Source organism: Homalodisca vitripennis, chromosome 2, assembly GCF_021130785.1.
Source record: "Homalodisca vitripennis isolate AUS2020 chromosome 2, UT_GWSS_2.1, whole genome shotgun sequence".
Lineage (NCBI taxonomy): Eukaryota > Metazoa > Arthropoda > Insecta > Hemiptera > Cicadellidae > Homalodisca > Homalodisca vitripennis.
This window is the reverse complement of record NC_060208.1, coordinates 187307473-187593663: the sequence shown is the minus strand read 5'-3', so window position 1 is coordinate 187593663 and position 286191 is coordinate 187307473. Positions and strand designations below refer to the sequence as shown.

At 32.8% G+C, this 286191-nt stretch overlaps 11 protein-coding genes and 1 long non-coding RNA gene across 21 annotated transcripts; 7 read left to right on the top strand and 5 right to left on the bottom strand.

Annotated features, from left to right (window-relative positions):
- Positions 1-284: 284 nt before the first annotated feature.
- Positions 285-29076, bottom strand: LOC124355162 (Bardet-Biedl syndrome 4 protein homolog). Of its 4 annotated transcripts, none has more exons than XM_046806157.1 (11): positions 26492-26529; positions 24151-24243; positions 22069-22211; positions 21751-21863; positions 21106-21200; positions 20237-20399; positions 18670-18823; positions 18428-18550; positions 11976-12147; positions 3898-4094; positions 285-605 (listed from the first exon to the last, which is right to left on the bottom strand). In XM_046806157.1, exons 1-11 carry the CDS (start codon positions 26496-26498, stop codon positions 492-494), a joined length of 1374 nt encoding a protein of 457 aa, XP_046662113.1. In that variant the 5' UTR covers positions 26499-26529; the 3' UTR covers positions 285-491. The 4 variants fall into 4 exon arrangements, with proteins under 4 accessions (XP_046662113.1, XP_046662111.1, XP_046662114.1 ...); XM_046806155.1 differs by having other exon boundaries at positions 24151-24246; positions 26492-26503; XM_046806158.1 differs by lacking the exon at positions 26492-26529 and adding an exon at positions 28755-29076 and having other exon boundaries at positions 286-605; positions 24151-24246.
- Positions 29077-30463: 1387 nt separating this feature from the next.
- LOC124355161 (protein PRRC1-like) lies at positions 30464-52326 on the top strand. Its single transcript, XM_046806154.1, has 8 exons — positions 30464-30623; positions 32230-32336; positions 40420-40546; positions 43376-43608; positions 44346-44457; positions 45716-45874; positions 46422-46611; positions 52103-52326. Exons 2-8 carry the CDS (start codon positions 32234-32236, stop codon positions 52208-52210), a joined length of 1032 nt encoding a protein of 343 aa, XP_046662110.1. The 5' UTR covers positions 30464-30623; positions 32230-32233; the 3' UTR covers positions 52211-52326.
- A 7105-nt stretch (positions 52327-59431) lies between these two features.
- LOC124353377 (kallikrein 1-related peptidase b11-like) lies at positions 59432-66025 on the top strand. Its single transcript, XM_046803222.1, has 4 exons — positions 59432-59924; positions 61686-61814; positions 63961-64163; positions 65583-66025. Exons 1-4 carry the CDS (start codon positions 59664-59666, stop codon positions 65917-65919), a joined length of 930 nt encoding a protein of 309 aa, XP_046659178.1. The 5' UTR covers positions 59432-59663; the 3' UTR covers positions 65920-66025.
- Positions 66026-68465: 2440 nt separating this feature from the next.
- Positions 68466-69154, top strand: LOC124355934. Its single transcript, XM_046807086.1, has 2 exons — positions 68466-68556; positions 68871-69154. The coding sequence occupies exons 1-2, from the start codon at positions 68466-68468 to the stop codon at positions 69152-69154; spliced, it is 375 nt and encodes a 124-aa protein (XP_046663042.1).
- Positions 69155-84382: 15228 nt separating this feature from the next.
- LOC124355160 (outer dynein arm-docking complex subunit 4-like) lies at positions 84383-103355 on the bottom strand. The gene is made up of 8 exons (XM_046806153.1): positions 102444-103355; positions 98304-98584; positions 97195-97341; positions 96479-96658; positions 92797-93005; positions 90449-90682; positions 87812-88124; positions 84383-84803 (listed from the first exon to the last, which is right to left on the bottom strand). Exons 1-8 carry the CDS (start codon positions 102556-102558, stop codon positions 84468-84470), a joined length of 1815 nt encoding a protein of 604 aa, XP_046662109.1. The 5' UTR covers positions 102559-103355; the 3' UTR covers positions 84383-84467.
- A 14890-nt stretch (positions 103356-118245) lies between these two features.
- Positions 118246-141043, bottom strand: LOC124355159. 2 transcript variants are annotated; one of them, XM_046806152.1, is made up of 8 exons: positions 140651-141043; positions 135090-135218; positions 132084-132300; positions 130087-130264; positions 127854-127963; positions 126260-126401; positions 124074-124245; positions 118246-118524 (listed from the first exon to the last, which is right to left on the bottom strand). In XM_046806152.1, the coding sequence occupies exons 1-8, from the start codon at positions 140747-140749 to the stop codon at positions 118396-118398; spliced, it is 1176 nt and encodes a 391-aa protein (XP_046662108.1). In that variant the 5' UTR covers positions 140750-141043; the 3' UTR covers positions 118246-118395. The 2 variants fall into 2 exon arrangements, with proteins under 2 accessions (XP_046662108.1, XP_046662107.1); XM_046806151.1 differs by having other exon boundaries at positions 130087-130276; positions 140651-141041.
- Positions 141044-145320: 4277 nt separating this feature from the next.
- Positions 145321-146549, top strand: LOC124355158. Its single transcript, XR_006921746.1, has 2 exons — positions 145321-145578; positions 146316-146549. It is a non-coding gene; the product is annotated as an uncharacterized LOC124355158 (long non-coding RNA).
- Positions 146550-154807: 8258 nt separating this feature from the next.
- Positions 154808-204484, bottom strand: LOC124355157 (basigin). Of its 3 annotated transcripts, none has more exons than XM_046806147.1 (8): positions 204313-204482; positions 199385-199660; positions 182712-182829; positions 177239-177417; positions 170531-170641; positions 166684-166875; positions 164234-164369; positions 154808-156771 (listed from the first exon to the last, which is right to left on the bottom strand). In XM_046806147.1, exons 1-8 carry the CDS (start codon positions 204392-204394, stop codon positions 156723-156725), a joined length of 1143 nt encoding a protein of 380 aa, XP_046662103.1. In that variant the 5' UTR covers positions 204395-204482; the 3' UTR covers positions 154808-156722. The 3 variants fall into 3 exon arrangements, with proteins under 3 accessions (XP_046662103.1, XP_046662104.1, XP_046662105.1); XM_046806148.1 differs by having other exon boundaries at positions 182712-182826; XM_046806149.1 differs by having other exon boundaries at positions 156617-156771; positions 164201-164369; positions 204313-204484.
- Positions 204485-208961: 4477 nt separating this feature from the next.
- Positions 208962-214952, top strand: LOC124355154 (6-pyruvoyl tetrahydrobiopterin synthase). The gene is made up of 3 exons (XM_046806144.1): positions 208962-209274; positions 213479-213558; positions 214533-214952. The coding sequence occupies exons 1-3, from the start codon at positions 209192-209194 to the stop codon at positions 214808-214810; spliced, it is 441 nt and encodes a 146-aa protein (XP_046662100.1). The 5' UTR covers positions 208962-209191; the 3' UTR covers positions 214811-214952.
- Positions 214953-215310: 358 nt separating this feature from the next.
- LOC124355152 lies at positions 215311-244148 on the bottom strand. 2 transcript variants are annotated; one of them, XM_046806141.1, is made up of 14 exons: positions 243749-244148; positions 236432-236654; positions 234153-234305; positions 232317-232370; positions 230073-230207; positions 229311-229457; positions 228800-228928; positions 227458-227645; positions 223766-223874; positions 222369-222641; positions 221161-221384; positions 219447-219820; positions 216661-216763; positions 215311-215643 (listed from the first exon to the last, which is right to left on the bottom strand). In XM_046806141.1, exons 1-14 carry the CDS (start codon positions 244097-244099, stop codon positions 215491-215493), a joined length of 2616 nt encoding a protein of 871 aa, XP_046662097.1. In that variant the 5' UTR covers positions 244100-244148; the 3' UTR covers positions 215311-215490. The 2 variants fall into 2 exon arrangements, with proteins under 2 accessions (XP_046662097.1, XP_046662096.1); XM_046806140.1 differs by lacking the exon at positions 243749-244148 and adding an exon at positions 239718-240319.
- Positions 241576-281006, top strand: LOC124355153 (ATP-dependent Clp protease proteolytic subunit, mitochondrial). 2 transcript variants are annotated; one of them, XM_046806142.1, is made up of 6 exons: positions 241576-241824; positions 268285-268458; positions 269793-269884; positions 273077-273269; positions 275324-275429; positions 280816-281006. In XM_046806142.1, exons 1-6 carry the CDS (start codon positions 241591-241593, stop codon positions 280956-280958), a joined length of 942 nt encoding a protein of 313 aa, XP_046662098.1. In that variant the 5' UTR covers positions 241576-241590; the 3' UTR covers positions 280959-281006. The 2 variants fall into 2 exon arrangements, with proteins under 2 accessions (XP_046662098.1, XP_046662099.1); XM_046806143.1 differs by lacking the exon at positions 241576-241824 and adding an exon at positions 267794-267910.
- Positions 256783-266567, top strand: LOC124355155 (maternal protein exuperantia-1). Of its 2 annotated transcripts, none has more exons than XM_046806145.1 (2): positions 256783-256954; positions 266101-266485. In XM_046806145.1, the coding sequence occupies exon 2, from the start codon at positions 266108-266110 to the stop codon at positions 266468-266470; it is 363 nt and encodes a 120-aa protein (XP_046662101.1). In that variant the 5' UTR covers positions 256783-256954; positions 266101-266107; the 3' UTR covers positions 266471-266485. The 2 variants fall into 2 exon arrangements, with proteins under 2 accessions (XP_046662101.1, XP_046662102.1); XM_046806146.1 differs by lacking the exon at positions 256783-256954 and adding an exon at positions 262640-263081 and having other exon boundaries at positions 266101-266567.
- Positions 281007-286191: the final 5185 nt, after the last annotated feature.

Sequence of the window (286191 nt, the reverse complement as noted above, 5' to 3'; positions counted from 1 at the left end):
CTCTCTTCCTCCCTGATATGTTTTTAGACCTCATCACTTTCGAAATAATGCTGAGCTGTATCCAACTGTTGCTCTGATATTTCCAAATGTTGTGGTGTCGAGTCTGAAGATTGGTGTTCTGATGATTCACCAGAGGCATTATTACGTACAGGAGTCTTGTCTCTTGTAACTATTGAAGTGAGAGTGCTTACTACAGACAGAATCTGTAACAATAATTAAACTGTCAGATGTAACCAACAGAAGATTGATGTTCTGATGATTCACCAGAGGCATTATTACGTACAGGAGTCTTGTCTCTTGTAACTATTGAAGTGAGAGTGCTTACTACAGACAGAATCTGTAACAATAATTAAACTGTCAGATGTAACCAACATAAGATTGATGTTCTGATGATTCACCAGAGGCAACATTGCGTACAGGAGTCTTGTCTCTCGTAACTATTGAAGTGAGAGTGCTTACTACAGACAGAATCTGTAACAATAATTAAACTGTCAGATGTAACCAACAGAAGATTGATGTTCTGATGATTCACCAGAGGCATTATTACGTACAGGAGTCTTGTCTCTTGTAACTATTGAAGTGAGAGTGCTTACTACAGACAGAATCTGTAACAATAATTAAACTGTCAGATGTAACCAACAGAAGATTGATGTTCTGATGATTCACCAGAGGCAACATTGCGTACAGGAGTCTTGTCTCTCGTAACTATTGAAGTGAGAGTGCTTACTACAGACAGAATCTGTAACAATAATTAAACTGTCAGATGTAACCAACAGAAGATTGATGTTCTGATGATTCACTAGAGGCAACATTGCGTACAGGAGTCTTGTCTCTCGTAACTATTGAAGTGAGAGTGCTTACTACAGACAGAATCTGTAACAATAATTAAACTGTCAGATGTAACCAACATAAGATTGATGTTCTGATGATTCACCAGAGGCAATATTATGTACAGGAGTCTTGTCTCTCGTAACTATTGAAATGAGAGTGCTTACTACAGACTAAAAATATAAAACTGATAAAAAACTATTGAAAAACATTGCAACATGAAAATTGGAATAAAGTGTTTAATGAAAGAGATGTTGAAAGGCAAATAAGTATGTTTTTATATACACTGTTCGAGACAATGCATTCCCTTCAATTTACTAAATAATATCAGTTAATGAGAAGGTAAAGTTCTTAAATAACAAAATTAGAAATTAGCAAACAAGAATTTCAAGATGCTCATATTATAAAGATCAATGGCTCACCAGAATTAATAGTTATTATGAATTAAAGAGGTTTGAAAATAAAACTGTTTGTTAGTTGCTTGATTGTTCCAGATAGCAACTCTTTGAGAGCAACCTGGAAATTTATCACCAATTCTAATTTATATTTATACTGTTTGTCATCTAAACGTGAAATGGGTGAATTGAAATTCAACAGGATTATCACACACGATATCCAAGAAATGTCTGTATTAAAACTATATTCTATCTTTATCGACAACTTTTCTACATTAACATCTGAATTACTTGACTATTGTTAAAATCCTCAAACTCTCAGAGTGTTTTCCAACATGTTTTAAGATTAGTAAAGCTATCCTAAACCTAAAGCATTAAAATTTGAACCTTGATATATTAATACCAATATCAACTACTCAAATTTTTTTAAATATTTCATAAAATGGTACATTTCTTGAAAAATCTACTGTGCATTACTGTACTACTGTAAATTATTTAAGTTCATTACTACACAGTACTACTTTCTTGAACCCAATAGTTCATCTCAATTTGGGTTCTATCACAATATCTCAACAATTTCCGCTGTTTCTTTATTTGTTTGAATAGCAATGACTACCATTGAGTCAAATAAACATACTCTCTTTTTCAATTTAATTAAGGCTTTTGACGTCAGATGTTATAGTTAATGGGGGGGTGTTAGTAAATTAATACACCTATGGCGGAATGGTAACTCTTGTAAATATAATTTTATTCACCCTACTCAATTAATACATCAATGGCCTGTGAAGTCCTCTTTACATCTTTAATGCTTTAAACTCATTTAATCAAAATCAAAAACTCATTTCTGGGTATTTTAAATATTAAATAAGTAAATATAATAACATTTATTTAAGACTTTATTTTTCATTATCATTTTAAATGCATTAGTATAATTAAATAATTATAAGCTTGCACACAGTATGTATATTTCTTATATGTTACTAGTTTTCTTGCCTTCTACCTAGCACAGTCAACTATCATGTTATTGAAGCTTAAAGCCTTTATAATATCATACTCCATACTCATATTCATCAAATGGTTCAACTGATCTTCACTCATTGTAGATCTCATTTTGGTTTTTATTAGAGCCATTTTGCTAAAGGTTCGCTCTCCTGTGGTATTGTGTTTTCAAGTACCTTTTTTATATAGTTTAGCATAGTAAAAGTAGAGTTGATGCCTCATAATTTATTTAAAAAACTCAAGGACTTTTCAATAATCTAAAATACATTCTCAACTCTTTTAGTGAATCATCTTTATGAAATTGTTTCATGATGTGATTGCAAGCCAATTTATACACTCAATATTGTTCTCACTGTTCATCAACAGTTGTAGGAGGATAAATTATGAGTGAAAACAATTTGAAATTTCACCAAACCTATTGGCCAGCTAAACTTTCCGTTGACAATAAATCAAACATAGGTTAGAACACTTTTACTTTCCATCAAGATTGACTGAAATTTTAAATGTTTTCTTCTCTTGAGTCATCATTAGAGAAAATTGTCTTTTATCTAGTTCTCTCTCTAACTTGTTCGAATTTAGGTTGTATACTGAAATATGCTGCTACAACCTTTGCTCCGTCTTACAGGAAAGGTCAGCTATTTCTAATGTTTTCAATGTTAGAAACTAAATTTCTCTGTGGTCTGGCACGACGGTATACCATACACGTACATGGTGGGCTCGCCCGATCACAGCTGTGTCTACTGACTGTCAAAGACAATTTTACAAGAGTTTAATTTCCTAATTTAAATCAGACTTTTTTTAGTGTATTGCTAAGGCATTGCACAAATATTTAATGAAATAAAGAAGTTATCCCACTTCAAGAACGTGTCTTTGATTATGTATCAGTTTTTGAAAAATGATTACATCCAATGCTAAATCTATTGCCACTTGAAATGTTGTGGTTGTGCGCTGTTTAGCAGTAAACAGAAATAGCAATTATAAATATATTATAAAAAACAAACACATGCTCTATTACGTAAACTCTGACAATAATGAAAAGTACTTGACATTTTAAATTTAATTCATAACAATGAGGTAAGAATTGTATGGTTAAAATGGATTCAAACTCTGAACAAAAGATTGAGTTGTAGTGCTATCTATGATTTAAAGAACAGAACTAGAGTTACCGAACAAAATGTCTCCCAACTCAATACACATAGGGGTGCAAAGTATATTCTTTGAAAGTCAAAGAATGTACTAATAGTCTAAAATATTTTTATCTTGAGGAAACTCATGAGACCTCAAACATCTTCTTAGGTACTATGGCGGATTCTGCCCCAGTAGCAACCCTCCTCTTGGCGGCCCTGGATGGATGTATATAGTTCAAATAATGTTAACCAGAATTTAAATTAACCACCTTGGTATATAACACTATTAATAATAAACATGTCAAGGTATCAGAAAAAAAATTCAAATTACGTACGATTTTGAATTTTAACATTTTTTTAAATACCTAAGTACCATTGTATTTTTCCTGACAAATTATTTTTGATTCCTAAGATTGAATAAAAAAAGTTATCAACCAGATGCGTTACGAAAAATGATGTCGAAGTAGGCCTAATAATTTCAGATCTAAAAATGCAATAAATGTTTAAATAGCTTGTAGATGTCCACTATAGTGTTCGACAGCTACTACCTCAGAATCTATGTTGGGTATCTGCTGCGCCAGACGGTTAAATGCATTCAGCTGATCCAGAGCCCGAGGGTAATCACCCAGACTGACCCAGTATGCTGCATAGTTTGCCCGTATTGCAGGATCCTCTGCATCCAGCTTTACTGCTTGCTCGTATGCCTTCCCAGCATTGTCAGGGTCCTCCAGTTTCATAAGAGTTTCTAGTAATCAAATCATCCATTGTAAATTGCCTACATCACCAAAACTTTAAAAAATTAGTTTTACAACCAGAGCTACTTTCAAAAAACAATCCAAGGATTATAGAGCATAATTTCTTTAAACTTCCATATTCCTTTCTCCTTATAACTTGGTTGGGTAATATAAGACTTATTACCTAAAATTAGTTACATATTTTTCAACAATTGAGGAAAAAATCATTGATAAATAGTGAAAAACCATTGATAAAATTATATCCCAATCACTATTTATTTACAAGTCTTAAAATAACTTCATTTCTATTAAAGAATAAGTAGTTTTTAACAAGTATTCTGTATGTGAAGGGTATTTTTACAGGGTGTCTACCAGTTACTGAAGTCACTGTAAGGTCATGGACATTTTCTGTTTAAAATATCGGATGTTACAGCACAATGATTATTTATAACTAGTAATGTGTCAAAGGCGAATCTCAAATTCAACAAAGATGTAGATTCAAGAAGGGCGTGCAGTTCCTTCCTAAACTGAAAACACTACCCTGATTGCGAGCAATTTGCTAATGCACATGACATCAGGTTTGATTATTAGTAATTTGTTTACAACCATGCCATTGCATAATTTCTTTTTAAATTCAATGTTAATTGATATTGTGCGCATCTTATTATCATGAAGTTTAGTTTGTTTAAAGAATAGCAAACTTACACAGAAATTAGCACTTTGCTAATGATGCATGCCATGGTGTTGTTAAATTAAACTACAATTTCGCATGAAATTGGGATTAAAGTCATATTTAATGAATATTGCTGAAGAATATCAACACATATTAAGGTAAGATACCAAACAGTACTAAAAATATTATTATATTAAAAAAAATAATATTAGGTAGATGAGAGACAATCCAACAAGATGTGAACAAATTTCCGCAATACGATTTATTATGGAAATAAATAAGTGTATTGCTAATAAGTGTGTTAAAATTGCTTGGGCTGCTGAACACTACACACACAGTAAGGTAAGATTATTTTGTAAACAGATTTCTTCAATCTATGTGTATATTTCCCAGTTTAATTAATTAAATATGCCCTGAAATATTGCTTTGTAAAGATGTTGCCTATTGTACAGGGTGGGGCAGGGAAGTATCCCTAACTTTGAAGGTAAATTAAAAAAAAAACGAAAAGTGTTAGAACAAAACTTTATTGTGGCATCAAAAGGGTACAGATGGAAGTTAATTCTTACTTTGTTTTAAACAATACATCATTCAAGTGATGTCCCTCATTGTCAACACACTGATCTAGTCTGGTTCTGAAGTTCTGCATAACTCTGCGAAGCATTTGTTGTGGAATGCGGGCAACTTCAACGCGAATTGCATCCTTCAAGTCTTGTAGGGTTCTGGGTCGATGTTTAAACACTTCACTCTTGAGGTATCCCCATAAAAAGTAATCACACTGAGTTAAATCCGGCAAGCGCGCAGGCCATGGAATGTCACCATACCGGGAGATTAATCGCCCGGGGAACATTTCCCTCAAAACAGCCATCGAATGTCTAGCAGTATGGGCTGTGGCACCATCCTGCTGAAACCACACTACTCCAAAATTATTCTGTTGCAATTGTGGTGCAAGAAATTGTTGGAGCATGTTTACATACCGCTCGGAATTGATGGTAACACAACGATTGTCCTCCTCGAAGAAATAAGGCCCAATTATGCCTTCACTGCTGATTGCACACCAAACAGTCACTTTTTCACTGTGTAGAGGCCTCTCATGAACTACCCTAGGGTTTGCACCACTCCAATAACGCATATTCTGCTTATTAACAACTCCAGAAATGTGGAAGTGCGCTTCGTCACTAAACAAAACTCGTGCATCATGAGGCAAGTCAGCAATTAAAGTTTCACATGCCTGTACTCGTTGTTGCCAGTCCCGTTGTGTGAGTTCTTGAACGATGACTATCTTGTATGGATGGAAGTGGAGTTCTTCGTGGAGAATACGATGCACAGTGCGATTAGACAATGCAAGGGCGGATGCATGCTTGCGGGCAGAACGCTTAGGAGACTGCAAGATCGATCTTCTGACACGGTCAATGTTTTCTGGAGTTCGGACAGTTCTCCGAGCCCCAACTCTCTTTTTCACTACACTACCACATGCACGGAAGTTTTCCACCCACAACAAAATGGATTTGTGGTCAGGAACAGGGTTGCGAGGGGGAATCTGATAACGAGTTCGCAGCACACGCTGCACTGCAACAATAGACTTATTCTGAGAAAAATACGTCTCGACAGCAAAAGCGCGTTACTCATTCGACCAAGCCATGTCTACAACTGACAGCGCTACTATCGGAAAATTCCGTGGCCACAGCGTCATTCGAACCTACCCCCACTCCTCCAACATGTCCCCACTACTCACAATGCCACCTCGAAAGTAGGGATGTTTCCCTGCCCCACCCTGTACATTATTTTTGTAATGGTTGTTAAAAATACTGTAAAAGGTCACCAATTTTTTGCTAATTTTCCGTCACTGATTTGATTAAATGTCACCCCTGTTTTAGAGCTGTAAAATATATTTTATATTTAAAAGTAGTATAGTGTAAAGTAGATTTACTCTACTTATCTAACAAAAATAAGTGAAGTTACAATAGCATATTACTAGAACTGCTAATAATTAACATTTTTTATGACCTACAAAGTTAATCTATTTAGAGCAATAAAAATAAAATTTTTGCGTGTTTAAAAAATACATTCTTAATTATATGACATTGTAGTATGTAGAAATTGCTAATAGGTCCAACTTTTAATTTTAACTAAAACTCATATTAACACCAATAATAGTTCATATCTTGCCTGAACCAAACCGCTTTAGATTAATATCTCCTAATACTATTCCGACTTTCTCTTAGTGTACTTGTGTTTCCAGCAAAGCAATCAACTCGCAGCATTGGAGGAATTTGCAGAATTAGTTGAAAAATACCCTCCTATTCTTAAATAATATACTGTACCTTTTTTCTCCCAAATTTTCTTATGAAGCTAATATTGATAATGGTACAAAGGCATAATCTTCCCAAAATTAGTTTACCTCAAAAATTTAGATATCTTGAATATAATCAATATTACTACATAATAGGTACACCATTTCTTATCCATTACCAAGAAAACACAACTGGAAAGTAAGTTTCTAGTCAGTTTGTGCTGTAAAATACTCATCTAATAAATAAACACTTTGTACGAGGGGGTACCCAAAAGTAACCGGAATTGTATTGCTGGCAGCCGGCAGTGTGTAGTACACATTCCTGCCGCTAGGCGTGTGTCGCGCAACCCATTGCGAGCTCAGTGACCCCAGTTCCGTTGTCCTAGTGCATTCTGTTCGTTCGTAGTGACTGTTTTCGCTAACCCTGTTTTGTTCTTGTTTCGTTTTTTGTCATGGCAAGTTTAAGTGAACAACGTGCAGCTGTGAAATTTTGTTTTTTACTTGGTAAAAATGCTGCAGAAACTATTTTAATGTTGAATACAGCTTACAAAGATGATGCTATGGGGAAAACTCAGGTCTACGAGTGGTTCGCTCGATTTAAAAATGGCGACATGTCGATTGTAGACAAACCTCGTTATGGACGTCCATCAACCTCTCGAACGGACGAAAATGTTGAGAAAATTCGTGAACTTGTGCTCACCGACCGTCGACATACAATTGAGGAACTATCAGAGAGAAGTGGGTTAACTTGGAGCTCGGTTCAGCGAATTTTAACAGGAGATTTAGGACTGAAAAGGGTTGCTGCCAAATTTGTTCCTCGACTTCTGACTGACCATCAAAAGGCACATCGAGTTGAAACTTGCCGCCTTCTGAAAGAACATCTCGAAAATGATCCCGATTTTCTGGAAAAGGTAATTAATTACTGGTGATGAGTCATGGTGCTATGGTTATGACCCAGAAACGAAGCAACAGTCAAGCCAATGGAAGTCGCCATCTTCACCTCGTCCAAAAAAATGTCGGCAAGTCAAATCAAACATCAAAACCATGTTGATTTGCTTTTTTGATGCTAAAGGCATTGTTCATTCTGAGTTTGTTCCTCCAGGTCAGACTGTCAACCAAACATTTTATTTGGAGATTTTAAGAAGATTGCGCAACAGTGTTCGCCAGAAAAGACCCGATTTGTGGCAGACTAGAGACTGGTTCTTCCACCACGACAACGCACCGGCACACACAGCCATCTCAGTTAGGCAGTTTTTAGCCAAAAACGGCATGGTTCCGCTGCCCCACGCACCTTACTCGCCTGACCTCGCTCCATGCGACTTTTTTTTATTTCCACACATGAAAAGAGGCTTGAAAGGTCAACGATTTGACAGCGTTGAAGAGGTTAAGAAAAAAACGAAGCTCGAGCTGGCAGCCATTTCTAAAGATGACTACAAAAAATGTTTTGATCAATGGAAATACTGTTGGGACAAGTGTATTAGTTGTAATGGAGATTATTTTGAAGGAGATAAGGTCGTATTGTAAAAAATTTGATAATATATAATTTTTATAAAATAATTCCGGTTTTTTTTGGGTACCCCCTCGTATATATTCTTTCTTCTCTCTATTCCAAGCTCAGCTTTCACTCCTTTTATATATATATATATATATATATATATATAGGTATAAAAGAAAAGAAAACGTGTTTCTTCAACTCAAAATGCTTAATATTCCGTTACTTTTCAGTAACATTATCAAAAGTTTGTATAAAATAAAATATAAGCAAATATAAGAATGAAGGTTATATATTTTATATATATATATATATATATATATATATATATATATATACAGGGTGATTCATGAAGTTCTCCCCCCACTTCTACAGCACATTGTACTAGTAAAAATAATGAAAAAATGTTATATAAACATAGGTCCGAAAACGCTTCGTTAGCGAGTTACAGCTAGCGAAAGATTTCGCCTGAATTCCTGGTTAAAGAGTAAAATAAAGCCATACTGAACTTTTGGAAAGGTTAATTAAGTAAGAAATATCGTGGATTCTTATGTATTTTTACCTGATAAAGCTAATAAAATAGGTTTCAGAACTGTACCTGTAGTAGTTTTTGAGGGATTCAGGGTTAAATGCAAAAAATTGGGGCACGAAACAATGTTTTTTTAAGTTTGATGTACAATAACTTTGTTAAATTGGTAATAAATACATAAAATCAACAAACATTAATTGTAGCGAATTTAATTCTGAGAAAATTGATATAATCAAAGTCTAAAATAAAACAGAAATAAGTACCAAAAAATCGATTTTATTCAGTATAATACATTACTAGCTGCAAAGAAATACCGTACGGTATTTAGTTAAAATAAAACAAAAACAAAATGTTTGTTCCTTAATGATGAGATAAATTGAGAAAACAAGATTAACTATTAAATAAATTTGTTTGTAAATAAAAATATCATGTTTTATTACGTTGTATTATTTTTAAATAAAAATTTACATCAAATGTTCGAAAATAAATGAAGCAAACATTTTCCTATTATTGTTTACTAATCATCGAAATGCAGTTTTTTGTTTTATTAATTTCTAAGTTGGTAACGCACGAATAACAGCTGATCAACAATGGTATTCTGTACTGTTACGTTAGAACTGTGTATTAGTGGTGTTTTGCAAGCTACAGCAGGAGATCGGGTTCTGTGAATCGTGTTATTAAATGCAATTTTTCTGTGAGTTATAATCCGATTGTTTATTCAGCGAAAAAATGCCTTACTTATTTACATTAGAGGAATACGCTGATATGGTTTTTATTTTGGGTTACTGTAATGGTAATGCTAGAGCTGCTGTAGAAGAATATGAACTACGTTACCCTAATAGGAGGATTCCAGATACCAAAACAATTTCAGGAACTTTTCGTACTCTTCGGGAAACAGGATCACTACCAAGTACTAGAACCAATTATGAACGAGCTGTCCAACTTGATGATGATATTGTTATTAATGCTGTTCATCGCAGTCCAGGTGTAAGTACACGACGTATTTCTAGGCGGATAGGAGTTTCGCAGTCAACGTTGTGGAGGTCACTTAATCGAAACAAATTGTATCCGTTTCATAAACAAAAGGTTCAACATCTACAGCTAGGGGATGGTCCGCTTCGCTTGGAGTTTTGCAACTTTTTGAATATTAATAATCAACTCTACAAGCGTATTTTGTTTACGGATGAGGCACAATTCACTCGGGATGGTGTCAATAACTTGCACAATGAACACTCATGGGCAGAAGAAAATCCACATGAGGTAGTGGAACAGAACTTTCAACACCGATTTAGCGTCAATGTCTGGTGTGGCCTTTTGCACAATCGGCTGATTGGACCTTTCATATTACCTGGACGCCTAAATGCTGAGTTCTATTTGCATTTCCTTCAAGAAGAGTTGCCGCAGCTGTTAGAGAATGTTCCTTTACATCTCAGACAAAATTTGTACTTCCAGCATGACGGAGCACCTACCCACTTTTCACATGCCGTTTCTGCTTACTTAAATCATCAATTTCCTGGACACTGGATTGGTCGTGGAGGGCCTCACCCTTGGCCACCAAGATCACCAGATCTATCTCCATTGGATTATTGCATCTGGGGATGGATGAAAGACATTGTATACAAGACAAAAGTGAATTCTCGTGATGAATTAATTGCCCGTATTATAGATTCGGCTGTGCAGATACAGGGAAGTCCTGAAAAATTAAGAAACGCAACAAAAGCAATACACAAACGTGCTGCAAAATGTATTGATAATGATGGCCTCATTTTCGAACATCTATTATAAAAAGGTGCGTACGGTTGGCCCAACCTGATTAATTTTGCTTAAAACTAGTAATGTATTATACTAAATAAAATCGATTTTTTCGTACTTATTTCTGTTTTATTTTAGACTTTGATTATATTAATTTTCTCAGAATTAAATTCTCTACAATTAATGTTTGTTGATTTTATGTATTTATTACCAATTTAACAAAGTTATTGTACATCAAACTTAAAAAAACATTGTTTCGTGCCCCAATTTTTTGCATTTAACCCTGAATCCCTCAAAAACTACTACAGGTACAGTTCTGAAACCTATTTTATTAGCTTTATCAGGTAAAAATACATAAGAATCCACGATATTTCTCACTTAATTAACCTTTCCAAAAGTTCAGTATGGCTTTATTTTACTCTTTACCCAGGAATTCAGGCGAAATCTTTCGCTAGCTGTAACTCGCTAACAAAGCGTTTTCGGACCTATGTTTATATAACATTTTTTCATTATTTTTACTAGTACAATGTGCTGTAGAAGTGGGGGGAGAACTTCATGAATCACCCTGTATATATATATATATATATATATATATATATATATATATATATATATATATATATATATATATATGTATATAATATATCAAGGAGGTGCATCAAAAATTATGATACATAATATATTGTTAGATTAGTGTAATTTATTTTTTATATAACAATTAATCCGTAAATACAATTTTATGTATTTTTAACATAATAGGGTGATAGTATGATATAAATTAATAGATTTGTTTGAAAAATGTTATTTTACAGAATAATAACTTTTTGGTTGAGATATAAAGAAATTAAAAGTTCATATGTGGGAATGGATACTCAGTGACTCTATACACCAGCATGCCAAATTTAGTTGAAATTGGTCCATTTGATTTTGGTCATTGTACAAACTGATATTTTTAAGGTAAACAATGTATAAATGGTGTTTCACAGAAAACCGATATTCAATTTTGTAATCATTACACTAATTTCTCCTTTGCTTGGTTCAATAAACGGAAAAAGTAAAATAAAGTTAAGAATAATACAATTTTCTATTCTTATATATTCTAATACAACTTAAATATTCTCTTTCATCATGTTACTGTGGTTTAATGAATGCTTACGTCCCAGTAGCATAAAAGAAGGAGCGTGCCGGTGTCGCAGCTTCACACAAGCTGACAGGAACGTAAACGCTGAACTGTACTGTTGGCAGGTGAGGTGTACTAGTCCCAGGTTGTACAGAGACTTCCAGTCCAGGGGTGCCAAATAGTGAGCTCTCTTCAAACAGCTGATTGCCTTTAAAAAATGTAAAACGTTGGTACGTATTATTAATTACTTCCATGGCTGCCTGATTATTTAACAAAAAACCGATGATCAAGAATGGCTTGATTCATCACAACAATAAATTGCATTATTTTTTACGTTCTAATGTTCGGAACATTTAGTTTTAAGGGAGCCAATTAATTGCATATTGTCTAGATAATTGTTCAGACATAAACACACAAATTACTTGATACACATGATTGAACATCTAAATACAAGGGCTCTCCAGAAAGTAACAGACACTCAGTAAACAGGTTTAAGTGTTCTGTTGTCATTAAATAAATATCCTCTAATTCGTCATCATTTGAATATACAATAAAAACTGTATTACCCTGGCAGTAAGGCAAACTGACAAATTGGTGAGTAGTGAGGAAAAGAACCGTGTTCACCTTACAGAGTATTATAACTTATAATGAAATGAAAAATGTCTTTATTGAATACAATGTAAAACATACTCAACTGGCGAGGTTAGGACTATAAAGTCCTCTCTTACACCTAACCATAAATTAATAAACTATACTATTAGTGTAAAACAAGAGCCACAATATAGTCTACATTACTATTTTACATTCAAAAATTATAATCTATATTTATATAAAGTAATAAAATGAAATGAAGGTTCTCTATGAAACTAAAAATAAATAAATAAAATAAAACTTACCAGGAAATTAACAGACATTCACCTATCACCATTAATACAAAGCCATCGTCCCATAACCTATGCCACGATATCGTCAACACGACGAGGCCCGAAACAGATGGTCCTTAAGCACCCCCCGAAACCGCTCCCGACTATGAATACCTCTGATATGATCCGGGAGATTATTTCAGAGTTGAAAAGCAGAGACTATGAATGATTTACTGTAATAGAAGATCTATGAACAGGAATAGACAACAGAGAGGTTCCACGTCGAGTATTCCAATTGCTTGTTTCAGAAAAAAAAGAAAAGTGTTGAAACAGATAAGAAGGGGAATAATCGTTACACAAAATAGAATGTAACATGCTAAGAATGTGGAAATGACAGAGTAGATTCAATTTTAACAGATGTAACTGAATGATGAAGGGTGTTACATGGTCATATCGTCTAAGGTTGAAGATAAAGAGAACACCATAATTTTGAGCACGTTTTAATCTGTCCGAAAGCTCAACCGTCATGTCATTTATAACTTCTCTACAGTAATTGAAATGGCAGAAAATCAGGGTCTCCACTAGCATTATTTTCAAATTCAAGGGTAAATAAATAGCAAATTGCTTAAGACTATGAATACCAGCAAATACCCTGCCACAAGTCTCAGTAACATTATCGGCCCAACTAAGAGTTTTTGTAATAGTCAGTCCAAGACTTTTGACCTTGCCACTGTATGAAAGAGGATGACTGATCAATATGAGTGTAGGAGAGTTGTTCAATTCAATAGTGCTCAGAAGTCTGGAAGTTCTAATAAGAATAGTTTGAGTCTTGCTTTCATTAAGTTTCAGTCCGTGTTTGAAGGTCCACGTTGCAATAGCGTCAGTGCTTAATTTCTAAAATTTTAGGTGTGGGAACTCTTAAAGCGGGAAGCTCAGACCGGTGGGTATGGAATACACCCCAGGAAGGAGGGGGGCCCTCACCCAGGAAAACTTTTGAAAATTATAACTGTAAACCTTTGTTTTTAGGCCACCCAGACATAATAATACATTCATTTTTATAAAATACCAAGTGATATTTTAATGATGTTTATTTTCTTTAAGGTGCTTGATTAGGATGTAAGAAAATAAAAACATGAATTTAAATTATTGAGTTTACTCTCTACTCTACTCTACTCCATTAACACCTTGTTGCCTACTTTAAATTTCCCAGAAATATTTGGTTTGATTTCATTGACCATTTTGTTTGAATCAATGAAGCTCGCCAATATTAATTTTTTAATGAATGGTAAAATAAAAACAAATTGAGCCTTATTCACAGTTTTATTTATACACATTACAGTAGTAATAATAATACATATTAATATGTAAATGGATGTTTGTTAATATAACCGCTTTTTTACAAGTTTGCATATTTTACAAAAAAATTGCATACCTTATGGGTACAAAACAATATTAATACATTCAAAATAAACCAACTTCTTGGAAAGGAAAAGGAAGCGTTTAATTACACACAAAATAAATGACACACAGAGTGGAGTAACACGGTTTCATTTTTTTAAATTTAGTGTACGTAGTTTTAAAAAGTTAAGGTTGATTATTTTATTTGCTTATTAGTTATTATAACAAATATGTACGGATTTGTAGTATAATATTGTAAGGCAATGCCAAGACTGATGGTAAACTTAGTTTTAGTTGTTTGTTAATATTTTAAAGTGAAAACTACAAAAGAAACAAAACAACAATACACAAAACTAACTGTAAGTACAAAAAAGAACTCAGAAACTTGAGTTCAGAACACAACTATAAGTTAGGCATAGGCTAGTTATTTTAATGAAAACTTAATGTTCTGAAATTCTAAAAGATATTTAAAAAACAGATTTAGGAAAAAAGTTCCCACAATGCAATGCTGTCTTCATGGTAAGTTTTCTGCCCTCGTTGTTTTGACTTGGTGTCAAGTGCAGAATGGTGTCCCTTCGCCAGCCAGGTTTTGACGTGTCGCTCGGGATTGTATCTAGCCACAGGAGGTCCTAGGAGCCTGATCCGCAATAAATCGCAAACAGTGCTAATGTAGAGTGAAGATCTAAGAGGAGACATAATTAGATTCATTGCAGAAAACCCACGTTCACATTCAGCACTAGACACTGCAATACTATTTATGATGGAAATCAGTTTCTTAAACGACGGCGGTTGCTCTAGAATAGTAGGTTTCTCTCCACTTAACATAGGCTTCAGTCCCTGCTTGAAGTGTCTGAAGTCTCTAATTATATCCTGAGAGCTGCTAATCTTAAATCTATCGCAGATTCGCTGGATCTCACATTCTCCGTAGGTGATGGATAAGTCTTTTGGCCAATACATGGGGTGGATCACTTTGATGTCATTCATGATTTTGGTGTAGTGTTCAGCCGCATTTGAAGATGATGATAGCAACCTTGAAGTCAAGTTGTTAGCGAGGCTCCGATAGAACTGTTTTTCTGGAATACTGGGTATCTTGGATCTTACACAAAGTTTAACATCTTGAAACATCAAATCGTCAATAGCAATTTTAGCTTCCACTGAACGTCTACCCATGTTTTCAACTCGGTTTTCAAACACTTTGATTAACAGTGTTACATCACTGTGGGCTTGGATAAGGTTGAGGCTTGATTTTTGAAGCTGTAAGGACAAATCCGATAACTCTTCTAGAGCATCGAACATCAATGCCAGGTTGTGTACAAAAGTTGTAGAAGATAATGTACTACAAAGCCCTTTGTAAGTTGAACGTTGCTTCGAGTCCCTTTGTTTGTCTTCAGATGCTTCAATGAAATGATTGTACAAAGCTTTAAAATCTGTCCAAACTGCTTTCACCGCCATTAAGCTGGAGGCTACCCAACGAGTATCTAAAACACGGCCGATTTTCAACATTTGCTCCTCTAGTCCTTTAGCAACTTCTGCCAACTCCCTGCTGTTTTTCGGTGAACAACTAAACATGTTTCTAATTTTATCCATGAATATCTTAAAATGATTGATTCCAGCTACTTCTTCTATGGAATCGTGCACGGCAAGCTCTAAACGATGGTTCAAACAATGCCAAATGAAACGTTTCAGTAAGCTGTATAGCAAGGCCAGATTTCTTGCCTAGTAGCACTGAAGCACCATCACAAGTTAGAGCAATCATATGGTCTTTCATGAATTCAAAGCTTAGACCTAATGCTTGTAACTGATTTAAAAGTTCTTGTAATATACCAGCTGATGTTGTGCTATTTAGCTCAAAAAGTGTTAAGAACACTGTCATAGGGTTTTGCATTCCCTTTAGAACAGTTCTGATATAAACCACCAAAGCATTTTTGTTTGAAACTGAAGTGGCTTCATCCAAAAGCAGGGAAAATTTAGAGTCTGACTTGATTAGGCCATTTATCAAGTCTGATTTCATTTCATCAGAAATATGATGAATTATATTGGAGCAAGCAACATTTGAATGTAGGATTCGCCCCATATCTAAGCCATTCATTATTTGAAGATCAATTTCAGTTTCAAACTCAAAAAATGGCCTATTTAGTTTAGCTTGCTTATAAGCCGTGCGGAAAATGCGCTCAGTTACAATCTGCTGCTCTTTATGCATAGAAGCAACAGCTTTTTTCATTGTATCTTTCTTAGCTTCAATGAGTATTTTTTCAGCTAAAGAATGAGCTCGAGACCCACGGTGTAAAAATATCTTTTTCCTAAGAGAGGATTGCTGGTCTTTTTTATTGTTTCCATAAGCGGTAACAGTTCCTAAAACCCACTCTTCGCTAATCTTTAGGCCCTTCGCTTTCTCTGCACCTAGAGTACTCACACTACGGCAAACGTTGCAACCTAGTTCTCTGTTCACAATTAACCATGGATTTTTAGCTTTAAATTCAACAATTTGTTCTTCAGACCAACAAACTGGCTGTTCACCCCTATTAACAAAATCATTATTTTCATTACTAACCTTAGCTTCGTCTGCATCAGATCCCAAACCCACCAACCTGGATACTATTTTGACCGACGAGGAAGTCGAAGGGGAATGGTAATCGCAATTATCCTCATTGATCCCGATTGCGTCTTCTTTTTTATCTTGATCAACAATTGAAGTTGTAGTCAATGCTTCCGAACTGCAGTTCTCATTATTCGCATAACCTTTTTGTTTCTTAGGGTTAGGTTTAAAGAAATCAACAATTTTTCTGGTAGTCATAGTCAATTAGGAAACTATTTAGCTGCACCAGCACTAATAATCATAAACACGAACACAATCAACGACCTGCACCTCAAAAACGAACTTAAGCGTGATGGGATGCGATGCAACTTGTAACTTAAACGCGAAACACACCAAGGTCAAGTCAACTAGTCAACACACTTGTGATCACTGGGGCGGTGGCGCGGTGAAGGAATGGAGGGGGAAAGGAAGGGGGTGGGGTGGGTATTGCTTTGTTATTGAGAGGCGCAGCCGCGCATGCGCGAACTAGGATGACTCGCCCGTCACCTTCCTCCTGCCTGATTCCGTGCAAGACTCATCACAGCACAGCTCACAACTGCTTGTACGGGCGCTTACTATCTGCTTACGAGTCACTCGCAAACAAAGCATAGCATAATATTGATCCTACCTACAATTTTTTTTAACTAAAACTTGTACTCGTAGTTTTAAAAGCGTTCCCTTGCGTTCCGGCACTCTTGGGAGGTAAGGGAACGCCGTTCCCTTGCGTTCCCACTGAAATTAACCACTGAATAGCGTCAATGTCAGTGTTCATGTCAGCAACAATGTTTAGATAGTTTGAAATGGAAAAGTGACTGTAAATTTGCAAATCGTTGGTATACAGGTGAAAAATGAGGGTTTGATCATAGCAGTTAAATCGTCGATGTAAATTGAAAAAAGAAGAGGGCCAAGGATAGAGCCTTGTGGCACCCCTCGATTGACAGGTTTCCAGTAGGAGTCTTTGTCATTGGACCTAACACACTGCTGACGATCTGACAGATACAACCCAAACCACTCTACACAGCCAACAGATAATCCGATTTTAGACAGTTTCAAAAGAAGCAATGGGTGGTAAATGCAGTCAAAAGCCTTAGAAAAATCAAAAAGCGTTAAAATGGTAACAAGTCTTTTGTCCATTGCCGAACGTATATCTTCAGTGATTTTTAAAAGAGCACTGGTTTTACTGTGATTATAAAGAAATCCTGATTGAAAGTTGGACAAATTTTATTGGATTCGAGAAAGAAACATACTTGCTGATGCACCACTCTCTCAAGGCATTTAGATAAAGCTAATAGAATGCTAATGGGTCTGAAATCTGAAGGGTCACCAGGACATGAACATTTTTGAAGTGGGCGAACAATAGCGAGTTTCCAAACAGACGGAATATTGAAGAAGAAAGAGAAAATATTTTTAATTATAGGAACGACTATGCGAAGAATATATTTCAACAATTTCATAGGTATTTTATCAGCACCAACTACGTTACTAGAAATCCTCAAGATCATATATAATCTGTATATTATATCACTTACAAGAGACATCGCTTTCTATCCAGTATTCTGTGTATAATAATAAAAGTTAGTCTTTTATATTGGTTTATGGAAGGTAAAGCATTAAATAAATTTTAAAATACTATAATAATAAGTAAAACTAACAGCAATATATTTTTTCTTGCCAAAGAAGCACATGCCGACATTGTTCCATAGAGCAGGTGACTCAGGCAGATATTGTGCAGCCATCTTGTACTTGGCTAGAGCAGTGTCGAACTCACCATGCTTCTGTAATAGTAACACAATCCCAATTATAAATAATGTTGTACTAAAACATACATAAATTCAGCAAATTTCCTGCACACTATGTGGTCTTCCAAACTCAGAAACTATCAATACTCTCAGACCTGTATGACTGTACCCATGGCTTGCAGAGCTTGTGTATAAGCACCGTCATGTGCCAACGCATATCCCAACCAGTTGACAGCACGTTGATAGTCACCATTACGCAGGTGTATCAACCCAAGCTCCACAGCTAGTTCACTGCTACCAGGATACACCCTGTAAGTACCAATTAATTTACTGGATCAAATAAAATTAAAAGACTTGTATCTACAAAAACGTAGAATCTAAAATTTTAACTATAATGGGTCACCAGCTATTTTTTATTAAAAAAATCTTGCCTCATCTGTCTTAACAGTGTTAGTCATATGAGGGTAAGTACCTGAATATTGGCCCAGTGGCACCTCTTGATTAGTACCCACCACCACTAATCCACCCCAGAGGGCAAAATTTTCTTAATACTGTCAGAATATAATAATTTAAATAGGAATTTTAAATGTTAGTCTCAGACTAACTGTCATCATAACCTTACATCAGATAATATAAAACTTACAATTAAAAACATTAAATAAACTACAAATAATTGCCCATAAAATATATCACAAGAATGAGATATGTTCAAATTTAAATACAGCTGGAAAATATTAAAAACGCACACAGATATAATAGTTAAGTCAAAAATAAAAATTATATCTTTAAAACTCTATTCGATTTAATGCATAAATACTAGTTATAATACATTCAGCTTCACAGCCTATGTTATTCTGCAACATGTGAACTTATCCTTCCTGCCATACTCACATGGGGCTGTAAGGGATAATATGTTAAAGTTAAAAGCAAACATTTTCTATTAATAACTATTCATTTTAACCAGTTATAATAATATGTTTCACATTTTTAGCATGTCTCTACTAGATTGTTTTTCTTATACAGAGAGTGTTAGAACTGATGTTAAATATTTCTGAAATGGACCAAAGTAATAAAAATAAATAACTATAAATATATGAGCTAGCACCCTCTATCTAGCAGATGTCTCACTATTTGTACTTTTGTATATAAAAATGAAAGTGCATAAACTGTTTAAAAGCCATTGCAAGGCTAAAATTTCTGTTCAATTGTATTTGGAATTCAGAGGTAGAAAACAATAATGAAGAACAATAAAATGTGTCTATGTAATCATTTTTTAAACTGTCAAAAAGCTTACTGAGAAAATACAGCAAGGCATGAAAAGACATGAAAAAAAGAATTGAGTTGAACAATAGACAATAGACAATATTCTTTATTGACATAATCATAGAGATCAGTACATGGCGTCAAAGTTACTTAAAAGTTTACATTAAATAAGTGAGTCTAAAAATTCTTTTTCATTGTAGAATGGTTTTGTAGATAGCCATTCAGTCAGACTTCTCTTGAAGCGGTGTGGTGGTTGAACATAAATGAAATATGAAATGTCAGTGTAGATTAGTACCAACTCAATACCACCACAATGTAATCAGCACAAGACACACAATGCAGGCTACATGGATTTTCAGAGAAAGAGATTAGCCATTTTCTCTATGATGGAACAGTCTTATTGGAATAGCAGTGATATGTTATATGGAAAATATTCTATCTTGGTGAGATATTACTGACCCCAGAGCAGTGTTGTAGATGTCAATCGCACCCCTGATGTCTCCGTCTCGCTCGTACAACCGTGCGAGTGCACAGTACGACGTCTCACTCTTGCCCAGAGTCACTGCGCGGCTCAAGTACTCTCTTGCCTTAGCGTACTGCTCCACACGTACGTAACACTCACCTACCACAGCCGCAGGGAATGTATCAATCACATGGACAAAACACAAGAGTCTATATTTATATCAACTAGTTTATAAAAATGCAAATGTTTTGTGTCTCTTCTAACTACAATATACAACATAGAAGAATTATATTCCATCCTTGACCTTTAATTTTTGCCCTCTTGTTTAAATTTTCTTCTCTTGTAATGTAACCGATTTGGACTTTTTACTATTCTATGATGTGACAAATATTCTGTTCTCAATGTTCATGAATAGAGTTCTCTTTCTTTCTTTCTAGATAAAATATTCAGTGTATTTATTAGTAGTGTATACTCCAAAAGTCTTTAATAGAATCAACAAAAATAAAACGCCTTTAACACTAATTATTAATTTAGTTTAATTATTTGTTTTCATTTTGTATTTATATTTACCTTAACCTACTCTATAGCTGCTGATGGATTCAGTGAATCCAAAATCTGCATGGACAAGAACAATAATAAAAGTTTTGAAGGAGTTATTTTTTTTTATTATTATGATATTACTATGTAAATTTTATTTAAGTATTAACAACTAAAGTTATACCAAAGCATTTTTTTTTTTTAATTATTGGTAAGTTTTTCTCAACTTTTATAGAGCCAGACATAACTGTTATTGAGATGCTTGCATGCTTGTACAAGACAGTATGTAAAGTGCAGTCGTTATTAGTGCTGAGAGTGAATATAAAACCTAAGTTATGGTAGATGTTCCAATCAGGAGATTCTGCTGTTTTCTCTGCTTCCAAATAAGCTTCAATAGCCAACTCGTGACGGCCCAACAGGAAACTGTAACGATTCAGTTTAATATACATCAGACAGTTTAATATACATCCCATTGACTTTGCTAAATAAACCCTTTAAGCCCCAGACAATGACCTGGTGGACGTGATTATTCACTTTTACTGTACTGTTAAGTCGCCATCCAGGGTCCAGAGCATTTAAATGAACGAAATGAAAAATGTCTTTATTGAACACAAAGAAAAACATATTCAATTGGTGAGGTTAGGACTATTAAGTCCTCTCTTACACCTAACTATAAATGTATTAACTATAACGATACTATTAGTGTAAAACAGAGCCACAGTATAGTCTCATTACTGTTTTACATTCAAAAATGATAATCTATATTAATATAAAATAATAAAATGAAAAGTTCTTTATGAATTTAAAAATAAACAAAATAATAGTATAAAAATTGGAAGGAAATTAACAGACATTTACCCATCACCATTCACACAAAGCCATCACCCCGTACCCTATGCCACGAAATCGTCAACGATTGACTATTCTGGTTAGTTATGAATTCAAATTAGATAAACTTCAAAAACCAACTTACAGTGAACGAGCAACTTGTTTGATATTTTCTATATTTCTGGGATTCAATGAGTGGCACTTCTTGAAATACTCCATTGATTCTTGAATCTTTCCCTCGTGACGTAAAATGAGACCCTGATGCAAAAATCATTATCCTAGTTATAACCAACTAGTAAAATGCAAACATTTAACAACAAATAAAGTATATTTTACTTTCAGATTTGTTAAAATTAAAACAAATTCTTAGAAAATACAATTTTTGATTACTGTAATTTTTAATTGATGATTAAGGATCAGAATAGTTATTATTAACATATCAAATACGTATAAGCGAACTTACGAGAACATAATTGGCATACTCATTGTAACCATTAGTTTTCTGAAGTTCCTCCTCAATCAGTAGCTTACAAATGTCAAATTCTTTTCGGACGTAGCGTTGATGAATGAGCCAGTTTCGAGCTGCTATTGCAAACATTTCAGCATCTGAAACGTTACTCAGTTGAAAAAATTAAAAGCCTCTATGAATAATAACAAGTAATAATGTAAAATTTGAATAAAAATGTATTAACAAAAATACTCATTCTGCCGAAACACAAACCCAACTCTTTTCAGTTACATAAAAACTTTCTTAAAATACATGTAACTGTGCTTACCACTTGTACAAATTAATAAATACACACACTCTTGAAGCCTTTTATTATTCTAGAAACCTGTATTTGTGGTTGACATAGAATAGAACGTATCTCTGAAAAAAAAAAAAAATAAAAAAGACCACCAGCCAAATCTTTGAATTTTTAACTTTTTGAACAACGCATCCAGTTACAGATACATAAAAGAATTGTAACTGCTAGCTTTACCTGGTTATTACGTCATGGAAAGACCCACATCTTTTGACAATTCCCTCGGTGATACTTTGTAAAATCTAGCTATGAACAGAGCCTTTTCATTTTTCAATAATATAGTTCTTATAAGCCCGACTACTCATTATTATTGTAGTAATGGTGCTTTGTTTCTTCTATCGATGCTCCTTAGATTGATCATTTACCTACAGTGAACCATGAAGTAGGAACACAACCTGTTTTGTGCTTGAAAAGTTCAACTGGTGTATCCATAACCACGTTAATCTCATTTGTGCCATCAAAATGATGGTTCATAAAAGACCTGAAGAGCAATAATTTGATTTCCGAAACTTTCTTCCGGCTTTGATTCAATATAGTGAAAATGATTTTATTTACATGGCTGTTCTTTGAGGGGATTGACGTAAATTACTTAAAAAGCAAGGTCTTTAGGTTGGTGTTTAATGTAGCTTTGCTCTATTGGAATGAATTTTTTTAAACTTGTTACTGTGAAAGAATGACTCAATGATCTCGTCATTCTTTCCATGATGATCTCTTAACAAGCCGCAAAAAGGTAGGATACTGGCTTTGAAGTTTTGTCTATATTACCAGCAATATAAATGAAAACAAACAAGAAAAGGTAAATTATTAAGGGTGCTTAAACCCATAATACTGTACAGCACCTGGACAGTCCTCATAAATTTATTTAGTGATCTCTTGGATGAGAAAGTAAAAAAATCATAAAGTTTACTGGTTATGGTAAACTATTCACAGATCTTTGATTTAATCAGTCATGAGCTTTTATTGCCTAAGATGAAATTTTATAGATTAGACATGAGATCAGTTGACTGGGTCAAATCATAATTACCTAATTCTGAGATGGAATCAGCCAAAAGAAATCAACAACTAAAACTCTCAGAAGCCTAGATAGAAGACTACTGAGCCAAAGGTTATGAAACAATCTATTGAATTATAATACCCACAAGAAGCAATCACTTTTGAATAATAAAACAATCAAAGTGCTTTAGTTATTTTGAGTACCGGAAGTGCAGAATGGTAATCTACTAAATACTTCTCCAAAGTCACATACAGTACTAAATATACACACAGGAATTCCTTAATGACAAATGAAGTGAATAATTAAGCCAGATATAGTAAGTAGAATTTGTGTCAGAAAATGAGTTGAAAGATTCGTAATAATAACAATTCTTGATGTTATCTTAATCTGTGTGTTTGTACTTTGGAAGAGCATAACAGCTGGTTTAAAGAACAAAAAGAATATGGAATTTGGCCTTTATAGATAATCATTTTCATGAAGTTGGAACAAAAACTTATACAGATTTCATAATCAATTTTATTCTTTCATTGCATTTTCCAGAGTTTTATGATTCAGAACCATATTTTGTATTGTTTTTACTAAATCAGTCAATGAACACTTTTTGAGTACACAAATTAATATAACACCAAGAATTGTGATTGTTTTGAGTTTTCAAACACATTTTCCAAGACAAATTAATTAGGCTGCTCTGTTTCTCCTTAAGGATTTACTGTATGGGGGTGGTTCAAGCTAGGTACTGCTCCAGTACCTCTGTCCAGTGTATTGGTAGGCCTGGGTACTGCAGACACACGACCGCTGGACACACAACCATTCAATGAAGAATGGTTCATAGCCATCTTCACTGCTACAACAAATGCAGACAAATTTTAGATACTGCAGAAAAAATACAATAGTATTTTATTTCCATTTCACTAAGATTCAAATGTTTCCTGAAGTAAAAAGAACCGCACAGTAAATGTGTGAGGTACATTTTGATTGAAGATTGTAAACTCCAACTTTTAATCAACAATGATAACATTTATACCTGACATCTTAATAAACTGTTCATAACACAGTGAAGAATATTGTGTTCATTAGATTTTCAATGGCTACATAAAGTTTAACAATTATTAAGTTTACAGTTATAACAATATGAATAATTCAATATCTGTGTAGAATTATGACAGTACACAGCAAAATTTACAGTTGACTAGTTAAAAAGTTATGTGTTACAACTCAAGAGCAGTAAAGAAGGTTTATTTATATTGCTTAAACAATCTCTGAACAAGAATGAAGCAAGGGGTACAATAAGTATCAGTATACATAACGTATCTATGGTGGGAAGGGTTGATTCAATGTGAATGTTGAGTTTGGCTAATTCCACTTCCACTTAGTGCAATGTCTGAAATCTGACACTGTCACAGATTAAATTGTGCACCTAAACAGGCAATAAGAACACCTCTTTATCTGGATTGCACCGGGTGGTTGCTGGGCAAATCAGACATACCTCTTTTGTAGTCTAGGTATATCTGACACTATCACAGACTAAATTGTGCACCTAAACAGGCAATAAGAACACCTCTTTATCTGGATTGCACCGGGTGGTTGCTGGGCAAATCAGACATACCTCTTTTGTAGTCTAGGTATATCTGATATTGAAACAATGCAAAGACATCGCTTTGAACCATCACCAACCTTTTTTCAATCTCTTCAGATGGATGTGGACTCCTGACTTCATAATAATCAGTGACAATGTCAGATGGAAGATGAAATGGAGTTAAACTCAACATTTGCATAGTATCAGTATGTATACCCACTTCATAGTAATCAGTATAAATAATCATTATATCTTTTTGTACATATATATATTTTTTTGAAAACACAAGTCTTAAAATAATCTTTAGAGTAGACGTACTTCTAGGCTATGAATATTCACTAAGACAATTTTAACTTATGAAGAAAATTCCTAATATATGAGAATATTGTGGAATCCTAATAATATCTCAGAATATTGTGGTTTTATTTTATATGACACAGAGCGCGTTTTACATACTGTGGATAAACTAATTAGTTCAGGTCAGTGATCATATTGTCTTACACAAAACAAACAAACAACTGAAATAAACTTCTTTACTGGAAATAAATTAACAAAGAGTTCTCTAACATTCAGTTTTGAGTCCATCGTTATATTTGATTTACTAAAATGAGCTTTCTTTCATCCTGCCAAAGTTACCCCTAGAATATTTTTTTGCAGATAACATGACTCAATATCTGTACAATGTAATGGGGCAGAGGAATAAACATTACATTAGATTTTACTTAAACATTTTGATAGCTATTTTTATGTGGAATGCCAAAAGTGTACCTTCAACATCAATTCTTCTGCTACTAAGAATATTTTTAAGAAACAAATTCATGATATTCTCCTAGATTAATATGTCCATCTGCCATTCCTTATTTTGTCATTAAAGCACTCATATTGTACTCCTCAAGTATAAAAACTTCTCTATTAATTTATTACAATCATACACATACTCCTTTGAAACAAAATACCACACTTGGAAGATATCTCTCATTTAAATACATAAGTAGTCTAATAAATTTTAATCCTGAATTAGTTTTTATGGCTAAAATCTTGACAGATGGTGAAATATCTTATTAATTTAATCATAATAATTGAGCAATACAAATGTATCTCCTCTTTTAATCTAATTATTTCCTTGACTTCTTATTTTATAAATTATTAATTCCAAATCAGTACAAATTTAATATATGTGTAATATTTAATCAAGTATTTCATAAATAACTAAGTCGAATTTATCAAATCATCCAATTTCTAATTTGTTTATGTCCAATCAAATTTCATTTCATCATGTTCTGGAAACTATGCACTATTATTTAGTAAAATTTCAATTTAATATCAATTAATTTAATGCTTCCAAGTTCTAAATTTATTTCGAAATTGGCAAATGATATTACTCAATCATAACCATCGATATAATCAATTGATACTAATTAATTATTTTGAACAATTAACTTAAATAATCTATATCAACAGCTGTAAACACTTTCAAATAATACACGTAAGGTAATATTTCAATTTTACATACGTAACATTTGATTATTAAGAATGGCAGTCAATTTTAGAAAACTAAGCAACATTTCTTTGAAAGATGATAAGACATGTTTTTCGTGGCTATAACATGTAGGACTCGTACCGAAAAAGCCATTATGTGAAATTTGTGGGAAGGAAACAAATGTAACTGTGAGAGGAGCAAATATGGTTGTCTTCAGTTTTCCTAATTTCGGTTATTATAATTTGTTTGATCACTGTTAATATTAAATTCACATTTTAATTTAAAACATATGTTAGTTTTTGCGGACTACAGATACTTTTATATCGATTGATAGTCTAGGATTTAGATGCGAATATTAGGTATCGATGATTACATTCTTCGATGTAAAAAACCGGGTCCGCTTATTGTACCCTACCCTTTATTTCTCCTGATGAATGATTTATAGTGCTGTGAAGTGACCAGCAAGAAAGAAGAAATGTGATTTACCAGTGCTATTTCCTTTCCTCACTGTTGAACTAATTTTTTATTTTACCATTTTCTAAATCATCTCTTCTCTTCCAGATACCAACAAGGACAGTAGGAGAAGACATTGTTACTTAATTTTGGTAACCCCAACTGTGAATTAAACAATTTTAATTTATGTAATATTCCACATAATAAATCCTACATCTAGTTGAGTTAATCAATAAAAGTCAAAAGTTTATTTAGTTGTAAAAATATATTTTTTTATGAATTTCGGCAGAGCGAGAGTTCTCAAAAGTTGATTATGGTTCAACAAACCATGTACATTCAAAACAGTCAACTTATAAGCCAATTTGTTAAAATATTTAAACATTGACAGAACAATTAGATAGGGATTAGAGTTCTTATAGATAAATTAAAATACAATTTGAAAGTTTTTTAAATTATTTAAGTAATTTATCAGAAGTCAAAGTACTATTCTTTATGATTTAGAGTTAAAAATGAAGATGTTGGCAAACATATGACTGCCCCACCCCTGGTTACTGTACCATAGAGGAGGCTTGTTGCTTAAAAGAGAGAATATGATAAACAACTGTGGTACTGTACTTTAGATCAAGGAAAGGTATAACAGTATTATTAACTAAAACACTGTTGTCTCCTTACGTAATTAATGTTAGCTGGAAGGGAAGAGATGATTTTGAAAAATATAAAATAATTAATTTGGTAGTTCAACAATGAGGACAGGAAATGGTTAAACACATTTCTTCTTTCTTGCTGGTTACTTCACTGCACTATAAATCGTTGTTGAGGTAAAATAAATATGGAATTTGGAAATGTTAATTGAATTAAAATTTTACTTAGCAATAGTGCATAGTTTCCAGAACAAAGTGAAATGGAATGTGGAAATTGGCCATATGAAAACGAGTTAAAAATTACAATGATCTGACAACTGAATTAAGCTATTGATAAAATACTTGATTAAATATACCATAACAGATGTCTGTCATTTATACTGATTTTGAATTAATCATTTCTCAAATATGGATTTATTAAAAACGGCTGAAATAAATGAATACTTTAGGCGATGAATTGTTATACTAAAGTATTATGATAAAACTAATAAGGGGTACGGTCCAATAAGCGGACCCGGTTTTTTATATCGAAGAATATAATCATCGATACCTAATATTCGCATATCGAATCATAGACTATCAATCGATATAAAAGTAATAACAATCATATGTTTAAATTAAAATGTGAATTTAATGATAACAAATAATAAATGAACATAACCAAAATCAGGGAAACTCATAACTTTAACTAGGATGAAACAGAACGAAAACGTTTTTACTAAAGTTGTGTCCACCATTACCTTCTTTTTTGCATCTGAAGACGACCATGTTAGCTCCTCTGACAGTTACATTTGTTACCTTTCCACAAATATCACATAATGGATTCTTAGGTACTAACCCAACATCCTGAAGCCATAAAAAACATATTTTATCGTCTTTTAAAGCAATTTCGTGAAGCTTCCTAAGATTGACGGCCATTTCAATACACAATGTTACGTGAAATTTAAAATATTACCTTAATTGTATTATTTGAAAGAGTTTACAGCTGTTCATATAGATTATTTAAGTTGTTAAAAATAATTCATCAGTATCGATTGATTATTAATAAAACTGAAACTACGAGTAACTTAACTCCTAGTCAAACTGTCAAATTTTAACAAAAACCATAAAAGTTTACACACGTCATTTTCAGTTTAAATTTATTTTGTAGCCTATAATTGACATTAAAAAAGCAATAACATAAACAAGTAAGTGGTACATACAAGATAGAGTGGAGGTGCACAGGAGACTTTGTCAAGTTCAGTAGAATAAAATAACCCTCGTCAAACACAGATAAGAAAGTGATGTTTCATTGACTTATAAGAATATAGCATAAGGTGACAATAGGGGGGAATGTGTTATGCAAATTTGTAGATGTATTAAAAGTACTCATAATTTCCATTTGAATCTCGTTCTGTTTAACTAAGAACCTGTAAATAGATAGATTCTTGAACCCATAACAGTCAAATTTGATATTTGCTGTTTGCTACCAACGACAAAAACAAAGAAACAATGACTTATCTTGGTTGCAGACTGCTGTCTAAATGTTTCTAGTTGTCATGACTACGCGACGCAACCGAAAGAGGTACCAACATATACACTAGAATACAAAAAAATCTCTTCTAATTGAATGTTAAACATATCTAAAAATAGTACAAATATTATTTTTTATTTATTCAATTGTAAGGATTTAATATCATGTATTCACATGGTAATTTAAGAAGCACTTCAACAATTCCTAAGAAAATACCACCATTAAACTAAAGCTACCTTCGGTAAGTGTTCATTTGTTTCTTCAGTCTTTAATGTTGATGCCACTGTGCGGTGTCTGCTGTTGATATATTAAATAAAATGGACACAATAAAAATCAAGAAAGGGACTGGTCCTGATGAAATACCAACTTTACTACTATCGGCAAGAATTGTTCCGTCCTCTTCTTTGATGCAGACTTTCATCATCCCTATTTTCAAGGAGACAAAATTAATTTCATAAACTAATGATACAATCAATTCTTGCCAGGATACCGGCATTTGAAAGTAATGTTTAAGAACCGTTGTACCTCAACCTCAGTAAGTTTAACATCAAGAACCAGCATGGTTTCATGTAGTGACGGTTTACCACTACTAACCTCCTTAAATTCCAGGGAAATAATATAAAGTGAATGTAACATTTGAATGTGTTCAGCATTACAAAAACCCTTAAAATATTTAGAATCATGAGGCCGAGCGCGTGCTTATTTCCATTTTTTGAAACTTAGCTGTCGGAAGGTTTTTGTAATAACACAATATTAGGACTACGGCCTTACCCCGCACTATTAGTAACAAACAAAAATCATTCCTCAAAAAAGTAACTATGAAGAAACACATCGAAATACTTGAGGATCTGATCACGAATGTCACCGGTAATCATCGTTATATAATTTGAAGAAATGTTAAGTATAATCACTTGTTATCTAAATAGGGGAAGAATTACCTAATGAAACCAAAATAAGCGTTGGTCAAGACATTGAGGGTTACAATTAAAAAAGCACACAAACATTGAAGGAGCTTTTTTACTCTCACTTGAACACCCATTTCCCAATATTCGTACAATCAACATCCTATTATTTAAAAGACCATAAATTAGTTAAAAGTACGTTTTGACTGAAAATAAATTCATGTCTCTTAAAATGGTCCAAGAAATCCATTTAAAATTATTTAAAAATCGCAGTAGTAGATAGTAGAATCAATATTAACCAAAATGCCCGTTAAAACAGCTTATATTTGTTATAATTGCAAAGAAACAAGTTAATACTAAATTAAGTATATAAGTTTAGTCCACATTCGTAGTATTGTTGATATAGTGTGATTTTTCACTTGTGTGGGCTGAATTGATTTTTGTCCAGACGCTGAAAGATCATCCCATTGTATTTTTGTGTATACCAAACAAAAACAAACAAACACGAAACGAAATGGATTAGAATTGTGACATGGTGTATAGTCATAAGTTATGCAATTCGTGAAGGTGCATCTAAAATAGTTTTGACAGAATTGTAATAACATTTTTTATTAAATTTACGTTGGAAAGTTGTTTATCTGAGTTATCTATTCAAGGTAACTATGTTCCTTTTGTAAATTAAGGAAAAAGCATAAACAGGCATATGTCTTTAGCCATCTAGGCTCCTTATTTGGTCTAGTAATGTAGTAGTTGCCTGATAAGCTTATATTGGCTAAGTATCAAAGCATAAGAAAATAATGTAGCCTAATTAAAATTTCTCGTTGTAGAACATTTTAATTCATCCTACCTATATAATTTGGCTGCAGTATAGGAAGGCCTGCCAAATCATTAATTAGAAATAACTAAACTATCATTACATAAACTTAATTGTAGTTATTTACAATTAATTTTTTCCAGCTATTTTTAATGTATTGAATAACAATGTTGTTCCATATAGTTCAAATAAAGTTAAATCATTTGACATTCAAGTAATGGCCTCAAAACACAATGGGGATGTGCATGTGTTATTTGTGTCAACATGTGTAGTCTTCAAAATAATATACAGTAACTAAATGTTAAATTTTTCTGTTTGTTACATTTTAAAAATATACATAGCGGCTTTACTATATAATAGCCTAAGCATCTAACACTCGTATGATTGATATTAATCATTATCGTGAAAATGATCCAATATTGATGGAAACAGGATTTTTCCTTCACAATCCAGGTAGACTTTAATAAGCGGCCTACACTCGTTATTCAGTTGTTTTAACGAAATGTTCGGTGTTTTCATCCAAAGGCATAATTCGATATTACAATTTATTTAACTTCGCATATGATTTCACCTTATTACTTATAGCAGTTTTAATGTAAACAATAAACAGCAAGAAGTAACTAATATTTTGAGACTGAAAATGGCGATGAATATGAGGAAAATATGTGAGATATTTCTTACAAGTGATTAGTTTAAGTGGCTTCAACATGTTTGTTTGGCTCCTGGTAACTCATGGGGAGAATTCTTTCCTCCATTTCATAAAAGCTGTTACTCATTGCTTTCAAGCTGGACAAGTTAAAAATATTGTAAGGTTTCTTGGATCTGTAAGTCTAGGCCATAGTTGGTTTTGTTGTTTTGTAATGTTATTGTAAAATTTATGTTCTTAAAATTGTAATAAACGAGATTCTTCTTGTTATGGTAATTTATTATAACTCTTATTGTGTACGATTTTTTCGTATTGAAGTTGGAAAATATATCGATCAATTCAACAAAAACAGCTGAATAATGAGTGAAGGCCGCTTATTAAAGTCTCCCCCACAATTCATCATTAAAAGCAAAGAATTAATTTATATATTTAACAAATACTGCCAGTAATTTCTGGCCGATACAAAACGATGATTACAAAATCAATGTGAGTGTTAATTTAGCATGCAAGTAATGTAAGTGGAGTGCTTCTGTATGATAATAGAAACATGAAAAACATGGCAGATCACTAGTAGTGCAACAGAGTGAACACAGATCATAGCTAATTTCAAACGAACATAATCTAATAACCCTGCATTTTAAAGTTGCTGGTCAGATATATGCAAGATAAAGTCTTATCATATACGGTGCTGGCTAGACTTGAACTACACCGTTTGACTGCGGGTAATGTTGGCTGAAACAGTTGAAAATAGAAGATATTTAACAATACTAAAAGTAATTCCATGGTAAATTTTTTGTTACAGAACCATGCAAGAAGACTCATCAAACGGAGAATCAACATTTGAGTTTGTAGATTCTAAGAATGATCCAAAAACTCAATCTAAAAAACAGCAAAATAAAAGTGAAAAAGGTAATTTAATTCAGAAAGTTTTACAAAATATATAAAACTCTGAATTTTTTAAAGTTGAATGTATAGTATTAATTAAGCAAACAAATGTAGAACTACTATAGCCAATGTTGGGAAATGAATTTACTACGAAAATACTAAAATCGTAAAAACATACATAAGACAAAATTACATCAAATATCTAGTGCTTTGTGTGGCAGATTAAAAAGAAACGAACTAAGAAAGAACTTGTAGGTCAACCGCTTTTAGTGTGCATGAGTCAGTCAGTGTCTAATCTATTGCATCATTGCTTATTTATTACAAGTCCACAATGAACCTGACTTTGTCGAATGCATGAGACTTGCAAACCAGGCTTTAGTTTTTGTTAAAACTGTGGATTTTCATTATAATTTCATTGTTTATTATAAAATATGATTTAAACACCAATGGGAGACTGTAAGATTGATCAAAATGCAGTATCTATTAAAAAAAAACACACACACACACACGGTGTTCAAAAACGGGTATAACAAACTTCTGTAGCTGACTGATAGAACTCATGATTTCAAACATAAACTGTCATATAAAATACAGGTTTAGAAATGTGTCATTTAGCCGCTAGCCGCCATTTTATAAAAATTAATATTTTTTTACTAGAATCATATTTGCAAATTTTGGAATCTATAGTAAAAGGTTCAAAGTTCTAAAACTAAAGGTAAAGTAGTAAAGCTAAAGATTCCAAACTTTGTGTATATATTATGACATATAAGAGGAAAATGAAAAAAAAATGGTGTTTTGTGCTTTAACCCCTTTTAAAAGAGTTTTTGTCGCGTTTACGCGTCAAGAGCCAAGTGGAGAAAAAGTACCGCTGTCGTGTGTACGCACGGTTATAAGTGATTCATGTTTTCTTGTTGTTTGTCGCGCTAGCTCGCCGTAGTTCCTAGAATTGCCGCTAGAGTGAGCATGATGTTCTATTTTTACATTGGTTCATTCCTTTGACTGTGGCTGTTCCATTGACTGAACGTCTTCCCTTTGTTACTATGCAACGCATTTATATGAGGCTTTATGCAATTAGGTGTTTTACTTTACATATATTATTGCATTATAACCTTTTTATATTTATTTATTACTTAAATCAAATTGAAACTCTTTCTTTGCAAATGTATTATTAGTTTCCAAAAGGGCTACTACAAAATCACTCAGCCGTACTCTGGGCCAAGACGCTGGAATTCTTAAAAAAATCAACACACATATGTAAAACTCTATTTATTTTGTTTAAAATAATTTTTTTGGGTACTTTGGGATTATACTGACCACACCAGTATGAAGAACACAAAAATATAAATTTATAGAAACAAACATGATAGAATGAAAAAACAACTCTTTAATTACAAAATTACAAACTTATAAGCATTTCCAGGTATTGTGATTGGTATTGTTGTCGCTGTTATGTTATCTTTCTCGAGAATCCCGATTACGGCAGGCCGCGCGGCATCACATGATTATTTAAGTTTTTTGCACGGTACATAATTGCCTTTCCATTACAATTCAATTCATATTTCTGATCAGCCCCTCTAGAATTTGATATTTTACTGATAGGTACTATCTCGAGGGATGTTTTTCTTTCGTTGACATGGCTAAATTGGCCATATGGCCGGAGGCACTCGCATTTTGGGTGGCAGAGTGTGATCAAGAATAAAAACAAGTTTTGAGTGTTTTTTTTTCAATAAAGAGTTTAGTTTTTGTTTGGTAATGTTTGTTTTTGTTGAATTTTTGTGTTTGGAGAAATGTAGGGGTAAAACACGGAAGTACAACAAAGCGACGCACCAGCTGAACGGGCGGCGAGACTCTGCAATCACGTTATCTACTAGACCGCTCGACTTTGACCTCTGTCTGAGGATGGGGAGGGGTTTGCGATAAGACAATTCCTGTTTTATATTGACGAAATATTGTTCTACGCTAATCTAGTAATCAGTAGAGAAGCAAAATGTCAAATAGCGATTCATGTCTGGGTGTGGTCGGTAAAATCCCAAAGTACCTTTTTTTGTGTTTTGAGACTTTTAAAGATATTTAAGAGCCTAAGCCCAACAATATTATACATTTAAAAAAATATGCATTTTTGGATCAGTTAGGTTGAAAAAAAGAAACCCTTAAGGGGTTAATATTGACAAGATGGCGCATGTTGAAAATTTTGAAAGTCAAATAACAAAAAAACTAGTATAATTCTACAATAAGTATAAGATGTCAACTATTTTGCAATTTTTATTACAATCCTAATAGTACTTATTTTCAATGAAATTCGTAAAGCATAAGTGAGCATCACTTAAAAGGTATGCTTCCACATGGCGTAGCAGCAAACATGTCAAAACAGCTTTTGCATCAACTGACAGTAATATTTATTGCTTACGATTTGTACAAGCATACCTTGTTATTTGACTTGTAAAAGTATTTAGCACTGAACTGTCAGTAGAAGAATAGAGTTAGATCTCCCTTTATTTTATTTAATAATTTACTTTGTATGTTATATATGTTTGCACTGTAAATAATACACTGATAGTGCATTTCCAATCCGGAACTAAAGAAACTAGGTAAGTGTAACCTAATTTATTATGTAAATATAACTGTGTTTTTCCTAATTAATTATGCGGGTACGATAATTTTTTGACACCTGTCAATAATCGGTTTTTTTAAATCTTTCAACGCTGTCAGTATTTATTAGTAAAATGTTTGAACTATATTGTTGTAAACATTTATTGTTGAGCTAAAATTATATAGCCAAATTAAAAAATATATTTACCACTGTATTCAGTAAGTAGCCTTTCAAAGGAGAGTCTGTCTAGTTGAAGCACCAGTAAGCACCACTAGTTCAACATTGTTGATGGTACACATTAAGTAACTCTTTATAGCCAGTTAGCACAACACTAATCACAGCACTATACAACAGAGAGAGTAAGCAAGGGGGGGGGAATTGAGATTAAAAATTGTCTATCTATTAACGTAAATTAAAGGTGCGTTATGTATTTGATACTTACTGTGGAAAAAAATAACGCTTTTTTAATTAATCACTTCAGGCCAAAAATCTTTACATAAAAATTCATATCTATCGGAAATATTTGTAATTGGTAAAGTGGTTACATCTTAAATTTATTGCAGAACTAGTGAACCCTATTTAATAAAAAAAAAAGAATATTGTGAAGAAATTCTTATAATGTTAGAACATCTCACAATGATGCATTATTACAAGTATTACTTGTAAAAAAACAGATAGGGGTACAATAAGAGAAGAGATAGGAAACAGAATATGGAAGAGTGGAAAGTTTTTCAATATGGTGAAGAAGATTGTGTGGAGTTGGAACATTGGGAAAGAATCAAAAGTATTGATGTATAAATCTTATTTCCAACCAATTTTATTATATGGAGCAGAGACGTGGACGTGGACTAAAAATGATTTAAGCAGATTGCAAGCTGCAGAAATGAGATTTTTAAGAGGGATAGAGAAGACTACAAGAAGAGATAGAATAAGGAACGAAATAACCAGAGAAAGTTTGAAGGTAGTTTCACTGCAAGAGACAATGGAAGGAAGAAGAATACAGTGGATGGGGCATGTGAAGAGGATGGGAGATAATAGAATGCCTAGAATAGCACTGGAGAAGGAGGAAGGAGGAAGAAGACCAAGAGGAAGACCGAGAGGAAGATGGGAGGACCAAGTGTGGAAAGACATAGAGAGAAGGGGACTACAGAAAATACAGGTGGAGGAAGAGGAGACCTGGAATGATAGACAAAAGTGGAGGAGGCTGTGTACGACGACCCGTGATAACGGAAACGTCTGATGATGATGACTTGTAAAAATAGAGTAGATACAATATTCACTTGAAAAAAATTCCATACCAGTTGAAACAAACTTGAAAAGCTTGTAAATAAAGTTAAAAATATTTCTGTCAAAAACGGCTGATCAAGTGTATGTTAGCATAAATTGGATGTTGGCAAGCAAAGGTTTAATTAAATAGGAGTGAATAATTAATATAATTATAATTAATTAATATATTAATAAAGTATCCTACTAATATTAACGAAATGGATGCAGTGATATGACGTAAGTAATGAATGAATTAAAACTTTCTTGGTAACATAATTGGTAGTAAATAAAAAATTGGGCTTTAGTGAAATTATAGGTGAAGTGATACAGACATTTAAGTAAATAATACAGATATTGAAGTGAATAACACATAGTTTTTTAGACGAGAAAAAATAATTTTGTATAGAAACACATTTTTCTGAAAAATGTTTAGTGAAATGGAATTAATTAGACACCTCACTACTTAAAAAATGTGCTTTCCAACTATGTTCCATAGTATTAGTGCTTATAGTTTTAATTCTATAGAGTAATAGCCACTCTAGCGAAACATTATATCATATTACTTAAATATTATGCTCAGCACCTATCTCTTGCATTTTTGTGCTGTATTTTTTGTCTGTGTTAAATTATTAGTTTAAAAAATGATTGTAAGATAATCACTATATGTTTCAAAATAACTACTATCTATATTAAATGCATTTTATCTGTTATACCTTATGTCTTCATCAGACATTTCACAACTAATGTATTGATAAAATCTTCTAGAAAACTGGAACATTAACATAACAAACTTCTAAATTTGTTTGATGGGAGAATAATTTTAAAGTTAGTTGTGAGAACTGCAAGGTTTTATTTTCAATGGCATTTTATGAAAATAAGCAACCAATGACAATAGATTTGAAATATTAATTTTCAAGCGTAATATTGTACTTTTTCCAAGATATTTCAATGTTCATTAGTGTTAGTAGAATGGCGCATTAGAAATTCATTCTGAGTCATCGTATTTATTAGAGCAAACAGCTGATAACTCATTTCTTTCTCAACAATTATGTGCAGTCTGTTGGTTGAGCGATGTTTAGTTTACATTCAATTAGTAGTATCTTGTTGTATGCACTGTTAACATACAGTATTTCTGTCAGGTAAGTAACCCATTTTAGATCTCAGTGAAGAAATTTCTTTTATAGTGCTTGTTATAATATGATGATTGTGTTTTTTCTTGATTAGTTTTTATAATCGTTGTACATCTATGTTCACTAGATACAAAGAGTGCCTTAAGTGTTGTATATTATTGTTTTTATAAAGAAGGTAAAAGGACAGTCCATCTGTATGTTCGTCCTTTGATACTAAATTGGTTTATTTTATGTAAATTAAATAGCAAACATAATCAGAAATTAAAAAGAGTTCAATGTTTATAAGGTAAGACTTCTAGATGTAATAAATAAAAGTTATATATTCTTGATTCATCAACGCATATGTACTAAACTGTTAATAGTTGAGCAAAGAAAACAATAAAAAAATGTGTAAATTGTTGATTGACAAACAAATTTGGACTATATCAGACTAAAATATTTTTAAAGAAGAAGCAAACAAAAGTATAAAGTAGACTAATTGCAATTTTTATGTAATACAGTTGAATGTTGGAAACTGAATTACAGGAAAGCAGTAAATTCTATTCAACTGGTTCACTTTTCACCTGACCTTGGTGTTTCAGCTGTCACACAACACGCTAATTATTATATGCATATAGAATATTGCATATAACATTGTAGCTAATTATAGAATATATGCCATGGTGAAACTAGAGACAAGGTTTTGACTGAGCAAGGCATATTTTGGGCTATTCTGGGGATCTGGGAGTATTAAATACCTTCAAGTAAAGAAGAAATTAAAACAGTGGAACACATTTTAGACTGAATTATTTTGTTGATATGTTGGTATTTTTTAAACTTTAAGATGGATCTTTTTTACATTACAATCTTCAAGTATTGTAGTGACTGTTGTTTTGGAATATGTTTATTGATCTGGTTAAAAAAAATATATTTATTTGATAGAAGAAAGTCAGTTCATACTAGTTTATATTGCAATGACTGCCTAGAATGTTAAAAATTATTCTTTTACATAGAAAACTAAAATAATTTTTTATATCTGATATGTTTAAGATAAGCTGAAAATTAATTAGATACATTTTAATAATATATACATAGTTTTTTTTTAATCAAGTAATTGCTAGTAGAGTAGATATAGTGGTCATAATTTTAAGAAATGGTCTTGTTTAAAATACAATGTTTTTGCAATTACCATGTAATAAACATACAAATTTTTGAAATAGTACATTTTGTCATCACTTTTTAAAATAACTACTATTTTGAGAAAATTTGAAAAAGTTCATGTAGATATCTTAAAATATTAAGATTTATATACGTTTTTGTAATTTATTACAAACTATATTTTAAGTCTATTCACAAAATCAAATCATTAGTGTTAACGTCATATTGGTCAAATATGAACTTAAATGAACCATAAGCTATTAACACCTGAATATTTATTGCAGTACAATTGTAGGGCTATCCAGAAAGTGGATTATGTTTAGTTCATTAGCTGCTAGGAAAGGGACTATCAAGGACAGCCATTTTGATGTCAGAGCATTTCTCCATTCAGTGGCTATTCAGCCGTGCTAGTGAGAGGTTACTGTGGCTCCTTCTTATTTACAATAGCAATTTAAAATGTGTAACGCAATTGAAAATCCTGTGAGTTGTGAAGTGCGGTCGGTAATACGGGTTTTGTTGACTATGCACAATAAACCAATTGAGATCACCAGCTCTGTGAAGTTTATGGGAACGATGTGGTTACTGAAGGTGGAGTGCATCAGTGGTGCATTAGGTTTAAAAATGGCTGAACTAATGTGCATGATATCAAACGAAGTAGACGGCCAAGCATTGTGACTTTTGACCAATGAAATTGTCGATAAGAAGATTGAAGAAGACTGCCCTGATTCACAATAATGGAACTCTCACTGAGTTTTCCTCAGATTTCAAGGAGTTTGTTACACAAAATTGTTACATAGGAGTTAGGTTACCATAAATTTTGACATTTTTAGGCACTTACGAAAAAGATTGTGATTTGCTGCTTGATCAAATCATTACAGGGGATGAGACTTGGGTAAAACAGGTGAATTGCGAGACCAAATTATAGTCTATGAAGTGGGGTGAGGGCATTTAATAAACATTTAAATTCTATGTTTAAAAAATAACATAGAGTACTAAACATTCTAGTTACAATCGCGTGTCATTGAACATTCCTCTACAAACCAGGAAAATTCATGCAAACCTTGTCGGCATGGCAGTTGTTTTTTGGGACAGGAAAGGAGTTCTTGTTGATTTCCTAGAACTTGGCACAACAATAAATTCTGCAAAGTATTGTGAAACCTTGCAAAAGTTAAGAAGAGCAATACAAAACAAGTGTAGAGGAAAATTATATATATTTTTCATGTTAAGGGTTTTGTTAAGTTTGCTCATGTATGTTAACTAAGCAAGTTTTTCAGTAAAAAAATTGTGGTTTGAAACATTTCAATATTTTAAAATTAGTGTTTGAAAACATGTTTTTCATTTTCAACAAGTTAAACATATTTTTTGCCCTGAACTTGTAAATGTTTTAACAATGCATTCAAAAAATAATTGGTTAGTTGGTAAAACAAAACAAAAAAATTCAACCTATAAAATTTTGAGATCTATTGTAGATTCCAGTTTTCTAACCTATGATAACAAGAAGTATAGCGAATTTTAGGAGATTAAAATTTTTATGTACCAAAAAAATGTGAAAGAGAAGCAGTCAAGGAGTATTTAAAAGTAGAACTATAAAACGCAAGAGATAATAGTACACAGAACCTGAAATTAACTGCGAGTCATCATAGTATTGAAACACATTATGGCTAATACATACAGCCATCAAAAATATTTGATTACAGTTATGGTGTTGGATGACAATTGATCTATGAGTAGAAAGGGTCATTGGGCATTTATCATTTTTGCTTTTATTCTCAACAAGTTACAAATGTGTATAAAAATAAAGTGTTTTGTTCGTAGAATTCAATTTGTAAAATTACATTAAACCATGCAAACTTTTTTAATCAATGTAAAATTCCAAAAATTTAAACATTCTTTTGTGTTAGAGGGGAAAACGAAAAGGAAATAAGTTTTATGTATCAGTATAGCAGCACATTTCTAATGCATATTTCTTTGTTTTTTTTTCCAGGAGAAGCCAGTCTTTTGTCCCAAGTAGCTCCTCCCTCAGCTCTGCCTAGTTTCGTGCCTGCTGTTCCAGCACCAGATGGTAACACAGCTAGTAGCACATCACTAGCCTTCCATCCTACCATGTTCAGGTAGTCTTCAGCCTTGAATTTTAGTTTTAAACTAAGAGGCTTAAAAATAACACACTAGAGTTTTGATTGTACCAGTAATAAAAATATGGACCATATGAGTAGCTGTCTTTGAGTAAAGTCTCTTATAATATTTATGAGCCAGTGCATTGTGACTGTGGAAACAATTATGTAGTGATCTGACCTGTAGAACATGTTTACAAGTGGTGTGGATACATAATGTGGTATTCCCTCATGGGAATCTGCCCTGGCCGGAAGAGAGGTATGTATCAATACATTTAACTGTAACTACAGTTGTGACCATCAAATTAGGCGGGCAGAGAGAATTGCGCCATTGCCAAATTGTGCAGCTGTTGTGAAATAAGAATAATTTTTTAATTGCATCCATTTTAAAGCTTGAGGTTGTTTACTTTCCCTTGAGACTCTGATAACACCTTACTAGTTACAAAGTTGAATATCATATCATTTGTTTCAGGAAAGACCAATTATAATGTAAACTCAAAAATGTAATTTTGAAATTCTACATACATAAAAAACTTAAACTCATTAACTTGGTGTATTAACCCATTGCGGATCACTGACGAGCTGGGCTCATCACGTAGCGGCTGGGCGTAACGGCACGATGACGAGCTCAGGTCGCAAAAGCGGTCTGCTTTTAAGTTTCCCTCCAAATAGTTCTATTAATGTCTGATAGATCGGGCGATTGTCTTCACTTGTCAACTAAGAGTGTTTAACAACGGTCTACGTTTAGAGTTTTCAAAAGTTTTATAAATATCCTACAGATCGCAGTTGTATGTCGAAGTTGAAAAATCATTCATACGAGTTTAGTCTCTGCTTTTTAGCGCTTCTGATTGGTTGTTTTCCTCAGCTGTTATTATAATACTTTGAGGTTAGTGACACAGAACTAAACGACGCAAACATACATGTTGGTGGGTTTAGTCTAGACAATGGCCTGGATGTTGTAATCGCTTCGCCCGAGCCGCTTTATTTAGACTATGATTCAAACATCATCCCTGCCACCCCGGAACCTTGCTCGCGTATTGTTCCTACATCACGGATACCCCAGCAGGCCCATGTTCCATCTGAACGAATACCTTCACAGTTGAATTTTCTAGTCTACAATAGCGAGCGATACGATATGGCGCACCATTGCCGTTCATGCAGCCGCTGACCGTAAATTAATTCGTGCCCGCGCACCAAAACAATACGATCCGCAATGGGTTAAACATTTCAGTAAGTGAGGAAGTTTATTATTATTTGGTTAGGAACATTACTGTATTTTTTGTTTCTAACGTATGCAACTTAAATTATTATTTAAAGCACAAACACGCTGATCAGTATGCGCACAGTGCCATATACACGCAATTTATACTCAACCTTTTACTAATTTCTAATAATGTACTTCCTATTATTTTTATGATTACTATAGTACAATATTTACTGTAAATACAATGAAAATCAAATCATTATTTTAAGTAAGTTCCATTATAACATTTCTAACAATTTCTTTTGCCCAATTATCAGAAAATTCTGTAAGGAAAGAGTATTATTTTCAATTTTTCAAATAAGCTTATACTATTTAAAAATTGTTTTCTATTATTGTATAAGGCTTTATTGAAATCGTATATTACATTCACTTGGATTTGTAAAAAATACACTTGATTTGCAAGAAATTCTTAGTAAGGAAAAATGTTAGTGACTTTCTGTTGTCTCAGTAGATCTGGATAATGTAGATTAATGTGTTGAGGAGTAGCTGAAAGTGGTTATAAGAGAGTGCTGTTGGTTATAGCTGTTTGATACCAACCGTCTATCACATGCTTGTTCAAGTAATCAATATTACGGGTGTTCATGTTCTCTAGTGGCATTTTTCAGTACTATTTCGACTACAAAAGATTCAACGTAATTATTGCTGTAATGCTAGCTACTAGCGACAGAACATCACAGCTTTGTCACCAAATTTCCTGTCATTTACTCATGCCAAGTCCATTTGTAGGTTATTCTTGATTCTTGCAACTCATCGCTCATTAACATACAAATGCAAAAGTTTACATCATGGATTTTAGAACAAACATCATCAGACAAATATTGGAAACATTTTTGCACCGAGGGAAGAGGCCACAGCTGTCTTGCATCCGGTGGGCAGAGCCCAGCAGCCTCTAAGCTTGTCTGGTTGCCATTTTCCGTGATCTCCACCAGCAAGGACAAATGACTGAAAAAATTAAAATGCTACGTTATGTGCTCAAATACAACATGGTGTAAGCGTAAAAGAAATGAAACTGCTTATAAGTGCACTAAATGTGAAGTAACACTTTTGCTTGTACCCGTGTTTACAAAATTATCAAACCTTACAAAAGTTCTTTAAAAAACACAGTACAGTTTTAATGCCTAAGATGTGCAAATAATTTATTATTTTGGTCTTTTATAATGTGTCAATACATCTTGAATTAATAAAACTAGAAAGTGTTATTTACTCCTTAGAATCCATTAATGATAATTTTGCTTACTCTAGTAGAGCTTTTGTAGTTTGATGAGTAAAAGCCTTCAGTAAACCAACAACAGGTAAAACCATTTTATTTTGAGTGTTTTAAATTGTGGTGATAAACTAAAATTGGTGTTACAATAATCTTAGGTTACGATAAATTAAGGTCAGGGTTACTTGTATAAAGTAAAATAGTGAACCAATGTAATATTGCATGAATGATCAGAAGCTGGAAAGCTTATTTCAGTGACCTTGTATTGGAGTTCTTATAGTAAAATGGAAATGACTAAGGGTTAATCACGTAAGTTACTCTTCAAATATAGAGATCTCAGAATCAGCTTGACGTGTTGTAGCCCTGTTATCCCAGCGGAGAAGGGAGTAGCAGTGAGCAGCCCCAGTGCAGACTCAGCGACAGAGGCAACTGCCTCCCCCTCCCCCTCAGGTGGTGGTGGCGGAGGGCTGCTGGGCTGGGTCAAGGGTTACAATGGCCTTGGCATTCTCAATAAAGTGGCTGAGAAGGCTAAGAGTTCAGTAGACACAGTCATCACCACTCTAGACCCTCAAATGAGAGATCTTGGACTTCTGCGTGAGTGCTTAAATAAAACTTATTAATAATGTTTGACTTTGTTCAAATGGGCATAGTGATTGAATAAACCATTTTTAATGTTTACGATGATATAAAATAAGAAACGCCCATTTTAAAAAAGGAGAAATTTATTAACACTGGTAAATTTTATTTACTGGTGAACAGCAAAGTCAATCATAAGTGTAAGAACATGTCCCATCATTATACTATAAGCCATTTATATTCATTGCTATAGCAGATATGTCCACGCTGGATTTATATTAAATTATTTAACATTACATTTAGCTATGTAGCAATATTTTGTTTTCAATTAATATTTTTATTTCAAATATCAGGAGTTATGATTTACATGGAGGCTATTTATTATCTAATCTAAAATATTAAAATGCAAATTAAAATAGTAGCCTCTTTTATACGCCTAAAATAATTACATTATATTTTGTTATTTCTGTTCTTTAATCAAACAGATCACACGGTGAGGAAATTACCCCTGAAATATTTAGATGCTTCTTATTTCAACCCTCCTTCCCCATATTTCTGGAAAGGGGCAAATAGAGAAAGTGGGGAAATGGAAAAGAGGTGAATAGAGAAACTAACTACAAGAAGTTTATTGAACATTTTCTAAAGGTTTTGGTATTATTTTAATCATAAACAATTTTTACAAGATGGAATGGACTCATGTATCTTCACTGTGGTATTATATTTACTAACTGATTTATGAAAGCTTTTTATTTCAGCATCAGCCAAATCAGGAGACTATGAAGTAATTGTGGCATCAGATAAGGAGGTGAAGATCAGCCCAGTGCGAGAAGCCTTCCAAAGTATATTCGGCAGTCGAGTCAACATCAGGTACCAACTTTCAAGATACAAAAATTTTAAGAGTAGAAATTTGTCTTTATTTCCTTCAAGTTTAAAACTTAATTTTCAGTATATTTTTTTACATATTGTTTTTGTAAATGTGTCTCTCACGCAGTCATGAATTTGAGTTTGACGAATTAAAAATGGCTTGCCAACTGTAGAAACACTGATTATAGGTTATAGAATTTGTTATTTGATATTCAATATTCTAATCTACATCCATAAAATTATAACCTCACAAAAGCATTCTTAATATCTAATTTACTTTAATATATATTGATCTTTAATAATGTATTTGAACAATTAATAATGAATAAAAACAAAAATGGAAAAAATTAGAAAATAAACACAATGCCTTAATGAGTTCACTGAAAAGAGAATACAAAGAAGTATCCTTCAAAAAAATTCTATGTACCAGCTGCATCTGGCTAGTAAGAGCTGTTTTAAATAAAAACAAAAAAGTTTATAAGATAATTTTATTTTTACATGAAAGGTAGTACTTTACCCTATTTAAAAAATAGTTTTATTTCTTGTGAAAACCTAAGCTGTCAGTTAGAATATTATGCTAAACAGTTCACAAACTTGTAGAAACTCATTTTAAAGCACCTGTGTTGAGGATTGTCTATTCTTTTGAATTCTCTTATTCACTCTCCCAACCAAATCATTCACAGCAGGAGGCATCCTACTTTGTGGTTTGGCGTGGACATTTTATTGTCCTCCATTGAACTGCCTAACCCAAAATCGATTACACCACCTCATCTAAATAAACAAGTGCATTTGCATCTCATACCAACAAACACTTAATACTGGATGGATGACGAGAACTGAAAATCCCATCTTTTATTGATGTAAGATCAAAAATACGTTTCAAACTCTTCAAGGTGACCATATATGTAATATTTAAAGTGTAAATGGTCAATAGTTATTATATTTTTAACTTGAGTATTGTTTAATCTTTTTCATTTTAATTTCTAATTAGTTCCTGTAAATTTTAAAAGTAATGGGCTGAACTCTTTAAAAATATTTAATTTTTTTACTGAGTATAAAAACTGTTTAAGAGCTTGTTTAAGAACTGAGACAGTGATAAAGTAACAGGGGAAATTATATTACATGTCTAGTTTTTTTGTAAAGTGAAGTAATTACTTCCTAAAATTTTTAAACATGACTTACCAAATTTGTGTAAAATTGTAAAGTTATATTATTTTCTCTCTAAAAAGAGTTATGAATAATCAAAACATTTGTGTAATAGAGGTTTGGCAGCCGACGCCAAGGGATTGGCAGAGCAACCAGTTGGCTTTGAGGGAGGATTACGAGGAGCTTGGCTTAGGATAGAGGCCATCCGAGCTCACTACCCTGAGGTTCCCATCGTAGCCGTAGAGAACTTTCTTGTCGAGCTATCTCCAGATAAGTAAGAGTCCATCTGTTTCTTCTAGTGACAATATTCCTTACATATGCCAACAGCTTGATATTATGACTATTTTGGCTCTTGTTGTGATTTAGAGAATTTAATGGAATTCAGTTAATAATTTATTTTAAGTTTATGAGTTTTGGTTTAACATGACTGAAGGTGGTGCTTTTCATAGTGAGCCTTAAATATTTTAAGAATGTAACTGTGTAAGTAATTTTTTAACGTGTTGTGTACTGGAAAACTTAGGATGTTAAATTGTGATACTGGGAAAATAAGCCCAAACACTTAGTTAAATTTATTGTATTATCTCCTAGACAATGTTTCACTTAAATCTCTGATTAATGTACTTATTTCAAACTATATGTATGAAAACAAAATAAAAATAATACTTTGATCCCAAAGACCCCTTCTGAGAACAATTTGACTGCCAGTTCTAAGTTAATATTAATTGTACTTTCACAGTATATATTGATGATTTTAATAAATATGAGAATAATTTTCATTGTTTGTTTCATACTTTCTTTATCTACTAATGCTCTTTCTGTAGATGGTACGATGTCGGGGCGATCGTACTAAGTGACATTGTTCGGGGTTTGACTCTGGAAAGTTTCACACAGATGACTCCTGTCCCATCAGCGATTGTGGCAATGGCTCAAGAAGAGACACCAGCTGACTACCTGACGTCTGCCCAAGGCTTCAAAATACCTATTGGCAGTCTTATGGCCAGTAACTTACATGTGAGTTTTGTTCTAGTTTTTTACAGTTGAATAACGGTGAATTTGGAGATAAAGTGTCCTCTTTATTTAATGTAAACAAGAAAATTCTAAGCTAAGGTCAAGAAAATCTAACCTAAGAAATTTGATCTTAAAAATTATAAATGTGACAGCAAACTTTAAATTGGGAACCTTCCAGGTTTTTAGAAACATTTAAAAATATGTATAAAGTACAATTGAAGATGACAATGGTGGCCAATTTAACACCCTGTATAGTGTGGTATGTCACAAAACTGAGGCTACACTGTCAGGATGATGTATCTAGATGGGTACTTTGTTATTGAAAACGTGAGATTTTTCAAGCTTTTTTGGGCAGAAAATCAAATCTACTTAACAAATCTATAAAGTTCTACGAAAACATTCAATTCAAAATTCTTTATTCATTTTTATGCACATGTGATACAATGAATAGTGTCAAAGTTCTAAATACTACCTAAATAATATTTACAATGTTAAGTACAGCTAGTACTTAATTGCAAGCATCTTGGAAACTATAAAGAGAGGTGGATAGTTCCTCAATGGAATAGAGAGCTTTGTTGATTAGGTACTCTTTTAGATTTTTTTTGAACTTAGAGCCACTTTCAGTTTTTATGTTTTGTGGGATGTATTTTAAAAATTTGTTCCCCATGTATGTAGGTTTTTTTTTCAAAAAACTTCAACTTATGGTTCGGAATAATCTCGTGTTTTGCTCTAGTGTTGTAATGGTGACTGGGTGTCTTAGAATTTAAATTTAATTGTTGATTTTTTGCTAGAAGGATTGATTCAAAAATATATTGTCCATAAACTCTGTAAAAATGTTTAAATGTTTAAAATGTTCTTTAGCAGAATCATTATATTTCAGCTTCAGCATTATCCGTATTGCCTTTTTTTGTTGTTTTAATATATTTTCCATATTTATTTGTTTAGTTGAACCATAAAGGGCTATGCAAAAAGAGATATGAGAATGAACATAAGCGAAATATAAATTTTTCAAAGTTTTTAGGTCACTGTAGTAACTCATTCTCCGTAATGCATAGACCCCAGAATTTATTTTAATTAAAAGCTTATGAATGTGTTCATCCCAATTCAGATGATGATCTATTGTTAAACCTAAAAAATTTGTGCTGTTTTTCTTTTCAATTTCGAATGAATCACAGACTATTGTAGGTCCTTTCAACGTTCTATTTTGCGGTGTTTTGAATTTTACAAAGTTTGTCTTTTTTGAATTTAATATTAAATTGTGGTTTTTTAAATAATTACCAATATTTTCTAATTCAATAAAAGTATGAATTTCTAATTCTTCTAGAGATCTTGATGACATAGCTAGATTTACATCATCGGCATATAGCCACAGTTCACTATTTTGGTGGCTTTACTCACTTCATGTTTAATTTTTAATGATTTTTGCCCTGAAACCCTTACTCTTATAAAGCATATATGTACAAAAAAAATATATTACGCATTTTTTAACTAAGATTTTTCTAAAAATTTTATAGCAATGAAAGGGTTCATAATATTATTCGGGATAAAAAAAAGAAAAAGATTTGAAGAAATTTAAGACTTGAAACTAAAATGAAGACACAAATAACACTATAATCATATAGTTTATTTAATTTTTATTTATGATGAAACATAAATTGGAACGTGGAGAAAGTGATTAAAGAAGAAGATTGAAGGAAGAACAAAACTATAGTAGGCTTAAAAAAATTAGAACCACTTAAAATCTGTCATCAAGTACCTGAAGTAAAATTCAGTAATAGTTTCTGAATATTCTTATATGTTATTGTTTTGTATCAGAAAGAAATAAATGTTGAATGTTACACTTTTTGCCTGTTTTTGTTCTATACTGAAAGGACATTTATCAATGACTCAATGACAAATCAAATGTTTACTGTAGTGCTGCTACAAATCATTGTAAAACAATTTGATTTTAAACTTAGAAAAAATATATAGGTCTTTTTTAATCAGACAACAGGTGTACCATCATAAATTAAACCTTCTTTACTATATTTTTCGTTATTAAATTGCTTACCTTATTTATTTAAAAAGGAAAAATGTATGTCTAAGTGTCTAATTAAAATATTTAAGACATTAACTCTTTTAGTGCCAGAGATAAAATCAAATCCATATTGAAAAGTGCTGAGTTATTTTTTGTGTGACAATGCAAAAAGTGCTAGAGGGCTTTGGATGAAAACGCAAGGTTTTAGAAAAAAATTGTATAACATTTATTTTTGATCATAAAAAGCTCCTTTTTATTTCTTTGTAAAGATTAATTAATTAAGTATCAAAAACTATTTAACATTTTTATTTTTATTTAATTTTTTAAATGAAAAAATCACTTTAAACAACAACATTTCCACCGAAACAAAATAAAACTCAAGTTTGAGGTACAGTAACTATTATAAATAAAATTTATTTTGAAATTTCAATACTTTCAGGATAAAGATAATTAGGGTTAACAGTGGATTAATAATCGGTTGATAAAATACAACACAGTAAACTGAAGAACAGTTTTCAATAAATGTATACACATAGAAACATATAAAAGTACTTATACGAGGGCCATCCAGAAAGTAGTACCCGTTTCCGCCGCGTGAGGCACTGACGACGCGATTAGGCGCCGGTCAAGGTCAGATCGCTTCAGTGGCTTGTCTGCCTTCTCTGTTACAAGTTCCGTGACGCTAGCATTGCCTGTGTTGTTTCTGTGGCAGTTCATAATGTTTAAAAAAATTGAAAACGCCGCCAGTTATGAAGTGAGGGCTGTAATAACATTTCTCAACGCAAGAAACGTTCGTTGTGATATTCATCGCCAATTAAAGGAAGTGTATGGAGACAATGTGATGGAAGAGTCATCTGTTCGGCGCTGGTGTCGTAATTTCAACTTGGGGAGGGGGAACACACACGACGATGAGCGTTCAGGGAGACCATCTGTCATTACAGATCAACTGCTGAGGTCAGTAGACGAATTCGTGAGGAACGATCGGCGCGTCACAATTGATGACATCTGTGAACATTTCCCTAATGTTTCTCGAACAATTGTTCATGAAATTGTCAAAGACAATTCTGCATTATTCAAAAATTTTTGCAAGGTGGGTCTCTCGCATGCTTACAGATGAGCACAAAACCAAGCGTATGGCTGCTGCATTCACATTTTTGGAACGTTATTCTGATGAAGCAGACACGTTCTTGAATCGCATAGTTACTGGTGATGAAACGTGGGTTTGTTATGCTTCACCTGAGAGTAAACGACAGTCGATGGAGTGGCATCATACTCATTCACCAAAGAAACCAAAAAAATTCAAGACTGTTCTGTCCACCAGGAAACTTATGGCAACCATTTTCTGGGATCGACTTGGTGTACTGCTTATTGATTTTATGGCCCGTGGAGACACTATTAACGCTAATGCGTATTGTGAAACATTAAAGAAATTACGGCGGGCAAAACAAAATCGACGGAGAGGTCTATTGTCTGATGGCGTCATTCTCCTCCATGACAATGCCAGGCCTCATGCAGGGGGGATAACACAACAACTTCTGCAGCAATTCAATTGGGAAATTTTCGACCATCCACCGTATAGCCCGGACTTGGCCCCTTCAGATTTTCATCTCTTTAAAAAACTTAAAGAGTTTTTGGCGGGAAAAAGATTTGACAGCGATGAAGAACTTAAAGAAGGCGTGACTACTTATTTCAATCGGCTGGCGGCGGAGGAACATGACGCTGGAATACAAAAACTCGTCACACGTTATGACAAATGCTTAAATTTGCTTGGAGATTATGTGGAGAAGTAGTTTAAGGTATGCTCTTTTCAATAAAAATGTTTATATATGTTAATATTTACTTCTGTGTCTTTATTTCACAAATGGGTACTACTTTCCGGATGGCCCTCGTATTTTAGTCTACTTGGAAAATGTATAAGTACATTTTTAATACTTTTTTACTCACTTCTTCAGCAACTCTAATATCCACTTTCTAAAATGTAATCTGCTTATTTGTACACTTTGTTGCAAACTTATGTGTTTAGTAAAGGTGTGTTCAACCACAAAGGGTGTGAGTTTTTACACAGAGAAATCAAGCCATAGAATTTGGAAAAAAAGGGCTGGTTTAAATACAATAATTACACATTAAATAGGATAGTGTTATGAGGGTGAGACTTGTTAGAATAAATGAAGAACTATTGTATGATGTTAAATGCATGCTATCATAACTTCAATTATTTTACAGCTATTTGAGGTGAGTAAGGAGTGCAGTATTGCCAGTTTCTAGGATAAATGCCCAAGCTTTTTTAAATATAAAACATGCAATGTTGTCAAGTTCGTAGGTTTTGTACCTTAGTTACTGTAATTATGTAGTATACTCGTTCTTGTGTTACTGTTGTTAATAATGTAAAATCCTCTGCTAAAAAACTCACAAACTGGAATTAACTGTATTGGGAACCTGCTTTGTTTATTAACCCCAACTCTTTCACTATTATTTAGATAGTAATGAGTAAGTGAAACGTTCTGTAATCTATTATCTAGACTAGACTCTGGGACTGTAAGGGTTAACTATTAACTACTACCCAGTATTATGCATAGACTGTCTTCATATGCAGCACAGTTGATAGTGTTTATAGCAAACATCTATGTGTAAATATTGTGTACTTGCACTTATGCACCCATTATTGTTTCACTGTAAATAGAATCCTAGGCTTTGGATATTGCATTATTAGATTATCTAGGTAATTAGCTTAGTGTGGTATGGTATCGATACAGTGAGGTTTCAAAGGTAATATAAGCGTGGCACAAAATGCTGGTTTTTCATGAAATGCTGATTTGATTTCATGTGTGTAAAAGAATTACAGATTTTGATCAGTATATTGACATGTTCTTACAACGTGCAGACACCAAACAATTGTCTGGTGATTCAATGCCAATACTAGAGTTGGATTCATAGCTGAATCAAAAATTATTATTAGATCATTAAGTTAAAAATGATACCCGGGTTTGTACGAGTTAAGGGGATCTCTGTTGGGAGGGATTGTAATTTTCTTATTTATCAAAAATATGAATTACAATATAGAGAATTTTTCTGTTGTCAGTTCTATAATTTGGAGTTGAAACATAATAGTTAATACTTAGTAGTAAAAAAATATATAATGTACTGTATAGCCCTCAGAAACATCAGAACTGTCTTGTGTTCAATTCTGCACTTTTTTGGAAATGCAACTTATAGTATTTTGGTAATAATTGAGAGTAATACATACTAATTATTGTAAGTTTCAACTTGAAATTCCAGAAGTAGCTGAATAGCACATGAAATATAAATTATGTCTTTCCTATCATTATCATTTTCCCATTTTCTATCTAAGTTTATGGTAATGCAGATAAAAAAATAAGTCTTGTAAATTGGATACTCTTTTTGTGCATCATAACAAATGTTTTTCTCATACTTATTTTTTATCTCAAACAGTATTTTTAATATTACATATGTGGACAGGTTCACCCCTCCGAGTGGCACCAGGCAATGACAGGTGTGTCTCGACGGGAAATGATCCTTCTGGCTGCTCGGTCTCTGGTCAACATCTACAAGAACAGCCTTCTCTAACCTACCTCACCTATTTCTTTGTATATATTTGTACCAAACCCAATAATATATTTTTTAACCAAAAGTCATATGTATAACTGTAGATATGTTGTGAAATACAAAATTTTGTTATGTAATGCGTTTTTCTTTTATTATTAATGTTCAAACAACAAACAACATTGTAGTATTTATTGTGTTTTCAATAAATACTATTGAAAATTCTGCATTTCTGAAATTTATAATTGAGCTTGTATGACATCTCGATTTTCACAAATACTGTCGTGTGCCTAGCAATGAAATTTACTTCATGGTATGAGTTTATCAATTAATTGAGGTTGTAAAGAATGTGGTATTTCACATATGACGTATAGCTAAGCCATCAGTTTTCTTAAGTTTTTTCATGGAAACTCTAAAAGGATAATATAAAACACTACCAGGTCAATTCATACAAAATCAACCCCTTTAATAGTAGGTTTATAATTTTACTTGTGTTAGTACTGTATTAAGAGTATGTTGGAACCGTTAACTAACCCATTTAGAGTTGATCGCCTAACTTCCAAAGTGCGATCAAAAGCAAGTGTCGATTCGTGTTTTAACTGTAAAATCATTATTACTGGTCAAAGAACTTTAAATTACATATAAATCAAAAGCCTATTATTTGTTTTTAATGGTCTTTGATAGTCTTTTATCCTGTTTCTAGTTAACAATCTGTTGGTTTTCTCAGATATGATTTTGTTAAACTCTGTGCAGCAGATATTGTTGATTGTAAACCAGTCATTTTGTTCTTTGTTTGGAAGTTTTTTTATTCGTTTGAGCAAAGTTTTATCATACACTGTTAATTATAATACTTCAGAATGGGTGATCCTTGTAGATTAAGTGATATACCTGACATTCTGTGCAATCTGACATAAGTAACTTTCTTGAGTCGGAAGTAGAAGTGTTGTATCTTGTTTTCTTTGTTTTGTGTTAATTTTGAAGTAAAAACTGACACACTGTTCTACATTATAGTGGATCAATGTTTAGGTAGTGTTGAATGGTTGTATACCTCTAGGCCCACGTTGGTTGCGGCATATGTTGTAGATCAATGTTTAGGTAGTGTTGAATGGTTGTATACCTCTAGGTCCACGTTGGTTGCGGCATATCAATGTTTATTCTAAATCCCCACGATTTTAATTTTAATTGTTATACATGTCCTTAATTAATTGTGCTAATAGTTGAGGTTTTATTTCCTTAAATAAATTAAAGTTTTAGAACAAAACATACACTATTGAATTAGATACCCCACTTTGATGAATCAAATATTTGTCAATTTATTGAATTTCATTATCACTCACCTGTAGTTCTATGATTCAGTTGGTATACTTCCTTTTAGTTGTTACAATATTCCTTTTTATTTACGTAGTCATTCCACCATAGCTACTTAAATTTTCTAATTTTCAATAACAAGGAAGAATAAATCAATCACACTTTTCTTTTGATTTTGAATTTAAAGCACTAATTTATTCATTGAGAACACCACTTCAAACATGATAAATCTATTTAATAAACATATTTACAGCAAGTAAATATTATTTACCCTATAAGTGCTGATTACATTCACCTAATAGTGTTACTCATTTTTTAGGAGTTTACAAGTACAGTCGAACCTTTTTAAGTACAATTCTTCGATATCTTGAATTTTAAACAATCCTCTCGAGAAAACCTTTCTAAATTGAAAAATTACTGTGAATAATTCAAAATAATGTTACGACTGAATTCTACCTCTGTAACTCGAAGTTCAGAGTAATCTTTATATATATTTCTTGTGTTCGTGTATGTAACTCCTAAACGACTGGACCGATTTTGATGAAATTTTGTGTGTGTTTTTAATGGAATTCGAGAATGGTTTAGATTCACAATTTGGTCCACTGGAAAACGTTTTTAATTAATTTTTCATTTCTAAGTAGTTGTTGATTTTGGAGTGTTTTACATTGGATCCGGCAGACTGCACTACGACACGTAATACAAAGTGAACTGATATTTAACAGCTGTTAACACTTTCAGCTGAAGTTCATCAAAGAGGCAAAAACATTTGTTTACATTTAAAATTTAGAAAATTATTGTAAAGTGCTTGATCAGTAGTGTAATGCAGATTGCATAGAAGAAGTTATTGCCTAATTTTAAATTTAGATTGTACCCATGATCAATAAACTATGTAATGCAATGAAAATACTATTAAACGCTGTTATAAATACCAAATCATTGTACAAAGCTGTGAATGTCTGCACATATGGTAATCGAATTTGGTTAGATGGAAGGTAAATGAAAAGAACCGAAAGAAGACGCATTATGATCGAAATTGGTTTTTGTTGATACATTTTCTTGATCAGAGCACAAGGCATACTCCACAAAAATAATGGAAATATCTTAGACAAAAAATTAATTTTAACAGGTAGAATTTGGTTCTTTATAACCTAATTCGTTTATTGAGCTTAACCCTAGAACTGTTAATCGACATAATTATGTCGGTTAATGCCGCTTTTGTGGTGTTAACCGTCAAAATTTTGTCGATCAAACATTCCCTCCTATAATTACTTTTTATAATATACTCCGGTAACGTATCGATATAATTCATGCATCATTGGATTCGGGAAGAAAAATGCTAAGGAACAGATGAGTTTTATTCCTCTTTGTATTATGGTTATGACGTAGCAAGCTTGTTATTTTGAACGTAAAAGAAAACGCGACGCCGTTTGTTGTGACCGCCATATCGCCGCTGCCGTTCTGTATCACTTTCGTGCCGAGCTGTGGATATTTGTAAGTTTTAATAGTTTTACGCGTGTTTTAGTGTCGTATTTAATGTGTAGTGTGTTGTTTGATGTCGTAGTAGTGTAAAAATATATATTTTAGAATAAATCAATTTCTATTTACTGAAATGTGTTTGAGAAATTACCGGCTTTGTGTAGGCTATGGCAAAATGACTTGGCTAAAATTCATTTCACATAGTTTGTTATTGTTTTCACTTACTAAACGTTATTTATAGCACTCTTTTAGCTCTGAATTAACTATTTATTTTTGGTAAATAGATAGTTTTCACAATAAAATATATATTTCCTGTAATTTCTTTGGTTATATATAATAACTGTTTGGGTTATTCTCTATTTTTTTTTAATATCTTTAGTTATATTTATAGTTTTCTAACTACATAATATTTCCTATTACTTATAAACCATAAATTTATAAATTTTGATATAGTACAAGCTTTAGAAACTATTTTATATTTTGCTGAATGAAAATTTTTCGCAAAATTTTTGAATAATGGCAAAATTTAACTTTTTTTACTTTTCAAAAAATAATTTATGGTAATTATTTCATTACTACTGTATATTCTATTTTATTCTAAGTAATAAAATATGCAAAATAACATGTATTCATAGATAAATGTATTTGAAAAACTTGTTTTAAAAACCAAAGTTTTACGTGTACACCCGATTTTCAGAATTTATACGCATCGCTGCTTTTTGTTCTATAGCTTTATGATGCTTTCATAAATGTGTATAATGTTTATGTTTTTCTGAAACTAGATAAAATTTGACACAGAATGGCTATCTCACTTATAAATATTTCTCACTATAACTTCATTTGCTAGGTATGGTCCCCCCTAAATTTAAGAAATATTTTTCGTAAATTTTATATTTGATTAAAAAAAGTGTTTATTAGAAAATTTTTGATGGTTAATTTTACAATATAGTGCAATTCTACGTTTAATTCTGAACACAAAAATATATACTCTTATTTATATTGCTTTTATTTTATATTTTTAATAATTTTTTTAAAAAAACCTTGCGCGAAGCTCCAAAACAGCCCGACACTACAGGATGAAATGACCGCCAGTTCTAGGGTTAATCCATATCAATTAATTGCACTGAATAACTTATCAACATCCAAAGACCACGAAATATAGTAGAATGTGGTAGAAAAAGAATAGTGTACTGTTTTCAACAGGAAATTGCGTGCATAGCCACGGGCAACTGCTAGTAATAATTCTATAACTCAAAAGTCCAACAGTTAATTTGAATTCTCTTTAAATTGACCTCCACAAGTTGAATTCTACCTCTAGAACTCTATTATTTTTTTTCGGACCTTGTTATCTCCAAAACCCCAGGAATATAATGTAGACTTAGAGAAGCGTGTTGTGACCTGTCAGTAAGTTATCTGTCTGCTGCCTGCCAGTCCTTTGTCTGCAAGTTACAAGCTACGGTACTGTACTTGACCTTTGGTTGTGTTTTAACGTATAATGTGAGTGACATTAGTACTCTAAGAAAGGTTAAAACTTTTGGCTATCAGTGAGAAGTGCAATATAATTAAGCTAATGATGAAGGATCACCCAAGAAGAAGGAAATAGGTGCTGAGTTCAAAATACCGAGTAGTACGCTGTCAACAATTCTGCAAAATCAGTCAATCATTGAAGTATGGGCTAATGAAGATAATATTAAGTGTAAGGGAAAGAGAAGAGCTGAGTTTCCTAATATTGAGGATTGCATTTCAAAGTGGTTAAAGCAATGCAGGGATAAGAACATTACTTTAGGTCATCCTTTGCTAAAAGAAAAGACCAAAAGCTCTGCTAAATGCTTACAATGAAAACTTTAAAGCAAGTGATGGGTGGCTTGAGAATTTTAATAATATCTTGTTACGAAAGTTTGTGCTGAAAGTGGAGCTGTAGTTGACATTATTTACATTTTCCTATTTCCAGTAATTTGGTTGTGTTTTGATACACAGTAGTTTTAGGTTTAATTTTTTTCCTTGTTACCAGGAATATAAAATAGTGCCATTTTTTAGCCTATTACTATATAAAATATGTTGAAAAATATAATCAATTATGGATGTTGTTTGCGTTAAATGTCGACCTAACCTCTTGTAGCGCGATGTCAGCACTTTAAGAGTTAATTGAAAGAGCCTGTTAATGCTAATAAACTGTTCTGTGTAAATATCGTTTTGTATCAGCACAACCACTATTTTCAATTTGTTTACATAAATCCTTGAAAGTAAAGAGTAAGCTGATAGTAACAACGTATCTTATTTCAACCTTTTCCGCAACCGATGTTGAGCACAGAGTAAGAAAATTTCAGATATAGAAGAAAAAAAATTAAAAGTTTTAGTAAAATATACTTTTAACTGTAAATTTTTAGCAAATATTAAGTATACAGTGCTTGGTCAGTGCCATAATGCAGGTATCAAAAATGAAGTTACTACAAATTAAAAAATGTTATAAAACCCATCTTAGTTGTCTTTTGACAGAAATAGGCTTCTCAGATCTGTTTATTCACAGAATGATTCATGAAGATATGCAGAAATTGTGGGAGCTCATTCTACTTGTATAAATAATAAAAATAGTTTACAGAAATATGGGTTCGGAAATGCTTCATTAGCGAGTTACGGCTAGCAAAAGATTTTGCCTGGATTTCAGCTCTGTATGTAAAACGAGATTTTCTTGTTATTATTGTAATGTAGATTAAGGGGTGAATTCCATTGTTTCTTATGGTTTTTGACCTAATAAATTGAATAAAACAGATCCCAGAACTGTAAGTTAAGTATCTTTTGAGAACATTGTTGTCAAATGCAAAAATTGGAGAGAAAAAACACATTTTTTAATCTTTGGAACGATAACTTTGTTATTTCACCAAGAAACATCTCAAAATTTTCAATAAAACATGTAGAAAATTTTATTCATAACAGTACAACACGTTTTTTTACATTTTACTGACAATAACTTTGTTAATTACCCATTAAACAAATTAAATTTCTACCAAGAAATTAAAAATTTCAATTCTTAAATGGAAAATTATTTCATAGAGTAGATTGTTGTTCTTAGCAGTGAATTCAGGTGCTGCCAACATGCTGTACAGTTTGGTTTAATTTGATTTAAAAACACAGATGGATGTTTCGTGGGAAATTTTTATTTCGTAAATTTGGCAATAAGCACCAGTTCAAGAATGAATATGATTTGAATTAAAATAATTTTGAGAGCTAACAACTGAGTTTCAGTCCATGTGCATATTGCTCTGTTTGTAGTAATTAAGTTTCAGTCTGTGAAATTATTGTTTTGGCCGTAATAATTATTAAATTATTTGAGCAGTAATGCAACACTTATTTACAAGTGAAGAATACACTGATATGGTGTTTTTTATGGTGTATTTGAAGGCAGTGCTACGGCCGCTGTTAAAGAATACAGACAATGTTAACCTTACCATAATTCCAAATGCTGGAACAATTAGTGCAACATTTCTTAGGTTACCTGAAACAGGATCACTTCTTAGCACAAAGCTCCTGTATGATCGCTCTTGCCAACATGATGTTATTGCAGAGAAAAACATTGTTGCTGGTGTTGAACACAGTCCAGGTATTAGTACAAGACGTATTTCTTAATGGTTCAGTGTTACACAAATTAAAGTATGATTAACATTCAATAAGAACAAGCTCTATTCCATAAACAAACAAAAATACAGCATTTACATCCAGGAGACATGAGGATGGATGAAGAAGATGTACGAGGTCAAAGTTAATTCCCGTTAGATGCAACTTAGACATATTAATGAAGCTTTTGCATAGTTAAAGGAAAGCCTTAGCCACACACTACCTGACCCTGTTTGGAAAGGAATTACTTACATGAGAAGAAAACAGGATTTTTCCGGACATTTGCCATCGTTCAGTGATACAAAAAATTAGTAACACTATGTTTCGAGATCTGCAATCTGATCTCTTCTTCAGGTAAATAGCTAACCTAAGACATAATTACAAACTAGGTTAAAATAAACAAATCATCCCAGATTGTTGTGACACGTCTGGAATGGATTGTTGTTCTGGTCAGGAATCACAACGCTCTGGCATCATTCACAATCCTTCCATCGTCAAAAACAAAGTTCAAACAAAGAATGGGAGGAAAACTGTACAATAAACTGCCAGGTGACCTGAAAAGATGCATAGAAGAGAAGAATTTCAAGACATCACTTAAGACCTGGCTGCTACAGAAGTCTTTTTAAAAAGAATTTTTAAATGACTTTTTTATGACATCACTTTACTGTACTTGATGTTCTTTTAAATAAATTGTTTGATTGATTGATTGATCATTCTGGTTATAAGACAAACATTCATAGACTTGGTTAGTATTATGCAGTTTATGACTGTATTGTAAAATATTGTACATGTATACATTTTTGTTTTAACTACTAGGATTAAAATTAAAATTGAAATCAAAATTACTCACAGTATATTCAAAATTGTAAGTAAAGGAAATTGATCGATTATTTATTACAAAAAAAGAATTCACTGTGGACTAAATTTTTCCTTAACTTAATTAGTCATTATACTTTGTTTTAATATAACTATGATTCCCCTAACCAGCTGTGTATATTTTTGAAACTGCTATTTATGTCACTGTTTATCAGACCATCTGAAGTATATGCATAACCTATAATGTGACTTTTAAACAATATCAATGCACCCTACGCTACAAACCCTGTACAAGTATATAGTAATATTAACAGCTATCGTGAATAATTTCCATGTGCATACACAAGAGACTAGACCGTTCTTGAATACATATATAGGTGAGGGTAAGGTACCTTTTGTGGTGTTTGTGAACACAATAGTCAAGGGAGGTATGAACAAAAAGTGTACTGGGACACTTCTGGACAAGAACTGGGTACTCACTCTAGCTAGCTGTGTGGCAGAGCCATCTAACACAACCAATGTTACTGTAAGTACCATTTTCAATTTAAGGTTCATGTTCAATATACAATTTGATACATTTATGTTATTTTAAGGATGTAAGGATAAGTTTCTGTAATATCTTTTGAAACTACTCCTGATCATTTGTGCCCTCAATACTTAGACAGGGAGTTCAAAAAGTCTGCTATGCCATAACTTTTAACAATTGCAGACAGAAAGGGAAAATTTAAAGAATATTCTCCCTCCCCAAAGGTTCTCCAACTAAAAGTTTTAAGCTGGCAACCTCCATTTTGTAATTTACATTTAAAAGGGCAGGGGGAAACAAGAGTTGTAGAAAAGTAGATTTCCCAATCTTAATTTTGTTACTATCAAGGCCAACATTTTAAATTGAACACGTAGAACAAAGTCAGTATAATAAAAAGACAAACCATGCAACAATAATGTTCAGTGCTGGAGTCGATTGAAAAAATAAAATACAGTAGTAGCTTCTACAAAGATAAAATGCAAATCAAATTTATAAAAATATAGTGTGGAGTTCAAAATTTACATGTAGGGCTCAGCCTTTATTCTCTTTTAAAATTGTTGAAACATTAAGCAATTTGTTGTTACTGAGTTAGTTTGCCTTGACCTAAGTGTTTAAATCGGACTTATCATTTGTTCTTTCCTATTTTAACTTTTGAGATCTGTAACATAGAGTAGCACTGTGATACACGTGCAGAGTTTGCTTCCACTATTGATATTTTTTCACATGCTTAACAAATACCAATTTTATGAAGCTTTTATAAACATTTTTAGTATTTAAAATCTAATATGTGTGTGTTTGCACGCGCATGTTTACAGTACAGTATCTAGTATATACATATGATTTTTGGGATTTTAAGTGTGTGTGTACAGTATCTAGTATATACACATGATTTTTGTGATTTTAAGTATGTGTGCGTTTATGGTTTAGTGGGCTTTCGTGATTAAATTAAAAAAGAACTACTACACATCTTTTATGATAGAGATTATTACCATAATAACTATAATAAAGTCAGTTTAAAACATCATATTATTAATTCAAAATATCGTAAAAATTGTGTTTCACTTTTGAAAATTAATGTTGTAAAAAGAATAATTCACAATCGTGTCAGTCTTCGTCTTGTTTTCTAGTACTTATACATGACTAAACAATAATTTTTCATACTTCCTATTCAAGACTTTACAAGTACATTTACATACAGATAATAAATATAATAAAATGGTAAAGTTATCACAAAATAAAAATTCCTGAGTTAAAAAATGTTGTTCAGACAGGGTCCAAACTTTCTTCTAACATTTGAACTTCAGCATACGGTCCCTGCACACATAACTCTCAATGTTCCAAATGTATGTACTTACATATCCAGCTGGGCTATTCAAAGTTCTGCCCTAATGTATTTCAAAAACATGATTTTCAAAAGTTGCTTTGCCAATCTTGGCCAGTCATCCCTCTGTTTGTTCACATTCTGAATCCACTGGACATAGAAACCAAATCAATAAAAGCCATAAAGTATGCCAAACGTATAAAATTGTTTAAGAATATTAAAAAAATATAAGTAAAACCACTTTATAATTTTTATTAATAACTATTTATTTTCATATATCTTTCAAACTTCTGTAATTGTTTTGCCATTCAACTTAGAACATACAATTTTAGGTCAAGAAAAGTTAATTAACAAAGAGTCTTTTAGAAAACTGTATTGATATATAAAATGTATTCTTGTACTGTGTATATGTTTTTCATCTATTAATCTAAGTGTTTGTACAGGTGCAGGCTAACCTGATCTCGTACGATATTCCCAGCCCTAGGTCTCAGCTGAGACTTGTTGTTGATGTCTTCCCGCATCCACTCTACAAGCCAGAGAGACTGGCAGGAGATGACATTGCTTTACTCATGGTAGGGTTTATATCCAAGTATTCACTTAAATCCTGTGTTTAAATGTCACAAAAGATTCCAACAGCGAGTAAATAATTTGCCTTACAACCTTGAAATTGAATCTAAGGCAGTAATTTGCATGTTGGATCATAATCAGACAAAATGCAGCCCACAGAGAGCTCACATGGGGAGATTTGTGGAGCTCAAAGCAAATCTAATCCGGCTCTCTCCCGTCATAATTTTAAGTTGTACAAACAGTGTTACAAACTTTTATTTTCTCAAAACCAAATTTTTATGTTTGCTGACAGTTATTTTTGTTTTAAACTTGATTAATTTTAGCTATATTATAATAAAGACTTGAAATAACCATTTAACGTATTTGTTATCAAATATATTTTATAATTGGCTGTAGAACACCTCTAAAATAGGTATCATCCTATTCATAGGGCATGATGAGCAATAGCATGTTTTATATTTCTTGTTATTTTGGCACCTACCAGCTAACTTCATTAGCATTTGTGGAGGGAATAGGTTCAGCATGAGGTACACATTATTTCAAAGCAACTTGACTGTTGAATACATTTTAGTAAAAATGACCATCTGATCATTCTGGTGTTCACCACAAGAGAGTAGCAGTGCTCTGTTGTATTTAGGATGTTCAGTTTAATGAGCTGAACTATCTTCCAGTTTTTAATAATGAGAAATATCAATCAATATTGTATATTGTGTGTATGTAGAGTGCCCAACGCAAAGCAAAAACTGGTAGCAATGTTTCTTTGAAGACACAAAAATTTTCCTTGAAAGTAAACTGTAACATTTAATATAAAAAATATTAAGAAAAAGCCTAGCGGTGAAGAAAATTGTGTTTAGTGCAACAGTAATATTATAACAAACCATAGATAAGCTATAGTATGTATAGTAACAACAATACAGTTTAATTAAAACTGTATTCAAAATATTTTGGTTATAACTTGGATTTTTTTTTACTAGATAATTGGTAAACCCCTTATAAAAATTCATATAATTGGATATAAGAATATCAGTAACAAAATTTAAAGAATAAAATATTAAGAGTGTATTTTTCTCATGATATCCTTTTGTATAGGATGATTGATAACACTCACTGATAAGAGAAGTAATAAAATAATTCCGACTCTGTAACAACTATTTTTTTTATAATTTATTTTAAATACCAAATTTGTTAACTTTCTTTGATTCCTTCATAATTTATGTGTGAAAGGGTTAAAGTTATATTAAACTTTGTATATCCTTTTTATTTTTTATAATTTTATTACAAAATGCAAAATATATACATAAAAAATCTGAAAACCCAATATATAAACTAAAATTTACTTTTACATCTTTTCTTTACTTTTCCTTCAAGAAAGACGTGACTTATACTACCGGTAGCAATATTTTACATGTTTGTGTATGTTGTTATGAGACTAACCATTGGTGTTGTATAATAACACTTGAATAAGTTTGTAGTACTAGTATTTTTAAATAGACTTCCTACGGTATTGTTATTAACATTTATTTTTGTATTGAATATATATTTGTAACTTTCAGTCCTTGTAATCAAAAGGACAATCGTACTATTTTCTTATTTAAACTTTGTTGTAATAACTTTTTGAGTAGTTTTAAGAAAAAACATAATGTTTATTTCATACCTTTTTATTATAATGCTAATAAATGAACAATTTTATATGTGGCTTAAACTAAAGTTATTTTGATAACGCTGTTGGTCCACGAGGACAAACAGAGTAAGGATTATAGGAAGCCTCTTTCTAAAAATGTAATATTGCAAATTCTGTATATTTAATGTGTTTATTAAAACAATGTTTTAAATCAGTCTGTACTATGTCAATATAATATCATAAACAAATTATGAATAGTATTTCAGTTAGTTGAACTTGAGTTGAATATAGATACTTGAGATATAGATACATTGACTGTTTTATAACTGTCAATGATATGGTTACACCAAGTTGTACTAATTCAGAGGTAGTTGAGATGAGAAATCTCTGAACTATTCAGCACCAATAGAGAAAGGACTTCGGAGTATAAAATTCATAACCACAATTGTAAGTCTAAACCTGTACTTGACTTACCTAGTGTACAATATTGTCAGGCCAAGAACTTAAATCTATGTGGAATCTATTGGCAGGTTCAACATCCATTCATCATCAATGAATATGTCCAGCCTATTCAGGTGTTTGACGGCATCTGGCCAGTAGAGGATGGACAGCCTGCCAAGATCATATGTAGTGTTTTGGGCTATGGAAACATTGACTACACCAAGTATGACTCTAAGCTGAAGGTCCGCAGAGTTCAGGCCACCCATTCCGACTTATGTTCTTGTACCAGGAGGTAGTGACTCTAGGATAATCATCTTTATTGTTACACCCTAGAGATTGACTTATGCAGTAGAAGCTTTTGTGTCTGAAGTAGTGCAAAAGATCAATCTAGTGACACGTTTTTCAGTAAACTTTGAGTTTAGAGACGCCACTGATAGTGGTCTAAAACCACCTTTACTGTATTCCTAACAATGTTAACTTTAATTAGCACCATGTATTTATGGGAGAAAATTAGTTAACAGTGCCATAAAATATCAAATTCAAGAGGGTCTGATCATGAATCATTTAGTCATTTAGAATTGTAATTTCAAATGAAAATATTGAAACGGCCACTCTTTGAATATTTGGTTGATCATTCTTCCTTTATATAGAGTGAAACAGTAGGTACTTTTAGTGAAATATTTCTCTAAATGCATGGTACTAAATTGCATACTGTTTGCAATATTGTAAAGGTGATTTTAGATCCATAACTTATAGAGCTGCTGAACCCAATAATGTTTTTCATAAAATTTATTTCAACCATATCCCATCAATGCTCCAAATGTTATACACAAGATAGAAGTATGCCACACCACATGTCACGTAAAAGACTTCGCTGAGGTTGCTTCTGAAATTTCAAGTCTGTAGCTCATTTCATTAGCTATAAGTGTTTGGTACAATCAAATAGCATTGTATGCCAGATGTTACAATGCTATTTGATTGTACCAAACACGTGTAGCTAATGAAATGAGCTATGCCAGATGTTACAATGCTATTTGATTGTACAGTGTTTCTTTAAAAATGTATGTATTCTGTGAGTTTTTTCATTGCAATCATGATTACCTGTAAGATCAATGCAAAAATGATTGCCAATACACCATCAAACTCAATGTTGCTTATGTAAAAATGTGTTTGGTACAATCAAATAGCATTGTATGCCAGATGTTACAATGCTATTTGATTCTACAGTGTTTCTTTAAAAATGTATGTATTCTGTGAGTTTTTCGTTGCAATCATGATTACCTGTAAGATCAATGCAAAAATGATTGCCAATACACCATCAAACTCAATGTTGCTTATGTAAAAATGAAGCTTCATGCAAAATTTCATGTATGTAGGTCAGTTTGTACTCGAGATATCGTGGGGATAAACAGACAAAAAGACAATGACATTTTTCCAGCACTTTGAATGATATGTTTTGCTAATGCACAGCAGATAATTCTACTCATAACATGTTTTCAAAATGTTTATTATTTTTATTTCTAATCAATAAGTTGATTATTTTAAACTGTACCATCTAGAGTAAATTGATAAATCAGTCTTGTTCATCACTCTTTCAATAATTCCTATAGAAATAATAAAAAACATTGTGCTTTGTATTTGAATTTGAATACAAATTGAACCCAATAATTGTCTCTAATTGAAATAATCTTTACCGCTATGTGTGTTTTAGAAATCAGTGGATGAACCTGGTGTGTCTAGACCCCATGGATGATGTAGGATTGTGTTCAGTGGATGGCGGAGCACCTCTAGTCTATGAGAAGAAGTTGATTGGCATCAACCATATGCTGATGGTTAAGTCCAATTGCACGGAGATACTGGAACCCAACGAAATCTGTGGTGACTATTCAGTCGTCTCTTACTTCTTATATATGTGTCCCTACTTGGACTGGATGAAAAGCTTTGTAGTGACCATGCCAGAACAACCCCAGTATTGTAACAGTTCCCCTCCATCAGCCTCTGGTGTGATTATTGTCCTTGTTTTCTTGTTTGCAGTAGGATTTCTCTAATAAATTGATTGTTAATAATTATATTTTATTTATTTAGAGAGATTATTGTAACTTCTAATTTTATGAATTAAACGAATATAACTTCACCTTCTCAATTTGTACAGATTATGTCCTACTGCCTTTATTTTTACCAACACAAACATCCTATCATCTTAAAAACATTCTCTTCTGATTAGTATATTTATTTATTGCTTGGTCAGAGAACAATGTTGAATGCAGTCCAGAGTATTTATATACTAGTTATATCAGTATACTAGCTTAATGGCCAATTAAGTTCTTATTATTTGGAAAATAATGTTGTTTTAAATCTATTTCAATTTGCCTTTGGAAAGAGTAATTCCACGATAAATGCTATAGATAGACTTGTTACATATATTCTTCTTACATGTTCTATCTGAAAGCAGGGCCTTTGCCCAGGCAACTGTATGTGACCTAAGTAAAGCCGTTGAATGTGTTAGTCGTATGATATAATTTTAAAATTACAATATTATGATATTAGACATGGACATTTAAATTTTTTCATGTATTATCGAAATCTATATTAAATGGAAAGTTTAATGACAAGTGGTCAGACTAAATGGCAGTTGTGATAGTAATACACTCCCTACTTCAATGAAGTTCTTGGCTATGATGGTAGACAATCATCTAACATGGAGGCCACACATTGATTATATATATGTAAAATTATTCAATCGACTATTTTAACAAAAATATGTTAGCATTGCGTTTGTCTCATATTTCTAATTACTTTTCAGATATGGCATTTTACTGTTTGGAAATTGTAGCAGAACACAAGAAGTGCTAATTTTACATAATTACCTTAATGATAACTAAGTCTAATGTAATTGAACATATTAAACCTTTATTCCTTAAATTAGAAATTCAATTTTTCAGTTTTCAATTTATATATATATATTATATATATATAATATATATATATATATATATTTCTTGTGTGCGTGTGTGTGTGTGTCACTGAACTCCTCCTAAACGACAGAACCGATTTTGACAAAATTTTGTGTGTGTGTTGAAGGGGATTTGAGAATGGTTTAAATTCACAATTTGGTCCACTGGAAAATGATTTTTTAAAATTAATTTTAATTTCTAATTAGCTGTTGATTTTAGAATGTTTCACATTAGATACGGAAGACTGCACTACAACACGTAATACAAAGTGAACTGATACTTAACTGTATTAATACTTTCAGCTGAAGTTCATCAAAGAGGCAAACAAATTTGTTTACATTTAAAATTTAGAAAATTATTATTGTAAAGTGCTTGATCAGTTGTGTAATGCAGATTGCATCATTTTAAATTTAGATTCCACCAATGATCAATAAACTATATAATGCAATGAAAATACTATTAAACGCTGTTATAAAAACCACCTCATAGTAGAAAGCCGTGAATGTTTGCACATAAGGTAATCGAATTTGGTTAGATGGAAGGTAAATGAAAAGAGCCAAAAGAAGACGCTTTATCAAAATTAATTTTCGTTGATACATTTTCTCCACAATAATACTTGTATTGGAAATATCTTAGACAGAAAATTAATTTTAACAGACCGAATTTGATTCTGTATAACCTAATTAGTTTATCGAGATTCATCCATATAAATTAATTTTACTGAATAACTTATCAACACCTAGCAAAAACCACAAAAGATAGAGGCAGGAATTATGGTACACACCTTCATAATGCGCCCAAGAGGCTCACGAAGGAATGACTATCAATTATGACAGTCTGAGTGTTTAGAATGTGATAGAAAAAGAATACGTGAATATAGTGTACTGTTTTTCAATAGGAAATTGCGTACTAAGCCATACAGCCATTAGTGAAAGCAATGATGCTATTTATTTTGTTGAAATGTATGCTATTTGTTTTTAGGTTTTGTAATGTATTGACAAAACACACATGTTATTAGAAATTTTTACCATCAGCAGCCTAATTTAATAAATAAATAATAAAATAAGTTTTTTATAAGTTTTTTAACCTCTTAACGCCCACTGTGCCAAATTTGTCACATACCCATTTTATGCATGTAGTATAGTGTCAGAATGAAAATTACAACCTTAAATGCCCATTGTGACACATAATGGAACTATTTTCAATAATTTACTGTACTGTGCTGTTGCCTGGTGGCAGTTATGTGAACTACAGCCAGTGAGCAGATCTACCATACACAGTAAACACCAATTTCTTCATAACCTCTAAGTCTTCATACCTGTATTTAGCAGAAAAAAAGTAAGTACCCTTTTTATAAAATATGGTCTAGTTTACATAGTTAACTGAAAGTGTGTTACAGTAGTTTTAGTTCATAAAAATATGTCTAGTTTATGTTTTATGATGCTTTTTAGGTTTGTGCCAAATTTGTCACATTGGGCACAAACTGTAAAAACTGCAGTTTTTTCAGTTCGTCCCAAAAATGGCACATTGGGCAATTAAAGTCAACCTACAAGCTTTTTGTACAACAATGTTTATTTTTGTCAGATGTCACATTTGTCGACTAAGAAGACATAACAACACAACTTCGCTTTTACCCCCCGATGACAGTGAAGACAGTTTTGGTGGATGACTCAGATGAGGATCCAGATTACACCCCTGGCCGTGACAAAAAGAACAAGTTAGCCTTATTTTGTAAGTTTATTTATACCATTAATTCCATAATTAACTTAGTTAGGCTCATACTTACTAATCTAAATTTATATTCAATACTAATAGGCTATGTTCTGTTTATTATATGTCTTTTCTTGTTATGACAGCACCATTTTTAATGCACACGGTTAGGATAATTCAGATTATGTTACACTAGGCTGTATAGAAAATTGTTTCAGCGGTGCTGTTATATACTAGTAAAGACCTCAATATGTTATTTATTTTAGTGTGAAATACATACTTTTTTGTGGTTTGAAAAAAAAAGCAAGGCAAACAGCGAGTTTGTTTTGTTTCAGTGAACAATGCAGCGAGCTCCAGTGATGTCACAGATGAAGACGAAGAGAACATCCCTTCAACGTCTACAGCCACAAAAAAGAAGATTCCAAAAAAACCAGCACCTGCTTGGAATGAAGTGAATCCAGATAACAGTGAGAAACCTTCTCCGCCAATGCTAGAATTAAGTAACGAACATGTACTTCAGTCTCCAGTTGACTACTTCAAAGATTTTTTTGACAATGACCTTTTAACTTTGATTGCTACTCAGTCAAACTTGTATAGTGTCCAAAAAAATTCCGAATAAACCCTTGAATACTCAGAGAAGGAAGTAGAGCAGTTTATAGGCATTTGCATCTACATGAGCATTTATGGTCTACCTAGGAGTAGGATGTATTGGAATGGAAATACACGAGTAGAAAAGGTTGCACATGTTATGTCACGTAACAGATGGGAGGAACTGAAGGCCAACTTGCACTTCAATAACAATGATCACATGCCATTACAGAATGATCCAAACAAAGATAGGCTATTTAAAATCCGCCCACTAGTTGATGCTCTTCAAAACAAATTCAAAAACATTCCTATTGAGGAACAAATGCTCTGTGTTGATGAACAGATTGTGCCCTTCAAAGGCACATCTTTACTAAAAAACAGTACAACCCGATGAAACCCCACAAGTGGGGATACAAACTGTTTGTACTTTGTGACAGCAAGGGTCTGGATTCACAATTTTGAGATCTACACTGGTCGCATACTAACTGCTACTTCCCTACCTGACATTGGAGCTAGTTCAAATGTTGTTTTACGACTGGTTGAACATTTGCCTCGTAATGAAAAACAAATTCTTAATCTATTTTGATAACTGGTACTCATCACCAGCTCTCTTAGTGACTCTAGCAAATATTGGTTTCCAATCCCTCGGGACCATTCGACTAGGACGATTTCCAGGCTTGTTGTTTTCATCTGACCAAGAAATGAAAAAGAAAGGCCGTGGGTCTTATGAGGAAAAAGAGGCAACAATTGATGGGGTAAAAATTAGGGCTGTAAAAATGGTTAGACAATCGAGGGGTGTCTCTTGCGTCAACTTTTGAGTCTGGCTTGCCCTATCAACACTGTGCAACGCTTTGACTCTAAAGGTCGTGAGCAGATTGATGTCACTTGCCCTAAAAATCGTTACAACATACAATAAGTTTCATGGGGGGAGTGGACCTTCTAGATGGACTTATCAGCTACTACCGAATTAATCTAAGATCTCGGAAGTTTTATTTTGAGGTTTTTCTTCCACTTTGTTGACGTAAGTATTGTCAATGGATGGCTTCTCTTCAGACGAGACTGTCAACATAATGGAATTGCTAAGCAGGGAGTAATGGATTTGCTAGCTTTCCGGTGTGAGGTGGCCGAGTCTCTTTGTAACTTAGGAGCTGACCCAATAAAAAGAGGAAGGCCATCAACAGACAGGGTAGAGAACGAATTTTCAAAGAAAAAGAAGAAAGGTCCATGTGTCAATATCCCTATACCAGATGTTAGAAATGATGGAGTTGGACATTGGCCATCTGTTGTCGGAAGATAGGCAGAGATGCATGCATCCCTTCTGCAAGCAGAAATCATCCATTATGTGTGAAAAGTGTAAAGTTCACCTCTGCCTAAACAAAGGAAAGAACTGTTTTGTGGATTTCCACTTGTAAGGTGCTCCTTATACTGTGTAGTAATGTGTTTTACTTATAATTCTAAATATACTGTAATTATGAAGCAATATACTATTAGTTTTTTCTTATGTCCTGTTTACTTTCTCTAAAGTGCACTATTTTCTCTATTGCCCAATGTGCCAGATTTGGCACTTACCCAAAATTTGGTTAAATAGTAAATTTAAAAATCTGAAAAAAATTACAGGGTCATCTAAGTACCATTTAAAGTAACTTTTAGCATAAAATAATTTTTTTTATATACTGCATCATGTAGTGGGCATTAAGAGGTTAATTTAATTCCAAGTGAAATTAAAATTAATAGATCTATATTTATTTTTAAAAAGAGGCTGAAGGTTTGGTTATTGAGTAGAAGTGTTAAAGATATTGAAAATTTATATTTAGTTGTTCAGTAAAAATATTTTGTTCTTATTTTATAAATTGTAAATGTATGTTTTTATATTGAAGTTGAGTTGGATTTCTCTAATTAATGTGTGTTAATTTGATGGTTAAGAGTAATTTTAGTTTGTTTATTATTATTTGTTGTATTTTCATATTGTTATTATAGAACTTAAATTAAATTAAGAAGCTGATGATGGCTCCCACCCAAGTGCAAGATTATTTTCTTTTTGGGTTGGTATATTTTTTTTCTCTGTAATCTGTATATTGTTGTATACTGTATTTACATGTATTTAAAAAAAGAGAAAAAATAAACGCATTTATTATTATTATTATTATTATTATTAATGCTGAATGCTGGCATTGCAGTTTTTGAAGAAGACTTATTTTATTATAGTAACTATCAGATTTTATCTTCCAGTAACCCAAGTAACTAAACTTTTGAAGATATTCATAGACTGTTGCTACACAAATATCCTTGAAGACTGTTAATTTTATAATTGTTTAAACTGGATTTTTAGATTATACAGGTCAAATATATAGCTTCTACCTGCCTAGCAATGGAAAATGAAGGAACACAATTTCTCAAATTCTTTTACAGCGAATTCATTGAACAAAGTCTTAACTGTGTAAGGAATGAATTTGCTTGATAGGGATGTTATCATATACTAAATGCTTATGATGTTGAAGATGATTATTATCAGGAGTTTTTGACAGTTCTGACAAGAGTTGTGTACTCAATGAAAAGGAGTAGATAAAAAACAAAATCAAAGTTGAAAGTAGTCTATGATGCGACTAATAAGCTAAAAATGAATATCTTTGAGTTTGTTACAAACATGAGATGACCGGCAGTGACAGTAACGGAGATAATGAGAAACACAAAGAGAAAACATGACTTCAAATGCAGAGATCTCAGATGTAATTTGACTAAGAAACACATAAACAACTGTAATAAAAAAATCAATGGCTCTATGGATTTATGAATTGCTTAATAGAATAACAAAACTCCAGCTCTCTATTTATCTAAAAGAAAAAAAACAATTGTACCGTAAATTAGTTAATTAAATTTCATACAATGTAAATTTCGCAACCTAATCAGCCAGTATAATATAATATTATTTTTACATCCAATGTTCCGGAACTAAATTATTGGCGCGGAGTAACTACCTAATTGGCACGCGTATGAATTTTTTCTTCTAAACTCTTTGTAGCAGCCCAACTACGTAACCGATCAGACCTCGCGCGCCTTGTCCGTAAGTAAAATTTATCTTTTCGTATTATTAAATTAGCCCATTGATGCCAAACGTATAAAATGAATGTAACGTAAAGTAAAGATGTGAATAGTAAAGTAACTTACCCTTGAAGAACTTTTTTTTTATTTGCTTGATGGAGATAGATAAAAGGTTGTGGCGTTCGTCCTTATGGCGACGAGCACGTTGTTATAAATAGTAATTTGTATCATTAAATGGCTAATACCGTCGCGAATTTGTTTTAGGCGAGTTTACGTAGCTGACGTATCTCACGTGTTGTTTGAATAGATGGCTACCATTTCCCAAATTCTACTCCTCTTCTCTAGAAGTAACCGTTCTTAGACTACAGCTTCCAATGTCTCGTGCCAAGACGCCGATACCCGGGTTGTGAGTCTACCTATTGTGAAGGGAAGTGAAATATTATTGTTTTGTAAAGTAAAACGTCGTACGCATAATTCAATAGAAACATTGGATATTTTAGGCCCACCTAGAAGATATACTTTTAGTTATTACATTCTAATTGGCAGCAACGTGGCAATACATATTTTTCATTTACCATCTAAAAAGTGGTGCTTGTAAGTTTAGTAAATTAAATTGAACTTATAAGTAAACTTTGCATTTCTAGTATTTATTACTACGACCTCAGAAGTCACCACCCCCATGTGTTATCGTCATACGGTACACAAGTTTATTGCGCCAATCTGCTATTGATGTGCCTACTCTGCCATCAACTGGGTTAAACTGAGTGAAAACGCCACAATGCCTGCCATTAAAATAGAATATTTGTCTAAAGATGAGTTGGTATTTGAACTGATATCTAGAGGTATTAACTTAAATAGTGACAGTACAGTAAATGAACTCAGAAAGTCCTTAAGACAGTGTTTGAGAAACAATATTTTACCTACTCCTAGTAGCCTATTAAAAATAGACCACAATCAGGAAGTAAAACTTCTCAGTGAAAAAGTGATATTATTAGAAACATGGGTGCAGTGAATTGAAACAGTGCTAGTTCACCTTTAGAAATCACTCAAATTCCAAGAAAAGTGTAAACATTTAATAAACCGTTTATTTTTAGACAACCAGCTAGAACTAAGTTCTGTACATAGTGAAACTTTATCAGCTTTAAAGTGTAGGCTAGTAAATGTTGAACAACAGTTAGCTAAAAACTTGCTACCTACAGTGAAACCTAGAACAGCTTAAAGTGTTAGAAGCCAATTTAAATGAATCATTAGAACAAGATGAGGCTATGGAACAAGCAGTGAAAGAACAAATAGGCCCTATTTCTGTACAACCACCAACAATATCACAGCCTACTGCCAGTACCCCCCACTTTGCCTATAATGCCTATTTATAATGCAAAACAATGATTGTATTAGTCAACCTATGTCTGGTTTAAAATATGTTTAATAAGTTAAACAAACCCTGTAGAATTTATTTATTTATTTATTTATCAACGGTCAGTGCCATTTACACAAATGTACAAACAAGCAACTAGTACATACAAAAGTACAAATTACAACATAAGTTATCAACAATATTTTACTAGATAGCTTCAAGATGTATATAAATAATTTCCAACAAATAATTATTTTAAATACACAAATAGTAACAACAAAGAGTATAAACTAAGCAAACAATCAATAAATAATCTCTAACAACAATTGACTTCAACCAACCCAAGAACAATACTGATATGTAGGTATATAAATGCTATTAACTACAATGGGACCAACTAGCATTTGATCTAAATACATTTTAAATGCTATGCCTAAGAACAAAAAGAAGATAAGACTAGAAAAAGAATAAGTATAAAATTTCCTGAATAATCACGAGTGCAATATGTTTTCCCTGAAGGTAGTGGGTGAAGAGCCAAAGAAGTCGGCCCGTGCTGAAACAGAGTTCCCATGTCTCAGTAAACGAGGGATGATACTGTGGTAGCCGTAGCTGGTTAGCTGATGTGTCTTTCCAAAGAGGTCTCTCGACCTGGTGCCTCCGACTGGAAACACGCAGATCTACCATGGCCGAGGAGATCGGGGCAGTCGATACTACCATTTAGCAGTCTGTGCAGGAACATCAGGTCCAGATACCTTCTTCTTGACTCCAGCAGGGGCAGTCCAAGAGCATCCCTTAGCGTTTGTCACCGGAACCTCCCTATAGTTAAATCCCAGCCGGACTCCAACTGTCTTCAAAAATCTTATCTGAATTCTTTCCAGTAGGTCACAATGGTTTTTTTCTGGAAAGGAGCCCACACCACGGGACGCATACTCCAGATGTGGTCTGACCAGCGAGATGAAGAGATGTCTCAATGAGGGAACGGAAAGACCATCACGTGAGGCTCTTATGACAAATCCAAGGGAAGCGTTGGCTTTTTTAGAAATATGTTGCAAGTGCTCCCGAGGGTCAAGATTAGGTGCCATTATTATTCCAAGGTCCTTTGCACTCTCCACTGCTTCAGATGGGCACCTCCAATAGTATAACCATACTCAAGAGCTGACCGAGAACGTGCAAATGTCATCACAAAACATTTGTCCGGATTCAAGTCCATGTCATTCAACACACACCATTCTACAAGACCATCCAAGTTACTTTGCAATCTACGGCAATCATCAGGACCAGTTTATCTCAACAAAGACCTTAGCATCATCTGCAAACAACAAGAAATTAGTTGAAAGCCTGTCGCCCACATCATTAATAAACAGGCTGAACAAAATGGGTCCCCAGGAGTGAGCCCTGAGGTACGCCTGACAGAACGGGTATCGGTTTTCAGAAACTGCTCCCCCAAACCGCACTTGTAGATGTCTATTATTAAGGTAGGACTCAAACCAGTCAAGCAAAACACCATGGATCCCAAAGGCCTCAAGTTTTTTGATCAGGTGGACGTGGCTAATGCGATCAAAAAGCCTTAGAGAAATCCAGGTAGACTGTGTCAATCTGAGTGACCCTAGAGAAGGACCGGATTACAGTGTTATGAAAAACAGCCAAATTAGTTGACGTGGAGCGACCCGCAAAGAACCCATGCTGTTCAGGACAAATAAAGCTCCTCAAAGAAAAAGAAATGAAATCCAAAACGATGCTTTCAAATATCTTGGCCAGACACGACTGACTGTATAACTACAGGTCTGTAGTTTTGAACATTCCCCAAGTCACCAGATTTGTGAATTGGAGTAACATAACCAGACTTAAGATTCTGGGGGAAAACTCCTTTACTCATCAAAAGATTGAAAAAAATAGTGAGGTGGGGGGCAATTGCACTAGAGCAATATTTTATGACTCTGGGTGGTATACAGTCAGGGCCAGAACCCTTGTAGGGGTCCAGAGCTTCAAGCCTTTTTTCCATATCAGTACAATCAACAAAGCACGATGACAAGCTTGCATTTGACTGAGGAGGGTATGTAGAGGGATTACTTCTAGGCAACCGGTACACAGATGCAAAGAATCTGGAAAAAAAGTCACACATTATTGAAGGATCTTGCGTACTAACGTCATTGTAAATCAATCTTGATGGTATCCCCAGGTTTTTTCTTTGACAGTTCACATGCGCCCAAAAAGCCTTGACGTTTTCCGGGATTGCCGAATTCAACCTCTGAATATATGAATCGTAACACACCCTAGCGAGAACACTGCATGACCTTCTCAATCCACAAAAACGCCAGTAGTCCTCATCTCTAAGAGTGGATTTAAAAGTCTTATGAGCAATCTTCTTCCTGGTAACCAAACTCACCAATTCCTTCGAGAACCAGCGTGGAAACGTTTTACTTCCAATATATCTTATGGGGGAATTTTCAACGATGACTTGTCCCAGTTGTTGGCAAAAGCCCATGAACGCAGTCTCCACATCATCACAATGAACAGGGTAGGGAGTATCCTGAATCCATGAGAAGACGTTATCCATATTGCACCTATTTAAGTCCTTTTGAAATCGCTTAGGATCCCGTTGTATAGAGGAAGAAACTCCGAAGTTAATTTCCAGGGCAGGATGATGTCTGTCCTGCTGCAATAATGTGTCAACGGCAGGGCTCACCGAGGTACACTTCATTGAGGCTAAGATCAAGTCCAAGATGACTCCCCTCTCGTTCAGAGTACTGTTATATTGTTGAAGATCTAATGTTGTGGCCATGTCAAAAATGTATTGGGCACTTAAATTAAAATTGTTACCCATCTTCATATTGCGCCAGTCGATCATTGGAAGATTGAAGTCCCCCACTATGATAATGTCACTATACTTCGAACGCTCAGTAAAAGCTTCTTCAACTGACTCACAATAGGCAGCATAGGCACCGGGGGGATGATTTGGTGGAATATAAACCCCACCCACCACAACGCAAAAATTCAAACAACCGACTGCTACAAACAAAGATTCAATTTCAGGTGCGGAGGTATGGACTGACCATGATTTCAACTCCTTGCACACTGCCACCAAAACACCCCCACCGCTCAGCTTGGAGCTGGTTTCTTCATTCCTATCCTTTCGATAAATATTATAATTGTTCAGACCCAATTCCTCGTTCCTGATGTCTTCATTAAGATTAGTTTCACAAAAAACAAGTACATCGTAAGCCCACAAAGGAGCTAAAACTTTAAGACTTGACAGTTTATATCTAAGACCATTCACATTCTGATACAACATACAAAGAGGCCTCTGACCGTTGAAAGTTCCTAGTTTTTTTTATTTTTCTGTACAATTGTTGGAACTCCATGCACAAACTTAATAGTTAAATTCACCTCCCCAGCAGAAGTCCTTGACTGAAGCTCTTCTCTCAACTTTGCTAGGTGAAGACGCTCTCTTTTAGTTCTGTCCCTACCTAAAGACAGCTTAGCAAAAGACTCGTCCAAGGCTCTTACCACATTTTCATCGAAACTCTCTATTATCTTCCTAGACTCAAACTGGTCCTTTAGAATCACCTTTAGCGGGCGACACCCACCTTGGCTATTGGACCACGCCCCCAATCTGAACGCCTTTAGGTTCTTTGTATCAACACTCGGACACACCGTAGAGACCACAGTCCGAACCTTTTCCAGATCATATTTCTTCCGATCACTTGCATCCTTTGATTTAGATTCGGGAAGCTCGTAGATTATAACATTAGAAAGGCATTTTGAGCGTTCATTTATTTCCTGAAGAATTTCCTCAGGGCTGATTCCCCCCGGCGCAGATTGAGCTTGCATATCAGATACCTTTGTTTCTAACACGGTGATTCGAGACTCAGACTCCGTTAATCGTGGTTCAAAAGAATCCAACTTGTTGTTTAGAGCCTTTAAATCGTTTTTTATATCAGCAACGTCAGAGGACACTGTCTTGATAGAATCTAATGTTGCTATCAGAGTTGACATTTTCGAGGACAAATCAGATATCTGGGATAACAATTTGTTAATTGGCTGATCAGCAATGCGTACGCAGTCCACACGATTGCAAACCCATTTTTCATTATTGTCACTGGCGTATTTAGAATACTCAGATTTAGACATCCGCACGCACTCAATATGAAACCAACGCTCACACTCGTTGTCACAAGCAATTCCATCGTCAGAATCAAGTACCTTTATTAAACAAACAGGGCAGGTTTCCTCACAAGTCGTAGCCATTGCACCAGAGATAATAAGGACTTTGGCCTTTTATTATTTTTATTTTATCAGATATATAATGACAAAGACCACTTGTCGCTATTCAAATCTCCACAATAATGATCACTAATCTATAATCCATAGAAATTTTCCGTAATTCGCAAGAATAACTAACTTTTCATATAGTATAATAACAGAGACCAGTTGCAGCTACTCGATCCACCACAATAGTGATCCCTGTGCAAAAGATATATCTACCAGAATTCTTGAGAATTTCATATAATGCTAACTTCATAAAAACGATGTACGATACAGATGGCAGTGGCAAAAAAACCAGCGCAGGTTCGTTCAAGTGCGACGCAGTCCAATCCAACACATATGCAGGCAGACAGACACTGGTGTTATTGACAATACAAGACTGATCGAATTTGCTAAAACTTGTTTATTAGTAGAAAATCAAAAGAAAAGACTGTTCATTTATAACCTTATTGCATGACAATTTAAACAATTAGGCACATATAACTTACACAATATCAAGCCTAATAATAGTAGCAAATAATAGTTGGAGCACTAGTCAGAGCAGACAAGCAAATCGGCCATCTTGAAGCAAAAAAAAAGAATGTTATTTACAAAATTTTACAGTAACAAATGGCTTAGTAGTACCTGAGCTAATAAACTTTTTAAAAACTTTGTTAAAACTAAAATGTGAAACTAGCCTAGAAAATGAAATTTTAGCATTGTTACCATGTTATGCAAAAGGTCCACTTTTAGCCAAAATAATACAGTGTAAGTCTGTCATGCCAAATGTCAACTATCTACACGGGGAATTAATTAGTGCTTTTATCCCTGTAGGCCTAATTGAAAGACTGAGACTAGATTTAGTTTATAGGCCACAAAGGTTTGATGAGCCACTGTATGAATACATCTATGACATCAAAGAGCTCAGTCAAGTTTTATTGTGTAACATAATTGAACAGGACTTGGTAACTTGTATAAAAAGAGGTATTAAGCCTACAGATAGAAATAAGTTAATTTTTGAAAACAATCCCATTTGTTTTACAGATTTGGAAAATGTGTGTATAGCTAGTAACAATATAACCTTTAATGATAACTTAAGGGACAATTTAAGTAAGACATATGTTAACAACATGTATCCACCACATGTTGAACTTAGAAAAAGTAGGCCTACTGTCAAAAACCCAAAGTATGTTTCAATTGTAATAGGCCTGGTCACTTAGCAAAAAATTGTTTTAGTAATCCAAAAAACTAGTCGATAGGGGAGTGGTATTACACACAACACCTAAAAATATCCCTCCCCGGTTTCATAAGTTTAAGAATAATAATTTTATAAATAGTAATACAGTAAGAAAAGAAAAACACTATTTTATGAGAGTCTATGGTATGGTAATTAAAAATTGGAGTAAATTAAACTATAGAAAACCTAATTTAAGACTAAATGTTAGACAGTGTAACAATATGCCTTTAATTGAAGCTATAGTGGGTAAAAATGTAAAAACAAACTGCTTATTAGATACTGGTGCTACAAGAGATATAATTAGTAAAGAATTTTATGATAGCCTATTGTTGAATAAAAATGTTTCTAAATTAATGAAGTCAGATGATAGAATGTTTGCTGCAAATAACACTGAAATAAAATGTTTTGGTTACTGTTATGCTAAGATAACAATTTCTAAATTTTGTTGGAAAGTAAAATTTATTGTATTGGATAATTTAAAATGGGACATTGTATTGGGAAACCCATTTATATCTAATAGCAAATTAATTTTAGATCTTGATGGAGATTCATGTTATTTTAAATTCAATTGTAATGAGAAAATAACTATTGTCAGACAACAGCCTTTTGAACATGAAGTAAACAGCATTGATGTAAAAATAGGGTGCACTAGAGCTGAGGCTGAGATACAAAACCTTGTAGGGGATTTTCCAAATGTTTTTACTCCAAAATTAGGAGAGGCTCTAGATTTGGAAGTGAGATTAGTTCTAAATGACCCCACACCTGTAAATATTAGGCCTTATTTTATGAGCCCTCCTACTGTAAATAAGATGAAAACAATAATACAGGATTGGTTGGACCAAGGAATAATTGAACCCAGTACTTCAGCCTACTCCAGTCCAGCCTTTTTAACCAAAAAGGACAGACTTGTAGTCAATTATACCGAATTAAATAAAAAGTTACAGAAAATTGATTTTCCCATTGGTGATTTAAATAATTATTATCAACATCTTAGTGGAGCCAAATATTTTTCAATAATAGATTTAAGAAAAAGTTTTTTGCAATGTCCATTATCACCTGATAGTCAAGATCTTACCTCATTTAGCACTATATTTGGTAAATATAAATTTAAACGAGTACCCTTTGGTTTACATGTTGGTAGTGCTGTATTGTCCGCCTATTTGGATAAAGTCCTAGACAATATAAAATTTAAATATGTGATAAATTTTTGTGATGATATCTTAGTGTACAGTAAAGACCTTGATTCGCATTTAGTACATGTCAGAGAGATTGTAAATAGACTAAGCAAACATGGCTTAACGGCAAACCTAGAGAAAGCAAAGTTTTGTTTTGAGGAAATCTCCTTTTTGGGGAACTTAATAAAAAATAATACAGTAACTATAGATCCCGAGCGAACAAGGAGTATAAGAGAATTTATGCCGCCTAAGAACGCCAAGCAAATTTCACAGTTTTTAGGTATGACTAATTTCTTTTCAAAATTTATAAATAATTATGCCGAATTATGTAATCCTTTAAATCGTTTAAGAAGGAAAAACGCTAAATTTGTTTGGACAAGTGAATGTCAAGATTCGTTTGTAAAGTTAAAAGAAGCTATAATGAATCCTCCTGTACTCCAGTTAGCCGATTTTTCAAAGCAATTTATAGTAATGACAGATGCTAGTGGAATAGCCGCAGGTGGTTGTTTGTTACAGGAAAACGACCAAAATGAATTAATGCCAATAGCCTATTACTCTAGGAAATTTACTGATGCCGAATTAAAATATACTGTTTATGAAAAAGAAGCTTTGAGTGCACTAATTTGCATAGAAAAATGGCACGAATTTTTAGAAGTAAGAACCTTTAAATTAATAACTGATAACCAAGCTTTATCCTATGTCCTCAATCACAAAAGGAAGGTAGGAAGACTTGCCCGGTGGATCGAGAGGATTTTGAATTTGCCATTTGAGGTGGAATTTAAAAGTTCCACCGATAATGCGCTGGCAGACGCCCTTTCACGTATGTTTGAGGGCGAGTCAACAGGAACAGCTGATCCGAGCCCCAGTGACTGCCGGAACGTTCCAGACCAGGATAAAAATAGATTATCGATTTCCTTCTGCCATTCAAACTCCTCCCGAAGGCAAACATGTAAACGAACATCTAATATAAAGCCTAAAATGCAGATAAATAATAAGTGCAATAACAAGGATAATTTGTGGTTGTTAATTAATGATTTGCCATTAGCGTTTAAAGATTTAGAAAAATATCAACTTCAAGATAAAGAAACTCAGCGAATCATTCAATCTGTTAAAAGCAATAGTAACAGTTTATGTTATTTTATAAAAAACAATTTACTGATGTACAAAAGGAATGTAAAAAGTAAGAGTAAGATATTTTTGCCTGTACAGTTAATTGATTTAGTATATGAATTCTTCCACAGTTCTTTAATAGGAGGTCATTTAGGCATTGCTAGAACGCAAAGAAAAATTAATCAGTATTTTTATAGACCTGATTTAGACGAAATTATAAAGGCAAAAGTCAAAGAATGTAATGTTTGTAAAATGAGTAAAGTGTGCCAAAGAAAATATGAAGGCGAATTAGTATCTGTGCCATTTAAGAACAATATGGATTGTTTATTCATAGATCTTTTAGGTCCCTTAGTGAGAACTAGAAACAGCAATGTATATTTACTTGTAGTTGTAGATGCTGCCAGTAAATTTCTATGGCTAATCCCTTTGAGGGAATGTAAGAGTGCTGAAATATGTAATAAATTAGACCGCATAATTTTTAACAACTTTTCTGTACCTAAAATAATAGTGTCAGACAATGCCGCATATTTTACATCACTGTATTTTAAGAAATTCTTATTTAAGAATTTTATTGAACACCGTAGACTAGCGCCTTACAGGGCTAATGGAAATCAATCAGAAAGGCATATTAGAAACATATCTACATTATTACGTAGTTTCTATCACAACTGTCATAGTAATTGGGATAATGACATAGGCTATATACAATTAAGTTTAAACACCGCCCATAATGAAAGCACAGGTTTTGCTGCCTTTGATTTAATGTTTAATCATTCCTGTAATAATGCTTTATCTAATTTATGGAAGCTAAATGATCTAATTGGTGAGAATTTGTCCAAGGAAACTGTTGTAAACAATTTAAAGAGAGCTGTGATGAATGTAAAAAGAAGTATAGCACATAACAGTAATAGACAAAAGTACTCAGAGCAAAATGTAAAACATCCCTTTAAGTTGCATTCCTTAGTATGGATAAGAACCCACTATTTAAGCAATAAGGTAGAAAAGTTTTGTGCAAAATTAGCACCAAAATATGTAGGAATTTATAGAATTTTATATTTTTTAAGCCCTGTAACTTGTATTGTACAACACACTGAAAATGTTTTGAATGTAAAAAAGGTTCATATTGTAGATTTAAAATTAAATTAAGACCTGTTCTGTATAAATAAAAAAAAAAATTTTTTTGTAGCATCCCTAGCTTAAGGAACCACTTGCTGCCAAATTTAAAAGATAAGATAAAATCCAGAAAGTTAATTGTTTGGTGAATTCTTAACGAATGTTTCAATGGAAATAAAATATAGAAAAAGAGTTTGTAGATAAACTTTATATAAAGAAATGAGACAGAGTTGATCCTGTTTGTAATATAGGAAACAAATATGAAAAGTTGTGTCTGTCTTTTGTATGTATGTCAAAATATTGAAGTTTGGATTTTGTAGATATATTTGAAGTGTTAAAATTCATGTAGATGTAAGATGTATAGGATGTTGTATGTAAATATGTATATTAAGAGTGATGAGTATTAATAAGGAATGTGAGACTTAGCTTCTCGTGAGGGGACGTTTCATTCCAAAGTATTCGATCCATATTGGTAACTTGTCCGCAAGTCTCAGGGTATTTAATGGCAAAACACTATACACAAAACACTGGTATGAATGCAAAAAATAAGTATGAATGTGGCGCCTATATAACAAAACACTACACTACACTTGTTCACGATTTAATCGCCTTAAATGTCCTTATTCTTGCAACGACCCGCAAATTCTAAAACGCTGCAACGTGCACTGCATGAAAATAGTTTGCCTAAATTGATTTTCTATTTTTGGTCCCTAAGCGAGCAGTCATAGAACTGCATTGGCATGCGATCTAGCGGATTTCATAGGAAACTTTTGAAACCCCGCGCTATCGTATTGTTATGGTTGAATTTGAATTTATGTAATGAATAAAAGGTTGAATTAAGTTTGTTATTTAGAATATGTTTAAAGTAAAGCGACTAATTAGGTTGCGAAATCAAAACAGGGGGGATATTCTGTACCGTAAATTAGTTAATTAAATTTCATACAATGTAAATTTCGCAACCTAATCAGCCAGTATAATATAATATTATTTTACATCCAATGTTCCGGAACTAAATTATTGGGCGGAGTAACTACCTAATTGGCACGCGTATGAATTTTTTCTTCTAACTCTTTGTAGCAGCCCAACTACGTAACCGATCAGACCTCGCGCGCCTTGTCCGTAAGTAAAATTTATCTTTTCGTATTATTAAATTAGCCCTTTGATGCCAAACGTATAAAATGAATGTAACGTAAAGTAAAGATGTGAATAGTAAAGTAACTTACCCTTGAAGATCTTTTATTTGCTTGATGGAGATAGATAAAAGGTTGTGGCGTCGTCCTTATGGCGACGAGCACGTTGTTATAAATAGTAATTTGTATCATTAAATGGCTAATACCGTCGCGAATTTGTTTTAGGCGAGTTTACGTAGCTGACGTATCTCACGTGTTGTTTGAATAGATGGCTACCATTTCCCAAATTCTACTCCTCTTCTAGAAGTAACCGTTCTTAGACTACAGCTTCAATGTCTCGTGCCAAGACGCCGATACCCGGGTTGTGAGTCTACCTATTGTGAAGGGAAGTGAAATATTATTGTTTTGTAAAGTAAAACGTCGTACGCATAATTCAATAGAACATTGGATATTTTAGGCCCACCTAGAAGATATACTTTTAGTTATTACATTCTAATTGGCAGCAACGTGGCAATACATATTTTTCATTTACCATCTAAAAAGTGGTGCTTGTAAGTTTAGTAAATTAAATTGAACTTATAAGTAAACTTTGCATTTCTAGTATTTATTACTACGACCTCAGAAGTCACCACCCCCATGTGTTATCGTCATACGGTACACAATAATAGATGGAAACAATAGCAAGGGTTGCAAAGAGACTTTCAAAAGAAGAGGGATTAATACAGAAACTGGTACATAAGGTCAGCTCAAAATGGAGAGGTAAGAACATTAATGAAAATTCATGTTAAAAGAACAGAGAGAACTGATTCAACTTAAATTTACAAACTATTATGAACTCAAAATAAAAAGACAGTTATATGGCAATAATAAATGATCTTTCTTTATTAAGAAACAAATTTAATTTATTATTCTAAATTAGCCATCAGTAAGAGAACAAATGTTCAGTCCATAGAAGATGGAATGTTAGCGTCAGTCACCATCCACTTCTGGGTCTGATTCTTATGTGTCATCACTTCATACAGGGTCCGCCGCTTGGCTCGCTTCGTTGCCTTCATAGACCACCGCGACCCGCTCCCCCCTATCCCCTTCATCTGGGTGCTTGGCTGCAGCTGTAGCTTGGCCTGGCGAGGTGCGCTTAATATCTTCTGCATAACCGTGTTTGTCCGTGCCTTCAGCTCAAGTGTAGGCATCAATTTCATTATGTCTTTTTCTCGTTGTGTCGCCGGATCCTCAGATTCGTAGTTCAGGCGTTGGGGTTCCATTGATAATTTTATTGCCTGGAAAAACGAGATAAAGTAGTAAAATACTAAGTAGGAATAGGAATACTAATGGATTTTTATTGTGCGTGTACTTATTTTATAATTTTTAAGTTAGTTTCCTTTTAAAGTTTACTATAAGTGATGTTTTCGGGTACTATTATAAAAATAGTGAATAATTAACAATAAGAACCCTGCAACGATAAAAAAACTGAAATATAGTTCAAGTAAATGTGAATGGGCTTTGGAGACTGATAAGAAGAAGTACAGGTTTATCCTCTTTATTCTTGCAGGTTTGGGCCTGTTCAAACATGATGAACTACCTATGAATCAAGTGTCCCCTGTTTTATGTCCATGGTAGCTACTGGTTGTTGACGTTCTTGATATCGATAAACAAAACCTTTTGTTGTGTACATAAATTACATTTCAAATCACTTTTTTTTATTTTATTACTATAATATTTGTCTATACTTTGAAAAATCTGTAATGCTTGATCTAAATTAAATAGTTTATGCCAATGTTAAATCCTACTCACCCTGGCCAGCTCTTATTACCAACATTGAAAAACAGAATACGCTAGTCAAATATCAAGTTACATTTTTCAAACAAAAGAAATTGCAACATGTAAAGAAAAAAATATATACAAGGATTATGAAATCAACAAACTCCAAAAGAAAAAGAAAATTAAATTCATAAAGGTATCTATACTTTCTGCTCTATATGAAGCCTATATTATTGGAAAATGAAATGTATAAAACAAAAGAAGAAAATAATATCCTTAATCTAAACTGCAGTAGCAAAAAATGAAATAACCATAATGCTCTAGTCCAGGGCTGCCCAACCTACGGCCCGCGGGCCGAATCCGGCCCGCGAGTCAGTTTTATGTGGCCCGCCTTGTTGCCAAAACAACTAAATTTGATTACAAGCATTTGAAATATTAAATAAATACAAATTTTGCGAACCAAGCAGTCCAGCCGATTTCACGTAGAATGAGCTGTATTCATTTGGCGGAGTATGAGTGTTGGAAGAAGTAAAGTAGTTGCAGACAGATTTCACTGACTACCCAACTCAGTTGTTTGGGGTTCCAAATCCCCTGGGATGTTGGCCCGCCTGGCCATAAAGGCTTTACAATGTGGCCCTTGGGTAAAAAAGGTTGGGCACCCCTGCTCTAATCCAAAAAGATTACAATTTTCCAAATAAAAGATTACAATTTGTTTTAGAATAATAGAATTTACAGGGAGTGGTCATGAAATATTGGATTGTAGCAAATATAATCATTAGTGTGCACATAGAAAATTAAATTGTAGTAAATCGTTAAAGAGTAGATGATAAATAGTGATAAAAATTAATTCAAAATTTAAATAATGTTTCAAAATGAGGGCCAAAAGTTTGTTGATTTTATAAATGGGGTACTGGAATTAGTTATTTACTGGAAGGGTTTATATAAGTTGATAAAAAGGGTAAATTAAGTCCTCAGAGTCACTTTCAGCTAAGTAGAATTAAAACTTGGATAAATTCTCAACAGTTTAATTATTGATAACTATAGTATATTGATATACAGTTGTATTATTTTCATATAGAAAATGTATAATATTGGTATCACTGATTAGCAAATAAACCAGCCGTGGCCGACCAACCACCTGTTCCATTCTTCCCTTGCTGCTACTTAAACATATCCCTGGAAGGCCTCGGTATTGAATTATAAAATAACGTGTATTTATTCATCCTGCCAATGTATGTATTTTGTGAGTGGTATTTAAACGTGATTATAACAAAATTACATTTTGGCAATGAGTTACTTAGAACCACGTAATTTAATAACGGTCAACAGTGGAAGGGATGTGGTGAGAAAGACTGTTTGGTGAAGCCAAGATGGCGGGGTACATTGGTTCTATAAACGCGTTTGATGCTGCCAAGGAGACATGGTATTTGTATATTGAGCATTTGGAAATATTTATTGATGCAAACGACATCAAACAGTAAGAGAAAATTTCTATCTTGTTTACGGTTATAGGTCTGAAAACTTATAACTTAATGAAGAACTTGTGTGCACCAGACGAGCTGGCAGAAAAGACATTTGAACAAATGGTGCAAATAGTGATCTCACTATATAATTATTAATTGTACTTATTAATTTGAGGAGTTCTTCAATCTGAATGCTAACCCAAGAGGGATGGTATAATTGTAATTAATATAATAGACTAGATTTTATGTAAGTTAGTTGTAAGAATTTTATCTATTTGTTTGACTCTATTTCTATGCTATATTTTGTATAAATATAGCATATATATATATATATATACATGCTATATATATATATATATATATATATATATATATATATATGGACTTTAGCCAGTCACGCTATCAATGTCCATAAACAAAATCAGATAGAAAATTGCTACACGATCAAAGGCATAAATAAGATCCCTGAAGATTCAAACGAAAGCCCTAATAGATTTAAATTGAAAAAAAGTGAAACTGCACACCAATTGGTGCTTCAGACAAGACATCCAAGGGGTCTTAATTTAAGATAAATTTAGTTTTCGTCAACTTATTCACACACGTCATGCCATGGCCCATCAGCTGCTGATCTACTGTATTTATTTATAATGTTTGTTTTTCTTGTTTGAGTTCTAACCTAATGTTTTTTCACAATTTATGTAAATATTTATACATGTATATTTATCTGAAAAAGTGTACCTAGATACACGAAAATTTATGAATGTTTCAAACCAATATACCGTGGTTTATTTATTAAGAAGAGAATAACCTGTTTCTATAAATAAATAAATATATATATTTATATATATATATAGAATAAAGATATTTTGAATTAAATTGAATAGTAATATGTTGTAGTGTTGTGTATACAATGTGAATGTTGTGTTTATCTAATGTATATTTTGTAGTAATATGTTATAAAATATGTTGAAGTAATCAATATGTGTAAGTAATTGTTGAAACTTGATATATACAATTTATATGTAACTAACCATTACCAAATCATAATGTATTGTATATCTTACCCTTTGTACGAACGAAGCACAATCGTCCCGCTCTAGTTTGCGGGCTACGATCATGACCTCAGTCAAGGTCATCTTGGCATCCTCCACGCTACCCTCAAGCAGAACTGATACTGCTATCAGAAATCCTAAGTTGAAACTCCACAGGAGGTTTCTGGACTCCTGTGCAATCTTGTAGACACCAGACACCATCTTGTACGCCTTCTCAGTGGCTCCTTCCTCGAACAGACAACGGGTTAACTCATGACACAGATACATTCGCTCCACCCTGTGTATAGAAACTGCCAGTCGGGATTCTAGGTCTTTCTTCATCTCTCTAAAAACATTTTGAAAGAATCCATACAATTGATTTGATAAAGTTGCTATGATTGAAACAACACACACACAAAATCATAACTAACAGTAGACAACAAATTAATTTCTTAATTTTTATTTTTTTAATATAATGATAAAAACCAAGAATTTTCAAAACATAATTTTAGTTTATTACAGGTCCATCAAAGTCATACTGTCCTATATCCCATTCCCATGAAATACGACTTCTGTACTGATCAGGGAAGATGGAAATCACCCTTCTCTTGAGATTTGCAAAATTAAGTTAATTGCTAAAAACGCTCCCTACTCAGAATATTTCAATTTTTTTCTGAGGTTTGTATTGGTGAATACTGCCTCGAATATCATTCCTTATATCAGCTTGAATACTGGCTTATTTCAAAATAAACACAAATTTGCAGAATTTTTCACATGAAAGAATATAAAAATTATTTGCTTCTTAAAAATATAAATTTCTTTATCATTCTTATAATATATAGGAAAAATCCTGCATCCTAAACTCATTTATAAAATTGATTAATTTCTGATTTTCTGATTATTGAACCAATTTCTCTGATTATATTGCAGCATACAGTGTCCCGGTGGACAAGTTCACATGACAAGTGTATCATCCTTTACTTTTTTCAAGGTATTTCAATATTTTGCAATATAGTTTATATTATAAGAGTTCCATACATTTAAAATTCTTGATTTTATTGCCACACCTTAATATATTAGGATTTTAACAAATCAAATCCAATTACTTTAAGTGAAAAATTACTTTAAAAATAAGATATTCAATTGTTGTTAAATATCTGTGTATTTGAACTTTTAATATCAAATTTCTTCCTGCAATAAAATTTAACATCTTTCTATTAAACTTACAGAACTTCATAAACGTTGTAGTTATTGATGACAACAAATTTGCAATATAATTTTTATTTCTGAGACATTGCCTATTGAAACCAAAGGTTCATCATTAGGCGGCTCCACAAACAAAAATTGTGCAGTCACCTATTGATAGGCTTGCCAGACGTCCCGGTTTGACCGGGACAGTCCCGGTTTTGAATTACGATCCCGGTGTCCCGGCCGGTACACTACGCGTCCCGGATTAATTGAAATTTGATCCTATCCTAGGCTCTTGTACATAAGATCGCATTCATATTAAACAAGACTTTGATGGATTTTATGACAGATGCATCGCATATTTGAACCTTTGGGAGAATAGCTTTGGACACGCTGAGAAATTTTTCTGGGTAAATCTGGCCACACAAAATGTTCTTTCATGGGAAAATGTTGAACGTTCTGCTGAACTTATCAATGGAAGTCTTCCTAATCATGGCGATCTAAAAGCATACCAAAATAAAAAGCAAGAAAGAAGTGCTGAAAATGACGAAAAATACAAGCAAAATGTAAAATCTTAATCTTAAACTTATTTTAATGTGTGTTTGTCTTTTGCCATGTTAACGAGAATAAAATTTATTCATTTTCATTTATAAATTATAATATAATGTCTAATTTACTTGTTACTAATTTACCTGCATATACCTATATTTTTCCAGACCCCAGGCTCTTCTGATGGGCGGACCCCCCAGCCCCCCCTTTTTTGTCCCGGTTGAGCCTTCAGAAAATCTGGCAAGCCTACCTATTGATATAAAATTTGGTTTCAAAAAACCTTGTCCCATAAATAAATATTATATTGCAAACGTGTTGTTACTAATAACTATTGTTTGTTTAACATTATTTCTAATTGTTCCATGAATCTTCAAAATTTCCTTCATGTGTATGAATAAAAATCACCAGATGATAATATTTTTAGATAACTTGGCCACTTGTCACAAAATCCTGGCTGTTCTTACTGCCACAGTAAACATAATGCATAACAGTGCACAATAGTTTTTGCTATGTTACTTAGGGAATAACAATACCCTAAGTAACATAGCTTGCTAAGTAGTAGTTTGCTTTATTGTTTAAACTATTGATGGAAGGTGCAAGAATTAGGAGAGACATCAATTTATTAATTCCGTCAAGGAGGAAATTATAAATTTAGATCTTTGTGACTACTAACAATCAACCCCTTATCCAAGTAGTGTGATTAATTAAGATAGAGAAAGAACCACTGGAACAAAGTTTTATTCAATACGAACTGAACAAACAAATTACAAGTGACACAAAAGAAGGAATCATCTCAAATGTTCCATCACTGATTACCAACAACAACATTAGTGAAGTATTCATTAGGCAACAGTTATGGTAATGGACAGAATGATAAAAACCACAACTTAGTTACTACTCTACTAATACAACATATTAACGAGTGAAACTAACTTGACGTTCCATATCCGTGGGAGGTACGTGGTGTACACCCTGTCGATGAAGCGAGGGTCATCAATGCGAGAACGCAGGATAAATTCTATCCGCTGCTCGTTGTCAACTTCTGACCAAGACGGTATGAAACACTTGGTGTCCATAAAGAGACGTCCGATCACATCGTACAGTCTGTCCAACACTTGCTCCCTGGCTCGGTCTGAGAGAAGGCTGCTCGGCTGGCACTCCACAAACCTGTCAGGATAACACCAATCAGTGTAGGATAATTCGACAAGGGGTATTTTCCGCAAGCATAACATGTGCAAAATATACACCTTCTTAAAAAGGGAATATTTCACTTTGTGTTTTAATGGTTTGCTTTATTTCAGCAACTGTATCAACTTTATTTAAAATCAATGCCAAATAAAAGAATTATTAAGTACACTCATGAGGAATGCTTGGCATAGTTTCTTTTCTAAAAATGGGTGTTTGCAATTGGTTTCAAGCCTTATTTAATCAAGACACTCAAAATAATGTAATATTCAATACTAAGTATACATAGGCTGAAACTCAGACTGTTCCTTTAAAAAGTAAAATGAGGTACACATTACTTTTCTGAATAAAGATATTTAAAATTTTGAACCAGCCACTACTTATACTGAAATGAGATAGCCTATACTTTCATGACATGAGATACCACCAGGGTTGCACAGTTCATTTTCTTTCATAAATATTTATCAACGGGAGTTTATGTTTTAAATTTTTAGTTTCCCCAACAAGGGAAGGGTTTTGGAAACAGGAGCAAAATAGTGGTAGGAGCCAAAAGGTGAAGTTTCATGCCCAATAAGTGTATACTGAGTTTTAATAGTCTGGGTGTAGCTTTTAAGAAGTTAATATGGGGTAACCATATTTTAAGTTGTATTAGGATTTGGTCAATTTGTGCTTTTACCAGAATACCATCTCTATTTTAAGTATTTATTAACTTAAAACTTAGGTTTAAAAAAAGAGGATGGTAACATTGTGATATTAAAAAGTCCTCTTTATTTTTAAATTTGAAATACATGAAGCATTAAATCTAGTGTAGCTTCATAGAATGAAAATAGATACATAGCAATACACACAGTCTAAAAGTAGTTGACACTTTAACTTAAACAACACTTTGATTTAGTTAAAGTTCCAAATTCAATTGCTAATATTTAAAAAAGTACTGAATATGCACTCCCACCTGAGATAAGTTCCTCAAAGACTGCAGGTTATTTTAGAAGCGCATACAACAAATATTGTCCTCAAAAGTGGTAAACTCTAATTGGTACATACAAATTTAAAAGTATGTACCAATCCATGGGAACTTCTGACTGTTTATTGCAAAACAATCAATGTTATTTTCAACTCAAATGAAAAGTATATTTCTTTTTCTAAATGAATCAAAACTGACAGAAAGAAGACTGCAAGCGGAATATTTAAGGAAGTGAAATTATGAGAATTTCAAATTAAACGTCAATAATTTTATGTACTGCTGTTAGTAATACCTAACAGATTAATGGCCACAAATTTACAAGTTTGTATCATTTTCTACTACCTCTGGAACTGAATCCAATTAGTGTAATAAGTGATTATCTTGACCATGTTTTTGATTCATGTAACTTAAAATGTATTCATGTAAACTTGTACATTGGCCACTTTAATCTTCAAACAAGAAAACAAACTGTCAAGTTTCATCAGAGTTAAAAGGTTATTATTAAAACACACTACATAAATATTTTTACTGAAAAATTTTTACAATGGGCTAATAAAAGCAATCAAGCATTGGACAAGGTTTACATGTTAAGTAACCAACAAAAATTCCAACTACAATATTTTTGGATAAAAAAGTATATATATATATATCCAAGTTTTAACGGTATATGTATCCACAAACTAACTAGTAGAGCTACATTAACGAATGGGAGTTACATTTTTATTTAGCTTGTTTACTAATCGGATCACAAGTTATGAATTTTCAAAGATGAAGTTTGAGAAATTCCAAAAAGCGATACTTTTTTATATTTTTACCAACATAGAAATTTGCAATTATAGTTTGTAAATAATTTGCTTTATATGTTTGAACACAGAAATAAACAAGCTGTATTCCAATATACCTTGTGATATTGTAGCTTTACTTGTTAGTTTGTGGTCAATGTTTAAATTTGGTTATCTATGCTTTTTCATCATAGAGTTAGATAAGTCAGAGCGAACAAGTTAATATAAGAAATAAAGGAACAATATTTTTTGTAATAATTTTGTATCGGGTTTTAAACGACGAATAAATTAATTAACATACATTTATTAACACTAAAAGTCTAACTTATTCATTAAAGTCAAACATCTACCTCCTAAGTCTATCGCACACGTTAAGACATGCTTCTATCTTCCAATCACGCTCCAGTGCATTGGCATCACCTAGTAGTTTTTCAATCACATTCATTACACCTCCTCTCCAGCTGTTATCTACATTGCGCTTTTTAATTTTGTACTTCTCGGAGAACTTTGGTTCGTGGTGTTTCAACATGTACATGGGTCGCTGGGTCATCAATGTTTCCTGAAACAGGCGTGTTGAGATTTGTATAGATATTAAATATAAATAATTTACATACTTATTGTTGTCCATGATTTTGTATTTGATTTGATAACACTAGACTTCCCTAGTCAGTTAACATTAATTTTAATAACACTACGTTTTTTTATTTTGATATTTACATAATTTTTAGGTTTATCCTTATATGTATTTTTGATTATTATGAACATTACTTTGAAAGGAGTTGTGGACACAACTAGATAAATTTGGCATCCCGAGAAAATTAATAAACTTAGTTAAGATGAGTGTCACAGAGTCAAGAGGCTCAGTAAGAATTAATGGTCGGGACTGTGTACCTTTTGGGATAAACTCAGGAGTCAGGCAAGGAGATGGTCTTTCTCCAATCTTATTTAATATTGCCATAGAAGAAGCACTTCAGAGTGTAGCAGAGAGGGAGTTAGGGGTGGAAGTTGGAGCTAAACTAAACATCCTAGCTTTTGCAGATGATGTTGTCATATTTGCAGAAAATGTAGATGATTTGAGGTCACTAACTAGACTATTTATGAGTGAGGCAGAGAAAGTGGGGTTGAAGACGAATGATGCAAAAACTAAATATATGCACTTTAGAAGGAATCAAAATCAAAGAGGAGGACCCCTACAAATTGATGGGCATGTTTTCGAACAAGTGGAGAACTTTAAGTACCTTGGGGTCACAATATCAAATAAAAACACAGATGAACCAGAGATACAAAATAGGATCAACTCAGCAAATAGATGTGTATATGCATGCAATAGGATACTTTCAACCAAATCTCTCTCTCACAAAACTAAAACCAGAATATACAAAACAATTATATGTCCAGTGCTTTTGTACGGATCCGAAACGTGGAGGCTAAATAAGAAGGATGAGAAAAAGCTTCTAGTTTTCGAGAATAGAATTCTACGTAAAATTTATGGGCCATCATATGAACAAGGGGTATGGAGAAGAATTAAATAATACATAATAAAGAAATCAGGGAGCTCTACAATAGTACGGATGTAATAGGAGAAATAAAGTGCAGAAGACTCCGTTGGGCAGGCCATGTTTTGAGAAGAGAAGAGGAATGCAAACTGAAGAGGGTAATGTATGGTAACCCAGAAGGAAGACGGCCCCGGGGGAGACCAAAAGTGAGATGGTGGAACCAGGTGAAGGCTGATATGGAGAAGATGGGCGCTTCAGAGGAAGATGCAGAGGACCGTTCAAGATGGAGGAGCTTTGTTGGTGCGGCTAAATATCACCTCCGATATAAATGGCCCTGGGAGTAAGTAAGTAAGTAAGTGAACATTACTAAGCAGTTAAAATATAGTAATGGTATCATTTTAAGACTTACATTTATATGATACTAGCGGGCCCGGCGCGCTTTGCTGCGCATTTCAATAATTTTTTGCAAAAGTTGCCCGCGGCTTCGCACGCAATTTCCCGTTGAAAACAGTACACTATATTCACTTATTCTTTTTCTATCACATTCTAAACATTGCTGAGATAATTGATAGTCGTTCCATCGTGAGACTCTTGGGCGTATTATGAAGGTATGTACCATATTCCTGCCTCTATCTAGCTGTTACCCACGGCTTCGCACGCAAATCTTAAGAACCGAAGTCCTTATATTACTTAGTAAATTTTTTTTTTTTACTATAATAAATTTTAGATTAAATTAGTTATATCTCCGATGCCACGATTGAGCTTGCTTTGTTGTCTCGATCGAGAGAATATGTACACACGGAGTTTTGAGAACCATACTTCTGTCAAAAAAAACAACTAAGGTTGATTTTATAACATTCTTTATATTTGTAGCCAACGTAAGATAGTAATTATGATATCTGCATTACTCTTCTGATCAAGCATGAGCATGGTTTATATTAAATAAATATTGCAGTTAAAGGTGAATTTTTACGTCAAATTTGAATTGTATTATCTGGATAGTAAAGTCTATGTTTAACAGTGATTGCAAAAACAGTTTAAACAAAATTTGTCGTTTCTCTTAAGCTTACTCTATGCTTTAAAACTATAAGTGTAATATATGTTTACAAAGAACAGCTGATTAAAAATTTGAAAAGACGTTAACATATGTTTGCTGCAATGCATTTCTTATGGGTATTTCTGTAACCAGTGGGGCGGAATCCTGAATCGGGAAAGGGATGGGCATAGCTTATAAACCTTCTCCGTGGAAAAATACATATACGTACAAATTTTCATCATGATCGGTCCAATAGTTCACGATTCCATAAAGGACAAACATACAAACATTCATTTTTATATATATAGATTTGATATCGTAATCATTTCTCTACTATATTAATAATGGGTTAAAATTAACTGCCACTAGTTCCAAATAATATCTCAATAAGTTGTAAAACCAATACGTCAAATTTACAGAAACATATGTACGTTTCTGAGATGTAAGTTATACTATATAATTACTTAGCTCTCCTAAGTTTGTTGGCTTTGATTTCATTATATTTTTCTTTAAGTATCCAATAGACAAATACAATTAAGGTCAGATTTGCAGAAAGAGGACACGACTTTTGATCACGACCATATTACATATCCAATGCAGTTTTATTAAGGGTTAATGTTCGAATTATTAAAAAAACCAGTTAAGTTAAAGGAATATAACAATTTTGACATTATTACAACATATCTGTTGTCAATACAAATTTAATCAAAGGAATGTTGAGATTTAATATTATAATGATATTAAAGAACTGTAAATAGAAATTTTCTGTAAAGTTTCCTCCAAGAAAAGTTATTGTTCTAGGATGTGCGAGCCTAAAGCCTAGACATTTACTTTGCTTTTAATTTAATAGTACCGATCATGAGTTTGATGTTTTTTTCCTGTAATATACTGTGTTTATAAATTAAATTGACTGAACGTTCATCTGTGAATAGAATTACTGGTTTTATTATTGAACTATCATCGACTTATTCACCCAGGCCTCTCCAAATTCTGTTCTCCTTAATCAATCTCCACAATGTAAATCTATAAATACATTCTAGATTGTAAATCCGTTATAGATGGACTGTAGATAGATGGATATTGTAACGCTCGCCTTGTATTGTTCTGCTGTTTTTTTTTATGTATTCAGCTCTGAATACAAATTTCTTGGTGGCTCTTGGATTATTGTCAAACAGCAGCACAAACTAATTTTGTTACATTCTTCAGGAAACAATTTTTGTTTGAGAATAAAACAACACAACCAGTTGTTCCGGTTTATCAAGTTATATTTGATATTACTATTAGGTTTTCAATGGAACGAGTGTCAATTTAATTTAAGTAAACTCGTTCAATATCTTGATGCAGTGTCTAGTTGAGAGCCAATTTCAGATTTTGCTAAAGGGTTTATTTTCCAATATCAATATTTACCACCTCCTACAGCCAGAGGGAGTTTGAAACCTCCTATGGCCAGTTCTACCTCCTACAGATTTATAAGCTAAATATAACTGAAATAGTACTCACCTGCTGTCTGTTGATTACTTCAATCATATGAGTCAATAAGTCCTCGAGCTGCTGATTATGTTCCTTGTTACCCGATTTAAGATCAGATTGTTCCAGGAAATCCATGAGGAACTTCTTGTCCGCTGCAAGTCTACCAAGATATTTCTGCGCTAAAAACTGATCCATTCGCTTCTTCTCATACTGCAATCATCATAACAGTATTTTGTGTGATCAAATATTTAGGAAAGATATTCGGGTTAAATTGAAATGAAAACTTAATGTAAAATATACCAATTATTTCGTCAACATTACTTGGAGGAGTTAGATTTCTTGAATTATAAAGCAGGATAAACTTACAAGTCAGACTTTGAACAAATCATAACAAAAATAAATACCAAAAATTGATTTTGAATGTGCAGTGTACTCGTTATTACAGATCTATTTTGATAAATACTTGACGATTTTAACTTCTAGAGGAACACAAATAATGTAAATATTAACTTTTTGGACATAATGAGATGTTGGAATCTGGCTTCAATAGAATAATGTTTCAGAACAAATCCAAATCTCATCATAGTCTTAAATACTATATGGTAACATTTTCTTAGACAGCAATTGATGTCAAGAAAATTACAATTCTAAAAATAACCGTTTTCAATAGTTTTAATATTTTCTCTTTTATACATAAGTATGTTCTATTTGTTAGTACATAAATTTGAAAAGAAGAAACTTAATACCTTCTCCTTGGCCACCGCCAAGTCATCAAGATTGCTTTGATGATGTTTGGGCTTGACGTGCATGTCCACAATGGTGCGCCCTAATCTATCCTGATCCATGCAGGGCCCTGCGTTGCGCCCTATACAGTCCTCTATTGTCTCTTTACCCTGACAAAGAAATCAGCAGGTGAAATTTTGTAACAAGAAAGATCAAATGTACAAGTAATTCTTATATGAAAGAAAGAAAGAAATGTATTTCTTAAGGAAAGTACAAATGATTTTTTTCTTGTTTGACAGTCAAACCAAAAATAATCTTGAAAATATTCTTTTCAAATCTAAACAAAGTACAAAAACAAAGATGTTGAAAACAATATATAACAAAGCAGTGCTCAGTCTGACCTTAAGACAAAACACACATAATAATATTTAAAATATAACATATTATGTTGTAACAAAATATAAACAATAATATCATTTATACTATTAACATAAACTTTAACTTTCTTTAAGAAAAATAAAGGGCCTCCAAAGCAGAGTTTGTAATGATACATCTGCATTTTTATACTTAAGGGCACTGTACATTTGCAGGATAAAAAAGGAATATTAATACACACATACATTTAAGATAATAGAAATTAAGTAAGGATGTATGCGAAAAAATAAAATAAAATAATTTATGTAATAGTTATCTATTTCAATTGAAACTCATTCCAATAGCCTCAGTAAATTGCAAACAGGTGGTTTTTTGTATACATAATAAATATATTATAAAAGTTTGGATCAAAAAGAGTGTAGTAATATTTTTAAAGAAAAGGTGAAATTTGATCTGGTCCAAAATCATTGTTCAATATTTTATCTTCAAGTTTTATTGAGCTGATAGTTGTTTTTAAATAATTGTAAAAATATTTTTACTGTTTCAAAATGTTCGTATTCACGTGACGTGTCAGGTGACGATCACATCTTTGATGTTGAAAGGCCTTGTGCAATAAATTTAAAATTATTGGACAATAATTGTGTATTTTATTTTATAGCAATAAATGTGTTAGTGTTCTTTTAAATTGGTAATGTTTGGATTGTAAAATGTCTTAAAACTAAAACAATTGAATAAAAATATATTAATATTGTGTTACCACAAGAATCCCTTTGTAAAAGTAGTCAGGCTTCTTGCGTCTGCGTAGCCCACAGTAATTCTGGACTAGAGAATCCTCAAAGTCGTCTTTTTCATACAAGGTAAAAGCGTCATTTTCAAGTCCTCGGATCTCGTCCGGGTGTTTCTCCACGATGTCCAGCGCGTCTTTTCGTGCCGCCGCGTGGTCTACCAGCTTACTGTAGGCCTTGCTGCGTGCAATGATCAAAGGTACCTCGAAGCCTGGCTCCGCATTTTCAATGGCGGTTGAGAACAATGCCGCAGCTGGAAAATACCTCTACTTCAGTCTCATTTAATACCGTGATTCGTATGATTTTTATCAAGACCCTTGACTAAAACCTAGATAATGATAAGGCAGCAACCCATTTGAAATCTGTAAGCTGATTTTTGGGCGACGAGTTTCACCTATTGTTAGTTTTTTCTCAAACAAGTCGGGTACCATTGCGTAAGCATTTATACTTTGACTTTAGTATATTTTTGGATATTTCAAAAAAGTTCCTTCTCTAGAATCATTGTTAGCGTCTCTAAGAGTAAATGTGACCGGTATTGTCGGATTAATAGCGAGAATTAAAAATACCTCTTTTGTCCGATTAGCCAGGCATTACTTTTTAAGTACGGTTTTGTTTTTAACTATCCCTACTTGGCTATTTAAACTAAACTTAGCTTTTGACAAATAAGTATAGTATTAATTCAAGACAAAATGAGTTCCACGTATCTTTCCCGCACATGTTTCAGTTTCGTATCAATAGTCATGTGCACACTGTTATTGAATCTGGATGACATCGTATAGGATGCCAATCATTAGTAATTTCCATGTGCGGTTATCAGTTTCCACATGTGATTATTTAAGGTCCTATTAAATCGATCTACTATACTGGCCTTTAGATCAGAAAAACTAAAGTCGTGATAAATTTTGACTTGTATAATTCTTTACCTTGATCAGTTTGTAAGTATTTCATTTTATTATTGGACAGTATGTGTTCTAACATGAAGCCCCCCACAACTCCGGTCTTGTTCTTAATCGGAATCTCAAAAACAAACCATTTGAAACTATTTATAAATGTCATAATATACCTGTAACTATTGTTTAAGTTTGCATACGGTTACATTTCCCCCAAATTCGCTTGGTACAAACCATTAAGAAACACCCTTGAATGTGATTCTACGTCTAGTATAATTTCACTTGGCTAGTGTGGGTAACTCTTGCGCTATGGCTTCATGTTGCCAATTCTAAAAGCGACAAGGATTAATTATATTTATAACGGTATAAGTGGTGTATTTCAGAAACATCCACATCGTACACGTGAATGCCTGATGGCCAAGTTCTCAGGTTCTTGTCCAGAGGTAGGTCTCAACAATTTCATAGAGGTATCATAATGTTTCGCATCTACAGTTATGACCTCAGCGGTTATGGTATACGCACGCAAAATGTCAAATCCAATCTGTGTACGTGGTACTATATGGATAGAAAACAGTTTTGCGGTAATTACTGTATCCAACGACCTTCACACGGTTACCCTTTCAGAGGAGATGCAACGAAGGGGCACACACAGCTCTAGCTTACCTCCGATAATTTTCATCATGATCACATCCAGCGAACGCTAGTACAAACGTGACTTGTGGATCAGCTTCCTAAGGAAAGTCAAGAAAAGAGAGGTTCCATGGAACTGCTGATTACCACGAGAACATACTAAATTCTACAGTTGGGGAACCGTAATAATTTTGTCCAAATTCAGGCCATTTCCGGATATATTCAGCAGGGTCATCCCAGTGAATAATAATAACGGTAGCATCAACTTTGCACAGGTATACCTGCAAATTTAGGAGAACATTGCTCAATGTGTGGTGCTCATCTAGAGAACAGTTAGTACGGTCACTGATGGAAATGCACAAGTGAGCAAAGTGTGACGTCATGTGGAGTAAACGTGCCAAAAGACCCCACCACGCGTGACGTCACAAAATGGTCTTCAAAGGGGCGGGGCTTGGACTTCTCTGATTGGATGTGTCCAAGGTATCCCACTTCTACTCCACGCAATTAATGAGAGTTAATGATTTATAAATTGATTAAAACGAAAGGTTAATGAAGTCATCACATTGATTAGAACGACATTGCCGCTGTTTTAGAATACATCCACAAGCTGTTTATCAAAACTCCATATGAAATACATTGTAATAGGGTTCACGGCTTTTATGAATGTTATACTTTAGCTTGATATGATTTGATATCCAAAAATGATCTACTTACGTCAATGACTGATACTACACACTAGTAATACACATTTTGATAGCTACGAAATGATTACCTTTCCCATCGAATTTTTCCTTAAGAACCTACAAAATACGCAAATAGAGCGGGCTCCTCTTGCACCCATGGATTATATTTATGCTTTGAATGGAGTTGTAACCATTACTGTTCACATTCTAATTTTAGAATAATTAAACAGACTCGTGTACTTTTTTGTTTGTTTTCTTGGGCAATAAACAAAATACTACAGGGATATAGTTGTCATTATCTACGCCATTTGAATAATTTATAACAGTATTTTGGTGCCTAAGTAAAAATAAAGTACATAGTAGTCTATAAACCTAAAAACAATTTAGGGCAGTTATTAAATGCAAGACCAAAACTGCAAGACAACCTCAAGATTTTAGGAGTATACAAAATCAAATGTGGTAGATATCAAAAGTTCTACACCGGTCAAACATGACACAGCTTCAAAACACAATATAGAATATCTTCCAAGAAAAACTTGAAAGCTTTTCTGAACATCTAATTAACGAAAACAACGAATACAAGAATATAAAAGAAGACATAAAAATAATTAAACACGCATCCAAAAGCATACAACTCAACACAGAACTGACAAATATCCTGAATGATCAAAAGAATTTCAATATTATATTTGAAAACACCTTAATGGAATTTAACAACCCTCCCAAGTTCTACATTCCCACCCCTAAATAGCTACATAACAATAAACGGGTGTTAACATGAAAGCTCCACTTCACGTCCAAACCCTAACCGCAGCGACTGCCATTCAGTTCTAGGTTAGAACAGTTGACCAATCATAAAACAGAACATAGGCTTTATTTAATTTACTCGTATTATAAAGAATTTAGATGTTTCGTGTGTACCTTTTATATATGTGACCAGTAGTTTGTACATTTCAAATCAACCAATGACCAAAAACAGATAATGATATATAAAGTAATAAAATGTCTTCTTATTTGCCACGCCATGACTAAAAATGATTTAATTTAAATAGAAACCGATATCACAATAGTAAGGCGAGGATTGTAAAGGTGAACACTCAGTATTTTCTACTAACATAAATATAGTTTCACAACTAGACCCATATTATAGTACAAGACAAAATACAACTGACTGTTTAAAATGAAAAAAATTGAAATTCTATTAGTTAAACGTCTTAATTTACAAATATACCTGTTTGATCCAATCAGAACAACTTGTTCAAGAGTAAAAATTGTTAATTAGAGGTATGTTTAGTATTTATTATAAACACACAATTAGCAACACAAGCAATAATAATTCAGATATGTTTCACACAATCATGTATAATGTATATTTTATATAAAGTTCTGAGAATCGTTTCTTTCAGTTTCGTTATGACGTAACATTTTAAAACATAAATTACATGAATATTATTAACCTTATTAATATTTTTGTACATTGTAAGCTTATATGTACTTGGTTGAAATTGTAAGGTTTTAGAATTAAAGAAGTCCGTTTTTGTACTTTCAAAGAATTTTATTGCAAAAGCTCTTTCACGTGTTAGGGTATTATTATTTAACTGAATAAACTAAATTAATTAATCATTTAAATATTTACTAAAAATTAAAAATGTGTTCTAGTTCAATATAGAATATATATTTTTAAAGGTGATATTACATTTGTTATAGTTAATTAATGTGTGGTTTAAGAAAACGAGTTTCTCTCTTTGATAAAGTTAAGATGATAATCTAAAAGTGTTGTTTTATTGTTTGTTTTTTTACTGGCCGAATAACATACTTTAAAACGAATACAATGTAATACCGGTACAATACAATCTTGAAACAATAACATGTGGGCCCTCAGAGCATAAACAAAAACTGAAAAACATACCTTCACCATAGTTCCTTCTTCGACTCTTCATGTAACCCATACCTCTGCTAGTGTTAAACCTATAATACATTTCATCCTTTTTCTTTTTCTTTTCCGCTGCTGCTATTGCCGTCATTCTGTTTTACCTTTTTATTCCCTTAGAGATACAAAACCTTTACCAATGTAATTTGAAGATGGGCACAATACAAATAAATGGTGTGCTGTATTTAATAAACCACTCAAAAAGAGTGTTATGTATCGAATATTTTAAATTTGTACACCTTAATAATTTATAATACTTCTGGTAATACTTTAAACTTAACAATTATTGACACAATACTTTGTATAATTGTAGATTAATAGAGTAAATATAACATTTTGACATTTCCAGTTAAAACATATGTTTTATTTTACTATTAACAATATTATCAATCCATGTGGGTAAGTAAGATTAGTACATTCAGAGATTAAAGCAAGAAATGTAGACCTCAGATAAGAAACAAATTTTTGTGATATTCCAATCCAACTGGATAATTATCTCCATTCACATCTCAAAAAATTACAAATATTTCACAAGACTTGAATAAACAATTAAATTAACTAAACACGATTTGCCTTTGGCGGAAATTAATTTTATAATCAAAAGAATTATGTGCTAAAAACTATGTTCTCTTACTAATAATAAGGAAAATATTGAGACTAACACAGATATGAAAGCTGTAAGAGCCTAAATAAGACGTAAAATACAAACTTAAATCTTACAAAAAGTGAATTGAGAGCCTGTAAACTAAAACAGTTAAATAACATAAAAATAATGCTTTTTGCTCTTTCTCAATTTTAGGACATATGTTTGTACAACTATGACGTAAATAAAATGGTTATAGAATTGAAGAGTGTGATTAGGCACTGCATAGTGTTAATGGAATTATATCTCGGTTTTTAAAGATTATAGAATTTGGAGTGGAATTGCTATAATCCACTATCAGTCTCAGCTCAGCTGTCTTACAGTTCAGTGGTCTTTCTTGTTTTAACCTCAAAGTTTAAGTCATGTCTCTTTGCTCATCTTGTGGAGATGAATTACCACCCGATAATGACTATGTTAAATGTGCTGTTAGTAGTTGTAAGTTACATTACAATTGTGCGGGAGCGGGAGAGTTTCTGAAAAATCTAGTGGCACAGATGGGTAATGTTCCGCCGTTGGATCTGTTGTGGAGTTTTAAGTGTTAGGAATTTTGAAGAAGGATTCTGGGAGCATTTCAAGTGGTACTTTTACAACTGATTTGAAAAAACATTCAAATGTAAGTAAACAAAATATGTCCAGAGAACTTTTTCAGTATCTAAAAAAAATTGAAAACATTGTCAGCAGTAATTGAAAAGCATTTGAAACATTGGTGATAAATTTAATGAATTTGAAATATCTGTTGACTTTTGTTCTAAAAAAATTGATGACTTTGTGGAAAAATTAGAGTTTGTTGAAAATCGGATGAATGAAATTGAAAAACAAAACAACGACTTAGTAGCTAAAAAAAAAAAGTTGGAAAAAGAAGTCGAACAAAATAAAAATTCAGTTTGAGGAAGTTACAGCAGTATGGGCGGAAACAGCAACATCCAGATAGAGTGCCTGAGTTACAAGGTGAAAAAATGTTTTGAACTGGTAAAAAAAAATTGCTAACGAAGAAACTATAATTTGATCATGACATCCAGGCCGCACACAGACTGCCATCAAAAAATACACAAAAGCCTCGCCCTATTGTTGTTCAATTTAGTAACCGCCAGAAACGGGACTGTGTTCTAAAGAAAGCAAAACAGTGCAAGTTAAAAAGTACAGTATTTGTGAGGGATGCACCAGAAACTATGGTGTATGTTAATGAACATCTAACTCCATACTTCAAAAAACTTTTCTATGAATCAAGATTGTAAAAGCTGAAAAAAAATATCAGTACCTATGGATATCAAACTCAAAAACTATTCATGAGAAAGGACAGAGACTCGAAATGCAGTAAAAATAGCCAGCATACAGGATTTGGAAAAATATTGAGAAAACGGTAATTTGAGTAAATTGTCAACAGATGGACAGACAATCAAGTTTTGGACAGAGCATTCTGGAAACTGGATTCTCGTGTTTGGTGCTCGTGTGGATTGACCAAAGGACAGATTCTTCAAACATGTTCTTGTGTTGGTTAATGGTAACTTCAGTTAATGTAATCAGTGCCATCATTATTATTATATTTTTACTCTTATCTTCACCAACTACCAAGGTCCTTCAGCAAGCATTTCATCACCTCAAGCAAAATTCTCTTATTGCCATGTTGTAGAAAATCAATATTCTTTTCTCACATATTGTTTTGTCTCCTTTGATAAGGATTCAGATTGTTGTTTTATTTTTATATTTAAATATTTCTTGCTTTGAGAAGCATCATTTTATTTTAATTTTATGCATTGTCTTTCTGATTCAAATAATTCATTTCCGTTTTAAGCTTAGAAGAAAAACTTGATGTTTATATTTGGTGTAACAGAATAATAATTTAGTTAGAAAAATTTTGTTTGTATTCTTGATTTGTATTGTGTCAGACAATGTTTCTTAAATGTAAATGTAGCTGTTACTTATATGCACATATACAATTGCAAGTAAGTAATTTTTTCTGTATATTTATTTGTATGTGTGTATGAAATCATTGTGGTTAAGTTACTAGTGTTTTATGTCTACTGTTGTATAACTGATTATGTTCTTGTTTTTAATGTAAAAAATGTTGTAAATTGTAAATAATGTCTAGTTCAACACTTTTAGAGAGCATTAATGATGTAAATCAATTTTATAGTGAGGAAAAAGGGTTTATTATTGTGGCACACAAATATTAGGAGTGTAAACAAAAATTTTGATTCATTTATTGCTTATTTAAATTGCTTGCAGGTTAAAGCCTCAAGTAATTGTATTGTTGAGGCTTGGTTGGTAAGTGAGAAAGAAGCTGTTTTATATAATATTAATAGTTATCAAATATTTTCATCTTGCAACTCTGCTGTGAGAAGTAGTGGTGTCATTGTCTATATACATCAGTCTATAACCTCGGTTCTGTGTGAATGTGATATACCTGGTTGTGATGTGGTTTTGGTCTCATGTCGTTTTAAATAATATTTCTTTTTATGTTCTTGGTTTATATCGTTGGCATATATCATTGGCAAGGGATGTCATTCATGATTTGACGTGCTCGTTATCAAAAATTAATTGTGATAATATCATATGTTTGGGTGACTTTAATATTAACATTAAGTTGGAAAATAGCCTTTAGTGATGAATTTTTGGATTCAATGGCTAGTCTTGGGTTTCAACAACTTGTTGACTTAGATACGAGAGTGCAGGGTATTTCCTCCTCATGTATAGATCACATATGGTTTAGTTCCAAGGTTTATGAAGCTCACAAAGTATCGGTGATTGAAACAAATGTAACTGACCACAGATCAGTGGCGTGCATAGTGGATTTCACTCACTTTGGAATTGCAGAAAGAAGAGTTCATTATGGATGTTTCATTGATTATAAAGGACTTGGCATTGATATTTTGGAGAGTGATTGGTCGGATATTTTGGAGATCACTGATGTTAATTTGGCATTTAATTTGTTTTATGATAAATTGTCTACTTTGATCGATAACAATAAATATACTAATACTGCAGAAAAAAAACTAATGTTAAATTTAAAAATGTTAAAACCATGGATGAGTGTTGGATTATCTAAGGCTTTTGCTATTAGAGATAAGTTATATAAATCATTTAAAAAATATCCCTGTACAAAAAATAAGGAAAAATTTTGATAAATTTCAATATAAATTATCAACATGGGGTGAGACAAGCTAAAGAAAGATATTACATTAATAAGTTCCAAGAATACAGAAACAATTCAAAAACAACTGTGGCATCTAGTCAATGGTATTATAAAAGGAAATTCATCAAGTAGTAGTAAAATAACATTACAGAACAATAATAATCTAATGACTGATAGTTGTGAAATTGCTAACTGTTTTAACAATTATTTTGTTAATGTTCCTAATAACCTAGTTGATTCATTTCAATATATCACTGATGATATTAAGCACCTTTGTTTAACAAATTTTAAACCTTTTATTAACGAAAGTTCCTTATTTTTATTTCCCATTACACTGACAGAACTAAAAATACAAAATTAAGTCTCTCTCGCTGAGTAAAAGTACTGGTGATGAATTGTTATCATCAAGGTTAATATTTAAAATGTCAGAAGAATTGTCTCCTGTACTTCTTAATCTATTTAATAAAAGTATTAGTTCAGGATGCTTTCCGGATGTGCTTAAGATTGCTAACAGTAATACCTATATTTAAAAAAAGGAAGACAGGCTTTTCGTAGAAAAATTATCGTCCAATTTCTTTACTTCCAGTTTTGTCAAAATTATTAGAAAAATTAGTTAAAGTTAGACTCATAAAGTTTTTAGAAATAAATAAATTTTTTTCTAAAGTTCAATTTGGTTTTAGAGAGGGACTCAGTACAGAGCTGGCTTTGCAGCATTTTTTGAAAGATATATATAATGGTTTTTGAATAATATTTCTTGTAACAAAGTGGCTGGTTTATTTTTAGATGTAAGTAAAGCCTTTGATACCGTTAATCATGGGTTTGCTGCTAAATAAATTGGAATCTGCTGGTATTCGAGGTGTCCCTTTGAATTGGTTTTAAGACATACCTAACTGGTCGACAGCAATTCGTCAAAATAAACAGTAGCACCAGCTGCTTGGAAAGTCTACATTTTGGAGTCCCCCAGGGATCAGTTCTTTGGGCCTATTTTGTTTTTAATCTTTGTTAATGACTTTTACTCTGGAAATTTCAATGGTAAGGTGACAGCATTTGCTGATGACACAGCATTTTCCTATAGTGCGTCAACAGTTGATGAATTATATCAAGGATGCAGGATGACCTAAATAAAAATATCTATATGGTTTGCTTGTAATAAATTATCCTTGAATGTATCAAAAACATTATATATGATTTTTTCTTTGTCCCAATATCCGGCAACTTTGGCACAGCCTTAAGAATACATTCAATAAATTGCAGCAAGGATCTGTGTGATTGTGGCGTAATTAATAAATGTAGTCAGATTAAGTATCTGGGTTTGACTCTAGATGAAAACTTATCGTGGAAACCTCATATAGGTTCTCTGAAAAAAGTCTCTACGGTCATCACTTAGGGCATTTTTTCATTTGAAATCAGTTTGTCCTCCCTCAGTTATGAGACTGGCTTATTTTTCATTGATTAATTCTAGGCTGGAGTATGGATTGTCATTGTGGGGTAGTTCATATGTTTCAAATTTATCTAGTCTAATAGTCCTTCAGAAAAAATTTATAAGATTGATATGTAATTCTAATATTAGAGAACATTCGTTTCCGCTTTTTGTTAGAAATTTTATTTTACCATTAAGATATTTATATGTTTTTAAAGTTTTAGTATTTTTTTTCATACTAAGTGGTAACAGTGGACCCGTTATTGACAACTCTGGTTATTCTACTAGACTCAGTAATCAACAGTATTTGCGATTGCCTAAACCAAACTGTTCTTTGTTTCAAAAATGTTTTGTGTTTTTAAGTTATAAGTTTTTTAATTTAATTCCAAGTGAAATTAAAATTAATAGATCTATATTTATTTTTAAAAAGAGGCTGAAGGTTTGGTTATTGAGTAGAAGTGTTAAAGATATTGAAAATTTATATTTAGTTGTTCAGTAAAAAATATTTTGTTCTTATTTTATAAATTGTAAATGTATGTTTTTTATATTGAAGTTGAGTTGGATTTCTCTAATTAATGTGTGTTAATTTGATGGTTAAGAAGTAATTTTAGTTTGTTTATTATTATTTGTTGTATTTTCATATTGTTATTATAGAACTTAAATTAAATTAAGAAGCTGATGATGGCTCCCACCCAAGTGCAAGATTATTTTCTTTTTGGGTTGGTATATTTTTTTTCTCTGTAATCTGTATATTGTTGTATACTGTATTTACATGTATTTAAAAAAATAAGAGAAAAAATAAACGCATTTATTATTATTATTATTATTATTACAGCACTAACAGAAACCAATAGCATACGAATATTGTAAGGGAGTTTGTCGAGCTGTTAATATATTTAAAGCCTGTTACCACTGTAACTCAAAGCTGGGATTTTCCAGAGTCTGCGTAACTCACCGAGATAATTAATAGAGAAAAACTCTGATAGCTTTAGGACTGGAACGGTATAATTGAGATTAACTAAACAGAGAAATACTCTGATGTTTGCATGGCGAATGCATGTTTCTTCCATTGGACGTAGTTATCAGATGTCTCAAGGAAGTGTCCCTTTTACCATAATTATTACGGTACTTGATAATGGCACAATATACTGAGATTTACAAGACATAATAAAACAATCCGTTTAAACCTTGTTGGATTACACTGTTCAGCGATTATCTAAGTGAATTACACCATTTCTGTTAGTGAAACTATCAGAGTACTTCTCTGTTCATCATCTCGTTGAATTACACAGTTTATTTAAACTATAAGAATAATTTTGTGTTGATTATCTCAGTAGATTACACAGTTTATAGTAGTACAATTAGAGTAATTCTCTGTTTGAATAATTTCGTTGAATTACACCGTTTCTAGTATTAAAACCATTAGAGTAATTCTCTGTTTGACTAATCTCGTTGGATTACACCGTTTCTAGTATTAAAACCATTAGAGTAATTCTCTGTTTGACTAATCTCGTTGGATTACACTGTTTCTAGTATTAAAACCATTAGAGTAATTCTTTGTTTGAATAATCTCGTTGAATTACACCGTTTCTAGTATTAAAACCATTAGAGTAATTCTCTGTTTGACTAATCTCGTTGGATTACACCGTTTCTAGTACTAAAACCTTCAGAGCATTTCTCTGTTTAACAACTCTTGGTGGATTTCACAGTTTTTATTCTAAAGCTAACAAAGTATTTCTCTGTTTTATAAATATCGGTGTAGCCTGCAGTATTTCACCCTTTTCAAGTAACTCCATACTGAAATACTACTTGGAAGAGAAATATTTTTTATAAATAGAGGTGTTAATGGAATTGAAGAAAGTAGCTTCTTTTTTCGATTTTTCTTTCTGAATACGACGAGAGTATAAAGTTAAAAACATATAACGACATTTCATTAAATGGTAGCCATTATTAACTATATTTTTGAGAGTGGAACACGTATAATTTTTCTCACAAGAAAAAAGTTTATGTAGAGTTGAAATTGTCGGAGGATGTTGTTGACGAACCGGCAGAACGATTGGTGCAGACAAGAAAGTACGTGTCGAGACGTGTACGGTCAGCTACATGTCGGTGGCTGGTAAAATAAAAAGATTCTCCAGTCACAGACGACAAAGTAGCGAATGTAAACAATAATATCAATATCCATATCCCCTGGAGGTCGAAAAAAACAGCCATACACATGAACGCATGCCGATATCGAAAAACGTAAACAATTGTGTTGACCCTGGGGTCAAATATGGTTTATCTAATTCCTTTTTAATAGGAGTGAAGTACGTATATCTATCACATACTAATCTCAGAAATGCGGAAAAGCCAAAGATTATCTCAGGATAAGGGCTTCCGGAAGAGATCAAAATGTGCTGAATAAGTGCTCTAGAAACTACAATTTATCACTACTAAGCATTAAGTAGAACTAGAAGTAGACTGGACTCTCTAAGATCATTACTTCGTATTATTCCATCTCGAGCTCCCGATGTCGCACAAAGAACAAGTGAATCCTCCCAGATGTTTGGTTGTTGGCCGCTATTCACTTTTTGCGAGAGCATAGACTATTAGACTATACAAATCTCTCTCGAATACCCTACTTTCGAGGACACCTCTCCTGAATGTATGGGTTTATATATAAGTCTTTATAAGTTGCATTAACTTCAGTCTTACACAAAAGAGATGCCACTTTTAGGGGTCAGTATTCATCGAGCCATCGTCTTTTAACATTAAAGCACAAATATTTTTGAATCATTCCATAGATATTACAATGAAGGCAGTATCCAACACTCCCCCTCGCTGTGACTGTCATTTCCCATGCCATTATTTTTCAACTGTTACTGATGAGACCAGCTATGCAGCAGTTTGTCTTCTTTCTGACAGGATGTTACTAGCAAGATACCTTACTTTACATTTACTTCATTACTGTTAATCTCTCGTTTCCAATAACCACAATTCTCTAATGTTATATAGTCTTCAATTGACTTAACAATTTTGTGTTTGGTTTCATCAGTTATTTTATAACAAATGATTCTACATGATTATGTTTTGAACTAAGAACATTTGTTCTATACTGGCGGCTTTCATAGCATCATAAGATCAATGTAAACTATTAAACAGTTTACAGCTTTTATATCGTAGCCTTGTGGGAGATGTATCATATTAATGAAACATCGGCTATCATGTTACTTAGCCGTGTAAGCCAGCGTTTTGTTGATTTCTGCCCTGAAATAATCTCTCTAACGCTAGCCATACTTTAAAGCTCAGGTACCACAGATTTCTTCTGGGCTTTACTCTTGCGAAATATGACCTGTGTGTGGAATGTGGAAGCTAAAAATTAAATTGAACGCTTTATCTCCGCACTCCTAGAGCAAGAGTGAAGTGTGTCTACATTGTGTATGGGGTAGTGTTTAAAACAGGAACGAATATGCGTCTTAAAATGTCAGAGTGTTTAAGACTTACCGGTCAATAATACGTTTTACTGTTGAATATACACAGAATATAGGAATGTACATCCCTTTTGAGAGTATAAAGCACATGTGTGAGATATTATTTCATTTTAGTAGGAAATCAAAAATTTGAAAAAACAAAAATATAGTTCTTCTAGGGGTTGTAACCCTATTACAGCCCATGTGGGTGACTTATCTGTATTAAAATCCTTTTGTTTTTTTCTATGTGTCACAAGCCACATAATTGGATGAATTTCTTGTCCCTAATATATTCAACCCCTGTCGATTGAGAGTGTAAGGCTCGTGTGTGTCAAATTTCCTCTTCCTAGGACTTCGAAACGTGGATGTTCAACTTTTTTTTTAAATGTTTTCGTTTTTATATGTCCGTCATTATACATATGTGTGGCTAACTTAAACTTTCTAGGATACCAGGAAGTTGGAGAATTAGTGATATGTGACTGAAAGATTTGCTTTTATATATGGGGGATGTCATTAATGAGAATATGAGGGTTAGAAAGGAGGCAACTTTTGACATTTGAGATAACACCTTTTCAGATAAAACTAAGGATATAATAGAATATCTTCTGGGAGGAACTTGTGGTTTGGCGTACTCTTACCTTAACTTTGTATTATTGTAGGATATAGAATTAGTTGTAATATTTATTAACCCACTAAATTTATAAAATAATAAGAGAGAGAATATAATATGGAGTGTAATGTAGCTGTTATTGGTCTAGAATATCTACTCCTTTAAACATCATGGAAAACCTGGAAATTGAAACGATGTCTTATAAAATAGGTTATTTGATTGATTGAATATTTATTTTAAAAAATACAACTTTAAGGTAGACATATAGACGGTTATCGTCACAAATTTTATTTTCATTTAGCTGGACATATAAAAATATTTTGAAAAGAATTAAAAAATAATATACTCATATACAAAGCTCTTACATACATTTCTTATATATAATTTCGTTTTTATACAAATAATGCTGGGCTTATGAATTCCAGTTAGAGTGTTTGTCCCTACAATAAGAATATCCATGGAAACTAATATATTTGCAATATTTATTTATATCCAAGGATACAAGTGTATTTTGTGTCATTTTTCTGCTTCTTGACATATTTAGCAGAGTTCTCAGATTTTCAAGCTTTCCGAAGAATAAAGCCAGCCCCGCATTTTCCTCATATTCCCCCCAAGTTTCCTCGATAAAAATCTCAAATAAGTGAGTAAATCAAAGATATTTACCTGTTTTAGTAAGCTAAAACTAACTATTCTATAAAATTTTTTGAAGAGTTGAAACCTAGCCACTGAATCACTCAAGACCGAAGTGAACAAAAAAAATCATCAGTAGAAGACTATATTCTCAGTACTTCAAGTTCCACGACTACAGACAGCTTCCTAAGATACGAACCTTAGATCGACGAAGCAATGTCCGACGCTGCGGTCGCCAAAGTGATGCTAGGCGTGTTGAAAATAATAATCAACACTTACTTTGACATGTTATACTATATAATTTTTAAATAAAATGGAAAAATAACTCCTAAGGTTATGTTTTTGTCTATGTGCACAACAAAAGTATAAGTACATCAGAACTAAACAAAGTATTAATGAAATAATACTGGTATGTTGCATGGCTATCACCATTGGGTCATAATAATCTCCATCTTTACTCTACCCTTCCTCATTATTCTAGGTCATATTCAACACTTCTACTAAAAGGGGTATCACACAAAATTTTAGGATAAACAGAAAATCCCCACCTCCCCAGTATTACTGAAGTAAGTCACAAAGCTGAACCTAAATCTACAAATAATGTATAAGTTAAAACATACGTAACGAATAAACTATTACTCTAGTAGTCTAAAACATTAACTAGTAGTCCGGTGTGGGTCCCACCAGCGCAAATGAACTCATGGGAGTAAATCTTCGCAAATTGGTTGATTTTATTGTTTCAGTTTTGATTTATGTATATTTGATGGTGAACCTGTCCAAAGACAATGTGTAAGGTCCATCTCCATTGATTGGTCTAACTTTGGCACCATACTTAAATTTGCTAAAGCACTATGATTTTACTATTTTTAATTTAGGATTTATTTTCGGAAGATTACAAATATATCATACATGATATATGATATTTTCTCATATAATATGTCAATATATGAATATCCCTGGTCGACTTCGGGCAGTCTTATCAATGGAGTCTACGTGTCTACGTTTGCTCATGAGGCTCACATTTGTCCAGCATTAGAGGTTACGCTGGTTTCCACTGTTGCAGTTACAATTACAATTTTACAGTTTAATTAAATTTTAAATACAAATAACATCATCTTATAAAATTTAAAGCTTTGATTTCCTTGTCAAAAAAATGCATCTCATAATGGAAACATTTGATTCAACTCCACTCGTATGTACTAGATGAGGTAATACATACAGTACAGATGATGTAGTATACACAGTTCAGCAATGAATGAATTATTCACAATGCTCGCACATTAAGAAAACAATGAATTCTTGGTCCGGGCTGGTAATATGGGTGCAACCTTAGGAAGGCACACACTCATTGGACACAGTTATGGCCATCTCATCCAGACAGATGACCGGAGGCGGACAAGCGACCCAAGAGACAAGCAAGCCAAATTATCTATTGGAAAAAATTACGTACCAATAAGACGGCAGAATGGCGGTGGGGACGTGGTTTACGCAAACTCCAAAGTAATACAAGCAAAGAGTATGAGGCTTACAGAGGTTGGCAAGAGAATCGGATAACGCTACCCTCACCGCTGTGTAGGGAGAGGGTGATATGACGTAACAGTGTCTGAAAATGTCAGTGATGGATGTCTCAAGTATTAGGACAGTAGAGAACACCAAGAAGGGCAGAGTGATCATCGCTATCCTTCATTGCGTCCTATGTTGAAGGCATAGTGAGCCCACAGTACTTACGGCGGATGTAGTGGATAAGGCACTGACATTACAGCCGCAATTTAGTTATCTTTCTACACAAGTTTATTTTACATATTACACAATATTACTGAAGTTAAAAACTGCATTTATCAATTATCAGCCCAATTCTTTTAGTATAATTGTTTTTCTAAAGAAGATCGGTTTTTATCTTTGTTGTTGCTACATATGTGGTTTGGGTGGAAAACACACACTATGTGGTGTCGTGCGCCATGCAGAGATCCCACGGGCCACGAACTAAGTCAGGTGCTTGCTCCCCGCATTCCAATCTCTTTATCTACTCATCGGTCCCAACCTACGTTTTGTTTCCTGGCTACATCGGCTGATGACTCAATACACCCAGCTCCTAAATAGTCTTTAATATTTTGCGCACAACCATTCCCATTTTTGTATTTTTTTGGTTTTCCAACAACCATTCCCTTTTAGAAATTCTCAATCAATATATACGTACAACAAAATTATAATTTAAATTATTTTGCACACTTCTTTAATAACTTGGAACCCATTTGAGGTTCAAGATGTTGAAGTTCACACTAAAAATACTTAATAGGAAGCTCATTGTGTGAAAAATTATTTTTCTTTTACTCGAATACATATGTGAATACAACCTAATCAGTAAAATATTATCCCAAAGTGATATAAGTGTATAGCCTACTTTAATGTGGTAGAAGTTTGAAATAAGATGTTTAGCGTGTAACAGAGGTCTTAGGGTTCCGGTTCAGTCAGGGATATCCTTAAAAAAAAAAATTATATTAAACAATTTATGGCGTGGCTGTCTTCTTCCAGTTTTTAAAATGCTTTCAAAATCTTAAACTTATCTTGAAAGCAGTGTAACAATTTTGAGTTTTTATCGTACCAAAGGTATCAGTGGAGAAAAGCAGTGTTAAAATTAAAAAAATGAGGAGTATACATTTCTCCAAAAATATGCTAGGTAACAACATGGGGTCATCAGATTGTTTTTTAGTTGATATTGTATTTGGCTGTCTATAAATTCAATGAGAAATACAATAACTGGCTATCCTTATACTTCAGAAATAATAATGATAAAGCAAATGCACTGGGAAAACCAAAACCGCAATTTTTTACAGCAGCAGTAAGAATGAGACTCCAGTGATAAGCTAAAACTGAATATTAAAGCAAAACTGACATTCGATCCCTAAGTATACTAAACACACCTAAATCAAGATTTTCATTCCAATCGCGCATTGTGAAGAACTATATAACGTTAAACTGCCTCTTACTGTCTAATCTTCATCATAATTCCTACTCATCCCTTTCCTGACTGTTCCTCCTCATCACCAACTTAGAGTGCCCCAGTCCTAATCGGGGCTGATGTACGCTTGCGCTACCGATGCGTTAGTGACGATGCGGATCTGAAACTAGCCACGTCAGTCCTTGGCCAGTAAGTGTGCAGTGATCAAAGATGTTGGAAGGTTTTGCTGCTATGTGCGAGCCCGAGTTGTGCACGTATACCTTTCTCAGTTAAACGAACTAACACCAGGCCCGGGGAACTGGTAGTGAAGACACCCATTCCTGTCATTTCGGCCCGAATTTCTACACGATGCGGTTTTTAACACTATGGCAACCCCCACAAACCTTAGACATATTTTAGTAATTAGAGATTGCAAAGGCAATTACCTTCGGGCTCATACGAAGAAGATGAAAATAATCTAAGAAGATTAGACGAAGATGAATAAAAATTCCATAATCACTCTGATATTTCTCTTTCCAAGGTGAGTCCCTTCCTATTAACAATGCGATGGTTGGAATGGGTGATAAACAAAACTTCATTTAAAAATTGGAGATGGAACCATTCTGGTAGAAGCAGCTAACGCCAAACAAACAAGTCAATTGCTGAAGCTTACCTTGTTCTTAAGCCAATATTAAGTATAACTCCAACCCCATAGTACTGTAAATTGCTGAAAGGAAATTGTTTTTAGTCGGGAACTTCTTAAATGCGACCTAATATTGGTGAAAAAAGAACTGAGAACCTGCTATGTAATTGATGTCATCAGGATAACAAGAATGGAGAGAACCAAACTAATCTCCAGTCCAGAACGTATCCTAACTTTTAGTTTATCCCATCCCCCGGAAACCATCAAAAAGTACTTGCTCCGCCAGTACTTTTTGCGATTCAATGTTTATTGAAATAAATTAAATTCGGCTATTGCCATTTATACAAATTTAATGAATGTATATATATATATATATATATATATATATATATATATATATATATATATATATATATATGTATATATATATATATATATATATAATAAAATAGCAACTACAATTTTGTGTTGGAAGTATAATTAATTTGAACTACACTACTCAAAAAAATGGGTACCTGATCCATGATATATACCTAATTCCATTTTAAAAATATCATAGAACTCTATCATATTACATCAAAAGTGCTGTCACTAAGAAGTGAACTTCCACTTTAGATTGGTTCCTCCAGATTGGTCTAAAATAGTAAAGTGTTACTGAAATCATGGTAGCTATTCAATAAACTACACAGAATGTTTCATACAAATTGCGGACGAAGTGGTAGGGGGTATATGCTAATTAAATTATCATTATATGGTGAAATTACTTATTTTTCGACGATGGAAGGATTGTAAAGGTAACAGGGGTGTTTCTGGTATTCAACATTGTTCAGTGATGCAAGGAATCACTAAGAAGTAATTATTTTCAAAATGGGAAAAAGAGGTAATTAAACAAAAATGAATTTATTATTAAAGTTAGTGACTATTAAAATATGAAATTAATTACACATTTTAGACATGAAAATGTTAGGGTGGAAACCCACTAAACAGATCTGTTTGGCATTGCTGCTTGGAGCTAATGTCTAGCAGGAGCGTTGTGACACAGATACACAGAAATGATATGTTTCCAGATCCTCGGGTAATAGGCTTCACTAATGCTCAGCCAACAGATATCTTTACAATTACAACCTCCTTTTAAGCCAGTTTCACTCATTTATGAACTAAATTGAGTTTTTTCTTACATATAATGAATTAATTTTTGGTTTCGATATAATTAAAACTTCCTGATTATGCCTATGGATATAAAAAGAAACAGAATATTTCATTGCTATACAGACAGAATTAACATTACACAATGATTATATTTATTTCTAAGTCACAGCTCTTCAAAATAACTTCCTGAGGATAGGAAAATAGACATGTTCTTGGTCATTCCACAAAGAATTATATTTGATTGAAGCGCCAATTTTGTAACCAAGCCAAAAGAAATACAGATTAAGATAGCGATATGAATATTTTATAGTATGTATATAAATTATGACATAAGAAAATTAAATATTTGTGACAGAAAACTGTTATGATAATTATATTGTTTTGTTAATAAAAACGTGTCTTATATGAGAGTCTTTTCTATTCACATACTGAAAAAATTATTGTTTTTAACATTTTTGTGTGAATATAACATCAAGATGATAAAAGTTGTCACTTTAAATAATCACAGTTCCTTCTGATATAATTAAAACATTTAGTTTGTTTTTCAAATCTTCATGAAAGGTATCTTAATACTTTAACTACCATGACGGTCAGATCTGACCAACAGAAAACTACCTCTTAATGCCCTGTGCCTCCATGAATATTTCTCCCTGTAATTTTCAAGTTTTGAAAAGTAATTTTTTTACTTGATATTAAATTAAAGCCATTTATTTCTACACTGCATTGAAAGTAGTTTATATATATATATATATATATATATTGTTATATATATATATATATATATTGTTATATTGTTATAAAAAAGTACAAATACAAAATGTGCGGGTCAGATTTAACCTTTAAATAACAAACATATTATATATATATATATATATATATATATATATATATATATATATATATATATATATATATAAAATGTTTGTTATTTAAAGGTTAAATCTGACCCGCACATTTTGTATTTGTACTTTTTTATAACAATACAGCTTATGTTATACTATCCAATTAATTTTTATATAGATAAGTAAACACAGTAACTAAACACTTCTGTCTTTTTTATACTCAAGTATAGAAAATATCATCTTTTTATCCTTAATATTTTCAATATTTTTAATTATTTATTTGTGAAATAGCACGTTATTGGGGTGGCAAAAATTATTTGATCTGTATGTAATTATTTATTACACATTATTAAATCTTACTTATTTACATGTAATACAAAAGTTAAGCTAATGATATTGTAAGCGTTAAGCGTTATGTAAATAAATAACTTATCCTAATAAAGAAATAAAGGAAAGCTGTGTGGCGAAGTATTACGAGTAGTTTGGGCATGGGGGCAGGACGTCGTGCATGGCGTATTGCCATGTCCACATACGAGCGATGGCCTCAAAGTGTGACCGTTCATTCCGATACATCCGACCCACTTCGGGCTCCATACAGATCTAGACAGAAACCAGACAGAGTATATAAAAATTGTATTTCCCAATGAGATTAACGAATCTAGAATAAATGTTTGATATCATGGACTTTATTATATGACATTAAGTAATAATACAATTTGTACCTTATGTATGTACAGTCCTACCCCCAATAAAGTTAACAATACTTTTATCTACTTCGCCTCACAGATCATGCTTAAGAACCTATTATTTGTCTGCAGCTCAAGACCGCCCCCAGAAGATTACGAGACTCTTATACTCCGATATGCACAGCTTGGTCTACCTGCCATAACTGTTGTTTCAGTGAGTCACATACCAGGCCTTAGTCTATAAAATTGTAATTTTTACATTTTTATATTAATAATATTGGTTATTTCTATAATTTTTTTAATTCTGCATTTTATTTTACGAAAATAGAGCCCAAACAAGAAATGATTACATCATTCCTACCATATAGTAAGGGGATAAAATGATTAATTCTACTTTCTTATGTTAGCAGATAAGGCTGAAATGATCACTAAGAAAAAAGACTACGACCTCAAGCTTAGAAACCTTAAACGTACTGCAGCAACAGAATACATAAATAAATCCGACAATAAATCAAAAGCACTGTGGACCATAATAAACTCAGAGAAGCAGGCTAAAAATCCAAGTGTAACACCTCTTCAAATGGAAATAAATGGTACATTTGAAAACAATCCCTCGTTGATTGCTGAAAACCTAAATAAATTTTTTGCAGAAGTAGCAGAAAATACACTGATAAAAAACAGAAATGATCTGCATTATGTCCCGCAGTCAATTCAAAACCCTCCCATTAGGCAATACATCGAAGTGTTCAACTTTGCTCCAACTAATGAAAAAGAAGTTTTAGAAATAATTAGCTCTCTCAAATCAAAATTATCATGTGGTTTGGATGAGGTACCATCCAAGGCTGTCAAGCATTGTGCTGAACAACTCGCTGCCCCCCTTGCTGCTGTGATAAATAAATCATTTGAACAAGGACACTTCCCATCATTACTAAAATTATCGAAGATTTACCCAAAACACAAGACTGGAACAACTACAAAATTAGAGAACTATCGGCCAATTTCATTGATATCCACATTTTCAAAAATAATAGAAAAAATTGCAATCAAAAGGATGACTGAACATCTGCAAAACCAAGAGCTGCTAACAAAACATCAGCACGGCTTCTTAAAAGGAAGATCAACACTAAGTGCATTAGTCAGCCTAGTTGAATTTGTCACAGATCAGCTGGAGGACAGCGAACTTGTAGCAGCTGTTATGGTTGACTATAGCAAAGCTTTCGACTGCTTGGGACACGACCTCATTCTAACTAAACTGGCAACTCTGGGTGTCAGGGGAGGGTCGGGGAACTGGATAGCGAGTTACCTAGAAGGACGCCAACAGCTTGTAGAATTACAAACATCAACAAATGGTAAGAAGACATCCTTCAAATCCACCTTTCAACCCTCAAATAGAGGAGTACCACAAGGCTCAGTTTTGGGCCCTTTTCTGTTTGTCCTTTTTACCAATGATTTTCCAAATTCCATAAATTATAACTCTGTAATGTATGCCGATGACACTACTCTCCTTCTAACCACAAATACTGCTGAAGAGCTCCACTCTGACATAATATCATCAACGCAAGAAACACTTCACTACTGTCTCCAAAACGACCTGGTAATAAATCCAAAAAAGACAACCTGCATAAACTTTAGTAGGCGACTGGACGAGATACCAAAAATTCCTGATCTCTTGGTAGAAAAAGAAGCCAAATTACTGGGAGTTACCATAGACTCTGATCTTTCCTGGACTACTCATGTCAATAATTTGAGCAAGAAGCTGGCATCAGGAGTTTTTGTTGTGAGAAGAATGAAGTGGATTGGAGGACTCGATATAGCAAAAGCAGCCTACTACGCCTTGATTGAATCCCACATTAGGTATGGTTTGATAGTGTGGGGTGGCACAACCAAACAAAACCTAAATAGGATCCTAGTCCTACAAAAGAAAGCAATAAGAACACTTGCTGATCTAAAACCAACAGAGAGTTGTAGAGAATCTTTCAAAGCACTAGGAATTCTAACAGTGATAAGTCTCTATATCCACACTGTTGTTACCCACACACACCAGCAGGACTACAGACGAGGGGAGAATATCCACCACTACAACACGAGACGAGCAAAAGACTACATACTTCCACTACACCACACTACACAGTACAGCAAGAAGCCGTCGTACATCGGACGTAAACTGTATAATGCACTACCAGAATCACTGAAGAACCTGAACACCCAACAACTGAAGAGACAACTACAGGACTGGCTGGTGGAACGACCGCTATACACATTGGAGGAATTCTTCACCATGACACAAACCTACTAATTTTGTAAAGCAAGAAGCATGAAGACAATTCTGTATTTTGACGCCATTACATTTTCTTGATGAAATTGTAAATAAAGCATTTTGATTGATTGATTGATTGATTGATAGTTTCTTACACTTTAATTTGTAATATACACCTATTAATGAACTAGATAAATAATATTCTACACTATTTGTTGATGTCACGGCAATCCAACCAAACTAAACAAGAACTTCATATTGATCCCAATCAAAAAATCATACAAACTAAAATAATAACTTGTTGTGTTACTGTACTATTAATCTAATAACGAAAATTACTTATCTATTTGTTGGATATTTTATAATATTAATTAAATTTTTTTAATTGTTTTTATATACACACAAACATTATTTATATTTTATATACAATTATAATACAATTATTTCAATACAGTAATATAGGGTGTTCAACTTAAAAAAGTACATACGTTGCTCATTAGGCTGTAAAAAATTCATTTGTTTGTGGAAATGTATATATTTGTGTGAAATGGGTTAAATATTGTTTCTAATGTTGGTATGACTGGAGCTGGAGTGGGGATGCTTGTTTATTCCCCATGTATTGCAGTTGAACCAGTGAAGGTCAAGCATTGAGGTTTGAACATATTTACATTTGAAGTGAGGTTAGGTTACATATTAGTATAATGTTGTTTGTTAAATTTACTTACTTAACTGTTGAAGAACGTGTATTTATTAACGTGCATGAACGTGCATCTTATTCAGTGACAAAATCTCCTACCATATGTCGGCAACATTCATGAAAAAATTTTAAAAAGAAGCCCTAGTTAAAAGTTTAATCCTCTAACTGGCAACTGCTGTATATACGGCAGTTAAGCCACTCACGTACTGGCACTGCCATATATACGGTAGTAAGCAGACGTTTCATAAATCGGTTATTATTTGCATATTTTTGATGTTTCGGTTTTAAAAACCGAATATCAATCGATGGCAGAATAACTGAGCAATCAATTGAGGTATATTAATACTTAATAAATCAAACTTTGATCATCTTTATATAGTTAAATAAAACGTCTTGTGCAAGCAACTGTTTTAACTAACTGTGACCAGCTGACTGGGTCGACTGTCTCATTAGTTACATCTGCTGAGATTGTGTTTTGGTGTCTGTCTAATTGATTTATTTTTAGTTTGTATTTTGTTTTGGTTATTAGTAATATAGCTGACAAAGTCACACTTAATTTTAGGAACAAATCGAGTGATTTGAGAGAATTATTTGCTGAATTGAGACCTGCAAGCTTATTAGACTTGTTCAAGATTAAATTTTTTGTGAATAAAAAAACTATAGCAACAATAATAAGTGAGTATTAGTATTCCTTTAGTTTTCCTGAAAACAACGATATATATAGTAAGATATATATATAAGTTGAATGTCAGTGTTGTAAAGCAATTGTACAAAAATGCTGAAAATAAAATGTTAGTGGATTTTGTGCTAAAGTTCAAAAATTGCTAAAAAAGTTAAAAAAATGAAGTAAAAGCGCTAAAACTATAAATTAAAGTTTCACTGTCAATTTTCCTTCATAAGATAAGGTCTATCATCTTCTCTTATTATCTAGGCACACAAAGGATGTATTTGGTTATGGCTCTGTAGGATGTGCAAAACAGACAACAGGTGGGTGGAGCTAGACAAAGGACAACCTTCTACCCCTGCCGCACGGAATGTAGGTCGTCTTAAAATATTTCCTAGTCAATCGCAATCAACACAGAGTGTTTACCTGCCATTCCAAAGGCTATTATTTATAAAATAAAAAACTCTCCAAGAGACACAATGTATAATTTCGGATATAATCGTGTTTGGCGTTTCGGTAAATAACTATCATTAGAACATATACGTCTATGGCTAGGAAGGGTTAATAAAGGTTACAGTTTTGAACAGTTTGAATAGAGTTAATAATATCAGGCAGAGAAAGAAAATGAAAATAGGATCATTCTAGCTAATTAATGACTGTATACACGTAATAAGATCTTCAGTGTTTAAAGATATCACTCCAGATCGAAATTATTATGAATCATTCAATAATATGTTTAATACTCTTGTGTGATTCTAACATACATATCATTAGCAAAATAGAAGAGAGCTCATTGCTTTCAACAATAAAATATTACTGAAACTTTGACTTGAGGCCATACATGAAAATACTGTGTGGAGTATTTAATAGAACTAGGAAACAAAAGAGACAATGGTTTGATGGTCCACATAAGAACAAGAACAAAAGAGATGGCCAGACACATACTGCCAGAAGGTAGGCCACTAGGAAGATCCAAATACAGTTGATTGGATAAGGCTGAACCAGACAATTATCAAATGAGAACAAGGGACAGGACAGAATAAGATAAAAGATTACTGCTGTTCCGTCTGAGTTCCCAATGAATAACCAAACATCTAAACAATACTTTTCACTGCCTTGTTAGGTGTCATCATCTATCAGATATACTCTATTTCCCTATACTTTGTTTTTCTTTTGCTACTCTTTCCTATGTCCCTCCCCCTCCTCTTCATACAACCACCTGCTGGTGGTCCATAACCCCATTTGACTCATACAGCACTTGGTCTTCTACATAACGTAGCTATGTTGGGAAAAGTTGATTCAATGTGAATGTTGAGTTTAGCTCCGGTTCAACTTTCTATTAGTGCAGCATCTGAAATCTGAAACTGTGACAGACTTGACTCCTGGAATTTGGAGTCATGTTCGTCTGAAGAAATTTTTAAAAAGTTGGTGACGAAGATGCTCAAAACAAACTCTTTGCATTGTTTTGGCATCAGAGACACCTAGACTACAAAATATAGTGTAAGAGGTATTCTCATTGTCTCATCATGTGCACTGAATATGAAAGTCTGTGAAAGTATCAGATTTAGACGTTACACAAAGAGAAAGAGCCAAACTCAACAATCACATTGGGTTTCCTTTCCATCATTTCTACTCTTAGCATTCAATTCATTGTCTTTATATCTTTACCTATTAATAGCTCTTAGAACATTTTCCCATCATATAGAATTCTAGTTGTGTGATAAAATAAGAACAATCTGTATGGACATTGCAAATTTTTCCTAGTCATCATCCAAACAACTTTTATACATCTAAAACTGAGTCATCCATTTTCTGTGGACTACCCTGTAAGAGCAAACATCTTACCTGACAGAATGGGTCAGTAAGCAGACTCTGGATGGAGATTAGGACCTTAGAAATGGTGAGTGCCAATGTCCAGTTATGCTGAATGCAGTCAATACCCACATCTCCATGACGAGAAACATTTGGGTGGAATATCCTTGTGATAAACCTCACTGTGGGAGGTTTCATTGGATAACTGCAACAAATCCAACTATCTTACAGAATACATTTCCAATATATTTTAAACCAACTCCCGGACGCTCTCATATGCACTTAAATATATATTTAAGATATCCAGGTATCAACAAACTCAAAGAATTTTGATTGATTTGAGCAATTTGAAGGTGCTTTTGGATGTACTCAAATATATAACATCTTCTATACTTACAAATTAACATATATTTTGGTTTTATTTTTGGAACTAAAATTATGTTGTTTTGCTGAATTTGTTTACTGTTTTTATGGAGACATTTTTTAGAGATATATTTACTTTTTATGCAAAAAAGACATTTTTAGTCTTTTTTTTAAATTTGTTTTTTTTATATACCATCCACTAAATCATTCTCATTAACCCTGTCCATGTTCTCATGCCTTCATCCATTTGTGAGTCGCATATTTCCATGTACATTATACTAGAAATAAAACTATAAACTTCTACAGGACGGATAACATGCAACAACAACACATGGTAGCTTTCTTCACTGTGCCACTACAGCGAACTCACCAAGGTGCAAACACTCAAGAGGATCAAGAGAGTGCTGACATTCAATAAAATATGCGGTTGTTATAAAAAGGCTTCTTGCACAATATTGAACAAGAAAAACAGAATAAAATATAAACTATATAACAATACATAGCATTACGTCAGTAGCACACTTTTAAGTAATTGCTACGAACATAATACTATGTCAAAAACTGTGAAAGAGTTAAAATATATTTATACATAATAAAAAATCAGTAACATAGAAGCATGTTAAGTATTTTGCTTCTATGTTAAAAGCAACCTACTCGTATTATGGTACAGTCACATTGATATATAAATGTATACTCATACAAACAACACGAGTAGCCATATAAAAAAGTTACCAAAGCCTATTCAATAAGTAATTTGATATCATTTTATATCAAAATGGCTCTAAAGAGACCAACTTTCAATAAACTAACAATTAACGATAAAACTAACAATTTTCAGATTAGCTTTTGTGTTATTAGGTGGTCTTCAAAAGTAAATAATAGTAATTGGTTAGGTGATGATTTTATTAAAATCAAACATACGCTAAATACAAGTTATTAGGATTCAAGTCTTGAAATACAAGAATCAGCAATCGATTTTTTTAAATTTGGAACCAGATTTGAGATTTGGAAATTTTTAATCCGATCATTACTAAAAACAGATACTTTCATTTAGTACTTGTAAAAATGGGATTTACACTGTCAGCAACATTTTTTGAACTTATCTATATTTACTTCAATTAAAAATTATCTAGAACAATAATACATATACTAAGAGAATTTAAACAAAAACAATGGTCCTACAAACCTTATCATTTGGCAAGAGCCACAATAATAACTAACACAGTTGAATAAAGAACAGTGTTGAAAAGCAACAAATAATATAATAATAATGAAAAACTTTCACAATAGCTCTTTTAACAAAACACTTGATGATCGTAACATGTGTAGGTTACGATAAAAACTCTGTATCAACCACATATATTAAACCACTACACCAGGTGTCAGAAAAAATATAATACTTAACCATTCACACTCAAAAGAGGAAAAAATTAAACTTCCATAAATTGACAAAAACTTTGGCTGAAATAACATTGTTTACTATCATTGAAATTTCAATTTTCAAATATGGCTACATTTAACTTTATACACTTTTTGAACCAACAAAACTGGCAACACCACGGCCCTCATAGGGCTACACATTGTTGTTTATTGTAGTATCTTGTACAGTACTAGACATAACAGTTTAGATAAAGTTGTATAACAAATTCATTATTTTTAAGTGTCCCATATCTCAATTTCAGATAAATATCAAGTAATGATCTAAAACTGTTTGTACATGATGCAAACTGGCCTTCCGTAACCCTTCAATTGTAAATTGGAACTTATTTAATAGAAAAGTGTTTAAGAACCTACAGGTACACGACTTGATATTAAATATTTAGATTGTTTCCAGTACTGACATTATCCTTACACACCTGTATGGAACCTGCAGATACAGGTAAAATATGCCCCCTTCATAAGGACTGCCGACTGGTCCAGTTATTGTGGCCATCCAGTGACAGCTCTTCGTGTCTAGAGGAAGCACTTCAATGCCCTCCGGTGGGTCTATCTGCAGACCTTAACAGTATCACCATTTTATATACAACTGACATTAATTGTAAAATTGTACAATATTGCAAGTAAAAATTCAAATATTAGCTGATGTTAGTTCTATTGAAAATTTTAACCCTTGAACTGGTTATAATCTATTTTTTAACCATTAATTACATTGAATGTCTTGTCATAGTGTACAATCTCATGATAACTCTATTTTTCTGTATTCAAACATAAACAAGTGCGGGTTGAAAGATAAAAGATCCAACATTTAATATTAAAATATAAAACACTCTGAACATCTAAGTTTTCTTATTGTGTAAGTAATGTTTTGGTGTGATGTGAATTTCTTAGATTTCAGTCATGACACCAGCTTTGCAAGTCTACAATAAAATATTCTGTACTATGTTTTTATGTCAAATCTGTTCCTTACAAGAGTTTTTGTTCGATACAACTCTGAGTACTAGTGTTGTTCAAAACAATTGTTTTTCTCTATTAGAATCATTGTCATTCAAGATATGATTATATCCATAAAATCATACACATTACTAATTTTGTATAAATTGCAACCACCACTTCTAAATAAATAGTTTTAAAATCAAAACTTCCTCTGAAATAATGTAGTTTCATTTTTTATAAAAACAAATAATAGCTATTTTGTTGTCATAAAAGATTGTTTACATAAAAATCCAGTAATATAAGTTTTTATTCTTCATACAATGTATTTTCTAAAACAAATAGTCTCATATTGTAAAAAATTCTAATAATTCTATTGAAAGGTGGTTATACATCATTCCTGATTTAAAATATTCTAAACTAAATATAAATTTATTTTCTCAAAAGATATTTGGTACGTTTCAATGCAAATATTATACATTTTGTATATTTAAGATTTGTTTTTCATAAAACTTACTTTGTCAGAGAATGTGCTACCCTAATTTCATACTTAACTTTTAATATTTATAAGGATTTTATTTATCTTCCTTTTAATTTTTGTAAAATAATTTCTTTATGAAAATCATGTTTCTAGTTTTAACTTAAAAAACAGACAAGCAATAACTTTTTTAACTTTGTAAAATTGTTGAAATTCATCTGCCATTTAAAGAAAAATATTATTGCTAGTTTGTTTCAGTACTAATTCATACTGAACAAACAAACTTTCATCGAACTCATTCATTTATATGCATTATTAGCTTTTTAATGAACAGGTGTATACAAACTCTTCTGCAACACATGTAAAATTTAAATATGAATCAAACTTCTATACATATTTACATTTCTTTTGCATTCTTACAGTATAAAATAAAATAAAATCATTAACTGTAAGGATAAGATTTCAATATAATGAAAAATGGAAATAGATATTAACTTATAATTTGTACTTCATACTGTATACTGTTACCTTAAATAGAAATGAATTATCGGTTATTACTACTTAAGAAATCTGTAAAAGCTATTACACTCAGCATAACTTACTTTTCAGTTCGTTGCGGAGTCGGTGTCTTCGCCAAGAGTTCTCCTCACCAACTGGCTGCAGCTGTTGTGACATTTGGACCAAGCAAATCTTGCAGGGACAGCTGTCAATGCTGGAATGAATAGACATTGTAAATGTACATTTAAATACAGACAATACAAACAGAGCAAAGCAATGTTCCAGCAAATGTATGTCAAATAAAATCTCTATGATTATAATAGAACAAGAGTAATATTATTATAGATATTCAATAATACGAGGCACGTCCAGAAAGTAAGTGTACTGGTACTCTCACAGCTGTAGGGAATACTTTTTCGACATGTTGGCAACACTACCGCGTAGCCTGACTCCTCCCCTTCAAAACGAGACCAATCCGAGGTTAGTGTGTTGAAAACTCTTGACGCAGTAGCATCTCTCGTGAAAAATGTTGATCGTATCTCCTGCCAAGTGCGAAATTCGCGCCATCATTCGCTACGTCGTTGTGAAGGGAAAAAAGCTCCGGTTGAAATTTATAATGGGGTGAAAACTGTTTACGGTAATGGAGCTATGAATCGTACTAGCGTGTACAAGTGGTATCACGAGTTTAAAAATTGCTGTACTTCCGTGCATGACGATCAGAGGAGTGGAAGACCTTCAATTGTGACTGATGAACTTGTGAAAAAATCGAGATTGTGGTCCGTGACGATCGCAGATTAACGTTATATGAACTTTCTGCAATGTTTCCACAAATCTCCAGATCCCTGATACACGAAACAATCACAGAAACTCTCGGATATTGGAAATTGTCCCAAAATTGGACATATTGGAGGTGGGTCCCAAAACAGCTGACAGAACAGCATAAGTTGAATCGAGTGCAGAGCTCCAAAGAGTTTTTGAAACGCTACGAACTTGAAAGAGATGATTTTCTTCTGATTGAAACTAAGAGGCAGTCTAAACAGTTTTCACCTCATTATCAATTTCAACCGGAGCTTTTCCCTTCACAACAAGGTAGCGAATTACGACGCGAATTTCGCACTTGGCGGGATACACTGGACATTTTTTGCGAGAGATGCTAATGTGTCAAGAGTTTTCAACACACTAACCTCGAATTGGTCTCGTTTTGAAGGAGAGGAGTCAAGCTACACGGCAGTGTTGCCATCATGTCGAAAAAGTATTCCCTACAGCTACAGTAATACCAGTACACTTACTTTCTGGACGTGCCTCTTAAATACAATGTTAAGCATACCTTCAAATGATGAAAAAAAAAATAATTTTTTCAAACATGTATTAAAAACTAACAATAATTAAAAAATATTCCAAAAAATACATTAAAATTATAGAAATTAAAAGAAAATGAAAAATATTAACACAAAAGAAGAATGAAATATTTACTTAAATTATAATCAAGATGCTCAAAATATTCAAAGTTCAAATCTAAAGAACAAAAACCCCAAATTTTAATGGAAACTCAAACTTTAAATCTAGAAAAAAACCTATACAAATTTACAACTGTATCACTAAATTATAAATTTAATATGTATTCTAAAAAACATCCCAATAAATAAATATTTATTTACTAATTTAAAAAAAGAAAAGTTAATTGTGTTGTACACTTCATTATGGCAAAACATGTGTTGTGTTTGGATAGAAATGTACATAACAAAGGACGTGACTTTACTCTTTATAAAACTAAAACAAAAGTAAAACAACTAACATTTAATGACCCTCTGGGAAAGAGCTAGCTTGAGCCATGCCTGTGTGAGAGCTTAAGTTGTAAAAAGTAAATATCTATGGATTCCATTAATAATTACCTTCATTGGTATAAATGTGTCATCAGAGAATAAATTTGTTTAAGTAAATTAGTAAAAGAATTGGAAGAAAGTGCATTTGGTTATTCAATGGGGCATGACAAACAAAGGAGATGTTCATCTAATAAAAGAACACAGAGATGAGATGGACAAACACCAAGTAACAATTAGTTTAATTAGCCCAGCCTTAAGAGGTTACACAATATACGTATTTTCTAGATAATACATATATTACACTACATTCTTTACCAAAACTACATTTGAAAATTACAGTTGTTGTTTCTTTACTTTTGAAATTGAAATAGAAAATAATATTTGTCCCAACTTGCATAGTTATACTACAGTACATTAAAGACTATTTTGTAAAATACCAAAGTAGTTTTGTTTTCATATTCCGTGACACAAATAAAATGTTTATAATTTCTAAATACTTATTTAATTTACTCACAGCTTAGTGTAGACAGAGAACCAGTCTTGTACGTTACAAATAGGCTTGTACAGAGGCCACCTACGCAATGTGTAGGTGTGCCACGACTCTCCTGTTTTATAAGACTGGAGCACCTGTCTCCAACGCTTACACACATTTCCCACACACCACAGCGAAATATCGTCAAGATACGAGAATACTGCCAACAACACTGCAACAACACAAGTTAACCAGTGTTTTACATTGTTGTATCTGAAATACATGTGCAATGTATAGATGAGAAGGTACAGAAGTGCAGACAGGGTGTTGTAAATTATAGATTCAGGATAACTGCACTGATGACCATTGTTGCTGGTATTTTTCTGGGATAGGATATTAAATATTAGTCAAACAAAATACATTTCTTTCTTTTGATTTTGATCCAATTAGCTAATACATAATGCTTTAATAGTGTAACAATAAGTTACAATACAAAAAAAATACGGCCTTAGTTCTATGATATGCAGAAATTAAATCATATCTAGTTGAATTTCAAAATATTATACGGGAATGGCATCAGAATATTTACAGCAACAATCAGAAACTTTAAAAATTCCAATTGTTTTCAGGTGAGAGAAGATTTTTTTTATCTATCAGCCTTTCAAAGCTATCAGTTAATACTAACACCACCCTCACCAGAGTCCATATGAGACACCTCTGATACGGTTGGTACGATAGTGGTAACAAGGGATAACAGGATTATGTAAATTTACCATTGTTAAATGTTACAACATAATGTTTCAAGGACTGAAGTCTATTTTTTCGGGTGTCAAATATTAATACATTAAGCATTAAAAAGTAAACAACTCTATAAGTCATGGCAATGAACACAACAAAGTCAAATACATTTTTATTGCTGTTAAAAGTTTACTCAATGAGAAGTTACAGCTCAGGGCCATTTAATATTGACAAGTAATATATAACTAACAAGTAACTAATATAAAAGTTCAATAAATGGACATATTTTTACAGGTTCTGCTTACTCTGTGACATCCATCAGATGTTACTTGACAATTCACCACTAAAATGCCTGTGATGTATTGAATCAGTTTATTGATAAAACAGAAGATTTCAGCGTGTTTTGCAAAATCCAACTACCCAAAAAAACATTTTAAAGTGTACTACACTAAAAAGACTACAAAATGTAGCACATTCGAACATTATCAGTAGTAAACACTAGCTATGTTTAGATGAAACACTGTAAAATGAATGTTTAGTTAGATTAGTTGTGTTAAAATATGTATAAAAAATGTTGTTTCTTTAAATACATATGCTAAAACTTTGTCTATGATTTCATCTTTCGACAGAGTTAACTATTGTTAAATCAGAATAAAGAAGTAAACAATAGAAATACCGGTATTTAAGCATTTTTCATGTGTGAATAGTAGATTTATACTTGTTATTTTTTGAAAACCACTAAAAACACCCAGCATTCTATGAAGGGGATTTTTTAAATATAAATATAAAGTGGGCCAGTATTTAAAGTGTTAACAACAAAAAGTTCACACCGATAACCATACATTGACACATTGTTTAGTGTTTGCAATCTCAGTGCATCTAATTATCAAGTCACAGACTCCAAAACTGAGACTCAGAAATGAACTTTTTATGCAGTAAAAGTATACTCTGGTAACCTAAACCCTTATTTTTTTCCTGATAAGTACTGTGTATGCAGAGCTCCTATAAAAAGACAATAAATTTACAACAGTATAATAATCTGGGAGAACAGGAAGTCCTAGCTCAGTTGTCAGTCATACATCCATTTTAACCAGTTTTTGAACTTCCAAACCATTCAAAAAAGGAATCTTCTCTGAACAGCTTCAACTGCTCAACATATGTAACCTTTGTCTTCATTTCAGACGATGGTAGTATAATCAAGATGGCTGTCTGAAATTAGAAATAAAAAATTGGTCTAAAATACTTCATGAAACATGATAGCAAGTTTTAAGTGTAATTATTTAGACCACAACCACACTAACCTTCTGGAGGCAAACATTCAACAATGTGTGGCGAGCAGTTATCGGGCTCACGCGGGGTGGTGAGCAGTTCCAGGCGATGGGCTAAGGGGTCAGGACGGGGTGGGGGAGTGGATGGTGGAGCAGGCTGAGGAGCCCCTCCCTGATTAGAACTTCTTCTTTCTGGTCCACTAAATAGGTCTGTTGGTTCATCATTTCCAGAATCTCCATCATCAGTTTTCTGCAGACAGTAAACTGATATTTAGTTTTATAATAAAAATAAAATGTTGAACACAGTAATAAACAGATATTTAAAGAGCATAATATCTGTAAGTAAGAGTAATTACTTCTGAAAAGGATCTTTATAATTATTAACTTGAAAAATATATTAATTAATTATAAACAGAGTATAAAATTCAATGAGCTCAAGAACATTACTAATTAATATTTAAAGAACTATCATTCAATATGGTTTTGTCATTTTTTCGTACTCAATTCTCTTGGTTTATTAATGTTTATATTATAGTTTTTATTTCAATTCTGTTCCTATTAACATCTAAATAAAGATTTTTTTTTCATCTATTGTTTACGCCAGAGTTATATTTCTTTGTCTCTTATCTTATAAATTAAAATGAATTGCAAAATATGTTGATAAGCATTAATCTCGAGAACGGCAGGACCAATTCGGCTAATTCTTTTTGTTAACTGTTGTGACCTGAGGAAGGTTTAGATGACAGGAAAGATTAGAAAAGTTACCTGGAATATTTTGGAATTTGGACAAAAATGGTAATATTTATGTTTTATGATTCAAATTTAACTGACACCAAACAACTGTTCACACTTTCAACTGATGTTCAACAAAGTGGCAAAAACATTGTTTACGTTTAACTTTATAAAATATAAAGTATGTAGTATTTAATCAGTAGAGTAATGTAAACAATACAGACAAAGTCAATATCTATTTTTACACCAGGTTGCGCCAGTGACGAATTAAAAACATCTAACACATTGTAAATACTATTTAACACGTTCGCTGCGTGCAGTAACTCTGGTTATCACTGTTATGCTGCGCTAGGAATGATTGGTGAGCCTTTATTCTGAAATGAGGTCAGTGTATGGCCAGCACTCGAGCTATCACAACGCTGTATTTCTTGCTCCTCAGGAAGTACTTTTCCTGCATTTTTATGCTCTTCGTTTTCACATTAGACTTTTTCATTAGTTTTAATGATTTTTTAAGTTTTTATAGTAGTAAGTGATTGTGCAACACAATGGATCTTCCCCTGGGACCAGGTGGTGTACAACAACCAAGTTCTAAGCGTACAACAGAGCCAGTATTGAGTTCAGACAATGAGGATGACAACATGGACGATGTGGAGTACCAGAGAGACTCGGAAGTTGAGGATCCTGATTACGAGACCAACCCACCCCAAATGGAGAGCTCACAACCTGATTGGAATGAAAGATATTTCCTTTACTAGATAGGAAGGATTTTTAGTTCCTTTGCCAGATGACAAATCTCAAATTAGTTTTTTCACACTGCTTGTGGATATAGTTTTTTTAGAGGGAATTGTTAAGGCAACAAACAAGTACGCACTTGAGTTTTTTGTGGACCCCATACTGTACCCGGCTCTTGAGTTGGCAAGTGGAAAAACCTGTTTATTGAAGAGTTGTAGGTTTTTCTTGGTCTTATTTTACACATGGGTATAATACTAATGCCCAGACTCCAAGATCATTGGAAAGCAAATAAGTTGTTTTCTTCTTGTTTCCCAAATTTCATGTCACGAGACCGATTTTTGATTATCTTACATTGCTTGAATTTCGAAAGCCATCCTGATCCATCTAATTGCTTATCTAAAGTCCAGTTCCTTATTGATTACTTCAACAACAAAATGGAGTCTGTGTACTACCCACAACAAAATCTGTGTATTGTTGAGGGCATGGCACTTTGGCGTGGTCGGCTATATTTCCGTCAATACATAAAGGGAACGGCACAAACATGGGATCAAACTATACAGTCTATGCGATCCTCATGGTTTGATTTTAAAGTTCTTCATGTATTGTGGTGTACTTGATGATTTTGGTGGCAAGAGACATGCGGCTAACGTTGTACTAAAATTAATGCAAGGAAAACTAAATTGCGGACACAGCCATTACATGGACAATTATTATAATAGTTTTTCTCTCACCTCCACTCTTTTTCGAAAATACATCACAGATATGCTCAGATTGTATACATTTCAACAGATGTTAAGTGACCTAAGTTGAAAAAAGAAGAAACTATTGCACGTTACGCCGAAAGTGTATTGGTAGCTAAATGGAGGGATAAAAGAGTAGTGTCTTACATATCCACAGAACACACTAATGAAATAGTCACTTCAATCAACCGCAACCAACTTGAAAGGAAAAAGCCTCTGCCAATTATTGTAAAATGCCCCTATTCATAGATTCCAATTATTTGCAAACAGTAGTTTAATTTCAAATTATTATTTTTAAACTTAAACTATTTTTTTCGAACTCTCTAGGATTACAAAACTTCCTATTAATCTGGAATTGGAGAATCTTAACAACACAACACACCTTGAATTTTATAGCTTTAAATCCGTCCTACATTTAACATTTTCTTATTAAGTAAACTTCAGTTTTAGTTTATACTCAACCATGATTGTTACAATATTTCTACGTGAAACGCCAACATGTGCAAAGACAAAAGAATTTCTTAAATTTTCTAGCAATTTTTACTTATTCTACTCAGTTAGCTGTACTGGTATGATATTAAATTTTAATATAAAAGAACAATTTAAAACCCTAAACCACTTTACTTGTTCTTTCATAGTAGAATTTCCAGGATGTCTGACGAGATTTAAGAGTTCATGTTAAAACATGTTTAATGCATCTGAAATCACTTAGTCACCTTTTGCAGTATAGTTCATGGCCTTGAAAATAAACCCATTCTAGGGTTAAGGAAACATTTCCAAATATTTATTCTATGAAAAAATATTCCGAAGAGTATCAGTTGAATGTCAAACTTACATCACTAAAAACGGGAATGTCTTGAGCACTGCCCAACTCCTCCGGGAACAAAAATGTGTGACATGTAGCACACACTGGTTCTTCAAAACAGGGTCCATAATATCCATTGCAGATAAAACACGATGCGTGCTGTAACAATAATTATTACTATACATGCATGCCTTCAAAATTCGATATATAAATAAACAATACAGTACAAACAAATATAAATTGCAACCGTACAAAAACGTCAATCGATGTAAGCAAGAATAGACTGTCCCTCATGTGTCTTTTTTCTTTATCATACTGACTTAATGAAAACGCATTACACTTGAAAAATTCAGGAAGTCATTAAGTGCCTTACAGGAACTTAATAGGCAGTGGTGAACTAAGGAAATTAGAAGCAGAAGAAATCCATTGGTTGATAGAATCAACCATGTGCTGCACTGTCAGTTCTAAACACATTTTCACATGAAAAACACAACCTGTACAAAAGAAAAATTAAACTACAAATCATTTATCTTAAAAGCTAAAAATGTAAAAGACTGAAACAATTTTAGAAGATATATAATCCAAAACTCCAAAGGTAAGTAAAAACAAGTAATATTAAACAAGTATTGAGCCTATACACTCATAGTAGTGGAGCCCAAGCGGGGATTTTTCGCGTTACTAGAGCGCGTCAGAAAATTATATGGGGAACCTTTAATATAGGGGTCTGCGTTGAGGGCAGACCGTCAGACTAGTAAAAAAAAATTGATCCTAAGAAAAACTCGTGCTTGTCAGATAAATACAAGGTAAGTTAAGTACATGTAGAACATTGTAGATTTCAATAATCTGACGATTTAAGCGTGGTATAAGGAAATAGACAAGTCACAAAGGTGTAAACAAATATGTTACCTCGAAATACTCAAGCACGATTGAACTTTTTTTTATTTTGAAGGAAATCTTTTAAGGATAACGGAAAAAATATAATCTGACGATTTTCATGGGGTGAGGTAGCTAAAACTATAAATAAAGGGTGGAGCGTATAGCCACTGATAACTGTATATTTCTCACTCTGTCCCTCTCTTTCCTTCTCACTCTCTCGATGTCTTTCACTCTCTCGCACCATCCACACACTACCATCTGCCACCATAATGCCATCTCAGCTGATCACAAAAACTTGTTTTTGTAGAAGTACAATGTTTTTATTTATTTGTTTGATTGTTTAATGCAATAAGTTTTATATACATTACAATAATGAGTGATATAAGTGTGAAATGTGTATTTTGTGGAAAAAACGTATGAAAAAAAAAATTTCAAATGGTCAGATGAACAATATTCCTCCACATTATTGTCAGATTATCATTTACAACAGTCAGGACATCGAATTGAACCGCCTGTATAAATATCTGACACACTCGAGTATTAAAAGACCGGATTTTTTTTACATTTTCACAAATCTGTCATGATTTTCAATCACGTCCAAATTGTCAAGTCATTTAAATAGGATACTTTTTTTGAGTTTACTTAACATTCCCTCTGAATATCTGACACACTCGAATAACTTTTTTTTTCTTTTTTCTATCCCTTTTTATGGCCACCGTTCACTAATTACCCGTCAGATTAATATCGCTCGGTTATCAGAAAGACATAGCGCGTATACATTATGAATGTCTGACGCGCTCAAGTATTTCCATGTGAAGTTTTTTTTTTTACATTTTTGAAAATTTGTCCACGCTTCCTCCACACTGAAATAAAAAACTTAACATAAACTTTCTTCGCTTAAAGACTTAATCTTCACAATCCTATAGGCCCCTATAACGCTTTAGTCACTGCAAATTTAGCATCCCGGACTCCCCTACTATCATAATCCATATTTCGGTACTTTGGGATTATACCGACCACACTAGTATGAAGAACACAAAAATAGAAATTTATAGAAACAAACATGATAGAACGAAAAAACAACTCTTCAATTACAAAATTACAAACTTACAAGCATTTCCAGGTATTGTGATCGCTGTTATCTTATCTTTCTCGAGAATCCTGATTACGGCAGGCCGCGCAGCATCACGTGATTTGCACGGTACATAATTGCCTTTCCATTACAATTCAATTTATATTTCTGATTAGCCCCTCTAGAATTTGATATTTTACTGATAGGTACTATCTCGAGGGATGTTTTTCTTTCGTCGACATCAGCGCGGGGCAGCACCGAAGGTGCTGTCAATGCCCGCGCTGATGGCCGGAGGCACTCGCATTTTGGGTGGCGGAATGTGATCAAGAATAAAAACAAGTTTTTAGTGTTTTTTTAATAAAGAGTTTAGTTTGGTAAATGATTGTTTTTGTTGAATTTTTGTGTTTGGATAAATGTAGAGGTAAAACACGGAAGTACAACAAAGCGATGCACCAGCTGAACGGGCGGCGAGACTGCAATCACGTTATCTACTAGACGCTCGACTTTGACCTCTGTCTGAGGATGGGGAGGGGTTTGCGATAAGACAATTCCTGTTTTATATTGACGAAATATTGTTCTACGCTAATCTAGTAATCAGTAGAAACGAAATGTGAAATAACGATTCATGTCTGGGTGTGGTCGGTATAATCCCAAAGTACCCATATTTCATTCTTACCTGGAAAACTATGGTTTAGTAGCCTCAAATAGAGCAGACATGTTAAGATCTAGCATTGAAACAATTCTGGTGTTTCATACTAAAATATGTTTATCTAGTTGAAAATTAAAGAATATAATTAACTATTCCCAGTGGTAGCCTACATATTTTGTAAGATTTCATAACACTTTAAAAAAATTATCTTAAAAACATGTTTATTACCCTATCAACAGATTCTTGCATTTGCTACTTTTAGAATTAAGTAATATGCACAAACTCTCTCATCTATCATAAATATGATATAACTCATTTATAAATATAATAATATAGACAACTTCAAATAATTTCTTGTTAACGTCAAGATAATTTTATTATTAATTAATTTGTATTTAGGTAGAATTAATGTTGTGTTCATCCACCTCATCATCGTATTCTTAATTTTAATTACCTCAATTTAAAGTATTATAATTATTTGAACCTAAATTTATTTCCAGTTCCACAATTTTTAAGTTGTTCAAACAAAAATAATAATTTATTTTCAATATTCACTATAAAAATTCTCTTCAACGTTAGGCTACACAATACTTGATAAGAAGACAATAAAACTACAAGAAAGAAGGCTTTGAATAACATTGTTGAGAACTACCACTTGAGTTGCCTGCCCCCTCATACTTATTCTCGATTTGACTAGGCTAGTATACAAACTAAAGTTGGGCACTAACCCAAAATTTGTTTTTAAAGCCTGGTTGATAAAATCTCTCTGTGATGAAGAGTACTCTCTGTGGTACACATTTTTGGTGAGGCCCAACCTTTACTACTTCATCAGAACTTCACACTTAAAAGAAATATGATAAATAATTCCCAATGTACTGCCTGAACTTCCATTACGCCTATTGCACTTCATATTCCTCTGGAGAGTCCCTTGTAATAGATCGTCTGACAAAACTACTCATTTAAACTTCCCTCAAAGGTGCTAAGTTGTCTAGTTTATTGTCTCTCTCGCCTTCGTCCATCCAACCAAAATAAAGTTTTCTTGAGATTTATTATCCATTGCACTAAACTATATCAAATAAATGACAAGAAAGCACTAACACAAAAGGTCCGCATAACTAGAGAAATTCTAACAGTAGACAGTACGTAACCAGTCAAGCATTACAATCTGACTATATTCATGACTACCAAAACCAAAATATCGAACTGAATTGTGTTATAGATATTTCAAATTACAGTATAGTTCAATTATTTTTATTTCTAAAAAAGTAATGATTTAATGATGAATAAAATTCTATCTAAGCTAAGTGTATTTATAAAATGTAACAAACAAAACAGTGAAACATTTCGCTACTTTTTACTACTATGAAGGATAAGTGTCTGACAGAGCTTGTGACACAAATAACACATCCCATTATACTTGTGGCCATTACTAAAATACCATAGAACTTATATTACTTTGTTTTAATGAATTGAGAACAATATTGAATACAGTATAAGCGTCCAACACTCAAATGATCGATAATAACGGATCATAATTAGAACGATTTAAATGCTGTCAGACATGTGTAGGCCTACTCTGTTAAGCAATTTTATTGTACGTACTACGCTGTTTAAACTTAGTATAAAGTAATTTGTATTATTTTCCATAATCTATTTAAAATGCATTTATTTCTTTGACATCCAAAAATATAGCTTCACTATGATACAATCTTAAAAGTCTATAACGTAAGTTCAATTAATTTAAACAAAGTTAAATAATTGCATGTTATAAGATTAGTGCCCGCTAGAGACAGGAAATACTGTTGTTTGTCAATAACCTATTACAAAATAATATGTTGAGGTAATATGTTCCAGTAATTTGTTACCATGGCAGCATATTAATACACAAAAATTTAATTCACTACAATGTAACATAGACTGAGAAAATAATAATTATTGGGTTAATTCAAAATAATTCGATACTTATATATATATATATCCATTAACAGAACTATCACTCGATATCGACATGTCTGAAATACTAAATTAAAGTTACATGTTTCAAATTAATAGAAATAGATTAAACAATTACGTTATGTCATAAATAATAAAGGAACCAAACAATAAAACTAAGACAGGTGATAGGAAAAATTACGGGTAGGGTACGATAGGCGGACCCAGTTTTTTATATCGAAATTGGCAAACGATATTGCTTAATCACAACCATCGATATAATCAATCGATACTAATTAATTATTTTGAACAATTAATTTAAAAATCTATATCAACAGCTGTAAACACTTTCAAATAAATCACGTGCAGTAATTTCAATTTTACATAAGCAACATTTATTATTAAAAATGGCAGTCAATTTTAGAAAACTACAAGACATTGCTTTGAAAGGTGATAAGACATGATTTTAGTGGCTTCAACATGTTGGACTCGTACCGAATAACCCATTATATGAAAATTGTAGGAAAGAAACAACTGTAACTGTGAGAGGAGCAAATATGGTCGTCTTCAGTTTTCATAATTTTAATTATAGCAACTGGGAATCTCAAAGGTGCAATTATTGCAGTGCAATTGGTTTTGATCACTGTAAATATTAAATTCATATTTAAATTTAAAACTTATGATTGTTATTGAGGTCTATAGATACTTTTATATCGATTGATAGTCTAGCATTTGAGATGCGAATATTAGGTATCGATGATTACATTCTTCGATTTAAAAAAACCGGGTCCGCTTATCGTACCCTACCCAAAATTACTTACTTAATTACTAAATTAAATAGTAAAGAAAACATAACAACAAAACAAACTCTGATTTGATTGTGGTGGTGGTTGCTTACTATACTGCAACCGAATTTGTAAAAACATATGAAGTGGATCTTTTAACCTAGTAGAGGAGTTATCTAATCAAGAGCATATAAGATAATCTAAAATACTACAAGGAATGACAGTCATAAACATTTACAAAAGTTAAGACATACCTACAATGCAAGATAGATCTTACCTCAAACTCAAAATTTTCTTCTGAATCTCCTGAGAAATTATCTCTAGAAGGACCTGGGACTGCCTCAAATCTTGCTGTGTCAGTAGAACAAGAAGCCATTATCGATAAAAATGATAGTGATAATACTAATTAGCGATTAATTAACAAATCAGTATTTAATCAGAATTTGACAATTTAAACTTTCCCCTTCTAAACTAACTTTTATGGCTTATGCTAGATAACTCGGATGTCAAAATGGTTCTAAACAAATTGAAATTAAATACTTCACTAAAACATCTCATAACTTATCACATAGGGTTATTTACTTTGTTTATGACCAAATAATAAGACACCGAACACAAATATTTGTTATTTCCTAACATAACAATAACACATGTAATTAATTTCAGCTGACTGATAATGACTGACACTCAAAAAGGTACGGCAGACATAGAGTAAAATATGAAAATTCAACGTGTTAGAAGAGTGGGTCATTGTACATCGTTAGTTCTGCCTTTGATTATGTGTCAGGAAACGAATAGTATAAAAGAGTCAGGAAAGTCAAAGGTGCTGGTAAAACCTATATCGAGACATTTTGAAACGACGGAGATCGAAAAATAGTTATAAAATATTTTCTCATCGTACAAAAATTCATGTTACCAGATTGTGAGTGTGCACTCGTGAGATAGCTTTCAAAACGATCTTTATGTAGTACATTTAAATATTAATTGCGTTTTAATCAAACATTTCGTAAGTAAATTAAATTTTACAAATCTAAACAAGTAAAATAATACAAATACAAGTCATTCCCTAGAGTCATCGTTTATATGGGAACTGTTTAATTTCCATATCCTTATATCCAACTGTTTACAGAATTTCATGCGCTAATATCACAGTTTGAAGATTACATAAGACATTTACTGAAAGTGATCAAACCCTTTTAGGACAGAAATGTCATCGATTACATTTGGTTATATATGAATTTTAATGCACAATTTTGGATCCATGACTGGGTCATAAGAGCATCTAGAATCAAACCGCTTCCAAATACAGGAAAGGCTTAATTTATTGCAGGAACAATCAAGGAGTTTGCAATGTGCAGCTTTTAAGACACAGGGAATAAGAGCATAAATCTATTCAACATTCTTTACCTATTCATTACGTTTTTAGAAATGATTCCGATATGCTTAAGAAAATGTAACTTAAAATCAAATTGTAATCACTAAAACCTTTACAAGTTTACGATCTTCTAGACAATTCTATCTCGAAGCAACACAAAGCCAATCTGTAGTCATGCTTTCTTTGATATACGGAAAGCATTAACTAAACTTAATTCTTTGTACTAACCATGACCCATGTCAGTTCAACCAATGTTTTTAAATTACACACATTGTTATTAGACTGTTGTAACGCTTCATGGATGTTTTAAGAAGGTTAGTTCAGAAAACAGTTAAGAATCTTCTGTGTATGCATACAGGGAACATCAATAAAATTCATTTTCAATATAAGCTGTCTACAAATGGAAAATATCAGGGCACACACATGATTCTTGGGGGACTACCGTCGATTTTAAAAGTACATTATACCAACCTCCTTTTACTATAGTTCGTTTTACAAATGCAAAGCTGCTTATGGTGGAAGAGGAATGAAGAGGCACTCACTCGGCATGACATATTGTTAAGTATTGACAGAACGGTAATTTTTTCTTGAAAGCTTGCGAATGTCATAGGATGATAGTAGACCGAACATGCGCACGCAGTAATCGTAGCGCAGCCTTAGTGTCAATCTTCAGAATTAACTGAACCTCCCCTCGGACTAGAGCACACCTCGTCCGTATGTAATTTATCTCCTCAGTAACTAATATAATCAAAGTTAATACTAACTGGAGCATCATCACTTATGCCGAATTTAAATAGATAAAATAGGCAGGATAGTACTTTTTAAAGCATAGTTACTTTACCCATGTAAACGTAAGCAGAGCTAATAGTACGATTGAGTGGTTAAGGTTACATCGAATTTTTAGCATTATGTTTCAAAGTATATATCTATTCTACTCCTCTTAATCCTGTCATATAATCTCTATAATCTTTATTTTCTTCAAAATTACATGCAATACAATATAATTCTTATACCATATGAATACAACATGCACACAATAGGGTAAAGCTGAGAAATAAAGATATAATCTCCCAGGCATGCCTGATTGGAGAATTTTACACACTTTCAATTAACTGAAAAAAAATATAGCAGCAACTCAAGCAAATACAATAAACATTCAATATATTATACAAGTTTACAATCACCAATTGAAATCATAATTACTTTCCGCTTAGCTAGAAATACTATAAATAATTTCAGATAATTTATAAGAGCCTATATATACAATTACACGAGTCAAAAAATACAATTACAAAATTAATATAACTAAGGAGAGTAAGCATAAATAAATGTTTTTCTTTGCATAAATAAATACATTTTCCATAAAAATAGATGAGGAGGATAAACAAATAAAACTTTCATTACTTAACCATTTAAGTATCAAACTTAAATAATATTGGTTCAATATCTACAAATGATAGAAGCCATTTTTTAAGATGTTTTAAAAATACATTTAACGAATTTTCATTTCTGATTGTTTGTGGTAACAAATTGAACATTCTTGGTGCCATATAGAAAAATGTCTTTGTAAAAAAGGTATTAAAAGGTTTTGGTACTAATAAATCGTTTGCGTTTCGTAGCTTTAATTTATATTCATTTGTAGGCTTATAGTTTTGGCTTCTCATAAAGAAAATTTTTAGGACTTTAAATAAAAACAAGTATCTTAAAGGTAGTATATTCAAGCATAAAAACAATGGATATGATGATTCAGTTTTCGTTTTATTCATAATTATTCTTATAAAGTGCTTCTGCGTAGTAATTAAAGTTTCTAAATTTGAGATGTACGTCCCTCCCCAACACGAAATTGCATATTCCAGTCTACTGTTAACTAGGGAAAAATATAACATTCTTAAGAGCTTTTTATCACAAACATTTTTCAAAAAATAGAATATTCTTATGACATTATTAAGTTTTTGTTTTAATTTTGATATATGAGTTTTCCAACTTAAATTCCTATCCAGCCATAACCCCAAATACTTCAGGGATTCTTCCTCTAAAACTAAACTACAATCTTTATTACATTGATCATTACTGTTAATACAATCTAGACATTTGTAAATAATTTTATTTGAAAAATGTGCCCGTCCTTTTAAAGAAAAATTTATATATTTAGTTTTTTGTGGGCTTAAAATCATATTATTTACAGCAAACCACCACCTCAATTTCTTTAAATCTAAATTTATTTTTTCCTCGATCTCTTCCCATGAATTCTCAACGTAGCACAAAGCGGTATCATCAGCAAATGCAGTCACTCTACCACAAAAATTGCCGTTACACAGATCGTTTACATAAATCAAAAACAAGGTTGTGCCCAAAACTGACCCTTGGGGTACTCCATATTTAATTTCACCTAATTGACTTATACTGTCACTGACTTTAACACACTGCTTCCTCCCCGACAAATAACTATTGAACCATCTGTATGCAGTTCCTCGTATTCCGCAATCATATAATTTATTTAAGAGAATTTCATGGTCCACTGTGTCGAACGCTTTTGTAATGTCTAGAAATAGTCCTGAAACTTTTTTCCCATTGTTGATCCCATTGCCCACTTTATCCATGAATTCAAGCAAAGCCATTTCAGTACCCATACCTTGTCTGAATCCATACTGATTTATACTAAAAAAATTGGTATTTTGGAGAAAGTTTAATAATTTTTGTTTCATAATTTTTTCAAATATTTTTGCAAAAGAGGACAGTAAAGATATTGGTCTGTAGTTGCTATGAGAGGTTCTAGAATCTTTTTTAAAAATTGGTATAACTAGAGCTTCTTTTAATTTGTCTGGAAAATGCCCCGTTTCAAGGCTAAGATTTATTATATAAAGTAGAACATTAGCAATATTATTGTACATTTCTCTAATCAGTGAGGTGCCAATACCATCAAGGCCTGCAGCGGTACCAATCTTCAAAGAAACAACTGCTATCCTGAGATCATCTAAGGTTGCAGGGGTTAAGAACATTGATTTGGTGCTACATTGTTTCTTAAAGCAATTCTTAATATCAATATAGTCATTATTATTTGGTTTCTTAATTGATTTACTTAGTTCACCAGCAATGGATAAAAAGTAATTGTTAAATTCATTCGCCACTATTTCAGAGTCATTAATTATATTACCATTTACATTTAAATTTATGGCAGAATTATTGCATTTTGTCTGGCCCGTAATATCTTTAACAATACTCCATGTTTTTTTAGGATTACCATTAAATTTATTTAATAGTTCCGAATAGTAGTTATTTTTTAGAACACGTATATCATTTTGCAGCTTGTTTCTAAATTCCCTAAATTGTTTCTGTTTTTCCTCGTCATTAGGATATTTCTTAAGTTGTTTTAACAGATTGTTTCTAATTTTAATACGCCTACAGGTAGCTGAATTAATCCATGGCTTAAGTTTAACGACGTTGGATTTTTTAATTTTTATGACACTCTTTGAATCTGCAATTATGGAATTTAATTTATTGTGAAACGCGTCAAAGGCCAACGATGCATTAATCTGCTGATAAACGTCACTCCAATCCACCAACCTAAACTATTTGTCAGCTGATCCTTATCGATGCGATAAGACAGCTGTGCTACCTTGACCGAATCACACGGCGCGGGAGGGGCCCCTACCTTCAAACTAACAGCTGTCAAGTAATGGTCCGACACACAAATATCAACAACGCCGGCTTTAATTTCTATTTTGTTTTTGTTCGTTAATTTTAATAGTATGTGATCTAAACATGTTTTTGAATTTACAGTGACTCTAGTAGGTTCGTTTATTAAAGATTCAAATCCATTACAAGCCAAGGTAAGTTTATAGTAATCAGTTACTGAATTATCTTCTAAAATATTGATATTTATATCGCCCAATATTAACATGACCTTGCAGGTCATAACATTATGTTTCTCTAAGTAATGTTTTAATTCATCAATGAAAACTGTACTAGGATGTTGGTGCCTTCTATATATAGCCATTAGATTAATATTAAAACCCATATCCTGAAAAGAAAACATTACTACATCAGCAGTTTCAAAATTTATTGGAATTATTTCAAACTTACTAATACTATTATGTACAAAAACTGCTGCACCACCCGCCCTGTAATGCTCATTTGTCTTTGCATGTAGGATATAATTTGGGATTTGATAAAATTGTGTTTCATTATCATTAATCCATATTTCTGATAATATTATGATTTTAGGTAAATACTGCAATTCAGATAGCTCTACTAGGAATAAATCAAAGTTTGCCCTCATGCTTCTGATATTTTGATGCACAATAACCAGACCTGAACCTTGATTTAGAAATTCAATATTTTTAAAGCAATCCATTTAAAATTAAGTATGTTAAAATTATATCTATTCTCAAAAAAAAAAAACAATATGGTAAACAAAACATACATAAACATAACATGAACATAATAGAAAAACATTCTTATACAGACAAAAAAAAATATTACTGTAACAATAAAACAGTACCTACATTTTGTCAAGGTCAGCCTGGCACTGTACGATGATTACTGGACCACTATCCTCTTTTTTAAGGAAGATCTTCCCACCTCTGACCCAGAGCCACTTGTAATTCAGCTGCTTCCGTGCCTGCCTCGCCATGCCCAGCAACCTCCTTCTCGCTGGGGAGAGTGATTCGTTCACATCTGACGGCAGGTCCAAATGTCTAGTGGAGAAATCTCTCTTGGCTCGCCAATTGACTTGACTTCCCATGCACTTTACCTGTGTAAATATGATTTTGACAAAATAAAATGCGTGGTGTTTATGTGATTTAGCTTAGTTGATTTCCTCTTCGACAACTTCCACAACTGTCCTTATAAGCCCAATTAAAAATCTAGCTAAAAGATTTCCGATTAATGTTTTTTAGCAGTAGGAACAATAATCTTAAAGCTTCACTTTGCAACTCTACTATCACCAGCACTTTCCCATGTATAAATAGTTTCATGCTCCGAATTGGTAGAGCTAATGGAACGGCATACTATACCCGTGTAAATTCAATTTTATAAACACTATAAAGTACTTATAGTATGACTGCTCTTGGGTCTGGGAATATTACTACGAACATTATCTGTTTAGTTGCATTGAGAGTTCTGGTTGCCTTCACAATATCAAGGAGTTCATCAGAGTAACTGGAAATACAAGGCTAAAATGAAAACTTACTTGCCGTACTGATTAGGGATGGCTAAGAGTAACTACATTAGATTCTTTGGATCAGTTACTATATTATACCAAGTTCTGGAATAGTAAGCTGCAACCGTTTTGGATATTGACCTTAAATCATCTGTAAACATGGGTGCATTTTGGCATATGCGTCCGAGCCCTGGACGGCCAATTTTGATGGCGGCAACATTTGAGGGGAAATAAAGGTACTTTTGATTTTCTTACCTGTGACCTAAAAACCAACATTAATAGAAAAACAATTTATTTTACTTTTGTGAAAATAACAAGCCATCATAACGATCGGTTCTAATAATAAATAGTAAAAAGGGACATAGTGGCCACCTTGGCGTCGACATAGATTCCTTTTGGAGACAGAAAACAAGAACCGGTCGTCATAATGTCTTTTAAAGTTCACAGTAAGTCAAATAAAGTTTGTTATTTCTAATAATGTAGTGTTTTCAGGTCCCCAGTAAGATAGACTCTAAAAAAATATTGGCCTCCGGATAATACTAAAGTGCCGAAATATATGTAATCTCCTAAACACTCAACTTTATATTGTTTTCAGATGTAATGCAATACAAAACAAAATATTTATAGAAACTATGTTACAAAAACAGCAATTTAATATTAATATTTCCCTATTTATCTTTTCTGTAAGTTACAAATAGAATGGTAGTTGCCAAGAAGCAGTATATGTACCGCCCACCGATTCGCCGTGTGTAGTGCAAGCAACGTATATTTATTTTGAATTGTGATATCCCGATATATAGGTTGGAGGATGGGACAATAACCTTATAAGTAATATTCAGATAAAATGAGGATTTTTGTATTTTAGTACACCACATACATTCACAATTTAGGTAATTCAAATTCATTTTCTAACAATGTTTAATTACATAACATCCAGAATAAACTGCTCGCGCGCGCGCGCGCGCGCGCGCACACACACACACACACACACACACACACACACACACACACACACACACACACACACACACACACACACACACACACACACACACACACATATTACGTGATCTGGGACGACGTGATCTGAGGTAAGGAAAATACCGATCAGAAATTTCCTGGCCATCAGTGCGGACTTCACACCAACATTTCTGGCGAAATAAGAACAACATACCTCCTCCTCCGTAGACTAATGGTTAGTCTCGGCTCTCTAACTGAGAGATCTCGGGTTCAATTCCCGGTTAGGCCCCATCATGTACAGTCACGATAATTAGTGAACTATGCTAATAAAAACAGTGAACATCGAACCCGGCACAGCTAACGCTGAGGTTTTAAAAAAAGAAGAAAATCCCGCGAGATGGTACCCAAATTTAAGCTAAGTGAGCGCTTAAGGTTATCTTGAACTGTTGATATTTATAATACGTACGTACGTATAGTCTAATACAAAAATTAGAGAGGGACTTCTTAGTGCCAAATATTTGTGTTGTATATTCAACTTCGAATCAACCCGTTTATGTTACATTGTAGTGAGTTAGTTTATTTTTGTATATTAACGCATACTACCATGGTAGCAGGTCACAGAAACGTAATAACTCAACTCGTTATATTGGGATATTAGCAAACAACAGTATTTCCCGTCTCTAGCGGCTATTAGAAACTACCGCACACGATTTAAATTTTGATTCAATCACTTTGGAACAATAATGTCAAACTGAATTACGTTATAGATCTTTCAGATTATTATAGTGAAGCTATAGTTTTATGTAAGAGAAATATATGCATTCTAAATTATATAAAATAATACAACATTCTTTATACTAAGTTTGGACAGTTACAATTACTTAACAGGGTAAATAAACATGTCTGGCAGCATTTAAATCGTTCTAATTGATGATTAGATATTATCGATCACTTGGGTGTTGGACGCTTATTATAATGCAGCCCATGCAGAGTGGTGGAGAGGGTAACTGATTTAAAACTTTGACTGTCTGTACTGAACTACCGCTTTTACAGAATAGACAACTAGAGCGAACTGTACTTACACTGTTCTCACTTGACTTAAATTACAACAGGATTACTAGTGATGGGAGAATCGAATACTTAAAAGAATCGAATCAAATACTTGTATTTGAATACTTTTGCTCAGCTGAGTGTTTCTAACAGACAGGTCTAGACCTGTCTTACTTCTTTCCCGCAATCTATTGTTCCTTGGTTATTTCACTTGTTTGTCACGAATTCACCTATGTATTCGAATAATAACTATGCAAATATGCACACTTGTCATTAATATTTATTTTATTTACTTAGATGCATGTTCAAAGGTTGAAAAAATAACCTCAGGTTTTAAATCTACTGTTTAAATAATCAATCAGCTGTTTAAATAATCAAAGCCTTGACTGTTTAGGACACAATCTTATCTCCAAAAAACTTGCAGCCTTGGGAGTAAAAGGCTTAGAAAACAAGTGGTTTAATAGCTACCTAAAAGGAAGATCACAAGTTGTGGAGATTAAGCATATAACATCTAACCTCACTAGCATGTTCAGATCACACCCTAAACCAATTACAAGAGGAATCCCATATCTGTACTGGGATCCATTCTGTTCATTCTGCTAACGATCTCCCAGCTCTTATTCAAAACAACAGTATCAGCTGCATAATGTACACAGATGATACAACTCTCCTTTTAAGAAATGGCTCAGCTGAAGAATTGTATTATCACTCTGTTTATTCTCTACAAAATGCCATCGCCCACAGCAAATTAAATGACTAGGCGATAAATCCTGACAAAACTACACAAGTGCACTTTAGCAAGAAAAAAGTCCAACCTGCAAGCATCCCCAATATCAGTACTTAATCAGACTAGGTTTTTAGTTGTAACTCTAGACAGCGGCCTCACCTGGACAGGCACATAAACAACATTTGCAGAAAGATCAGTACAGGTATCTACGTGGTTAAACGTATCAAATGGGTTGGCACTCTGGAAGTGGTAAAAGTAGCCTACTATGCATTAGTAGTCTCACATTAGATACAACCACATAATCTGGGAAACCTCGTTAGGGAACCTTAAGAGAGTGCTTGTACTACAAAAGAAGGCAGTCAGGACTCTTGCAAACCTTGAGCCGCTGCAAAGCTGCCGACAGGCCTACTTACAGTACCTGCACTCTTCATCTATGAAGCGATCTTACACGTAGACAAATTACACCTGCAGACTCACATGGACATCCACAATTACCCCACACGCCAAGCCTCAAGGCTTACCCTTCCGCAACACAGAACAGCCCTCTTCGAAAAAAACCATCATACATAGGCCGAAAATTTAATAACCTCCTTCCAGACTTCCTCCGAAACCTGACAGGCGACAGACTGTAGAACTCACTTAGAGAATTTCTGCTTAAGAAACCTGTCTACACTACAGAGGAGTTTCTGGAATCTGCAAATGCAAGAACTACAGTACATGACCTTCAACATTTAAACAACTTTTAACTCACAACCATTATATTACAATTGTATTATAATAACTTTGTACTATAATCTGACAAAGTACTGTTCTTAATGATCATGTAATAAAGATACTTTGACTTAATACTTTTATGTTAAATCATTTCAGACCAAGTTCGAGTTTTTTTGACAAAAGGCAGATGTATGTAATGGTAAATACTCCTATGTCTTCAAATTTTGAGATTAGATACATTTTAATGCAAAATAAATTCACCTTTTCAATAAAAGCAAGTAATTTGTTTTTAATTTTAGTGCCAAAAAATCTCTTAAACTATTTAAAATTTTACACAAAAGTTTTAAAAGTAATTACACATATTTATATTTAAAATGGGCTTAATTTAAAATCAAGGATATATGTATATTTTCTGTAGCCTATATAATTTTTTACATAGGAATTGAGAAATGTATGAAGAAAAAAATAAACCGCTAAAGCCACCTTTTTATGAATTTTGGTTATTTTGCCTACCAGTAATCAAAGAATTTACGAGGAAACTTACCAAATTATAATAATCAAAGAACCTAAATCAATGACATTTGTAAAGAAAGAATGACTGAGATCTACAGATATTACAAATAGTAAGGCCAAAGGCATCAGCTAATTCCTTCCTTCATCCCAATCAAAAAGAACCCTTAGCCGACTATAAATTAATTTTTCAGCTTAGTTTGCACTTACATACCGTTAATGTATGTGTCTAGTACTGCTGGAATGCATCTGTGTTCCTACAGTGGAGTTCCCATTTTTAGTGCTGAGTATAAGATGTGTCTGATTTAATTATGCACAATTTTTCTGTAGTCAAGTATGCTCTTGCTGTGAATGTCACAATATTTTTGACATTTTTAAATTTTACGTGCAGATCTTAAAATTAATATTTTAATTCAAACATTACAGGAGGGTCACTCAGAAAGTTTTGAGATATATGTACTGACAGACAGTGCATACTATAACAATCTTATCTGATTGTGCGAGTGTCTGTCAATACCTGACAGAAACTTGTGTTCATCAGTGTACTTGTACAGTATTGTCTGTTTGGAAAGATCAATTTCGTGAAGTTTTAAGGGTTTAATTTTGCACCACAAAAATGACACCTCACACTACTGCAAAACTTGAATCCGAGTTTTTGGCAGAAAACTGCATCAAAACAATGAAGTTATCCCCTTATTCTCCCGATCTTGCTATGTGTGACTCTTCGTTATTCTTCAATCTGAAGAAACACACAGTCACCACTTTTCTGCTAAAGCTGAAATTTATGATGATTAAAAAATATTTTTTCTCCATTCCAAAAATTGAGTGGTTGGGTGTTCTTAACGAGTGGAAAATCCGATTTCAAAAATGCATTGACGCTGGAGGGAATTATTTTGAACATGCCTATCATTTAGTAAGTCTAGTACAAAACTGGTAGGCTACGTATATGTCAAAACTTTCAGAGTGACCCTTTTATCTTAGGTTTTGTTTCAGTTTTTGTTAACATAAATATCAGTAGTGAAAACATACATAATGCATAAAATACTTACACATCTTTATTACCCTTCGTGTCTTCTTTTTTTATAAAAAAATATTGAATTCTGACAAAAATTCAATGAAACCTAATTTGTTAGCATATATTTTAGAGGAAAAATAAGTTTGCACATCATTACTGCAAAAAATCTACACTAAACATATTTGCATTTATTTTACAATCTCTCCTTTGAACACAGCACCTGTCCATTGATCATTATATAAAAATGTGCTTCATTTAAATGTATTACATTTACATCAAAACATAAATTTTCTAAAAATTAATATTAAAAGCGAGTTTGAAAAATCCTTTACTTTAAGTGGTTCTATTACTTCATTCTATTACAATTAAAACAAAAATAACACGTTTGTGAAATTCTGTTAAAGTTATGAATAAATAAACCATCAACCCACCAGACGATGACAGTACCATATCAAATATATTAACCAACGAATATTAACAAAGTTGGTTTTCAGTACTCTTTTATACTTTAGAAAAAACTCCCTTCTGGCGCAAACGGAAGATAGATAGATGTCACATGTACAGTCATCTTGAAATGCTAAATTGAAGATACAATTTTAGTTTAGATGTTTAAGTTGCAGAAAACTGATGGGAAGATAACTTTCAATGCTGAAATGTTAATATAATCATAGCACTTTCAAACATTTAGAAACTATTTAATATTAAAATGCTACAAGACCGTTTTAAACTTGTACATTTTTTTTAACCGGGAATTGATTTAGGTACAATTAAAATTAGATACAACCCGAATTTATGTTTGTAAACGTATTTACTTATGCCAGTTCAAATTGGATTCATATAAAACTTTGAACAAAATTTAAACTGCTTGATAATGTTATGAAAACTGTTGGTTTTGAATTATTGTTGTTTTTCAGTATAAGGGAAGATTTTATTCATCCCTTTTCCTTTAACACCCTTCAATTTTGTCTTTTTTCTGCTCAGCAGCATGTTTGGCCAACGGCTTCTCCTCGTCTTTATGAATCTGTGCCCTGTCATTCTGACTTAAAAATGATTAATGTTTTCTATGTATCAAAATTGTTACACAATTTACAATTAAATTATGTAATTCCATTCTTAGAGCCATAATTTAGTTTGCCAATGATTGGATATGTTAACCCTTTGAAGGCCAGGCCATAAGTTCTGTTTTACTTCTACACAACCCAGTCATTAAATCCAGTTTACTTGTCAAAAGGGCCAGCCTTAAAACGGCACTTTTGATACACTCCTGCATAAACTGGAGTAACTCATCTATAAGTAGTAGTATCTTAATATTTTGTTTACTTAGTATTTTATTTTAAACATACCAATATTTTAAAATATAATGACTCATTTTTAATTTTTTTCCTTTCAAATGTATTAATATTTTTGTATTATTTGTAACTTTTTTATAATTGGGTGTTAAAAAGCTGGGATGAAAAATATTTCAAGGAAACCATTATCATTGGAAGAAAGTATACATATCTTTACACAAATAAAAAAATCATGTGAATACCTTAAAAATAAATATTATTTTATATAAAAGATAAATATTTTTTTGAAAAACACCTTCTGAATTGCGTTTTTCTACTGAACCCAAAAATTAAAATAATTATAATAATTTCTAAGGATATCTATTTATGTTTCAATTGATACTGTATTACAAAGTAAAAATAACATGTAAGGGAATAATGTAACCACATGAAGGATGCCGATATATCAGCAGAATGCTGTTTTACAACTGATTTTGCGGTGCTGAGAACTCGGCTCACAGGCATTTCAAAAATATAATTTCAGAGCTGGTATCTATTGGCCTGTGGCCGTCAAACGGTTAAACCATTAGAAATTTGTGAAATATATCTCTAGATGCTTTAAGCATAATATCTGGAGAGGAAAGTAAGACATCGTGGGCAACTTTGATAATTTTATTAACCCTCCGACTGATAATAAGAAACTCCCAGAGTGATACATTGATTTTTGTCTTTGCACAACATATTTTTCATACATTTTTAAAAAATATGTGCTACATGATAAGTGTTATATATAATTTTTGGTTACAAACCAGATAAAAATATAAAATAATAAAAAGATGCAGTTACTAGAGTAGTTTTTTTATTTGTACATAAATTCAAAATGTGTATTGTAATTTTTTTGTTCTATATGTTTCACTCTATGTAACTTTCACATGACAAGACAGTAAGATACTGTAAATGTACAAAAAAAAAACAACAGTTTTGTTGTGAACAAAAATATTATAACGTACACACACACACTTACTTACAACACGAACGTTTTTTGATGAAATATAAAGTGTGTACTACTTTTTTTTGTTAGTATGTGTATCCGTATTGATGTTTGATGAATTATTTGGGCAAGAAGAATATCATATAATGATGAATTGTTTTCACTGTCACTATCAATTTTCACAACCCAACTTCACATTCCATTGGTTTATAATCATCCAGACTACCTGACAACAAAACTGACAAAAGTATTATCATGTACTTTATTTGCCGATATGTCACTTTCATCATCAGAACTAATATTTCCATCATCCAATAGTTCACGTATATATCACTTGAACAACGAGGATCGCCCATTTCATAAAAAATAATAACAATCAACTATAAACAACATCTGTGCTGTTGGTCATCAGTCGAAGGGTTACTTGTGTGTGATTATACAGTAAATTTTGGTTGTGTTTTATATTTGAAGCTACATTTGTAAATAAAACATATATGTACATATAATTAAACATAACCTCCTTAAATTTCATATTATCGAGCCTTTAATGAATTATTTTCAATCATTGTTAAAAAAAGTAATAAAGAATTTAGCTGTGTTTTCTTCCAACGTAACATTCATGCAGCCTTACCGTGACAGGAGTTTAAATGAATTAGTCTCAAATGGTAACTAACTTTAATAGGTAATTTATTTATAATGTTAGGTCACACAGTATACATTATCTACATAGCTTGAATAAATTGATATTTATATTACTTTTAAGTACAATGTACTTATAATAACACAATTAAAAAAAGACATGATACAATGTGTACAGAAATAACATCCCGTATGTAAGATTTTGTATAAACTTTAACAATACTATAACCCTAAGGCAATAACAATAACAAATACGAAACCTTGCTTGGATTCGAGCAGATGAAAGTAAACTATGATGTGGGACAACAATGAACATCAAGAGGTCCAGAACATCATTATGATGTTACATTATTACATATGTGAATGTCACATACAACAGGACTTTTTACACCAGGAGCAATGGCAAGGTTAGTAAAACTGTAAAATTTAAAATATGGTAAGATTTTAAACAAATGATTTTAAAAAGCACAAAGAACCTCTTTCATTTTCATTGTTTCAAATTGTACAGAGAAAGAATCAAATCAGTGAATTCACGTATGTTTTGTTAGAGAAATAACGTATGAGTTATAATTTACCCCACATTATTATTAATCACATGAAAACCCGAAAAGCTTTATGATTCTTTTATTCACTCTAGTCTTTTATCTATAAACTTAATATTATATAAACACGTAGATTTTATAATACCAAAGGTTTGAATCTATTCAAATTAAAAGGTACCTGTACACACGTCATTTGTTTCTTAATAATTGCAAAGTGTCCACATACATATATACTAGACTTTCACATTAAAATTGTGAACTAGGCTGTTTAATATTTAATAGTTTGTGCCTGGTTGAACAAGGCTTCAGTTATTTCTATCCCAAATAATATATCTTAAACCTACACAAAATATAATAAATTAATTTTGTGTTAGTAATAGGAAATGTATTTTGGTAGTTATTTCTAGCATAGATAATTGTACAAAGGATTACACTTTCTGCTATACCATCAGGAAGACTTTAGACACAATAAAAAGTCAAATAAGGTAAACATTTTTGTACTGATGGTAAAATGTAATATATGAAATCTAATATTTCGACTAAAAGTTAACAGCTAGTGATCCAACAAACATAAACTAATATTTTTGTTTTCGATGTAGATTTTAAAAACTATGCAATAAAACATTGTGACCAAAAGTTAAAAAATATAATGTTCAATAAACCACAATATTAAAATAAAATAAATTATATAAATAATAACAAAAATATAAAACAAGTTTCTATGCTCAGAAAGAATGTGAATACCAACTCACTTCATGCTGTTGGGAATGGTGTCGGGGAATTGGTCCGAAAGATACAAATACAAACAAGGCATCGTAAATAGTTGTTTAAAGTGCTCTCTGTCTATTGCTGTATATACACATCACTTGAAGCGGCTACATACAAAGTGTGTGAGCTACCAACTCTAGAGACGAACAGAGGGGAAAAGGGAGTAGGTAATATGATCTGTAAAAACAGTAACTGTACAGTTTGGTATTAAAGCTTAGAATTAAATTTAGGCTACAAAGAAAACCACATTTAACATACAATTCGGTTTAAAAAATTAAAGATACGATTCGTCCGAACTTCTTTAACAATAAATAGTTGAAACCGTCAACAATCCTAGTGGCAAATAAATTTTTGAAGTCGCCGACGATAAGACTGGATACAAAAATAAATTGTAATAAGGATCAACAATACTTCTACATTACCTCACACAGCAGCACGTGGGTAACACGATTTATCATACACTCAGATAATGTTTTTCAATTAAAATGAATGATTGTGAATGAGAATGTCTAGTTCCGATTTGATAACATATATTAGACAAATAACTGAACGCTCGTAGCACAACAGGCACTCGCACATACATGAGGTGATGAAAGCTTGTCCGCGTGATACAAGTGGTGGTGTGCTTCTTACTTTCTGTGCCGGACAGAGTCCTTTCCGTGGTCAGGTGTGTTTTTCCTGCAAACAAATCATGCCATTACTAATTCTCTTTTTCTGTACACAGAAACATTGATAATATTGTTAAATTTGTATATAGCTATAAAGCTATATGGATTTCTTCTTCTCTTCCTCTCAACAAAATTATTTAATTTGAATACAATATAAAAGTGACCTCATGATCGGGATTGCACCTTTATAGAATTTTAAAAATCCTTTTATTTTTACATATACATTTTTAACACTTTTAGGACCAGCTGTTGATATATTGACGGCAAGTAATCTGTTCCAAACAAGCCATCAATATATCAATGGTGGAATATTTTTTTATTTCCTCTACTTTTTTGGGGAATGTATCAGTGAAAACTGAATGGCAGTTTATTTACAACAACTACATATAACACCATTTTTGCCTTTGACTGCATTAAATATATTTTTAAAGGGATGTCAAACAATGATTGTAATTATGACACTGATACAGCATTAGCTGATTCTAGAACGTTTTTGTTTCTGTATATTATAATACACATACATTATACAAGGTTATCATAAAAGAATGGTGCGGTTTCAGTAATTTGTAGGAAGGAAGGTAGTAGGGACAATTTTTAGATGTTATATTGTTATCTCTGAAAGCCTCCAACCCAAAAGTTTGTTTATAAGCTGTTATAACCTCAAAATCAGTTCTTGTATTGTTGCGGTGAATTTAGTGAGTTACTATGATCCCTGATAAAGATAAAATAAATTGTGTTTTACTGTTGGCTGAATTAAAATCCGTAATTTTAGTTGAACGTGCGTTACTACGTGAATTTTGAAGCGATCCACGAAACAAAAATAACATAACACGTTGGTTTAAATAATAATAAGAAACTGAATCAGTTAAGAAACAGAAACCAACCGACAGACTAGGTGTACCAGACGAAACGTTTGAACTAATTAAACAATTGGAAATTAGAAGTCCTTGGAAGTCCATCCCTCATCGAAGAGTTGACAGTTCACAAAGTTTTACATAAAAAACTCAAATGACACGTTTATAAGATCCAGATACTGCAACAATTGAAACCCAATTATTGTGTAAACCATTACAATTTTGCTGTTGAAATGTTGGGCAGAATATGTGAAAATGAATCATTTTTAGATGATATAATTTTTACAGACAAAGTTACTTTCCATGTGAATGAATCTGTTAACAGACACAATTCACGGATATGGGACTCTGAAAACCCACACGTACTTGTTGGGAAACAACATGATTCGCCTATAGTTAATGTTTGGTGTGGTGTGATGAAAAATTGCATAATAGGGCCTTTCTTCTCTGCTGAAAAAACAATTAATGGAGTTGTGTCTTGACATGTTAACTAATTATTGCTTTCCTCAGCTAGATGAACTCAGAAACATTCATTCACCAACTTCATTTCTAACAAGATGGTGCTTCCCCACACTTCAGTGCATTGGTCACGGACACTTTGAACGAAAAATTTATGGATCGTTGGATAGGCTGGCAAAGACCTATGCTATGGCCTACAAGGAGTCCAGATCTGACACCTTGTGATTATTTCTTGTGGGGGTACATCAAAAGCGTTGTTCATTCACAAAAAATTCACGACCTGAACCACTTAAAACACAGGATTAATAAAGCAATGCCAACCATAACAGAAGAAATGTTAACGAATTTTTGGAGAAAAGTTGAGTATCGTTTGTATATTTATTAAGCGACCAAGGGCGCACATATTAAAATTTATTAATTATGTAAAAAAAATGGTTTGAGATGAAAAATTATATGAATAAATACATTAACTGTAAGTAATCGGGGTTTTCTTTAAAAACATGTTCAAGACTGCACCATTATTTTATGATAAACCTGTACATTATTATAATATGATACAATTATATTACATATTATTGTAATCATAATATACACACATGTATAGACCTATATGTATATATATACATTAAATAAATAAATAAATATACATATACACACTGCACATATATCCGAAGAAGAAATTAATCATGGCTCGGATACCATGTATGAATTTACCGGTCTTGTCACATGGAACCATAACAGAAGAGTAGGGAGGCTAGACTTAATACAGAGATACTGTGTTTCAACAAGAAGTTTTGAAAACCAGGAGGGGAAAATGCACTAAAATATTGTTCTGAGAAAGCTGCCGATATTTAGTTTGCATGTTTATGCCATACTGTATCACATAGAACTTCTAAGTAGTACTCTTTAGACTATCAAATCTGACCTTCAGGTGCATAATTATGATGAACAACTACACTGTAGTCAAAAACACAGTCAGCTTGACCTTGGTTTCCATTTTAACTAGATGTGGATTTATGGATAGGGTGATGTTAATGACAAATATTTAATCCATGATGAAATGCAAACTAATTAGCTTCTTAGAGACTGAAACAAAATTATCTAAATGCATGGACTGGTTAAAATAACAGGGTGACCAATTCAATGCAGACATCATTGATCCACAAAATACAGAATATTGCCATGATGAAAGTTTACATCTCAATGAAACAAAAAATACCGACTATTTTCATGTTTAATAAACTATTTCTACTAATAAATAGTCTCACTTTTTCTCAAAGTAATATAGTGTTATTATTATTCATCTATTCACTTAACCAATGTGAGTTAGGTTCCTATAATGACAGGTAATCAAAATGTTATTGCAATTGTTAATGGAAACACACTCTAGTAAGTACTGTTATTCATAACGATACACATCTCATTAAATTATACTATTGCCATTATTTATATTATACTACTGAAATAAACTAAACAAAATCAGACAAAGCCACTGGGTGGGCATATAATTTTACTAAAGGAATAATCAAATAAATAAGAAACAAAAATGGAACCTACTAGTACAACTGCTTAAAAATCACTATTAAATATTTCACAAATCTTACCTTCACACACACAATACTTTAAAAGTAAACAATAATTGATAAATTGTACAGTAAATGGTTAAAATATAAATCTTAATATAATACATGCATCATTAGTTTTTTCTTTTAGACTAAAAGCAACCTGTTACAGAACGCAGTTAGGTATGAGAGAATCAAAGCTAAACTGAATCTGTAACAAAAATACCAAAAAAGCTATTTGGCAGCGTAAACCACTGATGTTCTGCATGACTAAGCTGCACAGCGCTAACCAGTTTGAGGTAAACTCACCAATTTTATTGCATCAAAGGTTTACTAAAAAGAATGCAAACTATTATTTGTAAGTAATTTTGTTATATATTTTCAAAGTTTTTTGGATTCACTTCAACATGCCTAAACAACCTAAATGGCATTTGTTTATTATAAATTTCTTGAACACACAAACATTTCTTACTAAACTTGTTCGGTTGAAATACATGTTTGTCCGAAAAGTATCTAACCTCCCTTTGCTGAACAATTGTCGCGTCATCAACCATCTCGGACCAAATATTGTGGTCAAGGACCTTATGAGGTTGTCAGTGAATGACAGCACTCCATTTCATATTTTATTACATGTATTTGCATCTAAACGTCTTGAGTAAAGTTTGGATTCAGTTTTTCCAGAAACTTAGTTTTTCTGCTTCATACAAATCTATTACATACAAAACAAAATTTTAATGGCACAATCAGTGCCTTTACTGATGATGTTGCTTATTTATATTCAGATAGATGTAGGAATAACTTATGGGAAAAAATAAATAATGATCTGATACTGTTAAGAGCCTGGTCTAATAAGAATAAAATGTTAATAAATGTAAATAAGACTAAGTTTGTCAATTTTTATTTTAAGGGATTTATTTTTAATGTGCCTGTGAAGTATTATAAAGAAACTTGTACAACCTTTATTACATGTAAATGTATAGAATTAGAAGAGGTGAATTTTTTAGGTGTATATTTTGACCAGAAAATAAATTTGAAAAAAATATATCTTTCGTCCAAAATCAACTTAGAAGTAATGTTAGGCAGTTTTATTTTTTGAGAAATTTTTGTGACGAAAAGCTGTTACGTACTCTGTATTATGCACTAATTTAATATAGATTACAGTACGGTATTGTATGCTGGGGAGCAGCTCCAAAAACAAAAATAGACGATATTAAGAGTAACGCACAACACTTTTGTACGTTTCATCTTAAGGAAAATAAGGCGAGACTCTTCTTAGCCTCTTTGCCAACAATTAAAAACTTTTCCCATACAATATATTTTTATTTATAAAATATTAAGATTATTTTTGATAAGAAGTGGAAATAGAAATAATATTGAACAGCAAAAACAATACGTCACAAGAAGTTTGCAAAGAGGTCTTATCCAAAAACCCAAAGTTAATAAACTAGCTTTCAGGCGTTCGTTTTCCTACATTAGTCCAAATTTGTTTAAATTGTTAATAAAATTAAAACCTTAAATTCTTTTTGCAATGCTATAACTAATTGGATACTTAGTCAAACTGAACAGATAGATATCATACACAACAGACTAGTCTAAAATATTCTTAGCTGAATTCTTTCTTTTTCTTATCTGCAAACTAAAATTTGTCCCCTTTATAAACAGTTCTTTTATTTTAATGTACTTCTCTTTTAATTAGTAACCAATATAAAAAAACATTTTGTAGAATCTTAATATTATTTCCATTAGCCAAAAATGTCAAGATAATATTGTCATTATATAAATTGTATTTTGTAAAATAGATGATTTAAAGTCTTCAATACATTATCTTATGTATATTTAAACATTGACTAGTATGTAAAAATAAGACTGACTGCAGTTTAAATTGATAAGTTTTGCTCTTACCAACGTTAATGTATTTTTCTTTTAAGGTTAATTTTAGTTAAATGTAGTGAGAAACTTTCAATACTACCACAGTGATCTGCAACATCAAGTCCTTATCAGAGAAGACCACTGTAGTTATCAGACCTTTCCTTGTCTATTGTTTAGTTTTATCTAACCATGCAACTTGTTAATGTGGTTAGATTATATTCCATAATAATCTTGTTTGTAAAGTCTGTATTTTTTTCAGAATAAATCTCATTACTTCATTTCATTATGCAAAAAGCATTTGGTGATTAATCTGGGTGATACCGAAATGAAAGAGTGGTTTAAATGATTCAAAAATGTCAACATTTTAATGGAGAGTGAAGTATGATCTTGCAGATCTACAACAGCAAGAAATCCTTTGAAAACTGAACATGTCTTTGAGGCAATCAATTAAAACCGTTGATTGACTGTAAGGATTTCAAAGATCTCAAAATTTGCAAATTATGAAATTTAACATAAAGATTTGAAAATGAACCAGTCTCCTGCACAATTAGTTTCTCAGCTGTTAAGAGACAATAAAAAACTTACCAAATTAATATTAGACAAGTCATTCTGAATACTGTAAATAACGATGGGGATGTGTAAAAAAGTTATTACTGGTGATGAGATATGTGTTGATGAGTCAGTGGACTCTTGAAGAGCAACGGCCAAAAAAACAAGGCAAAGTCAAAGCAATGCTGATGTTCAGGACGGAATCACCAAGGGTCCACAAAATATTATCTTGATGTACTAAGTCGCTATGAAATCCAATGCAGTGTGAAGAAAATGACCTGATCTGTGGGTAGGTTATTATCAGATTATGTTCCATGACACAGTGCCAGCTCATTCATCAAACATTATTCTGATTCAGCATTTGTTAGCGAAACAGAATCTCATACAGGTTAGACAACCTCCCTACAGTCCTGACATAGTTCCATGTGATTTCTGTTTGTTCAAAAAATTTTTAATTCCTCTGAAGGGAAAAGATGTGGGAAGATCACTGGATGGTGATTATTCCTTGTGGAGTAAAATAGATTGAAAGGGACCAGATCACGGTTGGCACCAAGTGAATCATGTTCATGTCAAAAGTCAAGGTTGGATATTTTTTCAGACAAATCTCATGTATTATTGTTTCAACAGTATACAATACAAAAATATATCTCATATTCATCAATCAATCCCTGAGCTATTACTAACATTGCTTCAAATTCCTAAGATTTTAAACAGCAATAAATTCCTCTGAAACCTTTACAACAATAGTAAATGCTAGTTATATTTTAACAGCAACAAATTTCCATTTATAGCATCTTTCTCAGTTTATTGAATTTTCCTTATCACGTAGCCTATGTTCCAAAAATACCTGCACATTATCATCAAATATTGTTTATAAGTTTCTTAAATTTTAGACCCATCAGTAACGATGTTCCACTTGAATCAATGTTTTTAATGAAAAACATTTTGTTCACATAATTAGTATTGTGAATTCAGCACTCAATTCCACTAAAAGTTATAGTTATGTACTGATGCTGACCAAATGGCAAGAAGAACTGTCAAAACTGTCTAAGTGGAGATGTGATGGGTTGTTAAAGAAATGTAATTCTGGATTCAAACATTTTTGCCAGGATTTTTTATCATGAATTCAGTTCTAATAGTAATAAAAATAGCCATATTTATAACATTTTTACTACAATTTCAAATTTTATTTAAATTCTTTTCTAATGGGTTGTACTGAAGGCATACACGTGTTTATATTCATCAGTGGTCATACTTTTTAAACCAACAGTCAAAAATAGTGTTATGTTAGTTTAGTACGTTGGTTTTTGATTCTACCAATTCTTGTAACACTTTCGGGTTCATCTGTTGTGTTAAATTTTCTTCCACGAGGGATTTTATAATTACTTACTGACTCAAGGTAAATAATATGTAAGTACAGAATCTAAAATTTCTGAAATAGACTAATGATTTGGTTTAGTTTAAGAGCAAGTACCAGATGTAACTGCACTTATAAATAATTCTCACTTTCATCAAATTTAAAATCGGTAATGAATGGTGATTACAAAATTGAACATTGCATTTATCTTAACTTATTAACTGGCACCAACACAATTTTTTAGCTCAACTTAACACAACTGCACTCATTGAAGTAAGCCTTAAGCACAAACCCTTTTACAGGCATTATAGATGAGTATTACTGAAGACCGCCATAAAATATACTGTTGTCAAACTGAATGCTTGTGACACTATAAATTAACTTGTCTTCATAACATTCTCAACAAATATAACAAACAATGGCTCTATTTAACACCTTCACTGCTGGTCTATTAAACTGGGCTCTAGGACATCTGTCGCAGTAAACTTGTTAAAGCAAAACTATGGCTGCATTCTGGTATTGTGTGATGAAACAAAACAAAAATAGCAATGAAGAAACCAACAGTACAATTTACATTGGCTGCCAACTTTTCTTGCTTTATAAATACTGAGTGTTTAAAAAGCTTTACTGGCTTATTTACAACAACCACAATCAATTAATTATAAACACTATTAGCAGAGCTTTTCAAAGCTTCAATCCTTGTTGTAACCTATAGAAAATTATAGGTGACATATTTAAGTTAAAAACGATGCATTTTGCAGAGCAAGGCAACCAGTCAACTTGGCTCACACTAGAGTGAGAGACGGAGAGAGAGAGACTCACTGTTCAGGGCTCTGGTCGGTGTCACTCTCCTCAAGCTCAGCTTTGTTTCGCTTCTTCTCGTAAATGAAGATAACGGCGCAAAGAACAATCACCTCGGCACAGATTCCCAGGAAAGGCCAGAGAGCGGCATACTTGTCTATAACAATAAACATTATCTTTGAACTAAGTTTATTGATATACAGTTGTGGCTGCTTGGTGCAGTAATACAAGTAGTTTATGGAAAGGGGTATTAATTCAAGATATCATGTGTGTATGTGTGTGTTTGTGCGCACGTGCATAAGGTTGTATTCAAAATTGTTCGTGTGATTTTTTGGTACATACTGAGGTCCTAGTTGTATTTAAGGACCTGAGGCAGGATCTCGGAACCAAAAGATCACATTTTTAATTTCAGATTAAAGATATAAATAACTTACAGGTTTTTACGTAGGCTCAAAACCCACTGTTAAAGTTTAAAATTTAGTTGAATTAATCTCTCATGAAAGCACTTGTTTAGTTTTTCTACACGATGGTGTGTACACATAACTTGTCAAGCAGCGTTCAAGGTCCTGTACACAATAAGCTTTCGTCACCACACACACTGTAAACTTTCAGGTTACTGGGTATTTTGTGGTTAACTCTGATTTTTTTACTTCCTCCACTAAATACTTATTTAACATTATGCTCAATACATAGACTTTAGCAGGATTCTGGTGCCCACAATCTACACCATTCATGCAGTTCTCTGTTCTCACTTCCACCTTCATTACCAAAAAGTACAAGTTCTCATATTTAACTTAGCAAAACTATAAAATAATGTATCCACGCTAATGTTTATCATGTAAATTATACAGGGTTTGTCCGGAAAGTAATAGGACTGATTTTCTTTTGCCGAGACTGTACTTCGGAGCGTGCGCGCAACGACTGGATTCGGTAGAGGGTGTTCCTAGCTAACGAACAAGCGGCTGGTCAGTTGTCTCCGAGCACCTGAAGAGTCAGAACAGGCATTTTCAAGTGACGTGTTTTTGTGAGTGAGTGGTGCAAGCTGAAAATGCAGCGTTCGTTAGAGAAGAGGTACACGATTAGATTCAGTGTGAAACTCGGTAAATCTGCGGCAGAGACATTTGATATAATCAAGCAGGCTTACCCAGATGTTGCTTTAGCAAGAAGTGGTGTGTTTCGGTGGCACCAGGCCTTTTTGGAGGGCCGGGAAGAGGTCGCTGATGAAGACCTTGCTGGAAGACCTTCGACTTCGACAAACACCGACAATGTGACTCGTGTGCGCAAAGTTTTGAACTCAAGACTGTCGACTAAGTATTCATTTAATTGCCCAGATGTTACATTTACCGAAATCTGTCGTTCATGAAATTGTGACGGAGCATTTGAACATGCGCAAAGTGTGTGCGAAGATGGTCCCAAAAGTGCTCACTGGCGACCAGAAATTGCGGCTCACACCGTCTTTCTTGTGAATAGCTACCTGACCAAGGCCGGCATCCCAACTCTTCCACAGCCGCCCTACAGCCCAGATGTGGTCCCCCCAGACTTTTTTTGTTTTCTCGCCTAAAAAGGCAAGCATTTTGAGACGACAGAGGAGATATAAGCAGCTTGTACCGCGGCTCTCAAGGCTATTCCGGAGAATGGCTTCTGTGACGCCTTCAATGCTTGGAAATCGCGCTGGCAGCGCTGCATCGACGCAGAAGGAGCCTATCTTGAAAGTTTTTAAAGAATTGTAACGATTTGCTCAATACATTTTTTTTAATTGACTCAGTCCTATTACTTTCCGGACAAACCCTGTATGGATAGAAGACTAAAATATATTTATATATTTAAAATAAATTTGAAATTAGTCCCAAAAGATGATTAGATTGAATAATCAAACAGTTTTTGTTTAATCAACAAACACCATTATAAATTACTTCCATCTGCCATCTTAAAGGATTATAGCACAATATTATGTATATTATTTAATTAATCTATAAATTTTCATTCTTTTTTGTGTACATTGACTTGATATTAAAGTCTATAACATAGAATTATAAGGTTTCGAGTTCATAAACACGATTTTTAACAGCATATGTTACAAGAAATTAGCATGTATACCGATTTATTTGAATATGTTCACAAATAATTTGAGACGATATCAACAAGTTACAAAGCAAATTATGGACATAGAAACAGATGTGACCTACATAGAACTTATAAATTGTAGTTATATTAAAAATAGATGGTGAAATTTTACACATGTACCGACTTTGATAGTATCAGTTTGTAGCATCCAATGCTATAAATTTATGTACAGAAACAGTGAGCACTTGGACTGCCATCTGTGGAGTGACAGGTCAGAAATGAGGGGTGGTAGTTTTGGGCTCTGGGTGTCATGTAAAGTGAAGTTATATAGAAATTTTCCTAAGTGCTACCATGAGGACAATTACAATAAGCTGATATTGTATGCAAGAGACAAAACGTCCAAATACCTTTAACTCTGACAAAGACCTTAGCCTCATTGGGATCAAAAATGGTTGTGGCCACGTTGTGACCAGAGCAAACGATCTCTCCACGATCACTCATTTGCACAGGTTCTAACTCCAGGATGTTGTTCTTAATGCCTTTGTTGGGATCTGTGGATAGCTTCACCCTGCCATCGCTTTGGTCGTAGGTTCGGTTCCCTACAACACACAAAATCTGTATTAAATATGAGCAAACTAATAGTCAATACGTATTGTGTCATTAGTATGTTAACTTAATTACATTTAAACACATAAACCAATATTTAAAACTTTCATTTTTGTGAGGCCTTTCGATAGCAAGGTTATCTTCGTCACACACATTACAAAAGACTTTTGATGAGAAGTCGACAACTAAAGGCACTGAATCCTCAATACTTAGTGCGGTATTATTGGTAACCAAATTGTTGGCCCATTTTTTTTCCAAGCACACTCAGACGGAAATATGTAAAACTTCTTCATCCACTACTTGCCTAATTTATTGTTGAATGTTCCAGATCAAACTATTCCAGAAATGTGCTTTATGCATGATGGGTTGCCAGCCCATTACTCTGAAGTGGTGCTAAAATCTTTAAATGAGGAATATCTTCTAAATTGGAATGGGAGAGGTGAATTAATCAACTACTCACCCATATCTCTGTATTAAATGTGCATGGACTTGTGGGAAAGATTAAAAGACTTGGTTTATGAATCAAGGACAAGAGGACACGATACAACGAATCAGGACTGCTGTTAATCAATAAATGGAGAAGGGGTCTTAGAGTTATAGAACATTCCAGTTCCAGGGTAAACTCTGTTTAGAAAACAACAGATTAAAGTTTGAACATCTGTAAATAAGATAGTTGAATAGCATAATTGTTGGACCAAATTAGTTAGAATCAAGATAATTGGAGGAATAATAATTACTTAAATTACAGTATCTAACAAAGAAATTTTTTTTAAATTAATTCACTGAGAACCTACGGCAAATACAAGAGTTCAAAACACTGTAATGCAATAAAACGTCATGAAAATTACTATTTTGGGTGTAATTTCTTAACTATTCAAGATAAAGCCAATACAAAAACTTTTAGTTTTCAAGAGAGCTGTTGATATGTGTAATAAGGGTCATATCTAATGAATTGGTTAGGTTTTACAAGTTTGAAATATCCTAAATTTGAACTATATGTAAAATTGTAACTGTACTGAAAAGTAACTTTAAAATATTTTTAGAAAGAGTACTTCTTTTAGTAACATTATAAAAATTTGGATTTATTAACATCTTTAACATGGCAATGGTAAAGAAAACTGTGAAACCATACAACTTTGTTTTTCAAAATTACAAGTGAATACAGACTTTTAGAATAAGGTACGGCTCGGCCTTCCTTTATATTTGAAAATCTTTCAAATATGACCTCTCCACCCAAAAGTGCCTTTTTGGGGTATTTTTGAGTGTTAAAAATCTTTCCTGAATTCTTTGGGGTCAAAATATGGGGGTTTTCGTTAAAACATTGAATGTAGGTTTCTCGGTTCAGCCACTATACACCACGGACGGGTAGTCTGCCTCACTCTGAACTGTGTTTAAGTAGCTATTAGAATGGATAATTAATTTTACTCCTTAAGAATACTGTAACATTCATTTTGTGCATGGATTCGCTGGTAGACGCAGTTTTCAGAACAACTGCATGAATCTGGTTCATTTAATTCATTCACATAATAAACGTCAGAGTATTCAGTAGAAGTGAAACTATTAGTGATTAATAGCTACTTACAGGACTGCATAACAAGCAGTGATTAATGTGCACTGTGATAACTCTACAGTAAGGACCACCAGAGAGAGAGTGCAGTTGAGAGAGGAGCCAATTCAGTGCATGGCCTTGACATGTTGTGCCAACTGCACTCTTTCGTGACCCCTACTATAGATTATTGCAATGCAGAACTAAAGTGTGTTTAGTTGTAGAAAAAGAATCATCTGATTAACACATTCAGTGCTAAGCGGGACCATTCGGTCCCGCCCGAGCGTCTCGGCACCATTCACGGGTGCGCGCGGGACCTCTCGGTCCCGCTGGGCATTGTTGTTTTGCTCTCGGCACTGTTTAGGCAGCACTGCAAAGAGGCCCTTTCTGATAGCGTGAGCGTGTTGGGCCGGTTTCGTTCTTTGTTCTAGTGTGCATAGTTTCTCGGTTCAGCTAACTATAGTTGTTTTCATTTAGTGCTGTGTTTGCTATTATTTCGTGATTGTTGTTAGCGAAAGAAACAATGGCTGGGACATCTAGAGACCCCGAGGTAGTTTGTAATACATTACCAATGATTCGTGATGATATAACAAGTGCCATGACAATAAGATGCACAATAACAAAAAGTGTTTGGTATAATGTACATATTGTAAATAAGACGTGTTAAAAACTACAAAGAAGGGAGGGGATGGTTGTAAATAATAAAATGATGTACTATTAGTGCCTTTCAGTGAAAATTATCTTGTTTTTGAGTGTGAACTCATGTATAAATCAACGAAGACCTGCAGCCAGGACAACGGGACCCATCGGTCCCGCAACATATTACATAATTTTAGGAGTCTTGGGAACATAATGCCTAATTTCTTGTCTTAACTACCATCAACAGTTATAAGGTTACGTGTACACCCCTAAATTATACAATAGTTCTTGTAATAAATGTCATTTTCAGGTTCAGTGGGCATTGGTCCATGCTGACGGGACCCATCGGTCCCGCAGTATAATGATGTCAAAAAAAAATGTAAATATAGGTCAAACATAATCTTTTATGCTTTTATGTCACTTCTGCAAGTTATATCTTCTAATTAAACAAATTTAAAAAATTAGCACCTGGGTTTCGCTTGTACTCAAATGCTTAGCAGTGAATGTGTTAAAACATCATTTGACTTAATAAGTTGCAATCAGCACTTATTGCAATTGTTCCATTGTTGGTTACTTTATTGGTTGGATGCATATTGCTTGTGCAGTGTTGCACAAAAATAAATGTAACTTTGTTTCTTATTTGATTTTCAAAAACGAGGTATCGTTGTAATCTGGCCGTGAATTTTGGTTTAACAACTGTCGACTAAAGATGACTCTCCACAAAAAGTACGAAATATCAAGAAGTGAATTGTGTGAGCAATGTTTCGGCACAGTGTGAATGGAAAACTTTGATGACAGTTGTAAAAATATGTGAAAGGCGAGCCCAACATTGTTATAATGGTAGCGACATAAAATAACTCATGCCTTAGGAAAAATGTAAGCAGTACATATCTTTAACGTTTCGGCCACGATACTGGTTTTTAACAACTATCACACTATAATTTCTGTAAAAAGAATTTACAAGGAAATATATCAATTACAGCAACATAATGTTTCTGTCAAATGAGAATTTGATATCAAAATAGTTAAAGGCAAACTCAAAAAAATTACTTCCTGCTTAATTTGTATAAAAGTTGTATGCTTGTACAGGTTTAAATATACCATGCAGATATAAAATTAAAATGTTCTTACAGTAACAATAGTTTTGTAGTAAAAATAAAAAAAACATTTAAAAATTTATACTAATTAATTGTCAATGTTATACTTATTGTTACACAGTGGTTGTAACGTTATTCTTTCATCCTCAAAAAAGAATATATTTTGAAGATTTTGTTATGTAAATCACTAAGATAACGATTGTAGAAGACGGAATATTAAATTTTATGAAACCTCGAGAGTTTTCATATTTTTTACATAACTATTTCTGGAAAATTAACTAGAAATTCTTCCAACATGAAATGTATTACGTAGTTCGGACTCTAACAGCAGTACACATATATTTACTGATGTAGGTTACACTTTACCGACTCTCCACTCGACGGTAGGAGCTGGCTTCCCTAGCACGATGCACTCCAGCTTCAGTTTCTCCTCCTCTATGACAGTCACAGTTTCTTGTATTTTCACAAATGGCTTGCCTGTAAAAACACACACACACGTACAAATTTCTACTCAGTAAACTAAGAGGTATTACTATATATTTTTAACTATGCTGGCTGGGAGGGGACGAAGTGGGTAAAAAAAGTGACACTAGCAAAAATATGAAACAGATAATGCACATGTGCAGGAAAAGCCCTACACCATTTCAGCATTTTTTAATTAAATTTATGATAACCACCTCTAAAAATTCCATTCAACGCCTAAAAGTTGTAGTATAGACTTGTTCATAAAAATGTATGAACATTTCTTTCATCAACAAAATTGGATTTAAGAGCATTACTTGTCAAAATGTGAATTCTCATCTTGTGACTCCTTCACCAATTAATTGTTTTCTGTCACACACATTTTCTATATTTTTTATCACCTCAATAAATAAAGTATTTTATCAGTACAAATATAAACAGTATATAATTTATATGGTATAAAAATTGGGTAAAAAACAACATTTTTATAAAATGCTGCTATCATGTAAAACAAAACACCTTTTGCTCTAACAGTACAATAAGTATAATCTCATTTCAGTACAAACTATCAAATTTATCAATATGACGATGGTAATTAAATAGATAATATGATGCAGTGGAGAGGAGGGGTTGTGATTTGGGTGATGTACAGAGACAGGACAATGGAATAGACAGATAGTGCAGTCATTGAAGCATTATTGCTCCGAATTTTTTTACTGTGAACCGAATTCCATACAATTTTGGAATTAGGTTCATCTTACCCTTAACTTCAAAAGTGAAAATGATTTAAACTCCGCAACCACCCTGGGGGTGGTTGCCACCCCTTCTCGGGGGTGAATTGTTTTTTTTTTTTTAAAAAAACCTCGGATATCGATAGAAGGCCTAATTTTAAGCAAAATATCATCTATAAAGTTTTTCGAAAAATCCAATAATTTTCAAGTTATTGGCAATTGAAAATTTGCAATTTTTTCACGTTTTTCATCGGTTTTTTTTTTGCAAATATCTCCAAAAATATACGTTTTATCGAAAATTTTATAGAAACAAAATTGTAGCACGTAAAACAATGAACAATTAAGTTTTTTATAAAGTATTCTAAGTTCAATATTAAGCTAGATATTATAGATCAAAGCAGTTTTTTATTTTGTCTGAAATTTAATCGATGTGGTCAATGCCATCTAGCGGCGAGCAGATGCATTTTAGGCATTCTAATAAAAAAAGGTTTTGTAGTGCTTGAAGTAAGCTTTAAAATGAGCACTATTAAAAGTCTTTTGCAAATAAAATAATTGAGCTGTATTGCAAATAAGAGGAGCATCTAATGTTTTTTCTTTTAAATCAATGGGTTTCATAAGTGCCATTTCCACCAAAATTAAAATTAATCGTATTCCGCCTAGAATTAACTTTATTATGAAGAGTGTGATAGATTATATCAGTTTGGATGCTTCAGGACACATATTTTTTCAAAAAAGTCACGATTAAAAAAAATTTCAAATTTTAAAAAAACCATCTTTTTTCTTAATATCTCAAAAATGACGACAGATACGTATAAAAGTGTAGGAATCAAGAATTTAGGTATTTTTCTGACAAACAATTTGGTTTTTTTGTTTTTTCTTTCAAACAAAAATTGACGGAGATATGATTGTTTAAAGAGCGCGTGGCAGCGCAATCACAGCCTCTCTTAAGCCCTTTAACCCTTTACCATTTGAGAAAAAGGTTTTTTACTATATATTGCAATAAAGGATGTTGTAGCTCTCTTAATTACATTTACAATGATTTTTTATAAATTGTGATAGCATGAAAATTGAAGGAGTTATGGTCCAAAAACTTATCATATTTTTTTCTACTTAGTAACTGAAAATTTCGGAGTGTGAATATTTGGAGCAATGTGAAAGTACGCAGTATAATAGAGACCCAAAACTATTGTAATGTGTATATATATACAAAATATGGCTCATATATTTTGGAAACGTAGGCATCAGTACATACCAACGTTCTTATATGTATATATAATACATTTGAGTGAATTTTATATAATTTGTAAATATTTTATCCAATAAATGGCAATTTTTTACTCTAAATTAAATTATTTTGAAATATGTAATGATATATATTTACTGTTTTAATTTAGGGGTAGTTTTAAGGGTAGAAAAGCTTAAGAATATGATAACCATTTTCGAGAGTGTGGAATAATATTTAAATCCTTTTTATTTTATAAAAAAAATTTTTGTAACAATTTTTTATCAAGGGGTAGTTTTCAAGGGTTGAAAGGGGGTTAAAATTTGATAATTATTATAGAGAATATAAAATTTATTTACTCTATACTTACATCTTTTTATGTCATACACAAAGTATTTTTTTGTGATTTTATCAATTTAGGGATTGTTTGCAAGGGTTGTAAGATTTTCAAGGGCTTGAAAATTATTTTAATATGTGGTAATTGTGTTAGAAAACACTTTACAATTTCACCACTTACTATTAGACATGTTTTATAGCGATAAAATGGCTTAATGTCAATTTTTCCATTAAGGGGTTGTTTACACCCCTTAAAAATAATGGGCGGAGTTCAGCTCATTTTCACTTTTGAAGTTAAGGGTAAGATGAGCCTAATTCCAAAATTTCATGCAAATCGGTTCACAGTAAAAAAATTCGGAGGTAAGACCGTATTTTTCGCTTCAATGACTGCACTAAGATGTGAGACAAGGTGTGGGGTACTGTCACCTTGCCAAATGTGTTGAGACAGTGGTGGTTGGCTGAACATAGAAATAAGAAGAGGTGTTGAGTGATGTGTGTTGGGTGATGTACAGAGACAGGACAATGGAATTGATAGATGTGAGACAAGGTGTGGGCTACTGTCACCTTGCCAAATGTGTTGAGACAGTGGTGGTTGGCTATACATAGAAATAAGAAGAGGTGTTGTGTGATGTGTGTTGGGTGGTGTACAGGGACAGGATAATGGAATTGACAGATGTGAGACAAGGTGTGGGGTACAGTCACCTTGCCAAATGTGTTGAGACAATGGTGGTTGGCTATACATAGAAATAAGAAGGTGTTGTGTGATGTGTAATGGGTGCTGTAAAGAGACAGGACAATGGAATTGACAGATGTGAGACAAGGTGTGGGGTACAGTCACCTTGCCAAATGTGTTGAGACAATGGTGGTTGGCTATACATAGAAATAAGAAGAGGTGTTGTGTGATGTGTGTTGGGTGATGTACAGAGACAGGACAATGGAATTGATAGATGTGAGACAAGGTGTGGGCTACTGTCACCTTGCCAAATGTGTTGAGACAGTGGTGGTTGGCTGAACATAGAAATAAGAAGAGGTGTTGTGTGATGTGTGTTGGGTGGTGTACAGGGCCAGGATAATGGAATTGACAGATGTGAGACAAGGTGTGGGCTACTGTCACCTTGCCAAATGTGTTGAGACAGTGGTGGTTGGCTATACATAGAAATAAGAAGGTTTGTGTGATGTGTGTTGAACAGGGACAGGACAATGGAATTGATAGATGTGAGACAAGGTGTGGGGTACAGTCACCTTGCCAAATGTGTTGAGACAGTGGTGGTTGGCTATACATAGAAATAAGATGGTGTTGTGTGATGTTTGATGGGTGATGGGTGATGTACAGGGACAGGACAATGGAATTGATAGATGTGAGACAAGGTGTGGGGTACAGTTACCTTGCCAAATGGGTTGCGACAGTGGTGGTTGGCTAACATAGAAATAAAGAAGGTGTTGTGTGTTGTGTGATGTGATGGGTGATGGGTGATGTACAGAGACAGGACAATGGAATTGACAGATGTGAGACAAGGTGTGGGGTACAGTTACCTTGCCAAATGTGTTGAGACAGTGGTGGTTGGCTATACATAGAAATAAGAAGAGGTGTTGTGTGATGTTTGATGGGTGATGGGTGATGTACAGGGACAGGACAATGGAATTGATAGATGTGAGACAAGGTGTGGGGTACAGTTACCTTGCCAAATGGGTTGCGACAGTGGTGGTTGGCTATACATAGAAATAAGAAGGTGTTGTGTGATGTGTAATGGGTGATGTACAGGGACAGGACAATGGAATTGATAGATGTGAGACAAGGTGTGGGGTACAGTTACCTTGCCAAATGTGTTGAGACAGTGGTGGTTGGCTATACATAGAAATAAGATGGTGTTGTGTGATGTTTGATGGGTGATTGGGTGATGTACAGGGACAGGACAATGGAATTGATAGATGTGAGACAAGGTGTGGGGTACAGTTACCTTGCCAAATGGGTTGCGACAGTGGTGGTTGGCTAACATAGAAATAAGAAGGTGTTGTGTGTTGTGTGATGTGTGTTGGGTGATGTACAGAGACAGGACAATGGAATTGACAGATGTGAGACAAGGTGTGGGGTACAGTTACCTTGCCAAATGGGTTGCGACAGTGGTGGTTGGCTATACATAGAAATAAGAAGGTGTAGTGTGATGTGTGGTGGGAGTGTACAGAGACAGGACAATGGAATTGACAGATGTGAGACAAAAAGTGGGATTCGCTCAGATTACCCACACTGCGATACTTGTTGAAATCCTTCAGGCATGATAAGTGGTATGGCAGGGAGTATGCTCTTTTCTGTATACACCCTACATTGTATAGCCATGGTTTGTGAAGCTGAGTATATAGTTATATTTGGTCAACAAAGAATGAGTCAATACATTTTAACCCTGGAACTGGCCATCATTTTTCCCAAAATGGCAGGCACATTTTGGTGATTTTGTAAGGGTTTTGTGTTTTAATCACTGCCCATCTATTTTTTAAGATAGACACATTTTAAAAGCATCAATGTCTTTAGAAATAAATGTAGTTTCCCAAAAAAATATTAAATATTGAATCATTTCAATTTATTTTTATTATTTTACTGATTAACATAAAAATATTAGTAAAGAATAAATGTTTCTCAAATGTATAGCACCCTCTCAGGTAATATGAAATTTTTTAGAATAATTCTAAAATATACAAAAGTTTGCTTATATATCTAATTTACAAATTACAAAAAAATATTTAGGTAAAAGAAGTTTATTGGTACTTTTGAATAATATATCTATAAAAACTAAAAAATCTGAAAAAAGATTGTATAGCACTATTATGTATACCATTGTGACATTTTGGATGAACAAATATTTTTTTCTAAGATATATATATATATATATATATATATATATATATATGTAGAAGAGAAAAATATGATATTTACAGAAGTCTATATTGTATAAGATATTTTTATATGGCAACAAACTTTTTTTAATTTTTACAAAAGTCAAAATTGTGAAATAAATGCCTAACATTTTTAGCCAACAATTTTTTTTCATCCAAAAATTATTTATATAGATAGTACATTTATTGAAGTTTACAAAAATGTACAACAATGTATTTTTATCTCTATTGTTTTTTTGTTAAAAAAATAAAACAAGCGATGGTCATAGAAATAAAACGCTAATACCTTCAGAAAAAGTAAAAAAATTACTGTCTAAAATACATGAATATGGTTTTATAATAAATACATTATGTTTAAATTAACACTCATTATGAAATAACTATAAATTGTCTACAAAATAATAAAACACTTAACCTGAAGCGTATAACATGCTTACTTTCAGTTTCACAAAGATCTAACCTATTCACTAAAACTTAACCTAACCTCTACATTTTTCTCTTCACTAATTAAAAAAAAACACTAAACAAACTTTTTTTTATACACACTAAATAACGAAAAGTCTAAAATATCCAAATAAATAGCAAGCACAACAGAGAAATCAACATGGCAACCAAGCGATGCGTTGTTCTTATCTACTGGCTGAGTCGGTGATTGTGCAACAGAACAAAAATAAAATACTAGTTCATAGTCTTCGTTGACGATACTGTTGCTTAGAGCAATTCGTCTTCTTTGTTTTGATATGATTTTCACTATTTCCTGACAACGATAAAGTAACAAAAATAATAAAATTTAATTAAGCTATTTTCGACGCATTAGGCATTTTGGAATTTTACAAAACACGAGCTTTTCAAACGCTTATTTTATAAACATTTATTTTCCTACTGGCTATTGAAAAGATGTTTCTGAAAGCCAAGAATACACTGTTTTCAATGACGACACTTACGATCGTGTAGAACGTAAACTCACGATAGATTATTTTGACAAACATGCGGTAATTTTAGCGTGTTCGGAAATTACGCAAACAAATGGCAATCGGAAATGTCAACATCCAAGTTTAGAATTTTATAATGAAAGATTTAACGTAACTTTAGAACGTTTTATGATATAATATGAAACCTTGGATCTTTATCTTTAGATTTACATATGTTTTACTTCAAACGAAGTAAAAATAGGCTTGCTGTGAGAGATCATATTACGGCATAGTTAATGCGTCGATAATCGCTTAAAGCCAGTTGCAGGGTTAACCTACATTTTGCCTCCTTACTTTCAGAAATTATGATTCAGTGTATGGTGGCCATAAAAACGTCAAATTAATCACTCTATTCTTAACATCATGCATACTGCTAAAGTCAAGGGATTGGAAGAAGAGTGTGAACTATATATGACTTTTTTACATTATAAACAATAGCAAAAATTGCATGAATACTACTTACCAACAACCCAAAAGTCTGCACTTGCAACAACTGAATTGTTGGCTTTAACATTCACTAACTGGCAGGTATAATTAGCTACATCATCATCCATAGCCCGATTGATTGTTAGTGAGGTATTTTTTATTACAATATTAGGTCTTTCACCCTCACTTGTATGTATAGGCTTGCCATTTTTTAACCTGAAAATTAAAAAATATATATATTGCAATATAACTTGGTAACAAAGAATCATTAGCACATTTGAACAAAAATAGTTTAAATTAAAAATATAACCACTAATTAAAAAAAAAAAAAAACTGAGGCAGTATAAGGGCTTATGTCATAGAATTATAATAATATTGAACTCTTTCAATTAATTGAATAAAATATAGCATAACTTTCCAAAGAATTATAATATAATTTGGAAAGATTGTAATTTAAATTGAATGCCCTAGAATCATTCCAGGTAAAATGACCTATCTCAATCAATTACATCATATGACAGTAAGGAAATCGTGTTACGTATAGACCATAATCTCAAAGATGTTTAGGCCAATAATAAAAACAACTCAAACCACTATTCAGAAAGGTTGAAACACTTTAAATTTTGAAAAACAATGACTTCAATAAAATTGTAAAAAACTTATGAATGTTCTCCTAGCTTATAGTTTACAAACCTGTTAGGAAATCTTACATTATTACAATCCCAAACATCCACACAACAGCTATTCTTGTTAATTTGACCAACTCTTGCAGAAGAAGTTAACACCACCAATAATCAACTTCGGTTTCAAACATTATTGTTCATGTATGGCTTTGAAGACCATGCTTAAATAAACTCCCGAAAAAAGCAAAAGACGATTGTTGCATATAAAAAATGCAAAACTACTAAATACATTGAGTGCCAACATTTCACACTACTTGGCACTATATAGATGTTCCTTAGTCAACACCAAACTCTAGTACTGTAAGGGTTACAACACATAGTAAAGTTAGTTCACTATCACTGTGTAACACACTGAGTGATAACATCTCTCGCTACTTGACACTATATAGATGGTCCTTAGTCAATAGAAAACTCTAGTACTGTAAGGGTTAACAACATATAGTAAAGTTAGTTGACTCTCGCTGTGTAACACACTGAGTGATAACATCTCATGCTACATGACACTATATAGATGTTCCTTAGTCAATACAAAACTCTAGTACTGTAAGGGTTACAACACATAGTAAAGTTAGTTGACTATCGCTGTGTAACACATTGAGTGATAACATCTCACGCTACTTGACACTATATAGATATTCCTTAGTCAATACAAAACTCTAGTACTGTAAGGGTTACAACACATAGTAAAGTTAGTTGACTATCGCTGTGTAACACATTGAGTGATAACAGCTACTTGACACTAGATAGTCAACACAAAACTCTAGTACAAAGATAGTTGACTATTGCTGTGTAACACACTGAGTGATAACATCTCACTTGACACTATATAGATGTTCCTTAGTCAACACAAAACTCTAGTACTGTAAGGGTTACAACACATAGTAAAGTTAGTTGACTATTGCTGTGTAACACACTGAGTGCCAACATCTCACTCTACTTGACACTATATAGATGTTCCTTAGTCAACACAAAACTCTAGTACTGTAAGGGTTAACAACACATAGTAAAGTTAGTTGACTATTGCTGTGTAACACACTGAGTGATAACATCTCACGCTACTTGACACTATATAGATGTTCCTTAGTCAATACAAAACTCTAGTACTGTAAGGGTTACAACACATAGTAAAGTTAGTTGACTATTGCTGTGTAACACACTGAGTGCCAACATCTCACTCTACTTGACACTATATAGATGTTCCTTAGTCAACACAAAACTCTAGTACTGTAAGGGTTACAACACATAGTAAAGTTAGTTGACTATTGCTGTGTAACACACTGAGTGCCAAACATCTCACGCTACTTGACACTATATAGATGTTCCTTAGTCAACACAAAACTCTAGTACTGTAAGGGTTACAACACATAGTAAAGTTAGTTGACTATTGCTGTGTAACACACTGAGTGCCAACATCTCACGCTACTTGACACTATATAGATGTTCCTTAGTCAACACAAAACTCTAGTACTGTAAGGGTTACAACACATAGTAAAGTTAGTTGACTATTGCTGTGTAACACACTGAGTGCCAACATCTCACTCTACTTGACACTATATAGATGTTCCTTAGTCAACACAAAACTCTAGTACTGTAAGGGTTAACAACACATAGTAAAGTTAGTTGACTATTGCTGTGTAACACACTGAGTGCCAACATCTCACGCTACTTGACACTATATAGATGTTCCTTAGTCAATACAAAACTCTAGTACTGTAAGGGTTACAACACATAGTAAAGTTAGTTGACTATTGCTGTGTAACACACTGAGTGCCAACATCTCACTCTACTTGACACTATATAGATGTTCCTTAGTCAACACAAAACTCTAGTACTGTAAGGGTTACAACACATAGTAAAGTTAGTTGACTATTGCTGTGTAACACACTGAGTGCCAACATCTCACTCTACTTGACACTATATAGATGTTCCTTAGTCAATACAAAACTCTAGTACTGTAAGGGTTACAACACATAGTAAAGTTAGTTGACTATCGCTGTGTAACACACTGAGTGATAACATCTCACGCTACTTGACACTATATAGATGTTCCTTAGTCAACACAAAACTCTAGTACTGTAAGGGTTACAACACATAGTAAAGATAGTTGACTATCGCTGTGTAACACACTGAGTGCCAACATCTCACTCTACTTGACACTATATAGATGTTCCTTAGTCAACACAAAACTCTAGTACTGTAAGGGTTACAACACATAGTTAAGTTAGTTGACTATCGCTGTGTAACACACTGAGTGATAACATCTCACTCTACTTGACACTATATAGATGTTCCTTAGTCAACACAAAACTCTAGTACTGTAAGGGTTAACAACACATAGTAAAGATAGTTGACTATCGCTGTGTAACACACTGAGTGCCAACATCTCACTCTACTTGACACTATATAGATGTTCCTTAGTCAACACAAAACTCTAGTACTGTAAGGGTTACAAACACATAGTTAAGTTAATTGACTATCGCTGTGTAACACACTGAGTGATAACATCTCACGCTACTTGACACTATATAGATGTTCCTTAGTCAATACAAAACTCTAGTACTGTAAGGGTTACAACACATAGTAAAGTTAGTTGACTATTGCTGTGTAACACACTGAGTGCCAACATCTCACTCTACTTGACACTATATAGATGTTCCTTAGTCAACACAAAACTCTAGTACTGTAAGGGTTACAACACATAGTTAAGTTAGTTGACTATCGCTGTGTAACACACTGAGTGATAACATCTCACGCTACTTGACACTATATAGATGTTCCTTAGTCAATACAAAACTCTAGTACTGTAAGGGTTACAACACATAGTAAAGTTAGTTGACTATCGCTGTGTAACACACTGAGTGCCAACATCTCACGCTACTTGACACTATATAGATGTTCCTTAGTCAACACAAAACTCTAGTACTGTAAGGGTTACAACACATAGTAAAGTTTAGTTGACTATTGCTGTGTAACACACTGAGTGCCAACATCTCACTCTACTTGACACTATATAGATGTTCCTTAGTCAACACACAAAACTCTAGTACTGTAAGGGTTAACAACACATAGTAAAGTTAGTTGACTATCGCTGTGTAACACACTGAGTGATAACATCTCACGCTACTTGACACTATATAGATGTTCCTTAGTCAATACAAAACTCTAGTACTGTAAGGGTTACAACACATAGTAAAGTTAGTTGACTATTGCTGTGTAACACACTGAGTGCCAACATCTCACTCTACTTGACACTATATAGATGTTCCTTAGTCAACACAAAACTCTAGTACTGTAAGGGTTACAACACATAGTAAAGTTAATTGACTATCGCTGTGTAACACACTGAGTGATAACATCTCACGCTACTTGACACTATATAGATGTTCCTTAGTCAACACAAAACTCTAGTACTGTAAGGGTTACAACACATAGTAAAGTTAGTTGACTATCGCTGTGTAACACACTGAGTGATAACATCTCACTCTACTTGACACTATATAGATGTTCCTTAGTCAACACAAAACTCTAGTACTGTAAGGGTTAACAACACATAGTAAAGATAGTTGACTATCGCTGTGTAACACACTGAGTGCCAACATCTCACTCTACTTGACACTATATAGATGTTCCTTAGTCAACACAAAACTCTAGTACTGTAAGGGTTACAACACATAGTTAAGTTAATTGACTATCGCTGTGTAACACACTGAGTGATAACATCTCACGCTACTTGACACTATATAGATGTTCCTTAGTCAATACAAAACTCTAGTACTGTAAGGGTTACAACACATAGTAAAGTTAGTTGACTATTGCTGTGTAACACACTGAGTGCCAACATCTCACTCTACTTGACACTATATAGATATTCCTCAGTTTACACGAGACTCTAGTACTGTAAAGATTAAAGTGTCTTACTTTTATATTATAAAGTAATATTTGTTACAAATCTTACAGATGTCACTATGCCCTATCTTCTCTAATGTTAACAAATTTACCTTTTTGTCAGAAAATTGGCTACAGACATTGTACGGCTTGTGGTGATCAACCTTACATTTATTTGTCATTCAAAATCTGGTGTATCTACACATATGTTTTTAATCTCATAGTTCTAAATAAGTAATTTAGATTTAGTAATAAATAATTATTGTATGTGTGTAACTTGTTGGAAGTTATAACCAAGATAAAAGTTATAGACTATAATACATGAACTATTATCCAGCATATGACACATAAAAAGCTTAATTTATAGATTTCCTAAACAAGCTGCTAATCCATAAATCACAATTTCACATAAACTTATCTATATTCACAGAAACAATTTTATCCACCAGCCTACAATCGCCAAAACTACAATAAATAACCGTAAAATTGGTTTAATCATTGTAAAAGTTCAACTATTCATTTCACCTTATTTCGTGATATCATGTTTCATTCCAATTTTTAACAAATAAACTAATTATATGATTCAATGGAATATGTACAGATTAACTGACAATTCAAATTAATTTAATATTTCTCATCGTCACAGACTGCAACAACTAAATTCTCTCTAAACTCTACTTTCTGTTATTTATATGATGAAAAATCATATATCACATTCACTTGTAGTCAACTCATTCATTTTTAAAACATATGATAATCAATAATAGAAGATGTAATAAAAATGTATTATCATACTAACTTTTTTAACCTATTGATTTATAATTCACAAAATATTGATAACTGAACATATTAATAAATTTCAATCTTTTGTTACATAAATGTATGGTTCCTTATTTTTATAAGAAGAAAATACAAGTAAAAGGTTAGAAAATTAAAACTTACCATTTCATGACGAAATCAGGAGAGGGATTTGATTCATTGCATGTAAGCACCAGTGGCTCAGCATAATTTAAAACTTTGTACCCATCATAGTCTCTATTTGGAGTTAGTTCAGATGCTGCTGAAAACAGAAAGAGAACAGAAAGGTGAAACAACTGTGTGTATGGGTTACCATGTACTGCTTGCACAATATGTAACTGTACATATAGACAAGTACTGTAGAGTCCAGTTAATTTAATTAGAAAATCAAATCAATTAAAGTTATTCAGTGAAAATGATTTTTTTTAATACTCAGGATTGCAAGAAGATTAACCTGTCTGGTTAATATTTTTAAAATATAACTAAAAAAAACACAAATATAACAATATTTTAAATCCAATAATATAAGTTTAAATTATCATGACAAATTTTATACTTAGAAACTGATTAAATATGATAACTTTAAAGTGGACCAAACCATAAAAAGTTATACTCAGATAATTTAGGATAAAATTTGGTTGAGAGCACAGAGATGTACTGTCCTTGAGCTTAAAAACGCATGCTTTACAACAGCAGACCCTTAACAATTGAAATCTATCTCATTTGAAATTCTCGTTTACACAATAACTATACAAAGAAAAAAAGATCTAAGTAAAAAAACTCCTACGTAAGATGAATAAAATTTCCTGTACCTGAAAAAACTACGAAATTATTATGAAGTTCGACAGCATGAATGTTGAATGCACACAAATATTACACTAGAACAAAAGTGTATAAAAAGTACAAAATTAAAGGCCAATAGAATTACATAATTTGGTTTGACACAGTCCATGTTCTTAGTGAGATGTCTGTGCCTAAATGTTTGGCTAGATGAACATAGTTTTTACTACTGCAAAAGGACACTAAATTTTTATTTGCAGTCCCTTTCCCTTCTTACTTTCTTTAACCCTCCAAGCCTCCATCATTAATATCTTTGACGACTCGGACCTTTACTAAACATCATCATCAAAAACATGGATGATAAAAATTCATCTCTTTAAATTCATTCTACAGACGCTAATACCAGTGAAATCGCACTATAACCCATGTTGTTCGAAAGCCGTGAGTGGTTATGTTTAATGGTCTTTGGATTTCTCATAGTCGTAGTACTGAACATTAGCTTACTTCATTTTTATCAGCTATTGATTCCAGCACCGCATGCATGCATTGTTTGTTGTTTCTCAGTAACGTACATGTTAATTTTACTGTTTACAGTCTATTTATGTGCTTGTTTTCTTTTTAATGCGTTGTTATCTAGTTACTAATTGTCAGAAATTATTGCACATAATAATACTGTTTGTGTTTTATAAAACATATTCACTATTATGAACATATTCACTATATATATATACAGGGTGGTTATAAATTATTGTACACATTTTAAGATTGAATAAATAAATAACCAATCAACTTAAAAACATGGGAATGTTTTATTAAATTGTAAATTTAAAAAGTTTTATATACTGACTGAAAATTAATAATTGTACACATGACAATAATTATAAAAAGTAGTTATAAAAAGAAAGTAAAAATGTCACTTAAACTGTGGGTGTAAGGTATGATTCTTCTTAATGACTTGTGTTGTGACATAGTCAGCTGGTCAACAATGGATCTTTCCACACCAGCTGTTAATTACAGTTGACTAAACAAACACTAAACTAACCTCAGTATCAAAATGGCTAGTGTGCAAGAAAAATCAAGGTGTGTTCTTTGGTTTCATGAAAGCAGATCTGTAATAACTGTTCAAAGAAGGTTTCGTTTAGAGTATGGCCGCAATCCTCCAAGTAACAATTCTATAAAACGCTGGTATAGGCAGTTTGAACAGACGGGAAGTGTCCAAACATAGAAAAGGTGCTGGTAGACCTTCAGTTTCTGAAGCTATTGTTGATCAAGTAAGAGAATTGTTTACGAGGAGCCCTGGTAAGTCTACTCGGCGTGGAAGTTTGGAATTAGGATTACCTCGATCAACAGTCTTAAAAATGTTGCACAAACACCTTAAGCTCCATCCATACAAAATTCAGTTATTACATGAACTAAAATCTAACGATAAACCTCGACGCTACGATTTTGCTGTTAGATTACTTGACCTCGAAGAACAAACAATAAACATTGGAGAAAGCAATTTCTTGAAAAAAGTCATTTTTTCTGATGAAGCAACCTTTCATGTTTCTGGTAAGGTGAATAGACACAATTGTAGGATTTGGGGGTACTGAAAATCCTCATAATGTTCGAGAACAAGAAAGAGACAGCCCTAAAATAAACGTTTGGTGTGCATTGGCTATAGATGAAGTGATAGGACCCTTTTTCTTCGCAGAACCGACAGTCACTAAAGAGGTATACCTCTTGCTTGAACTTTTTGCAATACCGCAAATTGAGCATAGACAACCAAATGTTTACTGGCAGCAAGATGGTGCCCCTCCACACTGGGGTAAGATAGTACGTGACTACCTAAATGACACGTTTCCTGGTCGTTGGATTGGACGGGATGGTCCAATTCCTTGGCCTCTACGTTCCCCAGACATTACACCCTTAGACTTTTTTTTGTGGGGCTATATCAAGGACAGAGTCTTCGCCAAAAATGTTCAAGATATTGAGGAACTCAAGAACAGAGTTCGAGAGGTTATTGGAAGCATAACTCCAGCAATGCTCAGAAACACATGGTGTGAGGTTGAATTTAGACTACAAACTTTGCGTGCAAACCTCGGAGAGCACGTGGAATTAGTTTAGTTTCATTGTAAAAGTATGAGTAACAGTAATCTTTTTGTCCTTCATTGGTAATAAAACTGTTTTAAATTTGCTATTTAATAAAACAATTTCCATGTTTTTAAGTTGATTGGTTATTTATTTATTCAATCATAAAATGTGTACAATAATTTATAACCACCCTGTATATATAACTGGCGCAGTGTAGCGGGTACGGCGGTTATCGCAAGATAACCAGATCAAGCAACGTTGAGCGTGGCCGCTGCTTGGATAGTTGACCGCTGAGCGATCCTGTCCTTGCAAGCGGCCCGCCTCTCCGGCCATTGGTGGTGGTTCGGAAGTCACCTTTAAGCCGTTGGTCCCCAGGTTAAGTGTTAGAGAGGGCTTCTTAGCCCTAACTTCGCCTGGCAAAATAAGACATTCTTTACTTTACTTTTATATAAAGTAAGAACATTGTTATATCAATGCGTTACATAACTACCGCAAGATACTATATCACTAGAATTACACTGAAAAATAATGTTATTTTGACGAAGCCTATTGTAATCTTTGGAATACTTAATGGCCAATAAAACTTATGATTTTCTGATTCTGATTTTCAAGTAGGAAAAAATTTCAAATTGTGCTCTTTTCATAAAAGTATATAAAACAAAATTTTATTAATATAAACTGTTCAACATTATACATTTTTGTCTTCAGGATAAAATTTCCTACAATTTGGCTATTCTTAATTTTGAATATGTGTAATATTACAGGTACATGTGCATACTTTTTTGCAAATTTTGTTTTTATTATTTTTTACTTTTAAACTAAGAAGTTGTTTCTAACTTTATAGTTACACAGTCTGAAAGCACAGTTCATTGCAAAAAAAGTTGAATATAACACTTTATATTTAAGTTACAATTTAGATGTATTATACATTTTACATGGAGAGCCTGCAAAATTTCACAAAATAGGTATGCATTTCAAAAAATACAATGGACACTCGGAGGGTTAAATGTTGAGAATGCAGTTAAAATACTGAGAACATTGGAACAAAGAATTTAATTTTTGTAATAGTGACAATACTACTGATAACAATATATTATGAACTAACATTTCTTTACATTATATCTCACATCATATTGTAGCAAACTGTAATGTTCATTTCACTGAAGATCTATTATGTTACACAATATGTGACTATCAATATAAGTTTTATTTTAATACATGTTAATACTGATGTAACAATTAACTTTATTTTGGTCTGATAAATTGTCATTCCTCTATAATTTATCTCGATTAATATGAAAACTTTATCTCACAATATGTTGCACACTGGACTAAGCAAAAGGCATGATTAATAATTGAACAAGTCATATGTTGAAATACAACTTACGCCGGGTGTGCAATGAGAAGTGTTGTTCAGTGCAATTGACTTTGGCTAGTTCATAGCTACATACTGATTAGTTTTTAATTTTGTGCATGCGTCTTAGGATATTTTGACACTTGTAGAGCAGAATAAATTCTAATCCTTAAAAATGTAATGTTCTAAAACGTAACAAATGTCCGAAATTCTATTATCCTTCCAAATCATCTATTGTACATGACAACTTTAAACAGAGTTGCTTTAAATTATTTTGGACTTATTCATAATTTTAATGGAGAAAGATACTTAAAGTGATAGGACTCTGAGGAGGGTAAGAACAATTTACTACAAAAATTCAATACAGAATATTTTTGTGAGCAATATATAACATTTTATAATATAATTTATAAAAAGAAGAGGGATACATAAAAAATAAAAGTCAAAATTTTTTCAAAGCCATTAATTTTATTGCAAGGTCAATCACTACAAAATCTCTGTCATTCATTGCCTTTTTTCAATGATACTCATTTATTACCGGTAAAGATTACATACATTGTCACATTGAAAAACACAATATTGTACATTTCAATTTTAAAAGCAATGCAATCTTCCAGTTCGTCCAGATCTCTAAAAGAAGTGATATATTAAATAAATAAATCAATTAAAACAAATCAATTAATTAATTAAAAACTAATTACAACACAGATAAAAGAATTTCCCAAGATCAACAATAATTATTTAATTTATGACTAATCCCAAAAAACTCATCCACTTCATAAAGTGGGTGTTCCAAAAGGAAAAACCCTATTTGTCTTTTGAAAATACCAAATGGCAGTGATCTTAATCCATTTGGCAGTGTGTTCCATAATTTTGGTCCAAGAGATAATGTTGCTAATGAATATTGTTTGGAAATAAGTTTTTTGGTTACAATATTGTTTGCGCCCCTTGTGTTATATTGGTGGATGTTTTTATATGTTAGGTTGTTTGACGTAGCCATATAAAGCAACAGTTTATACACAACTAAACAAGGGGCTGTCATAATATGAAGTTCTTGAAATTTTTGTTTACATGAATCCTTATAGCCAATACCAGAAATATAACGTACTGCTTTTTTTTTGTATTAATAAAATTGTATTAATGTTCTTCTTAAATGTACAGTGGAGTCCCGCTAATCCGAACACGTGTAATCCGAACGTCGGTTAATCCGAACAGGTCCAGGAGGAATTATTTATAACGATAATGAACAGTTATAGAAAACTAATTACTTAAAAAATGAAAATGGGTGCATCATTTCGTACATAAACAAAGAAAACTTTAATTAAATAGACATACAGTATTTTATTAAGACAAATATTGTGTACGGTACAGTACATAAATAATGAAGTTAAATACAGTACCAAATTGAAACTTGTAGGTTAATAGTATGAGTTAAATTACTGTATTAAAAAGTTAAATCAAACAAAAATTGGACGTACAGTACTGATATTATTATTGAGTACAATATTAATTGTTAAAAGACATAAATTCAGTTATTGTCTTCTGTCACATTGAAGAGAGTCTATTGGATGACGCGTAGTTTCGCCATCGTGTCATAAACATGATATCGGCAGGTGTAGCAGTAGCCTGTTGCTCTAAGTATCGTAGTGCAAGGTTAAGCGCTGCTGCACCGTCTGCGTGTGGTACCAACTCTCCTTTATCACCCAGGTTCTCGTCGTCGTCCGTAGCGCGTGGACCCGTACAATATCCAGTACGCTCACATTGCTTAACAATAGAACTCCCACACTAAATACGGTAAATGTGCTTAGTATTCGCAAACACGTTTATTTGTCAAGAAATACAATGCAACAGCCAGAAAACATGTTTTAATAAACAATGTTGATAATTCTATAACAAAATAGACCCATTCTCAAGTTTAAAACCGTATTTTTCTGTAATTCTGGCTAATCCGAACAATCACATAATCCGAATAGGGCTCGGTCCCAATTAGGTCGGATTAACGGGACTCTACTGTATTTCCCCATATTTCAATACCATAAACCAACTGAGAGTAAAAAAATGCATAATATACCATTTTAAGAGCTTTTTCGTTGCAAAATTCAGACAGTTTTCTCATCATAAATATTTCTTTAGATAACTTTAAACAGAGAGTAGTTATATGGTCATTCCAATTTAAATTTTTGTCGATAATCAATCCGAGAAATTTTGTAGAATCATACATTGGTATTACTAAATTGTCAATTTAGTTCACAATCACATTTTGACTATGGCGAGCAATGCAGTGACTAATGTTCGGTGACACAAGTCACACTTTAACTGAAATCCTTTGTAGCGAACATGCTAAAATAATGGTACAATCACATCTTTAAACCCTCATTGCTTTTGTAGTTCACAGGCCTAGTTTCATTAACTGAAACATTGTAAAAAATATGTAGCATTATTTAACCAATAATGTAACATGTGGAAATAACCAGTCTTACATGAGCACTGCAGTAAGGAGTAGTCATAAGTTGTCCACTGTTCATAAGAGGACTCATATTTGCTGTCTACCATTTTTTTCTTACTTATTGTGTGCAATCCATTTCCTTATATCTAAATACCCATTTCTTCCACACATAATGGACTTCTGTATATATCACAATATTTTACCCATACTTTTTCCATTTTACTTAATTTGGTTAGACTGCTTGATGGTGAATATTTTATTTACTGTAAATATGAAAATAAAATAATACTTAATATTATTGTTATTAGTTGAAATTACTCCTTCAATTAAACATTTGGTGTTTTATTGATAGTGGTATAAAGATTCAAGATTTAAGAAATATTTTTCCATACTAACCAATAAACTTATTTATGACTTGATAAACCTCAGTGTGTATTCTGTGTGTTTTATTTACTAAACAGCAATAAAACAACACACACAGAATACACAAAGTAAAACTTCACCGGGTAATAATTCACATGAAATTACTAAATAAATCTTTCTGAAACAAGCTTGAAAGAACCTTCTTTACAGTATGAAACTGTATTGTGGATCAATGGAGCAAAACAAATATTTGAGAAAGATAAAAGGATAAACACCCTAAATCATTATGTTTGTAGATAGATAAGCATAGTTTAGGTCCTTGCTCACAAATTTAATTTAGCACTAGGTATTAGTATATAATTAAAACCATACCAAAATAATTAAAGAGTAACTTTTCAATATATAAATATAGACCTCTTAGACAATACAACTAGACTTATCAAGGATTCAACAGTCAGTCAACAGATAATATTTTTTGAGAAGCTTTCATGTTATTTTTTGTTGCAAAAAATTTAAAAAAATGTTACACTTTAAAACAACTTAATCAACTCCTTTGTTGCTTAAAAGGTATCAGTACACCTAGGTATAACTAATCCTTACATAATACTAAATGTAAAAATACTATAGTGTCTACGAAATAATATCACCAGTTCCTTAAATAAGGTTTACAAATCTATAAACGCTGAACAAGAATCAATATAATCAAAGTATCAGTGGTACGCCCCTTAACATTTGAATAACAGGCCTTGTTTTCTAAGGCAAGAAATTAAAATTGATTATTTCAAGAATTTAGGGCATCTTCAGAATAAATATCTGTTACTTTTTCTATCTTTGACTGCCAACATAATCTGTATTAAGCAGGTAAGTGTCTGTTCTTAAAAGGGATTCATTAGATTATACTTGGCATAACTAAGTGATTAGGTATTGATTGTAAAGGTTTTTAAGGTTTTGTAAGAAATTTGTACAAAAATTTAAGGTGGAAATTTTAAAGATAGCAACCACCCACAAATGCACATGCAATTTTTATCATACAGCTATGAGTGAGATTGCTATCATGTATGTTTGAGTATTTCTCATAATCGCCTAATGTTGGGTGATGCAATTTTCAAAATGATATCCAAAATGGCAGACCCTATTTGATCGGAAAAGGTGCAGCCATTATTGCAAAAGTGGTAAATGATAAAATGACTATAAGCTACCTGTTACATGCTTTAAATTTTTGAGAGTATAGACAAAACTTTATTCTTCTTAGGCCATGTTGATTTCTGTTACTCAACTTTCATCTTTCAAATTTACCACTCAAATATTGCACTGTGTTACTTCACTTAAAAGATAATTTTATCATTAACAGAACAAAAGGAGGTAAACACATTAACAACTGATTTATTTTACTGCTTAGTATCCATGAATAATAAATATGAATTCATGTGTAAAATAAGCATTTTTGTACTAGTTCCTTATTGGCGGGGTTTCCCACTTTATCTAGATTTGAATTTTTTACTGCTCATTTGAAATTCAAAGAAATGTAACTACAAAGAGTTAGTACTTGTCTCGAGTTTTATCAGCACTGACTGTAAAATTACTAAATAAACACCATTTTCAGAAAATAAATAGGTATTTGTATATATTTTGTTTTAATAAAATATCTAATTCCGATATAATAAGAAAACAAAGTTGTACAAATTCACTTTTCCAAATTTGACTTTTTTCCTCATACATAGAATAGAACAGAGGTTGTAATGGTAAAATAAACTGATACAACGGAGTATTGAAAGACCCAATAAAACACAAAGAACTCTTATCATATCAACAAAGTAACTTCATCAATCTTGTTACTATGTCACATGACAAAACATTATATGATTGTTCTCATTTTGTTTACAAACTTGTGAATATAATAATAATAATTATTATTATTCTGTGATGTTCTCGTTGTCATCATATTTACCCATAAGACCGTTACAATTTTTATTTTTACCTTTAGATCCCAAAATCAATACAGTTCTTGTCAAATCTATGATAGACAGACAACACGACATTAGAATGGTCTAGTTCCCTTCCAGTTCTTAGTTCTTGGACCCCTAATATTAAAACCCAACATAATTTCTGGAAAAAAACTGTTAAATAAAACAAGTTCCAATAGTGATTTGGACTGTTTGAAGAAGATTGGTTTTTGCACTTCTTTTAAATTTTAAAATTGTAAGGTACCCGACGAAAAACAAAATTCCTGACTCCTAAAGTTACACAGGATTATTTGCAATGCTGTGGATTCCATCCCTACCAAAGCTTCAATCACAATGTAAATACACTTTCTTATCTTTCTTTATTTATCGCCCTGAACCAACGAAATCTGAACTTCTCCAGAATTCAGAATACCATAGCACATGTGACGGTGCTTTAACAATTTAATGTATAGTTAGAATAAAAACAAGATACATTTTACTTATTCTTATTTTGGGGTAAATCTACTCTACAATTTTAGAAAATCATAATGACTTTTAAACTTTGTGCACATACAACACAGGAAAACTGATGAACCCATTCTTCTGTTAAGTTTATTTAACTGACCCTTGGACCCTATCAGATAACATTGATGAAATTATTAAACAATGCAGTTTGTCTGTAAAACTTTGGCATGATCTTTGAATGAGACCATACAAATGGCCAAATTTAGATTAAATTCATTGTGAAGTCTGATATATCATTACTTTAGAAAACATCAAGTTTTCTTACCAATAAGAACTTCTTGAGTTAATAAAAAAAACATTATGTCAACAAATTTAATTCATTACTTTGTTACCAACCTTCAATTAATAGAATATTTGTAATTCATAATAATGTTAAATTAATAATTAAATTATGAGTAGTAGTCACTTATAATATTACAACTCTGCAGCATAGTACAAAGAGACTTTATTGTTCTACTCAAAAGGTCATTGACTTGATTTATAGTGACTAATAACTCTTTAAATGGCATACAAGGAAACTTTTAACCTAATTTATTTTTATTTGTATCCCCTTTTCATGCATGAATTATATTTACATGTATTGTTCTTTATGACATTAGCTAATGGAAAGCGCAGAATATTTCAAGGCCTTGTCAGACTGGGCGGATAGAATAAGTTATTTTTGGAAGCTGAGCTCAATTCAAACTAATGAAGCCATCCAGTTCCCACTGGTTTTGCTAATAACTTTTTACAGGATAATTAAGTCATGGTTCAATGATCATATCTATATTTTAAAATACTAACAGTTAGATCAAAATGAAATTTTATTTTTATTTCTTGTAAAATATATTTTGCAACATAACCGTTCACCGAAAAGGACAAGAATAAGACTTCATAAATAATTAAATATCATAATTTATGAAAAAGCTTAAATAATTTACATTATTATAGAAATTGAACAGCTAAAGCCCCTATTCAAAATACGAGTACCATGATTAAAATGTTACATTGTCCATTGCTAATTTCTTTAATACATCTAATACAAAAATAGTACTTTCATTAATCAATTTTTGAGAGCTACTATATAAAATCTTTTGTTTACATTTTTAGATATTTCACATACAACAGTTTATCTGCAATTTTTTGAAATTCAAAGAAAATGTTTTAACCAGTTGAAGGTTACCATAGGAGCATTTTTTTTTTATTATTTACATATTTATAAGTTGTTTAAATATTTTTATATTTTGAATATGAAAGCCTGGCTTTATAATTAATCTTAAATAAACTATACACAATATCCGTTATCTTGCTATTCTTATTCTTTTTATAGCCATAAATAAGATGGCTCTCTAATACTTGCTTGAGTTCAACGTCACTCAATAGCTTAATCCCACACAAGATATTAAATTCTGCCGTCAGTAACATCAAAATGTTCAATAATATAGGTCAAAAGACGTCACAATGGTAAAGCCTACTTGAGACCACAGTGAAGATGTTTGTTGCAGACATCTCAGCAGGAGCCATTCAACTGATAACAAGTCAAGTGATCTCTCAGACATGATTCCGTAGCATTAATTATGATTATTGTTTAAATTTATTTATACTATTTATTGGCTGAGCATTAGTGAAGTTGGGAAAACTCCATTCTGTCTGTATGTCTATCTGCAAAATATCACGAAAACAAGCTGACCTGTAGACTTGAAATTTTGCACGAAGCTTCAATTCTACAGTATACATGGAACACTGAGTTTGTTGATGATGGATGTCAAATAATGAGATTTGACTGGGCGTTAGCAAATATTTGAACATTGGTCTTATGGGTAACCACGATGACAAAGAGAAATCGGAAGGATAAATAAATATTTAAACAAGCTGATTGTACTAAGCGTACGAGGTTTTAACATACGTAGCTTATTTATGCAGTAAAAAATTTTTTTTATGGAGTGGAAAGTCAATACTAAGTTAGCGTCAAGATGATTTCAGCCCCTCCTGTATTGTAGTACCCTCTGTAGCTCACTGAAACTTTTACTACTTAAACATTGCTATTAAATCTAACTCAATGAACAAAGATTTAAATGTATCATGTGGCAAGATATCTTGAAAAATATCATCTATAGTGCGTCATTAAAGACTATCACTAAGTTCATTTTTGTCTGCCGGGGGATCAAATTTTATTCTGTACGATTGCCTACCTTGTATAAACTTGAAGTTTTGCGTGCAAGTACCTGTTATACATTTGGTGTGGCTTACAAATATGGGTATTATTACCCTGTAGACTTGTTAAGAATATTTTTAATCATTAAAATCATTGTAGCTTCTGCTAATAGTAATGTGTGACAAGAGGTATTTTGAGAAACTGATTACCTACCAGCTTCTTCAACAAACATAATTGGTTCTGGAATTCTAGAACCCTTATTCAATGTCAAAAATCTATACAGAAAATCGGTTTAAAAGTGTAAAAGATATCCCCACCTCAGCATTATTTCAAGATCTTAAAATACTAACAATAAGACAACTTTACTGTTTACTAGACATCTTTTACTTCATATTTATAACATATCTTACACTTTATCTTGATTTACATGACCTTTAAAATGAATTAGAATGGTAAGTGTGGGTGGGTAAAAAACTGCATTAATAATGTAGGTAACAGTAATTAATGCTATCTTGAAATTTTTTTTAAGTTGGCAAATAACTGCAAAGATGTGATGAATTGTTGACACAACCTATACATTTTATTTTTTTATGTTCTTAAGCAGCTGCTGCAACTCAAATTTAAATTGCTTTATAGTGATTTAATACTGGACTTAAGAAATAGTCTTTAAGGTAGTAGACATCCAATGGAGAATGATCTACAAGAAGTTTTTACTGTAAGCTTAGCTCAAGATGTACATCATCATAAAGGGGTTGTTTAGCAGAGATGAATGCTAAAGGAAAAAACCTGTCATCAGTTAGTATAAAAGAAAATTCTTATTTTTAGGTTGGGCTTTGGATTCCACTTGATGTACATCTTACATTAAACTTTAAAACAATGTATATCTTGAGCTATGCTTACATTACATTTTTTGCCGAACTCCTTGTAGCCATCCTCCATTGGATGTGAAGAGTCACTAACTACCTTAAAAACTATTTCATAAGTTCAGTATTCATTTACTAAGTTTAACTTTCACAACTTGAGCCACAACAAGAATATTGAGCCATCTAGAATAGGACCTACATTGTAATATTTCAAACCAGCATAGTTTTATAGAGTGAACCCTTTGAGGTAGGATTTGCTGCATTGTACTCTACTAATAAAGACCTTTAATTTGATGTACTATTCCACCTATGCTCTCATTTAAGATTTCTTTCAGACTCCTTACGGGCCATCCCCCCCTGACTTGACAAAAATATGGTACTTACTTCAAAAAGTACATTTATAGGTGCAGTAATGATGTACCAAGTTTTATTGCTTTACCTGTAATCGTTCGGGAATTATCAAGCCCCTGCAGGACTTGATTATAAATTATAATCAAACTATTTATTTTCAAGTTATTATATTGTTAAACCCTTTCCATGACTAAGACAAGACAACCAATCAGACAAGGTTTGAGCTAGCATCTGTCTCTGTCCATGGTATGTACATGTGTGTCTGTCCTGGGATATTTTTTTTCCCTCCTTCCTCTATTTTCTTGTCAATCCTATGGTATTATTAAAGAAGAACTCTATGTGACTCATAACTGTAATGTCTTGTAGTCTCCAATCTCCAGAAGAAACTCTATATTGGTGATTTACAACTCTAATTACCTCAATACACATTATATACTTACCTGTTATACTTAAGTGTAGGGATGGGTAAAATACTGCGGAACAGTTGTTTTGAAACGGTTGCACTCAGAAGATTGTTCAGGTTACAACCGTTGCGTTATATTGTTAGTTGCAGTTGCAAGCTCAATGAGACTTGACTGCCATCGTTGTGCTGCACATTGCACAACTGTTGAAACTGAACTAGACTCAAGAGTTGAAACTAAACATCTCAAATCTTTAGAGTGTTGGAACAAATGTTAATTTTTGTATCCTATTCTATCTACAATTATACAAAATCATTGTCATATGATTGCAGCACGACACAATATGAATGGATATTTTCCAAAACTGAAATAATTATTAACGATCACCAAGTTAAACTTAGTAAATTTCACCAATTGGTGTATCTCAACGTCAATGGTCGTTACCTACAATAAAAACAATTCACTACATTAGCTAAAATGCCCAAAATTGGACCTGTAGTTATATTAGTTAGGATTATTTATATTGTGTATGTTATTTAAAATATCCTAAATAATGACAACTCATTACTCAATACTCAGTATAAATATTCGAGTTTTTTGTCTGCACATTCTTTTTTACATTAAGGAGCTTAATATATAACATGAAGTAATTAATGTTAAAATATAAATATTATTACCAGCAATGAGTTATTATTTAAACCACAAAAAAATGGTAAAAAAAGTAATAATAACCTATTGATTTACCTATTTGTTAGTCTTTTTTATTTGGGCTCACTTTGTTTTAGTGGTCCTAGCAAATAATTTACTGACAACTATAATTGGGTTTTAAAACCATTGAGTACTACACATTACGCTCAGTCCCACTTAACAATTTTTTGGAGCAGTTTCATAATTCAATTATTTTTTCTATTTGATTCCTGCAACTGAACACAAGTGACAACTATGCAAGTTTACAGCTGCAGAGAACTGCTTCTTCCCCACACAAACAGTCGTGATCTGTCACTTGGTACAGGAGTTGGACCACAACAGTTCCTTGCAACTGTTGTCTGGCTGTAACTGAAATTATTGTTACTGTTGCAAAGAATTCCTGGTTAAACCCACACCGGCTTATGGGTGTACTTGTTTATCTCTTCCCCTAAATAAGAATTTAATAATGTTCAATTATTAAGTAAGTACTATTTTTAATTTTCATTATTTGCATTAATTGATTATGCAAACCCCTGCAAAAATTGCTTATGCTCAGATAACAAGTATTTGTTTATTCCATTTTTAAGGTTAAAACTCTTTTAAAAGTATCTGAATATAGTTTAGAAATTTCAAATGTCAGCTTGACAATCGATTATCCATCAACCTTATTCTAATTGCTAGCATTTATAATCAGTATTTCAATTAGAAAAATTGTAAAGTAAAAACATACATTGCAACAACCATTTTATAGTATGTAGAGATTAAAATTTTATATTTTGATAAAAATAAGTTAGATCTAGAAGGTAAATATTTTGTAGTTTAAAAGATCTTGTGTACCTATATTTCATGATTAAAAACAAAATAACATTTTAAATCAAAGTAAAGAAGAATGTAAAATATACATGAAATTTGCTAAAGAATCTACAGTTAATGAAATTAGCTACTGAAATCCATTATCTACACTTACTTTATAGTATTGGTGCAAACAAATTATAAACTAACAGATTTTTATTTTGACTCAAATACAATTATTGTGCGATACTACTTAGAGTTTCAAACTGTTGGTTATAAAGGGTGTTTCAGCTTCATGGTTTTAGATCAACTAACTTGATATGATGGCTGAATAAACTTTAAATAGTACTTCCCACTCAGTAAGAAGAAGTAGGTAGATTTTGTGACAACTAAAATATTATTCATTCATTTTCATGGGATTTTCATGTAGGCTACTCAATAGCTTGAAAACAGTTTCAGATGTTATTAGCATTCCTGAGCAGTTTTAGTTTTTTTCTATATTCATAAACAACCCAGTCGTGATTATTTGTAATTTTACACCAAAATGGAAAGAAATGGCATATGGAGCTAGCTAATGAACTAAGCCAAGACATTTCTACAATACATTTTTGTCACAAGTCTGAACTTGTTTCTGCGTTCCTATCACAAGTTCTGATGGGATTCACTTGTAATCGTCATCTTGAGAACCGTTTGGGATACCAAAAAATGATTTATTGGTACATTTTATAAGCATTCCAAAACACCCTTAAGACTTTTTTTGTGGGGTCACTTAAAATCAGTAGTTTCTAAAACACATCCCACTGGTGTCCAAGACTTGAAAAAGAGAATCACTATTGAGTGCAGACGCTTAACCAGAGAAACTTTTAAGGTTAGGCAAGAATTTGAAAATAGGTTATTTTTTTTGCTTGAACAAAAATGGCTACCAATTTGAACATTTGATATGAAATTTACAAAGGATTTACAACAGTATTCAGTGAGTAATTTTGTTGTTATTAGCGGTAGTACAGTAGTTTGTAGACTAATAATTGTTATGTAAGAAATTACAGTAATGGCTGCTGATACCAAACGGCTTGGCCGATTCCAATTTTATTTAACCAAAATATAGCATTTTTTATGAGCTTCAATTTGAGGTGTCACAAGGTATATTGTCAATTGTGAATACATAATTATTATAAATCCAGTTCGTTTTTTTACCCTCCTAATTGCCTATTTTCTCATTAAATGGGAACATGTAGCATACTGTAATATATATTTAGGATCTTCTGTTGAATTTTTAAGAAATGGCATAGAAGAATAACTGTGCTTAAATTTGACAATTAACAAGATCTCTAAAATGAGAAACTTCAAAAATATTTCTTAGCCTTATGGTTTGACTACACTTTAATATACATTATTAGCTAAATATGTTTCTCTTAGAGTTTTAGATGTTTAATTAAGAATATAAAATATAATGTTGTACTGAAAATTAATTCCAAATACTTCAAAATCAATTACTATCAATAATCCATGCTTTCCAAAACGACTTAAGTAAAATAGATTTTCTGGGCTAAATTTAATGGGGAAAAACTTTTTACAACTAATTTATTTCGTGTTAAATCCTACGGATTTTTTATAAGTATGCCTACCTTTGTATCACAAAATATTCAGCCAACAAACGTTTTATATGCACGTATTGAAACACCCTTTGTATTTACAAGTACATCATTTATTTATTGTGCCAGGAACCTATTTTAAATTTCTTTATTCCATTAAACACATTATATCTTACCATCTTAAAACTACTAAGATAATCAATCTACTGATGATATATTGATGTATTTTTACTTGTCATTTATCTGAAACAACACACATCACCACTACTTGTGGATCGGATCGATACTATACCTTAAATCGATTCAAGAGTGCAATGGTTGAAGCATCAATGTGTTAGTCTACCAGAGTTTGAGTGTCAACTAAAATTGAGAAAAGGGAAAAAGTCCATAAATAGTAAAAATACAGTGCCCTGAGGCTACCCACGCAGGTGGCAAATCCAAAAAGAGTTCACTAAGCAAAAAGCCTGACCTATGAGTGGATTAATGAGCAAAGAGGGTCACGCAGCACCTTACCACTGATCACATAAATTTGATGGCTCTCAGTACTCAGCGTATTACATCTGTATGATCCAGAATGTTGGGGTGAAGCTTTCTTGACCACAAGGCTAGCCATCACTTTCCCATCAACACTTTCCTCATGAAAGGTATAGGCACTTGTCGGGCCTGGCTCAGAGACAATCACCTTTCCATCTTTTTCCCACTGAACGGGATCAAACAATGTGAGGAAACAACTTATTGTAAACGGTTCACCTTCATCGACAGTCGCATTGCCCTCGTATAAGATATTGCCTGAACAGTTTAAACGATAATGATGTTAACAGTCCAATTAAAACTATCATTATACCAACCCAATTATTACCACCATACCACTATCACTCATTAGGCTAACTATCGCATCAATCAATAACTGGAATTGAGTAAATTATTAATTATTTTTAACCTATGAAAGATAATATATTGCTCTTTTAAACTCACACTAAACCCCAGACTGCAATCAACCATATACACCATGTATCAGTTAAACATAAAAATTAAGTACATCTATAACTTAACAATAACTAGCTTTATAAAGTATTAGCAAAAGTAATAAAATAATCCTTCCGGCTCAGTCGGAAAAGTTGGCAGATTTTGGGATATCTGAAATATTATTTATTTATTCTTGTGGAATTTACAATTTGAGATAAAAAATATGTTTATAAGAAAAATGTAATGAAATTTTAAATGCCAAACATTAACAAAAACAAGGCTGATTAAAAATGCCAAGAAATTTATTAAGAAAACTTTGAAAACCAAACAAGTAAAACAGATTTCCCACATAAAATATAACTTTGAAAAGGAATTGCAGCTCTTTGAGGAGCACATCTATTATGCAAAATACCAGGCACATGAGCTGAAACATAAAACTGAAGGCCTTTCTGAAGGAGACTTGCTTTTATAGTTAATTTCTCTGAAAACTACGTGGCGAAATACTATGCCGAAATCCAATCCGTGGACTGGTGCATCTAAAAATAACTTTGGTATCACACACTGGAGTGTACTATATCAATGACAATAGCAAAATCCTCAACACATGCTTTCCCACCGGTTTCAAACAACTTAGACCGTCAGCTGTTTGAGCTAACATGGAACTTGTCTTCAAGCAAGTGGCCAACATTTGCATGAACATAATAAATATTTTCTAGTTGAAGAATCTTTCATAACATTATTTCACTGAAGCTGAACATGGGAAACGTCCCATGGATGTTGTGGGCAGAACAAAAGGGGAGCAGACTGAAAAGTGCTTAATGGAATTGATATGTTGTGTACCAAAGGCTTCATAGCTGCTATTAAGGACTTTTAACGTGTAACTCATAGAAGTCCCCCACAATGATATTGCCAATATGAAATCTTAACTTTCTACACAGACAAAAAATATACGACATATTAACGGACTCATGAAAGTGCATCAGATAACTTGGGATAGTAATACCATATATTATGAACTCACTTTCTCATTTTCTTCTTCGGAGATATGTAAACATTAAAACTTCAAAAACTTTTTCCCATCAATGTAAAAATGTAATAAGACGAAGAACGTTCACAAAATAAAACTTGGAGTTGATAATGTATGCACTGCACAGAGGGGGAAGAAGACAAAGAAAATGGCCATCCTGTTTTGATTGATCCTGTGACTACAAATGTAAAAGATGTTTTAAATATTAACAAATGTGACAAAAAGCTGAAAGTTTGTTTCCAAACAAGGTTATTTGTTGTAGAGTATATCATCAGTAAGAGCAAGAGGAACAGATCTTAATAGTTTAAACGGATTTGTAGAAATGAATTTAACAACGGTGAAATCATCGTAATATTCATGAAAAACTGTGCAAAAGGCGATTCTATGTACACTATCAATGACCACGATATGACAGTTTAGCTATGAGTAAATAAGGGCTGATTCCAGTACAAACTATTGTGTCAAAAGGACATTGTATGTTCTATAAATATATGAAAGCTCTCTGAATTTTACGAAAGTCTGTAGTAATATGCAGCAATAAAAAACACGTTTTGTGTAGATAATAACTTTGTTATTCATTTACCCCTTACATAATGGTAACGTCTACTAAAATTAAAATACGTCAGTATTGATATAGTATAAGTTTTGATAAGTTGTTTTATTTTATGCTAACAATGTCTGCCTTCAGTTCTACTAGTTTTTCATCCATAATTAGTAGGTCTGTGAGATTTTTGCTTAGTCTTAGAATACCCTCCAAACTCATAGAAAAATCATAATTTACTAAAAAAACCTATTTAATGCTTTTTTGTACATAAAACACTAAACTGATTATATTGTTATGCACATATAAGTATGTGTAACTGATTTTTATCTATTTCCAGTAATCCCAAATTATGAAAAATTGTAATAGAAAAAATAAAATTAAGCTCTACTTATATGTTACAATGTTCTTTTGACATAGGAAATTTCATATACTCCATAATTGTTTTTTCTCAATTTTTTACTTTTTATTAAATTAACATTGATATTAACTCATTATATGAAAATGACCTTTATTTCTCTTTCCTCAAAAAATGTTCTGGCACTTTACACTCCTGACAAGGATACTTGAATCTCGCTTTTATTGCGGGGAATAGGTTGAATATTTCTATGAACATTTAATTACTGAGGTACATGTTTTGGTTGATCTTCAATCCCTATATCCTCTTCATGGAAAGTAACAGCTCATTAGGTTAATTCTTTATAGTTTGTACTCTGCACATCATGTAGGAATGAATCCTTGGTAAACACTTGAAATAAACATAACTACTCAATGGGGTCACATCACAAAACTAGAAACATTGTCAGTAAAGTTGATGTCTGTATGTTGAAATGTTCAACCAACCATAATCCATAAAGCTGGCTTATAAACTAGCACCAAAAATAACTTTCCATGAAGTAGCAATGTGTGGTAACGTCGACATCCAAATGTGGCAAGGTAATGTTTATCAAGCAAAGACTAGGCCTATAAACATTTTACCTTCTAAGTTTCATTTAGCAGTAAAACCTTTTTCAAAATAGTTCTAAAAAAGTCTGGGTTTAGCATTAAATATCATAGAACAACAATGGTGGCTATTATTACAGGAAGTTACCTACTTTGTGTAAACATAATTAAAATGTATTGAAATGTAGAGGGTAGGATCTGCAGATTGGGTTCTTAATCTTTTAGGTCTCATCCACAGGTTTTCATTCAATGCTTGTGTCATAAGGGTTAGACAATGCAGTATACAAATATTAAAACGAAGAATGACATGCTATAAAACAAACAATGTCCTTATGGTATCAAAGATTTTATTGCCCAACAAAAACTTTTGACTATGTACTATTTAGTTTAGAGGCAACAAAGTCCTAATCACTTGTATAAAAGTATAGAAAACAGAAATAGCAAAGATATAGGTGGAGGATCCCTGAACAATATAACTTACTTAATGTATGTGGTGGTCATAAACTTTAAAAAGTTCTATACACAATATTTTATCTTAAGTATCTATATTTACATTTTTATTACTGGTATAATAGTGTTTTACTCAAAGGTGGAATGACGTTGATATCTTCTACATTAACTTATTTATTCTTTATCATATATACCTATAGTATAAAGTAGGTATATCATACGCCTATGGTATAATCTATATTCAGAATTTTTCTTGAAAGATTTTCGTATACAGTAAAAATTATTATCTTTTTTTACTACTCATTCTGTATTTATTGCTGTCATTAATACCAAATGTCAAATGTAACATGAAAAATTATTAAAAGTAACAATTCACCATCAAAATGTAGTGTGGATGATTGTAAAGTACTGAAGAAACGCCCTATTATGTTTTCCTTAGAAACTGCAATTCTATATTCATGATTAAACTTCTGAAATGTTTATGTTACGTTATAAATATTAAAAGAAAGATTTTTTCATTAATCATCAGCATTGTAGAGAAGTTATAGCCTGCACTGTTGTACAAACATATTTATACAGACCCTATAAGGAATTTTAATAGAAACCTCCTGGTACATTTAATTGGTTGTCAAACTAAAATTTATGGTTCTAATTAAAATTATATCATTGGGAATATTGTAAAAGTGGCTTTAAATCATTATAGATTTCCTTAGTTCACTAAGTGGGTCTTAGGTTACATTTGAGTTATTTTTTTAGTAATTTTAAATTTAGTTTTGGCTAAACTTCTTTGTGCTAATCAGGAACATAATCAGGAATATTGTTAAGGCATCCTATGTAAAAGTCAACCAGTTTATGTGAGAGCCACCTGCCTTAATTTTCTTATTTCATATTTCCTCACCCTGAATGTCTTTTTGAAACTATCAGGCCTAGGCTATGTGGCGAAGGAAGAGATCTTAACAATTTTAAGCTCAAAAACCCGGGATATCAAAACTGAAAATTAATAATAACCTGTAAGCTAACAAAACTGAATATTAATAATATAAGCTACCAAAATACATATTCTTCATAAGAGATAGACTATAAGCTATTTAAATTTTTATATGTGGCCTTGCGTAGACTGTAGTAAATTGCTGCCACACTGACTTGAACAAACAAATAGGCTATAAACTTAAATTTGTAGAAGAATGCCAGAATACTAAACAGCTTGCAACAATTATATATTTAATACAATTCAAACAGAATCAATTTAAAACCCTAGCCTTGAAAACAAGATTTGATCAGAATTAAAAGATAAAACACAGGCAATGTGAAAAATATCCTAAATTGATTTTTGCACTTATAAACAAAATTTTACTCAGCTTCAAAAAGCTATATTACGTTCCAACAGTGATAATTGAGGTCATCACCCAAGTTAGATCCACTGGAATTAGACTGCTTCTGCCCTTCCACTCGATGTCTGAACTTGTGCTTATGAGTGTTTACAAATTGGATTCAATTCAATATTGTATATCTTACCTCCATAGGCAGACGATCTCGTGAATATCACTAAAACTACTAAACTAAAAGCACCTATTGTAAACTTCGGATGAAAATCCATTTTTCAATGAAAAACTTCTACAAAATGGCAGCTTCAGCTAACAGCGCTGGTCTGCTCTTCTGCTGCTCGAAGATTACAAACAGCTGCTTGCTCGCTTGCTGCTAGAGGACTAAATGATCAATGTACTACGAGAGAAAAAAAAATTATATTGAATATTTTTATTATAATATAAAGTTGAATGGTCTCACTAATCGACAAAATGTATAGGACCATGTTCCACTAAGCTTGAAACAAACTTTGAATGTAGTTTCTAAAACTTAGGGAAATGTGTTTAGATGTTGGACCGAAGTCTATAGTCCCTTCACCATCCCTGACCACAGCCGATGAATTATGCAGCAGGTCTCGTTCCGTGTAATAATATTTTCTTATCGTATAAACATATTTTATTATTTTGCACTTACGTTTTACTATTCCTTTAATTCATTCTTATCATATCTGCCATTTATTTATTATTACCTCCCTTCTAATACTCCAACTCTCCTTAATGTATACTACTGTCTGTGTCGCAAACTTCATTCCAATTCTGATCACCACTCCTAAGTACTTTGTCCCATGATAACAACGAATTCTTACATACCTCATTGCCCCTGTAATAAATCTCTCCACCAGCTTACCTTTTAGCAGTACTATAACTATTTTCCCTTTTGAAAAAGTAATTTTTCTATATATTTCCCATCGCATAACTATTTATAACGCTCTTGTACACTTTTACATTAATTCAGTATCCGCATTTACCAGTCCGTCATCTCATAGGTTGCTGTCGATGATAGGGAGACGCACAGCGAGACCCTTTAGTCAACTGCTGGCATTTCCTTTCCCAGTCACTTTTCTGGTGACGTATCAACTGGATTTTTTACTTATTATAAAATAATTATTTTTACACTGTGATTCTATTTTCTTCCTCCTTCCTCTTCAAACTTTGTCTTGTTAAATGTAGCAATGACTATTTAATTAATCAACGTTTGCTCCAACTAGATACTCAACTTTCCAACTGGGTATTAAATTCTCAGCTTGTCACCTAAAAACCTTATATTTCATGTGTGTTATAGTGTTGAGGTCGCCGGTTTATAGGAGCTTTCATCCAATAGCTCCTCGTCTCCTCTGGCCTACACCCGAAGGTTATACCTCCTCGGACGGACAACCTTAAATCCACCTAGCACCTGGTGGGAAATGCCCATGGTTCTTCGGTCAGATTCCAACAATTTTGAAACATTGCCTTCCGCATGGTGAAATTGCTTACTAACATTGACCCCTGGTGAAGTCAATTTCACTTCAGCACCAAGCTTAGACCCTGAGTTCTCATTCGAGGAGTCCCCCCTCCACTATTCGCCTCCGTGTTTTTAAAGGACGCAGCAGGAGGAAAGAGATAGAGCGGAGGGAGTTGGAGGGGGTGAGTCGATGACTTAAATAGCCAGTCTTCTATCTTGTATGGAGTAACTCTCCAAGGGTTGTTGAGATTTTGATTTTGCAGAAGAAGGTTATTATAATAATTAATGGCTCAGTCCCATTAAATCAATGCAAGCCTATATTCATTAGTTTAAAAATTGATACTGTTGTCAATCTTTACATTTTTGAACTTGCTGCTTACTGCTTAAAGATTTACCAGAAATGATACTTAATGAAGACCTACATCCATACAATACACGTAATAAAGATAATATTAGTTTTCAACAATGCCGATTAAGTAAAATGTTAAATAGCCATTCCGTCATGTGCAAAAAAAGTCTATAATAAGTTAAGTCATTTTATTAAATTGTATAGTTGTAAGGTTTTTCTTAGAAAAACTCAATGACTGGCTGTTAACAAATCCTTTTTATAACAATGAGGAATTCCTAGAACACTATGGCATAACTCTGTAATATATTGTCCGTTGATCAATACCTTTTTTGTTGATTCTATAAATAGTTTATTTTTGTTCTTGTTCACTGTTCTTACTAATAGTTTCAATTTTTTGTTAACTTGTTGAATTTTTATGAGGTTATCTATTTATATACTTATTTATTTATCAATGTATTATTATCAATTTTAAGGTTCCACAATAATTGTTACATTCATTATTACATTACACGCATTGTTGCTATTTTATACGGCTAAGTTTTTTGACTGCTCTAATATGACTAAGAACAATGTAACGTTCAACAATTCTGACATTGTCTATACATGTATATAATATGTCCATGACAATAAAGTATTATTATTATTATCCGTTTATTATCATTTTCTCTAAACATATATGTATCTTGTACACTACAAAACCTATCTACACTCTTTCTCCCCACAGCAACTTTAGTACTGAGTACTGAGTAATCTGTTCTTTGTCTTTCTTTTCCCTTATTTATTTCTAGATTATTTGGACCAATCCATTCCTTTACCTACATTTATCAATATATAGTTTCATTTCCCTTTGTGGATTCAACAAAAGATACCAGTACCGGTGCCATACTTTGTGGCGGCTCTACAACCTAGTTTCTGATCGTCCTTTTCACAACTTCGACAAGCACTCCCTTCATCTCAAACAACGTTTCTACCTATGCTCCTTCATCTTTATAACTAACTACCTTTATTCCTGGTAAACCCAACTATTTCTTAAAAGACCCCATCTGGAGTTTAAAATTAATTTTCTTTGTTGCATTTTATTTTGTCCACTTTGAAACCGAGGCCAGCACTTCATCGACATTTCTCGAGGTCTTCTCCTAATGTCTCTTCATTCTAATTCATATCTAACTCCTCAGCGCTCAACTTTTCCTTTCTGCTTTCCTCTGACATTTCTCGTATTACTTGTGGACAATCCATAGTGTACCTGAATCCCCAATCCGCCTTCATGTTTTTAAAGGAATACCCCGCACTCGTACCTCGTTTTAGCCAACCACCACATGATTGCCTTGAATCTTAGCCTTCGGCGACAGTGTAAGACAATTAGTTTCGTGCTAACGAATATGGGGCTTCTTGTACGGCGATAAAGTATGGCAGAACATTCTCCTGGAGTGTTAACCCCCCACCAACAATCTATGGTTCATGGTAAGTACCATCCAATATGATTTACCAATGATGATTTTCACGGCTTTTGAAAATGAAGAAGAGGGGATTTCTCTTTTTTTACTTATATATATATATGAATTATAAGTAGAGACTAGCTGCATAATTCCAATTCCATAACTTTGTACCATTTCTACTGTAATAATATTCGATTCCAGTTTTGCTCAAAACCTTAAACTACTTGGCTGGTGACGAGTTAGATTAACTGTTAATATCGAGAAAATTGATTTCTTATAAACTGGAGCAATTACCAATAACGATATATTATGTTAATTCTGAAGTCGTAGTATCATATATGTGTATACCAGTAAAGATTTACTAACGAGGCGTTACATTAATGTCACTGCAGCCAGGTGGAATTGTAATTTTTATGAGGCCACGCTGTGTATTCCAGAGTATGTTGTTCCTCTTAAAATAAAATTCTGATATGCACTAATTTTAAATGATCTTAAAACATGTGGAAATAGGGAGAATCATGATAAAATTGCCAAGTTCTTATTTATGTCCTTGCTTGTGCAGAGGGTAGCTGTGGAGGTTTTCAAGTTGTTAGGAAAATAATCTTATCTGAGACATATATTAACAATGTGTAGCATAGGTGTAAGCAGTTCATACCTACAATATTTCAGCGTCCTCGAGGAAAACTCAATCAGGCAAGAGGTTTAGCTCCTTATTGAACCAATTATCTTTTTTACCTCTTTCAGCGACGTTGGTGCTAGTTTTGTCAATGGGAATGCAATGCTTTTTGTCTCTGTTAAAAAGGCTTTAGGCTTTTCTTCCTGAATGTTCTTTAATGTTTCAACACTTCATTCAAAAGAAGCACTTGAAAATCAAAATTCAATAACTAGCCAAGTGACTGCATCTATCATTTAAATGAAATCAATTTAAAAACAATTGTAAAAATCAAACGTTAAACATTTAGGTCTGAAGATGTTTTGCTTCGGGTGAATTATTCAGCTGTCATAATCAGCGAAATTGTTCTCGAGGCAGATGAATCAGTTTTTAATTTACATAACTATTTAGATCGAGATTTTAATTAGAAGTCTGATGTATATAACATGTTCTCGAAAGAGTTCTCACACATTTTCGTTACGAGGAATCTATAAAATTGCTGTCTGAACGATTTTCCGTCCTTGCTTATCACTGTCTCCTAAGTATCCACCAACGAACAAATCGTGGTCCCTCTTTTTAAATTAAGCTAGTATGATGTATCCCAAACAACTATTCTTTATTCGACTGCTACAAATCCCTTCTGTTCCATCCTCTGGAATTGTTATCATCTAATAATAAAAACACAAACGTACCATTAAAGAAAAGGAAAACACATTCTTACAAACATATTATACTATTTACTCATTAACGAAACTATTCTATTAACAGATAGTTAACACTATTGAAATGTGTTAACAAGTTTATAATAATTATGCACACCTTACAACAATTTTCAATGAGATTATACTGTTGCAGTTTTTAGCTGCCTAATTTACGGAAAAAATTTCAATCCATCCATAGAGTAAAAATGTAAAAAATAAATCAGCCAGTTTCAAGCTTGGAACGGAATGTGTCAGTCAAGTGTCAAATTCATGTGGTGGCTGTGAGAACAGGTTGTTTATGTAACAGAAGCGGTCTCATGTTGTATGGTAGGATTGATTTAAATTCGTTACATAATGTTTGATTGTCTACGTTATTAGATCCAGAAACTACAGTGTGTGTTTCTTCTTTGGTATAAGTATCTGTTTGAGTCGTTATTACTTTATAATTACTATGCCTCCAATTCCAACCCCAAGAAGACCTATCGCTTATCTTACAAGGGTTGAAAAATTCAGTGCGTGTCACAGATTACACAGGTTAGTAGATGTACTACTACTAGGCTTAACGTAGTATAAAGGAAATATGATGTAATCTATTTAGCCCAATACTTGATACTGACTTTTTGTAATTTGTGTGTGACCTATTACTCAATGTTTAAGTTAGTTCCTCATAGGAGCATGGTAAAAAGAGTACCTCGTATATAATTTTAACAATCTTAAAATATTATATATATATATATATATGTGTGTGTGTGTGTGTGTGTATAATATAATGGGTAGGGTACGATAAGCGGACCCGGTTTTTTATATCGAAGAATGTAATCATCGATACCTAATATTCGCATCTCAAACCCTAGTCTATCAATCGATATAAAAGTATCTATAGTATTCAATAACAATCAAATGTTTTAAATTAAAATATGGATTTAATATTTACAGTAATGAAATAAATTATTATAAGCAAAATTAGGAAAACTGAAGACGACCATATTTGCTCCTCTCACAGTTACAGTTGTTTCTTTCCCACAAATTTCACATAATGGATTTTTCGGTACGAGTCCAACATGTTGAAGCCACGTAAAACATGTCTTATCATCTTTCAAAGCAATGTTGTGTAGTTTTCTAAAATTGACTGCCATTTTTAATAATAAAATGTTACTTATATGTAAAATTGAAATATTACCTTACGTGTATTATTTAAAAGTGTACAGCTGTTGATATACATTATTGAAGTTATTTGTTCAAAATAATTAATCAATATCGATTGATTATATCGGTGGTTATGATTAAATAATATCGTTTGCCAATTTCGATATAAAAAACCGGGTCCGCTTATCGTACCCTACCCAATATAATATTATATATAGACTTGCCATACGTCCCGGTTTGGCCGGGACAGTCCCGGTTTTACAAGCTTGTCCCGGTGTCCCGCCCGGTTGCCTGCTTGTCCCAGTCACGTCAGAGGAGCCGAATGTTTAAAAACAATTCAGCTAGGCCTAGTTGTAGTTTAGTCTAGAGGTTCACAACTACACAACACTCTATCGGTTCAGCGTGGTCCCGAAATAAGAGAGTTTTCAGTTCAGTTGAGAGAGTTTTCTCCATGATGAACATTGCCTGGAGTGATGATCGAGGATTAATGCAAGAATCCACAAATCGAAATTTAATGTTATGCAAAGTTAACTTTGCAGTTAGCTGCACTGAATTTTATGAAAAAATAAAAAAGCAAAAAAGAGTTATTTAGAAAGATTTGCTCTAGTGAAAAATACGAATGGTATAAAAAATAAGCCTTGCTTTTACATTTTATAGCTGTAGGCCTAATGTTTTTAAGGTATAGCCTGAAGTAAGCTTGTATTGTTTAATGGTTTACATTTATTTAATGAAAGCCGTGTAAAAATATAACTCAAACTGTATTTTTAGTGTTATAAGATATAATCACTTTTATACTATTTAGAAATTAAATTAAATTCATACAATTATACACAAAGTTTTTTGGTTTTTATTGTTAATTTGACTTCATATTTATCCCCCCCCCCACGCATTTCGAACAGAGGCGTCCCGGTTGGCCGGTGAAAAATTATGGCAAGCCTAATTATATATATATATATATATATATGTATATATCTGGTTACAGTATAATAAGCGGCCACCAGCACAATCGAATGATATAGAATCATCAATATTCATGACCATCCAAATGACTGAAAGCAAAATTTCGGACCAAATAACATAATAGATATTTCATAGAACAATATGGTTTAGCTAGTTTTCAATCTTGGATATTAATGTATAAATATTAATATAATTTACAAATTAAAATATAATTAATACATATAATTAATAACATTGCCACTAATTAGTCAAATTTACTTTCCTTATTTATTTAAGGATAAACATGACTGCTTGTGAAGCAAATAAGACACGTACATCACTGTTCTTACCACACTGTTAGTCAATAACAAAACATATGATTTTAATTTTAAATTTATTTCCAAACATGTTTTTACTTTGAATAAATTTTGAAAGATGATGTTAAATTGGATCAAGTTTTAGGCTTTAAAATGTTAATATAAAATATATTATATATTATATAATATATTTTTATATGTAAAAGAATGAATTTGTTATTTTAAATTTTATGAAATAAATAAATTGTATTTAAGTTGTGTGGTACAAACTATTACTTCACAGGATAGACATGTCTGATGGAATTTAAAAATGTTCGAATGGATCACCACCAATAATGATCATAATTTTTCATCAATACATATATTCTGCAAGATGATCGGCAATGCTCACTTCTGAGACCAATTTTGAAAGATTTCTATGTTTATAAAAACAATTGGAGCAAATATTTGCATATTCGTCACCACAGTTCTTTTTGGTGTCTCTGACCTTCTCCTACATAAACAAAATAAAACAGTTGGTAATGACTTCACTAGCAACAGCTGGTAATGACATCATTAGTCTAAATAAAAAAAGCTGGCAATGATTAATTATGCATATCTATAGATGAAATGTTGTATTCAATAGTATCAATAATCATCATCCAATTATGTTGATGGCCACTTATTATACTGTAGCTATATATATATATATATATATATATATATATATATATATATATATATATATATATATATATATATTTATATATATTGTCTATGTATTTTTATGGTTTATGATATTATAATCCGTATCCTGGTTTTAAGTTGTTCAGAATAGACTAATGTAAAAATCTCTATCACGAGAGATGCAATATACAATAATGAAACTGTGATCCTAAAGTAACAAACTTTTACATTTACTCTATTCTGAACAACCTAAAACCATATGGATTATAATACCATAAACCATAAAAACACATAAGCAAAGACCGTAATGATATGTAAAGTATTTAAATTTGTATTTCAATTTTATTAACTATTGTAATTTAAAGGAGCAGTGTTCTTAAACATTATCCTAAATCTTACTAAAATATCTTATTAATATTAAGTCTTACAGGTCTTCCATATGATGAAATAGTAAGTTCATTATATGGTACAATAATAATATGTCCTGTCCATCCTGCAGGTGCAGCGTCTATTTTATGTCTCTGATGAAGAGTAGACTTGATTGCCACAATTATGTTGGCGGTGTTACTTGGCCTGTAATGGTATAACGGTTCATGTGACAAAAAAGACTTGAAATAAAAAATAAAATTTTGAACTTTATCTACACCTTTCTAAATACAAAATAAAATTTTGAATTTTATCTACACCTTTCCCTCTGAAAGTTTTTTCGTTACCATAATTCTCTTTTAAACTAGACAGACTCCATTTTTTAATTCACAATTGAATTGAAAAGCAATGGTCTAAAATTGTTATGTAGGCCAAATGTTTTTACTTTGTACTTAGAACTATAGTCTTCTCTGTTTAATCCTCTAAATAGCATATAAATTTCAAGTTGATATTTGTATGTTTGGTGGGTGAACCGGTAGGTGGTGTGAGACACGTTTTGTTGTCATATGTCACGGGCTGGGAGAGTGTTAAGCTTTTTACAACCCAAGTCCTCCTTTTTTGCCTTGTTTTTCAGAGCTTCTTAATATTATATGGTGCAATCCATTCTATACATCATCCAAGGTTGTCTTGGGACCAATAAATAATATTGTTGGTACATGCCTGAAGAAGATGACAGTCATTCAAGAGGTATCAGCAAAAAAAGCACGTTTATGGAAATGTTCCTCTGGATATTGTTGTTAAATCCTTAGAACAAAAATATTTGAAGGGGGTATAATTATTTTACTAAAATTGAGCATTTTACATGAACAAAAGCTTTTTATGGTTCTATAAGTATTTGTACTGTATACTTACTTTGTTGATTCTAAACACATGTTTTCTCATATCTTATATTTCATATTGAAAGAAATAAAGCAGTAGTTTTGTAATTTGAGACCATTTTCATGTAATCTTTTGTGTGAATAGATATAGTATTTTTGATGTTTTACACTAAGCTGGAAATATATCAGTCATGTATAAAACAAATTATGTTTAGTACAAATATTTAAACTCAATGCAAACTCAACTAATGTTTTGTTTACAGATTGCATATCTCAATAAATCAAGATGCTTAATTCTCAGTAGTATGTTAGTGTAAGAACAGTTTATTCAATGAAACAATGTTTTGTTGTAAAAATTTTAAATCTGCCAACTTATTTTTCTAAAGCCTCGTTTCTATTCTACGTACCTGTTTTTTTTTTTTTCAGTCCACAACTCAACGATGAAGAAAATCTAGAAACTTATGGAAAATGTAACAATTACCATGGCCATGGACACAACTATACAGGTTCTACTTCTCATGTTCTATATTTGTAATGAATAATCCTAGTATTACCCAATTAAAATTTAATTTCAAACACTAATAATTACGTATTGATATCAGTACTAAAACTGACTTAAACATCCGGTGTTTGGGGTGCTTCGTTTATTTTAATAAATCAGGACGGTGTTGATTATTAATCATAATTTTATGTATCATTATGGAATACAGGCCAAATGCACTGAACAGTTTCAACCTAGTTTTAAATGTTTATTCAGATCCACAATCATTAATAAATGATTAATGATTTATCACACAATTAAGTTATAGTTAATTAAAAATAAAATTAGTGCTTGTATGTGCTTTTATCTAAACTCTAAACATTAATGTCTTACAATTTTCAATTTTTTATCCCTTATGAGTTAGTTCTCTATCGGTTTCGTCTCGGACACGAACTCCAGATTCCAGGAATTAAGTCAATGACAGTGTCAGATGTCAGATGCTGCACTAAGCGGAAGATGAAATGGAGCTAAACTCAACATTCATATTGAACCAACCCTTCCCATCGTAGCTATGTTATATTTCAAAAGTTTTCTTATAAAAAGTATTTTAAAGAGTGATGTCGTATCAGATGCGTGATAGTATGAACCAGCTTCCTGATATCGTCACAAATACCTTCCTTGGTGGTATACCAATAGTTACGTGAAAATTATTAAATCGAAGTTATAAAAAATAGGCTTGATTGTAAATATTACATGTATAACTCAATTTAATTTTAATGAAGTTTAAAAAACTGTTCAATTCCAATTCTTAGTTGTGTTTATTATTTATTACATTAATTATTGTCCAGAATAATTTATTTGTAGGATGATATTACTATTAAAAGGACCTCAAAAAGGCTAACTTGTTGTAACTGGGCATTTCAGTCATGTGAGCCTCTTAGTCATATGTACAAATGATCTACAAATATCCATGAATATATAGATGATTCTGTATTCCAGTGGAAGTTACCCTGAAGGGCCCAGTGACTGCAGATACGGGGATGGTCATGAACATCAATGATCTCAAGAAACATATGAATAAGGCCATCATGGAACCCATGGATCACAAGAATCTGGACAAGGATGTTCCTTACTTCAAAAATGTTGTCAGCACCACAGAGAACGTTGCTATTTTCATTTGGAACAATCTCAAAGCTGAATTGGAAGATCCTTCGATTTTATACGAAGTCAAAATCTTTGAAACAGATAAAAATGTGATCTTGTACCGTGGGGAATAGTTGTTTGATTTGGGTATAAATAATACTATGAAGTAATGGTGCACAATTTTTATATTCTATACAACAGATATTTTTTTAAATATAATTATTGTACTATGAAAATGAATTATTGTGTATACTTTTTATATATACTATTTTGACATACAGAAATTATATTTCAATTATAGTTTTATTAAATTGACATATTTTATTGTAAACTCATGTTATTAAATAAAAATGGTATTTAAGTTGTGGAAATTTATTTACAAACCTCGAAAATCATGAAGTTATTTGTCTTCTATTCATAAGATTATTATGAATGTTTTCATTCAAATATGAATTTAATTATTATAAACAATCAGATTATACCCACAGTTAATTATACCATAGTTATATTTATTGTATGGAGATTATTTATATTAATTCTTTATATTATTGTTGTTTTTTACCTTAATGCATACAAACTTCTTTAAATCTTGTAAAAAAATACTACCTACATACATGTCAATTACAAACTGAAGTAAAGCTCCAAAAATCTATAATTTCAGTTATGTTAAACAACACTTAAATCTTTAAATAGTATTAATAACACTATTTGAAAATTTAAAAATCTTATCATAAAAAACATATTTCCTCTAAACACAGTATGTACAAAATATTTCATTCGTGAAAGATTTAATTGGAAAAAAAAAAACAGCATTCTAGTTCCCTTCATCAACTTCAAAGCCAGTCCGATTGTAATATGCAGAGTCAGCAGTTCCTTGTTCTTCCTTGTTTGTCTGATTGGCTAAACCTTGGTCATGATAGCGTATTGGGTAAGTCAGCTGGTTTCCTTTATCCCATGTGTATAGTTCCTGCAACAACACTGTTTAGTTAATGTTTTGAAGTGAATAATACTCCCATTAAAAAAGGCGATTAAAAACTTGGGTGCAAATTAAAAAATTTCGTAATGTTTGGAATAAACTATTTTTTTTTAATGGTCTTCTCTTAGGACTAACTATAATGTTATTAGACTTTTGTATTATTTTTTTAAATTATAGGATTGGTTAAAGCCCTCAAAATAAGAACTTGTTCCCCCCCCCATGTAATCCCTTTTTAAATCAATTCTTCTAGCCAGATATTTGTTTAAATATTGAAGAACAAACTCAATGAGGGGCTTAATCTGTGAATGTTGATTGAGTTGGAACACTATCTCCGTTGATTTTAGGGCCGAAATTCACAAATAAGTTGTTTCTTGCAATCATTCCAGCTCAATAAGAGCAATTTAAAATATGTATAATTATTATGTCCTCTTCCAAATAGTCGAAGGCAATTATTTCTTCGATGTTCTCAAAGACAAATCCTTTGACTTTCTTAGCTAAAGATTTTGTGTAGGGGTGGACGGATGTACTTATAGAAGTGTAAAACGATGAGGAATGTCGGAAGACCCGACATGTGATTGTGGTAGCGTGACTCAAACTATGAAACACAATCTTAGTTACAGACTGCCCTTTACGACTATCCAGATGGTTTGGCTGGATTGCGTAACTTGGGTTTGAATGGCTGAAGATTTTGGGCTTAGCTTTATGAATAAGACCAGACAAACCTTTTTAACCTTTAGACATGATGCAAGGACTTTGTGTACTGAAGCAATTTTAATGTTAATTTTAATCTTATTTTGTACTGGTTTCTGGACAAGAATGTAATTACCATAGAGAAGCCACACAAATATACCTGTGCACGCGCGCGCGCACACACACACACACACACACACACACATACACAATTAAACATATAGGGTTGGGAATGTACAAATTTACCTCTCCCATTTATTTATTTACAGCACTACATTTTTTTTAAATATTCAATAATAGTACTTAAAATGGTCTTACCTTATTTTTGTGATTGTATCCTATCATTGTAGTTCTTTTAAATGGATTTGTAAATGGAATATCAACTTCAACACGTTTGTTTGTGAATAAGTCCAAAGCAAACCTGGAAAAGGTGTGAACAGATTACAAACTAATATACTCTACAATTTTTAAAGTGCACATTGGTCAGTTGCAAAATAGGGCAGTCCCAATAATCTTTGTATGTTTAGAGAAAAAATATAATTTAGACAGCAGTTACTTATCAATGTAATATTTATATATTGTTCATATATCTTTTCAATAGCTTATTCAAATTTCAAAACAGATAAGGTAAACAGGTAACAAGTTACAGAATCTTAATACAGTTTGAGAAAAGATCCTGCTTACTTTTCAGTATAACTGAATTTTCTTGTTACAAGGTCCCTTCTTTCATCTCCTCTTTAATAGCACCATCAGGCAGTCCTCTACATATTCTCTTTAACCCCATTCACCTAACGCATGTTTCTTTCTCCAAGTCTCTTTTCTTCCATTCTAATCTCATACATAATTTTAAGAATCCTGGGTTACACCTTTCGTATTAGAGAGTTTTGCCCCCTACTTCAATGTGTTGTAATGAATTAGACCATCGACACAGCAAACGCTTGTGTTACATGCTTTGGTGTTAGGGTTGTTTTGAATTCCTAGAGAGTTGTACTGGACAGGTATTATTGTCAGTGGGAGAATTGGTGACGTGTAGAAGTATTTGTTTGGGAACTTCACTAAAAATAATCTTCGGTAAATCCCATCTTCTTCAAACTATCCCAAACAACCTCAGCTGTTCCACCTTTATCCTTTCCAACACTAGTTATTCCCCTAATCTCCTATCTTCCAAAAAACAATCATTTATCCATTCCATGGAAGGTGGATAATGACTGTAGTAGGAGAGAACCTATCTGAGTAGATATCTCCAAGTTTGTCCAGTCCAATATGGATCCTGAAACAGGCTAAGGGAAACCAGGAGATGAGGCTCTGTTAAGGATAACAGGATTAGCAACTAGTTGAAGATAAAGGTGTTGTTTTATTTTATTGTTTTTAAATAAACTCTTTAGGGGAATAATATCCTGATTTACAAATGCTTTTAAGTTTTAAACTTGGACTAAATAATAAGATTATCTTTTTGAGAGCACTCCTATTCACATTGTTATATTATTGTTCTAAAACTATTTATTTAAACAATATTTGACTTTTGTCAATATAATAAGTTTGTATTTAATGTCTCTCTCAAATTTAAACTATCTTTCCAGTATTTATATAATATAATAAAATCAGCTAGTGATGAATGTAAATATCAAGTTTTCATAACTACTAGAGAGCTCAAGATAACGGTTTGGATATCAAAGTATACCGTCTTTATCAGTTTCTTTCTGGGGATCATGATACACAACAAGTATGCGTTCTGTAAATTTCAAAATGTATCACATGAATGAGTAAAACACAAAAAAATGCATGTGAAATTCTTCTTTTTTTTTTAAGGAAGAAGATATTTTATTATAATATTGCATATAATAAATTTAAATATATTATAGAGTATGATAGACAATAATTAATTAATGCTTCTTATATTTATTCAGTGGCTGAACTGGTCATCGCAACTTTAGTAATAATTGAGGTTAATCTGGTAGACTGTAAGAATTATTGCTTTTTGTCTCTGTTACATATGAAACCTCCTGAACTATATCAATGGGATTTGTAAGCTCCATGTACTACTTGTTCATTCTTCATCTGTGTCCTTCTTCGTATTCTTCAGTCTTCATCTCCTTTTCCTTTTAGACCTTTTACGGTTGGAACACAAGTTGCAGTATGATATTTAGTGTTAAACATTCACCACCATCCAGAAAATTTAGCTTCGGGATGAATTTTACTAATTGGGTAAGTAATCATGTTTTTATTAATGAGAGGATTGTGTGCATTCTGAAAATGGCATGAGTATAATATGTAATTACGCTACATTTGATTGATGAATATGGATTTTAAAACAACCATCAACCCAAAACTGGGTGATAAAAAATAAATAGATAAGTCTTTCTGTAGCGTTTGTTTAGTGAAGATGATTTGAACCAGTATCGATTATAACTACACTTATAGGATTGTTAAGGTGAGTAAATTAATTGTATGAATCTGTATAGTTAAAAATTACGATGATTAATTATATTGTTATGATTTGTTGATTTGATTATTGTTGTTATGATTTTTTGATTTGATTATTGTTGTTATGATTAAAATTAATTATGATGAGCTATTGTAATTTACAAATTGCATTGTAAAAAGTGTTTGTGAATTAAAAGGGGCAGCACATAATTTTCTCTTTATAGTATTGAATTAATTGATATAAAAATATTAGTTATAATTAAGTAAAATATTTATTTCATTTTATTCTACTTTTGATATAAGAAACCTATCTAGACATTGAAAATAGACTAAAAATGTTACCCTTTATTTTTTAATGTACTACAAATATTATGTAAGAAATTTACCAATTTCATTCTTTTCTGAAGAAGGCAATATAATTACTTTGTACTTTTTAATAGTTTTGACAGACTTTCCACATACTTAAAGGTATTACATAGCCACAAAGTGTAAACAAACTACAGTTACACAAAATATGTTCAACCGTTAGCATTACCAACGACTTTTATTTAATATTTAGAGCAAATAAATTGGATCCAAACAATATTAGACTCCCAACAGTTTACAAAAAATGTAATATTATATAATTTAACTAATTAAAAGTTTGAATTATCTATAATTCATAAGAAAATTGTAGTTACCTAATATTTGTTGTAGTTTCTGTATTACTCTGGACCACATATAAGACTCCACACACTATAAACATCTCTCCAGCTTTTCTGTGTGAAACACTGATATTCCATGCATATTGTATTTCCAGGTCTTTTGCATCCATCTTGACGACCACAGTGTTGTTGGAGTTAGCCAAACCGTATATCACCCACAGTCCGTTGTCGTCCACAGCAAAGTCCATGTAATTGTGCTTCTCTGAGTAAAGTCCTGTACTGTTGTTGATGGCAGCGTAGGGTAGTGTCTTCTCTGTGGAGAGACGACTGATAAGTTCGTAGCGAACGACAACTGGTTCATCTTTTTTGTTGTAAAAGAATGATCCATTGAATACTACATGTGCACTCCCCTGAAAAATCATAGGCTTACAGTTATATCAGCTAATAATTATTATTAAAAGAATTTCTTGATTTTTGTACGGCGGTTTTAGGTATCTAAAACTATTGTTTGCTATATATGATTGGTATCAATCGAAGGCTCTTACGCTCTAGATGTGCCTTTTGTGGATTTGAAATACATCTAAATATAGCGCTCTCCCCTCAAGGCTTTAAAAGTTCAAACGTTAATCTTATTAGATTAGTTTTGTTTAGTTTGAAACAAGCTGATAACTGAAAGGTGTTACAATGTCTCAGTTTTATATAGCTAAAAATAAATTACCAGGAGCTTTTTTATCTACAGGTCATACAAATTGAAATACATTTCTGTTTCACAAACAAAACACTGACATCTTAAGTAATGTAGCTGCCTGTATTGTGAAATTTCTATTTTATCTTCTATTGTCTTTTATTTAATAATTTCAATAGAATATTCAGTAATTGTATAAAATATAAGATGAATTTCAATGCTGATTGGTGTTAAAAATTTTGCTTACAATATTTTGAAGGTCTAAATGCATATGTGCATTTTACCAATGCAATTACCTAGAATTCAAGCATTACGGAAATACAAAATATCAATTCAATTTCCTGAGAGTTATTGAAGCTCCTTACAATTCAGGCAAACTGTTTTAGAGTAAAACTGGTACCACACCTTTTAAATGTTATCAGTGACAAACAGTAATAGACCAATTTCTACTTAACTGGTATGTGTAATAGCTCTTGATTTATCTTTTTTGTTAATGAAAGAATCTTTAATCTTTCCACTTGTACCTCAATATCAACTATCACCATTCTATACACTGTCATCATGACACATTATTTGTTTAGATGAATTATATTTTTCCTTATAGAAGTTGATGAAATATTTTAATGAAATAATTTTCATTCTCAATTCAATTGTTAAATGATGATTTCAGTTAGAACTCTCCTACAAAATAAATCTTCGTTATTTATACAGATTTTTAACCAGTTAAAGCATTAAACTGTATACTGACTAATGAAAGTTCAATGTACCATATTAGTAAATCTACTGTTCAATAATAGCAGGCTATCAATGTCTGCAAGTGGTTACGAATTAATACTATGTTGCTGCTTTAAATAAACTGTCATTTTGTATTTTAAGTTTATTTAAATACGAAAATATTGATCCAAAATTTTGGCTCATTACAATTCATTTAAAACTTGTAAGTAGTTGTTTTTTGTAAATGGTAAGAGATTTTCTTTTGAATCACAATTATTTAAAAACCTGCAGAAAATGGAATACCCAAAGATAAAATAATTTTAGTAAATTAAGTAATTATCAGATTCTTACCATAAATTCGTACATCAACTCATATTTTCTTGAGAATATACTTTGCCTGAACGTTGTTTTGTTCGAGTACTCAAGAAGGTGCTTCGCGTCAGTTTCATTGGTTGTCCATATTGTGTCGTGTCCAAACTCTATTTGTGATGGTCCTGGATCTCTCATCCAGCTGCCGTATGTAGAATTGACAAACTTATGGTAAACTGGCTTCCCAACAGCGTAGACCAGGCAGTCTGCAAGAGTAGTCAAATGTATGTAGGTCTAATAGGAAAATGTTACACTCAGTAAGTAGGATTGATAAAACTAAGCAATGGTCCTTAGATGTATACCAAAGGAACATACAGGATATAATATTAGCAGAAATAAGAATGTTTGGAATAATCTAAATTAATATAATATTAATTAAAGAATTAAATCTTTAACTCATGAAGGCCCTAAGGAAAAAACGCCAGAGCTCTACTCTATGGAGATTTGAATGAAAGGGTTTTCAAAAAATAATGCTATTCTATAAATATATGACTTAAGGAACATATGAACGAGTTAATTAGATTACAACATCACTAATATAATGATAGTTAGTGTTTAAGTGAAAAACCGTTAGATAAAGATTTATGGAAAAATTATATTGCGTTGTTAAATGCGTCTTAAGTGTTGGTTCTTCATGTTAATAGTGAACATATAATAAATTGTGTAGGTTAAATTACGATTCACAATATTTTACTCTTGTGGATATTCATATTGTCAGTCAGCAATTCATCTGAGGTTGTCTGTCAACAGATACCAGCTATTGGCATCAAATCAATCAATGTTTCATTCCAGTTACCAGAGAAGCCAGTATGCTAATGAAATGTCAGTTCTGGCACCTTACAGAATAAATATTTTTCTTTAATTTGTTACACTAGCTGATAATTTATTTTGTTTAGACATGTAATATTTTGTTCATTCTTCAAATGTATTGACTAATTTATTCTTATGTTGTCAATAATTCTGTCAAAATTCCCGCTATTAGAGAAGTCTGTATATTCAGGTTGACTAGATGTCATCAGTTGGACCTCAAATAATGTTTAATCTGAACCTGATAATTTGAAAAAGTCAGTCAAAACCAGTGAGCTAGAATTTTATTTAACTGAGTAGCCTCTAACAATCTGTAAATCAGCCTTTACAGTTCTGACTGTACTTTTGTAAATAAGAACAGGAGATCATAACAGAACAGTTACTGAGGTCTCTGTTGTGCAATCCCGGGTAGACGGTGGGACTGAGCAGTGGCCTCACATCAAGACTCTTGTAGCTCAATAGCTCGTATACACTGTACAGTCCACTTTTGCAGCTCTGACTGTACTTCTGCGTGTCAGGACAGGTAGTCTGGCAGATAGGGGCTGGTGGACAGAGGTCATTCAGCTCCACTTTGTCCGGTGGCCCCGGGCCAAACTTGATGCCTGGGGTGGTCTCCAGGTCAAATGTGGGGGGACGCGCCAGGTTCTTGTCAAGTTCTGTAACACAATTCATTGTGCAGGAATTTCTTGCATACTGTTATCAGGCTTATATAAATACAAGATAGGATCACCAGGAAAACCATGCATTTCCAATATCATCCTGAGGAAAGCTAACAACTAGATTGAAGAAGCTTAAATCACCAATCAAAACCAATAGACAATGATGAATGGAGAAGAGAATCTTCAATCACATTTTCCAAATGGTAAGGCACTTATGATAACTGGATTGAAGAGGGTTTGACTGCCAGAAGAGTTTTCCGTTTACATGAAATTTTATACTTTCTATAGCTAAAAAAGTAATGATATAGAACATATCCGCTTACAGAGGCTATAGTAGTAGTATATGTCCTGCTTGGTTGCCAAACTGTTACGTTTAGCTCTATGCAAGAAGCTTAAAGTGCCAAGTGATCAACCTAGATATAGAATTAAAGTGAATGTAAATGCCACTCACTTGGTCAAAAACTGCATAAAAGATCTCAATATTTTCAATTAAATTCAAATCAATTAAAAAATTTGCATATTGAATATTGAGTCCTGTAGGGGTTAATTTTAGGTCAGTACTTTTAAAAATATATTTCAATCGCTTCAGATCTTCATCAGCTTGTAGCCAAATTATTCAATTTGTGGAATTATATTTTGGAATTTTAATAATATAAACTCTAATTGTTTTTGTAAACATAGTTAAATATAATCAGACAACTATTGCATACTAAAAATTTGGTAATAGTTACATGAATAAATGGTTTAATACTAGTCACATTTTAGCAAAATAGAGGTAGCATTAAAATTAATTAGATAGTATAAAAACAATGAAATTCAAAGTGTTCAAAAGTTATAGGATCAAAGTATCTCACAACAGTGGTTTATATCATTGCAAAGTACTTATCTAACAGTAGGGCTATTAACAACACAGGATAGAAATGTTCATGTTTCAGGCTCAGAGGAAGCCTTAAAACTGAGCAGTGAGCTTTTATAGATCAGGAAAGAGGAGCTGGATAGCTGATACCTGTAGGGGAGCTATTGACTTAACTTAGGGAGTGAGGTAGAGGAAGATATAATGGAATTTCCATTATAATTATTTTTTGACCATTTATTCAATGTATTTAGTGACAACAACTTACCTTCTAATTGAAACTTTCCAGTAGTCTTGCCGATTTCGTTCTTGGCTACACACTGGTAGTTAGCAAAATCTGAAGGTTCTATGTGATTTATAAGTAATTCCATTGTTGACTGCAATCAAAATAAGAAATCTCTAAATATACATTGATTACACATATTATTATATATTATTTATTTTCAGCCGGAGTTATGAGGCCAGTAATAAACTATGTGTAGTAGGTTTGTGTAGAAATGTGTGTATATTTGATGCTCTAAACATTTCAGGAAAAAGGGCAATAAAACCATCAAAATTAGTTAAGTGCTTAATGAAGGATTTCAACCATACAGATAAAGGCTCAATTTTATTGGCTAATTGATAGCCTTAATTGGTTGATAGTAATGAAAGATTCAAACAAGACAAAAAAGATTTTTACATAAATTTGTATTATTACTCATTAATATACATTCAAATCTGTAATTGCGCCAACACAATAAAAAAACAATTAATTACAAAATAAACTTACCATGACGTTGATGGTTTTTAGGAACATATAGTATTCTTCATGAAACTTTTAATACTTATATTCATCTCTAGAGAATACATTGGTATCTTATTTAAGAGAGAAACATCTTTTCTGTTCAATACCAACACATGAAAGCTTGTAATTCAGTTTATACCAAAACTAGTCTGATAAAATTTAATTATATTGGATAATTTACTGTACATAAAAATCCATTTATATTATTTGGTTTAGTCTTAATAAACAAGAAAACAATATGTTTAATACAACATGACTCTGGAAACATTGAAATTTAAAGTATTAAAAACAACAAACAAGAGCAAAAACTTCACAGAACTTCGGCAATAAAACACAAATGAGTTCAGGAGGTACTGCGAACTTCAGAAAGAACCTTAAAAACTAAGAGGTCCCTAATTGGCTGTATTATAATTTATCATTTCAGATTAATTGTGCACAGTATTTTTTATAAACTACAGAGATCCCTGTAAAGTTTTAAAATTATGTACCGAAGATTCCTATTCTACATATTTTATGAGGTTTAGCTGCTGTTCTTTGGGCTGTATTCGTGACGAGGTATGTACTGAATAGTATGAAGTTAAAAATCACAACTAAAATTACAACTTCAAATGGCTTATTAAAAAATTATACATGTCCATACAATGAATAGCATCATTGTTTATAAGTTATAATTAACATTGTGATTTCTAAAAGTGAATCTTACTTAATCCTATAATCATTGCACTTTACAACTATAAAGTTTTCATATGAATTGAATGTGCAGTTTTGCCCTTACAATAATACAATATTGTGAGATTCCAAGTAACAGCTTAAACTAATGCCAACAAAAGACTAGTAGAATAGGAATGAAACAGGATTTTTTCCGAACATTTGCTATGGCACAGTGATACAATACAATCAGTAACACTAAGTTTCAAGATCTGCAATCTGATCTCTTCTTCAGGTAAATGACACAATGAGATACATGTCACAACGCTGTGGTATGTTTTGTTTACTTTAACCTAGATTTTAGTCAAGCATTAATTTAGTCAATTACTGGAAGAAGAGATCAGATTGCAGAACTCGAAACATAGTGTTACTGATCGTATTGTATCACTGAACAATGGTAAATGTCTGGAAAAATTGCATTTCCTTCACAATCCCTTCATTGTCAAAAACAAACTTCAAGCAAAGATAGGAGAATTGCAAAATGTACATGGGACAGTTGGAGGATCTTGTATCAGTAGTGAACTTCAGAAGCTATTGGAAGACCTGAAAATATCTCCAGCTGCTTTCAGGTTCTCAGTTCCTGTCCTAATAAGGGCTCTATACTGAACCATACATCTAAATGATTGCATCAAGAGAATGGGTAGGGGACAGTCTCAGTAGGATCCTAACTTTGAAAATATACACATTGCAGCTTCCCTGGCCATTAAACATAACTATGACAGTAAACTAGTTCTGTATCTGCCCGGGGAAGAATCACTTCTGTAAGATCAGTACCGTATCAGTATTAATTTCAGTACAAATTTCAAATAGTTCGCGACAAATTGGAGGGCGGTTACAGTACAATCAATTCTCATAATATAGTCTTGTCGCTGATTATGTCGTCAAATTGCATGTGAACGTTAAAATAAGATAATAGAGGAAAGATAAATTAATTTTGTATTGGAGTCAATTAAAATAATTAAATTGTAATAGTTACTAAAGAAATACGTATTTTCTGAACAGCATTAATGAGATATTGAAATTTAAGCATAATAGTTTGGGTCCAAGATTGAAAGTGGAGACATCTACTTGCGTTCACCAACCAGACAAAAACATATTTATTCACATCACCAAACTTATACAAATAATGCACCAATGTGGAACGTAACCGATCACATACAGATGGGTCAGACGTGATCAAAACAACATCCCACACACAACCGATACACTTGCTTATACCAATTTGAGGCTTTATTATTAATCTTATTTAATTGTCACAACTAACGTGGCACATCACGATGGTATACACACATCACTACGTATAACCAAACTTATTCAAATGACCACAAGTATGTGGGGTTAGACTGCAACACACTGATCACGGTCACTTCATTAATTTAATCTGTATGCGATTTTTGGCAATAAATACCAAAACCGTGATCTGTTGTGAAAGGTAGTTCATTTAAATATGTGAAAACATGAATGGAATTAGGTATGGGTGAATTTAGAGGAGAAGCAGTCGGAAGAATAATGTTTCTGTATTATGACACCATCTAATAGTTATTTTCTTCATATGTAATAGATGTAACTTATTAGATTGAGCAAGCCATCAATTCAGCTGATCTTCTTCATCAGCCTACATCACTTTCAGTTATGAAGTTCAGATACTTTTTAATCAGTTCATATAGGGGCTGCTGGAACAATACCTTTATAGTGAAGTTGCACAACAACTTAAATACCCATGAGAGTTCATTTTTGCAAGAAAGTAGCATATTAATCAGGTAAAGAATCAGGTAAAACATCAAGTAAGTTGATAGCAGACTATTATGTAAAATTCTTCAAGATTCAAAGTTTTTTTAGGAAGAAGTATAAGAATTTTTTGGGGAAGAGAGTGTTGGAAAATATGTTTCTATATCTACAGTATATAGAGTTGTATATTACATCACTTGAATTTCAAAAATGTTGTTTCATTTTATTTGGCATTTTTGATGTTGTTAAGGCGGTAAAATTTATTTTAGATTATATGATAATCATATAATTTAATTGTTTGAGAATAAGAGTAATTATTATTCTTATTATATTATTATGCAATAAACTAATGTGATTGAGGTACTAAAACTCTAATTAAATAAGTAAATTTAATTAGTCTTAACTAATTTTGATTATTCGGGACATAAAAATGCATAAACAAAACCTGTATATATAAATCTAGCTATCCTTAAAAAACTCTCTCAGATGCTATTTAAAATGTTTAACTGGAATAAATGTTTAAAATGTAGGCCTAATATATTATATAGCTTGGATTTTTTCCAAAAATTGATTTCCAAACAATTTTGGCATCAATCCAAGGACCAATAAACTAATACAAATTGTTTTTCTGAGTAATGTAACGTGTTCATCCCAGCAAAATGTTTACTTGGATGACTTTTTGGCCTAATGTTGAATGGTAAATAATAATAAAAGATGTTCCACCAAATTTCCCAACTTACCTTGTAGCTGGATGTAGAATCTTCAAACACTGTCATGGCGTATTTGTAGTCTGATTCTATCAGTTGTACATTATCTTTCTTCCAATACTTTACTGCTTCAGGGAATGCCTCCACATGACACTGAATGCTTATGTTCTGACCAACAGCCGCTCGAATGTGCCTGTTCTCTATGGTTATCATGGGCTCAACTGAAACAATTGGTGAGAATCATGAACTGTGAAGTGTTTGTCGCCGATCAAACACAGATTGAACTATGAGTTAATTGTTAACCTTTTTAATCCTAATAATTCTGTGCCCAATATTATGTATAGGATTGCATATACGCATTGCGACTGAAGAACTAGGTAGCCTTGCATGCATGCACGCACCCACTCACTAACAAAAGCAGAAGGTTGACGTTAGCCTGGTATCTGCTGTTTCTTGTTCCGGGTTATTCAGTAACAATAATAATAATAAACTTTACCGTAAAAAAAATTACATCTTTTACAGAATGAGCAATGTAAAATGAATGAACATATTCAGAATGTGTATTGGTGAGGATTCTAGGCACAAAGACAGGTGACATTGTCAAGTAGATAGTATACATAAATAATTTTATAATTATTTAACATAAGTATCATAAATAAAATACTTACGAGTCAAAATAAAAAAAATTGTCATCTAAATATTAATCTACTGCCACAGTCCCTATTTGCTTTTACTATAGCACTAGAGAACCTTGATTGTGCCTATGAAATCAGACTGGCTGTAGTACTTTATACACGGTCTCTTTTTTTATAAAAGAAATTGTAAATATGCTAAATTAAAGTAACCAACTATACTGAAATATTTAGTTGCCTTCTGAACAAGCACTGAGTTAAAAAATAGAACTTAATTTAAGATTGTTTACATGTTTTTAAATAGGTTTTTAATTTGTTCAAAAAAAGCACTTTTGTTTCACGATTTTCAGTTTTTATAATTAATTATCTTTTATAGACAGCTGTTAAGTGGTCATCTTTTTAATTTTTGTTCCCTAAAGCTTTATCCAAATTTGTCTAGAATAATATGTTAAATATTGAGGCATTAATAAATAAAAATTTCTCGTAAAAACTTAATGGTTTACTATGGTTTTCATTACTCTTTTGCTAAAAATTGTAATTTCATTTAAACTCTTAAGCAGCAGTTATAGAGTTCAATCCACAGAAATTATCAGTTTGTTGTTCTGTGTGTCAACTTGTGTGTGTGTGTGTGTTTATGTAAATCAATAACCTCCTTTATTCCATTTGGTTAGTACAGATTTTTCATCAGCAACTCCAAAGGATGGATAAATACATGAGCATATTGTACTAGGGTTAATACATACACTTGACCTGTAGTCTGAAAGTCTGATTGGCTGGTGGAGGCACACCATTCTCAGCCACACACATATAAGTGCCCATCTGGTCCCGACGTATACGGGTGATATTGAGCAAGTGTCCCACCACAGAAGAGTCTGTCAACATTCATCAGTAGTTTACTTGAATCCTGTCTTACAACTATAAATTTTAAACTTGAAATTTATTACTGGTTGTAAAGTGAGTAAATGATGTTGAGATGTACAGAAGTGAATGCAGCAGATATACTGTCATTCCAACCATTAGCTCAGTCTGTATAAAGCTGTATTAAAAACAGTTGTATTCAGTGTCTCAGGCTATAGTAAAGTTGTTACAGACAACAGTCTTGTAATTGAGAAACTATCATCAAATACGTCTACTGAAAGAAACTTATTCATAGTTTGAAAAGGGGATGGTAGTTAAGGTATTCAGGCTTGTAACTTTCAGACATTAAAATTCTAGATTAAAAAAAAACTAAGAATTAAGGCCAAAATTAGTTACCAATCCAGGAACCCAACTCAATAGAAGATGTATCCAGCCGCCGCCACTGCACCACTGGTGCTGGGTGTCCAGTTGCGGCACAGAGCAGTCTCACGTTGTCTCTCTCCTTCACACCGATTGGCCCACCAGAGAAAAACTTGTGTGATCCTGCAAACAATTCATCACATGTCTATATTTATTCAACTGATTAGAAGTGTTTCAGAAATGAAGGCTAAAGATGGCTGTAAATAAAAAAAACGGCAGGAAGGAAATATACTTTGTTGTTTATTTGTTGTACTTTGTAATCCTAACATTTTACTCTCTACACAATTAAAACATAAATTATATTAACTAATGTTACACTACAGAGTTATTTTATAGACTCAGTGGTAAGCACTGGTGAATAGCCGAATAGCTACTATAATACATAGAAGCACATTGAGAGTAGTCTATCTCACTCAGTTTAGACCAGCAGAGATGTTAATCATTTCTTTATTGGAATACTAATTTATTATATTATGGTTTTATATGAATATATTATGTTGTAATCTTTATTTTATTTCATTAAAACACCAGACTTCAAGTGAAAGACTAATACTAATGAATGATATATAGTATGAGATTGGTCAATACTGATCAATAATTTCAAAAACTGTAATTATGTAGTGAAATAATTTTAGTCTAGATTTAAATTCATTATTTTTCTTCTTGGCAGTTTGTTAGGTACCATATACAAAGAAGATTCTTTCTTTTAAATGCAGATTCCTGATCAGCATGACAGACCTACTATAGTTGGTGGGATGAGAAGCTCTGATGATTTTGAACCATTGACAGTAACCTCCCAAGCCCTAACTCCAGGTAATCCGTGGTTTCCATTCAGTCCAGGCTTCCCAGGCCTCCCTCTTGGACCGGCTATACCTGCGATCATCATATTATGTTGGTACAGGAGATCAACTTTACTGTACAGAGTACTAGTATAAGTTGAAACACACTATTATTATTTTTACATTCAGCAGTACAAACAGAATCAAAGGGAGAAAAATGTAGGAAAGGATAGGAAGACGCAAGACTGATCTCAGATACTGATTCCATATGTCCCATTCTCACATATCTGATAGATGGGACAGTCCATGTGAACCCACTTGCAGCCTCTGCAGTTCGGATCACAATCTTATTCCATCTATTCATATGACTGTCTTGGAAAATCTAAGAGGGTTTTCGTAAGTTGCTACTTACGGTACTTGCAGAGTACCATATCTAATTATGATCTGATCTGAACAAACTGTAACCTCCACATTCTATAATAATTAGATACCATGCCAAGTGATCTTACAAAAAAAGATGATTTTACTGATCTCAACACTGCACTTCTGGGATAGATTTAACATGTAGATGCCACAACGATTAGATACCTTGATTTAGACACCTTTGCAGCACCGAAGCATACCACTTTGTTATGGCTCACCATTTACCATCTAAATGTCAATGGCACAAATTTTACCTCTTTTATAAACTTTATTGTGCTTACAGATATTTGACCATTAATTTCAAACAACTGTTGAAATGCTTGGTTCAACTAACAGGACAAAAGACAGAAAAAAATAATATTCTCGTTGGAATATTAAATTTATAACATAATACCAGTTAAGTTATTGGTATTACGGTACACATACATATTATTTAGTTTAGATTTTTTTTATATAATGATGAAGGTTTAATGTATAGAGCCTTTTCACCATCTTATATTTCTTACTATAAAAAACATACATCATTTAAGATATGGTACATTGAAATATATAATGTACAACCAAAGTATATGTATACTAGATACATTATACTATGCTGTAAAGGTATATTTTAATGATATATATATATATATATATATATATATATATATATATATATATATATATATATATATACACACACACACGTCTATAATTTTGTTCATTACACATGTTTAAAGTCAATGAAGAATTTTTATTCTTCAATCTTGATAAATAATTAATCTTGATTATAACCTTTGTTCCGTATTTTACATCATGGCAAATCATGTGAACAACAGTTTGGTAGCTTGGCTCTGAGGATCAGTAACTATTTACATAATTAAGTGTTGTTGTTCTGCTTTAACCCCACTGATTGCTGATACAAACCAGATCAGGGCAGAGCTTTTATCACTGTCATTTCCCTTCCTTCAGTCAGTAAAACTATTCAAATATAGAAAATCTGACATCAGTCAACATCAAAGTCCAAAACAAACAAGACACACGTTATAATGTTCTGTTATATTTTATTAGTCTGTACAAAAGTAAAAAGATTGACATTCTAAAGTGAAACATCATGGAGTGGACTTTATGGGTTTAAAAGAGCAAAAGAATAAAAAAAAAAAAAAGGTAAATAGCACCATAAAATGGATTTAAAATAGACAGTGAAGTTACCACATGAAAAAATTTAGAAAAAAGAGCAGGGTTCATTGATACAATCAAATATAAATTGTTAAGAATACACATTTGTGTGTACATGAATTGTATTTATGTAATAAGCAAAGAAGGTTATTTGCTGCTACCAGTATTTGCAAGTAATAAAAGTTATTTTAAGAAGTAGAATCAGAAAAGAATCAAGTATGAGACAGTGTGTCTATAAAAACTTTAAATGCTCTAAAGAGCAGTATATTTTTCCCTTTCCAGCAACATTTCCAACAAAAATATTTGACCAATACTTGTATATAATTTGAATAAATAAACCCCATAAAACTCCCTTGACCTTGTCTAGTTTTGTTAGTTAATATAATTGTCAATTGAGTAATTAATTTTAATAGTAATTAATAACAGTTTGAAATAAAATAAGTAAAAGTAGAATAATTTTAACTGTTTCAAAATTGTTCAAAGGAATGCTATATTTTGCTCTTCGTGTTACAAAAGCAAATCTTATTCATACCACTTACAAATTTTCTAAAATTATACTATAGAAGCTGTTGGTTTTAAATCAACATTTTGATTATCAAAAAATGTACTCAGTACTTCTCACCTCTTGGCCCTGGTGGTCCCATAGGTCCTGTAAGACCCATTTCTCCTTTAGTACCTGAAACAATAAACTAATCTTATGGCTTTCTTCAAACTTTATAATAATAACAACCTTAATAAGTTGGTCTCTCTTTTGATGTTACTTTATAGTCTAGGCATATTAAAGAAATTACTCATTCAACTTGGATAAAATAGTAATAGAAGTCTTTTAAAGTGTATTTAAATCAGAAATTATTGCTTTATAACATATCCAAATTCGGACTATGGAAACAGTCTAAAAAATTTACTCCAAAATGATGAACCTCTTAATGTGAGGTTATGGAATGTATCACCTTAAGTAAATGCTATTAAAATACCTTTTAATAATAAATTAATTTTATTATTAACACTAATTTGCATTATATATGTTTTTGTAATCAATTTTCATATGAAATTATGGCCGATACTGATTTTTGTGTGATTTGTAAATGGGACATTGGACAAAACACGGCTCCAGAAATATTTGGAGGTGATGTATACCCATCTCCAAGTGACCTCAAAGAAAGTGTTTTGAATTACATTCTCAATACTTTGAAATTTCTGTAATTAAAGTTGTCAATAAGGATGCTTCTGTTAAAATGTGTGTAGTTGTTTAGACCATTATGCAAGGAAATCTGTCCTAAAGCTCTGCTTCCTGTAGCAGATTATGTTCTTTCTCACATGAGACAAGAAGCTGAGGAACTCCTTACTACACTTAGTCCAAAAAGGTTCTTTGCACTTGCTTCCTGAGTGATAGGATTTTCATGATGCCTTCTCCTGTACCACTGTGCTGCTTGATAGCCAAAGGACTAACAACCACTCTAAAAATCATCCTCCACAATAGACTAGATCTACCGAGTGACCTTAGCACCACAATATATTGACTTTTGCGGTTAGTGATATGCCGCTTCTGGAAATTCATGAGATTGCCCAAGTGAAAGTGACAAATTGGTTTTTGCTGTACCCAGTGTAGGTTCAACTGCAAAGTATAAGCTAACTGAAAGTGAACCCTCCTGGAGAGCATATAATAACTATAACTGCACTCTTTTGGGAGTTATACTTTCATGTCATGAGTATAATTGCTGTAATAAATCGTAAGAGTAAGTTCTTCTAAACTGTTAACAGGTGTACATAATGTTAGTGAAATTGACATATAATACAGACATGCCGAAGCACATCACATTCTGCAAACTCCCATGAGCAGCACTCATTTTTGAAAACTTCCCAAACCGTTCATAAACAAAGATATTTAAGATGTTATTTTATTGTTTGGAACATTTCATACTGTAATGAATCTTTTGAATTTTATCTCATTAATAATTCAGAATTGAAGTGTTTGAAAAAATATATGATTAAAATGCTATGTCACAAATTATGTTAGAAAAACATTTCCAAGGGCAACAGGAGGCCATAATATAGTGGATGAAGCTCGTACTACCTAAATGATGTGAGATACTTTTCCTTGTAAAGAAACATGCAATCTTCTTGAAGATATAATGTCTATAAAAAAAATTAAGGCTATTGAATTGGACATCGAAAAGAATGATGACTGCCAATGTAGGAGAGTCTTGAACTGGTGATGAAGATGTCATCACTTATGTACTTTGTACATACCTTCCAGCATTATTTGATTCTTAAAGTATTTTGAGGAAAGCCGATAAATCTCAACCTAATAATGGGTTCAAGCTATACTATCATAATGACATAAGAAATGGATCTACTATTAATCCATACTATGTTACTATGTTTATCCATAGCTTGCCTGGACTATATAAGTTTGCTTAGTTATTGTGACATACTAACTGACATAAAGCCAACCCACCGTTAAGACCATGAGCTCCTGGTATACCATCTGTGCCATTTCTTCCTGGCAACCCATTAGTACCTGCGGTACCATCGAGCCCATTTCTTCCAGGCATTCCGTCCAAACCTGGTTCTCCTGGTATTCCATCTCTGCCATCCAATCCAGGAGCACCTGAAAAAATCTTGTTCCATAATTGGTTAATAAACTGAAAAGGAATGTGAGTGACAAAAAATGTACATTGTCAAACTGGACTGTCAAAAATGAAAAGATTTTTATAAATACTGTAGTTTCATACAGTAAAAAGCAGATAAAATGAACTTATATTAATTTGAAACCCAACTTTAATTATGATCATATTGTACTTGAAGGTGGGATTGAATATTAGTGTAAACACTGAGTGGGAAGCGCGTCCCCTTGATTAAAGTATATGAGAATTATATAGCTACCCTCTATGTGACAGTGTAAATGTTGTGCGCATGGGGTGGTGCCAGTATGGTTATAACCTGTTTGACAAATGAAGATGCTAAAGACATTAAAGGAAGTGAATTTTGTATTCAAGCAATAGCAAGAAGAGTACCCAAACACTCAAATCCACAAAATGTCTTGATCTACTTCTCTAGCAATAATCTTACCGTACTCCGAATTTGTTCCTCACTACAAGAATTTTGTTTACTTTGTCTGTGTCTTTTCTAGTGTTGAGCACAGTTTTTAGAAACTTAACCCTTAGAGCGCTGTATATATTTCTATATTTTCCCCTAGTCTGCTATTAGTATAAAAAATAAATTTTGTATTTGTTTAAAGTTCTACTTGATTTAATATTTCTGAAGTTACTATAGGAAGAAAAAACATTAAAACGGAATTTTTTTAAAGACTTTTGTACTTTTTACAGATTAAAATGTATAACAAAACAAAACATGCAATTTGCCAATTTCAAAAATATTTGTATATATGAAACACTTCGAAGCATGAAGTGTTTCAAATTGAAGTCACAATTGTTGAAGTAATATAACTGTAAACAATGTTCAGAAATAACGTAAAACACGCAACTCAAGACAGGAACAAGCTTACGTACAGGTCTCGTGAACAGCACTGTCGCCCTCACCACGCGGGAAATTCCTTAAGACGCGCCAGTCTGCAGTTCAGAATGGCGTTCAGTTGCTATGACAACCAGTTTCGGGTCGGTAATGGGTGGCCGAGAACAATGAATGGAGCGCAGTGATTGTCTGAGGTTCGGTCAGCATTCTACCTCGTTCTATCGGCAGTTTTACGAACAAAAAAAAATTCACGACAAAAAATAAAAACATCGATTGCGAGATTTCCCGTAATACGTGTGGTAAGGGTTAAGTTAATTACAACTTACATTCATTAAAAAATGAGCCAAGCAAGACTTCAAGGACTATCTGACCTATCAATAAGACCCAAACCATAAACATAAGTGAGCTGCATCATATTTCACAAATAAAAGTGTGAAAAATTAAATAATAAATAAATTGTATGTAAAATTTTGTAAATCATGATCTTTCTCTGAATTGCAAGATTTGTTTATTGTTTTATATATCAAGCTCTTCAGTGAAATAAAGCACACAAAAATTACATATCCTGTTGTATTAGTCCCATTAAGTTTAAAAAAATGCCATAGAAGAATTTCTGTGTTTGTTGTATTGTTTATGTATGGAGGAAGGGGGAGAGATGTGATGTAGTTTGTGTTGCGGGGGAGGGAGCGGAAAAAGGGTATTTTGCCTAGTGCGCCGGAATAGCTCACACGGCCTCTGTACTTTATGACTGAAGGGGATGACATTTTTACTATGAAAAAATTAAATGTATTGTATATTATTTGATTAAAAACATGAAATTTCCTCAAATCATTATTAAAATATACATGTTATTCCCTAAGTGATAAATAAATAAATAAATATATATATTATAATATATATATATATATATATATATATATATATTATATATATATATTCTGTAAAAATTTGTCCTTAACTTTAGCAGTTTTTTTTGGGGGGGGGGGTTGATTACAAAATTATCTCAAAATTACTACTTCAATCACAAATAGATTGTACAAAATAATAAAACAATTTTTTTATTTTACTGTCTTCAACATTGTCATCTTAGAGTTGCAAAAGATTTTGTATAAGTAACACAACCAAAAATTTTTTTATTTTAGCAACAATAGAAAAATGTCTATAATTAGCTCATCACGATTTCCAGACTTATCATTATTTTTCATGTATTATAGAACAGTTTATAGTTTTAAATGAAATATTTGAACTGTAGACAATACATACCTGGAGACCCTGGAGGCCCTCGAAGACCAGGTGGACCTTGTGGACCTTTGTCTCCAGGATATCCTCTGGGTCCCACCTCTCCACTACCACCTCTCTCTCCTTTCTCACCACGGTATCCAGGATCTCCTCGTGGCCCTACAGGTCCTTGGGGACCAGGTGTGCCTGGAGGACCCGCAGGGCAGTAATCTTTTGCTGCTCTACAAAAACCTTCTACAGCTACAATCTAAAATTAAAAATAAAAACATAAGAAAACTTTTAATTAGTTGTTGGATTAAGGATAATCTCATGGAATAAGGTTGTATTAATTATGAACTCTAAATGAAATAAAAACAATGCAATATTGTGTTGAAAGTCACAACAGAATGTAATTAAAGTCTTATCAACCAATCCGGCAAAGCAACTTCACACATGAGATTCTTATATTACATTATAAAATAACACATTATTGTACTTTTATTCTTTATTCAACAATACTGACATTCTGTATGAGCTACCACTACATGACAAAATGATGCAGACTGTGGCCTTCGGAAATCTTCAAGTGAATATAAGTTGTATACAAGTAAATCTCTTTGCAATATAATATAAATTTTCCATGGTGTTATTGTAAAATTTAAAAAAATGTAATTCTACACTGCACAGAAATAGAATAAAAGTTGACATTTTACAAAAGACTCCAGAAATAACCACCTCAAGGTTAATATCACTACAAACTTTGAATTATACTGCTGTTCTGGCAGTATCTCGGATCCAGGTAGATCGTACCCGGGGTCACTAACTATCACTGTTTCTTCCTCACTATAAACATCATACGAAAACTTAATGATTAAATTATGTTTTAGGAAGATGGCATAATCAACACTATCATAAGTCATTTCATAAAATAAAGGAATTTAATTCCATCATTGTTTTGTGCTACTGTAATGATATATTAGTGGTAGTTAACACTAAACTAACTTGGTAGTTATCCAAGCAGTTAAAACAAAATATTCCAAAAATATGCTAACTAAGAGGCTCACTTCACTAAGAGGCCTGGTATTGATTTCACATTATCTTTGTATAGAACAAAAGATTGATTCGTTTTGCAGCTGTGGGGATATCTGGAAACAAGCTGCTAGATATATTCAAATGTCTGTTTCTGTATTTTATAGAAAAACCTAGCAGTTATCTGCGGTTCACACAAAACTAAGTAGGCTTTGCACATGTAAGAGCACTTCTGGTGTGAATGAATTATATTCCCAGCACCAATTTTGACTTTGCCTTATTTCTCTTATCAAGAAAATGTATACTATATAACTATGAAGGCAATCCAAAAAGTAGTATTAACATCTAATGTAACGTGTGCAATCCCTCTAACAAGCCAAGATGCAGCATTTGTAAAATTTTAATAAATTCTAAATCTTTTAAAAGTAGTACAACTGAAAAAGAATATACTATTAAAGGTAACATTGATTGCACTGCAAAAAACGTCATTTATCAACTAACCTGTAAATTCTGCCCCAAGATTATATTAAAAAAAACCATCACTTCTTTAAGAGTGAGAATGACTAATCATCGGTTTGATGTTGTTCATCAAAATCATGAGAGACCATTATCTGCTCATGCCATTCAAAACAATCAAAATAAATTAGAAAATTGCTTGAGCCTAGAAGGAATTTACCATTTAGAGCCAATCCCAAACAAAATGCTAATCTGATAAATTCAAGAAATGTTTACATTGCACATCAATTAATTTAAAAATCAAGGCAACCAGATGAGTTGAACCTAAGGTGATTCTCTTTTCCGTCATTTATATAACTTTTTAGTTCTATTTAAACATTTACAAAATATATTCTACATAACAGCTGATTGTAATTTTGTTGTTTATGGGATTTATTTGTTAACATTCTTTTTTCGTTACATTTTTAATTCTTGGTTTGGGTTCTGTTTGTTTGTTTCATTGAATCAGTGTGTTTCTGATGAAGGATTCTGGGCACTCGAAAATTAAAACATAAACATTGGTTCTTCTGTTTTTTTATAAACTTTGAACTACTTGGAAGAGTGTAAACCTCTTTAATATCTGCATTACAGTCCTGACTAAGTACTATCTAGTTAATATTTGCTAAAATGTACAATTAAAAGTGTGTTTTTGTTTTTTTTTTTTTTTTTACTATAATTTTTAATTTTCTCATCTGGATGTATTCTTATTATATGCTCAGAAGCAGTTGCACAAAAGGTTGAAATAAGTGTTGTTACTATCAATCATACTCAATACTTTGAAAACTATAAATATAAACTAATTGAAAATAGGGATTAAATGAAGTTGCGTTGTTATAAAACAATGTTTACACAGAAGTTGATTACATTTAACATGCTCCTTCAGTTAATACTATTTCTTTACTGTAATGCAACTTTAGAAAGCAAGGTTGGAATTTTCACAATTTTAGAGACGAGTGGTGTATAGCCCGGAGAAATTTTTGAAATAAGAATAGGCGTATATGTTAACCAGAGACCCTAAGAATGTCCATGTTAAATTTTAATACAATTGGTCCAATATTTTGTACATGATTCAATCACACAAACAGAATGACACTATTAGATATAATAGTATAGATATATAGCATATTTCATGTTTGGAAAAAAGTTGAAGCAATAAAATTAACATGAATGTGGCTCAAGTTCTACGGTTTAGTCCATATGTGTATTGAGTAATAAAGAACACTTAGTAGATTACAGTTTTAATCTAGCAAAAAACTACCAACTGAAATTAAGAAGTTTTAAGATGGTTAAAGTTTAGGTTATATCTTGTGGAATGCAAGAACGTAGCCAGCGAGGGGTCTGAGCTCCCCTAATTTTTTTCAAATTTTTTTAGCAAATGATTATTATTATTTAAATAGTTCAGAGTTATTGAATTACTGTACTGCTGAAAGATCGTTGCCAACATTGAAATAGGTCAAGAAAATTTTAAGAAACAACATGGGGAATGAGCCGTTGACTGCACTTTTATTACTTTCTGTTCACTATGGGAAAATACCAATAGTCTTGACCCCCAACATTTGTTTCTAGCTACATTCTTGGTGGAAAATTATCAAGTTAAAGTCTTGCATTTTTCTGAACATTTTAAAGCGAGTCTCAATAAAATAATCTGCTTTATTTCATAATGATAAAATATGATAACATTAATATGTGTACATATGAGGGAATGTATCACATGGCCTACTATTTCTTGACTGTAAGCAATAATTATTTCTCTAAAGTTAAGTAAAGTAAAGAATTAAAGTTTCAATTCTTGAGGCATGTAATATACCGGAACTCTGGAGTAAGAAGTCAACCAAACCCAAGGGTTGGCACCTTTCTCAGTTTTGCTCCCATTGAATTTCTCCTTTTCCTCGAGTTCTGCGCGCAGCTTGGGGTTGACGAATTCTACACTTAGCTCGGACTCCGGGTTGCCGACAGTGTTCTCGAGTACCGCACTCTCCCGCTTGGTCCTGGCTAGGGGTTGAGACGGGGCAGCCGCGAGCACGTACAAGTACACCACCACTGCGACCTCGCACACCACGACACACACCAGCACGGCAGTCACCACCCTGAGCCGAGCCTCCACTGTCTCACACCGGCGACACCGGGCGGCCAGGTACCGGACCAGGCATCGCGATCTCTTCACCAGTCCAGCTCTAGCCCGTAGCGACACCGACATCGTGTCACTCCCGTATCCGGTCTCTGATTGAACAATCGCCGTCCCTTTCAATTGATTGAGCGGCCGCCTTCACAGTCGCGAGAACCTTCTCCGCTTCTCTCTCAACTTATTTGGCCTACGTGATATTTATTTCTATTATTTAAGATAACTAGCAGGTTGATGGTTACACCAGTTCACAGCGTTTGTACAAAGAGGCTAACATTTGTACCATTAATACAAATGTATCTGTATATATTAAAATGTTGGGAGTTTTTTTTTAGAATTTCCCAATTTTCGCTACTAATTTACCTTTATTTATTATTTACTTTTAAAATATAGGGTCTTGTATGCAGAACATGTAATTTAGGTAGCTTTCAAATCCGGGTTTTAATTTGGGCGACACGGTCTTACTGTTGTAAATATATAATATACGATATATGGTAAAATAATGTGCTAAATCGGTTAAAAAACAGATAAAATACAAAAAATATTTTAGTTCTGAATTGTCCTAAATAATATGCAGGAACCCTTCTGCTCTTTCAAAATGTTTATAACATGAACAGGTGGGCAATGTTTTAATGTTCTTCGGGTTCAGAGCTCAAGATTCACAATATTATGTACTTAATTCCACATAATGGACAATACTCGATACTTTATGAAATGGTCAGTGAATTAGTCAGCTTTGTTTATTTATAGACTATTATACTAATGGGTCCATTGTTATAATTATTCGAGCCAAACAATACAAATCGGACGTCTACAACAAGATGCATCATTGTAAACTCGGTTCTGTGAGTAAACCTTACGCTACGGTATATCTCCTGTACTAATTGAAATTTCCATTTCAAAATCTATTACTAATACATAAAGATTACTTTGTGATCAGTACTATAGTAAATGGGTAACGATAGCAACAAGCTACATGTATAAATAAAGTAAGTTACTACATTAAAATTCTGCTCAATTTTACACAATATATTGGTCATGTTTGAGGTAAACCAGAAGCCGTCTCTCAACTGGAAAACTCTCAAAAAACTCAAAAAGAGTCCGCTGTATTTCTAATTCATCCTTTATTGAATCCTCAACTCACACTGTACTGACGCTTCATGGTGTCAATCAGTTCTTGTCTTGAGTTATTATTAAAAAGATTTAGCTACCACTGGTCTTACTATTAAAGACGTAATCAGTTGTCACCCAAGCAATGCACGGGGGGGGGGACAGTTTACCATGAACCACTCATCTACCTTTCAGTAACGTCACGAGAATCTTCAGTCGGTAGGCGGACTTCGTATTGTAGTTAATTCCTCATATCAGCCATGTGAGTAGTTAAGAGAATCCATTTAGTTGCTGATCGTTGTCTAGCTCATTTGATGCTATCTTCCGACAAAATCATTGAACTTTAAATTGACTTTGAATCACTTAGAACATATGTGAATTATTCAACTAGTGTCCCATCACTATGACTGCATCCAGCACAAGCAATGCCAGACTATAATCGTTAATTATGAAATCTCAGAAGTTTCATAATACAGTCCGGAGTGCTGTCCCCCGCCACCAATCGCTACGTCACACCACAGACCAAAGATATTTCTATATTTCTTTAGTCTGTGGTCTCACTATACTTCCGGCCGGCCGTATACCCTTCGCGTATTTGTCACAGCTGATAGAGTATAAGTGCGCGAATCATCTGTTATTAGTTGTCTGCTACAAACTCTTTCGTTGTATAAAGGTTTACAAAGTACGTATGTCACTTTTAAATTTTATGTCCAAAAATATAACCTATTTTAATAAACAAACTACATTTTCTGTTGGGAAAATGTTCTTTAGAAATTATGACAGTTTATTGTCTTTAATTGCAAAAAAAAAAGGATAAAATATTAACAATTATGAGGTTAATTGCTCGTTTATTCCCATTGAATGAGGCAGAGCGGTCGGACGGGTCTTGTGACGTCACAGTATCAGGAGTCCGGCCTTATAGGTCTGAGGTTCGATTACTCCACCGATCGTTGGCCCAACCAACCAAACATTACTTCAGTTTTACTTTATCATAAAACACGACAACACGTCCATGTTACAGGAAAGTCGACTGAAACTCTTTCTGCAGCACCAGAACATGAGTACCCGGTATAACGAAGATCGTGTCCAGTTTCCAAACTTGGAGTATTGTGGAGGTAACTTTCCACAACAGTGTAACATGTTCAGTTCTTTGTTTGAAGTTTATTTTTGACGATGGAAGGATTGTGAAGGAAACAGGATTTCTCCAGACATTTGCCATCGTTCAGTGAAACAAAAAAATCAATCACACTACGTTTCGAGATCTGCAATCTAATCTCTTCTTCAGGTAAATAACTAACCTAATACATAATTACAAACTAGCTTAATCTTTATTCCTTTATTCTTTATTCTTTTATAAACAAATCATACCAAAGCGTTGTGACACGCCTGTCAGTCCTTTTGATATTGGCCTCTGGTCAGTCGTAGGTGGTTGGTAGACGAATGCATACGTATTGTGACCTGTATTCTGTTTCATGTTTTAATGATTAGTGTTGTATATAGTTTTTTTATTAAGTGCATGTTTTAGAGTTAGTGAAGTTGACACACAACATGGTGGTAGTGATTCCTGAGTTATGCGTGTCACAACGCTTTGGTATCATTTGTTTGTTTTAACCTAGTTTGTAATTATGTAATGGGTTAGTCATTTACCTGAAAAAGAGATCAGATTGCCGATCTCGAAACGTAGTGTTACTGATTTTTTGTTTCACTGTACGATGACAAATGTCCAGGAAAAATCCTGTTTCCTTCACAGTTTTTCAGTAGTAGAGGACTCATAATTATATTAGTTTTGTTTTGTATGTTTGAGTAAGCACTCTAAATGGCTTTTCCATTTCATTTTGAGATTTTTAATTATTTATATATGAATACTTATCTTTGTTTATCAATTAATTGGAATAAGTTAGATTTCAAAATTTGTATTACTGTATATATTCTTTAGGTAACACTAGTGTATATCAATCGCGGGATAGTCTTATACAAAGCATTCCAAGGTTTATACAATTTGCTGCGAAAACAGAAGTTAGCAAGAACGTAGTATTCAAATAGTTAGATGCCCACAAAACTTGTATATAAGAAGAGTTTATTAAAAAAAGCTCTTGTAAAAATATTAAAAGCATATAAATACAGTAAAACATCTCACGAAAAATCACTGCAGATCAAATTTGAGTTTGTTCTGCAGAACTATAACTTTTAAAAATGTAACGCCGAACAATGAATAGGAACATACTGTTATTTTTTCTTCCTTGACATAATAGTATGAACTGGTAAGTATCAGATGAATCCTTGTTTAAAAATACAATTAATTATAGTACACTACTGCAACTGCAGTTTATTAGTGATAAGCACTGCTTAAATATATATAAAGAAACATGCTGTATATACTTCACACAGGTTGTATAGGCTGTTACAAGTGACTATGATATGATGTATCATGTACTTTCCTGATAAGCAATATAATCTGATCCTCACGTTCTATGCAGTCCAAACTATAACGTTTCGCATCATCGGAGTATTCGTTAACAGATTTCTTTTATGACACCAACTATAGAGTCGAATCGCACCGCGAAGAATTATATTCTTTCAAGGACGAAAGATTATTCTAGACCTACCGGAATCCTCGTTGCGTGTCCAATAGTAATCATTCCATCGTCGTCTTTGCTGATGATCTTGGTCAAGTTTCTGGTCCGCTCGTGGATGGCTTTCCTGCTGTTGTTCCTCGAAGGGATTCTCCAGTCTTCAAACGCGGTGATTGCGTTATCACCAAACAGATTGGCGGTCTCACGCCTCAACCGAGTCCCGTGAATGGTGATGTACTCCGTTTCAGCCTTGGACAGGCAGTGGTAGAAGTAGATAAACGTTGAGATTTGGCATAGAAAAATTACGAGAGCTATACAATAGAGAAGTTTGATGTGTCTCAACGCTTTGTCAATTCCGGTGACAGTTGGAGTGGTAGAAATCATGTCGAACGGATACGTGTCGAGGAGGCGAGATACGAACTACTGACTGCCGGAAGAGTTCAATACATAACAACTCAAATGACCTATGACCTTACAAATTGGCTCCTAGTTATCGAATTGTGAATAGACTGTTTCATTGTGCCTTCACTCTGACACAGCGTGCCTTGTGTATTATCGCCACGAATGGGTTAGTTTAGTATAACATTTATTTACAATTCAGTTTCGATCAAAATTATCTTGGATTTAGAGACTTCAATATGGTTCAGTATTATTACAGCATTTTTCCATAAGACAAACTTGGTTTGTGTTTCTTCTGAAATCGTGAGATACAAAATAAAATAAACTGTGGACAAACACAGCACAAATTGTTATTTCACATTCTCAGATTACAACGTTCAGGTACGGTAATTAATTCTAGGTTGAGGCGTAAACTAGGTTCTTGGGATTTAAAACATGAAATGTACGAAATCAGAATAAAATCTTAATTCTACAGTTATTTTGTATTATTATGTTGGTACTTTATGTTGTGTTTTTATCGAATATCCACTCCACTCGGTAAAAATCATAATGTGTTGATTTTTAAAATCCTTAAAATTAAACACTTTAACACTTTGAGAGATATTTATAAATTAGAGATCATGCAGAATATGATCTAACACACCATGTATGGTCTCTATTGTGGTTTCAATGGTATGTTATTAAACAACAAAATTCAATCTTTTGTCGCTTTGAGTTTTACACAGTCGAAAACAGTCGAAAAAGTTTACACTATTTTCTTGAATATTTAAGAGATAAATTTAAAATATAAGAGGTAAATACAAATTTAAAAGGAACGATGAAGATTGTTTAAAAATATTGGACTAGAACTAATAAATAAATGGGAGTAGATCGTTTGTTTAAAACCATTTAGTACAATCAATTAAAATTCCTCTGTCGTAGAAAGAACCTCTAAAAACATTATTGACAAATAAAACTTCTAAAAAACGCGTAAGCGGGTGGAGATTTTTGGAAAAGACCGTCTTTTTCAGGAGTACCTCAACATGTATATCAACTCTGTAATTCACCCTAAATTAAATTCGTTCTGTCGTCATAATACATTTCCTATATTATGTAATGGTGGCAGAAAGTAAAAAGTAATACAAGAAAACTTTGAGTGTTATATTAAACTGCAAAAGAAGTAAAAACAATAAAACCGAGCTTCTTCGTTTGCAACTTTCCATCATCATAATGATAGTTACCATGCCACGGCCATTAAAACAAGGGCTTTGATTATGCAAATGATTTCGATCATTTGTGAACATACTCTTGTGTCCATACTCCTTTTATAAATCAAAGAAGGATAAGTTCGTTAACAAACTAATAATATTATCCATCACTAGTATCCACTGCTAATTGTGCAATAAAGAAATTTAGCTATTAAATGCCAAATTAGTGGTATTCTAATTACTATTTATACAAATAAGTACATTACAAACCTAACACAACAATGCTAGGCTACGTTTTAAAAATCTTTACCAAACACTAAAGAGATTCTTGTAGGAATATTGAAGGTATACACTGTAATATCATAATCTTACAATTTTGAATTACTACTCAAATGTTTTTTTTTTTTAATTATTTTCGTAAAACACGAAATTTTTGCGTGCTCCCGAAACTACACTGAGACGAAGTACTGTGTTAAGTAGGCAGTGTGTGAATAATAATAATGACCAAAAATACAGAGCTGTATATGAATGAAATAATAATATAAACATATATTTATCTTCTTACTTGACAATATAAATTCTGAGCTATGCTCACAATGTCTCTACAGGTTAGATTGAAATCAATTTCAAAATTTGTGCTCAATTCAAAGATTATAAACTTGTTTTTAAATGTTAACAATTAATGTTAGGAAAAACACTAAGATTGATAAGAATAAATATACAATTCAAACATTTTACGCTAGTTTTATAGACAACCGCTCATGCTATAAGAAAATGTATTTTCCTGCTAGTCGGAAGTGGTTAATTTCACATGTGGTTGTCATCTGGAGATGCACTATTATAAATTACGAGCTTGTAATTTGTTCAACACTGAACCACTCTTAATTGTTGGCAAGTTAATAAAATACTCCCTCAAATTTTTAGAATCCCCATGTACTTTAAACCTTACAAGACGAAAATCTTCATTAACTTCATGTTTCTAAAATCGTGGACTTTGTAATCAGTCAGAAATAATATTTCTAGTATAATGATTCAATGTTATTATATCCTTTCCAAAAAGTTTACGTCCGTATTTTCCAAAATCTTAGGACATGTGTATAAATTTGTATTAATGTACAATGTATTAATACACGTTCTCAGTTGTGAACAATTTTCTCATTGCTATAAACTTTTTCGTTTTACTCTATAACTTAGTCTAATAACTGATATATAACAAGTAATTTTCTAAAATCTTAAAACACGCAGAGATGAAAAATTAAAAATGAAAAAATTCTTGAATTAGTTTGACAATTTTAAAACACGTAACTTAATTGTTTGTTTATATTGTGAAATACAATATTTACTTTTACCCCCTCAAATAACAGCAATGATCGTGTTTACCGTTATTTCAAAACTTTTATTGTTTGGTACTGGTTAACTGACTTGTCCAAGCAGCTACTGTGTAATGTTTAATCTCTGTACCATATTTACGTTTAATCGCTTACAAATAACTGAAATTATCGAGTTCGCCTTTATTTCAAAACTGTAATTGGTTGGTACTGGTTAACTGACTTGTCCAAGCACTACTGTGTAATGTTTAATCTCTATACCATATTTATTATTAATCGCTTACAAATAACGACAGTTGTCATGTTTGCCGTTACTTCAAAACTTTTATTGGTTGGTACTGGTTAACTGATTTATCCAAACACTACTGTGTAATGTTTAATATTTGTACCACATTTACTTTTAACCGCCTACAAGCATAGGCGTATCCGGGAAGGGGGTTTGGAGGTTGTAACCTCCCTCCACATTGATGCAAATATTTAAAGTATATTTTAACTTTTGTTAAACTGGAAGTATATTCGTAGTAGAACATTGTGATAGCTCAGTTTTGTTTCAATTTGTTTTAATATTTTAAATATAACGTCTGACGTTCTCGTATAGAAAACACAATGCACATGCTTCGTAACTTTTCGGAATGACGGGTCCGTCTGCGACCCGTGGGAGTTTACAATAATTAATTATAATAATAGGCTACTGATCTCATCTCTTTGAATGGCTAATTCGTAATAGTCTTAACGTAGTTCTTATCGCTTTTATTGTTGGCGCTCCTCTTGTATTAATGAGAGTGTGTTATTAATGAATACCGATTGTGGCATTACTAATGAAATAAAATAAAAATACACAACTCTCTTGATTGATGGTTTTACCATTTAAAAGTATTATAATTCTTGAAAGTGATTACATTTCGCTAGCTGTTACTGTTACACTTCTTCGGCATTGTTTCAACCAAAATTGTGTAATATATACAAAATTAGATGCTTATCAAAAACATGTTTTATAGTTGACCTACCTATAAAAATAAAATATTGAACTGTCAACCCTTTGGTCGTAACCTATCAGCCCCGGAAGGTGGTCAAATTTTACTCTATCAACAAGTTTTATGTTCGAACTTCTTTACTTTATAACTATTAATTCTGGAGGACCAATGACATAAAATATAAGCATCTTGGAGCTCTCGTCTGTTAATTTCTACATATGTTTTTACTAAACAACTTTGTCTGTAAAAAATGAATGATCTTCCTTTTAACATCTCTTTCATTGAACACTGTATTCCAATTTTCATGTTGAAATGTTTTTCGATACTTTACTTACAAAAAATTATCAGTTTTATTTTTTCAGGTTCAGAGTAGTTACTTCTAAAAAAAACTGCTAAATAAAAGGCTAATCTGTTATATGAAAGATTAACAAAAATGTTGTCAATACCATGCCTCCCATGTCAGATCTCAGGTTGATGCCTGTAATATAACAACAAAAATATATATTAATTAAAAATATGGTATAGAGTCTTTTTTATCACTATTATGATGACATTAAAATCACCAAAAACAAAATAGTTTTATTTTTCGTCAATTTATATTCGTATAGGGCCTACGTTCATTAATTATTGCGACAATTATTAACCGATCGCTATAATGTGTTTCTGTCACAGTTCGTGTATGAAAATCCAACATTACGCAACCAAAGTAACGAAATATTGAACATTGTAAATAATATTTAACTTGAAGTTCATATTTTGTATTTGTCTACATTTGTTCATTGCCAAGCGTCTACTGCGTCTAAACGGAATGCGCGTAATTCAAATCAACCACTCAGCCGCGGTAAAAAAAATTACTAATTTCATCTCTCAAAATTTGTGTAGTTGTATACGCAGTAAATATATCCTCTATAAAAAGGCATATTAATTTGTATCATAATATTTTTCATCAGGGATGGCATGGTTTGAAATTAAAAAAAAAAACATTTAAATGTAAAATACATATTATTTAAGTTATACAAATACACAGCCATATTTTCAAGTAAAGTATATATATATATATATATATATATATATATATATATATATATATGTGTGTGTGTGTGTGTGTGTGTGTGTGTGTGTGTGTGTGTGTGTGTGTGTGTGTGTGTGTGTGTGTGTGTGTGTGTGTGTGTGTGTGTGTGTGTGTGCGCGTGCGTGTGTGTGGGTGTGTGTGTGTGTATAGTATCCTAGAAGACCATATAAGAATGTATAATACTAGGGTAATAATGTAAAGCTACTTTCTCGATCATCGGTTACCTTTAAACGAGCAATTCTTGTATATATACGAGTACAATCTGAATTTCAGAAACGGCTCCAACGATTTTCATTAAATTTTGTATAAAGGGGGTTTCGGGGGCGATAAATCAATCTAGGTTTCATTTTTAGAAAACGTTATTTTATCCTTGTTTTCAAGCAATCAAACCGCTACAAAGTCAATAATGATTTATTTGTTTAAATTCTATAGTAAATGACATCTGACGTATCATAACAAGAGTAGTGATCCAATCCTCACAGCGTAAAAATAACAATTTATTGTAGTATAAATTAACGAAGGTTCAAACAGAAAGGGAATTTTGATTTTAATGTAAGTTGATGAATAGTTTCACTCCTTTTAAAATTAAATCTATTTATCTATTTCATATACTTTACCCCACACATACTGCTAAAGTCAAATGCCTGCAAACCTTAATTAACATTTTACGAGCAGATAGGTCTCATGATTTAGATGTTTTCGCGTGTACAGTAGTTACCAAAAATGACGAGCAACGAGAATACCGATTAGAAGAACAAAGACGTCGAGACGGAAGACGTCGTTGGGCTTTAGAACTTAATAATTATTTAACGACATATAAATGTGCCGTTACTGCAGCTGTGCAATATCACGTCTTAGGACCGTTTGGAATTTTGTTTATGCATTGCGGTGCATTGTAATTCTCTGAGGAACGGATTTTTAATCGCATAAATAGTAATTCTTTTGGTGACTTTTGTTTGCATGGTCGAATTTTAATAGAGCAACCACAATTTTTCAAATTAATTATTACAAATTTTTTTTTAATCGTCACCCATATTTGGAAGAATGTAATAAAAAATAAGAAACATAAACGCGTCTTTTGCTCTAGCAGCCTTAAATACAGAACAATAAATAACCATGGGATTTATAGTTTTATCGTTTGCGGACAAGTATATCATAAAATGAATCCCAAAACACGAGTTACAAAAAAAAAAAAAAAAAAAAAAAAAAAAAAAAAAAAAAAAAAAAAACCGAGCAAAGCTTGGTTTAGTAATATTTCTCATTAATAGGCCTACAGCGTCATTTTCTTGAAATTGTTTTGTGTTACCGGGCGGTCTCCAAAAGGGTACATTTCGCTTATGTTATAGCTGTTTTTGTAGAGCATAAAATAATGATAATAATAATAGTCTAATAATACTCTCAGACGGCTGGCAAACATATAATTTTTAAATGTATTAGCATTTAAGATATTTCGGGTGGGGGGGAGTGCTCCGAACTCCAGCTTGACTGGGAAGTACGGAACATTTTTAGAGGTAACCCCCTCCCTCTCATTACAGTAGGGATCACCAGAGAGTGCAGTTGAGGGAGGAGTCTATTTGACGGGTGGCCTTGGAGCAGCCAATGAGGACTGAGCGATGTTGCCAAACTATAACCGCAGCGCTCCGTGCTGGGCGGCAGTTGACGTGTTGTATGGCAACGTCGCACGGGTCTGTCCATTATGTTGGTCACCATCAACTGCACTCTTTCGTGGCTCCTACTGTAGGCCATCCTAGATACGCATATGCTTCCAACCAAGCCAGAAGGGAAATTTGACCTCTTCTCAGTTTTAAAAATTGTATTATGTCTGTCGTTTTAATAATTCTCAATATATTGGATTAATCTGGTAAAATAATTCATAGCGATGATTATAAAGTATATTTTATATTACGTAATCATCTTGGAACAGACAAAGATTAAAATAAGGTGATCCTCTTTTCCTTCTTTTATATAACTTTTTAGTTCTATGTAAACATTTACAAATATTATATATATACTGCTGATTGGAATCTGGTATTTATGTGTTCAAATTCTTCTTTTTTTGTTTAATCTTCAATCACGAAATTCCTGTACAATTCCTACATTTTTTAAGCACATATCTTTAAAAATTCAGGACGATCAAACCAAAAACTGTAATCTTCTTGAGTCCATTCCAAGACTAGATAATGTTTAGTTACTGCCTAAAAATGTATCTGGTACATTAAAATGTATTATTTTTAATATGTTCTACCTAATGTTGATAAATATATATATATATATATATATATATATATATATATATATATATATATAATTTATACATTTTTGCACAATATGTCATTTTTTCGTAAATTTAAATTTATTTTTAATAAGTTAGAAATTTGAAGAGGGAATTAACTGCCCTGTAGTACTTTTATCAGCACAAATACAAAAATGTTTTATACTCCATAAATTTAAATAAAAGAGCCATTTATAGTAGTAAAAGAAACACATGCGAATGATATTTTTCTTTCAAAGCCAATAACAAACTGGCAACCACTGATTGCCATAGCTACACCATCACAAATTCTACTACTACACACGGCGTTGGCTTGAAGAAATTCTCCGACTTTTTCGTACAAGCAAAATAATTGTCCATTGTCGATAAATGGATATAGTTTTTAAAAAGTCAGTTTTATTTATCAATAATTTGAATGTCAAAATATGGTTACAAATACTGATCAAAATACAATAGTAAGTTTAAAGTTAGTAAAAAACTAATTTTTAATTGGATAATGTTAAAAGTAGATCATCAGTCAAAGTTAAAATAATGATAAGCCGTATGTGCAGTATACTGCGGTGTTTGGAATTTACAACCCGATCCCAGAAAGTTTACAAAACTTGTCTTGCATTTTCTGAATATTCGTAAAAATATGTAGGTTTTACGATTACAAGAGAGAGTGTCTGCTGCGAGGCGTCACATTTAGTTACATTTGAAGCAAAAAATCGATAACCTATTTTGGACAACCATTACAAAAGCAACATCTTAACAAAGCAATATTTTAGGCTAGGCTATATTTCACTTATTAAACTGGGAAATGTAGCCCTATACATAGATTGCAGAAACCCTTTTTACAACAACAATATACATTACTGTGTGTGTTTGTGTAGTATTCAGTAGCCCAAACAATTTTAATACTTTTAACAAATCAAGACAATTTTGTCTGAAAAATCAAAGAAAATACGACCTAAATAAAACATTACTGACAAAAATTCCAATTTGTTAATCTATCTACGCTTTTTTATACACAAAGAACGACGTTTTAGCGATCAGTATACTGACTGGTAGTTGCAGTCCGCGAATACACGCAGAATACTCGCGGCGACGCATGTCATTTATACAGAAGCAAAATATTCACAATAATTTGTTAATTTGGATATCTCTTTGTGGATTGTCCTACACAAGATACAACAACAAACATGTTTTCGCGATCGGTAATTTGCGTAATGTCGATCAACGTCCGAGAAGATACGGAGCAGACTCACAGTGATCTACGAACGTAAATCTAATACTAACTGCAAGCAAACTACTATCACAGACAATGGATACGTTTCTATAGAAACGTATCCATTGTCTGTGCTACTATTTAAAAAAAACTCAGACTATTCATAAATAAGATTATTTATTTACGATTTTTCAAACACAAAATACGACAAAAAGGTTTTTGTAAAGGTTAATTTTATATACGGACTATCGAACGATAATTAATAACGCAGCGAGTCTCACTAGATTTTATTATAGAATCTCGTCGATCGATTTTCGGACCTGAATCTCTCTTAAAGATTCTGTAGATTCGTGATTTGGCTTCAATACATCACTAGTTTTTTATCATAATGCCATAAAACATACATTTTAAACAGAACATTCCTGTCAGTCATAATTTGCGATTTTTAAATTTGTAACATTTCTGGGAACTTCTGTAACCGGTGGACACCCTGGAAGGATAACCGGACAATTTGTTTTCGGTCTATCGTGAAATTCCCTCACTTTTACCATTTTATTCAAATTCCCGGATTATTCCCAGTCAAAACTGGTCAGTCAACGCATACTGTAGTGGGTGGAATGCTTGAATTAGGAACTAATAATTAGCGCAATATAATATGATGATTCCTGTTGAAATTGACAATGTATTTTTTTCTTACTTAATATTTAAATATAATAGTTAAAAATCTATTTTAACAATTTTTTTAAATTTAAAAAATTAGAGTTTAGTCTTAACAACTAATTGGGTCTACCTTAACTGGCTGTACCTTAACCTTGTAAGTAATATTGTAAAAGATCCAACTAAAATGTACACGTATTCTGTAATAACGATATACAGAGTGAGGCAGACCACCCGTACAGTACGTATAGCGGCCAAACCAAACGAGGTAGATTATTCGTAACAACTTAAACCCCCCTATTTCCACCCCAAAGAATTCGGAGAAATTATTTTGAAATCTCTAAAACTCCCAAAAAGGGTAGTTTTTGGGGGGTAGGGGTGGTTTTTGGAAAACTTTCAAATGTAAAGGTATGTTGAGTTATACCTCATTTTAAAGGTATCTCCTTACTGATTATTTTGATGCAAAGATTTTGAACCTATCTTGCCGCTTATGTACAGGGTACACCAAAACGTTAAAAAATCAGAGGTTTGTGGGTAAATTTATTGCAACTACCTGCACAAATGTAGAGAGACGATATTTTTTATTGAAACATAATAATGAAATGGCTTATCGAAAAATATCATCAAATGCCACCCTACCCCAAAATTTACACATTTTAAAAATACATAGAATTTTGAAATACTTAAGAGCCCCAATCTAAAAAAAATCAAATAGTAACCTAGGTGGTGTTGTACGTCATTAGAAAGGTCTTTAAAAAAATAAACATTTTCTACATTTAAAGTTTGTGTCTATCTCCAATGGTTTCAAAACTGTAGTACAAAAATAGATCTTTTAATATTTTTACTAAGTTAGTTTGTATTAATATCAAAATCTAATGAAACAAATGGAAAACAAGTTGGACTTTTAAGTTTAATTTGTTTTTAAATAATGTAGTAAAAAACACATCAGGATTTCTATCAGTGTAACATGTTTCAAAAGCAATCTAACCGTGGTGTTCATGTTTTAACAATCCCAAATACACGAGTTGCCCCTGGAAGAACTTTGGAACCAATTCCTTAGTCTCTTATCTAATCTCTGTTATTATCGTCTCCCTATTCAGTTGTTCTTGTGACCACGTGGTATGACGTAGATATTAATTTAAAGTTTTTTAAAGTACGTAGTGTAATTTTTTCTATTTATTTTACAAAAGAAAACTCACAATTCTCCAATAATTTGTGTATTTTACCACGAGGCCTTTCGACATCGAAGATGCCATCATCAGGTGTGAATCAACAATTTAAAAACAAATATCAGCTGAGTAGTTTTACTCAGCTGATATTTGTTTTTAAATTGTTACTCAGCTGATATTTGTTTTTAAATTGTTGATTCACACCTGATGATGGCATCTTCGATGTCGAAAGGCCTCGTGGTAAAATACACAAATTATTGGAGAATTGTGAGTTTTCTTTTGTAAAATAAATAGAAAATTGATATTCCAATAAGAAGAGCTCCTCCTCCTTCATTACGTAGTGTAAGTTTTGTTTGTTCTAAAATGCTGTTCTCAAATGAGGAGGCATTCCAGATGCTTATGGTGTTAGGGGAATGTTTCCAAAATTACTCAGCTGCCGCTCTTCTTTATGCCCAACGTTACCCAGACCATGAACATCACTCCAGGAACGTTTTTCAAAGACTTGCTAGTCGAGTTCGTGAAACAGGTCATGTTCAACCTGACCACAACAAAGGAAAGGAACTCGCTAGACCCGTGAGAAGTGATAGGGCACCCGACGTTTTGGCAGCCTTTGAACTGAATCCGCATGATTCTACACGAAGAGTAGCTCTTGATTCTGGTATGAGTCAAAGATCTGTTTTAAGAATCGTTCATGATCATAAAATGCACCCATATAGGATCTCATTACATCAAGAACTCCATGGAGATGATTACCTTCATAGAATGAACTTTTGTTTGTGGGCTCGAGAAAAACTACAACAAAATCAAAACTTTCACCGTAACATTCTGTGGTGTGATGAGGCCACGTTTAGGAGTAATGGAGAAGTGAACCGTCACAATATGAGATACTGGGCGTTTGAAAACCCACATTGGATGCGAGAAGTGGACAACCAAAGGTACTGGACACTAAATACCTGGTGCGGTATTATCGGTGACAAAATTGTAGGGCCATTCTTCTTTGACGATCGCCTAGACCGAGTAGTTTATATCAACTTTCTCATTGGTCACTTGCCTAATTTATTGATCGAAATCCCTGAGGAAATCTTACAACGTATGTGGTTTATGCACGATGGGGCACCAGCACACTACGCCGAAGATTCTCGATTAATTCTAAACGAGCAATACCCTGACAGATGGATTGGAAGAGGCGGCCCTGTGAACTACCCAGCGAGATCTCCTGATTTAACGTGTATGGACTTTTACTTGTGTGGGGGGTGGGGGGGGGGGGGGGTGGGGGGGGGGGGGGGTGGGGGGGGGGGGGGGTGGGGGGGGGGGGGGGTGGGGGGGGGGGGGGGTGGGGGGGGGGGGAAAATTAGGCTACCTTTTTACTAAATTTTAAGTTAATAATTCAAAATAATTAATCAGTATCGATTGATTATATCGATGGTTATGATTAAGGAATATCGTTTGCTAATTTCGATATAACAAACCAGGTCCACTTATCGTACCCTACCCTGATATTTTACAGTTAAAATTATTTGTATCAACTATATACAATTTCAAACTGTCAACTCTATATTTGTTCTATCAGTGGTTTACATATTATAAGCCCCCCCGTTTCGAAGCAAATTCATCATGAAATATTTTGATTATTTGCACCTGAACAGTGTACCTTTCAAAATCTGTAGCTCTGAAAGAAATTTGTAGATCTAGGCTAACTATAGACATAATACTTTGAAATATGACCAGACATTTTTGATAAGAACAAGTAATTATGCCTGGGTATTAAGTTACCAAATGAGCTGTTTTTATAGCTTATACAGTGTTAATTAGCATACAGGGGGAATATTTTGCTACGCTATTAACCTAACTCACACAAATTTAACCATACAAGTGAATTCATTTATTCATTAGACGTATATGTTTTGGCTACATACCAAACTCTGTTGAAACATGGTAGCTGACTTGCTGAGGTTGTTGTGGTTGACTCTCAATTTAAAATATCCACTTTTTAACGTTATAATACGGAAATAATTTCTCTTAGATTTTATTTCTATATAGAACTGTAATCAGCATTTTAACATTTGAGGTTATATAATTTGTTTATGATAGATTTTCTAATCTGTCTAACAAAAATAATTTTTTTTATGGATGGATAGCCAACTGATAATAGACATGAGAACGAAGGCATCCTAGATTTACTTCAGTTGCTCGTTGTCTTCTCTCTGAACTTATAACGCCATTATATAAAATTATATACTAAGGACAACAGTACACGGCACGAGCGTACCAAGACTTTGGTGATTGGTAATATAATTACTCGTTATAAAAATAGGCATTGTCAGTTTTATCTTGACCAAAGAAATCCAATTATTAAGGCATAATGGACAGCCAAAACCTATTAGTATACTTCAGAGATTCAACTTATTATTCTTCAATTTAGGGAAATATTTAAATTTGGGGAATTATCATTACTATACCTTATTGGTATAGCTTACCAATATTATATGCTTTGTTGTATTACGTATTAATGATAATTTATATTCGATTGTGATCGCTTTTATTAGGAATATTTGAAATGATTGTGTGCAATATAATTACTCTTACCATTTGTTTTCACTACTTTTCTCCTAAACTAATAGTAATATGTAATATAAATAAATATTATTATAAAGTTTTTTCAAATGATATTACAATTATAATTTTCCACATTTCCGGTAGCAGAACATTTCTTTATGAAATACCCTTCATCTCTGATTTTGTATAGTACGTTAACGACTCAATTATAACTTTTTCAATCTAAGTTGGCGCTATAGAGTTGCTAATCAAGTTAACCAATCCAAAATCCAGTTTACAGAATCCTGAATCTACATCACATCATTTCTTACGTTTTGATTCCTGTACTTTTCCACGTGCTCAAATTATCTCTCAGTTTTAATATTTTATTCTTCAGTTATAATTAAACATTGCAACACAATAATAATATTAACACAAGGTAGGATTTAATATTTGTATTACTTTCAGTAATATTAAGGTATTAATGTGGTGATTATCATAATTATAGTCCTAATTGGGATTAAGAAAGAAGCTTTAAGTTAATTCAAAATAATTCTTAAACTTAAAACTAGTTTCAATTTTTAAGCTTGGTTTTAAAATTAATATTCAGCTAGTCTCAAGTGGTTTCCTAGTTTTTTTATTGTTTTATTATTTGTGCAACTTTATAATCTTCTACAAATTAATTGTTGGATCTTGATAGCACAGATCCCTAATATTCAGAGTGTATTTAGCCTAGATTATCTATGGGGTTACATGTATAGACATTGCCTAAAGTAAATTAGCTAAGGGATAATATGCACCTCACATTTGGTAGGTTTAGGCTAGGCTAGTTCAGTATCATGGATAAAGTTTAGTTTGACTATCTCAGCCTTAATATTTTCGGGTAGGGTACAATTAAGCGGACCCGGTTTTTTATATCGAAATTGGCAAACGATATTACTTAATCATTTAAACCATCGATATAATCAATCGTTAGTAAATTAATTATTTTGAACAATTAACTTAACCCTTTGAACCCCAGACCAAAATATTGATGGTGGGGAAAAAAAACGTACCAAAACCATTTGACCTAAGAACTACAGAGAATCCCCGGAGCAGAAAACAGCTGTATTGCATACTGTTCGTAAAAAATTAATATTTTTGCTATTTTTTATGCTATTATCTTGTATTACACACCAAAATGTCCAGAATGGAATTGTGTACACAGAAAAAGGTTAGTCTGAAGTATACAAAATTGTTTAACAACCTTAAAATAACTTTAAAATATATGTTTATAGTTTTTTAGGTAAAAAAAAAATAGATTTTAAGATTTTTTAATTCAAAAATAAGAAAAATTTTTACTATGGGCACCCACATTTTTATTTTTCCTAAATTTAGTTTTATGTACGTACAAAAAACAATTATATTGATATCTCTAAAGATAAAGATTTTGAAACCGTGATCTCACTGAGGCCGGTTGGTCGGTTGGTTGGTTGATCCGGAGTAGGCCTAGCGGCGGCGTTACCTCGAGAAGTAGATAGCTGACTAAATGGCATTTCTTCGTCATCTGAGTCCGAGATAGTTGGCCTATAGGTAGGATCAACATCAGTTTCATCACTGAAAATTGATGAGACGTCAGACCAATCGTCATCTGATAGGTCAACATCCAGTTGTCTGTCCAATTCACTCGGGGTGATTTACAATGTTGTCACTCATTGTTCACAGAACTGATTATTACTATAAGATTAACACTAAAGAAAAAGTGACTAAGGCGCTGGAATTCTGGGAGTGAGACCATGTAGGGAGCTGGGTGGTTCCTATGGGTCCGTATCCGACAGTCTTTCAAGCGGAGGTCGCAGCCATTATGGAATGTGCTCGTGAGAATCTTCGTCCTCGATATAGGGGCAAGACGATTAACATTTTCACGGACAGTCAGGCAGCGCTGATGGCGCTGGATTCTTGGCGCAATCAAATCAAAACTGGTTTGGGATTGCTATCAGACCGTTTCCTCCCTTGCCAGAATCAACACAACAATGTAACCGTTTGTTGGGTTCCTGGACATGAGGGGATTCCTGGGAACGAAAGAGCTGATGCCCTGGCCAACCAGGGCTCAGCAACAATTATGACGGGCCCTCAACCGTTCTGCGGTGTTCCAAGGTGTGAATCCTCTAGGGTTGTCTCGAAATGGATTCGCGCGGAGCATGGGAGAAGGTGGAGGTTGCATCCGGGTTTGAGAGTAAGTAGAATGGTATTACAGTCACCTTCCCCCAAGGTGGCTTCGGACCTTCTCTCATTAAACAGATCAATGTCTTCTAAGGTCATTGGTCTCATTACGGGGCATGGTCACCTGAAGAAGCATCTACACAGGGTTGGCATCCTTCAGGAGGATCCGCTCTGTGGAAGGTGTAATGAGCAGGAGGAGACTGCTGAGCACCTGCTCTTTGATTGCCCTGCAATAGCAAGAGAGCGGTATGCCATCTTTGGTAGCTTGAACAGGGGTGGTGAGTTTTTCCCAGGACTTGATAGGCGTGAGTTGTAGACTGGTAGGCCTCATGGTGTTTCCGGGGTGCGCAAAAGGCCCTTGAGGCTTAAGTGCATGGCAGTAGGGCTGCCCCAAGGGGGAAAAAAAAAAAAGTCCTCAATTCACACGCACAAAGACAATATACGTAACATTAGACCGCTTTGTAAACAAATACAGCTGTAGCAACAAAGAGTAATATATATTTTTTTAGCATAGATGTTATTTAAAATACACTATATTACTAACAAAAAATTTGTATTTTACTAAAATACTCATAAATATGTATTAATACTCGTAAAATAAGTATTTTACGGTTTCAAATAAATATGTATTAAACGCATATACCATGGCGACGATATTACGTCGCCCGGGGATTCTCGCATCTTCATTGGCGACGATACATCGTCGCCGCGGGGATCTTCGCGTAGTTTCTCTGCGACGATATTTCGTCGCCTGGGGTTCAAAGGGTTAAATAATCTATATCAACAGCTGTAAACACTTTCAAGTAATACACGTAGGGTAATATTTCAATTTTACATAAGTAACATTTGATTATTAAAAACGGTAGTCAATTTTCAGTCAAAAAAACTACACGACATTGCTTATAAAGATGAATAGACAGGTTTTTCGTGGCTTCGACATGTTCGGCTCTTACCGAAAACCCCATTATGTGAGATTTGTGGGAAAGAAACAACTGTAACTGTGAGGGGAGCAAATATGGTCGTCTTCAGTTTTCCTAATTTTGGTTATAGTAATTTGTTTGATTACTGTAAATATTAGATTCATATTTTAATTTAAAACATGTGATTGTTATTGAGGAATATAGATACTTTTATATCGATTGATAGTCTAGGATTTGAGATGAGACTATTAGGTATTGATGATAACATTCTTCGATATAAAACACCGGGTCCGCTTATCGTACCCTACCCATATTTTCTTATATAACTGTTAGCCTACATATTAGGCTGATTGACTTCTTTAGGCTATATTATTTTAGCAACCTACAGCCCAGACAGGTAAAATAACAAAGAAAACATTGATGAAGCAGTTCTCAAAGTCCAAACTGATAACACCAGTCAATTCAGATTATGATGTCTACTGGCTCGAACTGTGCTTTTACTGTGTGTTATAATTGTAAAATCAGTGTATTAATGAATGTTCACAGTGTAAAGAAAAGTTTTATAAATTTTTGTATGATCACAGTGTGATTCTGAAGAATAAAGATCCAGAAATTGGTGTCTATGAAGTTATAGGCCGACCCAGGAAATCACGAATTTGACGTTATAGTATTAACGTATTCTGCTCATCCCCCTGAGGAAAAATATACATTGTTTTAGGGATTGCAAATGACAAATAACATGGTTTATATTACCTGATTGGTTATTTTCTGCGGTTTGTAGTACTGCTGAAACTGTAGACTAGTCGGCCTCATGGTGTGCTTCTGGGGTTGCACAAATGGCTCTTTAGGCTTAAGTGCTTTGCAATAGGATGCTCCATAGAAGAAGAAGGGGGTATATTCATAAATAGTTAAGTTTTAAATGTTCTGTTTGTGTGCTTAGTATCTTGATATCTGTGTACTTCAATGTTATCTGCGGCCAGGACTAATAGCGTATTAGTTATCTGAGGCTCACGGATCAATTGAATTGTGTGTTTCGGGGTGTTTTGTCGGTCATGTTAGGAGTTAACGTTTTAACTGAAACGAGATTATTTCCTATTAATGGTTAAGTTTTCTCTATTACTGTCCGTTTATATATTAATATTGGGTTTTTACTTGATTTATTAAGTTTTTTACACTTGACATATCGCTACCTCAGTGCAACAGTGGGACATCTGATACAATTTTTTAGTGTTTTTGAGGTTATGATAGGTTTTGATTCTATTGGAGATTTCAGTGCTACAGTGGGTTTTCCCAAGATATCTAACAATTAAAGCAATATAAAAGATATCCTGGTGTAAACACTTAGTTGTTTTTCCATTATATTATAGTGAAACAGTGGGATATCTGAGTTGTCCCAGTGTTGCTCTTTTATTCCTTTGTTTCTGTCTTCAGTGCACTGAAGTTGTCCCAATATTACACCAGCTGTTTTTTGTGTTGAGATAAGGTTAATTTTCATACTGTTTAGTTTATTTTTATGATAAAAGTGTTTTTTCAGCACAATTTGTGCAATGTTTTCTTCCAGAACATTAAAAAATAATTAATAATTCCAAAAAGTTGGCTGATATTGAAGAAACAAAAGTCAGACTTGTGAAAGGTAAGTGCTTTTGAACTTTTACTTATAGCTGATACATAACCTAAAATTAATAAAACTTTATTTAGATTTTAATGTAGCATTAAGATTGTGTTAGATCGGCTACACAGGCATAAAAAATAAAATATGGTAGCCGATCTAGGCTTAAAATATTGGGAATTTGATTATTTACACTGCATTATTTAAAAGTATTGATGACCTTAGCTATAGTACGCCTTAAATAGGATACTATCAAATATCCCTCCTCTACACATCATGGCTATCTATCTAGAAGAATAGGATATTGGATATAATTTAACGACCTTCATCCCGGTGATGGTGACTGTGAAAAGGAATTAGAGATGTAGGCTAAGAATAACTGTGCAGAATGTTAGGCCTAAAGCTTATATTATGAGACTCACAATTAATCTAGATAATCGAATAATTTGATAAATCCTATTTAAAGAACGCTCACTATACAGTTCCCGTTTTACTTGTAAAAAGTATTAGCTAAAATTATTGAAGACCTACGTTATCAGCTTAACTAAGTCCCACAGTTACAACTTATTTTAAACTAGTTTCAGGCGGATTATACTTTTCATTACAAATTAAAATAATTTCTGTAGCCTATTGTGTAACTGTTAGCGACAACTACAATTGAATATAGCAGGTTTGATAATTTAATGATGTTTTATTCAGTTACGTTTAAAAGGACCTAATTCCATTTTATGTTTCAGATGATGAAATTATACCAGGATCACTGGATGGTGGTGATTCTATCGTTGTGGAGACTTTTGAGCAAAGTGAGACAATGCCTGAAATACCTGGTAAATGTGCTGTGCAGTGTATAGGTAAGCAACCAGGCAATACTATAGTATCCATAAAAGGAGACAATGTGCTCGGATTAGCAGAACTGGATGAATTTATTCTAAGCAACAGCTCCGTTGATCAATCAACACCTACTGAACAAATAACCTGCCCCAGTAAAAATGATCATGAATACAGTTTTGAGGAGTACAGACTTAACAGTTTTACAACCCATTGCAAGTAGACAATGAATTAGATTACCAAAATGATGACAACCTGGATGATTTAAATTTAGTCGATGATCTTTTTTATGACAGTGACAGAGATCCAGAATATGTCCCAAGCTCAGAATCTGACAGTAGTGCAATTAATGGAACCCTCCAGCAAGATTTACCTAACGTGCAGTCAGATGAAAATCTAAGGGAAAACACGATAGGCCTAAATAAAAAGTTAACCAGAAAGCGTTTAAGGAACGTGGAAAACTGGTCACGAAATATAAAGAAAAAGAAAGTTAATTCTGGTTTGGCGTATGTATCGAGACTTGGTAAAGATCATGGGACCTAAGGTTTTAGGCGTATGGTGTACTGACAAATGCATTTTAAAGTGTAATTTGAAATTTTCAAATGCATGTAGAAAGACAATCTTTGATAAATTTTACAATCTGTGTGACATAACAAGAAAAAGAGATTACATATCAAAACTCATTTCTTTTTCCAGTAACAATAATGAGCAACCACTTACAGCTCGTAAACGCAACGCATCGTTTTACCTTGAGATAGATTGTAGAAGAGAGCGAGTTTGTAAATTAATGTTTAAATCTACATTTGCTATTTCTAACAATTTTATATCTACTGTCATGAAAAAGAGTGATGTTAATGGTTTTACAGGAGGAGACTTAAGAGGAAAGCATGGGAAACAGAAGAAAACTGAAGATGCATTAGTAAATTCAGTAATGGAACACATAAATAATTTCCCACGGATTGAATCCCATTACTGTAGGGCAAGAACTAATAAGGAGTACTTGGAAGGTGGGTTAAACTTATCAATGATGTATAGGATGTATGAAGAAGAAAACAAGACTAAAGGTTTGATCTACTGTAACGGACGAGACGGGACTTGGGAATTAGATAATCAGAAAACTAGTTGGCCGCAAAAATCTGATTTTAATTTAATCTTTCACATTAATAATTATTACGATACTATTCACATTCCCTAAACTGTACTTTTAAAATACATTAATCATTCATCAGCGAAACAGTAGGTTAAAAAATTTAGATTTTAGAGGGAAGGGCAAACACGGAGCGATGCGTTACGTTCGAGTACCGGCGATCAACTCACTCCACGCACATACTTTTTCGCTACAAATTTTTATTAAAATGGCGGACTAGACTCCGTACGGTGCTGCTCCCAAACGATTTACTTGGGCGTAACAGAGTCTAGAAACGACACAACTTGGCCAGACACAGGCTGGAGTCAGCAGAATCAGCGAATTCCTCAGCCAGCTGCAGCTAAAGCTGCCACGGGTATCGGGCTACTTCCGCTTAACAACTCAGTTGAGATCAACTAGAATATTCCGAGCAACTATCACTTGGACTGATATCTTACTAAATAAATATAATAATCACTGTTCCTTATTTCCTTTTAATAATTTAGGTGACGGTAGATATTTTGTAAGTAATAGCACTTACATTTTACTGTTAGGAAACAATGCAGAATCGTTGGTTGGTAATACTACAATATAAATACTATAGTACTTCACTGGTCAATAATAATATTGACCTCACAGTGTCAAATGGTCAGGGGCTTTCTTAATGGGCCGTCACACTACGTAAAAAAACATTTGTATGAATCAATTTTTTATACCAAGTTTAATATAAGTTTTTTTTAAGCCAAAGAAGGATTTATGTGTAAAATGCGAGGAGTACAAACTCTTGAACTTTGAAGAAAAAATAGAAAAGGAAGATCATCTGAAAAAGCACAAAGAAGAAGTTTCACTTTCCAGAATGGAGAAAGAAAAGGATAAGGAATAATGTGCTAGTGACAAAAACCTGATGTTAGCAGTGTACGATTTAGAGGCAGTTCTTCCAGTTGCCACAGGGTAAAGCATCACTATTTTATTACAAGTCTAAATTGAATGCTTATAATTTTACAATAGCTGACATTTCTAATAAGGACAGTTCACAAAGAACAGGTTATTGTTAATTATGGCACGAAGGTATTGCAAACCGAGGTGGTGTAGAAATTGCAAGCTGCGTTTATGAATTCATTAAGGAACACTGTAAGGACAAGAAGAATTTAATATTTTACAGTGATAACACTGTATCACAAAATAAGAACAAGTATGTCTTTGCTATGTACCTATTTTGCATTCAAACCATGCATATCGGAAGTATTACACATAAATATCTAATAGTCTGTCATACGGAAAATGAAGCAGATAGTATTCATTCCAGCATTGAAAGAGAAAAACAAAGAATATTGAAAAGTTGTCCAATTTTTTTCCTAGTGAAATATCCATGCTTATTAGGACCTCTAAAAAGTCAGGGGAACCGTATAATGTAAAAGAAATGGAAACTCTAGACTTCTACGATAACAAAGATGATGAGAAATGTACATGGAACGATGTAAAGATAGTAGAAGTTAGAAAAGAGAATGAATATTCATTGTTTTACAAGACATCTTATAAAGACGAACATTTCAAAGAAATTGACACTTAAGAAAAAAATCTAGAAAGAGTGCAAAGGAGTTAGTTTTGAAAGAAAGCTTATACCGAAGCACCTCCTATTTCAGATAATAAGAAAAAGGATCTATTATCATTGTGTTCAGCAAACATAATTCCCTAAAGCACATCACCAATTTCATTGTAATTTACAAAGCTCAAAGAAGGTCATTTCAATAGCCCAGAACAGCAGTGATGAAGATGATTAAAACAATGTTTTCTTGATAAATTTAATACCTTTTTAAAGTTGTATGTACAAAAGTTTTAAAAATGTAAATAAAAAATTATTAACAAACATTGTTTTATTTCATCATTATTTATTATCATTAAAATTAATTGTTCTAAATAATAGTGTAAAGATTATACTTGAGACATGGATTTGGAAAAGTATGATTTATTAGTGCTACAGTGGGACATCCATGCCAGGTCTTATTTTATATTTTTTATGTCCGTAATTGAGGTACTAATTACAAGTAACTGTTTGCAAAACTGTTTAAAGATGTATCAGATGACACTTTGGTAATTTTTTTTAGTTTCAATAAGCAAATGTTTAAGAAGTAAACTGCTATCATCTAACATGAAAAACTTTGATCGCTGATTCCCGAAAGTAGGGTGTTTGGTACATGTCCCACTGTTTGCTCTGGGTAGCGATATATATTTCTTTGCATTACTTTTCAATTTATATTTCTGATCAGCCCCTCTAGAATTTGATATTTTACAATATAGGTACTATCTCGAGGGATGTTTTTTCTTTTGCTGATGGCCGGAGACACTCGTCTCAACCCAATAACAAATAATTCATTTGTAGCTCGAATTAAGAAAAAACATCGTTCATTTGGGTAAAATTTCTGCTCATTACAGTATTATTTTTCATTATGTTTCCAAAGATGGCAGCAGCGCATCCGATGACATCATCACGAGGTTGAATCGCGATCAGAAAAGGTCACGTGACGCCTGACGCGGATATACAACATGGAAATATTGCTCCATGCATTAAAAGTAGTTCCATATTTTATATTTTGCAACTTTGTTATTTTCTCAATTCCATCCTATGAAACCTTATATTGTTTTGTTCTGTAGGACTATTCCAATAAGTTAATATCACAAAACTCGTATTTTGCCACTCCAGCCGTTACTTTCACAATTATTACTTTGTTTATTTAACAAAAGACAACAACTAAATATAAATAACCTTCACTTTAGTTAAAACACTGTGGTGAGTAATTTAGTGGTTAATCCGGTAAAAAGTAACGTTCTTTAAAATATGTTCTAACATTAATTTTCAAATATCATTAATGGTATATTGTTAAGCTACATTTTTGTTTCAGTTGAACCATGGTGTCAACTGATAAGGTTGTACCGAAGGCTGGGTTACCAGCAGGAGACTACAAGATAGTGGCTTGGGACTTGGACACTACTGGGAGGAGACTGATAGATGAATTCTGTCATGTTGCTGGCTATACCCCAGAGGACAAGTTCTCTCAGTATGTCATGCCATACAAGGATCTGGACCTAATCTCTAAACGGAGGCACCAAGTTAGAACAGTGACTGTAGGAAAATATCGTATGCTGAAGGACCTTAAAACTGGAAAGGTATTTCAGTTACACGTAATACATAAACTTGTCCACAAATACCATAAATACTCAGTTTCTTCTTCATTCATTGAAAACTTGGTTCATAAGCTGATGTTAACTTGATAAGTGGATTGAAGCTAACTTTTACTGCCTTAGTAACACTTGTGTTTTAGTAATCAGCTGTTTTAAAAATAAAACTAAAATACTCTCATAAGATAAACATTAGAACACTGGAAACAATTATTATCAGTACCCTTTATTTAAAATAATAATAATATATTAATACTGTATGATGATAATTTATTCCCTCATATCCATAATTGAAAACTTAGGCTCTTTGTAAAACTGAGTTACAATTAGTCTGTATATTCTATTTTAAATTTTAATAAATAAATTGTTGCGTTCTTAAAATAAAATTACTTTACATGAAAGAGGATCAGACTCATCTTAAAAATACAATATTTTGATCGCTCTAGTGACTCGATACACACATAAGGTTGGCATTAGAATTCTAAGGATTAGGGTCAACAGGGTCCCCAACCAACTTAGAAAACCTCAATTAAGCCGTGAACTTTGTTCACAATGAAAAAAACTAATAAGCTGTGAATGTAATTTAAATTGTAAAAATCACCACTATTCGAAATGCAGTCCACAATGGCAATGTTTCAACCCTGGCTGCTATCTTAAATCTTTCTCGAAATATGAATGTTGGTGGATTTGACTGGAAAGGAGTCCATGGTGTGTTAATATCTCTAATAATGTAAAAAATTACTATTTTTTTAACACTATGATTGCAATATTTAAATCCATAATCAATTGGTCCAAAAACAAATGATTTGGTTGGATCAAGATTTTGTTGTATTTTTGATATTTTTATTCTTGAAAGCAAAATTCATTGGAAGTACAAAAATAAAATTATTTTTAATTTACAAATTTTTTCAGCTGATGATGGCCATTTTTGTTTAAACGCTTATTTTCCAGGGATTTTCAGACCTCAGCGCTAAATTAAATATCTCAGCTTCTATCCATTCTAGAACATTCAAACAAAAACCTATTTCCACAATGTGTCCACAGAATGAAATTTTCAAAGGATAATACTCTTACTTAGTACTAAGTTGGGGGGGGGGGGGGGTGGGGGGGGGGGGGGGTGGGGGGGGGGGGGGGTGGGGGGGGGGGGGGGTGGGGGGGGGGGGGGGTGGGGGGGGGGGGGGGTGGAGGGTATTAAAAAATTAATGTTGCTTGACCTATTTATGGATCATGATGCTGATTTGTAATAGTTGAGTCATTAAGTTACTGAACATTTTTTTAAATATATTAATGAAAAAGTTAGTATTTTTATTTCTGATCATTCTGATCGTTGTTTATTTGTTATTAGTCACCTGGGCAGCAGCAATATCATCACTAACCACTGACACAACTAAAATTATACCAGCTGATCAGATTATCTGTGACCTTGACATTACCATGAGCTTGACACAAAAGTACCTGTCACTGCTTGAATAGTTCTTTAAATTGACTTTCCAACACTTCTAACAGTTAATTCATTAGAATAATGTTTCAAGTGTGAGTAACTTGGATATCTTAGTCTAAAAAGATTTACAATTACAAATATCTTATATCTATTTTTTAAATGTTTAAATATAAAATAAACATTGTACCTTACATGTTGTGAGGAAGATTATTTAATTTCCTTATAAGTTAAAAAAAAATTAAAGATTCTCATAAAAAATTTCTTAACTTCATAATTTAGGTAAAACTTTGTATTTTTAGTGAAATAAGTTATGCCTTGGTACTTTTTGCTAACTAACCAAAATAAAATTGTGGGCACGAAAGGGATTAATTATTCAAAATAAACACTAAGTTATATAAATTGACTTCTATCAGTAATGTAAATAATTCTGTATGTGTTGTAATTAACGTATTTAATAATTTTTCAGAGATTGCTGTCAAACCACCTGAAACATTGCAGCCTGAGCAGACAGATACATACAGCTGTTGTGAATAGTTATGCCCTTGTACCAATTGTGGTGGAACAGACAGGCAGGGGTGAGCGGGCTTATGACATCTTTTCCAGATTGTTAAAAGACAGAATAATATGTGTAATGGGACCAGTAAGTACAAGTTATAATTACTATTAAGTATTACTATTAAGGCTGAATTATCAGCCTTATAGTGGTATTGTCTGTATTACAAACTAACAAAATCTCATGGAATTCTATCAAATACGTAGTATGAGTACTATGTATTTTATTGTGATTTTTGTCATATTTATAGAAATAATAATCTGGTAGATTTCAGTTTATGAATTAATCATATCAAATCTAAGATATATTAAGTAATATACTAACCTCTTCTACTTCAATTGTGTTAGGTTTTCTCTATCAGGTTAATTAAATTTTGAATTGAACAGTATATTTCACTTGTTTACTCAGAACAAGTAAATATCTGGAAGGTTGATGCTTGTTCGATCTTAAAAAGAAGAGATCTATGTTCAGTAAAATGAACATTTTGATTTAAGTTTATTTTTAATATCTTGTTATTAAAAAAAGAACATTTTCCAACAACAAAGCTACACAAGACTTGATATATTCTCAAACTGAAATAAGAATATAAATGGTTTGTTTTCTGCTGTTAACATTTTTTGTATGTGAGATAAAGTGTTTACTACGAGTACAATCCCCACGGACACGACTTGGCAAAAATGTATCCTTAGAGACAATTTAATTGGTTATGGTGTAATTGTCAAAGGGATGGTCACAGACAGTACATGACAAGCTGAAATTTGTGCATTCTGTAGTTCATAAAAAAGATTTTCAAACCAAAGTATTTACCAAAGTACCAGATAAACTTCTCAGAAATTACCTTTTCATTACAAAAGACACAATGCAAGGCAAAGTGCACCAATACAGCTATACAAGACAAATTAATCTAAATGTAGAAATGATTTCTTATAGTAAAGCTCTGCTTAATACTGCAACTACATTACTGAACTGTCTTAACCCTCAAAGAGATTAATTTCAGAAATCATTTTTATATTTTATTTTTTGCCTTTTAATTGTCTGACTCTTGTGAAGAGACAATTTAAACTTTCACTTGGCCATAAAAAACAAAAACAAACACTATTTTTAAGATCTTTAAAATGATGGACATGACATGTGTTTGCCTTGATATTATTGAAATTCAAACATGGAACTCTCTGTTTTTGGGACACCTATTTTAACACAGTTGACATTTTTGGTGTTGATTAAGTAAGGAACCTGTTTAAACCAAACGTTTGCAGTTAGCTGTTTGAGCGCTAGATATTTGAGCCTGGTGGTCTGAAATATCCTGTATAATTAAATTACTTCATTTAATTTTTTTTATAAGTAAGTTGTGAATACATATATAATTCTCATCTTAAGGTTGAACTTTTTTAGCATTGAAAAAATCGGTACTTCTTGTTTAGATTGATGATTCCCTGTCATCTCTGGTTGTAGCACAGCTGTTATTTCTTCAGTCAGAGAACAGCAAGAAACCAGTTCACATGTACATCAACAGGTATTTTACATCTGACTAAATGTTTTTTATATCCTGTAACAACCTATCAATTTAGTTTGATTGTTTATGTATACATCATTTTATTTCATTATGGTTTTATACAAAAACATTTATGATCCTAGTGTGAATGAGAGGTTTTTTTCTCCGGACAATAACAAACAGTTACAATCCAGGGAAGACATTGCTGTTAGCAATTGGTATACCTGTTAGCCAGGATGCCATATATTCCTCTTTCAAGGTGAAAATTAAGCATTCTACATGTTTCGCTATATGTTTCGTTCATTTACAAGTTATTGAGTGATATGTTTAATTTATAAACACAGAATCTCGCTGATTAAAATAAAACATGTTTTTATCTTTGGACACTCTTAAAAATGGAGCTTATGATATAGTTTCTACTTTTAATATAGGAAATATTTTGTAGTATTTGGTGCCAAACAAGTTAGACAAGTAGTAGTTGGCAAATACAGAGTAAACTTTTAAGACAACTTAACGTCCAGTGGATTAATGAAGCTGAATAGGTCAACATACTGAAAAAGAGATTAGAAGAAATGGATAATCCAGAAAATCTATATATAGAAATGGAAACTACTTTGTGGCATAATCAAGTAAAAGATTACTTTATTTGTCGTTTCTTAAAAATGTTTATTTATGTACCCTACGTAAATGTAAATTATTTATGTATCCTTTTCTCAGAACCTACGACGTATTAAACCGAAATTGTTATCACAGATTTTAAACACCTGCTAGACTAAAGTTATAAATAACTCTTATGTCAAATCTAACAAAATGTACATGATTTATGAGTATCCAAATAAAATACCCTTAATTTGTTTAACTCATATAACAATTCATTAAAATTAAAATTTGCAATAGATTCCTGTAAAATGTTATAAAAAGTTAGATCAAAGTTTGAAGAAGACGGAGGAAGAATGTAAACCTTAATATAAAGAGAAAAGGATACATGAAATTGACCAATTTACTTTACCAATTCTCCTTAATGTTAAAATTATTCAAATGGACTTTTTCTGTAAATTAGAATTTTGTTGAAATTAGCCTTAGGAGTTGAACACCAGGCGCGGCTCCAGGGGGGGGGCCACGGGGCTTTTGCCCCCTCCGAGAATCAGGCTCGGATGGCAAAAATTAGGCATTTTACGCGAGGACTTAGGGACCTAGAACAGAGAGCGGCCAAAGCGCGTGGCGTTCAATAATGTTCGATGAAACAACGGACATATCACACAAATCTCAATTGAGTCTAGTCATCAGATACGTTACAAGTGCAGGGCAGGTCCACGAAAGCTTCGTAGGATTCATTGACACATTTGACGACATTTTAGAAACAGAGAAAAAACAGAATGAAGCAGAACAGGATGATGAACAGGAAGAAGAACGAAGAGAACCTGCAACTGAAACAAAGTTAACAGGGGAAGCAATAGGGCTTATCGTTATACGCATGCTGCAGAAGCTACGACTGAACCTTGACAAATGCATTGGAATTGCAACAGATAACTGCTCTGTAATGGTTTCATGAGTTGAAGGGTGCGGTGCAAGAGATACAGAAGTATGCGAGAAACGCCCTTCGCACTCCCTGCTTCAGTCACAAATTAAAACTTGTCCCTTTCGAAGTCAAATCAAGTTATCAGCATTAGAAATGCCATCGGAACGATGAAGAGCTGTGTGACTTTTTTTGATGACTCTCCTAAGAGAAATACGGTTTTGAAAACTAAGTGGGTCATCAACTGTCAGGTCTTTGCGAGACAAGGTGGATTGAGCGCCATGATGGTGTTCTACAGTACACAGTGGATTTGCCTCAAGTTATCGAGTGTCTGGATGAAATCAGCGACATGGGCCGATACGTCTTCATCTAGTATGGCTGTCCAGCTCCGCGCAGCGTTGACAGACCCCTTTTTCCTTGTGGCTGTTTTTCTGTCTTAGTGATGTTCTCGCGACCACCCCTTGCCTGTCAGTAAACTGTTACAGAAGTCCTCACTCACTTTGGACGTAGCGACGTCAGAAATATCTAACCTTGTGTCGGTTTTGTCTTCGCGCCGTGAGAATAATGTTAAGCACTTCAAAGGCATCTGGAAGAAAATTGAAGACATGACCAAAATTCTTGATGTCGTCATTCGAATTCCAAGAAGATGTATCCGTCAAGGATTCCGAGATAACTATTCAACGGACTCACCGCAAGAGTACTTCCGTCTAGCCGTCTTCAATCCTCTCCTTGACTTCATTGTGATGGACCTTAAAGACCGATTTCCACCCGAAGTAATACAAGTATTCAATTTACCTTGGCTTCTACCAGAGAATATGCTAAAGTTCTGCGGCTGACTTGGACCTAAAACAAAAAGCCACACAGTTTGTAGACTCATTTTTTTTCATTGTTGCCTTGCAGTAGTCCTGAAATGGCAAAACTGCAGCCGAATTGGAATTATGGTACAGTAAGTGGTCGAGAGGGGATCCAAACAACTTACCAAAGTCAAAGTCATCTGCAGATGTTCTTCAATCTTGCGATAAGGAGGCATACCAGTTAATTAACCACCTCTTAGTTATTTTGACTACCCTCCCTGTAAGCAACGCAACCCCAGAAAGGTCATTTTCAGGATTGAGGCGTTCTTAAGACGTGGCTAAGAAGCACAATGCGCCAAGACCGCTTAACTGGATTGGCCCTCATGCTTACGCACAGAGATGTTAATGTAGATATTGAAAAAAGTAATAGATAGATTTGCTAAGACGAGAGGTGGGTAAGCATCGGCTAGAATTTGCTTTGGATTAATTAAGCTTGACAGTGTAGTAGTAGAAATTAGAAATTCGATATGTTATGTTTTTAGAATTGTTCATGAATAAAAATACTCTTATTGCACTGTACCATTAATATGCCCTCATTTTTCTTCGTGTAAAACACTTCCCCATTCCCTGTTTCTCATTTCACGATTTTTTTGGGTTTTATTGCCCCTGTAAGTAGGCAACCTGCACGGTTTGCCCCCCCCCCCGAGAAGTCATTCTGGAGCCGCGCCTGTTGAACACACACTATATGAAATATAGTGACAGCTGACTTGCGTATTCTTTTAACTATTGGGCAAATAACAAACTCCTTACTACTATTCATTTTATTTACAGCTAGTAATAAGTGATCTTTTATTCATGTAGCAGTTTGTCATCTGTTAGTTGATGATAATGTTTGTTATGCAGCCCAGGTGGCAGTGTGACAGCAGGACTAGGTATATACGACACCATGCAGTATATATTACCACCTATAGCCACCTGGTGTGTGGGTCAGGCGTGTAGTATGGCAAGTCTGCTGCTTGCTGCAGGTGCGCCAGGCATGCGCCACTCTCTACCCAACGCTCGCATCATGATCCATCAGCCCTCCGGTGGTGTGCAGGTACCCATAATAAACATTTTACTGTACTGTATTAAAAGCAATTTCTCGGCTAAGTTCATTGACCACTTTGGTATGCCCTTTCATGTCAATATGGGAACCGTTCAAACTTTAATAAAATTCACAATTCCGTTATTTACAAACTTAGATAAAAAAATACATTTCTTAAACATTTTTGTTAATTGTAAATCCCATGAGAATAAATGAATCATATTTCCGCTGCCTCCAAATCTACATTCTTCTTTTGACTGAGCCGGAAGGACTATTTTAGAACAATTTATAACTAAATTTTAATATGTTTAAGTACCATAGTCTTGAAGACCATACAATTGAGTATGACTAGTGCCAGATCAAGCCAAAAGCATGTACTTTGTTATAAATTGTGTACTATGGAGTCTTGCTTATCTGCCATTTCTTATTACTTGATGTCAATCCAATGTAAAGATAACCTTTTTAACAAAGCATTTGTGGTAAGAATCTAGTATTTATTTTTATTAACTTTACCTCAACCTATATATACAGTTGTAAGTGAACTTATTATATATTTCTTTGCTAACTTGTCATGAACTGATTATATTTTTCTTTTAGATTAAGATTGTAAGCACATGTGTTGTCACATACTTACTTACTTACTGCCGTGGCTCTTGGTACCCAAGGTGTTACTTTGCCTCGCCAACACACTGCCTCCAGATCTCTCTATCCATTGCCTCTTCTTCCCTTCTTCCCAGTTTTCTTATGTCTCTTCTGATCTGGTCTCGCCATCTCAACTTGGGCCTTCCTGGTGGTCTTCTACCCTCCGGATTGTTTACAAGGACGTTCTTGACTAAGGAGTTGTCCTCCTTCCTTAGTAAATGGCTAGCCCATCTCATTCTCCTACTTCTCACCTCGGCCACTATGTCTGGGTCCATATATAGTTGCCTCAACTCTACATTATGTTTTATCCTCCACTCTCCATCTTCAAGGGTTGGCCCATAGATTTTTCTCAATAATTTGTTCTCAAATACTATCAAATGTGTTGTCACATATAATACAAAAATATATTAGGTGATTTAATTGGTAGATTTTAACATTAATTAAACATAATGTTAAAACAATAACTGTGTAATATTACAACTTTATTATACTGTTACCCAGATTCTTTTTCATTTGTTGTATTATCTAACTGTTTGCTTATCCAATGGCATTGTCATCCATTTATATCAAACTAGCGGACCCGGCGCGCTTCGCTGCGCATTTCAATAAGTTTCCCGCGGCTTTGCACGCAATTTCCCGTTGAAAACAGTACACTATATTCACTTATTCATTTTCTATCACATTCTAAACATTGCTGAGATAATTGATAGTCGTTCCTTCGTGAGCTTCTTGGGCGCATTATGAAGGTATGTACCACATTCCTGATACTTCTGTCAAAAAAAAAACAACTAAGGTTGATTTTATAACATTCTTTATATTTGTAGCCAACGTAAGATAGTAATTATGATATCTGCATTGCTCTTCTGATCAAGCATGAGCATGGTTTATATTAAATAAATATTGCAGTTAAAGGTGAATTTTTACGTCAAATTTGAATTGTATTATCTGGATAGTAAAGTCTATGTTTAACAGTGATTGCAGAAACAGTTTAAACAAAATTTGTCGTTTCTCTTAAGCTTACTCTATGCTTTAAAACTATAAGTGTAGTAATTAAATTATATATAAATATATTTTTTGTCGCATTATATATGTTTACAAAGAACAGCTGATTAAAAATTTGAAAAGACTCTTTCACTTAATAACATATGTTTGCTGCAATGCATTTCTTACGGGTATTTCTGTAACCAGTGGGGCGGAATCCTGAATCGGGAAAGGGATAAAAAGTATCCTATAACCTTCTACAGATCAAGACGAACAAATTTTAAAAAAAATTAGGCGAATCCGTCCAGCCGTTTGTGAGTGATGCTGTTACACACGAACAGTTTCATTTTTATATAATAGATAAGCAAGACTCTGCCGAATTAAATTTGTTAAAAAATATAAGCGAGTAATTTAAGTGTAAAATGTGATTTTTTAAATTTTAGGGACAAGCCACCGATATCCAGATTCAAGCCGAGGAAATAATAAAACTGAAAAAGCAAATTAACAATTTATATGTGAAGCACACAGGACTTCCAATAGAAAAAATAGGTAAGTATGTTCTAACGCAATAAACAACATCATTATCATAGATACATTGTGATGATTCCTATGGCTTTATTCAGATGAAATGTAATATGAATTGTGATGTGTGAAATATAAGATTTAATATTTTCTATTAGTTACAAAATAATTATATAATATTTCTTTTCAGCTCAATATGCTTTGTCTCAAACATATGTACTTATACAGTGTTCCCAGTATACAATTTATACATTAGGAATCAATCAGCAATTTCAATAATGCTAAACAAAAAATGTATTTCTACATAAATAATAACCATCTTTAAATCTTTATAAAATATTAAATTTATGCTTAGTATAGCATACAATTAATTAAAAATATATTTGTATTGATAATTTTTAATTGGCACCAACGCTGTTATGTGTTTGGCAATTTCTTTGAATTAAAAAATCTATAGTGGTTTAGATAGCAAATTACTAAACATTACTCAGAGTAACACACATAAACAATAATAAAAGAAAGGGTATTATGATTGTACCAAAAGACTGTACATTATACAGCATATCCTGTAACTCTCTGGACAGAGGTATATCACATTATTGCTCAGGTCAAGACAAACACATTTCATATAATTATGAACATGTGTCTCCAGTACTTAGTTTCCCATCTGTCTGTCTGTATGTGTATTTCATGAAAAACTGTATGTATATCTTAAAAGCTAACTCATTAAATCCTACCAAATTTGAGTAAAGGTTTATGGTAACAATACCAACTACTGCAATAAATATTATGATATTATCTTTAATACTTTTAAAATGTTGGACAATAAAACAATGTAAGGCAATTCTGTAGGTGTTTCTAAGATATTTTGTGAGTGATCAGGGACGCATGCAATGGCAGTAAAAGATGGTTTTTATAAAACAGTCGCGTTTCCATTCAGTCATGTAAATAAGTTAGTCTACAGATAATGTAAATATGGTGGGAAGGGTTGATTCAATATGAATTTTGAGTTCAGCTTAGTGTAGCATATGAAATCGGACTGTTACAAACTTACCTGTAAAATTAAAAGTTTTAAAAACCAAAGTAATGTATACAAATATTAAATGTTTACTCTTTAAGAGGGGTTTCCTAAGTAAAAATCCCTTGAAATATAAAATATGTCTGTATATTAATGTTTATTACGCATTTAAGGCAAATATAACAGTGTTGTTCCATACAGCTGGTTATAGCCCAATGCAGATTTCTCTCCATTAGCGACTGTTTTCACTTTCGATTAAAAATTGTATTCTATAACACTACTATTTCAACTATCAAGGTAAAGTTTAAGACTTTGAAGTTTAAAAAAATAACTTGACATACATGAAAATGATAACCAACCATCAAACCACTGACACAAAATATCAGTCACCATACGACACATTTCCCTGTGTTTTATGCTGTAATCCAATATATGGTTTTATATTTGATTAATTTAAGTTTTGGGTTAATTTAAAATTCATGTTCTTCCTTGCACTATATTGAGGCAACGATAAAAGTATTCATTAGGGTATGTGCTAAAAAAACATGAAATTCCAGCTGTGGTAAAATACTTCATTGATGAATTTATCTTTAGATCACTTTAGATATCAGTACTTTGTGAAATTTCACTGTACAAAGATTGATTGCAATAAATCGATGTGACTGGATTATATATTTATTATTGCTTCGTTTTTCATCCATTTAAGTCAGTTGTTAGTTATAGAAGGAAATTTTTTGCTTTAACAGCAAGTTAAATTGTGATTGTTTTGGAATGTGAATATGATTTGATCATATGTATGCAGTAAATCCAGCCACACATCAAAAAGCTTAAGGCATAGAGAGGTCATGTGGTGGTATCTAAGTCAAATATTTCTTTATTACTTTAATAGATCATGGCAAGAATTGGGTTGAAATAAGAGAACTTTTTCAATAAACAATATGAATTTATTTGAAAACCATATTTTTATCAAGAATCTCACAGCAAGAGGTCAGGAACTGTGTGGATCAGTAGGCTGAGTACACCTTTTGGGGTGTGTTTAATATCGACTAAGTGAAGTACACATAAACAGATTCTCAATACCATTTCAGAGGAACTGATTCAGTTCGTCCACATAACATTAGACAAATGAATTCTGAAAGCCTTGGTGTTCTTGTTAATGCAGGTCTATCAAATGATGATTACAGTTTGCCCTTGTATTTATCCTATGACATAGGAATTAATGTTCATCCTACCTATGATGAACTTTTAAAAGAAAAAAGAGCATTGGTATCCACACAGTACTGAAATTTATGAAACATTTGCTAGAGTACCTTTACAATCATTGCTTGACCATATCATATAATCTTTTTTCTCAACGATATGTTCCTCCCGTAAATGGGGTTGTGATGGCTTATCCACATAGCCAGTAAGTAAGATGGTCATAGTAAGTACAAGCAAACATTTCAAGACATGGACACGATTGATGCCAGATTTTTTCTGAAATCTTTTGTATCTAAATAGAGGATAATAGTACTTTATTTTGGAAAAATCCAAAACCAGTTTCTACTAAATTGTGCATACCAAATTAATTTTCATTTTAATAAGAAACATTTGAAGTAGCAGAACAAGAAATTCAAAGAATAAATAGACGAAATTTAACGACCTTCATCATAACTGATACGTTGTCGTAACTGTCAGTCATGTTTTAACATTTTCTAGGAAAGATGGGAAAGTTGTACAAGTTATATAAAAGACAATACACACTATCTTACATTGTTTAATGAATTAATCAAACAAATATTTCTGTTTATTATTATCAATTAAGATTTCTGCGTTCTTTATAACGTTATAATTTAATTCAAACAATCTTTGTAGTGATTTAATTGCCTTGGTATTTTACTCAATTTAACGTGTTGTGTTATACTTGGCTTTTATCAAATTCCATACGATCTTCTTACATTTTAACTTTTATTGCATTAATACTAAATTAACAAAATATCTTACTTTAGAATATTTCCACTTTGTATGTATGTACGAGGGTCTTCCAGAAAGTAAAGAACGATTGCGCATCACGGGCGGCGCACTTCCCTCACCACCGCGGTAGATAGCTTGTTCGTTAGCCACACCTTCTGCCTCAGTGTGAGCTGAGTAGCGGTACCGTGAGGTACGTTTGCGTCTCCTGTGAAAGTTTAAAATGGCGGCGTTAATTGAAAATCCCGCCAAGTGTGAACTGCGTAGTGTGATACGGTTTCTGAATGCACAGAATGTTCGACCTATTGAAATTTATAGGCAAATTAAGGCAGTTTACGGTGACAATGCGATGAACGAGTCATCAGTGAGAAAATGGTGCATTCAATTTAAGGAAGGTCGAACTAATGTGCACGACGAGGAACGAAGTGGAAGGCCGTCACTCGTTACTGACGAGTTGGCAGCGAAAGTTGATGGAAAAATTCAACAAAACCGTCGTTTCACTTTGAGTGGTCTAGTGGAATTTTTTCCACAAATTTCAAGGTCGCTTTTGCACGAAATAGTGACTGAACGTCTTGGTTATCAGAAAATGTGTGCTCGTTGGGTGCCTAAGATTCTTACTGATGTCCACAAGACTAAACGGATGGGAGCAGCTCTTGAGTTTTTGACTCAGTATGACGAAGAAGGTGATGCGTTTCTTGACCGCATCGTAACGGGTGACGAAACTTGGGTTTCCTATCGAACCCCGGAAACAAAGCTCCAGTCAATGGAATGGCATCACTCGAATTCACCAACAAAAAACAGGAAAGAAAAACCAAATTTGAACACCAGGAAATTGATGGCACAGTTTTTTGGGACCGAAAAGGCCTAATCCATGTGGAGTTCATGCCGAGAGGCGAAACAATCAACTCAGAGGCCTACATCGAGACCTTGCATCGGCTTCGCCGCGCTATTCAGAACAAACGACGCGGAATGCTGTCGTCGAAAGTGGTGCTGATCCACGACAATGCTCGGCCTCATTGCAGTGCACGAACCAAAGCAGAACTCAATTCTTTCAAATGGCAAATCTTCGGACACCCTCCGTATAGTCCAGATCTGGCTCCGAGTGACTATCACTTGTTTCCAAAGTTGAAAGTGTTTTTAGGCGGAAAAAACTTTTTGGGTGACGAAGACCTCAAAGAAGGAGTAAAAACGTGGCTTCATTCCTTGGCGGCAGAACAGTATAACGTCGGTATAGAAAAACTGGTGCCACGCTACAACAAGTCCCTTGACAGTTCCGGCGATTTTGTAGAAAAATAGAGTAAGTTTATAAGTATTTATAAATAAATTTTCATGCTCTTATCTTTTGTTTTTATTGACTTATAACAAAACGTTCTTTACTTTCTGGAAGACCCTCGTATATGTAATGATAATTATTCTTGAAAAGTCTATCTATACTTCTATTTTCTTAATTTTTCCAAAAACTGAGTATGAAACCGGAAATTGTTCGATAAAACGATGATAAAGTGTAAATTTTAATATCTAGTTTATTTTATATAAAACTGGCTTACGAGAAGCATAAAGTGGAATGTTTGCTATAATTTGGCTTTTTGTTTCCTATAAATCATCCCCAATAGTAAAGGGGGATATAATCCTCCCAAACCCTTGCTTTCGGCTTTGCTAGTTTAGATTCCTCATATAACTTTTCATCATTCAAAAAAGGAACAACTAGGATTTTGGTCATTTGGCATTAGACTATTTTATTATGAATCAAAACATACACTATACAATGTTATGGTGAGAATTGTGAAAAATTCCTATAACTATATTCTCAAAAGAAAAGTGTTTGCCCAAAATATTCTGATGTACCTTTGTTATTAATACATAGTTTTCATGGTAAAGCATTTTTATGTGTAATAAGTTTGAACCTCCTTTTACTTTTTAAAAACCATATGGGTAAATTCTTCTAGAGAAAAAAAAATGGGATAGAGTCTAAGTGGAGTGTAGTCCATTGATTTCTTATAGTGGTGGACCATTTTCCTCTTCTTGAAAAGATGATAAATTTTATTCTAATTTTTCGAAACAGTCATGACTTTTTTGCCAAAAATGTCAATTGTTTATGTTATTCATAAGGTAATTTTCTGTCATTCTAGTAGTGTATTGGATATGCTTAATAGTTGAAATCACATGATATTTGAAATATATGGTTTTTAAATCAGCACAAAGAGTGTTCTTTGATAGAAAAATTTCTCAGAATTTCCATTAAATATCTGCATTAGTTTCTGAGAACAGTATTGAAAAATATGACTACCTATAATAAACTGTGTTGCTATTTTGGGGAGCCTCAGGGTATATCTAACCAATGGTAGAGTAGCACTGTTCTTGTACAATTTCCATAAATCGTACGTGTTTATAATGTATTGGCAATGTACATGAGAATGTGGAATTAATTTACCATTTTTGTTGCAGAGGCAAACATGGAGAGAGATAAGTTTATGTCTCCTTCAGATGCTAAAGACTTCGGTATCATTGATGAGATTCTTGATCATCCACCAAAGTTCGGAGAAAAGGACGAGAACTTGTTCAGTCAAAGTACTCCACTCTCTAACTAGGCAAACTATTTGTACTTTGTTGATTTTGTATTAAAAAGTAATAATTTATGGTCTTGTTACTTTTATTTATTCATTTATGAACCTAAATTCACAACACCTGTACCGAATTTAGAAGGCCACAACCATTTTACGCAACTCACTCAATGTATGCAGTTATTGAAAAAAACTCAAGTAATTTAATTAAAAACAGGGACAGTCTGAAATCATAGAGGGTATGTAGCTATAAAACAAAGTCTGGGCCTTTATTTTCTTGTGAATGATACAGATTTCCTGACTTACCGGGGGGATGGAACAACCCCAGACAAAAGGGTTCTGAGTTTTATAAATATTAACTACTGTAAATAACTGTTTATGTTATTTTGACAATAACAATTAACTGAAAACAAATACTTTTTTAAGAATAAACATTAATGCTTTCTCGTATTAGTTACAATAATATTAAATATGACACAATGCAAGTATTAATTTCACGTCCATTAAACAAGTGTTTTTCATAGCCTTCACAAAACATATACCTTGTCTTTGCTGTGGTGTTTTCTTAGATTCCATTATTACAATTGGCTTAAAATACCGTAAAGAAAATTATAATTTTTTATAGTAAATAAAATTAAGTAAGAATAAAAAGGTAAATGTAATAGCAATAATGAATAGATTGTACCCTCATATCACAAAAAATAGCAGTGTAGCACAAGCACAGCTATATTGGCGGAAAAGAGTACTGTAATCAGCTGATGGTAAAACCAGTGCTGCCGACACGCCAAGTAGTTCTTGTTTGTTTCACGCTAAAATGCTCAATAATGTTTATATTGTTTTTGTTTTTTTAGGACAAGAAGCTGAGAAATTTCACTTAGATCTAAAAGAACCTTTGCACTGCTTTTAAAGTAAGGGTATTCTGGATGGGTAAGGTTGGGGAGTAGGGACTGCCCCCGTCAAGATCCATGAGGAAGGATTTTGGGCATTAATCTCAGTTAGAAGGGCAGGCCAGCTGTATACCAAGCTCTCCATTCAAAGCGGGCAGGGGTGGTACGCCCTTATGTCTAGGCTAGTAACTGTCTCCAACATTTAAGAAACTCCACAAAACTCCAACAGTCATCCCCCACAGTGAACTAGACCTATCGATCTATCTACCCGTGCACCTTAATATCTCGATGTTTGCGGTTAGTGATATGCCACTTCTGGATCTCAATGGGATGGTTGATATTTAAGTAACATCGGTTTTAGCTGTAACCTGTGTATGATCAATAAACCAGCCAAAAGTGAACCCTCCTGGTGTAATTAATTGATTATTTCTATTATAGAGGTAAGTATTTTATTTGTATAATATCTTTGTAATACAATACTTTTGCACCCATAAAATATTAACATTATTATTTAAACATAATAGTTCACACCTCTAAGATATATTATGTGGCTGTGTTTAATAAAGTAAGCTAAGCTGGGGCTGTCATTGTGGTGTGTTGTAAAACACATTATTCCATTCGCGCTTACTTTACTACAGTCTAGAAGTAGTAGTGATCCTAGTCATTGAGCAATTCAGCTACTGTCAAGCATGGCTTTTAAGCTGATTTCCTTTCTGTGTTTTATGTTAATGAGAAGAATTTAATTATGAAAAAAAAAATCGTTGCAGCAAAAGATTAGTCAGTCCCGAGATAGAACCTCAGTAGGAAATTACAGGTTTTAAAGATGAAAAAAAATCTATCTAAAAACAAAAGAATTTGAAAGTTAATGATTTGTCATACTTTATTTGAGCTAGGCTTTCATCTTTGCCAGAATATCACTAACATATTTTTCTAAAAATGAATTTAATATTAAATTTAGTAGACTGTGTATGTAAAAATTACAAATTTTTACCAGTATATAGCGCATTATATGTTTCCGGAAAGGCCCCCTGAATATTTTGTAGGCGCAACCTAAGTTCCAATAATATTAACGGAGCCCTAGTATTTGATTTAGAAATATGATTATATGAGGAATAAAACATTTCTCTACCTATTGTCGCTATTCTCCGTCGATTTGTAATATCAAGTATTAAAATGTTGTGTTATAGGAGGGCTCCTAAAATTATTATTGTGTTCCTTTATCCCTTTATTGGATGTGAAGAGTCTCTAACTAAATTAAAAACAAGTTCAGTATTCATTTAAGTTTAACTTTCACAACTTGAGCCAAGACAAGAATATTAAACCATCTACATTAAACAGGACCTGCATTGTAAATGTTTCAAACCTTAAACCAGTATAATTTTTTAAAGAGTGAACCCTTTAAGGCCGGATTTGCGGCACTGTACTCTACTAAATACACGTTTAATTTGATGCACTATTATGCTCTCATTTATAATTATTTCTGACTCCTTGCAGGAAATTTCTCTGACATGACAAAAATATGGTAGTTACTTCAAAAAGTACATTTATAGATGCAGTAATGATGTACAAAGTTTCATTGCTTTACCTTTAATCGTTCGGGAATTATCAAGCCCGTGCGGAACTTTTTTACACCCTGTATTTGAAGAGCCAACGCTTTTGGTAATCAAAAGCGAGCTTAATACTTCATTAATCACAGTTATACCGGGAAAAAACAAACACAGTTCATTAGCTGAGTAAAAATAAAAGGTGCATTATCTTGAGTAAATTAATGTAGAGATTTAATCATCAGAGACCAATGAATTGTAAATCTAAGCGTCTTAAAAGTTTGACAAGCTTTAAGAGCGTGTAGGTTGAGCAGGTTTCAGTTGCATTAGTGACGTCATAGGAACGCGAACAATTTGCGCCAAGATAGCGACCAGGACGCGGTGCACGTCCGACTGCAACTCATTAGCACTCGAGCCTTGTTTGTCCTAGGCTCGAGTGACTTTCAAAATGTCATTTAAATTCCAGAATAAATAATTATAGATAGTTGGCGAGCCCTGCCGACCGGAGCCAACAACCTTCCTCCAAGCACTGATGGGACTTACACAACTATGTAGTTAGCTTACTTATACTCCCGTGACCCATCTTCGTCTACACTCACACTAACCTCTTTGACATTTTCTCTTAAAAATTATTTCTGAGTCGGTAGAATTTCTTCAACCTCCTCTCTACGAAATTTTGAAGACGGAGCTTATATTGGCCACTATTAGCTTAATTACATTTAAAACACACAAACCAACACATAAAAACTTTTGTTTTTTTGAGGTCTTTCGATAGCAAGACTATTTTCGTTCGTGATGTTCTGACGAAGATAGCCTCGCTATCGAAAGGCCCCACTAAAATAAAAGTTTTTAAGTATTGGTTTGTTTGTGTGTTTTAAATGTTTAAGTTATCTACGAAATATTTGTCTCAAAGTCCAGGCGGCGGGGGAAATATTGCATGAACACTAAATGTTGCATGGATAGTCATTAACGTTATGAAACTGATTATATTGAGTATAATCGTTTAATTTCATTACGTGATTAATGTCTGAATCTGTACAAAACATTTATTGAGAACGGGCATGAGTGTTTTGATCAATAAAAGGATTGTTATCAAAATTTTATATATATATATATATATATATATATATATATATATATATATATATATATATATATATATACAGGGTGTTCTGAAAAAAGGTGCCCATAAGTCAGGGCGTGATTCCTCACATCAAAATAAGAAAAAAGGTCTAATTAACATAGGTCCGAAAATGCTTAGTTACCAAGTTATACAGGGTGAAAGATTTCGTCTGAATTTCAGTTCCTCTGCTGCAACGAAGCCCTACGGGTATTTGTTGGCTGTTAATTAAGATGTACAATTTAGCGTACTTTATGTAAAATTAACTGAAAAATTGAATAAAACCGTTTCCAGACCTGTAGCTACAGTAATTTTTAAGATATGTGACGAAATACGCGAAACTTGGTCCCGAAAAACAAGTTACATTTAGGTTTGAAGCAGATTTACTATGTTAAATGTACAATAAACACAAAATATTTTTTCACGGTACTTGTAGAAAATTTAATTTCGAAGAGAAAGATGTAAAATAAGTCTATAATAGACAAACGCAAACTTTAAAAAATAATCCTTAATTACATACAAAACGCATGAAAAATAGACAAAATCTGTTAAGCTCTCTACAAATGTAATATTGAAATTAAAACAGCTGTTTTATTAAAATATTTGATTTGAGAAACAAAATAATTTCTATTTAAAACATATGTTTTAACAATGTAACATTGTTTATAATAATTTAAATAAACATTACAAGCAGCTATTTTTCCATTGCTCATTAAGTGCGTGTGTTGATCTGTACTTTAATACAAGTTAGTGCGAGTGCCGTTGAAGTTAATTTTTGATAGCTAATAATATCTTATTCATCATGGCAGGTAATATGAATATTATGTACACTAATGGTGAAATGGCAGACATGCATTTAATGTACGGTCTTGCACATTGCAACAGTCGTCAGGCTAAAAAAAAAAAAAAAAGTAAAGAATGTCTTATTTTACCAGGCGAAGTTAGGGCTAAAAAGCCCTCTCTAACACTTAACCTGGGGACCAACGGCTTAAAGGTGACTTCCGAACCACCACCAATGGCCGGGCTGGCGGGCCGCTTGCAAGGACAGGATCGCTCAGCGGTCACCTGTCCAAGCAGCAGCCACGCTCGGCGTTGCTTGATCTGGTTATCTTGCGATAACCGCCGTACCCACTACACTGCGCCATTGGCAAGGCTAGACGACTCTATCAGGAACATTTTCCTCATAGACAGTTACCGACTCATAAAATGTTTTCTTCCATTCATAGAAGGCTAAGCGAGACGGGAACCTTTAAATCTGGAAAAGTTGGTAGATCAGGACGGCCACGTACAACGTGTACAGCTGAATTGGAGGAGGGCGTGTTGGACGAAATAGAGAATCATCCTGGAAGAAATACTAGAGAACTAGCCTTGGATTTCGGTGTTAGTAATTCAATTGTCTGGAAGATTTTACACGAGCAGCAGTTGCATTCTTATCACTATCAAAGGGTCCAGGCTCTTTTGCCTCGAGATTACTTTCCTCGTGTTCAGCTATGCCAATGGCTTATCCAAAGGTGCAGAAATCCACATTTTTTAAATTACATTATCTTTACTGATGAAGCAAAATTTTCAAGAATGGCTATTCTTAACACCCACAATACTCACATGTGGGCAATTGAAAATCCACGTGCTATTTCAGAGAACCGTCACCAATATCAGTTTTCTATAAACGTATGGGCTGCTATTCTGGGTGATAAAATTTTTATTAGTTT

Excerpts from the sequence above, each read along its gene's own strand:
- LOC124355162 (XM_046806155.1), bottom strand. Across the intron at positions 12,148-18,427 it reads GCAAGAAAAAATATATTGCT|GCAATCAGCTGTTTGAAGAG; the intron begins GTTAGTTTTACT and ends CATTTTTTAAAG. Across the intron at positions 606-3,897 it reads TACCCAACATAGATTCTGAG|ATTCTGTCTGTAGTAAGCAC; the intron begins GTAGTAGCTGTC and ends TTATTGTTACAG.
- LOC124355161 (XM_046806154.1), top strand. The coding sequence starts at position 32,234 with ATGCAAGAAGACTCATCAAACGGAGAATCAACATTTGAGTTTGTAGAT. Across the intron at positions 32,337-40,419 it reads GCAAAATAAAAGTGAAAAAG|GAGAAGCCAGTCTTTTGTCC; the intron begins GTAATTTAATTC and ends TTTTTTTTCCAG. Across the intron at positions 45,875-46,421 it reads GTCGAGCTATCTCCAGATAA|ATGGTACGATGTCGGGGCGA; the intron begins GTAAGAGTCCAT and ends CTCTTTCTGTAG.
- LOC124353377 (XM_046803222.1), top strand. The coding sequence starts at position 59,664 with ATGCACCCTACGCTACAAACCCTGTACAAGTATATAGTAATATTAACA. Across the intron at positions 59,925-61,685 it reads CTAACACAACCAATGTTACT|GTGCAGGCTAACCTGATCTC; the intron begins GTAAGTACCATT and ends GTGTTTGTACAG. Across the intron at positions 61,815-63,960 it reads ATGACATTGCTTTACTCATG|GTTCAACATCCATTCATCAT; the intron begins GTAGGGTTTATA and ends ATCTATTGGCAG.
- LOC124355934 (XM_046807086.1), top strand. The coding sequence starts at position 68,466 with ATGACAGTGAAGACAGTTTTGGTGGATGACTCAGATGAGGATCCAGAT. Across the intron at positions 68,557-68,870 it reads GAACAAGTTAGCCTTATTTT|TGAACAATGCAGCGAGCTCC; the intron begins GTAAGTTTATTT and ends GTTTTGTTTCAG.
- LOC124355160 (XM_046806153.1), bottom strand. The coding sequence starts at position 102,558 with ATGACGGCAATAGCAGCAGCGGAAAAGAAAAAGAAAAAGGATGAAATG. Across the intron at positions 98,585-102,443 it reads AAGAAGGAACTATGGTGAAG|CTGCGGCATTGTTCTCAACC; the intron begins GTATGTTTTTCA and ends GGTATTTTCCAG. Across the intron at positions 88,125-90,448 it reads CCACGGATATGGAACGTCAA|AGAGATGAAGAAAGACCTAG; the intron begins GTTAGTTTCACT and ends AAATGTTTTTAG.
- LOC124355159 (XM_046806151.1), bottom strand. The coding sequence starts at position 140,749 with ATGGCTTCTTGTTCTACTGACACAGCAAGATTTGAGGCAGTCCCAGGT. Across the intron at positions 132,301-135,089 it reads ACATTCCCGTTTTTAGTGAT|AAAACTGATGATGGAGATTC; the intron begins GTAAGTTTGACA and ends TACTGTCTGCAG. Across the intron at positions 118,525-124,073 it reads TTACTGACCCATTCTGTCAG|ATCTGTATGGAGCCCGAAGT; the intron begins GTAAGATGTTTG and ends GTTTCTGTCTAG.
- LOC124355157 (XM_046806147.1), bottom strand. The coding sequence starts at position 204,394 with ATGGATTTTCATCCGAAGTTTACAATAGGTGCTTTTAGTTTAGTAGTT. Across the intron at positions 177,418-182,711 it reads CCTGATTTCGTCATGAAATG|GTTAAAAAATGGCAAGCCTA; the intron begins GTAAGTTTTAAT and ends TTTAATTTTCAG. Across the intron at positions 156,772-164,233 it reads ACCGACCAGAGCCCTGAACA|GAAAAACACACCTGACCACG; the intron begins GTGAGTCTCTCT and ends ATTTGTTTGCAG.
- LOC124355154 (XM_046806144.1), top strand. The coding sequence starts at position 209,192 with ATGCCTCCAATTCCAACCCCAAGAAGACCTATCGCTTATCTTACAAGG. Across the intron at positions 209,275-213,478 it reads GCGTGTCACAGATTACACAG|TCCACAACTCAACGATGAAG; the intron begins GTTAGTAGATGT and ends TTTTTTTTTCAG. Across the intron at positions 213,559-214,532 it reads CCATGGACACAACTATACAG|TGGAAGTTACCCTGAAGGGC; the intron begins GTTCTACTTCTC and ends TCTGTATTCCAG.
- LOC124355152 (XM_046806140.1), bottom strand. The coding sequence starts at position 240,107 with ATGTCGGTGTCGCTACGGGCTAGAGCTGGACTGGTGAAGAGATCGCGA. Across the intron at positions 234,306-236,431 it reads AGGGCCTCCAGGGTCTCCAG|GTGCTCCTGGATTGGATGGC; the intron begins GTATGTATTGTC and ends AGATTTTTTCAG. Across the intron at positions 215,644-216,660 it reads GATACAATCACAAAAATAAG|GAACTATACACATGGGATAA; the intron begins GTAAGACCATTT and ends GTGTTGTTGCAG.
- LOC124355153 (XM_046806142.1), top strand. The coding sequence starts at position 241,591 with ATGAAATCTCAGAAGTTTCATAATACAGTCCGGAGTGCTGTCCCCCGC. Across the intron at positions 241,825-268,284 it reads GTTGTATAAAGGTTTACAAA|AGATTGCTGTCAAACCACCT; the intron begins GTACGTATGTCA and ends ATAATTTTTCAG. Across the intron at positions 269,885-273,076 it reads GTTCACATGTACATCAACAG|CCCAGGTGGCAGTGTGACAG; the intron begins GTATTTTACATC and ends TTTGTTATGCAG.
- LOC124355155 (XM_046806146.1), top strand. The coding sequence starts at position 266,108 with ATGGTGTCAACTGATAAGGTTGTACCGAAGGCTGGGTTACCAGCAGGA.